The sequence below is a fragment of the Drosophila serrata genome, unplaced genomic scaffold (assembly GCF_035046125.1).
Source record: "Drosophila serrata isolate PLE 108 unplaced genomic scaffold, ASM3504612v1 contig_71, whole genome shotgun sequence".
Taxonomy (NCBI): domain Eukaryota; kingdom Metazoa; phylum Arthropoda; class Insecta; order Diptera; family Drosophilidae; genus Drosophila; species Drosophila serrata.
Window position 1 is genome coordinate 17,360 of NW_028256969.1, and position 240,072 is coordinate 257,431.

Consider the following 240,072-nt stretch of genomic DNA (forward strand, 5'->3'; position numbering starts at 1 on the left):
GATGTCCGGAAAACTTTGATTTTTCACAAAAAATGGTCTGTTTTTATACCTTTTTGGTGGGTACAGTTTAAATCAGAAGCTTGTAATACTGTGAAGGAGTCATTTCCGACCCTATAAACCATATATATTCTTGATCAGCATCAAAAACTGAATCAATCTAGCCATGTCCGGATGAAAAATAAATTTTCGGACTTTTTTCGAAAATTGAAAATTTTATAAGGGGTTACATCATTAAAATTGTCAAAATTTGACAATAAATTGAATTTTTTAAATTTGAAAACCCGGTATGCAGATTTGTTAATCAAGTAAAAACTAGCATATATCTGCTCTCCGAATTAAAATTAATGGTTTTTTGGCTTAGTTATGAGATTTTAAAACTATGATTTTTGGACAAAATTGTCTGTTTTTATACCTTTTTGCAGGATCTTATAATTTTATTAAAAAACTGACAATAGCATCAGCAAACGCAGTATGCAGATTTGTTAGTGCAATAAAAACTAGCACAGAAAAGCTTTCCGATTCAAAATTAATGCAATTTTGGCTTAATTATGATGTCCGGAAAACTTTGATTTTTCACAAAAAATGGTCTGTTTTTATACCTTTTTGGTGGGTACAGTTTAAATCAGAAGCTTGTAATACTGTGAAGAAGTCATTTCCGACCCTATAAACCATACATATTCTTGATCAGCATCAAAAACTGAATCAATCTAGCTATGTCCGGATGAAAAATAAATTTTCGGACTTTTTTCGAAAATTGAAAATTTTATAAGGGGTTACATCATTAAAATTGTCAAAATTTGACAATAAATTGAATTTTTTAAATTTGAAAACCCGGTATGCAGATTTGTTAATCAAGTAAAAACTAGCATATATCTGCTCTCCGAATTAAAATTAATGGTTTTTGGCTTAGTTATGAGTTTTTAAAACTATGATTTTTGGACAAAATTGTCTGTTTTTATACCTTTTTGCAGGATCTTATAATTTTATTAAAAAACTGACAATAGCATCAACAAACGCAGTATGCAGATTTGTTAGTGCAATAAAAACTAGCACAGAAAAGCTTTCCGATTCAAAATTAATGCAATTTTGGCTTAATTATGATGTCCGGAAAACTTTGATTTTTCACAAAAAATGGTCTGTTTTTATACCTTTTTAGTGGGTACAGTTTAAATCAGAAGCTTGTAATACTGTGAAGAAGTCATTTCCGACCCTATAAACCATACATATTCTTGATCAGCATCAAAAACTGAATCAATCTAGCCATGTCCGGATGAAAAATAAATTTTCGGACTTTTTTCGAAAATTGAAAATTTTATAAGGGGTTACATCATTAAAATTGTCAAAATTTGACAATAAATTGAATTTTTTAAATTTGAAAACCCGGTATGCAGATTTGTTAATCAAATAAAAACTAGCATATATCTGCTCTCCGAATTAAAATTAATGGTTTTTTGGCTTAGTTATGAGTTTTTAAAACTATGATTTTTGGACAAAATTGTCTGTTTTTATACCTTTTTGCAGGATCTTATAATTTTATTAAAAAACTGACAATAGCATCAACAAACGCAGTATGCAGATTTGTTAGTGCAAAAAAAACTAGCACAGAAAAGCTTTCCGATTCAAAATTAATGCAAATTTGGCTTAATTATGATGTTCGGAAAACTTTGATTTTTCACAAAAAATGGTCTGTTTTTATACCTTTTTAGTGGGTACAGTTTAAATCAGAAGCTTGTAATACTGTGAAGAAGTCATTTCCGACCCTATAAACCATATATATTCTTGATCAGCATCAAAAACTGAATCAATCTAGCCATGTCCGGATGAAAAATAAATTTTCGGACTTTTTTCGAAAATTGAAAATTTTATAAGGGGTTACATCATTAAAATTGTCAAAATTTGACAATAAATTGAATTTTTTAAATTTGAAAACCCGGTATGCAGATTTGTTAATCAAGTAAAAACTAGCATATATCTGCTCTCCGAATTAAAATTAATGGTTTTTTGGCTTAGTTATGAGTTTTTAAAACTATGATTTTTGGACAAAATTGTCTGTTTTTATACCTTTTTGCAGGATCTTATAATTTTATTAAAAAACTGACAATAGCATCAACAAACGCAGTATGCAGATTTGTTAGTGCAATAAAAACTAGCACAGAAAAGCTTTCCGATTCAAAATTAATGCAATTTTAGCTGAATTATGATGTCCGGAAAACTTTGATTTTTCACAAAAAATGGTCTGTTTTTATACCTTTTTGGTGGGTACAGTTTAAATCAGAAGCTTGTAATACTGTGAAGGAGTCATTTCCGACCCTATAAACCATACATATTCTTGATCAGCATCAAAAACTGAATCAATCTAGCCATGTCCGGATGAAAAATAAATTTTCGGACTTTTTTCGAAAATTGAAAATTTTATAAGGGGTTACATCATTAAAATTGTCAAAATTTGACAATAAATTGAATTTTTTAAATTTGAAAACCCGGTATGCAGATTTGTTAATCAAGTAAAAACTAGCATATATCTGCTCTCCGAATTAAAATTAATGGTTTTTTGGCTTAGTTATGAGATTTTAAAACTATAATTTTTGGACAAAATTGTCTGTTTTTATACCTTTTTGCAGGATCTTATAATTTTATTAAAAAACTGACAATAGCATCAACAAACGCAGTATGCAGATTTGTTAGTGCAATAAAAACTAGCACAGAAAAGCTTTCCAATTCAAAATTAATGCAAATTTGGCTTAATTATGATGTTCGGAAAACTTTGATTTTTCACAAAAAATGGTCTGTTTTTATACCTTTTTAGTGGGTACAGTTTAAATCAGAAGCTTGTAATACTGTGAAGAAGTCATTTCCGACCCTATAAACCATACATATTCTTGATCAGCATCAAAAACTGAATAAATCTAGCCATGTCCGGATGAAAAATAAATTTTCGGACTTTTTTCGAAAATTGAAAATTTTATAAGGGGTTACATCATTAAAATTGTCAAAATTTGACAATAAATTGAATTTTTTAAATTTGAAAACCCGGTATGCAGATTTGTTAATCAAGTAAAAACTAGCATATATCTGCTCTCCGAATTAAAATTAATGGTTTTTTGGCTTAGTTATGAGATTTTAAAACTATGATTTTTGGACAAAATTGTCTGTTTTTATACCTTTTTGCAGGATCTTATAATTTTATTAAAAAACTGACAATAGCATCAACAAACGCAGTATGCAGATTTGTTAGTGCAATAAAAACTAGCACAGAAAAGCTTTCCAATTCAAAATTAATGCAAATTTGGCTTAATTATGATGTTCGGAAAACTTTGATTTTTCACAAAAAATGGTCTGTTTTTATACCTTTTTAGTGGGTACAGTTTAAATCAGAAGCTTGTAATACTGTGAAGAAGTCATTTCCGACCCTATAAACCATACATATTCTTGATCAGCATCAAAAACTGAATCAATCTAGCCATGTCCGGATGAAAAATAAATTTTCGGACTTTTTTCGAAAATTGAAAATTTTATAAGGGGTTACATCATTAAAATTGTCAAAATTTGACAATAAATTGAATTTTTTAAATTTGAAAACCCGGTATGCAGATTTGTTAATCAAGTAAAAACTAGCATATATCTGCTCTCCGAATTAAAATTAATGGTTTTTTGGCTTAGTTATGAGTTTTTAAAACTATGATTTTTGGACAAAATTGTCTGTTTTTATACCTTTTTGCAGGATCTTATAATTTTATTGAAAAACTGACAATAGCATCAACAAACGCAGTATGCATATTTGTTAGTGCAATAAAAACTAGCACAGAAAAGCTTTCCGATTCAAAATTAATGCAATTTTGGCTGAATTATGATGTCCGGAAAACTTTGATTTTTCACAAAAAATGGTCTGTTTTTATACCTTTTTGGTGGGTACAGTTTAAATCAGAAGCTTGTAATACTGTGAAGAAGTCATTTCCGACCCTATAAACCATATATATTCTTGATCAGCATCAAAAACTGAATCAATCTAGCCATGTCCGGATGAAAAATACATTTTCGGACTTTTTTCGAAAATTGAACGTTTTATAAGGGGTTACATCGTTAAAATTTCCAAAACATTACAAATTATTGAAGTTTTTCAAATTTTAAATAAAGTATGCAGATTAATAAACCTTACAAGCACTAACATTGAACAGCGTTTCGAATTCAAATTAATGATTTTTTGGCTTAGTTATGAGATTTTGAACTGTCGTCTAAGTATATCTATAAATATTAATTCAAAAAATTATCGATTTCCAATTCTATTCAAGATTTTAATGGCAAATTTTAAGTCGCGTCTTTCCGAAGCTGATTTCCTTTCGTTTTGTATTATCAATTTAATGCCTTTATGAATTAATAAATATTTGGTAAAAAACAAAAAGGAAAACTCACCTGTAGGTAATCCTCTCATGGGGATGGGCATACTCGGGCGGCTGCCAAGTGAGCTGCATCCAGGTGGCACTGTGTGCCACCACTGTCAGCGAGTGTGGTGGCGATGGGGCACCCCAGGTCACACCCTCTCCTGCAAACACACACACGAACACACAAAGAGACCGCACAACAATTAAATCAACTCATTTTGGAGTACAGAGTTAGTTGGCCAACTCACCTTCGGTGGTCCGATGCTGGTCCGTGGTGTTTAGCAGCAGCATCGATGCCGGCAGCGATGTGCCAAATTTGCCCCGCGTCACAACCGTAATGCGGTACAAGGCATTCGCGTCCAAATTCGTCAAATCGATACTCGTCTCATTGGTGGTCAATTCCTAAGTGTATAATTGCATCCAAATGGCGAATGACGAATGACGAATGCCAAATGCCGAATGGCAAAGCGAGACGTTAACGAGAACGAGAAAAAAATGTGCGAAAATTGCTATGAAAAGAGTGAATTCAAAACAAATGAATAGCAATTGAGGGTAGACTTTGAGAATACCCTGTTGGACAAACTACTATGTAGGTACTTATCATATAAGGAATCAGTATAAATGATTCATATAAATGCCTATATTATAAGCTTGCAGAATGTTTTAACTTCAGCAAGAAGCTTGCAGTCTTAGAGAGTCATTTTCAACATATTAAACTATATATAGTCTTGATCATAATCAAATAAAAATGGGTTCAGTGACCTAATTGAAATTAATCTTTTTTTTTTTGCTTTGATTTCCAACTTGATTCCCTCATATAATTAAACTTTGCCAAAGTTAATTTCTATTCTTGTTATTTTCGATATTTAAGTATTCAAAATACCTATTTTTAATATATTTTGTATACTAATATTCCATTTTATTTATTTTTAACCCCTTAAACTCAATATTCTTGATTTCGAAATACCCTTTAAATGTAATACAAAAGTTTTTTGACAACATTCCCAGAGACCAGTCTGTGTGTTCTGCTGAAGTCTGCTATTGACCTGTGGCTTGGCTTGATTTCGCTGAAAGACATGTCGCCATGATTAGTACTTTTTGTAATTGCTGCCATGCAGCGCAATTTGTGGTATTTAGCTCGCCAAATGACACCGCACCCTGTATGCCCCGGCATTCCCCTGTATATATATCCCACTATGCCCCAATCAAGGCAACTGGCTGCATCATCAGAGTCATTCGTAGGATACCATTGTCGCAGTCACTCAACTCATCGGGAGCTCATCTGCGGGTCTGTCTGGGTCTGGTCCAGTTCCTAGTTCCATGATGTCCCCATCCCACGATGACGTTATTTTGTTTCAAAAGCCATCCTCGAAATTGACAGCTATATCTCGGACACTCTGCTAGTCTATGCATGGACTTTTCCCACTGACCAAGGACGAAGGGAAAAGGACGATGGTACAAGGGAATGGTGGCCCCCTCAACAAAACACCACAATTCTCTCTCCTTCACACTCTGAAATCCAAAATCCACAGCCCCGCTTGGTGCAAATCCACATTAAAAATCGTTAGCGTAATCTGTGTTGGCATTACAGCTTCGGGGGCAGATGAATGCGCTACGCGAAAATTCATTTTTGAGGGATTTTGATTTTAAATATTACTTGATCATTTTATACAATCAAATTTGCAAGGATGCTCCTGATAAATTTTAGCCATATTTACAGTAATATTGATTATTTATAATATATTTTCAGATGAGGTTTTAGCCTTATGAAGAGTTATATTTAATATATATATTAGCTTCTGCCTGCCTTAAAAGTATTTTGAATTAGGAAAGAATGCATCTGTTTTGACCTAAAATTAAAAAAAGCACTTGCTATTTATCATACTTCTAAATTTGAAATAATTTAGAAGCATATTCTTTAGCATATAGCTTTAGTTTGAAAATTAAGAAACGATTGAATAAGAATTCTTTTTAGTTTCACAAATTCCTTAACAAATTCCGACATTTTTAGGGATAAATTTGAGATAAATTTTCATATTAAATCATTATGTATCATTCACTTAAAACATGCTGTATTTACTATGTGAATTTTTGATTAAAAAAATTTAATAATATTACAGCAAAATTTTTGTATATTTTGATTCTAAACAAGAAAGAAAGCTAACTTCGGCACGCCGAAGTTTATATACCCTTGCAGATAGAACTTCTATGAATAGGAATCCATACAATATAAATTATATATATTTGTGTTAAAAAACAATGAAGTAATACCTGCTTTCATTTCATTCACCTATACATATTATATTTGCAGTTTTACATTCACAGATTTGCATTTTTCCTCTACATCAAACGATCGTTTGTATGGCACCTATAAGATATAGTCGTTCGATTTTCATAAAATTTGACAAAAAATTTAAGAATAATATAAAATAGCTATACCTTAAATTTGATGAAAATCAGCTGAAAACTAAAAAAGTTATAAATTTAATTGTATTAATTTCTCGATCGTTCCTATGGGAGCTATATGATATATTGGTCCGATTTTCATAAAATTTTACACAAAATTGTAGAGTATAGTAAAATGGCTATATCTTAAATTTGATCCAATTCTATTGAAAACTGAAAAAGTTAAAAATTTTTTTGTAAAAATTTTACGATCATTCCTATGGCAGCTATATGATATAGTCGTCCGATCCGGCCCGTTCCGACATATATACGAGTGAGAGTATATAGAAGGCTAACTACAAAGTTTCATTCAGATAGCTTCAAAACTGAGAGACTAGTTTGCGTAGAAACGGACAGACGGACAGACGGACAGACGGACAGAAGGACAGACGGACAGACGGACAGACGGACAGACGGACATGGCTAGATCGACTCGGCTGTTGATCCTGATCAAGAATATATATACTTTATATAGTCGGAGGTGCCTCCTTCACTGCGTTGCAAACTTCTGACTGAAATTATAATACCCTGCAAGGGTATAAAAATATGAAGTAAACTTTTAGCCATTACTGTGAACTCTTTTTTAACATGAATTTATGAAAATATATACATTTTCTTCAGGCTGTTATATTTTTGCCAAATTCTTAGTAATTTCGCAATGCCTTCTCTTCTACACACCCTACAATCTCAAAACCCAACTCAATCATTTACACACTGAATCGCTTTGCTGCTGCTGCTGATGTTGCTGCTGCGCTGGTGTTGCTGCTGCTGATGCCAATGTTGCTGCTGTGTTATTTTGGCCCCGCTCTCTGTGTCGTTTTTTAATCTCCTGCAGATGTCGCAGTCTCGGTGCGGTTTTTGGCCTTTAATTGCATTTTTGGCTGCGTGGCCAGTGCGAAAAAAATGCGGCGCGTTAAGTAATTTATTTCGCTTTATGGCCGAGCGCTTTGTTTGCTTTTTTAAAGCCCCACACAGTTCTGGTTTTAACGTGTTGCCTTGTTTTTCTCAGTGGCATTAGCAGCATCAGCTTTTGGCATCATCAGCGTTTGTTATTTCAGCTACTTAGAGCGCTGAAAATATTTGATTTGAGTGCCACGCCTCCCCTCGCCCGTTGGTAGCCCCGCATTTTCCGGCGCAACGAGTCACTTTTGAGTATGTAAGTCAATGTCAGAGCGATGTTGGACATCTGTCGGTGGAGCCAGTTTGGCCAACATCTCTATATATGTATGGGGAGCCCCATCTCGCTTATGGTTAGAGGTATGTCTCTCTTCTCTTCTTTTTTCTATGATTTTTCTAGCCCGGGTAAGTCGTAAATCTCAATTTTCAGGGGGGGAAGAGAAGCTAACTTGGCAGTGGTCGTGACAACTTGTGTCAAATATGATGATGACAAGCACTGGACCCATTTTAACCTCGACAGCGATCCCAAGTCCAAAACAGAGACTGAGCATGGGGTTAATTCGTAGATAGAGGCATCTTCTTTCATTTGACACAGGTACTGTGCTTTGGTCCGATAAAACTAACTATAATTTAGTGACCAGAGTCCCTGTCGAGAGAATAAATTGCCCGGCTCAATACTAATTTCCTTCCATTAGAAACTTATCTAAAACGCATTAAATTCAAAGCCCGAATAGATTGTCAAGGCAAAGAGGGAAAAACGATTTATTATGCTCTCGACAGGGAGAGGGACTTTGTCCCAAAAAGAATAAAAAACAAGAACGGAAACTGAATTGGGGGAGACGAAGTTGATATACCCTTGAAGTTTGCAATTTAATTATAGCTTAAGCTTAAAATATTTCAATCTTTGAATTGATATTTTTAAATGACCTTATTTTGGAAAAATCAAAATTTTAAAATATCATAACTATGCCAAAAAGTACTAATTTCAATTCGGAAAGCGTTCTTGTCTTAGTTTTTATTACGTTAACAAATCTGTTTACTCAATTTAAAATTTTACAAAATTGAAATTTTTGCAAATTTTTTAAAGTTTTAATGAAAAGTTTTATCCTTTTTTTTTAATTTTGACAAAAATTTAAAAAAATTATTTTTTGTTAGGACAAGATCAAGAATATATATGATCAAGAATATATATGCTTTATAGGGTTGGAAATGACTTCTTCACATATTTACAAGCTTCTGACTAAAGGCTTTATACCCTTGAAAGGGTATTAAAAAAGGCATTCAATACTAATGGCAGCCAAAGGACTCTTAGTTGGGCGTTTCGTGTGTCACATTGGCTTTGCTTTTTCGGTCCCCTTTTCGTAATTACATTAACCGCAACTTAAATGTGCCACAATTGGCATGACGAGCGGTTCCTAACTGAATAATTAATGGGGTGGCACCACCATCACCATCACCACCCCCACTGAAATAGAGGTGAGTCCCCAGCAACTACTTGAGCGAATTGCTGATCAAAATGCATAGCGCCATGTCCTTGGCTACTTAGCTTATGCACTGAAATATAAAGCTAAAGAACAAGTTCTAAAAAAAACCTTAAAAAAAATATATAGTCTTTGACTTAATTAGGATTTGTCGAAAACTTATATTCCAGGTTGATTCAGAAATCATCTGGGTTTTTAAAGCATTTTAATATGTGTCTGAAATTATGAAATTATATTTTGTAGCTACCAAACATAGTGTAACATTTGTTGTACAATTTTTTAAACCTTTGAAGTTCAGCAATCCTGATAATCTCTTGTAGATTTTTAATCAAGGATAATCTGCTTTCATTTATATGCAGAATGCAAACATTGTTTTCTAAATGTCTATCATCTTTAACAAAATATATTTGGAAAATTTTATAAATTCAAAACTATGGAAGTAAATTCAACCATTTTAGTTTTCGGTGTTCATCATCCTGTATCTGGAGCTGTTCCCCCTTAACGAGGGTCACACTCCGGCCATAAAACTAGGTCCCTGGTTGCTCATTTGCCAGTTGTCTTGGCCAGGACTCTACGTTTGCAGTGACAAAGCACATAATCGCCGTAACCCAGGCCCAAACCGAAACCCCTTTGGCTCCATCACAACTGTATCAGAATATTTAATGTGTCTAATTTCTGGCATTTCTGCTGTTGGTCACTGGTCCCGTGCCATTTTCTCCCATTTTTTTCCTGTATTTTTCAGTGTCGTCCAGCTATATTAAAAAGTTTTTTATGGCCGTGTGTTTGCCAAACACAAATACAAATAGGGATAAAGAATAAAAGTCAACTCGAACTAACGCGGCGGCACTAAAAATCATCGCAAAAGTTACGTTCGTTTTCGGCCAGAGTCAACATATATAACATATATATATACAGAGAGACATCATTTGGAAATCAGGACGACAGTGGCGGGGAAACCTTTTATTTCCGCTTTTGCTACCCCCATCCGCTTTTCATTCCCCCTGCTGCTCACCCTGATGGCATGTAATATCCTGTAGAGTCGAATAATGTTTTTGCGAGGCCGTTTGTTGTCGATGCTGCTGCTCCTGCTCCTGCTCCTGGTGACACAATGCCGGCCGTGCAATGGCGACGAATAGAAATTGCCAAATTATTGGCACTGATTCAATCAGAAAGGGGTTTCCCTTTTGCCTCTCTGGCGCAATTACCTTTAATATAAACCGATTTTCTAGTTTAAGTAGAAACTTTTCTGTAGCCACCATGACCAGCCATTGGGCCATTAGTCTTGGGCGAGTGATATTGCCACCCCTTCTGTATTTCTGACACGTCCAAAAGCAATTAAGTTTGTCCATAAAAGTGTCACACTGAGTCAACGCATTGCAGGCAGGCAGCGATAGCAGCGAACTTATAGATATATATATACGTATATATCTGCGATACAATAACCCATTCAAAGGGGGGGTCGCGAGGCGCGTTTAAACCATTTGACACCGTGAGGACCGCAAAAAACCGCCAACTGAAAAGCATTTAAGCCAAGCCGAAGCCAGCCCCAAGTTAAGCCAACAGCATCAGCTAGCAGCAGCAACTGCAACAACAGCAGCAGCAGCGACAGCAGCAACAGCAGCAACTGCAACAGCATGGACCGCAACAGCTGCGTACGCTGCTGACCAAAGCAACAAAAATTGGTAAAACAAAAAAAGCCAACAGGGCGAATGAATTCCACAACACAATCAACAAAAAAACAGCTCAGAATATAAGAAGAAAAAAATGCCATGGTAGCAAAGCTGACACCACACAGTATCTTCCATATCGATTGCCTCTCGGCCACAGAGTTGCTCACGTGACTAAAGTTTCTGTCACGAATGGTTGCTTCCTTTTTCTATTTTCAATAGAAAACAGATACTCTCAGCCTATCATCAATCATCAATTTTTAATCAAATCAAAGGGCGATGAATCTTTAAGAGCAAAGCAAGTAGACAAAGTTAAGATTGAGGTAGAATTTATACGATTTAAAGAAGATTTTAAGGTTTAACTTTGAGCTCCTTTACTATACTTTTTCATGACTTTACTACTAATATTTATTCAAATTGGAAACAAATTAATGTTGGAATAACTTTATAGTAAAACCCTTGAATATCTTATATCTATGCTTCAACCTACACCTCACGTGCCCAGCTTCCATGGATTTTGCTGCTGGCGGAGCATCATTGGCAGGTCATCGACGACAGGTTGCAATGTCCGCCAGCAAAAGCAAAAGCAATAGTAGCAGCAACAGCAGCAGCAGCAGCAGCAGCAGCAGCAGCAGCAGCAGCAACAGCAGCAACTGCAATGCCAGCAGCAACACCAACCCCACTTTAAATACATTTCTGTGCGCATCAACACGCGACAAAACTTGGGTCAGGCTTTGCTCGACGTTGTTTTTGTTGTCTATTGCTGTATTTTTTAGCATTTGCAAGTTTTTCGAGGCCAATAACTCTGATGATGGCCATGGCTGATGCTGCAACACCAGCTAACGGCGGCCGAGCAACATTGGTAAGAGCAGCAACAAATGCAAACAGGCCCAGCTGCCAGCAAAGCGCGTTGATGTGTGACAACAACAGCCAATAACTACAACAACAACAACCAAAATTTCAACAACAATAATAACAACTATAACAACAACAACAACAACAAACAACAACAGCAAATTACAACAATGCCAATGGCAAAGCCTGAGCCAACTTTTGGCCCGTTGTTTGGTTTTGGTTACTCTTTATACGTCTTTTTTTTAGCCAATTTTTTTCTCTCTTTCGTTTCTTTTTGGACCGCCTGCAATTTTTAGCAGTTTATAGTCACGTTTTGGCCGTTGCCAATGCATATGGCGGCTATAAGTCCCCCTGTCCCTCCCATCGGACGCGTTTTCCCCTGAAAAGGCGTCAAAAACTTTAGCCATAGCTCGACACACACACAAAGATATATATACATATACACAAGCTATATATCTAAACCTGGTCGATGTTTTGGACAGAGTTCAAAGATTATAACACTGAATTGGATTAGAGTTGGGCAAACCAACAAAATATTCGCCTGGTGTTTGAGTATATCTAAAATATATATATTTATATATATACCATAGATATATATTTAAACCGTATGCACTTGAAATTCGATGTGACGGCGTTGGCGGGAATTTCAATTGATTTCATTCGCTGTATAAACAATGGCCATCGATATATGCATTTAGTGAGATTTAGCCGTTGGCGAAGGATTTAAATAAATAATTGAATAATTGGCTTAACTGCAAGCATTACTCATACGCCCTGTATGCATTGGGCAAAAAGCTTTTATGAATTGTTTGGCAGAAATTATTTGAAATTTAAACTAACGTTGAAAAAGTTGATTATAATAATAAACTTTACACCAATGTGTATATAAGAATTCATGGAAAATAATAAATAACAGAAAAATTGTTGAAAACTGGAGAGAAAAAAGTGTTTTGAAAACTACTTTTTATGGGTAAACTTTTATGGAATCTACTGGCTTTTTTTTATGACCAACTCTTTCAATTATAAACAGAAATATATAAAGTTGTTGTGTGAAAGGTTCTGAAACTTTGGATTTTGTATATATATGAAATAGTTTTTATAAATTTTCAGGAAGAACAGATATTTTCTCACATTTCTAGTTCCTTTCTAAATATTTCCTCTCCAAATTCTCAACTACAACTTCCTCTATGACAGATGCTGATCTGCGATAAGGAAGTTGAACAATTAGGCCTGGTTTCATAGGTTACTTATACGACCACAATATCTGCTAATATGACTGGTTGTTATGAAAGCAATTTCCTGTCCTCCGAACTTCTTCATTAACTGTGCTACCAATTTAAGTTCTTCCCTCCGACGGAAAGTTGTTGAAATGGTTATTGTCCTGACTGCTGCCGTTGGCTCCTGGATCCCCTGTCGCCCCTGGTCTCTGGCGTACTCAGACAAGGCAATTTGTAAGCTCTTTTCAATTCCATTGGCACTCGAATATATATAATGTCAGCATTTTGGCCCAAAAGGCAAATCGTAATAAGGCGACCGCCCGCAGTCCCCAATGCAAATGAAGTGCCCCATTGTGTGTGTGAATCTGAATCTGAATCTGAGTTCGAGTTTGAATTTGAGTTCCGAGTCCAGAGTCCAGAGTCCAGAGTCCTGAGCCTGCCCAGCAGTAAGAGAAAAAAGAAAACTTTTCCCTACCAACTCACAGGTGGAGAGAGAATCAAAAGGGAGGATTGGAAAGAAGGCGAGTTTAGTTTCGCTGTGGAAAACTTTTTACCCAGATAGACTCACTAGCATTGTCCCCCGATATATACTCACATTTTCCAATTTGGCAACTGTCTCGTACATGGTCATGTTATTGACTTTGCCATATTGCACGATGAATTCAATATCCTCCGTTCCAGTTGTCGTTCCACTTGTGGCATCCACCGACGACGACGATGGCATATCCCTTCCAGCGACGGCCGGATTCCCATTTGTTGAATCCACGGCACCGGCTGCCAGTTCATCGCCGGTTATCATGTCACCTGGCGATGCATTTCCAGTTGCAACAGCACCTGCACTACTGTTACCAGAGCCAGCACCATCCGCATCCGGTTGGGTCCAGACCAAGCTGATGCTGCTCTGGTTCACAAATGTCGCATGCACATCTTCCGGTGGTCCTGGTATATTCTGTGTGCCTGTTTCAATGGAGGAAATATACGTAATATAGTAACGCTTTGTTTTGTTTTATAATGCAACTTTAATTGGCCAATATTGGTTTTAGTCTGCTCGGGCTCTCTGTCTGTGTGTGTGTGGTTGGTTGGCCCAAAGCATTGACCAAATAATTTAGCGCACAATGGCGTGCAACAGTGCGTATACTCGACGTGCACAGACACGCAATTAAACAAACAGAATTAGCTGCAAACACAAGCCTGGCCAAAACCAAAGCCAACGGCAACGGCAACGGCAAAGACACACACAGATGGATGCACCACAGGGTGTGACCAGTGATGCAACTATCTCGGTGTCCTCGGTGATGGCCTCCAGTGACTGTGACCTCCAACACAGTGACTGCTTCATGATTTATGGTGAATGATTTACGATGAAGGATAATACCAAAAAGCAGAAGCTTTCTTACACTTTAATTCAATTTAAATTTAAATTGAGGAAAATAATGGTTTTTAAGATGAAAAATTAATTGAAATCTGCTTTAAATAATCTGTTTAATTAACTATTAAATGTATGCAGAAATTTATAGAGAAATATTATAAGAAAGAGTGTGAATATTGGGGAATATTAAAAGATCTTTCTGTAATTGATTTTATTTAATTTTAATTTCAAAATAAGGCATTTAAATTTGAGAAAATTATTATTATTATTAATTAGAATTATTTTAATGAAAAATAAGTACTTTAATATATATTTTATAGAGAATGATTTAACAAAGTATTTTGAAGAGTAGTTTCTTAAGAATGTATTTTGAAAAAAGTATTTTGAAGAGTATTTTCTTAAGAATGTTTGGAACTATTTTATGTAGGATTCATTTTTTATTTTAAAGAGTAGTTTCTTAAGTATTTTGGGAACTATTTAATTAAGTATTTAATTAAGTGTTTTAGATAGTATTTTAAATAATATTAATATTAATAATTATGGAGATTTTCTCTAGTAAAATTAAATTCTTAAACAGAACTACCTCAAAGATTAATGGCTACTCTTTCTGTTTTCCTATGCTATTTCCCCCTGTGAAGCTAATGCAACTCGCCTAATTAAGAGCGAATTGAATGGGATTTATCTTCGTCAAAAATTGAAATGAGCTGATTTTCATTCACTGGCAGTCACAACTTGGTTCAGTCTCAAAACCGCAGCACAGCGCTGACGGAGTGAGACAACGGAGGGAGGCAGGAACGGAAGAGGACACAATGGGATGGGAACGGAAACCAGAAGTGGGGCTGCCATGGTAACTACTCACTCACCTTCTTCGAAGCACTGCAGAATGTTGCCGGCATATGATAAACAATCGGGCACATTGCTCGACGACGATGACGACGATGACGATGAGGACAATGATGAGGATGGCGTTGCCGCAGATGTTGCTCCCGATGATGCTCCCGTTGCCGATTTGGTGGTCAGGGCGAGGGGCATTACGCCACGGCAGAGGGGCATGCAGGCGTTAATGACGCCGCGGCGACTGCAGCACGGACTATGATCACGTCCCCCGGCAGCACATCTGGCCAGGATTGCTGCGGATTAGAACGGGAGAGATGGTCAGGGATGGGAATGGTTAATATTGTGGCTAAAATTTGCATAAACTCACGCTCCCTCTCTCTGCCCCCAAAAACCCCCTGTTTGCATCCCTAGATATGGTACGGCTCATTGTGCTCTGTTATGGAGCAATTTGTGACATGAACTCATCAATTTTGGCCCGATGCCACTCCAGTTGAGATGATAATTTAAAGGATACGGAGTGAGTCGACAACATGGTAGCAATTTACAGGAAATTAACCAAAAGATTTCCTATCATTGACTAGGTGACGGTTAAATTAGGGCCAAAATTGATGTGAAGTCATCGTGTTGGCATTGAATTCATGTATTTTTTTTTTAAGAGCATGACTTGGCTGATTTCTTTGGTTGCTAAGTGTTTTGCGTTGGAACATATAAAAAAAAATCAAGTTAATGTAAAATTTCCATGAAATCAGAAATTTGCGATGCGCTTTGATTTCATTAAAATCAATATTTCATTTCTATTTAAAGCCTTATGTTTGTCTGGTTTTCTTGGAATTTTTGCTTAAGAATGTTTTTTTGATTGAAAGCTAACATTATGGGTTTTATTTGTTAAAGAATTTTAAATATCAATATAGGAAAAGGTCTAAAGAAGAATGAAATTAATTTGTAGTACTTTAAAAACCATCAATAAAGAATGTAATATAAAACCAATTCAGTTAATAATACCCAAAGTAAAATAATTATAGTCTAAGAGTAATCAACATTAAGTTCTTCCTTTTAATAAAGTAAGTTGATCAAGCTGATGTTATAATTACTGCATAATAACCATTTGCCATTTAATATCTATGTATATTCGGAAACTTTACGTACACTTTGGTATCATTTTGAGAAGCCCTTTGTTTATTCTGACTAACGCTTTGCCAAACAACGTTACACAGTGGCTAGTGGCTCCTGGTTTCTGCCTTCCAAATTACATAAGCCAGGGACAAACACTGGAAACACACTGGAGGCCCTCATGCCAAACGGACAGACGGACAGGCTTTTTGGTGATGAAACCATTTTGGTAAATTCCCATGCATTTAGCCAACATCAAACATACCCAACGGGGCTGGAGCGGGCTGCCTGTTTTCATTGGGATTGTTTGCTGCTACTAATTAACTAAAAATTGATTTGCATAAGTACAAAAATTCATTATGCTTGAATGAGCTGGCGCGCGAAGGCCTCACTTAATATTCGAAATTGCATTGCCCAAACGGAACGAAAAATGCAAAATGGGCTCATTAAATTAACAAAAGTCCATAGGACAATGGCTGCTGCTGCTGTCTCTATCCAGCCGCTAATTAGTGTTTTCCCATGGTCGACTGTGTATCCAACAGGGGAAGCCCCTAAAAATCTTTCTCCCTCTCTCCTCATGGAGCGTCTCTCATCTCCAGCTGTTACTCACGCATTTGGGCTCGACAGGCTGGACCCAACCGCTCGATATCGGACAGGCGGATGTTGTAGGAGCAGAGAGGAGCACATTGGGGCAGCAATCCGGAGGCCTGGCAGCAGGTTGTCATGTTGTATCTGGAGGCCATTGGCTGGACCGGTTCCGCTGGCAGGGTGCGGGTGATGAGGCGCGGCGAAGCCTCACTTTTCCCGTACGCATTCACAGAGACCACGTAGAACTCGTAGTAGATGTCCGCCTCGAGACCCTCGAGAATCAGCGGTGGCTGGCGCTGCAAAAGCTTAATGAATTAGCCAAAGAAGTGGGATCGGGATGGGGAAGGAAGTGGTCACATGGCGGAGGAGATTACTCCACTGAGAGGAAAACTAATACAGATTAAGCATCTAGAATTCAGAGAGAGTTTGTTAAAATCAATTAACACACTCCTTCTGTTACTTCACACATTCTAAATGTTTGAACTTCTCTTATCATCCCCCCAATTTCTCCCCGTGTAATACCTTCTCCACGCTCAGATAGTCATCGCCAACGCCCAAACGTCGGAACTTGACGTGATATGTGCTGACGGTGTCGGCCAGACGCTTCGGCTTGTTCCAGTCCAGAATCACAAAGCTGTCCGTCTTGGCCACCGTCCGGAGCTTGGATGGCGGATCGGCCAGTACTCCGTATCCCTGGAACAGACAGCTGTTGTACTCGGGCATGAAGCGCAGGCATCTGAGGGAAGAAAAAAAAAAACGAGAAAGGGAGACTTTGGTAATTGGCATTCGGCATAAAAACCCATCCTGCGGAGTCATTAGCAAGTAGCATTGTGTGTTTTTTCGGGGGGAGTGTGCGGTTGGTATGGCCACGGATTTGATATTAGGGCTTAACGGCCTATGGATTTCCTGGACAAGGACGAGTGATAAGGATGCGCTTAGGGGAAGTGATTAACAGGGTAACTAGGAGCTACTCCTGCGCATCGATAATTATTGATTATAATTTAAGTCCTGAACTGGGGGAAGCAGCCAGAGTGTTGGGTAAGGTAAATGGTAATTGGGATTTAAGAATTACAGAATTTACAGAAAGAAATCATAGTAATTTAGATTTAGATTGAACTTAAATTGATTGAACTTACTTGAACAAACTAAAGTCCAACGATTGCAGCTTGCCAGCACACAGTGGAAAGCAGGCCGAAGGTATTCCTCTCGCTCGACAACAGGGCGTATGATCGATATTGTTGGCCAAACAATTGAAGGTAATATTTGACCATGGAGCACACACCATAAAATCAGGCAACGTGGCCTGATCGGTCTTTTGTGGATCACACATTTTGTCCAGACACATCCGATGGGTCATACCATTATCCTCGCAACACTGCCGAGTGTCTGGTATTTGGGGCATCGCCTGCTTGTCCGTGGTTCCAGCTCTCGATTCCGCCGCCGAGGCACTGGTATGTGTAAAGAATCTCAACCTTTCGCTGGGCAAACTCGTTCCATACTCATTCGTGGCCGTAACAATCACAGCGTACATAGCCAGCGGTGTTAGGTTACTCAAAACCAACTGCGTTTGATTCGCGGGAACAGTGTGAAGCTCCACAGACTCGGCGGTATCGGCTGCCGTTCGGTGAATGATCTCACCACTCAGCTCATCCTCATCGAAGCTGTGCAACTTGGTCACGTTGATGGTGTAGCCGGAGACACGCTCGGCCAGCTTCTCCGGAGCCGTCCAGCCCACACTCACGCTCGTCTCGCTCACATTCTCGATGGTGAGGAAGGTGGGCGAACTGGGTATCAGCTGGACGCCCTTCAGGATGCACTGCAGACCGCTCAGCGTGTGCTGGACACAGGAGACGCGCGTCTTCAGTTTGTCCGTGAACGGAGTGTACTCGCCGCGACACATGTCCTGGCACAAATCCGGAATCTGCTTCTCCACACAGCAGGGCACATGATTGCGGCCATCGGCCATGCAACGCACAATGCCGGGGAAGTCCCGTTCGCAGGCCTCGGGATCGACGCCCGTGGTCCCGTCCAGGATATTGTGCACGTTGCAGAAGCCCATGCACTGGGCCGAAACATTGGCCCGCTCGCAGCATTCCGTGAAATCGTGAGTGACCAGCGGCGGCACTTGACTTGGCCGCCAGAAGCTGCGATTGTCCTGCGCGTCCAGCGGCGGTGGCAGCAGGAACACATCACTCGACTCCGCGGTGGAGGTGTCCGTGGAATTGCTCGGACCACCCGTTGACGAGTGCAGCTCCTTGACTGTCAAGGAAGGAAATTAATTGTCATGTACAGAGAGAGAAAAACATGGAGGGAAGTATGAAAATGGAAGCACAAATAAGGGTATCTTTTTGATTTTGTTAGGTTTTTTATGATTACTTTTTAACTTTGTTGAATAAAATGTATCAAAACCTTTCAATTAATCATTTCTAATTAATTATTTTTAGTTTCTACTCACCTGTCAGTATGTGTATGCTGCGCAGCACAGGATCAGAGTTAAGCTCGCATATATACGCCCCCGAATCGCTGGGCTTGAGGGTTTTAATCAAAAGCACCCACACCTCACCGCCCGTCTCCAGATTCTTTCCCTTGGGATCTGTGTAGAAATATTCCCCAATTATTATAAACAACAAATATTAAATTATACAACTCACTTTCATCGTGGAGAATTCGCACCCGATGATCCTTTGTAACCCGGACTGTGCCCGCGGTAAGGATCTCGTCACCCTTTTTCCATATTACTGTGTTATTTGAGGAATTATCGGACACTACGCAGGTTAATAAAGCATCTTTGCTCTCCAAAATGATTGATGGTCCGCCGGTTCCTGTATTTAAATAAATTAATTAAAATGTAAAATGTTTAAGCATATAATTATAAATATTGTAAATGAATCAAGATATTTGATATTCAAGCAAGAAGAATAAAATATAAATAAATAGGAATTCTTTTTTTAAATGAAGTAAACTTTCAATATGTATTAATGATTATTATTATTAATCTGTTATTGTATTACGTTATATTATTTTAATCCACACTTACCAATAGGCACACCAGACTTAACATTAGTTAATAGCACACATATCGTTATTATATGGACCAGCCAAAGCCTGAGCATTATTCCTTGTAGGATCACCTGCAAAATATAAAAAGCAAACACAAATGTTTACAAAAGAAGTACACCTGTTATAAAAAAATAAAATCAAACAAAAATCGTTGGACAAACTTTAAAGACTGAATGCGAATATTTTTCAATCATTTTCAACGGCAGAAGGCAAGCATTTTTGATATTGCAATAAATGGCCAAGTTGAGAGGTGAAAACGCCAGTGGCAACTATGGGAAAAGCCGAGTGGGTGGGCCGGGAAAGGCAATGGAAATGTCGGCGGGGGAGTGGCAGATGGCTGACCTGGGAAATGCAGCCAATTGGGAACCGTTTGGACAGGTGGATGGAAGGAAGGAACGAAGGAAGGTAGCACAAACAGCTGAAAGTAGCGTCACTTTTACCTTGGACCCCGTGTTGACGTCAACGTTGCCAGAACATTTGATGTTTGAAAAATAACATTCACAAAACCCCTCGAAAAGCGTCTCACCCCCCTTCCTTTCATTCACATTTCCCCGTTTTCACTTTCCCTCCATCGCCGCTTTCCCGCATGCCGTGGGATGCCTGGTTTGGTTACCTGTTCGCTTATGGCCAACGTTTTTGGATTTTTGTTTAAAAATTCGAACGAGTTTTTTGCTCTTCGTCCCTCTGCGTTTCCTCTTCTTTTTTTTGCACAGCGTTGATAAAATGTTTAACATTGCAGTGGCAGGTTACACAAGGAAAAATGTTTTCCAAACTTGAGAATACAGAGTTCCTTTAATTAACTTAGAGGGGAGGTAAAATATTTAGTTCATTGAGTTCTCGGATTTAATAAAAGTTAATTTAATTGTAAGTTCATTGAAATGTAAGAAACTTTGTTATAAAGTTTAACGTGTCTTAGGGAAGTAGGGGTATTTCTGACATTCTTTTTTATAGTGATTTCTTAGGTTTAATTTAATAATATTTCCAAAGAATATTAAGTGTACATAAAATTTACGAAACAAAGATTTCTGAGAACTATTTTGAATGCCTTATAATAAGCTTAGATATTTCATCATAAGTAGAAATAAATAAACCTCAGATTCGTATACTAATATATTTTGTATTAGTTTAATAAATATATATTTAATGGCTTATTTACTCCTTGAAACAGAAATAGTTAAAATTCAACAAATATTTATTCCTATAAAACAATATATAAAATAATTATAAATAACTCCTTGCTTATCCTGTTTGCAGAATCAATTATAAGATATTTACATTGCTTAAGTTTTCTTAAATTTGCAATGTCTTTTGAAATATTTTCATACCAGTGTTTTGTCAGATTTTTAAATTAACGATTCCCAGCATCCCTTCTCAGACACATCAGTTTCGAGTATTGTTCCCTCAGGATTTCTGCAGTGTACAAAAGGGGAGTTTCTAGATTTGTTGAAATTGGTTCGTGCATTCTGTGAAAGGTGCTCGAGCTGATTGTATCTGTGTATCAGAGTGTGTGTGTATGCTATATGTGTGTGTGTGTTTGGTGGCAGTGTTTGCTTTCACATTTGTGTGTGTGTGTGTGTGTGTGTGAGTGAGTGTCCTGTGAACGTGAGCGCGTAACTGAGAATTTGTTGGCAGCTTTAGCGACCATTCCACAGGGTAATGGCAACAACAAATTGCGTAAACTGCACTGCAAAAAAAGGAAAGTGCGTATGGCTCTGGTACTTGTATTCAATTACAAGACCAGTTAATCGATTCACCTAATCGGTGGGAAGGTGGGGTTTAAGGGTCGTCATCAATGACGTTTACACTCTACCCCTCTACAGCCTTTTTAACGCGACCCCCATTTGCGCTGACAAACCGCTTAGCTTGGCTCTGGCATTTGTTTGGCCATCACCGTTCAACGGCACTTGTAGGGTATCAACACAGGTGAGGTTGGAGAGAGGGAGGTGAGGTAGCCGGGGGTTCCCCATCCGTGAGCATAAGGTGCAAGCAAGGTGGGCTTGTACCTGCGCCTTTGTGCGCATCAAGCGCATTTCAAATTGAATTTACAAAGTGCGAACGCGATGCCCGGGCACGCACTTGCCACCCGTGACGCAAAGATTGAGTTACCTGTGCAGGTGTAGTGGTAGCCGGTGGGTGGATAGCATTGCAGCTCCCTTTGTCCATGGCTGCGCCTGCAAATTCCATTCATAAATTCCACTGGAGCAAGAGCAAGAGCAAGAGCTAGAAATGGAGGTGGATCTCTTCTGTGCGCGCACGCGAGATACTTGCTCAATTGCAAAAGTGACAAATTTGATTAAATTATAGCGCTATTGCAAAACGATTTATCTTTCGCTGCACTTGGCTGCCGCTGGTATAGCATAGCGTACTTGCCCCTTGTAGCATGGCACCATCGCTGGTGTCGCTTTGCCACCCACTCAATTAATTGTTTTTGCTTTTGGCTCTTGGCTTTTGCTCTTTGCCGTTGCCATTTTTGCGCACTCATCCAGGCACGCACATCCTGTTGACATACACATACATACACATACACATGTGCACAAGTACACTGGAAAAAATCTTAAAAGAAATCCTTAAATCTCTAAGCATTTGATATCTTCAACCTTTAAGAAACTATACTAGATAACACCTTTCTTTGACTTGATTTGTTTTAAACCATACAAGTTTTTCTACTGTAAGTAAAGCCCTAATTTTTTCTCCCAGTGCATTTGCCTCTCTACCATCTATTTGTCTTCATCTGGGCCACAACTACCGCCTCATCTCGCCTCGTCTTGGTTCGCTGTCAACGTTCTGCTCGTTGACGATGTAAGTAAATTGTATAACGTGGCGTATGAGTAATATGATATGCATGCTTCGATTCCAAGCGTTACGCTCCTCTCTGCTCTCTGCTCTTTGCTCGTTGAAGATGATGTGGTAATCAGTTTTGATTTTATTAGCACAACAGCGAAGGAGCTGCCACAGACAGAGTCGCTCCACACTCCCCCCCAAAAAAAGAGGAGCAAGAATCTCTCTTTTTTTTACGATGCCATGCCTGGTTCCTCCTTCAACTTCTTGGCATGTCAAGTGGCACACATCAATCCAATCTTGCCACCGCATCCGCCAAGGGTTATGATGGAAGATGCGCAACGCCCGGGCCATAATTGTTAATGAAATTACGTATACGTTTTTGACTCAAGGGCGGTAAATGGTGCGCTTAGTTGCGCTTGTTTTAATTAAATTTCCTTGGGAGACAATGTTGCGAAAGAGCGAAACCGAAAACCCAATTTAAATTGGGAGTCAAAAATGTTAAGCTCTCAAGCGGAATGTGTAAAATCCTAATTAATTCAATTTGCCAGCAATTCTGGGTAATTGCGATTTAGTGGCAAATGTTGGAAGCAAATCTTGAGCGGTTTTTCGGAGAAACTTCTAATTGTGTCTCAAAGGTAATGGAGGGTAAGAGTTAACTCGAAGAATAATAATAAATGAGTTTAACCTTTGTAAGTTATAGAGATTACATTAATTACAATAGGTAAACTAAGTTTGAATTTATAAGAAAGTACCTCATGAAGTTACTTATTCATAAATATGAAATTAACATGTTTATATGTATGTTTAATTAAGTTACTTTTAGGGTAATTAACTATAAACAGCAAGCACTTTCCACTATTGTAATCACACACACAAACGTATGTAAAAGTTGGCCGGCCAGTCGTGGCTTCATTACAGAGATGTTAGAACCAGTTGGGAATTATATGCGCAGACGTGCGAGATTTTTTGGCACAAATTTAAATAGGTGAATTAGCCATGATATTATAGAAAATTGCCCAGCGAAATAAGTGTAATTTGCCCTAAAATTTATCAACAACAAAGAACAATCAGAAAACAAGAAAAATTAAGCCTTAAAACTATTATTTATAGTGCCTTGCTTAAATTCATGGAAACCTTTTTTAACTTGTTAAAAATAAAATAAGATTCCAAGTTCCAGACTCTGTATAAATAATCAAATACAAGTTTGTATAAATATTTAAAACAACTTTAATTAACGACTCCTTATAAAACAAATGTTATAATAACAAACAATTAGATCAGAAAAACCCAATAAACTGTTAAATAAAACTGTTTTTGCCCAAAATTTTAATTAATCAAGGCCCTTTAAAACGTTTAATTGCCCATTAAAAACTTTGTAATCTTAGTACAAATTTTCATATTCCACCAATTTTACCCATGAGACGATGGCCCCTTGAAATTCCATTATATATTTATCAAGTGCATAAATTAGCATATCTCTTCACCTTTTGTTTTATATTCTATATATTTTACAAGTTATATTTCTGGGAGAAACTTTTCTGTATTTTATTGCCTTTCCCCAATACTTTTTTTGGGCAAGTATCTGGCACTAATTAAGGAAGTAAGCACACACATTAATGATAAGATGGAGGACACTCTCAACTCTCAAGGTAAATGAGCCCAAACAGGGGACAACAACAAAAACAAAAAAATATAAGATGAGCAACGAAGGGACAAAAAAAAATGAAGCCGGAAAAAATAGTCCCCAAGAAGGCATCATAAAAGGACCCGGGCAGCACATTAAGTAAATTAAAACAAAAAAGGCGAAAAACAAAAAAAGGAAGAGTGCCAGAATAAACGAAACAAAAAAAAAAAACAAAAAATGGCAAGGGACATTTACACATTATTTTATAACATGGCCAAGACAGACAAATGACAGGCGAGACAAGGTGGACAGCGGTGCTGGCGGTTGGCTGGCAATTGCCACACCAGATCTACTTCGTGATAAATAAAATACACCGCAAAACATTTTAAAAGCCAACCGACAACACTTTCCACTTTGCTGCTAATTTAAAGTTAACACCAAAAAGTCGCAGCCACTAGAAAATGTGGAAAGACACAGGGCATTGGGTGGGAAAACTGAACGAGGGTTTTCCACAGTCGAAGCGAAGCGAAGGCTCCTCGCAACTGTCTTTCCGTTCTGGCCAACTTTGTCTGTCTATCTGTCGGTGTTGGGGACTACTTTATGGGCCCTGTTGTTGTGCTTTTCTTGTTTTTACTTTTTTTGGTTTTCGGTTGGTATTTATTTTTTTTTTTTGACTGAGCTGGGCAAGGTAATTTTTCTTAATTACCGCAAAATGTTTACCTTGTTGCTCGGTCTCTTGCCATGGCTTTGGCTTTAGGTGTGTATTTTTTTGTGTTTTTGGGGGTAGCCCCAGATAAGGTGAGCATCCCTCAAAAGGCAACCCATAGATTGTGCTCTCCACAGCGCAAAAAGGTGTAAAATATTTTTCGACAGTACAACCTCCCCCCCCCCCCTGCCCCCCCTTACAACACTTTACATTGTTATGGTTTGGTGTTTTTAAGCAGCTTTTGTTCGTTTCATGTTTTCACACGGAGCCCCCAAGGAGGAGAAGAGGCGAAGGCAAAAAGTAAAAGTGTTGCATACTTACCAGAGGCGACAAGCTCTAGCGACGCACACAAGCACACACACACAGATACACACTGAGGCCAGGTGAGTGAGTGTGAGTGTGAGTGTGTGCCACAAGGTAAGCCAGACACACACACACACACACACACACTTTTTTCTAATGGCCACACACAAATTGAAACTAATGTTCGTTGCTATGCATATTTCTGTTCTTGCCCCCAGGAAACTTGAACTTGAGTGCAGAAAAAGCAGCCAAGAACATTGTCAACCTTTTTGTTTTTTTTTTGTTTTTTGCAAAACCGAGAAGGTGAAAGTATGTTTAGGCCTTTTGTTTGGCTTTTCCTGTTTTGTCTTCTACACACCGAGGCCGAGGTTGAGTGAGAAATATGATAATCAAACAAACAAAAAATTACTCATACGCCGTGTGGCCAGCAAAAGTTGTTGGAACATAAAACTTTTAGGGCGATAAGGCGACAAAAGCCCAACTAAAAACAACAGGGCCAAAAGTTTTTGTTTTCAAACTAAAAAGAGGGGGGAAATGGAAATGGAAATGTTTAGTTTACAGCGACAACAACACACCTTGATTAAAAAGTTAATTCCCTGATTTTAGGAACCCAAGAAAATTCCCTACAAAAAATAAACATAAATGATACACAGCAAGAAAGTGTTAAATTATTCAAGAACCCCTTGCTTTAGTCGAAATTTTGTAATTAAAATTAATACGCAGAACGCAGCCAAGAAAAACCCCAACAAATGCCACAAACAACCGCGAAAATCGGCTTGTGGCATTAAGCCGGAAAAAAAGGACGATGGGAAAGGCAAAAAATAAAAAGAGGGAAATTTACTTTAGCATTAAAACAAAATCAACACACCTCAATGTAAAAATCTCCCCAAAGAGGCATAAAAAAGATGGGGCACCAGGCCCACAGATGCACAGATGCCGGAAAGAGCCCCCAAAAATTGGGGGGTGTGGCATGATGGGAGGGGGTTGCGTATAAGCAAAACATGTTACACAACAAAGGACCAAAACATAATGAACAATAACAATAAGAGCCGCAGAATGCGAAAGTGTGGCTTAGATTAGTTGCTCGACTTGGAGATTCTTCTTGGAGTGCTCTTTTTTTGTTGTTATTATGATTATTATCTGGGCTTAAGGTTTAAGAAGGGAAATCTTGGGGTAGGAAGAAAAGATAGTTGTTATACTTTAAGCAACAGGTTTATTTAAAAGGGATTGTTCTTTATAATTTATGCCTTACAAAGCCATATAAAATCTCTTTTCTAGGTTAGTTAATCAATTTTAACATAGAAATGCCTCAAAAATTTATAGGAAGTTTATATTAATAAAAAAGTACACTAAATACTTTAACATTAATGACTAACAACGAATATATACAATCAAATATTCGTAATTTACGATTTTATTAAACTCTAAATACATAAAATACTATTTTTATTGTAAACAAAATAGTATTACTTCTAATTTAGCTTATAACAAGTTCAAAAATTTAATTTAATAGATTAAGCTTGATATATTTGATATAAGCTTGATATATTATTAAAATATCAATCTCGTTTTGCAAATAAAAATGTATAAATAAAGATAAAGAGTTTTCAGACTTTCCATGTAACCCCTAAATATTTGCTTAATAATATATTTAAGTATTATTTAAATACCAATCCTCCATTAATATATCCCTTAAAAAGAATCCAAGTAACCTTTAAATATATACCCATCTCTCCGAGTTAAATACCCTTCAACAAAATATTGTAACAAAAAAGAGCAAAAATGAATGCTCGAGCATAACAATAACAGAAGCGGCACATTAAACAAATATTCTGCAACAAAACAAAAACCGAAGCGAAGATAAAAAATAATTCAGGGTGGAATGGGTGAAGATTTACTTTAAAATATATGTATATATATTTACATATGCAAATGCCAAAAAGGGCAAAAAGGGAAAGACACTTGAGGAGGAATGAAGGACGTTTTGGTTGTGTCTAAGCAAGCATGTGAGTATTTGTAAATCTGACATAATTGCATGCACATGTGAGTCTGTGTGTGTGTCTGCAGGAGTTTGTTTTTCAGATTGTTTATTTTGTTTGCACATTTCGCTGGGCAAAAAACTTTTTATGCATTTTTCATACACATAATTCGCTTCAAGCACAAATGCACAATAATAATAATAATAATAATAAGAGCAACAACAAAAGGCGGCATAAACAGTCATAACAATCACAACAAAATGCACAGCTGAACAGTGACAACAATGCCTCAACAATTCGCCATGTTGAAGGCAAAAATACTGAAGATAACTATACAAAACTAGAGCTAAACTACACTGTACTACAAAATGTTGATATAAATTCCAGAAACTGTATATTTATATGCTTAGAGTTGACTTTTACACTCTAGTTATTGTTTCCAACTGATGAACACATTAAAACACAATACAAATATACTTGTATTCAGGTTCAAGTATAACTTTTCTTTCTCTGTATGAGTATATCCAACCGAAGAACTGCCAGCTACAGTTCTACGGCGACAGCAACAACATTGATTTTACATTTCCGCCGCTTTGCCTGCTAACTTCCGTTTCCCCCATCACTACCACTACACCCACCACTGCATAGTGCAAACTGCACATCACAAACACACATTTTTGTTTCGCATTCACATATGTGCACGCACACACATCACACACACAACACACACAGAAGACACAACCAATGCTGCCTGTGGGTGGGGGTGTCTTTTGGGGGCTGTGATTGCAGGCAGCAGAAACAAACGAGCGACAGATGCATTTCAATGGCAGCCAAAGGATGCGCATCTAAAGATATCCTGGTGAGAGTAAAGGAGCATGAGAATATATCTCAAAATTAAATCAAGAGGATTTCTATATTGTATTTTTATAAATATTAATATTTGCTCATTCCTATATTGCACAAAAATACTATCAAACTTCATAAAAGTTCTTTATGGATGTTTCTTAACAATTCTTTATAAATCTTTAGATATACTACATAAATATTATATAAATTATTAAATTTATGCAAATTGTTATTAATATTAATATTTAATATTTAACCTATTATTTGCTCATATATTTTTTATTAAAAATAGAGATATTAGACCCTTAGTAAGTTTTTATATTGCTAATATTTCTGTTTATTTAAATTTAATGTATTATTTTGTATTATTAATTGATTACCAATATGTTTAATGCTGTTTACCTAAAATTTCATTCCATTTAAGTCGCATTGATATAAAAATATGTTGATATTTCTCTGAAAAAAGCTTATTAATAATCATATAAAGATTTCTTTGAAGGTTTTGTGTAGATTAATTCTTGGTTTAATTTTTAAGTGACATTTTAATACCTTTATTTTTTGTGATTAACTTTTCATGAATAAATTATATTAAATGTATTCCTAATATTATTATTTATTATAGATAACACCTTAAATAAACTGAACAGTATTGCTTTAAATTTGCTTCTTACTTGCATTTCCTTTTCTATAATCTTCCTTTTTCTTATAATGTCTTAATATAATCTATAAATAACCCATTTTAATCCCCCTAAGAACTTCCGACTCTTGCTAAAGTAATTGCAAAAAAGAAAAGTAAGTATGTTCACTCAACATACGATCGAAATCACACCATTAATATTGCCAAAGGAGATTGCACCTTTGCAACCATTTCCTCGATACCTGCAGGCCCCTCAAAGTGACTATCACTTATGTACACACATATGTTTTGAGTCTTTTTTTATATTTATTTCCCCTTCGACTTTATACAGAGAGCAGAGTATAGATGCTGCCTGCCACTTCAGAGTCTCAACAAAGTTGTAAAGAGCATGGCTGAGCAGTTGCAGTTGAAGTAGAAGTTGCAGTTGCAGTTGCAGTTTGCTGTTGCTGTTGCAATTGCAGCCGCACTTGCCTTCGGCTTTTCCTTTGGCTTTTGGCTTTGGCTTTTGGTTTTTGGCTTTGGCAGTTTGTTTCTAGTACTTGGCAACACATAGAATATATACACAAATACACAAATATATATTTATATATAGAGCTAACGCTGGAAAACAGGCCACAAACATGTGTGGGCGATAACCAAAGTACTTAACAGGCCAACAGCTACAAGTTGGCTAAGTCGGTAAGCTCGAAAAATGCCAACAACCGGGGCGCAATTTGCTCCAAGGACCTGCTCCTGATGCTGCTCCTGCTGCTACTGCTGCTCCTGCTGTTGCAGTTGACGAACACTGACGAACTTGCTGCAGACAAGGTCCTCCGCTCCCCGAGGACCTCCCAAGGATCTCGGGAGCAGTTACATGGCTGCTGCTGCTGCCGCCTGTATGTGTCTGTGGTTAGAAATTAGATTTACTAGTTTGCCGACAAACCCCCCTAAAAGCCGGCACCGTAACCCGGCCTCTGCCTATCCCAAAAACCGTCTGAAAAGTACCGAAAAACTTCATCTAAGCCAGGGAACTTTTCCCAAAAAAAAAATACAAAAATAATACAACAAAAATATCTAAAAAGACGTTGGAAAAATCATAAAAAAAGGAAGAGATACGAAGTAAAACAAATGCTTGCGGCACTTGAGAGCTCGTACACCCCGTTGTACTATTAAATTTACCCATGGGACCGTGTTGACTCTTTGGCTTTCTTCTTTTTTTTGGGGGGCAACTTCAACACTTTTGTTGTTTCGTCCTTTAGAACCAAATTGGTTGCACAAACACACACACACAGACATTGTGGATATCAATAAAAAATATTGCCCTCCTTTTCCATCATATCTCTCTCTTTCCCTCTCCTATAGAGTTTGTGTTTGTGAACGACTTAATCACTCGGAAATATCAGTGACCAACTGCGGGTATGTGTGTGTGGGTGGGTGGCTTCTATGTTACCAAAGTGTTACAAGTTTATGGTCATCAGGCAAGCCAAGTTAAGGGATACAAAAGAAAGCAAAAAAACTTGATAGAACCGAAAACTTTTATTACGGACATTTGTGACAGAACAGCAACTTCTAAGTGGTTCAATTGGACCGGGTCGCAATGCGGTGTTAGTTCGCTCAAAACTTTTATGGCCTAATTTCGCCATTGAAAATCAAGTGAGATATTAAGAATTTATACATCAAAATAGATAAACTATGTTCTATATCAACCAAGTTCTTAGCAAAAGCTAACGGGGAAAACTTTACGAAGCTGCCAGAAAAACAAACATTACTGCAGTTTTGCTTGGTAAAATAAAAGGAAAAAGGAGAAAAAGTTGAGCTATGTAGGAAGTAAATTTGGGACTTTGTAAGTAAGGTTTTATGTTACAATTTTTAAAAAAATGTATATTTTTAATATTTAGATATTAGTCATAAGTCTGTGTAAGAAATAAATCATCCATCAATGTTCGAGCTTTGCAATAAAAACGATCATAAATAAATTAGTCATAATATTACATTGTTTTCTGTCACATTGTTGCTTCTGTTTTAAATATTTAATATTTTTTCATTAATCACTAGTCTGTGTATGCAATAAATTAAAACAGAATACACTTTAAAAACACCTAATACTAGCTAGCTACTATCCTCCTTCTACTTTCCTTTGTAAAAAACAAACTGCCATAAATAAATTAGTAATAATCTGATGCTCTGGCAGATGGAAAATCTAATTATGAGCCGCCGCGTTAATTTCCAGCACACCGCACGTGCCTGAGGATGGGAAAATCCTCCTAGAGAGAGTGAAAAAAAAGAGGCAGAGCTAGCCTGATTTCAAAGAGCAATTACATTAATTTTACTCAAGTGCAACATGCACTCAGCGCTAAACTTCATTGCAACAAAATTTCCGCTCCAATGTGCAAAGAGTTTTGCGGCAGGCAGGACCAGGACCAAAAGTAGTAGGACCAGGATGCAGGACCAGGATGCTGAGAGCCGAATCCTGGGCTGAAGGTGAAGCCCCGGAGGCAGTGCAGCCATCGGTGGAAAGTCAACCGCGACCAAAAGTGCCAAGTTCGTGTCCCACTGATGGTGGTCTCACCCGGTTCTACTCCTCATCGTCCTGCTGCTCCTACTCCTGCTACTCCTGCTGCTCCTGCTGCTCCTTGTATCTGTGTGAGCCCACGAGGTGCTAATGAGCTGCAGTTTGCAGTCACTGAAGATGTTAGCAGGCAGCCATTTTGCTGTTGCCAACTTTGGCTCTTTTCCGTGCTGACAGCACTTAAAAGCTTTGTGCCACACACACACACACTTACACTCGAAAGAAAAATGTGAGATACTTTTTGAGAAGGGATATTTTAAAATAAGGTATTATTTATGGTAACTATATAAGAACGGAGTGAAATGGGGTCTTTCTATGATAAAATATAAGTTCCTTTTCTTAAGTACTCCATTAAAATATTATCCTAAAAGTATAGCCTTTACATTTTACAAGAATTTTTTATAAAAAGCCTTCCAGATTTTTGTAAATTTTGGTATTAGTATTCTTCGACTTATTTTTAAGCCCTTCTTTTTATTTTTTTCTTAGGATTGTGGTAAGAAAAATCCTAAACACATTTTAAAAATATATTTATATTCCTTTCCATTACATTTCATAGCATAATTTCTTCATAAACCCCTTTCTGCTTTCCGCTTTATTTATTATTTATTTCCCATAATATTTTCCTAGACTTAAATCTTCTCTATTATATTTCTTTCAGTGTAATACCAGCACCCTACCGATTTAACCCCTTCCCTGGTTTGGTGACGTGTGTTTATGCTGTTGATATTTTTGACATTTTCGTTTGGCATTCTCGTTATTGTTACTGCACTTTATACAAGAGCTGTTTGCTGTTGCTGCTGGTAGTGCCACTACCGGTTCTTTGTTTCTTTTTCCTGCATTATTTTCATTTTTGTTTTAATTAAAATTTCACATGTCAACGATTTTTCGAAGGTGACTGTGTTGTGCGTAGGTGGGTCGCCATCGTCGCCGTCGTTGCCGCTGCCAAATGAATGAGTTTCTCATTTCCTCAGCCAACGAGCATCCGCCCCGGAGGTTTCCTTCTTATTGCACCCAACACTTGCGGCTTTCAAGGGTATACTGCATTCGTGCAGAAAATTAATTTGAATGGGCTTTAATTCTAGGTGAAAATATGGTAAGGCAAAGGGGGATCATACTTTCATTTAAAATAAAATAGTTGAAATATATATTTTTACGGCGTAAATAGTTGAAAGTAATTAAAAATATATATTTTAAGGATTGCCAAATTGTAGTTTTTATATTAAGACAAAGAGAATTAATTGAAGGGAAATATAGGATTCAGTTCTGAAACAAAAAAATACTGAGAAATATAAATGTTTTAACTAAAAGCATAACAAATATTAATATTATCAAGAACTTAATAAATTTTGAAATCAAGTTTTCTTTGTATCAAAATGTATCTATTCATTTAACGATTTATTTAAATTGGTTAAAGTTTTAGTTGAAAGTTTTAGTTTATTTTTTCATTCATTGATTTTTAGAATATGCCCACATATAGTTTGTTTTAATTAATTTAGTGGGTGTTATATAGTCGAAACTTTGAGGTATTTTTAATATTTTTTCCCCATCCCCTCGACGGGGTGTGCTGTCAACTGCATTTTCCGATGGCAACTGCAAAATAACGGGTCTCGGCCCATCAACGACTTGTCCCCATGCCACGGTCTATTTTTTGTTACGATTTTTCCCCACGCTTTTCCAGTTGTGCCAATCTATCAAGTCCAAGCATCCGCCAACGCCAACATGCGTCATCTATCGATGATTTCGCTAACTGTGAAACTATATAGCAGAGCACCCTGTCAGCGAATCGCATTTTCCACCATCTCTTTTCCACCAATTTTCCCACCCCGCCGCCGCCAGTTTCCATGTGTACATGTCTCAGACAGTTTGGGATTATCCCTTTATGCAATCATAAATCACGGTCAGTAACCCCAAAAACTAAAAGGTTCACGACTTTCCCCGTAACTATTTAATTCCATTTAATAAAGTTCTTTCACCGAATAAATATTTAATGCGCGAGGCAACCTTATTCATATTTGATTATTGCCATTTGCCAAGGCAATTAAAAAGGCTCGAGGAAAACATTTAATTTATTGTCAATCCAATGTTCACTTTGCCGCTGGCCAATGTTTGCACAATTCTTTGTTTTTATAATTATATACATATTCAGTGTATGCGTTTTAATAATGTAATCCCTGCAGTTATTTGTGTTTTCCCGCTGCCACCCAGCAATTGTTTAATAAACAAATAACAAACAGGAGAAAAAAGTGCATTTTATAAATGAAAACATATGAAAAAGGTAAACCTTAATCAAATTAATTAAAATAATTTTTATTGCTTGCAAAAGGTGTAGTAAAAAAAAAGCGCTCAAATAAAGTCGGTCAGAAAATGCTCTTAAAGTAAACAAAATCTACATAGTAGTATTATGATATTTATGATATCTATCCTTCATACTGATTTTAAATTAATATATATATTTTTTTTAACCAGCATAAATAATATAAATAGATTTGTTGCTTTCGACTGTGACCCCTCCACGATAGGCATATTCTTAGGTTGGGTTATTAATTAAATCTGTGAAAATGCAAATCAATGTCCATTGTCCGGGGCCCGTCTGCACAATTAATCAAAAACCCATTAACGATTTTTTCGAGCCACTCTCAGCCACCCTGAGCGACTGGTCCACCCTGAACTTGTACTGATTAAATGCAATTAATTTTCTGTCAGCAACAATTGTGCCTACAATTTAACAGGCTAGAGGGGCGAGTGCCTGACATAAAACAAAATGAGGCATCTTTTGCCTGAAATCAGTTGGAAAACAGCCATTTCAGAAAATTAACAAATAAATACATGAGTGGAGCAGCAGCAGCACAATGAAAAATGTAAAAATACAACTTGGCTGAACATTAAGTTTGCTTTTGGGGCCATAAAAAAAATAATGTTTTTAATTAAAAGTAGGGGAGACATTGCGACGTCGCTAGGAACAAATGACTATCAACTTTACAGACTTTATGAAGTTGACAAGCAAAGAAAAACTTGATGAAAATAATAAGAAATGAAAACTTGGAAAATTCAAGCAATTAAAAGTGCAATCGTAAATAAAATTCTTTGATTAAACATCAGCAAAAAAGTGGAAATGTTTTCATAGAGAAATTGTATATATAATTTTAATTACTGATGTAAAGAGCACTTGTCAAAAAAAAACACATTTATAATGAACTCAAAAGTAGTGTACACAAACATTCAATTAAACATTGATATATAATATTTTATAAATAATATATAAATGTATTAATAAAAGTATACTTCTTTCACCAAATAGCGAATACACATTTATAATCAACTTTAAAACCTTTTGTTAAGTATATCCAACTGTCAGCCTATCGAAATTGTTGATTCTGAAACACTTCAACTCGGCAAATAATTAATCATGATATGTCAGTCCCGACCCGTTTGGTAAATGTAGGAAGTTGTATCTGTACTTCTGTATTTGAAAACCGAAAACTGAAAACTGAAAACTGGAAAGCACACTCCGCCTGCGGGGCCATCTTCAGTCAGTTGTCAGCGTTGTCAGACGAACGTTGGACGGGGCCAAAGCCAATGGCATTTGGTTTTAACACGTTTTACTCTGTTTCTCTGTGTTTGCCAAAACATTTTCGTTTGCTCGTCGATTTTTAATGAGAAAAGGGTTTATTTTATTTCTCTGATGGTTCGTTTCTTTTTTTTTTATTTCTTTCTGACGGGGTTTAATCACGAAACTGGAGGGACAGGCCATCAGTCAAAGTGGCAAACTAATGGTTTATTTATACAGACAGGATTGAGGGATTAAATTAGATTTTAATTCCAAAAGAAAATGTTGCGAAATGCCGAACACCGAACGTTTGAATGTTTTAATGCTGAATGCGGTTGGTTCTGCCATTCATTCATGGCAGCAAGGACATTTTAAGAGGATAAACCTCTTTGGGGACTACACTACATTAAGCAAAGATCATAATCTCCTTGAACAAGAACTTTTCGCACAACTGAAAACGGCAAAACGGCAAAACGGCAAAACTGAAAACTGTAAACAGAAAACTGGAAAACTAAAAACGAAAAACAATGAAAGGGGACTGTGTATAGACTGTGGAAAACTGTTGCATGCCAGCGGAGATAGCGAGGGGGAAAAACCCGAAGGGAAAAACTGGACTGTGGACCGTGCTTAGTTCCTACAAAATGCGCGAAAATTTACAAAACGAGCTCTCACCCTCTTAGGTGCTGAGGTGCAATCTGTTTACTCAATAATTTGCACCGAAATGAATGTAAATTTTCGCCAAGAAATTCCCTAAACGCTGAGATGCATTCCGCTGGACTTGCTGACGTTGCGCATACGCAGCGTTGTACCAGCATGCAAACTATCCAACAGAGAGATGAATGTGGAATGGATGAGGAGTAAATTTGGGGGAAGTCGTGGAGTAGAGAACCAGAGCAGCCAAGGAGCCTTCGTAGTCAAAGAAAACTCCGCCTCCCCCCCTTGGCAGTCTGCTGCAGCAAACGAAAAAGTTGATTTATAAACAAACTTTTGCGGCACAAAAGTTGTGTGTTCGGACCGTCAACAAATGGTAAAGAAAAACATGCTCGCCAAATGGCCAACGAAAGTTAAAAGTACCAGCAGCAGATGCCGTCTGTGGCGCGTGATCCTTGGGTGTTGCTTAGTATGGCAGAAAATCCCAAAATACACAATAGATGCCAGCGGAAGTTGATTCAAAATCAGCATAAAATACGCAGAGAGAAACACATCATTGAGAGGGGAGAGGAGCATTCACAAGTTAAATAATAACGCGACCAGATACAAAAGCACAAATAAAGTAGTTGAGTTGAGTGCCAAGCACTCCACTCCCACGAATCCATCCCATCCCATTCATTCGCCATGTCATGGAGTTTGGTGTCTGGATAGATGGCTTCAATATGCGCAGAAAGTGGAGTGTGTGGAGGAGAGAGATCACTGAAAGAAAAACCGAGTAGGTTGTTTGGTGTGTAAAATAGCTGGAATGAGGTATTTAGGCGGTTTTTAGGGAGTAAGGAAATCCTATGTGGTTGCAGAGGATTTCAGTAATTTTAAATATTTTTAAAGCATTCGATTTCTTTTAGAAAATGATCCCTAATATGACATATCTTAAAAAGGTAATTAAAAAAGAAGTTAGACTCAAAAAATAAAGAAACCAGCCACATAAGACTATTTATTTCCAATCTACACCTGTAATTGATTGTTTTAATATTGTTCTTTAGCATCTATTATCAATAGTATATAACTTAGATTTCTAAAGGTTCTTAGTTATACATATATCCACCTTTACAATCACTTTATGCAAAACTTTCCCATACTCCAAACTATAGAATTGGCACTGGCCCATCATATACCACTTTAATTCCCAACACAGTTCGCTCAGTGCCAAAGTAGCTGCAAAGAACTAAATAAGAGCCACCTCTCACCCACAAGAAAAGAAGAAAATATATAGGAAAAACACCCATCGAATCAGAGCAAAGACCAGCCCACACTCCGCTTTTCCGAATTTCCACTCACCGCCTCAGCGAGTGCGGTAAAAGTCCTCAGTCAAATCAGTTGTTGGCACGATTTTTCCAAGCAAAAATAAATCGCACAAAAAAAAAGAGCACAAGGAAAATCGCATAAAAAAGAAGTAAAAACAAAGTTTCGGTGCCGCCAACAAGAAAGTGAAGAAAACCACACGAATAAAATGATTTTCTTTTATGAATTATATTAAAAAATGAAGTAAAATTAATATTTATATATTAGAAATATTAGAAAAGTAAAGGAACTATATTTCGCTGAGGCTTCCTATCAAAACTCTTTATTTTGTTTTATAAATGTAAAGAAATATTGAACGTATTGGTTATATTTATATATTTGCCATATTTTTCTGCTTAAAAATTGACAGCAAATTATAATAATAAATATATATATTTTTGTAACAGTGCACAAAAAAGCGAGTAAAGGAAGCAAAAGCAACGCACAATCGACAAGTTGTGCTCGCTGCCTTAACTTCTGCCACAAAATTTTAGTTTCCGGCTTTTGATGGCCGGGTTGCATGCTTCTTTAGCCTTCTTTTTTACTTTTTCTACTTTGCCTTCTGCCCCAAGTTTTATTCTTTTGGAGTCTGCAGAAAAAGATGTTTTGGCTGTTGCTTATTTGATTTTCGTTTTTGGCTTTTGTTGCACCAACACTGCCTCAGCATCAGCATCAGCTTCAGTTCTCAGCCTCAGCTTCAGCCACAGATCCCAGATCCCAGCATCAGTTTCCATAACCAGAGACAAGAACAAGAGAGTTGAGCATGTGAACCGCAGACACCAAGTCAAAGCAGCACAAATACGCAAAAATGTTTGTAATTTTCCAACTTATAAGCGAATATCTTCAAAACGACCAGGCCCAGGCCCAGAAAGAAATTTGGGGGTAAAAGTTAGAACCTCTTACCACTTGAAAAGCAGCTTTAAGCCAACACACAGAACCGACAACAGAACGAACGAACAATTTTTGGCCAGCGTTGAAGCCCCAAAGGAAAAGTTCCTAAGGGGGGAGCACAGCTGATGTCTGGCGTCTTAAAATGAAAATGAATGGGAAACCTTTTCCGGGCTCTCTCGCTTGATTGAAAGTGTTGAAATCGTCTTTCGGGTCAGCTGTCGGGGGCATTAACATGGCCAAATTGTATCGGGGATTAGTGCTAAATGATATGGCCGCCATACAGATTCTAGGATACTAGTTTCTTATCCCTATATTGAGTACTTATTATGGCAAATGAACGTTGACGAAATGGTTTTCGATTGTTTTCTGTCTGTCTTTGCGGAATGTACATATATACTGATAAGCCATTTGGACATCTGGAAGCTTATAGATAATCGATTGGGGGAAATCATTCCTCAGCAAATACACAGTACTTGGGGTTTATTAAGGCTTTTGTATAACGATTAATGGTTATGGAGACGGAAAAAGGATCAAAGGAATTAGGGCAAAGATTTCAATCTATACAAGAGACTGAGTAAATTTATTGTAATATATATTTAATATTAAGGATATCCCTCCCTTTAATATTTAAGCTTATTTTCCATGACTTCCCTTACTTTCCCCGTCTGTTAAGCCTCCTTTAAGTCTTCGCCTAAGTAAATGAACTTTCCTAGTTGGAATATCTTGCAACCACAGACCACAACTCAAGCACATTTTTATTAGGATCTGCCCCTGAAACTACACACTAAGCCAATATCCTTCATCCCCATGAAAAAAAGAAGAAGGATATTTAGCTGTGGCACCTGCCACAATCAACTAACCGCGCTTCCAATCTGGATCAACTTCCGCTCAGCAGGAGAGGAGGACTCATAAATCCAAGAGAAGCGGTGGCAGCTTTATAATCATCATCAGGCCATAAAGTATTGTCTGCTCTTCAGGCACCATCTCCGGCACCAACCAACAGGTAAATAGGAAAACTTTTACCTCACTCAACCTGCGCCATAAACAACTTTCCTTGTCTTGGACCAAACGAAGCAGATGACGTTGGTCACTGGTCGGTCTCCAGTTAAAGTTGGTCCACAGCATCCATGGTATTTTGCAATTAAACAAAACCCAAAGAGAAGCCAATAAAACTTTGACCACTTTGGCAGACCGGAGCAAAGGGCAAAGGACTGACCCAGTGCTCCTGTCCCAGCTCCTGTGGAAGCTCCTGTGCCTGGCACCACACACACATAAAAGTGCGAATAATAATTAATAGAAAATTAAATTTTCCACTCTATGTGTGGGGGAAATATGCTGAAGCGTGTTTTTGTAGTTGAATCGACAGAAAACTTTGTTCCCCATATATACTATATACTAAAAACGCACAAAATGCAAATCATATTTTAGAGCATAGACGACGGGGCAACTAAGGTTTTTGTTTACAAATGAAAATCGGTTTAGCAAAAACTTTTCAACTGCAAATTTTGCCCATTTTTTTAAACCCCACTCCCACTTCCCTGCATCGTTTTTATTTGTTAAATATGAGGTTGTGTATGGGAAATAGGGATCATAGTACAAATATACAAAAAGCAAATAATGTTTACAATTATGGTCATTTTTTTCTGCTTAATTTACCAGTTTACTCAATTTCAAAATCAAGTTTACATTTATCACAAAAAGACTAGTTCTGAACTATGTTGCCAGTACTATTTAATTAAATCAGTCTGTAAATAGTAATGAGTTTTCTTTTTTTGATCAACTATTAAAATATTATTATTAAAAGGGAGATTTTTCCATCTATCCATCATCAGTAAAGCTAGGAAAATTCATGATTTTAACCTTATAAATATCAGGATGAATAAAAGTTTATTTTTCAATTAAAATCTACAAAATAAGTCAATGAATAATGCCCAGTTTCTTTTACAATTTAAACTTTTAAACTCTGATCAAATAAATATTTATTTAAATAAAGAAAGTATTGGGTGCCTTCTGTAATATTGAATTCTATAATATATGTTCATATATGTTCCCCATATCATAAAGTTGTCACTCCCTTTCCCTTTATAATCCCGGCTTCCAACCGTCAGAGAACAAAGCGAAAAAAATACGTATAAAGAAATTCCCACATTTACTTCTGATTATAATTGAAAATTTAATTATTTTCAATGGGAAGGAAAGCCCAGCAGGGCTTATTTGTTCACTGTATTTGTGGGTGTGGATGTGTGTGTGTTTTTACACACACATGTAATATATATTTATACTGCTGTGTGCTTGTGTTGCTGTTTGCTGCCTATTAATGTCAAGTTGCCGTAATGAGCACACAAAAAGCAGCTGATGATGCTTGCAAAAAGGAGCACTGAGAGGAAATATTATATATTGTATACAACAAAAATATAAATAAAATAAATAAAATACAAATTTATAAGAAAGGATAATAGAAGAAGAGGTGTTCTATATAAAAGAACATCTTATGTAACCCTTAAAACCGAAGTAAATATCATTTTTGAAAGGTTTTAATATAAGTTTGCTAATATTTTTGTAAAATTAATATAGCAAAAACATTTTCATTAAATAAAATACATATTTTGTAGCGTATTTTTCAATAAGAATACATAATTTAAATATATAAAAATTGTTCTTCTTTTAACTTTACTGTATTTATATACCAAATTTATGATAAACAAGGACCTCAATTATTTCTCTCCATACAGCCAAGGACTCACAGAGTTGGGGCTTTCATTGGGTTTTGGGGGCAGATATCAGGACAGGAGTAAGGATTGGAGATTGGGGATTCAGGATTCAGGATTGGGGATCGGGGATTTTCCTGTGTCAAGGCGTAAGAGCGTGGCAAAGGCATTAAGGTTAGCTTGGAAATGGGGTAGGGGGGGAAATGGCGTCTTTCTCCCGTTTTGGAGGATATATCCAAATGCCGGAGACTTTTGCTGCCGTCTGTTGCTGTTGCCGCTTTTTCACTTATTTATGAAAATGAACCAAAAATCAAGAAGTTAAATTGGTTTTGTGTTTTGTTAACTTTTGTCTGCCACGGCTGCCTTTCACAACATTTTCAGCCCTCATTCCCAGTGCCCCTTCCTTCCCATTCCTTCCTCATCTTCCGATTTGGCTTCAACCTGTCGACTTTGTTGTTCTGACTTTTCTTTATGCATGCGTGGATGTGTGTACAAATGTGTGTATATATAATTGAAAATACTTTGGTAGGAGTGGCATCAGGAAAAGGGGGGGATGAGTGGAAATAAATATGGGCCCAACGAAATATACAAAGTGAAATTTATACCCGGTCCGCCTGAAACCTAAATACGTATTATGCAGACGCCACACTTCACTAACCCGGCGGAAAGCCCCAAGAAAATCATGTGTGTGTGTTGGTGTGTGGGTGTGGGGAAAACTTTGCCGTTGACAAGGCAACTTGACATCGAACCAAAAAGGCAGGGGGGAAAATCTAGGGGAAGATACTGACTGACATAGTTTTGTGGGCGTCTCTCTCCTTTGTATTCAACGATTTTCATTTTCTTTTTTTTGTATTCTGTTTTCTTGTACCCTGTTGTGTTGGGCTCAAAGTTATGGCAGAAAGTATGAGAATGGCTGTAAGTAGTTTTGGTAACTGTTTTTGATAATCAAATGTAATTTATGTGTCTTGAACTTGGCCCTTAGGATGGCTATGATTCTGACTCTGCCGCTGCCTCTGCCTTTCGGTTCAATGTACTCAATATTAGCAGCCATAAATGTTTATTACACACAGACATTCGGTTAACCCCTTTAAGCCTGAGACATGGCTGCTGCAGATATGGCCAAGAATTTATGGCATTACTACCAAAAAAAGAGGAAAAAGGGTTAGGTTTTTTCCCCAAGTAAGACATTAGATTCAATAACATCGAATCAAATCAAATTGCTTCATAGCCACCATAATTGATGAGTAATAAAAATAAGCTTTCCGATGTGCGAGACTAATTTAGCTGGGTTTATTTACTAAATTAGCCAGCAAATAAATACACTCAGATATAATGTATTAAATACAATCGTAGGCTTTGTACAGATGTACAGATCGACAGCTTGACATGTTTATATATATATGTAGATATTATTTGGTCGGAAACGTATTTAAAACCGGTTTCGTTTATCTTATTCTCAGCCAGATCCAATAGTCATTGACAATTGCCAGGCAAATAACAGATCACAAGTAACGAAAATGCAATTAAATGAGTTCAAGTGTCTGGCAAACAATTCTGCACAAAATTATAGCCCAAAATAGCTGAACAAAAGTAAATTGCTTAGTAATTTGCAAAGTAACTTGTGGGAGAAACAATCAAATAAGAGTCTGTCTTCTCTCTTTCAATTAACAGATAAATATTAAATGATGACCTCATAAAGGCAAAGCTTCTCTTAATTTCAAGTTAAATTAATTTCGTATAGTAGAAGTAATTCAAATATCTTTTCTTATGAAATTATTAAAGTATCTGAAGAAATATTCACCTACTCAATTGCTTTTCAAACCGGCTTAAAACCCCTCATTTATTCCAAACTAATTCACACAGCTGTCTTTTGGCTCACAAATCCTGTCACTTATCTTCCATGCACCTGACCGCTTTCACGTCTCCCAAACTAAATTATGTGAAAGCCAGAAACAACACTGAATGCATTTGACAGCATTATAAATGCAAAATTATCAAGGTGCGCTCCCAGGACGAGACCAAGGAACATCAGTTCCCAGTTCCCAGTGCCCAGTTCCCCAGTTTTCAGTCTCCCGTTTCCAGGACAACCCAGTCAGGCTTAGGGAAATGAAGCTAGATTCCCTCAGCCTCATCTTCTCTCCTTCCCTATTTATAAATTTGCATTAATATGCAAAAGGGGCGGGGGCAGGACATCAACAACGGCAAGAAGAACAACAAATAACCGCTTGATTGCAGACTATTAACAGCATTAAAGATGAACAATTTAAGTAATTCCCGCATGAGTACAAATATTTCACCAGGATGGATGGTCGCCTAGCCAGATGCTCACTCTGTTCCTGATAATCCAGATCCTTCGAGTACACACACACACACACACAACACAGTACAATATGTTCAAGTGAACAAGCCCAGACATTGGGTGAAGTAAGGCATATAAATTACTAATACGCACTGTTGTCCCTGTCGGACAGATACATGTGTATCTACAAGCATATGTAATTCAAGTGTAAAATAACAACGTTTTCACCTTGCCCACAATGTTGCCAAAATGTTTCACTTTGTCTGGGACACAAAGATTCAATTAGTTTGTCATTGAATACATTTTGATGTGTCCGGCCATGTGTTTGATTTAGCACAGATTGTAGACATTTGCTAATTGAATTATATTTATCGAGAAATTCGATCTAACATTTTGTTGAAGGATTTTATAATTAGTTTTGCAGCAATGGATTAGGTTTCATTTTTCAAATTAAAAGTATTTTGCTTGCTACAGGTATTTCAAGAATTATTAAGAAATGCATTACTTGTAGGCTTATTCAAAGAATTTCAAGCAACATTTATTCTAATAAATTCCTGGCAATTAATTGCAAGCTAAGAAATCATTTTCAATTAATTGGTTTTGGTTGCTTAATTAGTTTGCTTAATTTTAAAGCCTCAAAGAAAACTTCAAGTGTCTCCTGTAAAGCAAGAAAACAATAAATTAATTCCATCATAATCACACAAATTTTCATAGAAATTATAGAACTTTGTCAGAGTCAGCTGTTAACCGCTTGTCTTTTGTTCAAGTTTCTGCAATTTCGCATAGCTTCTATTCACAGAAATTTGCATATTGTGTGCGCAGGCGTACCGCGTCAAATGCTTGAAGAAAAAATAAGACAAAACAGCTGTTTCTGCTATTGACTATTGAATTGCATTTGAATTGTTTTCATTACTATTTTTTTGTTGTTATTTTCATCAAGTGGTTTGGTGGGTGACTGGCTCGGCTGCTGCCTTGACCTTGTAACTGTTTTCAAAGTACTTTGTCTCGTTTAATTTTTTCACGGTATTTACCTGGCATTTTTGTGGGCACTTTAAGTGCCTTCCATAACTTATGATTTCATTCTCCAACAGAGGTGTGAATGAAGAAGTCAAATATGAGACCGCAGGTAAAACCAATAAAGATGTACATGAGTTACAACTGTTGATTTTTGGTTTGGCTTGAACATTAAATATTGGGGGGGTTTATACCCTCGAAAGGGGCTATTAAATATTTTGTAGAATTTAGACATAAAATATAAATATTTATTAACTATAAAGAAACATAGTTAAAGGTAGTCAAGTTTAATGGAAGCTATAAAGATGTTGCTCCTCAAAGATTTGCAAATAAATAATAATATATACAAATTGCAATACTTGTGATTTCCCTAAGGGTTTTAAATACATATTTATTACTAAATAGTAAAAAGTTTACCACAGTTTAACCTTCAGTCAGCTCGACCTGATTTCTATTCTTTTTTTTTGTAATATTTTACAACTACTTATTAAACATTATTTCTAACGAGAGAGCATCCATTGCTTCGCCACCCTTTTGCTCTTATATCTTTGGGGTTTTTTTTATTTACTTTTTGTTTAATTATTTTTTTTTTTGCACTAGAATTCATAAATATTCAAATGGCTGGCCGAGCCAGTTTGTTTGAAAACTTGTTTCGTCCGAGTGTGTGGTTTTGAATTGGTTTCGCGCAGTAAAGGGTGAGCGAGAACCTACAATATATGTGCACTTGAAAGAAATGTCTTACAGGAACCGGTTCCCCTAGTCATATGTGTACATATGTACTAAAGTATAATGAATAATGATCAAACGGACTGAATAACCTGACTCCCTCGGTTCGGTTTTTTGCTGTTTCAGAACAAAAGTGTTTTCTGTCAATTATAAATCATTAAACTCGGTTAGTTATATGCCGGATCATCGCCATGAATGATTCAAATCACGAAGGGAAATCGTTGGAAACACTTTTCACTTCACTCCGACAGATAACCAATCATTATAGCCACAGAGAGATGGAGATAACCCATAATTGCTAGGAGGAGGGGGTCTTAACTCCGATTTGACCCCCTCGAAGGTCGTCATTAGTCTTGTACTGAAGCCAGACATTAAATGCCCATCGAAAATTGCCAGCTATTTGTGTTAATCTCGTTCTATGGAATCGCAGACCACAGAGACTAATGGCCACAGAAGAGGAAACAAACAAGGTTGGCTTGTGGCTAGCTAATTTATTTAATTAAAAAATGTTTTACTTTGTTCTGTGATGGAGAATTTTTTTATTCCTCTCTGTGGTGGTGGTTGGATTTATTGGAGGTTACATGGGAGATTATGGTATATATTTAGGGAGATGTAATAAAAACAAGGCTAATTAAAGGGTATTTAGGAAAAAATATAATTAAAGAAAATTAAACAAAGACTATGTTTGCTAAAATCAATATTGATTAAATTTCACAGAAAATATTTAGTTACTTGAAGGATAAGTAACTATAAATACTTCAAACTTGAAACTTTATATAATATAAGAGATGGCCGGCAGTCAACAGTCGTCACTTCATTCTGGGGAGGTTAGAACAAGTTGAGAATCATATGTGCACAAGTGCAAGATTTGACGAAAATTTATTAAGCCATTATTTTTCATGGTGATTTTTCTTAAGTATAAACAAATATTTTTTATAAGTAAACCCATTTATTTAAAGCATTTTTAGTGGCCAGCTTTAGCGCTATGTATTCAATAATAAATTCCAAATAAATACCTCTTTAATCACAAAAATTCAAAACTCTATAAGCAATAACCAAGCTTAAACGATAAAAACACTCAGCCAGAGCTTGGGGGGTAAAATACAAAAAACTCTGTCTAAACAAGAGTCGTTGGATCATTCAAACAAAAGTTTGCCATATAGTTCAGTTAAAATCCCTAAATTGCATAAGGGGGGATAGATATACATAGATATAGATGAACAACCAACCCATCCACCTCCTCTGGATGCATTTCATCCCACACTATCCACAATTCAATCCCCAATCCGCATCTCCCTTTCCACAGCCACAAGAAACTTTCAATTGCCAACTACTCGGGGAAAAGTTAAAAAGCGGCACGCGGAAATTTTCTATTTTCTTTTTGTTTTTTTGCAGTTTTTGTTTTATTTTTTTTTATGGCAAAGCATCAACAACTAACTGCTAAACTGTAAAGTACCGCCAGCCACCCCGTGACCTCGGCACCTCGCGCTCAACGGCAGCCATTAAATGAAACTTAATTAGCCCTAAATAAGCAACAGAGCCAATGAGTAAAATGTGGCTAAAATGGGTTGGCCTTCTGGCTGGGTGGGTGGGTGAGGCTCACCCACATTGGTGTGGGTTGCATTTTAATGCACAAACTGAAAAATCATTGATTACTTTGGCCGAGGGTTTGTTTTTTGGCGGGGGCAGTGGGAGGACAGCTTGGAGGATAGAAAAGCTATACGGGGGGTTTTGGGCGGACTAACAGAAAAACGTTTTGTGCATTTTACGCGATAAGTTGATTAAATTGCATAAAAGTGGGCTGAACGGAGATCAAAGGAATGGGAGTAGGTTTATAAGTTGGTTACACTGAGGAAAAACGTTATTATTCAGGAATTAATAATGGAGTTAATGTTTAAGGATAAGAGTCCTGTCTTAAGAAACGATATTTCAGTAGAATTTATAAATAAATACAAATAATAACAAGAAAATAAACTATTATTGAAATAAAGGATCGAATCGATAATCGATAATCGATAATCCGAAAATATAAACATTGTTGGAATCGCCAATTTTTTCAACAAATCTAAGTTTGAAAAACTCATAACTAAGCCATAATTTCATCAATTTTAATTCCGAAAACAGTTTTGTGTTAGTTTTTATTGGGTTATTAAATCTGCATAAATTTTCCCTGGAAGGGTATACATAATAATTTAAAAAAACAAACCAACATTTTTAATATCTCTAAATAAATTAGAGAAGATAATAATTTTCCATCTTCCATATTACCATTTATATTATTTAAAGAAATATTGAATGTTTAAAGCAATTAAATTAATTATAAAGTTCTTTTTGGGAGCTAATATAATTTTATCTAATATAACAAATATAAGTTTTCGTAATCTATTACTTCCCACATACAAATAGTATAATTTTTTTTTTTCAGTGCTTGCACTGGGTAAAGTTGGCTCTATAAAGTGGGCATCATAAAACGCATTAGCCAGCGGTTGAGTGGGCGGCCCGAACTCTCTCCAGATTGAGATTGAGTGCCGCTAATTTGAATCCGTAATTTTCTTTGGGTGGCATGCCATCAGGCACCACACCCCACCACCGCACCACCGCACCACCCCACCACCGCCTCAACCCCTTTACCTATCCTTCCTTCACAATATTTACCCCAGTGGGTGCGACCGTAAACCGGCTTAGAAAATGGCTGCAATTTTGTTGCAACTTGCAGCGGACGTAGCATTCCAGTTTACGGCCATATTATATGCTCCTTGCCGCCTGGCCTCAGCCTTTTTTGCATCTACTTGTAGTTCATTGAGTGTTTTGAAGGGATAGAGAGGAAAATTGCATGGGGTGAAAGGAAAACCTCCTACCACTCTTCCCGCTCAGCAACGATTTTCCGGAGAAAAAGTTGCAACTTTTACGAGCCGCAACGGTCGAACGGGCAGGCAAGTACAGTTACACCCGGTGGAACAGAACAGAACAACACACCCGACTGGTTAGCTGTTAACAAACTAGCCGGGCTTCTAGATATAGAAAGATATAGTAGTTCTAGTACTACCAACAGTTTTATTCAACACCCCTTGTCGCCGTCGAACTTAAGCAGTCCGCGGGGATTTTCCAACCGCGATGGGTGGCACTTTTCCTTCCTCAACCTTAAAAACCCATCCCGACCCTCTTCTTCCCGCATTGCAAATGTAGTTCAAAGTCGTGCAACATCGTAAATCCATCGTTGAACTATAAAAAACCGTCTTACTGCAATTTGTATCTCTTTTGCTGAGGCGGGTTTTGGGCCAAAGGTTTCTGTGGGGTTTTTTTCAAATACCGCGGTTTATTTTTTGGGTATATTGTATAGGGATATTCGGAGATAATAATTATTTAAGTATGTTAAAGATAAAGGAGAAACTACTTTTTGGGTTCTTAATTTCTTAAAGATATTAAATAATGTAATGACAATTAAAGGATTGATGTCATTGTGCTTAAATTATCATTCAAGAAGTTAAGATGAAATGTATATATTTTATAGACTGCAATTTTGAATATTTTCCTTTCTAAAATAAAGTTTTCCTGCTAATCTTTGAATATATGCTCAAATGAGAAATATGTACATAACTTAAAAACCAAACTTTTATAATTTATTTGGGCTTGTTTTTTTGTTCGTTGTATTTAAATATCCTTGAGATAAATTAAGGAAAAACTAGGAAAGTTTTACAGATGATGTAGCAATAAAATCTCTTTCGAAATTGAAACTCTATTAGGGTTTTATTCAGTTCCTTTTAGATATAGTACCTTTAAAGGAAGTACAATCAGCTTTTGAAAATAATATCATTGGTATTTGTTTTATCTCTGATATTTTTTCCATATACTAAAAACTACCAGGTATCTCTTAGTCTTTAGACTCCTTGAAAAAAAACCTTGTGTTTTGTTGGGATTTCTTGTTGTTTTTTACTACTGTTTCTGGGGTTCTGGCAGCCGCTTTTGGCTTTGGCTTTGGCTTTGGTCTTTTGCTCGGTTGCTCAACCCGTGAGCACTTTTTAATCCGATTTTGTTGCATTTTTTACCATGCTAAATGTGTGTGTGTTGCTTGGCGATTACGCCAGCCTTGTCTTGTTCTTCTTCTGTGCTACTGGTAATGCTTCTTCTTCTGGCTTTTCCACCTACTTTTTCCCCTTTATATATATATATATATATATATATATATATATATTTATATTTTTTTGATTATTTTAGTTGCACACACCCTGGGCCCAACAGAGAGAAAGAGTCACCCTCATCACCCTAAGACACGGCCCTAACGATTTTGCATTTTTTATTTAATATATGCGGTGTTTTCCCCCCCTCCCACGGCTTTCCACTTTTCCTTTCCTCTCCCTCCATCATGTTGATATTGCGGCCCCTGCTTAGCCTTGGTTGACTATTTAAAGCCGTAAAACCCTTAACCATGGCTTAGCCACACGGGCCATAAGTTCAACCGGACTGAGAGTGCACAGAGAGAAAAGGTTCATCGAACTTGACACGATTTTTTCAAAAAAGGGGGAGAAAATTCTAGGGGAAAATGTAAAATGAACCTGAGAAAGGAAGGGTGTTAATTTACAGGAAACTTGTGGCAAAGGGGAATTTTCTCTTTATATTCTAAAAAATTTGTTATGATGGGTCTTTAGGTATTTATGTTTCTTAATTAAATAATAAGTGAGTGTAAACAGGGGATTTTGCAGTTTGTAAACTAGTTTTTGAGCAAATAAAAATGGTTTCTAAAACAAATAATTTATAAAGCTATTCTTAAACAAATAAAACCCTTGAAAAAATGTAAAAGAGCAACGTTTTGCTATACAAAACCAAATTACATAAACCTAACCCTTTTAATTATATCAAAAGAGTTTAAATTATAAAAGCGAACCCTTATTTTCTTATAGTGTCTTTAGTATAACACCAAAACTTGACATTTTTTATGTTTTTCTTATTTTTTTGGTGATTGTTTCACTGGTTTATGGGCCCAAGCAGAGATCCCTCATTTGGGCAATGCCAACAATGGACAGAATACCTGATTCGTTTTGATAATCCTTTTGCCTGAAAGTGCTTATGTACACAGGCCAGATTGCCACCAAAAAGTTGGCCAAGTTAGTGGGCTAGGTGGAGGACTTCAAGTCCGATTCCAAGTCAGTGCCAGGACCACCAGATCCCAAAACCCTATCCAAGTCCGAGTCAGAGTCCGAGCCGGGTTGCAATCCAGCCTCGGGCTTCCATTTTGCCCCATTGCCTTGGCATTCGGCTTGTATCTCTGTGTGTGTGTGTGTATTTTGGCCTATTTGCATTATGAATTATTTATTTTGTTTATTTCGTCTTTGCCACGAAAACACAGATACAGGCCAGTGAAAGGGGGGAGGGGGTGTGAGTTGTGAGCAAACCAAACCCGGAAAATGTTGCAAAAGTGGAATACTTGACGTCGTCTCAGTGATAAACGTGGGCGGCAAAAATAAAAACAAAAATTGGGAAAGGGGCCATGGAGAGAAAGAGAGAAAAACCAAAATAAAGCGCACGAAATACGCGAAAAGTGTTTGCTCGGATTAAATTTATGAATATTATATTCAAGCAAAAGTTCTGCCATCCAAAAAGACCGACAAACCGACAGACCCACTGCAATAGCACAAGTTTGTCTATAAATTTTTTTCGCTTCCTCCTCTTCTACAGTCTGTCTGAGAATTTACTGCCCACCAAAAAAAAAATATATATATAGGAGAAAAGGAGGTAAATTGCCAGCTATTGCAGCCCGCTTAAGGGTATCATTTTGGTCAAGTTGTTTATTTTGATGGCGGCACCGTAAAATGATATATCGACTGTTCTATATCACGATTCAAGTGGGGGTAGATTTATACAATGTTAATGAGTTTCGTTTGTTTTTTGTACTCACTGGGCTCGTAAAGTATGCGACTGCTTAATCCTTTCAGCTCCAAATTTGCCTCCAAATTCATGCAAATCATTCGTTACAATCGTGGGTTATCTGCAAAAGAAAGGAAGGATATGATAAATATATAAGGAAATAATATAGAGTGAAGATATATATAGAAATAATTCACATTATTTCAATAGTTTTCTATAAATTAATTTCATAGTTTGAATAGTTTCTGTTTGATAATTAAATATAGATTATAATATAATCGTGATTTCAAGATATGGGACTCATTGTTAGCTGGTAAATTGGATTATTAGCAAGGTTTTAAAAGAAATTTTATTAAATTTCATCTACATTTTTGAAATGGAAATGTTTTCTATTAGATTTTCAAGCACAAAAATACTTTCTTTATCAAATTAATAGAAATTACGCTTAATATCACCTAATACACTTTATTTCTAATTAAAACTATAATTTTATACACCTTTAACTGGGTTTAAAAATACCCTTAAATATACATATATAAACATTCCTTGGTATCTTCCATATTTAATTTAATTTTAATTACCCATCCCTTAAGTAAATATAAAACAAAAATCCCACCGATTTTCCTAACGAACCAATCCCCCTAAGTGAATACTATTAAAATCTAGCCCAGGCAAAGTGAAGTCTGTCAGTCATTTAACTTGGCTAAAGAAATGCCATGGAGCAGAAGGAGAAGGACTCTTCGAGCCGAAAATGTTGACTGCCTTTTGTTCATAAAGGAAATTAACTCTTTTCATGTCCCAATTTGCATTAAAAATGTTATAAATTCGCTGGTAAACGTTCCAAAAGGCAACTAAGCACATATAAATCTACCCGCCGAAGGACGAACCTTCGAACCAGCTCCAGGACCTGCTCCAGATCCTGCCGCCAGGTGAAGTAGTAAGTGATTGTAGCTCCTTTTGCAAAATGGAGGCGCTAGAGCGAAAGGTGTGTTGGTAGGGGAAAAGGAGGAAAGGCTGGAAAGGCTTGTGCTTGGGCTTGGTCCTGGGACAGATGAGGAGGGAGCTGGGTTGGGCATAAGAGCGATGAATTTGGAATGAATGCAATCTTGCTAAAATATGCAAGGAACGCTCTACACACACACCCAGACACACCCCTCTCAAACACACACACATTCGCAGACATTAAACATTGAAGCGACAAACGAAATGAAAAACGGCTGTGCAAATTAATTTTACGTTGTACGAACAGCAACAAAAACAACAACTATGGCAACAGTAACAAGAACAACAAAAGTAACTGCGTTTGTTACAACACTGAGAGAAAAAACTTTAATAATCATTAATTAAATGTTGAAAAAGTTGTGGAAAGTTGTAGGGTAAAATGATCATGTTCATGTAATCAGGTTCCTCTATCTTAATATTTACATTCATAATGATTTTATAGACTTTCTTATTAATATTTTAATGAAATTTTGTATTTGCATTAGATTGCTAACCAGTATTGTACACATATTCCTATTTTTAAGCATAGAAAGGTTGAAATTGTGATGTTTAAATTAAATAAATACCCTTTTTTACCTTAGTTTGCTAAAGCTCCTTTGTCTAATGAGATGTTTCCTCCAATTACCAGAATCTTTATCTTTATCAGGAAACCCTCAATATTTATATTTATTATGATTTTAAACACTAGAGTTTGTTTTTAATACTAGTATTTAATTTTCTATTAATATTAGCTCTACAATCAATATTTCTAACATGTTCTTATTCTATCACCTGTAAAAAATCTTCTATTGACTTTTTAATGTTTAAAAGTACTCCTAAAAAATCTTCAAATATAATTCTCCTATAAATTTGTAATTAAATTTGTATTATAATTTTTTGCAGTGCATTAGCGAAGCCTCCCCACCGGGGACGATGAATAGCAAACAACAACAAGAACTATGCAGGGCACGCCCATAACTCCAACATCTACATGAGAATGGGCCTCCGCATGGAGTGAGTAAAAAGGAGCAACAGGAGGAGCGGAAAAGGGTGCAGACCAAGGATAAGGATGACTCCCAAACAGCTAGACAAACATTTAAAGGATTGCCAGCCAGGATGCCGCCCACCCATCCACACTTTATTTCGCTTTAATTACCAAGCTCTCTTACTGTCTACTGTTGCCGTGGTGGCAGGGTAAAAAATTCACCACCAACTAGAAAGGATCCCAAGGAGACTGGAGGGAGACAAGGAGTTGAAAAGGTAGCACGGCGGCTTCCGGTCTGCGATATCCAAATTTCTAGGAACAAAACTGTCTGTGTGTGTGCTTTTGGGGTCTAAATAATTTAATAATATAAGGTGTTATAATAATTACTAATGTGGTTCAAAAAGAGGAATGAAAGCCATTTCATTTTGTGGAAAATTATAAATGAGAAATAAAGATGATTGTGTGAGATGGGAGTTGAAAACTTATTTGTTAATAAATATGTAACAAATATATTAAAACAAATACTAGCTTAAAACTTAATTGAAAATTGTAATCACTTTAAATTATTTTCAATAAATTAATCCGAGAAAATTCCTAACTATAGTTATATACATTTATATTAAACATATTAAGTCAAAACTAACAAAAATAAAGCAGAGATCATTTTGTTATTAACAAAACCCCGAAAAAGAATTCCACATCAATCGTTAAGAACATTATGCCAAAGAATTAAAGGGATGCATTTTTTAAAACCAACATTTATGCTTCGTTCTCGATTAAAACTAATTAATGTTAGGAAAGAAATCGAAGGTTCTATCGATAAATAACCAACACCGCGCTAAGTCAGCTTTCTTCCTACATATCTAGATCCACAAATTACATTAAAACCCTATTAGGACCCCAAGGGTATCACGAGGAGACCGGAGGAGATGAACAGGAATAAACAACAGGAGGTCAGCTGTGTGGAGACGGGTTTTCCTTCCCTCGACTCGCTTAGCGGAAAACTATTTTACAATTAAGCATTTAAAGCCATGGTTAAAACATTGTCTCCGGCGAGTGGGTCGTACTGCAGAGTAAGGCCAGCAGTTAGCAGGTAGCAGTTACCTTTTTATTTAACCCATTACTCCGGCTGCAGGTAAATAAAGCCGGCACTAAAATGTTGCCCAACGGCTGCTCCTGCTGCCGCTGCTGGTGGTGCCACCAAAAAGCCACCCAAAGTTGGGTGGGTAAAAACGACGCCAGTCTGTGCCAATAAATAAATTCGCAAACACCCCAAAACAAACAGAAGCAGCAGTGGAAACTGGATAGCAACTTTGACTTTAACCACACTGCACCAAGTTATCCCATCTATTTTTTTCCTCGCTCCTTTGGGTTGACATTTATTTTTTCCTATTTTTCGCCTTCGTTCAGGATGTGGCGTGTTGGCAATATGCATATGGTAAGTCCTTAAGTCGAAAGTTTCTCCCTTTTTTTTACTGAAGCCAAGGAGTAGTAGGAGTTTGGAGAAGCTTTTATTTGATTAAATGTTCTTTACCTTAAAAGCGGCGAAAAAATAGTTTTTGGGAACGTTTATCTTGGCAAGATAAAGATACAGGGTTTCAATTACATATAGGTTGGCTAATGGAATTGAATAGATGATGGATATTTTTAACATAAACAAGGAGTTTTCTATGACTTACAGGAGAGAAAGTTGTCATTGCTCAAATTGAATATTTAAATATATTTTAAAGGAATTAAAAAAGGTAAGTATAAAATTAGAAGTTAAGAGTTATATATACTTTTCAGTGTAATATTTTATTAAAGATCAGATGGAACGTTTTTTAATAGGACAGGAAATTGTCATTGGTCAATATAATAAAGGTTAAACTTTTTATGGGTGCTAAAGAAGTTCAGAAAATTATAATGTTACTCCCTGACACTAAGAAATATTTATGTTAAGTAAGACTTTTGAATATAGATAGGTTAAAACAATATTTTTACTATATTAAACTGTAATTTTCTACTGAATGTTACTATTATTATCAAGGAAATCAATTAACATATTTAAAGACAAGGTCCTTAAGGTGATAATCTCCTTTAAAAAGTCCCTCAAATCTTTCCAATCCCAAAGAACCATAAGTTTTTCCAGACTGTTTTCAAGTACCCCCGAATTTTCAATTTAAGTTATAAAAGCACTGGGTGGTGGTGGCACAACACCAGAAACCCCAGCAAGTTTTCAATTAACCCTTCGAACTCTTGGCTGATTGAATTCCAAGCTTCAGTTGGGTTTTTTTTCGGGCTTTGGGTTTAGTTTTGGGGAGGTGGCAGACTTGAACTTGGCAAAATACCATCGTTTCGTATCCTTAAACTTCACTTTTATGCAGACATACGGGTAGTTAAGTCGCACACTGGAGGAGAGAGATTATTTCCGCACTTTTTATCTTGGTGCGTTCAGGGTGCGCACTTGGCGCTTAAAAAGTCAACGGAGCAAACTACCATCGAAGGCAGCCTGCCAATTTGTGACTGTCTTTTGCTAACCTCCCGAACCCGACCCGATCCGACCCATACGTACATATAGCCAAATATATATGTATATATATCCTCCGATTCCTCATTTTGGTCCTGGCAGAAGCGCGACGGTGCAAAGCTGACAGCTGCTTAAATAATTTCCAGTCATGTGCGCCGCCCACAAAACACAACTAAACCGAACGTACAGCTCAACACAAAAAAAAAATAAAGGAAAATAGCAAGGAAAACGGGGGAAATAAAGGAAAACCCACAACTACCAGGACTGAAGAAAGCTGAAGAAAAAAAGTTGCCATCCTCTTATGCCTTTTTCCTTTGCTTCCCCCGAATATCCCTACATCCGCACATCCGGACGGGGCGGAGTTCCCTTGTCCTTTAAGTCGACTTTACGTCGTCGACGTCTGTGTATCAATATGCGGGGTCAGTACTTGGTCCTGAATACCCTCACTTGGGGTAAGTTTAGCCCCCGGAAGTGGTTGCTCCAAAGGGAAGAACTGGATGACGAACTTTTTTTTGGGGGGAGGACAATAATAAGGATTTTATTTTGGGGGAAAGAGAGTTTAATAATCACAGCTAAGAAAGGTTTTAGTAAAGTTTGAACTCTAGGAAAGTTGCTAAAAAAATATTACTGATTTTAAAAGATATTTGGATACGATGTATAGTTAAGATATTATGCATTTTATGTTGTATTAGAAATACTATATAAAATATATAAAAAAAATAACTTACGTACTTGAAGTTATAGAGATCAGAAAAGGGTTTTTGTAAGGTAGGGAATATTTTCTTATTAAAAACCTCTAACACTGAAGGATATATCTAATAATAATTCATTTTAAAACAAAAAAGGAAACTAACTCCGGAAAGCTAAACTTTATACCCCTGCACTTTGCAATTTAAATATATTATATCTAATCGGAAATCGATTAAACTAAGATTAAATTATTTAATTTTTTGAATCAATATTTATCGATATTTTTTACGACAATTTTTCCAAAAAAGCATTAATTTCGATTTCTATGCTACTTTTAATTAGGTTAATAAATCTGCATTAAAATTTAAGAAAGTTAAAATTTTTCTAAATTTTTTAAAATTTTAATGATGTAACCCCTGATAAAATTTTGAAAATTTGAGAAATTAATTTTTTGCCTGAAAATGTCTAGATAGATTCGCCTGATAATGCTGATCAAGATTATATGTGATTTATAGGGTCGGAAATGATTCCTTCACAGTCGTACAAGCTTCTGACTGAAATCATAATTTCTTACAAGGTTATAATTAATTTAAAAAAATCAAGACAGATTGCCTTTCAGCAAATTAAAAAATACTTGCCTGAAAGAATAAAGACATTACATTTTATAAGACCCAAAAATTTCACTTTAAAATAGTAATTATTATTAATATTTAAACTGTACCAAAAGAGTATCCTTTTCTTCGATTTTCCTCACTATTTCCAAGACATTTTTTACTCGAACAGAGCTAAGCACTTGTGCCGGGGAGGGGGTAAAATCTATGTGTCTGCTACATGTTTAATTGCCGCTGCGTGAAGATGTTAATCTATTTTGAGCGGCGGCTAACAAAAACTGCTGGCCGTCGTTGGGTCTAGAGTATGGGAAGTACTTTTGCTGACAGGGAACATTGTTTGGCTGGCTCAAAAGGCACCAAATGACAGAGACGGATCGGCGGGATGTTCAAGGAGGACGAAGGACGAAGGACTAAAAGCTGAAAGCAATCAGCAGAGACTAATTCAAGTTACTTCTGTAAAAGCCCGCCACGGTAGGGTCCAGGATCAGAGACGGCATCGCGGAAATGACGAGGAAATTGTGTAAATTGATTATAGATAGCCCGGTTTCTATGCCCCGTCTCCCCGGGATTTTCCCCAACCCACCACGCCCACTAAGTGGAAAAGTCAATCATAGCAGTGAGTGTATGCAGTCATATCGAAGAAGTATTGCCATTCCCCTCTATATCTATATATATTTAAATTTAAGCGTATTTTTTTCTTATCCGTAGTCAACGTCTTTGGTTTGGTGCTCTGCTCTAAAAGAATGTCTGGCCACAGCAGAAAAACAAAATTTATTACGAATGAAAATTAATTAAATTAAATGGACTGTGAAAAATTTTTGATCAATATCCTCAGCGATGATCGCTTTTCCCTCCCTCATTTTCTGCCATCGCTCCTTTTCAACAAAGTATTAATATTAAAGTTTCCCGACGAGAGGCAGTAATAAAGGAAGTGAAAGGAAGCGTAGGGAAAAGTCGATTGGGGGAGCTGTAATTAAAAATGTTTTTTTCAGTTTTTTATGATGTGGCTTTTCACAAATAAAACGCTTCAAAACTTCACTTTAAGGATTACAATGTAAAAATATCGTGTAATCCATCGTTTGGACTTTAAGTCAAGGACTTTATTTTGCGGAATGATATAAACATTATTTAATCAAGCGTCGACACTAAAGGGGATTAATCTGTGTATAAATATATATATACATATATATATTTGTGAGCTGGTAGGCATTAAATGCTCTTTCAGATATTTCTCACAAAATACACAAAATAAATGTAAAATGTCAACTGATGCTATTATAAATGCACAGTATGCATGAAATCAAATTAAATTTAAATTGCTTATCCCATTTACTGACTTGTCATTTAATGTGTTTATTTGATCAGAAATAAATCCTTAAGGTGGTGTAATTATTTAAATAATATTATGAAATCAACTCCGGTGAAAGCCAGAATTTGTGTGTTCCCCCCAAATATAATTGCTATAATTCAGTTAAGCCTCACAATTTCAAGGAATAACCATGTGAATTGAAATGTATTCAATTATATTTGAATGATAAATTGAGATATTATTAAATAATACCCCAGCATTTATCATTTTAAATGCATTAAGCTGTTTAAAATAAACCATATATCTGTTTAAAGACCCAGAGGCTGTAATTATACAATTTAAATTATTATTTAAATAAGAAAAATGCCGTTATATTAAAATATATACAAAATATTTATATTATTTGAATGTGCAACCAATTAGTAAAACATTTAAATGAAATATTTTCCCAAATTAAGACTCTGGTAATGGGAAACCCCATCTGCATATTTGGCATTTATTTACTCTAAGCCATTTAACGCGAAACCATAAGCCACAATTTCGGGGAATTCCCTATCACTCCTCCAGCTGCTCCTCCTCTTAATTTCACATAATCATGCGAATTGAAATGTATCCGAGTATATATATACATTTCAAAAGAATTCCAAAGCTCACGTATTTAAAAAAAACATTCCTTAATTAACCGCCCACTTACCTCGTGTGTGTGGCGTATTATATTATATTATATTATGTTATACATTCAAGCCCCTTCAAGCGAAGCTCTATAATCTTTTATCTGCTCAGAACACCCACACACACACCACACACACTCAGTGAATGAGATGAGGGGAAAAACACTTGGAGGAGACATATATCCCATACAAACGTATATAAATGCGCCATAAATATAGATCTTATTAACCTGTTGACATCAATTTCCACACACACACATACAGAAACACCCAGCGATTACCACAGCATGGGTGTGTGTGTGCTAGTGTGTGTGTGCATTTCTCCTCCTTCTCAAAAAAAAAGAAAAGCAAATGCTCGAAATGCCATCGTCATGTAATTTAATGGGAGGGAATCCACCAATTCTGGGTGGCAGCAGTTCGAGTGGCATTGAAATAGCTCGGCGAGGCCTAAAGAGCCATGGGTGGCACATGGCATGGCGTGTCAGCAGGGGGGTGTATTTAAGGGGGGTGACGGTTTAAGGGGGGGGGGGGGGGAGGATTTAAGGGAGGTCCTGAGGACGCAACGCAAACGAAATCAGCGCAACGACAGTCGTCCTTGTAGTCGCTGATAAGCTTTGATTTCCTGTAACAGGCAAGCGTTGGCGTCGACAAAGTCGTCGCCTCTCTCACACACAGATACTACTCCACTTTACACACACACTCACACACCCGCCCACATATAGTGCCACACATTCACACACACTTTGTGGCACATGCAGCAGGAGCTGGAGCAGGAGCAGGATCAGGAGCAATACCAATACGAAAGGCAATCGCAATCGGCGGATGAAGCATGTTGAAATCCGCTTAGAGACTCTACATTTTTAATACCCAATAACCCAGAAGCAATCCAAACGGGGTATGCCCAGCTATGTGGTGGGGCATGTAACACCAGGAGTCTGGGGAAAATGCCAAGGAAAATTGAGCAAGAAAAGCCTGAAGCTAAAGGAATAAATATCTCAAGGCAGACAAGGGTTATTTATAGTCCTTAGGGTCCTATGAATGATTTGAAGAGTTATGGAAATGAAGTCTTTGTTTTCAGAAATAATATTGTATTATGCAAAGATAGTTAATAAAATGATTGAGCATCATACAAAATATGTAAATTTTTATACCGAAAAATAAATAATAAGACAATATGTGAGATTAAATATATTTTAGCAAATTATCAAAATGAATAATGAAATAAATTAAATATTCCAATAATAGGAAAAAACTGAGTATCAAATAGATAATAATAATAATAATAAAATCAAAACAATAATATCCCTTTCCTAGTAATATTCCCACTCATGATTAAACTATGAATCATTATCCCGATTTCAACAACAAAATATAACCATATATCCCCCACTAAGTATTTGAAATGTCGTAACTCTCCTCAGCATCCCTTAATCTTTCGCTGTTTTCGTAGATTTTTACTTTTGTTTTTTCCCCACGAAATTATTCCGGTGACGAATTTATTAGCGTGGCGATGTCTCAAGTTTTATTTTATTTTCCGTTTCTCTTCAGCTGTCTTACTATATTTTCAATTTGACTTTTTTATTTTTTGCTAACGACGTTATTGACTTTTATGGCCTGCGTGTAAATGTGTGTGTGTGTCCTTGAGTGGGGGGGATAACTTGTAATTCCGTTTATTTTTTTGTTTTTGGTTGTGTCGCCCCACTTCCCCCCGCCGGCTGTCTGTTATATTTTTTTGTTTGTACTTTTTATTGGCGGCGACACGTAGCGTGCGGTGCGTAAAAAGCGTGAAAGAGACAACCGCATGCATTTGCCGGATTGCCAGCGGAAACGGAAATCACAACACAACGCGCGGACTAAACATGACAGCCAAAAGCTGTCATGTCCCACAGCTGTGTGCATGTGTGTGTGTGCGGATATTGTAAGCGATGCCCTGGGAAAAAAGTGTCACGACTGAAAGGAGGCAAAAAAACAAACCTGAACTGAACTGAGCCAAACTGTGAGCTGAGCTGAAATGAAATGAAATTGCAGGCCCAGAGCCCCAACTACAGACTTAATACGATTGTGGTCTAATGAATTAAAGGCTGAACCAACACACACAAACACACACACACACACATATACGGATGGAGAAATCCAAGACAAATCAACGCAGAAAAATCAACGAACGTTTGATGCACTGAGGGAAAAATATTTACATAGAGAATTTAAGTTAAATTACAATTAAGTAAAGTTCTAATAAATTTAATTTTTTATAAACCATGTAAATACAAGTTTTTCTTTAGAATTACCATGCAAAATAACAGAAAATAATTACAAGAATTACCATGGAAAATAACAGAAAATAATTACAAGCTCTTTTTGAACCCCTAATAAGTTGTTAAGTTTATAGATGTCAGTGTAAATAAGCCTATTAAATATACAAATTAAACCACATTTTTTAATAGAAAGTTCTGCTAAATTTGAACATATATTTATATAGTTAATAAGGTTTCAAATCTACTAAAAACCTATTATCCTAAACCTTGTAAAACTCTTACTTAATAAAAAGAACTTACACAGTCAAAAATATCTAGAATGTAAAAGAGATTTACCTTAATATCTATTCAAAATAAATATTCCAAAATGTTATAAAAAGAGATTTTCAAAATTTCGAAACTTTACCATAACTTTATATTCTCACATCAAAAATAAAAGTGAAATTCAAACCCTAGAATCCAGTTTCCAAATCATTATTATGTCGAATCTTGAAGTGTCCCCCATACAAGGCGAAAACGGAAATTGTTAATTTTGTTCCCCCCTATATGTATGTGGGAAATGGAAAACTAGCACTGAACACCACTAGCACTAGCAGAAGATTGTTGGAAAAACGTGTGCCACACCAAAAACAAAAAGAACCCAGAGCAAAGCAGAGCAAAGACAAAAACAAAACATGGCTAAACAAAACAGCAACAGCAACTGAGAAAATTCAGGAATAGAACTTCCCCATACATATAGTATAGTATAGTATAGATAGATCCTAGGCAAGGCAAGTGCAAAATTGTACGAACAAAAGTGAAACGATGCCATTGAAAAAAAGCAGAGTCAGAGTCAGAGGCAGAGGCAGTAAAAGATTGAATTTGTATCTATGTCCGTTCCGTGTATATCTGCTAGATGTCCCCTTGGATTACCTCCCTCCCTGACCCTCCCTGGGTCAACTGATTGTGTGTGTGGCTGAGCGAATAACTGGCCGGAGCAGATCTGCCATCTGAGACCTATGTGGACATGGTGCGTTTAACCACGTAATAGTCTCGGCGGCTCTGCGGATTTACGGCCAGCAGTCAGGGCTTAGCACAGTGGGCCCCAGAAGCATACCTAAAGGCCTTACGTAGCCATATAATTAAACCAATTTGAGCTCGAGTGGGGAATAAAGGTATGTTTGAGTCTCTGGGTGAGTCTCAGTTGAGATTAAAAGCCCGCTTTAAATCAGGTTCTACGCTCGAGTTGAGAGAAAATCTTTTTGCAAATCGTTTCGATTTTCACATAATTTTGATTTGAATTTGGTAGGGGAAAATATTTAAGAAGTATTTAAGGGGTCTCGAGTAACTTTAAACTTCCAAGAGTTATATTTTCTTATAGGTTTTGCTTTCCAACTCTCTGGATAGATGGATTTAATAAGAAATCATATCATATATATATTTCTTATACATTTAATTTAATTTAAAATTAATATATATTCAAATACATTTCCATTTATTAGCTTTGATTAAATAAAGCTTATCTTGTTAAAAGGAAACTTGAATATAATTGAAGAAAATTAACTCAAGTCTCATCAAAGCTAAGTAACCTTGTTCAAATCACTTCCTCACTTGGTTAACTTGGGAAAATTATAACAATAAATAATCAATATTTTTCTCATAATTATAATCATTATTAAAATAATTATTTTCTCATAATTGAAGCCAACCAATAATATTATTAGAATATATATGTTTAATATCCAATTAGACACCTTTATATATTTCCCTATAATTTAATACAAATTTAATTTGAATGAACATAATAACAAAATTGAAACAATTTGATTTGAAATAGAATATATATAAATACAAAAGTCCCCTAAGCCTCTTAAAATTACATTAAATTTCAAATACATTGGCAACGAAATAAATCAATAAATTTAATGGTGCCACCAAAATGGCAAGCTGCTTTAAAAAAACACAGGGGAATTGAAAGTCAAGATAAATATTACATAAATAAATAAGAAAATTGTAAAGCTAGACCTTTTTTTGTGTTATATAAACTTTTTTTACTAATTCTTAAATTACTTAAGTTTAGGAAAATTACTAGAAAAAAGTTAACATCCCATTCCAGACCTCTTCGAGCACTGATTTCCTTAAAGTCTATAAGAAATGATAGACCATCTAGCTCCAACCAGCACACACGTTCAATTTGTTATCATTGTATCTGTTGGCTTTGCCAGGCTATTATTTCATCTCACCCAGATTCACAAGGCATTGCTCCTTTCTGGGACCTCCTTTCAAGTCCTCTCCATTCACATTTTTCTTTTTAATAGGAAAAACACGTCTCGCTTCATAGTCTCCTTGGCCGGTTGCCGCCAGTGTGCGTGTTTGGCCAGCTTTGTTTTCGCATGTGAAAGTATTTAATTCAATTTGCGCTTAATTGAGACAGGCTGACTGTACAGAGCGGCCCATCGTTGGTAAACCCGGGGAATCCCCAACCCCGAACCAGTGGGCGGAGAGCAAGCTGTCAAGGCAAAAACCAAACGAAGCGTTACGCTGGCTGTCAGTTCTCGCCACCCAATGCCACCCAATGCCACCCAGTGCCACCCCATTCCGCACCCCATTCAATGCCGAGTTCCAGTCTCCACACCCCATTCCCCCCCATGTCAGTCAGTTGATAAAGCATCAAAAGAAATGTACGGCCAAGTGTTGTATCGTTGGTTGTCTTAACAATTTATAAATTAATTATGTATGCACTGCGAGTGTGTGTGCTCTGTACTGTGTGTTGGCCAAAAGCAGAAGCGGCTATGGCACATATGCATACACACTTAGCCATGCCCATACATTTATGTACTTAGCCAGACACCATATGCGTAGTCATACTATACATTTTAAATATAAACGCGTTAAATGCCTCAATGTCATTCGTTGGGAGACCGAAGTACAAGCGGCTTGTCAGTTGTCATTAAAGATGGACGTGGTACAGATTTTTTTCTCCTCTTGCCTCTCTCTGCCTTCTGGTCAACACCAGAATACCAAGTGTTTGGCTAATAAATCATTAGGTTGTGAACCAACTGGGCGGTTTTACTGGATGGTGGTTTTACGAGTTACTCTCATAGTTTTAGGTCACGAACTACATAGACATATATGTAATATGTGAATGGGTATAAATATAGCTTCAACTTATCCAACAATTAACACTTTATTATAGCAAAACCTACTAATTATTTAGACCAAAGAAGTCTTTCTAAGCTTTATTTTCATATGTTGCCATATTTTATATTGATTTGAAATTTCGCTGAACTCGAAAGATTTATTCTGCATCATATTTTATTTTATAGCCACAATTTTATGGCGTAAAAAAGCAGCCAAGTAAATATTATGGCTTTCCTAAAAATCTTGCAATATATTTTAAAGAAAATTGTTATTTAATACTGTATAGCGTTCGTTTAACCCATATTTACATGGTGCAAACGGTTCGCTTTAGTCTGACACTTGCTCAGCCCATCAATCCTGAGTTGGTTTCCAAAATTTGCATTTCTAAGTACCAAGTGTCACGACACATTTCCCCCAACCTTAGATCAAGTTGTGTCAACTTTTCGCCGAGTTTCGCATTTCACGAAAACTGTGTCGCATTACACATTTTCGGCGGCATAGTACTCGTACTTGAATTCGAAAATTGTTTAAGCTGCTGTTGTTTCCACTAATTGTCACTAAATACGGCTTCAGTTAATTCCAGTTTCAGTTACTTGGCAGTCTGAATAGGCTAAAAAACAGTCGCTAAAAGCCTGGAGTGGGGGAATACACCCAAAGAAATATTGTGAAGAAAATATAGAACATTATAATTATGGAATATTCTAGCAAGAACCTATTTTAAAATATTTAAACCATTAGTTCCCCATTTTAAAACTTTATTTTCTGATTCCCTGACTAGTTTTTCTTTCAGTTTCAATTGATTTCTTTCCTTTTCTCTCCCAGTCAAATGACAATTGAATTGTTTTAAACTTAAGAAGAATGCTTCTAGTGTTCTCCCCTTGCACTTGATTTAAGTGAGAATTCTTAAGATTGATCTTTGAGTGTACCCAGCCGTCCATCATTCGATAAACTGTCTGTCAGTCAGCCAGTCAGTTAGTCAGTTAGTCAGGTGAGTCGCTCAAGCGTTCAATCTTCTCACATTTTTTAGCACCTTTGTCAGCTTATCCAGCTTGTGTCAATAGCGTTTGTTCGCTTTTCGTTTTGGGAGTGCGAAAAATTTTGCAATATCTTCCAGAGAGGACAGGGAATACCGACCGAGAGATTCAAGAGGGGGACGACTTGGTCGAAGTAAAATAGTTTTGAGGATGCTGTGTCACACTTTTTTTGTCGCCTTCTCCCCTCCCCTTGGGTTGGGCTTCCATTTCTGATGTCTGTCAAAGTTGGCAGATAAACAAACAACAGATTAGAGAGTTATAACTTCTAGTACACAGAAGATGTGAGAAGAACATAAAGCCCGGGGAGTCGTCGGAAAATAACCCACAAGTTTGTAAGCCCTTTGGCTTACACATGTCAGGGCCATAAAACCGATGCAATTGCTTTGGGGTTTTCGATGAGTGATTGCTCTATTTGTATTTTGCCCTAGAGTGTTATTTCTTCAGTAAGTGGAGAGCAGAGTCTTTAATTTCTATATGTGAATAATATCAGGTCAAAAAGCATGATTAAGACAGCTTCACACAGATGAGAAGCAGAGCAACAAGCATATTAGTTTTAATTAAACCAATTAATTTGAGATTTTGTTAAAGCTCTTTTAAGAAATATTGCAAAGGGTATGGAGAAGATGAACTATCTAAATATTTGGTATTTAATTTTCATATGAATATTTATGACACCCACCAGATTCTTACATTTTAAGTGATTAAATCAAGTTTAAGAAACATATAAAACATTGAAAATATAAGGTAGAATTTTGAAATTTTCATAAAACTTTTTATATAATATTGTTTTAAGAATTAACTCTTTACAAACTCTTGTAAACACTCTTTGTAGTCACTTTATAGATATGTTTTCGACACGTGACAGCTTTACATTTATCATTTAATTTTAATGTGAATGATACTAGGTCAGCTGCATGCAACAGTTCATATACAAGTGCATATTAGGTTTAATTTAACCAATTAAATTAATTAAAGCTTTTATATACTATATGTAGACATATATATAGTCATAGATCTCTGGCATTTAAAAGGTTTGTTAATGAATTACGCAAACATTGTTTTAATATATATTTGCATATTTATATAATGAAAAGACAGTACCTAAAATCTGAAGTATCTACTAACCTTTCATAATTTACATAATATTTTTGATTTGGCATAGTTTTTTAGTTTATTTTTCTATGCTTTTATATATTTTACATATTTATATCTTGTTTTCAATTTATGTATCTATTATATTTAATCTTCAAAACCTCTCCCATAAACAATTTCAATGCCTTACTGTCAGAGCATCGCTTTGTGCCAACACTTTGCTATTTTTTTCCTAAACGACTTTAATTGCTCAGAGTTATTATTTTGATTATTATTTTTTTCATATTTTTCTTTATCTCATTTTCAACGCCGTGAATTCAATACGATAAAAAACAAGAAAGAAAGCTAACTTCGGCACGCCGAAGTTTATATACCCTTGCAGATAGAACTTCTATGAATAGGAATCCATACAATATAAATTATATATATTTGTGTTAAAAAACAATGAATAATAATACCTGCTTTCATTTCATTCACCTATACATATTATATTTGCAGTTTTACATTCACAGATTTGCATTTTTCCTCTACATCAAACGATCGTTTGTATGGCACCTATAAGATATAGTCGTTCGATTTTCATAAAATTTGACAAAAAATTTAAGACTAATATAAAATAGCTATACCTTAAATTTGATGAAAATCAGCTGAAAACTAAAAAAGTTATAAATTTAATTGTATTAATTTCTCGATCGTTCCTATGGGAGCTATATGATATATTGGTCCGATTTTCATAAAATTCTACACAAAATTGTAGAGTATAGTAAAATGGCTATATCTTAAATTTGATCCAATTCTATTGAAAACTGAAAAAGTTAAAAATTTGTTTGTAAAAATTTTACGATCATTCCTATGGCAGCTATATGATATAGTCGTCCGATCCGGCCCGTTCCGACATATATACGAGTGAGAGTATATAGAAGGCTAACTACAAAGTTTCATTCAGATAGCTTCAAAACTGAGAGACTAGTTTGCGTAGAAACGGACAGACGGACAGACGGACAGACGGACAGACGGACAGAAGGACAGACGGACAGACGGACAGACGGACATGGCTAGATCGACTCGGCTGTTGATCCTGATCAAGAATATATATACTTTATATAGTCGGAGGTGCCTCCTTCACTGCGTTGCAAACTTCTGACTGAAATTATAATACCCTGCAAGGGTATAAAAATGCTCACCTGACCTTGGGGCGCATCCAACGATGCTATTTTTTCTCTTTGCGGTTTAAGCTTTATCTTAGTTTTTTTCTCATTCTAACTATGGTGATGTATCGTTATTCTCCTATATATACATATAGCTATTTTTTGTCTATCACTAACTACTCATCGTTGTTCTGTCTTCGCTTGAATCTTGTTTTTCTTTTGTTGTTGTTAAATACTCATCTTTTTTAAATTGCTGATATTTGTGGCTGCCTTTCGAGTTAGCATTTTTTTTTCTGTATCTGTATTTTTTGTTGTATCTTTTGGTGTAATCAAGAGAAGCACCTTGCAGCGATTTTAATTATTGATTTTGTGGCGCATTCGGTTTTTGTGGTTCGTTCCAATCATTATTATTTGACTTTCATACAGCTCATGCATAGTTATTGTGGATTCCGACATGGCAAAAAAAGGGGGGTTTCTCTGGCTACAGAACGAAGTCACTTTTGTGGCATTGCCAAAGGGGGGTTTGGGGTGTATTGAGCCCTACCCACATGGGCAAATCTTTAACTAGCTGAGAGTCACCTGATTGTGTGCAATTATAAGCGGTCTGTGGCTACAGAAGGCACTTATTGTTGACGAAAACGATCTGTCATTATTCATCATTCTTTATTCATTTTAAAAATTACTTTTCAGTACAAAAAAAATGGTTATAATGATGAAATATTGCCAAGTAAAGACAGTAATTGTTAAGGGTAATTTGTCAAACTTATATTTAAGAAGCTTTTTAGTATTTATTTAAGATACTTGAAGCCTCAAGTGAATGCTTATATAAGTTAGATTTTATTAATATTTTTTCTCATTAAGAATATGAATATATTTAACCTAAAAGTCTTGTTTATTTATGGGTATTTTTTATTTACTTTATATAACTTGAAAGAAAAATTGATATAATTCCGATAAACCTGTAGGTCTTTGTCTGTACTTATTTAAAATATATGTAGTAAAATAAATTAAATAAATATCTTTAAGATATTAAACCTAAAATCAAAATATATGTACAGTAAATTAAATATATATAAAATATATACCTTCTAGAAAGTATATGAATTATAAAGTATTAAAAACGTTGAACATAAATATATAAAAATAAATTTCAAATACTTCCCTATAGAATAATATCTTTTCCAGTCAATATTCGGTTAAAAAAATTAAAGCATAATAACATATTTAAATAAACATCTGCACATTTCTTTTAATATTTTTCTATATGAAAATAATCACAAATAAGCAGATTTGAGGTTAAAAATACATTTCAAAATGTTACTTGAAAAATCTCCATAAAAATCGTCATGTATTCAAGTTTTGCATAGTCCCCTTTAGCTAGGGCTCACTGTAGTTGCATGTGCCTGGCATAAATGACCCACTCAGCCTGGCTTCGCAAGCATCACTCAAACGATTCAGCTTTTCAGCTGCTGCTTTTGCTTATTTGCATCGAGTCGAGTGGGCTTCGCTTCTTTATTATTACGTTCTTATTTTTTCTCCTCTTATTTTGCTATAATGATTTCTGTTCTGTATGACTGTGAGTTGGAATTATAAGCAGCGGCGAGAAAAATGCAAAAATAATTGTTATAAAAGTGTTTATAAGTCAAGGTCACTCATGGCTCTTATTTTCTGATGTAACTCTTGCACCCTCCCCGCCCTGTGGTCTTTTTTTCCCTTTTTTTGTCCCTCACTTAGCTGGGGGCCAACCTAGTTTCATTTTTTATTTTTATTCTGTATTAAATGCGGTCCTGTATATATGCACATTTTTATATACATTTGTTTGCGGTCACACTTGTATATATATATATAAAGATTGCATTTTTATACCAGTTCTGGCAGGCGCAAGTGGTTTTCGCCCTTGTACTAAGCCATCTCGCTCTATAAAATGCATTAAATCCAGCCTTGAACTATGATTTACCAAGTACACAAACATATGGCATGGATATAACGTACATTTCAACTTGTATTTGCTTTTGCCATTTCTTGGCACAATTATAACTTTTGGCAAATTTTCTGTTCGGTTGACACTTTTCAACTGATTGAAATCGTATATTTGATTTTGGTTTTTGGCTAAATTGGCTTTCCGATTGCCCGATAATCTTGTCAAAGTTTCAATGAATTATTTCAATACAATCGGGGGATGCATAAAACTAAATAATAAATATATTCAAATGACACAAATTTTATCATAGAATGTAGTTATAAGAATTTATGGGATCAGTTAAGATATGTATACTTATATCTTTGAGTTTTAAGTAAAATTCACAACAAAAATTGCTTAATTTGCACACTCATCTCCCTCATTTAGCTAAATCCAAAAGGACATTCCCCAATATTATAATCTAACCAAAAGAATCCTTTTCAATTTGTCCCAAAAAGCCGCCCAAAAATGGCCAACAAGGGAGCCACAAGAGTCATTTTGTGCCATTAAATATATACAATTTAATAGATTAATTGATTCTAAAATAACCCGAACAAAATATTCTCCCCTGAAAGCCTTTTTAATAGCATTAAACAACACACAGAATAAGGGTACATCCCCAAAACAAAAAAACTTGGCTTCCCCACTTCACTTTATCCCCCACTTTATACTCTCAAGCACACACACACACACCAAAAAATATCTTGATGAAGATGAAAATATATATTTTCCACTTGCGTGAGCTAAGGCTGAAAGCCAATTTGAGCATAATTTCCTTTAAGTAATTAAATTTGAATCAAAAATCTATGAGCAGACAAAATTGTTGTTTGCCTTTGGTTGTTTTTGTTCCTCCTTCTGTTTATTCAACACTCCAAGTCGCCAGCAGCTCATTAATATTTCTTTGCATGGGTTCCAAGCTCTTGGTGGGGTTTTCGCCTTGAAATGGGTCGTCTCTTTGGGCCCCCGGTCTCGTCTATATAAATAGGAGTGTGTGTTGGTGTGTGTAATTAAGACAAAAGGTCACCCGAGACCGGCGATCCTACACCTGGTGTATATATTCATATATGTATAGGCCTTATGTCTAAACAATACCCATTAGGCATATTAATCATCTTCGGCAGAGGGGACAAGCATGAGCATTTAAATAAATAAAATCAAGTATACGCACCGGTGGCGTATACGTGATATCAAGGCATTGTGTTTACTTTAAAAATTATTGGCAAACCAAAACAAAGTTGATAAGTAAAATAATGTTTACTAATTTTCAGTCCCTTGTTGGTTTTTACCTAATAAATATATATTTTTTTAATATTTACTAACCAATATAATTCCCTTTAGTATATTCAATATTAAATGATCCCTAAGCCACGATTTCCACTCCATCTAATCCACCAAAAAGCACTGAATAATTTACATAAATTCACATAAATTCCCAAACATATTTCCCCCCCTAAAAAATAAAGTTCAAATAAATTTATATTCCTGCTATAAGAGGGGGGAGGTGGGATTTGAGCACTGAAAGTAGTGAATGTATTACATTGCCAAACATTTCGATCACGTACGCAGAATTTTAAGAACAAAAGTGCGCCAAGCTGAAACTGAAGAAGAAATAAAGAAAAGAGCTCAAAGATGCTGCGACACGAAGAGAAGGGTTCCGAATGCTCACACACCATTTAAATACAGCTTGAGTGCATAAAGTTTTGCACTTTTATGCTCAAATGGACAGTGGGTTAAGCTATGATGTTTGTAAAAATAAGAAATGAATAATTTCCCTTATAAGAATATATATTATTATATAAATTTATAATAACACCTCATAGAAGACTTCCGCATTTATTCAGACTTTTAATCATGTCTTTATAAGATCATTAATAAAGTTAAGAAGCTCTTGAAGTCAACGCATATGAATGAAGCATAATTAATCAACTTAATAAGCAGTATGGTATTTATTTTTCTAAAGTATTAAAATAGTCTCTAAAAGTAAGGTAATAAAATAAAATCTAAAATCTTTAAGAAATTCAGGGATTTCATTTAAATAAGCAAATGACAGAAATAATAGAAAATGTGTATGACTTAACTTTTTTACCCTTTCAAGCTTGTACATTTTCGAAGGAATCATTTCCGACCGTATAAATCATATATATTCTTGATCAGCTTCAAAAAGTGAATCAATCTAGCTATTTCCGGTCAAAAACTAATTTTTTGAAATATTATTGCAAAATTTTATAATTTTAAAATTTCAAAACATTGATAAAAATTTCAATTTTTTACATTTTTAACTGAGTACACAGATTTGTTAACCTGATAAAAACTAATACAGAACTACTTTCCGAATTAAAATTAATGCATTTTTGGCTTAGTTACAATATTTGAAAAACCTGGGTTTTTCGGAAAATTGCCATATAAAAATATTGACAAATATCCATTCAAAGAATTCGAATATTTGAAGCTTAGTTATAATCGATATTCATTTCGATATCTTAAATTGGTTACAAACTTCAAGGCTATATAAAATCCGCTTTCCAAACTTAATTTATTTTGTTGTTTTTTTCCTAAATTCCTATATATTCCTATATAAAGAACAGAGACTAAGTTGCGAGATTCCCATTTCAGAAAGTCTTATTTTTTGGCATTTTAATTACAAAGTTTTTTTCTTGAGTCTTTTACTTTATTTATATATTTATTTATTGGTTTATATTACCAATATTTTAATGTAAATTTACATATTTTTTTATGTTTCCCCTGTAAATAAATCTGAAACCACTGTGCGCTTTGCAACGTGCAACCAATCCGAACTGAAGATGCTGGTGGCTCTTGTGCTGCATTATGGAAATGGTCGCGTCTTACGCGTGTATTCGCTGCCATTAAAAATGCTGCAAGTAGTGGGGAGGATGGCATGGATTGCGGAAAAGTGGGTTGGAAAAGTGGGTTTGGGAAAAGTGATGGGGGAGAAAAAGAAGTAGAAGAAATGCGGGATAAAGTAGGGGTAGAAATGGGTGAAGAACTGCAGAACTGCAGTGGTTCTTCCTGCTCTCAGACAAGCACGTGGTGTGAATGACAAATTACACACGGCCAACCAGCAGCGGAACAACAACAACAAGAAGAAGAGCAAGTAACTTTTTTACCCATTTTTTTGTTGTACTCGTTCTTTTTTTACTGTTGTAAACGATTTATGCAACAAAAGGCTATAAAGGCAAACAATGGCCACAAGTGTAATGGCTGCTCGGGCCTCACACATATTCCGCCTGCACAAAAGGCCGAAATTGCAGCATTTAAATAGTTGACAATAAGCTTGCCAACGAGTTTTCCTCTTTATTTGTTTTTTTTTTTTTTGTTTTCCTTTTTTTTGGCCAGCTGCTTTGGCGGGGGCCGTAAGTAATTTTATTTTTCCCGCCCGCCTGCTGTTTGCTGCCTGCCTTTATTTTTTTTCTCGCCCAACTCTCGAGTTGGCTTTTGCACCAAGTGGCTCACAAAGTGCTGGCCAACAAATAAACACATGGCTTTAACCAGAAAAAGGTGAAGGCAACAACTCAAGCGAAGCGGCAAATTGAAGTCCAAGAGAGGGCAGGTGTAAATGGGTCCAAACATTGTTTGCCGCCAAGTTATGAACTGTCACATTAAATGTGAAAAATGTGGGAGAAAATATCTAGTTGATTAAAAGGTGATTTGTTAAGTGAATTGTTATCTATTATTGGTAACTCAGGGAAATACTTTGTGATTAAAAAATGGTCAAAAGTTGAAGGCAAACCATTTAAAAATAAACAAATAAATAAACCAAAGAGAAAAGCATTACTTATACATATTTATAATATTTAAATACACCTAAATTAATACAAATATTTTGTATATTAAGTTTTCAAAGTAAATCCCTCGACAAGAATTTTAAGAACTTTTATGGTAATATTTAAAAGATTGCATATTATATATGCATTTCTCTATTTTACAAAATATTACAAAGGTTTCATACAAAACATTAAATTAATAATACATTACAAACCAAAAAATAAATAAATAAAGTATAAAGGTTTTTATTTGCTAAACAAACCAATAAATATAAGCCCCCTTTTAGCCTTTTAGGCCCCATAGAATATTTCTAGTTTCCCAATAATTAAATATTCTGTTAAATCTAAAATCTTCCCCAAATTCTCAGCTAAAAATAACTATATACTTTCATTTTATTTATAAATTTTTTACTCTTACAAATAAAATACTTTCTAAAAAGTTACGTATACGTAATATTTTTCTTTCACCTTTGCCAACTCTATAGAATATTTTTCAATTAGAGGTCCCGAGTAAATACAAATCCCCCCGTAAATTTCGAATTTGTATGAAACAATGAAAACTGAGCAAACAAAAAAGAAAACGCATATAGTACTATCAACAGATAAAACAGAAAAACCCCATGAAAACTCCAGCTGATGTTGCCCAACCCAGAACCACGCCTCCGGGCGGCATCCTGCATGCATATTAAAATTAAAAATATTCCCAACCAAAAACACCAAAAAAAAAAAAAAAACACCCCCTCAAAAAATAACCAAATAAACTCCATTGCAGTTTGCCATTGGGTGTCATACGGAAGCCACCAAAACTCGGAAAACCCCTTGTTGAATTTTTGTGTGGAAAGCATCTCCTTTCCCACAAAAATATTTTGGGGTTCGGAAAATGCGAGCATTGTGCGCTCCTTCCATGCATACTACATGCTATTTACTTTGGCTGCTTTTCTTTTGTATTTTTGTTTATTAAGTACATTCGGATATTCATATTTTAGCTCTGTGGCGGGAATAAGGACTCCGTTGTCCGTTGTCCGTTGTCCTCGTTGTCCCTGTTGTCCCTGTTGTCCATGTTGTCATCCGCGCCGCTTAGTAAACTCTGTAACTCAGCAAGCGCCTCTCAGTTACTCCGAGCACGACTCGTTGCCGCTCATTTCTCATTCAGCTTTAGGGGCACAATTACGCAAATTGCAATTATGTTGTATTCCTCGGTTTTCCCTAAAGTTTTCCCCCCTCCCCCTCTCAGTTTCCACGCCTTTTTCCCCACAATTTTCCCTTTTCCTGCTGGTGTGTTTGCCCGATGAAGGAACAAGGCATGGAATTTTCGAGACGGGGGAGCATCTGGCTTGATGACAGCGGCGTGACCACAGTGACAAAAACAAAACGAACCAACAAAAAAACAAAAAAAAAAAAAGGCAGTCACAGTGGTCTCTGGTGGGTCAAAAACCGAATATAAATATTTAGTTTTTATTAGAAAGAATTAGAAAGAAAATATTAGAAAAAAATAAGGTAAATTTATATAAATATTTACTTGAATTAAAATGAGCTGAGAGCTGGGTTTCCAAAGGTTATTTTTAACTGATAGATAAACAGTAGGATAAGGTTTAGTTTTATTTATTTATCTTACTATTTAAGAGCTATATTTGTATATAAGCTGAATGAAAAGAAGAATCTATATATTCTTTCCAAGTAATAAAAATATATTGGTACTCGTAAGAAACCCAAACGTTTCTATTTATTTTTTGAGAAAGGCAACCTTAATCTGATCTGAAAAACTTGGTTCAAAGGAAAATGATCTATTAAATCTATACCAACTTAAAAAAATGCTATAAAAATTCTAAATTTATCAAATTAAAGACAAATTAATAATTTAAAATATAAACCTTTAAAACTATATAATAATATTAGATAAACCCCAACCAGTGTCCACCTCATATAGAAAAGCGACAAATGCAGGCACACGCAGACCCCTTTTTGGGTTCACAAAGTCTAACTAGGAAAAACCTAACCAAAAAAAAAAATGAAAAGTGCTCAAAAATGTTCATATAAAGGTTGACAAGTCCAAAAGGGAAAAGAGGTAGGGAAATTCGGGGGAACCACATGATCAGGGGCCCCAGAATTTTCACCGTACCCCCACATTTTTCAAGTGCTAAACAAATGTTTTTCTTTTGTTTTCTTTCAGTTGCTACTTTAACCCTTTTTCTCTGTTTTCTTTCCGTTGTACTCGGGATTTTATTTTATTTTATTCTATTTTTTTCTGTTGCTACAAGGGATTTGGCTTTTTGTTTATTTGCAACTTGTTTTCATTTTTACGTTTCCATTTCCATTTGTATTATTTTTCTCAAGCAAATTGAAAGTTTTGGATTTCATTTGCGGTGACAGGCACGCAAACGCCTCGCCATTAATTATTTATTTACTTACTAGTTTAACTTTGTTTTTGGGCTATATTTTCTGTATTTTTTTTCTGGTTAACCGGCAATCAGCATCTGGGAATCAGATTTCTGAGACATGACAAATTCATTTCGCTTATCAATCGCATGTATAAATTATATATTTTATGCCCCCCGAGGTGGAGGCGGTGGGGCAATTCATCAGACATAACTACGGCGGCAAACCCAAGCGTCGCATTCAATTACCATCAAAAATGTTCATTAACTTGCACACACACACACACACAAGGCACACTCACAACACACACACATCCATCCATCTGAGGACCATAAATTTCCCTCGACTGCAGCCATTAGTCAATAATATCCTTCCTCTGCTCTTGGAACCGAGACAATGAAGAGGGAAACAGGATACAAAAAAAAATACAAAAAATTTATCAATTTTTTGTTGTGTCTGGATGTGTGTGTGTGTGTGTTTGTATGTGTGGAGATAATGGTGGGGCGGTGCGGTTTATTTTCCTTTAAATAAACGGAGGCCATTTTTGGCCGGGTTTTTTGGCCGCGGGATTTACCATTTCGCTTTGAAGTCCAATAATGAGGTTTCGGGCCGAGCCGGCAGCCAAATCCCTTTTTGAGAATTCCATTTCCGAAATCAACTTATGGCCATAAACAAGTCAAAAAGCCCACAAAAGCTGCCACACACCGAACCAACCGGGCACTCAGGAAAAAAGAAACATAAAAAAAAAGTATGAGGTATAAAACCAATATGTACTGCAGGTGAAAATAATCAAGTACATTTGAAACAATAAGATTTAATAGAACTTCTTTATGGGAATTTAAAAAAAGTTAAGTTGTTACATAATCATATACATTTGAAACAATAAGATTTAATAGAACTTATTGATGCAAAGTTAATTAAATATGATAAATGATGTATTGGGATTTGAATAAAAAATACAACTTAAATTGTATGATTTATGAGAATCCATGGTACCCTATTAAAAATTAACTAGAGCATTTAAAATTTAATAATTTTAATTTAAAATTTTCAGAATTACTTTATAAGTCCTAAGACTAAGATAAGTTTTATAAGTTGTATACCTTTTTAAGAGCCTAAGACTAAGATAAGTCATATTTTTATCCTAGTCTTAGGAACTTAGAAAGGTATAAAAGTATTATTTATCTTAGTCTTAGAAACTTTATACCTGAAGGCTAAAAAAATATTGTTATATCCATATTAGAGTTAAATAAAAATAAACCCTATAAACAGAGCTGCTCGACTGCTTAAGAGCCGAAGCAGACACTTCGTTTGAAATCGACAAGCTTCGTGTGTTCTCGGCAAGAAAACCGAATGACTAAGGACTCCCAGGAGTGTGTGCAGCTCTGCAAGAGATCCTATCTTTATGATCATAACTAATTTAAATACACTTTGTTTACTTTAAAACCTTTATATAATCAAAATTATAAATTAATTAACAAACAATTAACTTTAAAAGAATCTGCATTTATAATGCAAATTTCTAGTCATACATTCCCTAAAATAATATATTAATATTTCCCACTTCTTTAGCTATAATTTTTCTTCAAGTGCACTACATCACACATAGTACTACTTGGGATCCTGCAAAAGAGCCTTTGAGATGAAGCCGTTGGTTTTGCAACTCGCGGCCGTTGCGCCTAAGCGCAAGATAAACTCTGCGTCTTGAAGCGAAACGAAACGAACAGCGGCCCAGAGACTGGGCGGTCCTTTGCCGCAAAAACTTCAAAATCTTCAGCCTGCAAAACCCCCCACTATGCGAAGGACCTCCTGGTTTTTACCGCCCCTTTTGAGTCCTTTGCTCCCGCCATTTTGCACTTCAACTTGCCAGGGAATTGTTCTCCCTTTTCGGGCCGCACTGCATATATGTATATATATATATATATATATGTATATGCATGGATCCTGCGATGTAGGTTGGATGTAGAGGATTTTTTTTTCACTTCTGGGGCATTTTTGCATGTTTGTCTCGCAAATTATGCGCTGCACACAAACAAAAGAAGGAAACGGCGTTGCAGCTCCAGCTAGTACAAATACGTACGGTTATTTTTTCGCTGGCTCTGATGATGGGCCGGAATCCAGGCAGCAGTCGAGCCAAAACAAAAAAAAAGGACACTGAAGGCCCAGGATAAAGAGATATCTTCGTGATGGATATGACTAAGCTAAGTCTTCGAAAATGAAATCTAAATCTAAAATATATATTGTAGGAAATGTATGTTTTACCTAAAGCCTTATAATATTATAAAATATTGCTAAATAATATATAATCATTGATTACAATGTTTAATTATGTTTCTAAAGAATTAAGAAACCGATTAAAAGGACAGGGGAATACGGAATCAGTCTAAATTAATTGAAAAATATTTAAATAATTAAAAAATAAAACAATTAATATGGTAAATATCCCCCTTATGCAATTTTCTATTAATAACTTTCTATTTCCTACAATCAACAGTTTAGCTTAATCGAATATACTTCAAAATAAACCAAAAATCTCTTCCTAACTCCCTTTTAAATCACTCTCCCATATAAATTTGAAGACTTCCCAATTATTTCAATTTCCATAGGTTAAAATTAACTTTAACAAATTATAGAAACTCGCTTACAAAGTCCCCATTTCACGCTCTCATCACCGGCGGGATTACTTTTTTTTGTGGCTGGCCAACGTTGCGTATGAGTGTTATTCGCGGAGGCCTCATTTTTTCGCACGCCACGCCTGTGTGTGTTTGTGTGTGTGTGAGTGTGGTGTGTGCGTGTTAGTGTGTGTGTGCTGCTCTGCCCTTCCTGCTCATTGCATATCCAACTTTATTTTTCGCTTCCAAGCCGGAAATAATAATTGCAACATGGCGCTGCATCCCCAGTGGAGCCGCCTGCAACGGCGAGCATTAGCGAATTTCTACTTGTGGCACTGTGGCAGCGCCAGAAAATAGTGTCACTTGTGTCACACAAGGCACTGTGTCTGTGTGTGTCTTCCCCCGTGTTGCATGCCCCATGTCCCATGTTGCAGGTCCCAGTCCTTGTTGCCATTTCGGTGGAATTTTTGCTCATTTCTCGAGCAACGAACATGAACAAAGCCCTTCATCGCAGGTTTTTTTCCCTGCCCCTTTTTTTGTGAACTTTGCTACTTTTTTGGAAGATTTTAATATGTCCATATGGATGAAAACTATTAAGGGGCTATAATTATTTCTGAAGCCTTTAAAGACTTGCCTGATTTTAATAAAAATTAAATAATAATATACCTATTTAGCTGAAGAACTTTCCATTAAAGGAAACTTTCCTATTGCGACGAATATTTCTCGTGCCAAAATAGTTTGCTGCGCACTTGTCCGTCAAAGTCTCGAAGCAGGAGTATATATAGTTCAATGAAAATGGGGGAAAAAGGAAAGCCTAAAACCTAAAACACCTCCACAATTTTCCCCCTCTCTTTCTCTCTCTCTCTCTCTCTCTCGCTCTCTCTGTCCTCCCCTGGCAGTGCGGAAAACGTTACAAACGAGCTCACGAAAGTAAAGATTGACAGGGTAATACGAGCGAACTCCGTCGACAGGGAGTCGTCGGGGCACACACACCCCATATATGGCCGGATATATATGAACTTTAGGTACATATATATATATATCTGTATATGTCTGGCATATAAACAGTGCTCAGCTGTCAGACAAACAGACGTAACGTGCAAAAAGGAACAACAACAACAAAACAGCAAGGAAAATAAAAACACTGCGCAAACAATAGAAAAATTGCGAATGACGCGACGCGTTCTGAGTTCATAGAATAAAGTCGGCGGCAACAACAGAAATAGTAGTAGTAGTCACATCAGATCTGACAGTTTTGGCTATATAAAACACTCCCCCCTCGATCCCCGCCCCCCCTGTCACAGGCCATCTTTTAGCCAACCAGCCAGCCATACATCCATCCATTAGTTCTTCCGTTTCGGGCATGTTTTTCATACACTTAAACTATATCCATTCATTTTGATGCGACGACTTCTACGACTTTAGTGACTGCTTCCATCACAGCCAGAAGACGTCACTTGCTGGCAATGCACTTGAGGAAAAATATATTGAAAACTAAGCTAAAATTATATGGAAATATCTATATTAAATTGATAATGATCCTGTAAAAACCTTGCCTTTCCTTTACATAAATTTTTTAACATTTATTAATCCTCATTCCTTGCTGTTGAAATTTGCTCAAATTTCAAGATCTTTACTGTATTAAAATACATATTTTACAACATTCATAAAAATTGTTATAAATGAAATAAGTAGATAATATATCTAAGCAAACATTTTCAAAAATGTAACTACCAATATTTAGCTAGTAAGAAATAGGTTATAAATTATAAAATATTTTCAATTATAGTTCACAATTCTCTGTTTTTCTGTATAAGTTTCTGTATATATTTAATTTTGGTATATATTTCCTTATTAATTATATAATTCAAAGCTCATTTCAATTATTTTAAGTGTATTTATAGCGCACTGTCGCGAAGTAAATCCTGTTATAGTCACAGTCTGAGTCCTTCTTGGTCTCGGCTTTTTTGTGTTTATATTCCTTTGTCGTTGTTTATCAAGTTGAGCAGAGATTTACCAAAGCAGAAACTTTTTAACTGGTCTCGAGGTTTATATAAAATAGGCAAAAAATAGTTTTATTTAATATTTATGCCACATATTAATTCAAAGTATATAATAAGTGTAGTTGAATATTTAAATAAGAAGCTAATTAAATCACCGTGCAAACAACAGGTAATTACAAATCCAATTTAACTATATTTTCCCTAGAACATTATATATAAATAGAATTATATATAAGATTGCCTGGTTTTTCCTTTACTTGTTTTTTATTTTATTCAAATAAGCCTAACTCATTAACCCTTTGCTGATTCCACTTAATGATTAAGTTAACTGGCTAATTAATATTATTCACGCCATTGTCCAAAGGTTTAGGTTTTTCTTTTCCTTCAACTTGAGATTATATATTTCAGATATTTAACGACTAAAGCGATGTTAAGGCATGCGAACAATTTTCAAACTACAATTCTAAGCCCGAATTCCAAGCCCACAAGGCACAAAGGAACGAGAGCCAGCCAGGATGCCGAGGAGGCATTTGACCAGGCCAGCCCCTTGCATGTTCACAGCTCAAAGGCGGCCAAGTGCCACGACTCTGGCTTTGGACCTCAAAAAAAGGAAACTCAAAACTCAAAGCTCACTTCCAGGACGAAATCCAATTGACAGACAAACATGCAAGCAGGCCATCGATAAATGGGCAAAACCCACTGAAAAACGCTTTGGACTTGGACCAAGAACCAAGTGCCTTAACTTTAGCTTGGTTTTTTTTTGAAAGCCCAGCACTGGGAAAATCAAGTTCAGCCAGAAATATGAAGGATTTTTTATGGTAAATTATGTTTTCTTTGGATTTTGATTTTAGTAATCAAACATATTTAAAATAAAGCACAAATTCGGCGGGATTTTTGTTTCGTGGCTGGCCAACGCTGCGTATGAGTGTTATTTGAGACGGGGTTATGTTTCTTTCACACAATATATATTTTAAATAGTTTTTCATATTAAAAAGTTAAATAAAAAAGTGAGGCAATGCTTCAAGTATTTTTAAGTTCCCCATATTATTTTTAAAAGCTTTTATTTAGAATTTTATTAACAAGAAAAGAAGATTTTTACTAACTCTCAATACATTTTCAAAAGTCTTTCACTTTCTCCAAGTGCATTTCAAAAGTGCAAGCAAAGGAGTGCTATTGGTGAGGTAAGAAATGCAGCTTGAATATGAAAAATCAGACCTCAAATCAAGGGAAAATTTCTCACATCCCCTCTAATCCATTAAATTTCCTGAACAAAAATTTATTGCTTTCCGCAAGACGATTTCCTTTGCCGACTGCAACAAACCCGAAATTAGTCAAAGTAACCGAGAGGCAATCAGAGGAGCTCTATGTATGTATGTACCAATAGTTTTTCCCACTGACCAGGGATTGGGCTAGGGAATTTTCCAAATGAAAATCAAGCCTTGGCTGTATAGCTTTGACCTAACCTCACATTCAAGTAATTGACATTCTGTTGCGCTATTCGACCCAGGACGAAGGACGAAGGATGGCGGTCGTTTGAGGATTGAGCACGAATGGGAGGAGGGTAACCGAAAGGACCAAGGAGCAGGCGGTTCAATTGCACCAAGCTCCTTTTGCTTGTCTTGCCGGGGATTTATTGCAACCTCAGTTGTTTGCCATCTTCGTTCTTGGCCCTCGTCGCCAGTGAGCCAGTGAGCCAGTGAGCCAGTCAAGCAGCCAGCAAGTCAGCCAGGTTACTCTTTCTTCTCCATCGTCTATATTTTTTTATGGGAGTACATCTAAGCTGTCATTTCGGAAAACGACGCCCATTGCAATAGCGGCGAGATTTGATCAGTTGTTTGCCTTTGCTTTATATATCTTTCACTGTTTTAAAATTGCACTCATGTGACTTTGGCTCAGTCACTTGACGCTCGTCTCCACTCGCCCCATACAATGGGCACACAATGAGCTGGAAAGCTGTCAAAAGAGAAGACATCTAAGCATCATTTGATACCCTTTCAATGGGGTATGCATGATTTATAATAGGGGTTGGGGCTTTGGATCTTTGGAGAAGGTTGAAGATGATATCAGCAAGGTATCGGTTGGTTTCACAAGGAAAGGTATAGAGAAATTCGTATAATTTGTTTAAATATAGATAAAAACAATCTATACTTACTAAAATTAATTTTCATTATATATGCTAATATATATAAAAATGTATCTTTCCATATATCAAAATAATTAAGAAAAAATTCCATATAAATAAAGCGATACAGAAATTATACAATAATAAATGTAATGTCTATAAATAGACACAAAAATAATAAAAAAAATCTATAAATACCTAATAAACTTAAAGATCAGCGTATTATTCCATGACAAATTGTAACAGATAAAAACATTAATATTAAAATAATTAAAGGAAATTGTTATCAACACACCAACTTTAATTAAAAAGGGTTTTTTGATGATATCGACATATTTTTCAGGACATATTTTTTAAACATTTGATTATTAAGTTCCAAAACTATTCCGTAACTCATCTCCATGAAATATAGATATTGATATTATTCCAAATTAAAATACTACAGAGTATTTAGGAGTTAGAAAATGTTATTTTTGAAATAAAAATCCCGCCCTTTGCCCATTGTGACTGCAGTCCTTCAGCAACAATTTTTTTTTCGGCCAACAACTGGCTGGCTCTGGCTTCTGGCAAATTGTATCTGTATTTTTATGTGTTTTATCCTTCGTTTTTTTATATTTTTTTTAGTTGGTCCTTGGTGGCTGCTCTATTCTAAAGCGACAACAGAATAAATTTTGGTTGGACAATTTTGTTTCATTTTATATTTGGTTTTTTTACTTAGGTCTGGTAAATCCCCAATGCAAGCGACTCAAGCTACCCAAACATACGATGCACATTCATATTCATTCTCGTTCTTGGGGTGGAAACACATCCTTGGGGAATTACCACACAAAAGTGAGTTTATCCTTTAATTTAGAATTTTACACACACATTTCCTCAACTTTTCTTTCGTTTCAGATGTGTTTTTATTTCAGCCATTAATTATGGATTTTATATTTCTAGAAAAATAAAGAGGCAAATCTTTTCAAGTGCCCGAGGCGTGTGAAGATTTATTTTGCTCTTCTGGTTTTCTGTCGAAAATCTAGTTTTCATTTATTTAAAAGATTTTTCATTTTTGTCCAATTTTTGTGACTTAATCCCAGCATGAAAATCCAGCTCTAATTGGCAAATTTTCTTGCAGCCTGTCAAACGTTAAACTTGAAATAATTTAAAATTTAAGAAAGAAATCTGAAAAGAATTCAATTGTCCACCCTGAAAGATTTTTCTTTTCGTCCTTTTGATTTAAATATTTACATTATTTTCCCTGCCATAGGTTAGTTTTTCATACCCTCAACGTATTTATTTATCCAATCTGTTGACTTTCCCTGAAATTCAAATTGAAATGCTTCTCATTTGATTTAAGCATAATTCAATTATTTCCATTTAATTCTCAACAAATACTTGAACGAATTCCATTTGCATATTTGTCTGGCTCAAGGAGGAAAAATCAGGAAGACATTAAAAGAAAAGTTGAAAATCAGCCAAATCAAAAAGCCGAAAAGTTCCCTTGCATTTATTCTAATCTTTTGCAAGTCTTGTGAACTTTCTTAGAGGGGGAAGCAAGTCAGACAGAATATTTGCTTTTATTTTTAAACCATTATGATTGATTAACTTTAAGCTTAGTATGGATGTATTTCCAGTTTTCTGCTTTTTAAAAATTCCATCGCAAAAAATTTAAATTCATAAAATCCACAAAACTTATCCAATGCATTCCGAATATATCAAAGCTCAACTCTTTTTATTTTTACAAATATTCAAGTTTTATTTACGTTTTCGGGGAGAGCAAACAATATTTCAGTTCCATTTTTATTTTTTGTTAACTTTTCTATTTAAATTATCACAAAAATGTGGCCTGGCGAAAAGAGAATGAAAGGAAGGATGGCTTGGCATTGGGGAGACCGACGTAGAAAAAAATTCCTTTGACTTGTTACATTTTTCAACAATTTTCCCCGTACTTTTCCACGCTCTTTTATTGCCTTTTTTGGTTTGTTTTGGTTTATTTTCAAATCTGTTTGCCAAAGCCAATTTTTGTTTGCACATTTCCAAATTTGCTTTTATGCCTTTGTACTTTTTTAAAAAACAGAATAAGGGTCCTTATAAACATATACATATATATATATTTTAATGGGGTTCATAGACTCTGCGAATGTTGACCTTTTTAATTTCAGTTGAGGGTTTGCCTATTTCTTATTTTTTTGGGAATAAATTTATTTGATTTATTTTGATTAAATTTCACGGCTTTTTTGGGGAATAAGAAGTATTTTTAGATTTTATATTGTCTCACTTGTTGTGTTTCTTTTTGTTTATTTATAATATTTACAATTTAAAGCTGATTTTATTAACTTTCCCTGTTTGTTTACATAATTTTCGATTGGTTTTATTACTTATATTCAAAGATTTTATTGATTTAAGTAGTAAAAGGAGTAAGACAAAATATTTTCAATAAAATTTGTAAGTCATTTGAATTTTTTAATCAACATTTATACTTATAACCTGTTTTTTTACCCTTCATTAATCAAGTAATATTTTATATAGAATTTGAAAATATTTCCTATGCATTTTTAGCTTTGTTTCTGTGACTGAAAAATATGTAAAAAAAAATTTCTAAATATTTCGTATTAAATTTTTTCAAAAGGACTTGGTCTAATGTATTTTTTAAGCTCTTTAAAGCATTTTTAATGCGTCTAATGTATTTTTAAGCCGCTTCTCATATATTTGCAATTTTTAATACATGAAAATATATACTAATAACATATGTTAAACCTTTTGTATAAATCATCCCCCCATCTAACCATTTTTCAACATTTTTTTTAAAACTGTTTAGTGCATTTTAAAGACTCGTGAATATTTCATTTCGCTTTACATTATTTTTTTGTGCATTATTTATTTGCAAAATATTTATTATGCCACTTGTTCTAGGTGGCAGCTGTACTACTCTTGGTCCATTGTGAATCGTTTGAGCGGCAAAGAGAGCAACAACAACAGTTCACTTTTCCCTGCCCTGTCTATGATTTTGTTTGTTTGACTCTCTTTTTGTTGTTCAATTAAATATATTCCAGTGCAGGCAATCCTCCTGCACCCCCTCTCGCCTATCTACGCCTTCGTTTCATTTCGTTTGTTGTTATTAAAAAAGTTTTGTGAGTTTTTATTTGAATTTTCATGGGAGAAAGAGGAGAAAAGCGCCAAAATAAAATAAAACGGTACCAAAAAAAAGTGTATTCTCATACGAGGGAAGGCCAGAAAACTAGTGCAGATAAAAACTACAATAACTGAACGATTGGGTAAAATTTTTGGTAATTATTATTATTATTGGCAAATCCAAAGCGAGTGCACAAAAAAAGTGAATAATGAAACTTTTGCAATCACCTGGCGAGGTCTAATCATGCCGTGAGGTAATTCAATCGCCAAAAACTAAGCACAAAAACATATCTAAAGAACCACAGAAGCTTTGGCAAATACAATTTTTGCGTGTGTTTTCGTTTAATTGCTTAATTTAATTTGCATGAAACAGTTAGCAAAGCAAAACAAAGCAAAAACTCACCAAAGTTCTTTTGTTGAGGCGGCGGCGGCGTCGTTGGTCGGCGGCAAAAATAGCAACAACCAAAATAAAGCGCACTCGCAAAAAAATTTGTGTTTCGCAAGTGCTGGGTTGCTTTTATTGTTGTACAATTTTTAACACTCCACTGGCTACTACTTTTGCATGTCTCAAGAACACTGAACATCCAACTGAATGGCGATTTATGATTAATACTATTATTATATTATTGCACACACTCCACTCGCGTTTATTACTTTTCCTTTTATTAATATAATCGAACGCACTTGTTTATGATTTGGGAATGATTTGTAGAAAATTTTTACGACTCGCTTCTCGTTGAACTTTCCATGGAGCTTTAAGCACCCTTAAGAACTGTAGTTTCCAGCTCAGTTTGGTTTGAACTCCGTTAGACGACTGAATCGCTTAGCAGCATGCAATCGGTATTTTATAAGTCCGATGTTCTCCGGACCGAAAGCTCGGCTTTCCGCTTCGGATTTCTGAAGCTTCTGCGCAAGTGCCTGGCCACGCTCTGGCGCTCTGGACTCGTGTGCTCGTTGGGAAAAAAAATATAAACACAAAGCAGCTGCTGCTGGGCAACAAGCTCAGCTGTTTTCGGTCAAAAGCCGGCAACAACAAGCCTTCACATGTGGCTTTATTACCAGGTTAAGACTGGCGGTTTAGGGGTAACCATCGGTGGGGGGGGGGGGGTGTGTGTGTGTGTGTGTGTGTACGGGGGTTGTGTTATGTCCAAAGCTTCGGCAATGCCGCCGAATGCGCAATGACAACAATAACAAAATGTACAACAAACCAGACAGTCAGCACAGCATGTTGTTCTTGCCCACGAAAAACCAAATAAAGCAAGGTAAGCGCATAAAACACAAATAGCAGCAGCCAGCAGCCAATAATACCGAGTATCTAGTCGCAGCTTTAACAGGTGGCAATGTCATGATTTCGCAGCACTGAGAGAGAAAAGGGTTTACTTTACTGGAAATGGGAATGAAAATAATACCCCTCATGGGAATAAGTAAATGTGCGCTGACATTTCTTTACCAAAAATTGCTGAATCATTTTAAAATTAAGTAATCAAAACAAAATCATAATAACTTGAAAAATTAATGCTTAGGCCTGATATTTATATATATGTATATAAAAATATGATATAATTATCATTGTTAAAACTTACCGCACATATGGTTGTTCCTGGTGACTGCTATTCGGGTTCTCAAGGTATCATCCTAATTTTCCAGAAGTATCGCAATAGGCTGATGATATCTTTGAGGTCGAAGATCACTATCACCATGCATTAGTATAGATGTTTACACTGGAAAGGCCGCGCACTGACTGAGGGCAGCGCGAGTGCAGTGCCTCTATTTATAGTTCCCGAGCAAAGAGAATAGAGAAAGTGAGAGCGAGAGTGAAAGAGGCATCTTTTGGGAGAAAGAGGCATCTCTTGGGAGAAAGAGGCAACTCTAGGTGAACATACCAGGAGAGAGGGAGTAAGAGAGGGGGTTTTGCATTTTCCTCTACATTTAACGATCGTTCCTATGGCAACTATAAGATATAGTCGTCCGATTTTAAGATAATTAAGACAAAAATTATTAAATAATACAAAATAATTGAGAGACAAACGGATAGACAGACGGATGCTGATCAAGGATATATATACAGCATTGAAACTTCCCGCTAAAATTAAAATAATAAATTGATCTTAATTTGTAGTTACCTTGAAGATACCTATAGTAACTAACTTTGATCAGTTACCACTAGTTGACTGTGTTGTCTCTGAAATTATTGGGACCTCGTATTTATTATTATTATTATAATTTTATCACTCAAATTTTGTGTATTTTCATCAGTCATTAAATTAATTTAATTGATTATTTTTGTACACTTTATTGGCATCATTGTGCGTCGCCGTGTTTTGCAATTGTTTACCTTTTATCGATTCATCTGCTGATTGCTAATTCGAAAACCAAACCAAAAAAACAACAAAAAAATAAAAAACAGTCCGTCACAAAAACTTCGTCGCAAAAATTGGAAACTGGACAAACTCGCTTTAATTAGAAGCTAAAAAATATTATGTAGAAAGTATAAAGAACGACACATTTGGTACTTAGACATGCCAAAAAGCTAAATATTAATGCGTAGTGGGTTCCTTGAACTTTTGTTAATATTTATTGATTTCAACCAAATCACGTGGATAACATCAAAGATTTCCAGTTTGATTAGATGATCTTGGTTTATTTACATTTCTTTTATTGATTTTTTATTATATTCATCTTTATTAATATGGGAATTATATTTTTGATATTTCGATTTCGATTTTGTTTACAAGATTTTTATTAATTTATATATTAATTCTTTGAAATTTTATAAAACATTTCTAAATTTATTCTGATTCTATAAATTCACATTTATTATTACATATTTTGAATTGACTGTTTATTAATTTCAGTTAATTTGTTTGAAACAAATTATAGTTGATATTATTATTAAATATTAATACACAAAATATAGTTTCTTAATACTGTAACGTATTTATTTCAGAATATTATGCCACAAATATCTTTATTTAGCTTCTTAGAACTTATAGCCAATTTTTTTAAGTATTCAATATTTTATTATAATCTAATTTGGAATTTTTTGGCGCTTGTGGAGTGGTCACTTTGTAAAAGCTGTAATTAACAGTTACCTTTTTTTGCACTTTTTGTAAATGCGAGCATTTTGTAAATTTCTTTTTCGTCCCCTTGTGCTTGTACTTGCTGTTAAATTTACAAAATGGAACGCTATAATCGCGCCTGGAGAGGTAATTTTATAAAACACTATATAAAACTTTAGTTGATATATACATGATTGTAATTTATCCAGATCCCGGTTCTCCACTGACGCCATTGACGCCCCTAAGCACCCAGGCGTTCACCTTTGAGACCACCGAGGACAGCGTCACGCCTACTGGGCCTCGGGGCTCTAAGACCTGCACCAGGACCGGTCTTTTTGGTATCCCCAAAGCCAGTCATCATCTCCAGGTGCCAGGACGTCGACCAGCCACGTCCGCGAAAAGTTTAACAGGAAGTCGCCGTCAGCCAACGCGTTTTTCGCAGGCATTTATGCGCACGCGATCCGTGTTTTCACCCTCAAGTCAGAGCACCCTCTATGGGGAAAGGTCCATTCCGGTTGACCCAAAATCACGGACAATGCAGGAGAGCCGGGTGAAGCCAGAAGTCCGGGTGAAGTCAGAATTCCGGGTGAAACAGGAGTCAAGCAAGGTGAAAAAAGAGGACACAGTCCGGAGTCCCATCCATCAGCGCTTCAAGCACGGCTCCCCGGTGGAGCATCCTTCGCTGAGCCCTCGGGTGAGATCTCTGCTAAATCGCACAGGCAATGAGCATCTCACGGAACTGTTCACCCGCCAGGAGATCGACATCGAGGTGCTTATCCATATGACTCTGGAGGATCTGGCTGCGCTGGGCGTTCGCGGTGCCCGAGAGATTAAAGTAGCCATGCAAATCATTCAGCTGGCCAAACAATTCTTTTAATTTGTTTTTGTCCTGTCAATTTTAATTAATTTTTTAATGTTCTATGTCACTTGTGCTTTAAAAATAATTATGTGCGTTTAAAATAAATGTATAATGTTGGCGTATGAAGGGGATTTTTATTAATTGTTGGACTTACAGAATTTATAATGTGTTGATGTTCTGAACTTAAATGTATAATTATAAAGAAAACTTCGCAGTATATTGATGTAACATATTTTCACAAAACCATTTCAAATATATACTGCAGCCCTAAAATTTAGCCGCCCAATCGAATATGTGCAGTCGATTTACAATGGACATCAACGATACTATCGATATTTTTGGTAATATTGAGGATTTGCTACCAACATCGGCAAAATGTAGAATTTAAAATAAGTACTTTTTTTAGAGTTTTATTGAGTTTTTCCTACAGAAAATTTGATATTCCCGTACAGCAATATGGAAAATTCTTTCAGTGATACCCATTTAGTACATAAATACCCATCGATATATCGCATTTTATAAACAAACTGATAGTATCGATACTAACATTGACGATTTACCATCTCTAGCGAACTACCAACACGTGTTTGTACCGCAGAACCGCAGTTTTCGTAAAATATCCACATTTTTTCACAAAAAAACAATGGGTAAAGTGAAAGTAGAGCGCTCCGATGATGCCGACGCATCCGTGCAGGTGAGCGGCGATGTGACCATCAAGGAAGAGGAGACCTACGACGACAAGATGCTGTTCGTGAATGCCATTGCCAAGCCAATGGCAGGTAAAAAACTGGCCAAGAAGTGCTACAAGTTGGTGAAGAAGGCGATGAAGCACAAGACCTTCCTGCGTAATGGACTGAAGGATGTCCAAACTCGCCTGCGCAAGGGAGAAACTGGGTAAGTCCATCCCTCCACCAGAAGGAAATACGACCTAATGATTGCTTTCGTTCCCTCAGCATTTGCATATTTGCTGGCGATGTGACACCCGTGGACATTATGTGCCACCTGCCGGCTGTGTGTGAGGAGAAGGGTATCCCCTATGCCTACACACCTAGTAGAGCGGATCTGGGAGCTGCTATGGGTGTCAAGCGCGGCACAGTTGCCCTGCTCATCCGGCAGAACGCTGACTACAAGGATCTGTACGATGAGGTCAAGGAGGAGATGTCCGGATTGAATATTCCCGTCTGAAGAGAAGCCTCCTGTAGTTGTAGTTTCGTTTGCTAATTAAGTGCCCTAGTTAAGTTAATACAAAGTTTGCTAAATAAACGCGAGCAAAAACAGATTTTGTAACTCTTTCAATATCCTTTTGTAAAGTGTCAGTAGATGTTTCGTCAATTAAATTGTTTTTTAAAATTCCGATAGAATAGTAAAAAACAAATGGAAAGAGCCTATCCAACGAGTTCCAATAATTTCCAAATAATATTCTGGAAGCCCCCTTGTTTAGGAATATATAGGAATATCCCCAACAAAGCTAAAAGTTAGAAACATTCAAAGTAAATACGAATTAGTTCAAACCACGAAGACAATTGAGATGAAGGAACACACTGGCCAAGAAGAAGTTAGTTTTTGATTTTTTTTTCTGTCCCTTGGGGATCTTTTTTTAGTTTTCTCTTTTTTTTTTGTAATTTCTTTCATTTTTTATAAGGATTTTCAGCGCAGCAGCTGGGTTTCATATAAATGGGGTTTACATATACAATACAGTTTTTGAAATGGGGGAATTTTCGTTAGTTAGACTTCTTGTTTTTTGCTCTATGAAGAATGTATGTGTTTGTGTGTGTGTGTCTGTTCTATTTATTATTGTTTTTAGTTAGTTGGTTGTGTGTCTAAATTTACATATAAGTTAACACTAAGTGAGAGTCGGTGTCTGGTATATATATATTTCCTAGAAGATCTTTTTTTAACAAACATGATATATGGAGATGTGGAGTAGTGTGAAGAGGGCGTTGATGGATTATTAAAAGTACAATTTCTTGTGATTTATTAAATGTAAATTTCGTTCTTTTTGTGTTTTTTTATCTTTTCTCCTTTTTTGTTGGTTAAATTATTACAGTTATATATAAAGTTAATATGTATATATGCTATATCCAAGTCGCTAGCCAAAAATACTACGATAAAACTCAAAGATCGATTAAATATATGTACTCTCTTATTGAAAAAGGATTCTCATTTATTTTTGTTTTTCAAATGTTTGGGGATTCTTTTTTTTGTATATTTTTTTTTTTATAATGTTTAAAGGGGGATGCGAGGATGCGTGGGGGATATGGCTGCAGGGAGGGGTTTTAACAATCGTAATATAATTTACACACTCACATAGACAATTTATGGGGGGGAGACACAGGGGATTCTCAGGCAAAAAGGAACAATTATAACTCGTGCACAAAATGTTATTATTTATATGCATATCTATACATATATATATATATATATATGTATATGTAGGTGTAAGTGTATGTTTAATTCGTACACAAAATGTTTTATATATCCCTTATAGCCATTAATTAAATATATATATCTTTATATATATATATAATAGGTATATATAATCTGAAGGACAATAATTTATGTATTTTTGAGTGCGTGACAAAATTTCAGTTTTTTTAATGATTTTTTTCGCTCTTTTTTGTTGTTAATAATATATAGTCGTCGTCAACGTTTGCTGTACAAAATTGAAATGTTTTACAATTTAATAACTTTGAGAATAATTAAAAATTACAAACAAACAAACTGAGGGCCTAAAAAAAAGTTACAGAAAGAAATGTACAATACAAATTTTCTCAAAGCATAATATATATATATATATCTTACATATCTAAAGCTAAATGTAGGCATTCTGCAGTTTTATAGTTATTACAATAATTATCTTCTTTTTTTTTTTGCTTTTTTTATATTTATATATATTTTTTGTTGTTTTTTTTTCAATGTTTTTTTTTATATTTTTTTGTTGTTGTTCAAGAGTCTCTAATCGAATCGATAAGGTGTGCTTGCATGTCCTGTGTAGAGGCTGTGTGAGGCTGCTCAGAGCAACCCATTGGATGCAGCAGGGAGCGAGGATGCGGAATTCCTGGTGGCCAGGGAGCATAACAACACATCCATCCCAGCGGCTGCGGCATTTGGGCAATAAAGAACTTTTGTTTTTTTTTAGTAAACCTACTAAACATTAACTAAATTGGTATTTATGTATATTATTAATTAATTATAATAATTCACACATTGAACTTAAGGCTACCGTAATTAAAATAATTTGCAATTTAAACGAAAGCAAACAATTATAAGGATAATAGGGTTCATAGGGATATATAAGGGGATAGGGGCACAACTATAATTAAGAAGCAGTTCTTTTTCTTGTTTTTCCTCTGTTTTCCCAATGTCTGGGGCATTTTTTTACGTTTTTTACGCTTTTTTTTTTGTTTGTTCAGCTAAGAATTTTGCCATTTTTTTCTAGTTAATTTTCGCTTTTTTTGTAGTTTTTGTTTTTTGTTTTTTTAAGTTTTTTTTGTTGATTTTTTTTTTTTGCATTAGGTTAAGACCCGTTGATGCCACAGCTTGTTGAGATGTTGCCGCTGCCGCCTCACTCTCACTGAAAATAATTGTAAAAACCGGTGGTGGCCTGTCCCAGTTCCCTAATGGCCGCAAACGGATCCTTCTCTAAGAGATCACCGCCGCCGCCACCGCCGCCTGCCTGCGAAGACTTACCGCCGCTGCCGGCACCTGTGACAGATCCCGCCTGACCCTGCGATTGCCCCGCCGAGGGTCCCGCGTTGTTGCCTCCACCCACAGCCTGGTGTCCCTGGCTCAGTACGGCCGCATATGTGGTGGCCGCCGATGAGGAACCGCCTCCCGACGATTGCTGGTGTTGATGGTGATGATGGTGACTTCCGCCCGCCTCCGAATGTGACACAATGCTGGGCGGCAGGGCCTGGAATAGGTCCACATCATGGTTGCCACCCTTCATTGCATTAAAATTGTTGTACAGCAATCCGTGCATATGATCCGAAGGCTGTGACTTCACCGAATGATCGGCTACCATCGAGTTATTGGCCTGGAACAAGGCTTCTATCAAATTGGCGCCTGTATCCAGACCGGACATGTTGTAACCGCCACCGATTCCATTTCCAGCCAATGCTTGTCGCCGGTATAGAGGTACCGAGTTGTTGCCATTCATCAACAGTCCGTTGTTGTTGCTATTGTTGTTGTTATTGTGGTTACCAATACCACCTCCGCCTGCGACACCGCCGCCGCCTCCGCCTCCTCCTAATCCCATGCCAGCAGCACTGTTCAAACCAACGTTGTTATGCATGTTCAGGTTGTTGTAAGGCTTATCATTGAGCAGAGCATTTCCAGCTGTGTACGGAATAAAGTAAAATGTTAATGATTATATCAAGTATAGGAGAGGTAGAGAAGGATCAGATCATCGAGGCCATGTAAAAGTTCTTGAATATTCTTAATTGCTCTTCATATACTACAGTTTTCTAATTTTACTGACTGATCCAGCCTTGCAGTTTCTCTCTAAATTATAGAATCTCAAATAAAATAGGTTGTTTTTTTCCAATTAAACAGCTTTCCTTGTCTTGAATTTCTTCTATCATTCTTCTCTTCCTTTTAAAGACCTACAAATCTAAGTAAATGTAGATAATTTCTAATTTCTACAAAAGCAATAACAACTTTTTTTATACACAAAACCAGGATCGAATTTTGCTTGTATAAGACACGTTATTAACGATACAATAAACTTTATCACAGTCACTAACAATTATACGAAAAATAAATTATCACAAAACACAAAACTTGTATAAGGTGTCAGTCAGAATTCTTGAGGAAAAAAAATGGGGGAAACGATTGATCCAATCCTTCATGTCCGAGTTGCCTTACCATTGCCCATAAAGTTCGTGTTAGTGCCATTGGGCGGTGCCTGGTGGAGGCCAGGTCCAGGTCCAGGTCCCATATGGTTCGGATAGAGCGGTCCTGGTGGTGGCTTCAGCTGTTGCTGTTGCTGCTGCTGCTGCATCATGGCAAACAGACGACTTTGCTGCTGCTGCTGCTGCTGGAGATCGGCTGCATTGAGTCCATTGGCCAGCGGTGGTGGTGGACCAGGATTATTCCCAGCTCCGGCCACCATGCCCAGCACATCCCGCAGAATGGGCTGGGCAATGTCGTTAGCTCCATTCATGATGGAGTTAAAGACCAGATCAATCTGCTGGTTGAAGTTCTCCAGCGGCGGTGAAGCATCTACGGACTGTTGCTGCTGCTGCTGCGGCGGTGGCTGCTGCTGCTGCTGGCCCTGCTGTGGATACATCATGGGATACTGCGGTCGCTGCACATGCGGATTGTTCAGCATGGGATTGTTCACCATCTGCTGCTGTTGCGGTGGCGGCGGCGGAGGCTTGTGTTGCGGCTGTTGCTGCATCGAGTTCATCACCTGGCGCAACATGTCCGCAAACTTGTTGGCTCCATCCTGACCCACCGTTTCCAACAGTTTGAGATACCATTTGTACTGCTCCTCCTTGGGATTGAAGGCCATCTCATAGATGCTAACATTGGGGGGCAGTAGGTCATGGGTGAGGGGACCACCGAAACGCATGGAACTCGGCGAGGGCTGCTTCCCAGCACCGTACATAAAGGGATTTGGCGGTGGCTGCTGCTGCTGCGGCGGCTGTTGCTGAGGCAACGGTGGGGCTCCCGTATTGTAGCCACCGGCGCTTCCATTGTGCCGCAGATACGGCGGCGGCGGTGGTCCGTTTTCCATGGGCGACATGGGTCCGTTGGGCACACTGCTGCCCCGCTGCAACTGCTGCTGCTGCTGAGACGGTGGCGGTGGCTGGCCGGGTCCAGGTCCGGGTCCATAAAGCTGATGATGTGGCGGGGCCTGACCGTGATTATACAACGTCTTCTTGGCCAGGTAGCCCAGTTCGCTGGGATTCCTCAGCAGCTGCTGGGCGGCTGCCGAGGCGTTTGGCGGCGGCGGAGGAACACTTCCACCGCGCAGCGGAAGTGAAGGATTTGCATTGAGCGGTGGGGGTCCTGGACCGCGTCCGGGAGCACTCACTGGTGGCGGTTGCGGCTGCTGCGGTTGCTGTTGCTTGTTCGGTGGCAGCACACTCCACGGATTCGTTTGCGGCGGCGGTCCCCAGAGACTGGCGTTGGGATTCTGTGGCGGCTGTGGCTGTTGTCCCAGTCCCGGGCCTTGATTCTGACCCTGTTGCGGTGGCCGCCAGTGCTGCATGGCCGGATATTGTCCATAGGGTGGTGGTGGTGGTCCACCTCCTCCTCCTCCTCCTCCGCCCACACCAGCCCCTCCTGGCTGCTGTACAGGCGGCGGACCACCGGGTGGCATTCCTCGTAGATGTGGCGCCGGCGGCGGTGGTCCACGCATTCCCATGTGACCGCCGCCGCCACCGCCACCGCCAAAGTGTGGTGGTGGCCCTGGACCGGGTCCTCCGGGACCTCCTGCCCCAGGACCACTGCCAGACTTCCCTCCCACTGCCGCTGCGGCAGCCATCATCGCCGCCATGTGCGTGGAGTACATGTGCGAGAGCTGTTGGTTGGCCGCCATGGCAGCTGCCATTTGGTTCATCTGATGTGCAGCAGCCGCCGGTCCGGGACCAAGCATTCCAGCTGCTGCAGCGGCAGAGGCAAAGTGTGCTGGCGGACCAGGACCTGGTCCATGGCCACCAACTCCGCCATGTCCGTGCTGGGGTCCGTTTAAGTAGAGAGCAGCCTGCTCTCGCAGGTATGCCTCCGGTTGCAGGGCACGCGGAACGAACTCGGGGGCCAGAGGATTCAACACATAGCCGCGCTTCAGCTCCACACCGTCCAGCTGAGAGCGTAGGTTCGACCACGTCAGACCGAACAGCGACTTGTGCTCGTCACAGATCTCGATGAAGCGCTCCCACACCTTCCGGCAGCGTCCGATGGAACAGAGAGCGACGGGATCACCCACCACGGCCACCAGAGATTGGGCACGTGTTATGGCCGTATTCAGGAGTTTGGAGTTGCTCAGGAATCCGTAGTCCGTGTCGGCATCCCCGATGCTGGCCGTAGAGGAGGCTGTCGATCCACCCGGGGCACTACCCTGCGGCATGCAAGTGCGTCGCGTGCGAACCGTGGAGAGGAAGACCGCCCGGAACTGTTTGCCTTGGACATTGAGTACTCGCTCCACGGATATGCCGCCCATGCGTCGTTTCCTCAGCTCCGAACGAATGCGGAACACTTGATCCGCATAGGGCGTCATGATTCCAATGCTGGTATCGTTCAACTTGCCCCAGGCACTGGGCCATCGCTTTCGAAGCTCGGAGACACGTTCCACCACCTCGTAAACCTCTGCGTTGTTGTAAAAAGCCGTCGAGTTCTTATCCTGAACATCCTCGCCTCGGGTGGTGAAGAAAGTCAGAGGGTAGAAGCGCTCGTGCCGCGGCTGCTTTCCGGAAGCTACCAGCTTTTGCTCGTAAAAGAGCTCGGATGTGAAGCGGATGATGGCCTCATGGGCGCGGTAGTTCTCGCAGAGCAGGATCTTGCACGGGAAGTTGGAGGGATAATGATCGTACAGCCGCTCCAGCAGCGAAATGTGCAGCTTACGTTCCTTGGCAAAGGCGGAGAACAGCTCCGGACTCATCTGCATGTGATCTCCGGCCAGCACAATCCTCGTGGAATCATTGGCCAGGGCCAAGGGCATTATAGCCTCACACTCCATTGCCTGAGCCGCTTCGTCCAGAAAGATGTGCGTGAAGAGACCCTTGGGCAGGCCCAGAGTGGCCAGCTCCATGCTGATACTCAGCGTAACCACCACGATCCTATGCCGCATTATGTCCTCCACGCTGGGCCGCTTGAAGTTGCCAGCGCCATCGGTGATACAGTACTTTTGCACCACTCCGTTCACCGTGGCGGACCATCGTTTGTGGTAGTACACCCTCAGCGGTGTGGCCTCCTCCAGACCCTCCTCGATCCACGGATGCAGGTACTCCTTAATGTACAAATCAGCCGCCGAATTCGAGTGCGTACAGATGAGTATCTTGGCCTCCGGTTGGGCCAGCAGTTGCTTGATAGCCTGGGCCAGAGTGTAGGTTTTGCCTGTGCCAAAAGGTCCAATGAGCAGGATCGGTGGCAACTTAATGCTCAGAGCCGTGGTAATGGCATTCACTGCCTCCCTTTGCTTGGCATTCAACTTGGGCTCACAGGCATCGGCCCACTGTTTCTTCGGCGTCCAGGGTATACTGGGCTCCAGCTCCGTGGCGGGAAAGATGAGTCGGAAGTCGGTGATCTTGTCCACAGCATTATGCCACTCGCAGTAGGGCATTCGATTCAGCTGGAACTGTATGTCCACATCCAGTTCCGTGTCTGCTTGCAGGGACATTGCCTCCACGCACTTGGCCGACAGCTTCAAATAGATCACATTCTTGCCTTTGTCCTCGATCAGAGCCTCGTAGACTTGCCGCAGCTGGTCGGGGTTAGCTTTAGAGTCCGGTTCCTCTGGCTTTGAGATGTACACACTGCTGCAGTTGGAGAGAATCAGGCGGCCAGGTGACGTATCCTCCGAGATATCCTTCCCCAAACGCATCAGAGCAAACAGCTCACCAGCCAGAGAATATTTCGCTGTGCTCGTGGCCATCCCAGCCGGTGTTAGGATATAGTTGGAGGCCACCGTCAAACGCGTACGCACATTATATCTGGCAATCTGTTCGTAGCGGGCTATCTCCTCCACTGACAACAGCTCGTGGATGCGGGATCGATAGTTGTTCTGCGTCAATCGTTTCTCCACAATCGTTGACTGGGTCAGCGTAAAGGTGGCCGCCCTGGGGCAGGGATATCGCTCCAACAGCTCTCGCTCGTGCTCCAGATCGCTGAGGTACGCCTCCGTCTTGAGGTGCGTGCCAATGGTGGTCTCAAATCGAGTGAGTTGCGTATTGGCCACATCCCACCGGGTGGCTGAACTGTTGATAATGTCCCGCTTGATCTCCTCAATCTTCTCCGCATCATTCACGGGCAGCACGTCCACGCAGAGATGCCGGACTAGCAGCGGCTCCTGACCCACATCGAAGCAGATGGCCTGCCTAAACGTTCCATAGATCTCCGTCTGAAACTCCACAGTAATTTCGTGACACAGCGTCGGGGAGGTCTCATCGCCGCCGGCTTCTGACGAACTACTGCTGCTGCTGCTGCCTGCCACCCACTCCTGATCCGACTTTAGCTCCATGCTCGTCTCCGTTGGCTTGGTCATCCTAATGGACTTCAAGGCAAAATGATTCCGATGGGCATCTTGGAGCAGGGCTACCGCTTTCAGGGGTTTTTTCGTCTCCAGCTGAAAGAGCCACTCTCGCTTTGAGGTCTTCGAACTAATGCTGGTGACCAGCTGCTGCTCACACCGTGCCTCCATGTCTGGCACCCGCTCGCACATCACTCGTTCCGGTGCCGTGGCCTGGATCCATCGTTCTAGGACCTGTTCCGTGTACGACTTCCCATACAGCTCCTTCTCACAGGCCTTTTGCACTCGCATACGACGATACTCGAAGCGTTCCTTCCACTCGTTTAGCTCATCCTGGCCGTGGGCCTCCACGCACTGGGCTCCGTAATGGCAGGTATGCGCCTCACTGAACGTTTCGCACAGGGAATAGGTGTCCAGGGTGTAGCCGCGAGGCGGTGGTCTCCATTTCCAGTCACGGCCTAAATGAAAGATTGTTAGTTTATTTTTACTTCTTCCAAAAGATTGAATATTCATGTTGTTGTTTTTTCAGTTTTTTTTTCTTAAGCTAGTCTAGGGTGTGGAATCATTATTTTTATGTTTCGATTTCATAAACAAGATGTTACAGTTGAAGTTTGTGTTTCTGTTTGTGTATGGAGTTTCAATGAAGGGCTTTCAAATTGATTTAGGTTTTAAAATGTAATATAGAATAATATTTGCAAATTACTTAACTAATATCCCGAGTATTCTTCCGAAACTATTATAGATATGACACATTTTCGGTGCTTCAACGTTGCTTATCTCACAAAATTCTAACAAACAACAAAAGCATTATACAATTGGAATTTTTGTTGCTATTTTTAGAATGTACAAACGCATTATACTTCCAAATATAACCGGTTGAAACTGATTTCTTGTTTAGTTTTCAATGTAATTTAGGGTTTAATGTAACAAATACGAAACAAATTAAAACAATTATTGATATTAATAATTTAATATAGTCTTAAAAGGGTTTTTAAACTTTCTTTAAATCTAACTCCTGAATAAGTTCAAATACAATTCGTTAAACTTAAGTCTTAAGCAAGCACTCCTTTTACCAGAACTCCCCCGGATACTCACCCTCATCACTCATGATCACCTTCTGATGAGCCTCGGTCTGACAGTGCTGGCGCAGTTCGTTTCTCGTCTGGAAGGTGATGGCGCAATAACTGCAGGTGGTTGATGGCGCCGCCTGGTCACCGCCATCCGAGCTGGAGCCATCGCCAGAGCCTGGCTGATGCTTGCCGGCTGTTAGTTTCATGGCTGCCAGCAGATCGTTGGTCTTGTGGAGGCTGGTGCTGGAACTGGACATGGTGCTGCTGCTGCCAGTACTGGAATTACTGCTGCTGCTAGCATAACTGCCGGTTCCATTGCCATTTTGCTGCTGTTGCTGCTGCTGTTGTTGCTGTTGCTGCTGCTGTTGTTGCTGCTGCTGCTGCTGTTGTTGCTGTTGCTGCTGCTGCTGCTCACGCTTCTTCAGACCCTTGTTGCTAAGCAATTTGCTGTACTTGTCCAAAGGCAAATTGTTGGTGGCCCAATGATCCAGTTTTGTGTCCAGTATGGCCATCTCGTCCTCGAGACGAGCGTGCGGGATCTTCTGGGCCTGCGACTTGTGCTGGCCATTCATGATCATCTGTATGATGGACTTGTAGCGTTCAAGGGTCTTGGATATGTCCGAGTATATTTGCTGGCCGCTCAGCTCATTGATCCACTTGCTCAGAAAGATCTCAGCATCCTAAAACAAGAGAAAAGTCATTTATAGACACGTGTCAAAGGAAAAATAAATGGAAATACTCACCCCGTACTTGTGCATCTTGAAGAGGGCGTGGACGAGCCAGCGGCGTGCCCTGGAAACGCTAGCCAGGCACTCGGTTTGCTCAGAGAGCAATGTGAGCACTTTGTAAGCGTCCGCCAGGCAACCCTCGAATTTGCCCAGCTCCAGGAGACACTCGCAACGACCCAGCAGGCAGGCAATCTGTTGATCCTTCTGTGCTCTCGTAGTGCCACCACCGGAAGCGGGCGTGGTTATGAGCTGATCGTAGAGGGCCACCGCACGGGCCCAGCTCCGTCGTCGGACCATGTCGTGGGCCTGCATCTCCTTCTCGGCGGCCATTGTGTGTGTGTTACTGGCTTCTTCTTGTTGCTTGTTGTTGGTTACTCATAGATCCTTTGGATCCTTCTTGTCTTGATCGCTCGTCTAATTTCTAAGTTGATTCTATTTAGGGTAAAGAGTTTGGTATTTAATTATATAATAATTATGATAATTATGATTTTATTTGTACTTACATAAGTTAACAATTTTGCGGTTGGTTAAATATTAAAGAAATCTGATTTTTTTACAATTCATTATTTATATACTTTTTTGGGCATTATGTTTACTGGAAAAAAATGTGAATATATTGTATTATATGTTTGTGGTTCAAGTTATTTAAGCTGTAGATTTACTTAAATTCATTTATTAACTTTTTTTAGTTATAGTTTACATTTTATATATATATTATTTGATGATTTATTAAGCCAATGTTTGGTATTAATGTAAATTTAATATTATTTCTTCATTTATAGGTTCCTATTGGTGTTTTATCACATTTTCCTTTATTTCTATGTTTGCATTTTATATTTATATATTTATAATGATTTATGGTTCTGAATTTAGTAAGGTATTTAAATAAAAACATGTTTGTTTTTCTTTGAAATGTTTTCAATTAACTGAGATATTTTAAGAATAAATAGATTTATGGGACTTTTTCTTTCTGGAGAATTCTTCTTCGTCATGAGAGAAGTCTTCGCCTTCTATAGAGATCTTGGGAGTGCAATCTCTTATCTGGATCATCACTTTCTCGGTACTGAATATTTATTGAATCCAGATTTATAATCTTGTTCGCTTTGGTGATAAGTAGCACATAGTTACCCAGAGATCTTTGGACCATTATCTCCCTCTCTTTGGACTTCTTTCCGAGATCTAGATCACCATCGCTGACTTTGCAAATCAATAAATGGCAGAGGGACTATAATTCTCTGCTTAAAACCAAATTGTTTGGGGCCAAAAACAGAAGTTGTTTATATATGTACATACATATCTTTCGGTGGGTCGATTGGTGGTCGGCTTATCGTATCACAAACAATTGTGTATATATTCGGATTTTTATGAAGGGTGCCCGCCCGGGTGTGCAGGTATCTCGTAAACAATCCAAAGTGCTACTTGCCGTGTGTTCCGTTTCGCGTTTTACACAATTTTCATTTTTCTAATTCGGTTACGCAAAATTTTCATAAGAGTAATTTTCACTCTCGCACCGGCCACCGCCACCAAGGCAAGGGGAAAACAGAGGAAGGAGGGGGGGAAACCAAGTGGCTGCCGGGAACATACGCACTCGAACGAAAGCGAGAAAATTTGCAAGCATAATTAAAGAAATTTCAATTTGCTTCTTTTTCATTCCTTCTTTTTCTTTTTCCTTTTTGGAGGTGCTTGCTCTCGGTTTTTTTTCTGCTACTTTTTTTTGCGCTGTGCGTGTGTGTGAGTATGTGCGATTTGTTGTTGTGCGGTTTTTATTTATACGCGGCGACTAGGGAATTATTTACAATTAAATGGCGAACCGTGTGGGTTGTAGGCAAAATGCAAACACAGAATATTCTTTGGCTATTATTTAATGTTATTTCTTTTTTCACTCCTCTATTACACTTTTTTTGTATACATGGACAATTTTCTTCCTTAGGCGTTGAGTTCTCAGCCGCTTGCAGGCGAAATATAAGCACTTTTCTTGATAAATTCATGGTTATTCCAAAGTTTATGCCTAGAGGCAGCGATCAAGCGTATTTAATTCCGTTTTTGCACCATGCACGCGAAATGCGAAGGATTTATTTTACCATTTTTCTGCTTTTACGTGCTGAAACAGCAGACGGTCGACGGTGTTGGACAACGCGCGATGCACTCGCTGCCGAGTATCGCATGTGGAAATACATATTTGCTTTTAACGCGGTTTGACAAAATATTAGGTTAACTAATTTGCAGCAATTTACTGTAGATCATATTTTTGGGCTACTTTTCCTTAATTAAGTCCAGATATGTGCACAAAACAAAACACGATTATCGGCTGATTGCGTTTTCTAACACTGAGCGCCGATTTGACAAAACAACACTGACATACACGATGATTTTGCCATATGAAATACATATATAGATATATATATATATATATATATATGTATTCATACATATATATTTTTTCTTTTTTTTTGCAAATGCAATGCACTTTTATCTGATTAGTCGGTTATTTTTACAGCTCGGTATTCATCCCGCATGGCCAGCAGCAATTACAGATTGCGGGTGCACTTTTTCAAGGCAATTATTGCGAGTCGGCCATTGCCCGCTGCCACTTTGCGAATTGGAGTTGCCCAATACGAATTTTTCACTGGCTCTTACGCTCTGCTATTACCTTTGCACTTATTCTTATTGTTTATACACTACGGCTAATTATATTTTACATGGTTAAGCCACAAAACTATGAGAGAAAAAATGCACATCTGTGGATGTGGATGAGTTTTGAGTAACGCCGAAAAATGGCAAAGAAGAAGGGTTAAAAATTGTTACGTATATTTTGACATTTGTTTTTTACTCATGCAGTGTGTAGAACTGACGAAACTCAGGACCCTTATTTTATTAGTAATTTATATTTATTAGTCCAAAAGAATTTAATGCGATAATATGTAACAGAATATAATATAATTAATATGGCCTTTATATTTGAGTTATGATGGAATACATGGAAAAAAGTTGCCAAACTTTAAAATGAGCACAAATGTAAACAACGTAAAGTAATCTTTCATCCAATGCTGCCCATAATGCTTAAACCTTCAACGGACGAAGATATTTTATAAGAAATAATAAATTTAAACATTTTTAAAACGAAATTAGTTATATAAGGATTGTATTTTGGTCATACTATTTTATTAATTCAAAATTGTATGAGTTTCATTAATAGTTTCGAAATAAAACCGGCTTTGTTTTAAGAATGCAACAGGCTGTGTGACTAGGAGTAAGATACATATGACAAAATAAAGAAATTTTCGGAAAAAATATTTAAACTATATAGTTTCATTATAAAACTGAATTACGTTCAGTTTTTAAATATATTAATGTAATTTATAATTATAATTGTTTGGTATTATTAAAAAAATATATGTATTGGAATGTTTTTTCAAAAATTCCAGAAAATTCTAGCCCTCCTAATAGGAAGGTTCTACAGTTAAATATAAATATGAATAAATATATAAATAAATAATATAAATAAATTTAAATAAAATTCATTATATATAGTTAGTTTCAATACACTGTAAAGTTTTTTATTCGAAACATTATTTTAATTCATTTACGTTGAATACAAGCCGGCCCAGTTTCAATGTTCTCTTTTGTGGGGCGGCACATAGACTTGCTGCTGCTGCTGCGCCTGGCGGTCCCCGCCGCGGTATCGTGAATGTTGCTGCTGTTGCTGTTGATGGAGTTGCTGCTGTTGTTGCTGCTGTTGCTGCCGCTGTGGAGCATTGCTCATCGGCCTGTTCTGTGCATCCGTAATGGGCAATATGTCCACCTGGAGCACCTCCTCGTGGTTGCCATAACCCAGAAAGAAGACCACGCAAGTCTTTTCCGAAACACCCGTGATCTCAGCCTCGTAATACTGAAAGTATTGCAGGATTAGCATTATACGATTTATGTTTGCATTCAGGAATTACTCACTCTGCCGTCGTCCCAATACTTGGCCATGCACAAGTCTCCCTTCTGCCACATCCAGGCATCGCCAGGTGTCATTCCATAGTGCTCCCTCGGGGCCGCCTGGGGCGGAGACTGCTGCTGAGGATGGGGAACCGAAGCTGAAGCTGAAGCAAAGGGTTGCGCTGAGGCCGATTCCTGATTGGGCAGTCCCACGCCCTGGCTCTTTAGAAGACTCATGGCAAACTCGTTGGCCTCCTTGCTCTGGAAACCCATAATCTTGCTGGGATCGTATGTATATCCATTCGCCAATTGACTATAGTTTTGCTGCGAATGATTTCGGGTGTTGTGATGCTGTTGGTGCTGCTGCTGTTGATTCTGTTGTTGATTTTGTTGAGTTTTCTGAGTGGACTGAGCCTTTTCCGGCTTCTGAGAAGCCAGCTGTAATGACTGTTGCTGCTGCTGGTCCATTCCTGCTCCCGTACCCGTTCCTGATCCCGACTGGCGACTGGCTTGCCCCTGGTTGCCTCCCTGCCGGCGACGATTCTCTCGCTTTGGCGCACTGCTCACCTTGAGATTGGCAGTCTCCTCGGTTACCTTGCTCAAACGTGCATTGAAATCCTCTCCAGAATTGGTTGAGGGTTTGCTGGATGCACTTGTTGCGTTGAATACATTGGTGCCTGCCTGCGGCTTACGCTTGTTTCCACTCGCATTGCCATTCTCTCCTCGACTTGAGCCTCCGCGGTTGTTGCCACGATCACTGCCACGACGATTGCCAGCGTGGTCCTTTCCATTGGTTGCCTCTTGATCGACTTTCGCATCGGAATGGCTCTTGGCTTGCGCGTTATCCGTTCCGTTGCGCGAAGAGGCTTTCACATTATTGGCTTCCGACTTGTTGCGCCCAGAACCTCGCTCATTGTAGCCTCCCCTCTCTCGAGGCGGCCTATCTTCTCTAGGAGGTCTCTCTTCACGCGGTGGCCTCTCCTCTCTCGGTGGCCTCTCCTCTCTTGGTGGCCTGTCATCTCTTCCTCCACCACGATTACGGCCGCCGCCCCTTGAGGAACCACCATGTCCACCGCGATGGGCGGCAAAGCTGCTCGACACATTATTCTCAAATCTCGAACGATCCGCAAACTTTCCGCCGCCACCGCCACCTCCGCCAAGAGCTGACGATCTGCTATCGGTTTCGCCAAACCTTGAGTTTCCGTATTGCTTGAACGGATTATAGTGATTGGCAATAGGTGGGGCAGTTGGGGCTGAAGAAAAGGTCGCAGCAACGCTGGCGGTCGGTGTTTCAGAGGCGGGCAGTTTCGTGGTGAGAAAATCAAACAGCGTGGCATTAGCTGCTGGCTTTGCCGCTTCAGCCTCATCCTTTGCGGTGGCTCCGCGCTTGCCCTCTCGGCCAGGACGTTCTCCGCGACCCGGGCGACCCACTGGTTCGATGGGACCCACGCCGCCCGTTTCCTTGCGTCGCTTTAAATTGAACAGGGCACGCTCAAGGTTGTTTCTGGTGGCGTGCAAGGCACTGCGGGCCTCCTCCTCGCTGAAGCCTTTGTCCAGGATCTTCTTGATGTTGTGATCGATGATGTTTTGGCCACCGCCGCCGAAGACCTTCTTGCCGCCGGCTTTTGTTGCCACGGCAATAGCCTCGCTGCGCATGGCATTAAACTCATCGTTCTCCTTCGCCGGCTTGTCCTTATCGCCTGACGATCCTAGACTCTTGAAGTTCCTCTCGCGCTCCGCGGTGGTGTCGATTTTTCGTCCGAATGCCACCCATGGAGGTGGCATTGTGGATCCACTCAAGGGGCGGCCACTTCGGGCATACTTGAGCATAGTTCTGGTCAGATCCCACTTCTCGTAGAGCGCATCCACTCGGCCGCCGAGAATCTGCAACTCAGTGGCACGAAGCAGCAGAAATCCCTGCATCAGCTGCAGTTTCTCGGCCTTGAAGTAGATCTTACTGCCGGGTGCCACATTGAGATTTAGCTGCGGCACGGGCTCCAACTCCAAGGCCTGAATAGAGTTCTGGCCGTCGCTCAGCTCCAGCTGCAGAAGGCGCGGTGCCGCCTTCGATTCCTCGTTCGCTTTGGGAGCGGCTATGTTCCGAACCCTCTGCACTTGCAGTACAATCTTCCCGGGCAGAGTGGCATCGTCACGCTTTGCGGGCAATGCTCCACCGCCTATGTCGCGAATGTCCCTCTAGAGAAAACAAGTAAGAAGAAGAAACAAGTTAGAACTCACAATTAGATGATGATGACGCCGGTTCGCCTTCTCATTCTCATACATACATTCAATAGCTCGGCGATGATTTTCTTGGGGTCTTCGCTGCCAATGGCGGCTGTCAGTGTTTTGAGACCGTCCTCTGTCAGGTGCCTGCAATAATGGTTAATCTGCTGCCCTCGCTACTGTTTTATGCTAAACTTACCAGCCGCTCTCCTGTAATTTCTTAGCTAATTCCATTTTTTCATATGAACTTTTTTTTTGCAAACCGAATACTGCTAGCGATGGGAAATGTATTAGATGTGTACTCGCTATTGGTGGGCAAAGCGGCGATGGGAAATATCGGTTGGCAGCAACGGCCCGCTGAAAATATCGGTATCTTAAAGTGTCTTATATATGTTGGGAATTCACAAAATGTAATATTCTTAGTCTGTTTTTAAGAATATTTTAAATAAATTACAGTAGCACTTTATTTATCAATCCTATATATTGTCAATCCCAATTCTGCTTCTTTACAAGCACGAAATATCGATACATGTCGAATTGGATATCTGCTTCTTAACAAACACGAAACATCGATACTCAGTATCGATTAACCATAGAATCGACTTGCTGCCGTCTCTAGCCACCAACTGCCTATAAAAGAGCCACCGCAAGCGCATATGAATAACGGTTCGCGAGCAAAGCAACAACGTAAAAAGCGTAAAAAGTGCGCGAAGAGAAATTTGCTAAATTAACGAAAAGTGTTAGAACACCTAATCGAAACATATATTTTTTACGCTAACGCATATTGTAAATCGAAAGAGTTGCCATCAATTGCCTAATATATACCTGCGGAAAGTGCGAGAGGCCGCCAGAATACGAATATAAGAAGACAAAATCAGTGACGCGAGCAAACAACACAGTCATCAGCCAATTTATAAAATCTACATAGAATCCAAAGCATGAATCTATCATTCGCTGGCTGCGGATTCCTGGGCATTTACCACGTCGGAGTGGCCGTGTGCTTCAAGAAATATGCCCCTCATCTGCTGCTGGAGAAGATTGGAGGCGCATCGGCCGGTTCCTTGGCCGCCTGCTGTCTCCTCTGCGATTTGCCATTGGGTGAGTCTTTACGAACGTGAGAACAGTGGCTGTGCAAGGGGGTTTTGGGGTTGCGAACCCCCCCTAGAAGACATTCATACAGTAAAACCCTTATTTTCTTAGCTTTTTGCTTTAATCTGTTTTGAACTGATATTCCCTTTGTTAAATAATTAAATTTTTATTCCATTTAGAGACCTTTCTTAAGGCTTAATATATTTTTTTTTTCAAAGAACCCCCTTGAAAATATTTTGTGCATCTTTCTCTGGTTTTTTCGCCACTTCTCTTCCCCTTTCTCGAAAACACATACATGCACACGTACCTTTGGATGTGAAACAGCTGATTGCAAAAACAACCACTGGGCAGTTCAGTGACTTTGTTAGTGGGCGGAAGAGAGACGGAGCGACAGAGGCAGAGCGAGATGCTGTGAGGCTCAATATAAAACGCATTGCATTGAATTGATAAGCTTGTTTTGCGTTTGTAGGTCGCTAGGAAGTCAATGGGGGTCTCTTTCTTAATAATTCTGTGCTAGTGTGTGAGCGTGTGTGTGTTTTGTGGGTTTGTCAAATTATCGTGGGGGCTCGTCCGTTTTGGGGGAAAACTACGACGCAGTTGAAAAACCCAACGAAAACAGAAAAACAAGTTTCATAGGCCGGAGACCGGGCCCGCGGGACAACGCACTTTTGTAAAAGCGGCAAACCCGAAAATATACAGGCTATATACAAACACACGATTACAGCAGAGGCCAAGAAAATATAGCGCTGATTTTGAAGAATTAAATACTTCATTAATAAAATATGATTTTTGGTTATAAAGTAAATTTCAACTAAAAGTTTAAAGTTATAATCTTATCTGAATTAAAAAAGAGTTTCATAATCGTATTAAATCAAATGTATACTATATACAATGGATTTATAAAGGCTATTTAATCTTTTTGATAATACATATTTCGTCATGGTGACTAAAAGTATAACTAAACTTCCCAAAAATCAAATTTTATGAAATGATACTAGCACTTTAGCCCCAACTGTACCATATATTTTGATCAAGAAGCTGAAGGTCGAGTGCCTATTTATGTATTTGTTTTGCTTAGGAGGCGCGTTCATCGAAAGTCGCCTAGGAATGCGAGGCAAAAGCTGTGCTATTGTGGAATCGGGGATATATATAACAACTATCAAATATATGTATATATAGGGCTGTGTAACACGAGTTCTTGTTTTCGTTTCGATCTTTCTGTGTAACGCTTCGTTTGTATCGTGGGTATAAACATGTCAATCAAGCTCTCAAAACTAGCGAGGGAGAAAAACAAATGTCAGCTGGATTACTCATGGCTACATTTGCAGCAGTATTGCAGATCGGCAAGGCTTATCGTTTGACCAATGTATAATCGAGAGCTATAATCTGGAATAACGTCAGCAGCAGCAGCGGCAGCAGCGTTCGATCGTTAAAATAATCAAGCGATTTTGTTGTTCCTGTGCCAATGGGATGGATGATCATCACCCCCGGGGCTTAACATGCTCAATTTATACTGAATCTGCTTTCATTGAAGTTAAAACACAGAAAAAAATAGCTCTAAAATTGTATGCTTTCCCTAGAAACCTAAAAATAATCCGATTATAAAGAGTATTTGTTCTTAAAATCAAAGGGAAAGCCAGTCCCAAATCTTTCGTATTCACAAAAGAAATAGTTGTCACTTTTTTTAAATGCATGACATCATTAATTAATAGAAAGATTCAACGTAAACTTAATTAATCTTACTCACCCGTACTTATTTTGGTTATTTTAAGATCTCACTGGTGAATCTTTTATATTCCTTTACTCCAGATAATTCCTTTTTGCATTTCTTACCTTTTTTGTGGCTACCTGATCCCTGTAACACCCCAACCATTTGCTAGAAAGTTCGTTAGCCCGGCCAGGTGTTTTACCTGCGCAACCAGACTTTTGCGCTGCAAGGCCTTTGTGTAATTTCAGTTGCCACTTTAATTGCCGCAATTAAATTTGGTCGGTTGCATTTTGATCTAGGCCTGTTTAATGATTACTCAGCCCCGGAGCGTGTCTAATGTGGACTTTAAAAGTCGTTATGCCTAGCAGGGGTTTTCGGGTCCTAAGTACACAAACAGGTACAGTAGCGTTACACCGACAAAAGATGTTTTGTTTCACTTACAGATTAGATTTGTGAAAGTTGTTACTTGTTTTTCGAGTCAGAGACAGTTACCCTAAATAAGAGAAATTGTCAATAACCCCTAAGGGGTTTCAATTAATATTTATTCAAGCCAAATTATGCTCTCTACAGAGACCAAATTAGAACTTACTTACTATTTAAATAAAAATTATGGTTGCATTATAAACCTTCTATTGTCATAAATTTCTATTGTCCACGCAATTCTAAACTTCAATCAAAAGGGGTTATTTAGATATGGTGTTGGAAAAACACCTCTTGGGGCTAGTTCTTTATAGTCCTATTCATTCATGACGTTCTTTTATGGAGCTCTATTTATCAGCTTATATTTTGCACTTCCTATTTGTTGTTGGAACTCGAACCACTTGAACACGAGCAGAAATAATGGCACTTTAGTCGTTGATTAGTGGGGTTCGCCACGCGATCGTATGACGGTACTTTAAACTATAAGTTCCCACATCCTCTCCAGCTTTCCCCGAAATGCTTTTATAACCCCCTCTTAGATCATTTGTTATTTATTTACGATCACGTTGGAATACCTCAACCTGGGCATAGTTACAGAGCTATAACTTTATAAACAAGGTTCGTTATCAGTTGGTGAAAATTGCCCTGTTGTGATGATGGATTCTCCCTGCTATAATAGTAGGGATCCAAAGGTCACTAAATAAGTACGCTAAATTTCTACATTTCTAAATGCAAATCCGTAAATACAAATGTTGCTTTATTTTTAGTGGAAAAGCCAATGCCCGACCTTCAGTAAAGTTCCCTCCGCCGACGCTGCCGCCGGCTATCTGGAAATTTTTTTAGAAATCTCAACTGCAATTCATTGTTCGCATGGCACAAGCACTTCTTATAATATGTATAGATTCATAGCTTATCGGTTTGATTTACCTTTTATTGGGCCTGGGACACATCGTTATCACGGGGGAGTCATGTTTTTTGTGGCCAATTTCCGTCGCTTAAAGTCCAAGTTGAGGGTGGTATCAGATATTCGCTTACGTAGTATATATATATTTCTGAATGACTATGGTACGATTTCGTTGCAGAAGGCAATATGAAAAAAAATGAGTCAAGTGCAGTTCTGAGTCGCACATTAAGAAGCTCTTTGTTTGATTTCAAATCGATTGCTATCTATCTATGGCCCATTCGTAGTTGTGCATTCGATTGACGTATTTTGCATTGGGCTTAGTTTCCTAGTTTTCAGTTGATTAGAGCACAAAGCAAATACTATATCTGCATGTGGCTTGCAGCTGGGCTTTACACCCTGTATATATGTATAATGGTCATGTTATCAGCTCTGCGGGGTCCTCTATACTCGTATCTTTCAATGATCCTCCTCCGCTCAATCAATCGCCAATGCAAATGGGGCTGTTCATCATCATTGAAGCATCATTATTGTTGATTGACACAGTTTCTGCGGCACACAAAACTAATCCAAGATGACACTTGGTCAGTTTCAAATGGAATCAAATGGAACATGTTATGTTAGGAAGGCTTGATTCGAGGCTAAAGTTTAGAGTAACCTTGTTTGTCCATTAATTCCATTGAAAGCTCTAGGATATAGTAATCTAATGTTGATTAAAGTCATAGGACTTATAATAAATCAAATAATATAAATAGAGTATGAAATCATCTAGGTTTTTCCTTCCTGGATTTACTGATCATTACTATATTCTAAATATTTTAGAAACCTTTCCAATAGAATTCGTGCCTATCGGCAGCTATACCATATTTTCCATATCCTATAGAATCAAACCGAAAGAAAGCAGCTGAGGGACAGATGCATAAGGTTAACATTCCAGTTAACCTTTCTCCCTATCGTCCTCCCAAAAGCAAAACCACCCTAAATAAAACAAAAAAGAACTATAAAAACATAAACAGAAATGAAAGCAACCTTTTCGAACGATTCCCCATATTCCCATGCGCCGAGAACTGGCGGCATTGCAATTTGACCTATATAAAGCGCACACAGAAAAGTTCTACACTTGGTGCAAATAGTATTATGATCACCTGGTGAAATATATAAAGTAATTACTTTATAGGATTATAATCCAATTAATGTTATATTAATATATAAAAAAATATAGAATATACAAAAATAAGGTCTCTACCAATACCAATTATTATTATATTAAAAAGTTATAAAATAAATATTGATCAACAAATTAGAACCTTTTAAAAATGTGAAAGACGTATAAGTAGTTACAGAAATATAAATAAATAATATTTATAACGCTTAAAGAGACCGAAACTAAAATTGTGAAGCCTGAAAAGTAAACATTTAACTCCTTCTTATGTTTTATTCGAAGAAATAAGATCCGAAACTCTTAAAATATACATTTCCCCAATTAGTTTTCTCCAAAGAGGAAAAGGCTTCTAATATTGACAGATGCTATATCGGAGAATACGAAACAAAGAAGTCTTACAAGTCATAGAATAAACATAGCGACTATGTAAACATAATTACTATGCCCACTGTAAACATATAAGCATACATATGTACATATATATATGTATGTATGTTTCGTAAACTATGCGCAAGCGGAAGAAGCAGAGAATTTCATAAATTCTTGTTTTTGTGCTCGCTCGAATACAACCATAATATCACGTGATGAGGCCTTTTTGTGGGCGAGCGAGACAGGGCCAGAGCAGAGCAGGAAGGGCAACAAAAAGGGCGGTATGAGAGAGAGAGAGAGAGATATACATTTTGGGGGTCAGACCACGGAAATGGGGGTGTGTGTGCTTGTGTCTTTCTCCCTCTCTCTATCTCTCTCTGTGTCTGTCTCTCTGCCTCGTGTTGAAAGTTTGTTGCCTTTCCTTAACAACTGCAACCACATCCCCACCCACTTTCGGTTGTGCGCCTTGGGAACTTGTTTATTTTATCCATTCAAGTCGAGCCCCCAAAAAGATATTGTATTTTTGGTGCAGCTCTCGTTTGTCTATATATAGCGTGAGTGTGTGTTGTTGTGTTGTTTTCCTCTTTCTGTTGTTTACAAGTTCGTTTCGTTATGGTTTCGGTTTCCCGTTATGTTCCCGGCCTCCAAGTTGGGGCGTGCACTTGACTTGTGGTTACGTTTGACGTAACGTAAAACGGGATACAAGTGTACGTTACTAAGTAAAGTGGGGGACAAGAATTTAGGAAAATCTTCTAATATTATAAAATAACCAATATTTTTGCAACTTAAAAACATCTTAAATAAAGTCATTATATGATTTATTTTCCATTTACAAAGATTTGCACTTTGATCAATAGACTTTCAACCCCTTTAATTATGCCAAGCCCACTTTTCTTAATGATAAAATGACTCTTGTTTTGCACATGCACTTTTGTTATTTACCCAAGAAAAGTCAGAAAAACAACAGAAATTAAGAAGGCAGCACGTAATGCGATAGCGTTGTTTATTTGCATTTTCCTCCCTAGTTCATTATTGTTATTGTTGACAAATGAAAGCACTCGGGGGAATAGCAAAAACAAAATTTGATATGATATTGGGACCCCCACGAGTTTTGCCACGGGGTTCTTTAGCATGGTTCCAAACTCCACCAGTAATAATAAATAATAACAAGTAATAGTGTTCAATGTCATACCGGCTTTAAAAATAGTTTGTTCCGATAAGAAGCCCCACCGGGGGTAGCATTATGTCACTTGTTTTCTAACTATCTTTATTTCACATTGACTTGAGACAGGTCTTGACCTTAGCTTTCGCTAGCTATTCCGCATTTTGCAGTCTTGTCTGATGGCCTGATTTCGTTTTACGTCAATTTCTAGAACAAAATTCACGAATGATTTGAATTCCGTGAATATATATTTCATCTAACCTTATCATTATCAATGCTTTAGGCCTTTCCGCTCCCATCTAATCGAAATATTTGGAAAGTGCTAGCGTGTGGCATTGCCGGGATGTTGATTTCTTATCAACATATGGTATGGGTTCCACGAGAAACTACTTTTTTTTTATGATTATATACTATTTACTATATATAGTATGGGAGCATAGGTTTCTAGATAGGAAATTGGGTAATAAAAAACCTTCTACTAGGCTTATAATAGTATTTAACTAAAGGTTAAAGTATTAACTGGAGGTTTGGTATAATTTTATGCAATTTTATTTATTTGTAAATGAAAAGATTTACATAGATAAATGGGGAAATTCCTTTAATACCTCCTTTATTCCTTCTTAGTACAAATATTTATTAAATTACGTAATGATTAAACTTTTAATAAGATGTTATATACATTTCATTCATTTTTCCATCGTACGATGTGGAATGTGCTTATGAAACGCACTATATTTTGTTTTTACGTTTCATTGTTGAGCTCCAGTTATGCCATATGGTGGGTTCCATAGTTTCTTATCAGCCCCATTAACTGTGTTGGGGGTCGAGTAGCAAATAGAACAAAACAAACACCTCCAAACCACTCAAGGTTTCGTACGTCATTTCCCCTCCATAACCGGTGAGGGGAAAAAACAGGCACTGCCAAGAGCACCACTTGACCCTTTGGTTGACACAATGACGCAAAAGCCGCTGGCATCATCAGACGTAGATCATCAGCAGCAGGAGGATCAGCAAATCTGGGGGAAGAGCGATGAGAGATAGCCCATGTGAACCCATGAATATCAATATTATTATTGTATAAGTCCGATTAGCAAGGGTGTTGAATAAACACAGTTGGTTTTACCCTATGTCTAATTTCTAATAACAATAACAGTTAATATAGGTAAAGATATATTTTTAGCAGTTTAAATCCTTAATATTTTAGAACCTTTTATAACTTGATACTGAGTACACTTGCCATTTCAAAAACACATTAATTGTTAAAGCTACGGTTTAGGGGTCTTGCCCCTTTCTAGGTTTATATAAGCAAGAATTAAGTACGCTTTTAAAAAGTTTATCTTTACTAATTACAATTTTCTGTTTGTGTTTTACAGGCAGCATGACCTCTGACTTCTTTAGGGTGGTGAACGAGGCCCGTCGTTATTCACTGGGCCCCTTCAGTCCCTCCTTTAATATCCAGACCTGCCTGCTGGAGGGTCTACAGAAGCATCTGCCGGATGATGCTCACAAGCGGGTTAATGGACGCCTGCACATCTCACTGACCCGTGTTTATGACGGCAAGAATGTGATCATCTCGGAGTTTGAGTCCCGCGAGGAGGTTCTCCAGGCCTTGCTCTGTGCCTGCTTCATACCGGGCTTCTCTGGCATTCTGCCACCACGATTCCGTGGTGTTCGCTATATGGACGGTGCCTTCTCGGATAACCTGCCCATTCTGGATGAGAACACCATCACGGTGAGCCCGTTCTGCGGTGAAAGTGATATCTGCCCGAGAGACCAGAGCTCGCAGCTCTTTCATCTGAATTGGGCCAACACCAGTATCGAGATCTCGAGGCAGAACATAAATCGTTTCGTACGCATCCTGTTCCCGCCACGTCCGGAGTTCCTGTCCAAGTTCTGCCAGCAGGGATTCGATGATGCATTGCAATTTTTGCATCGCAATAATCTCATCAATTGCCGGCGCTGTGTGGCCGTTCAGTCCACATTTGTGGTCTCGGAAACAGTGTCCCAGCCCCAGGAGTTTGATCCCGAGTGCAGGGAGTGCAAAAAGCATAGAAAGGTAAGGATACCCATTGAAGAAATCATTTGAACCCCTTATATTAATGAAACATTCTGTATTTCAGGACGCTTTAAGCTCAAATATGCCTCAAACAGTCCTGGATGTGATCAAGGACTGTATTGAACAGGCCAACAAGGGTTTGGCCAACTGGATATTCAAGCATCGCGGCATTAAGCTGCTTTCCCTGCCCGCCACAGTGCCAATGGACTTTCTGCTGGCCACCATTACCAAGTAGGTTTTTAATATTTCCCTCTAAATTTATTAACTTAATCTAATTTATATATTTTCTCTTGCAGAATAACTGCCTTGACGCCAAAGTTGACGAAGCAAGCCAGAATAATGGTGGAGGACTTTATTGTTCAGTTGAATAATGCCATGCAAATAAGGCTGCTCAATAAATTTACTGTAAGTTAATTCAATGCTAAAGAATTCCATTACAAGCATAGCAATTCAATGTCATGTAAATGCCATGCTAAATCAATGAACTAGTTTTCGACCTTTGTGGGATAAATGGAAAACTTTAAACTGTCTAGACCATACATTTTTAAACTCTCCTAATTCATGAATGAATTATTTTTCTTGCAGCTCTATGACCAGCCCCACTTTGATGCCACTGGACTCCTGCACTCTAGCCGGCTATATGGACCCCGTGTATCCATTCTTGTGGATGAATGGTGGGCTAGAAATTTAAAAATACCATAAAATCAAGTTGCTAATAACTAAATCTATTTAAATTTGCAGTGGAGCCACACCATTGGAGGACGATGTAGATAATTTTGAGCATGTCCTCAAGATGACAACGCACAACGATGCTCTCTATGCCTATTATTATACTGACAACAATACGAACAAAGTTAAAGTAACCGAGATCTTTGATATGACGGAGCACGATGAACTGGCCACAGATCTGCAGATATACGAAGGTTCTGTCGAGGATCATCCCAATCCACATCAGCACAGCCACAATACCGTTGTGAGCGAGTGGAATGGCGTCGAATCAGGTTTGTATTTCATAAAATAAATATGTTTTCTTTCTTTCCAACAATCACAACTCATTATTTATAATTTTTTGCAAACTAAAATCTGAATCACAAACACCGAAACATTTTTTACAGTACAAATTATGCCCACGACACCTGAACTTCACGACGTAGCCTTTTAAAGCACTTAAAAAATAGACATGTAAAAAATATTAAACGACTATAATCAATGCACGCAATCCATAACTTTAGCCTTCAAATTTTCAAATATCATTGGCAGGTAAATGATCCAAAATTTGTAAATCACAAACTCCCATCAAATTTTAACATTTTATTTTACCCGAAATTATATATTATGCAACTTTACTAATTACTATTCCCATCTACAGACTTCTTCATCGATGCCCAGACACCGAATGTGGATGAGGACAGTAAATCCATAGCGCCGCAGTTCGTCTCCCGCCTTGATCTGGAGAGCGAGTCAGATGCTAGTGTCTTCAGTGATCCTGAGGTTGATCAGAGTTTTAGCAGCAGCATTACGCCGAACAGCGATATGTATATAGAAATTGAATGAGAACGAAGAGTGGAGGAGAGGGAGACGGATCCCCGTCTCATCTTAGGAACTGTAACGAAACATCTCCAAAGCGGCAAAGCCTAGTAGCGTTTCCATTAGTTTATGTAATTAGATTTAAGTACGACCAACGTATGTACCTTAACTTAAATTAGCTGTAATGCTGCCATTGTAACATCCGTCAGTTTTGTAAGCGGCAATTAGCAAATAATTGCATTCTTGTTATTATATTCACCTCTCGCATGACATGTACTTCATCTCCAAATCCCATCTGTGTTTAGGCCTAAGTTAAAAATGTATAAAAAATAAATAAATCAAAAATAAACAAATAATTTTCTAAAATGTCCAGTGTTGAATTTTAAATCGTTCATAAGTTAGCCCATCAAGCATTAATTTAAATTCTGAAAATTTGTTTGTGTAGATTTTTATTGGGTTAACAAAAGCATGTGGAATTTACTTTTTTAAATTAAATATTTTCAAACTTAAAAATGCAAGATTTTGAAATATTGAGTAAATCCCTTAATTTAAATTCGGAAAGTTTTGTTGTACTACTTTAATTTGGGTTAATAGGTCAGCATCATTAAATTTTTAACGGTTTTCTTTTCATAATAAAATTTTGAAGAAATGTGTATATATTTTTCATACGAATATGAGTAGATCGATTTGATTGTTGAAACAGAAAATATTAAAAAAATGTTTTGAAAATATTTAAAATTTAACAAGGGATTTTTAATTAAATTACAATTATTGTTCCACATCAAAATATGTATTTTTTGAATAGTAATCGGTAACATTATTATTTATGTAGTATTAGTATTTATATACCAAATAACTCAATCAGCAAATTTCTTAAGGAGAATTTCTTTAAATTAACGTGAATTTACCAAAAGTAATGTTAATTAATTCGAATTTCATAAATAAATGAAATTTAAAACAATTAATATGCGTAATATCGATAGGGCCTGCGAATCATCGATCACAAAGTAGTACTCGCGATAGTGCCGGTCAAACCTAAATAGTAGTTATCGATTGTGTGCCATCGCAGTTTTCACATCTCCAACTCGTAGCCGAATTATTGTTTTTTGTTTCCACTAATTAAATTGCAAAAAATTTGCTTAAATTGTGCGTTTAAAAAAGCGGTAACTGGGCAGACACACAATGGAGGCGGTGCCGCGTTTGCATATGTTGTGGTTCGCCCTAAAATCGAGTCCCGAAGGTACCTCCTTTGCGCCACTGAAAAAGGTAAAATGTTTGGAGAGAGAGAGGCGGACGAGACAGCAAAGGGGAGTGAAAGAAAGAAAATTAAGAGAGAATTAGCAAAACAAAGAGGTGGCACAAATATAATTAAATTGCTATCAGTCAAGACCGGGGCATATTGCGTTGTTTTTTGGTGCTATTACCTTTGGGATTCCTCTGGCTGCAATTGCATTCTTTGGGGCTCCTCCAATTTTCCCTTTTCACCATTTTTAAGCTGTCTTTGTGTGGCCGCTGAGTCACCACCGTCATCTGATTAACAGGCGACCCCCAGACAAGCTGTTAAATAAAAAGTTATAAACAAACGATGGTGGGAGAGTAACTGCTACATATTTATTTGCGAATTTATTTATTTATATTTACCTTATAGGAAATGTTGAGTCATTGGGAACTCAGATAGAAGCTTAGAACCATTTCTTTAACTTTAATTTCATAAGCTTTGTTTAAATTAAATCTTTATAATAAAGGCTGCCACAGAAATCTTATTTAAATTAATTGAAAAAGCTTTAAAAAGTGGAAAATAGCTTTTTGTGCTTACCATTATTAAATTCAAAGTATATAAACATTAATTAAAACTTCCTTTTGCAGTACATTGCCGAGTTCTACCATGAAGATCCCGAAGCTTACTCCAAAGAGGTCCATGCCTTGGAGACACTACGCAACCAGGCCATGCGCACCACCAAGGATGGAGCACCCATAATGAAACGCTACTATTGTCAGCTGCATGCCCTCCAGAATCGTTTCCCCCAGCTGGTGGATCGCGGCATCTTTACCTTTACGTGGAAGGATCTCTACCACAGTGCCGTGCACGAGGTTAGCGATCTGCGCTTTGAACGTGCCGCTGTCCTCTTCAACATTGCCGCCTCCCACACACAATCGGGAGCTTCGGTGACCCGTGGCGATGTGGATGGCATGAAGATGGCCTGCACGCACTTTCAGGCTGCTGCCTGGGCCTATGGAGAGTTGAGGGAGCGATATGCCAATGTCAACAGTGGCGGTGATTTCATGACCCAAGAGCTGCTGGTGTTCCAGCAACAGGTGTGCTTCGCCCAGGCCCAGGAGTGCATACTGGAGAAGTCATTAATTGACAATAGAAAGCCCCATATTGTGGCCAAGGTGACGGCCCAGATTGTGGTTTACTATGGCGCTGCTCTGGCGGCTCTGCTCACCGGCGGTGACGAGGGTCCCGTGGCCCAGGTCATCGATAGCTCGGTCTACAAGCTGTGGAAGAAATATGTGCGTTTCAAGATCAATTATCTGAATTGCATCCTCTACTTGTACCAAGGACAGCATTCCGAGGAGAAGCGACAGATGGGCGAACGTGTGACGCTGTATCAGGTGGGAAATCAGGAAACTTCTTTCTTCTGAAAAACTAATGGGTGTACTTCTTTTTTTAAGGCATCCTGGGACAAATTGGAGGAGGCACGCAAGGAGTCCAAGGGCCTGCCCGACCAACGAGAGATCAACGAATCCCTTAGCTTCACCGCCGATGTCGTGGAGGCAAAGCGCAAGAATGCCAAGAACGAGAATGAGTTTATTTACCACGAAGCAGTGCCGGAGCTCTCCACCATTGCTGCTGTCCAAGGTGCCAATCTGGTCAATGGCATTGGCTTTCAAGTAACCGATGAGGAGCACTCCGGACCGGACATCTTCGCCAGACTAGTGCCCATGAAGGCGCATGAAGCCAGTTCTTTGTACAGCGAGGAGAAAGCCAAGCTATTGCGAAAGTATGGAGCCCTGCTGGAGGAGAAGGACACTCAACTGGAGGCGTTCATGAGCTCTCTAACTCTGGACAATCTCAATATCAACGAGGAGCAAGCCAACAAGCTGCCCCAGGGCATTGTGGATCGTTGTGCTTCGCTGAACGCCAACAAGACGGCCATCAGTGACTTGGTGGAGGCAATGTCGCAGCTAGCTGAGATTACAGCCGATGTGGAGACCAATCTAGGAGAGATTTCCCACATGCTAGAGGCAGAGGCCAAAGCGGAACGCGAATTCCAATCGGCCAGCGGCGTCCAGCGTACGCCGAATGCTCACATAACCGAGTTGACCAGGGAATTTCAGAAGTACAGTGAAGCGCACGCCCGTGCTGGTGAATCCAATAACACGCTGCGCAAGGCTATGAGCCTGCACGTGAATAACCTGAAGATTCTGGCCAGACCATTGCCGGAAATCCAGCAACTGATGCCCAAGCTTAGCTCGGAGCTGAACACCACGGAAATCTTCAAGGATGTCAAGCTCATTGTCAACAAGGTGAACGAAATGAAGGCGCAGCGGGCTCAATTCCACGCGGATCTAAGGATTGCCATCAACGAGGATGACATAACGACCAAGGTAATAGCCCATGGCGGCCAGGAGGGTCTCCAGGCTCTCTTTGCCACCGAACTGGGCAAGCACGACAAGCTGACACAGCTGCTGGATCAGAATATGGTGGCCCAGGGCAACATACTGCAGGCTCTCACCGAAAACTATGCCAAGGCGGCGCCAGTGCTGAAGACCCTCCAGGATGTGAAGCAGAAGCGAGAGCACTTCTACAGCTCTCTAGCTGCCTCCTATGATGTGTACGAGGATCTTCTGGCCAAGTCGGCAAAGGGTTTGGAGTTCTACAAGAAGCTAGCTGGAAATGTACAGAAACTACTCACCAGATTCCGGTCTGCCAGAGATGTCCAGTCCGAGGAGCGCCAGCAGCGAATGCAGAGTGTCAAGGCGGCAGCAGCGGCGGCGACTGTCACACCTCCTTCGGTGAGTAAATCCCTCCCAGAAGCAGCAATCAGTAGCAGCAGCAGCAGCACGCCCAAGCTGAGGGATTACCTAAAGGCGAAGGCAGCAATGGCGGATGCCTCGAATCCCGGCTATGTGCCCACAGTGCGTCCAGTGCCAGTGGGCTCAGAGAATCCAACGCAAGCCGCTTGTTCCTATGCCACTGCACCGCCGCCAAATGAGCCACCGCCGCCGTACAGCCTCACCCAGCAGCAGTACTTCGATCCCAATGCCGCCGGCTACACGAATCCCATGTATCAGCAGCAACAGCATGTCGCTCCGCCGGCCTACAAGGCCCAAGCATCACCCAATTCCCAGACGCTGCACGGAGCCATGGCGCAGATGAGTTTGCAAGCGACACAGGGACAGACACTGGACCACAACCAAGCGGGATTGGGATATAGCTATGGTTATCCCAGTGGAGCAGTGCCTCCGCTATCTTATGCAGCGCCGGGAGTTGGTCCTGGAGCTCCAGCACCTGCCAACTCTGCTTCCCAGGGATTCAACTACCAGCAACCCTTGTATGTGGCCACATCAGGGAACACTAATCCCGTGTCCAATCCCAGCGAGTTGTCCGCATCCCTTCAGGCTCCATATGTGGTGAACACCTATCAAGGAACGGCAGGAGCAGGCTTTCCGGGACCGGCATACTCCCAAGTTCCTGCTGGTCAAAATCAACAGCAAGTGGGTTATCCACCGGCATCAACGGGCTACCCAACAGGACAGCCCATGGGATTTGCTCCGAATCAGCAGCAGCCTGGTGGATATGGCCAGCAACAGCCGGGATATTCTCCATCGCAAAATTCGCAACAGATAGCCACGGGCTATCCGCAATCTGTGACGCCGCAGCAACAATCGACAGGATATCCCCAGGCACAGACGCAGCAACAGCAACAGCAGCCTTCCGTTTATCCACAGTCCCAGACGCCGCAGCAACAGATCACCGGTTACCCGCAAGCTCCAACGCCTCAGCAGCAACAGATCACCGGTTATCCGCAAGCTCCAACGCCTCAGCAGCAACCTACGACCTATGCCCAATCTCAAGCAACGCAACAGCAGCCATCAGGATATCCACCGACCACGCAGCAACCACAGGCAGTCACAGGATACCCTCCAGTTCAGACACCTCAACAGTCCCAGGGTTATCCCCAGGCAGCAACAGGTTATCCAACACAGCCATCGCTGTATCCTTCGCAGGCTGTCCAAGTATCACCACAGCCAGCTCCTGTGATGCCCCAAAATCCTGCTCCTGGTCAATCCCTACAGTATCCACAACAGTACAGTGATCCCAGTGCAGGTTTATCTCCTGCTCCGACTGCTGAACCATCTTCCATTCCTGCTCCTGTACCAGCTGTAGTTCCTCCCGCTGCCGTTCCATCACAAGCTCAACCCGCTCAATCCTCAGCCACGTACAGCAGCTATTCCAATCATCCCGGCTACAGCTTCAATCCCCAAACGGGCAAATACGAGTACAGCAGTGGCTATCAGCAGGATAGCAGCTCTTTGAAGGGAACCCAGGGCTCTCAGAGCTACCAATTCAGCCAAAGTGGCAAGCAGCAAACGGTTGGAACCACAGACTCGGAGAGTGCCAATCGCACTAATCCCGCAACCGGATTTGATGTAAGTTCAAGGATTCTACTTTTTTAGAGGAATTAAACACTAATCTTACTCTTTAAATGACAGTCGCCCATTGTGTCCCACACCAAGGCTAACCAGCCAGCCCAGGAACCCACTGCAACGGAGGGAAATCCCACGGAGCCGTCCAACTACTACACAACTCCTTATGGCTACCAACAGCAGCCGCAACCACAGCTGCAGCCCACACCTTTGCCTTCAACAAATCCAACCTCGGGATCCATTTACATGCAGAGCGGTGCCAGTAGCATTGCCAACACCCAGACAACCACCAGTGGACCACCCTATGCCTCCTCCACTGCCTCGGCTAAGCCGCAGGCAGAGACCAAGGTAGAGACTATCCTACCCAAGACGTCCAGCAGTAATGTGGATCTGCTAAGTGATCTGGACATTGATTGCTCTGTGGCAGTGCCTCCACCTATGTTGCCGCAACCCATACTGCAGCCCACACCGCCAGGCAGTCAGGTTGAGAGTGTGTCTCCTGCAGCGCCTGAGATTCCCCCAGCAGCAGTCCCCGAAGAGATCACTCCCAGCCCAGATCCCGTTCCAGTCGCTCCTCCCAGGTCTGGCAGCCTGGACAATCTTTCAAACTGCTCCGATTTGAGTTCTTTGGAGAACTTTGATTGGGATTCGGTTTCCCTTACACATTCCGCCAGCGAGAAGCAGTCATCCAAGCCAGCAGCTGGAGCCAATGGCCATCCGAACAATTTTTCATTCCAAGCCGAAACATTCACCGATGAGAAGACAACAAAGTATTTCCAAAAGGAGGTGGAGAGCTACGAAAAGCTTCTAGAGAATCTTCATGTCAAGATGCTGAATGGAAAGACCCAGCTGGGAGCCAAGTGGCATGAGTTGCAGCGGAAGCTCGACAAGGAAGCGAGTGCCAGCAAGCGATCCACAGCCATAGCAAAGTTGTTTCCCGAGAAGAATCGATCCCTCGATTGTTTGCCCTACGATCATGCTCGAGTGAAGCTGGACAAACAGACAGATGATTACATCAATGCAGCTTACATGAAGGTAGGTTATACCTTTACGGGAATTTTAATAAATTATATAATTGATTAATTTATATTATATTCCAAAACAGAACTTGAGTGTCGGCTGCCCGGACTTTATCATTGCTCAGACTCCACAGGCGAATACCATCAACGATTTCTGGTCCATGATCTGGTCGGAGAAGTCGCGTACGGTGGTCTGTTTGCATACCACGAATGAGGTGAGTTTTGATTAGTAATTGGAATCTTGGAGGGAAGAAAATTAAAATATGCTATATCATAATATAAACAAGAACGGAAGCTAACTATATTATGTATATATAGTCCACCGATTCGCCATGCTTCGACTTATATACTAGTAAAATTATATAGAAGAATAAATAACTCATTAGTTTCATTCAAATAGCTTGCTCTTAAATTTGTTCCAAAACAAATCTCGCACATCTCTGCATATGATTCCCAACTAGTTATAACATCCCCGGAACGAAGTGCCTTCTACCGTCCAAGTCTCCGATATGTGTTGTGTTACAAAAGTTGCAAGTCATTGTTTATTGGTTTTCAAATTTAGTAACTGATACTTACTGGTCACAGATACTAAATGATCATCTTAACTTAATGATCATAGTTACTTACTGGTCATAGATACTCACTGTTCAGAGTTAATTACTCCCCATAGTTAATTACTGATCATAGTTCTATAAATCGTCCGATTATTCCTATGTCAGCTATATATATGTACATATGTATATACATATATAGTACACCGATTCGGCATGCTCCGATTTATATACTAGGCAAATTATATAGAAGAATAACTCCATAGTTTTATTTAAATAGCTTAAATTTGTTCCAAAACAAATCTCGCCCATCCGTGCATATGATTCCCAACTAGTTCTAACATCCCCGGAACGAAGTGCCTTCTACCGGCCAAGTCTCCGATATGTGTTGTGTTACAAAAGTTGCAAGTCATTGTTTATTAGTGTTCAAAGTTAGTAACTGGTCATACACACTTACTGGTTATAGATACTTACTACTCATAGTTACTTAATGTTCATTGATATTTACTGATCAGAGTTACTTACTGGTCATATATACTTCCTGATCATAGTTACTTACTGGTCTTAGATAAATACTGTACAGAGTTACTTACTGCTTATAGTTACTTACTGTTCATAGTTACCTAATGTTGGAAGATACTTATCCTCTACATTTAATCATCGTTTCTTTGGCAGTTGTATTATATAATGAGGGTATAAATGAATATTTTCTACTATTTCCTACACAATACTAAATCCTCTAAAAATCCCTTTTTTTCCTCCCCAGCTATTTGATCCCTTTTGGCCACAAAGCTTGGATCAGACCACTCATTATGATGACTATACTGTGACCTGTGTGAAAATTCAGCAACTAAGCCACTGTACCGAGTATCAACTAAAGTTGTCCATGCACGGAGCAGATGCTGTGCTGGATTTATCCCTGCTGCAGCTGAAGCAATGGACCAAGGGGTAAATATTTTGAATTTATTAAAATACGAATTAATAACTAATTTATAATTTGTTTAGATCACCTGCCCAACTTCTGGGTGTGGCTCAGAATGCCCTGGAGACCCATCGACATCGTTGTAAGGCAGCTAATGCTCCCCATTCGCCGCTCATCATGAACTGCTTGACGGGATCAGAGCGTTCCGAACTGGTGGCCATTGGAGTGTGCGCGGAAATAGCCACTCAGACCAAGCAACCTATGCTGATAAGTAAGGGGACTTTATTCGAAAGCCTTAAAATATATATTTACCTTTTCCTCTTATATTTCTTACCAGATTTGGTTGATGTTTGGTCGCGAATTTGCGCGCAGCGTCAGAACTCTCTAAGAGACTCGGCCATCCTCGAGCAGTCCATGCAGATAGTGCTCTGCAATGCCCATAATGTGCTCAACAAGCGTAAGAATCGAGTAATTAAAAAACTCGAAACTAGATTTAATTGCATTATAACTTTATAGGTGGCATAATGACATCGTATCAAATGAAGATGGCACCGCAAGTGAATGCCAAGGAGCAGCAAGAGACCAAGGATCCGCTGAACGAATTAGATGCCCTTTGGAAGCTTAAATGAACTGACTGAACTTAACCAACCAATTGTGGCAGATAACTAAAGATTTATTAAGTATTTACAACTATTTAACTGTGTGCAAAAAACCTATTTCTACAAATCTGACATTGTTGCAAACAATTTAAAGAGAAAATCAAATGAAAAGTATTTGTGAGGATATCGAAATCATTTTGTAATCTATATCATATATATCGTAACTGTAATATTGTCTCTAACAACTGTTATATGGAATGTATTTCGAAGCTTAACGAATCGTGATCGTGATGTTAATGTGGGATATTTGTCAAGCGTTTCAAACCACTCTATACGAGTATATTATATATATATTATATCAATGAACACTACTGGATACTATTGTCAAACATTTATAATACTTAATAAAATGCATAAAATATATTAAGAGGGTTTACCTTTAACTAAATTTCAAAAAAGAAACAATATAGTATTCGAAATTTGTTATTAACAAAATCATTTCTTTTCAATCTTTCAAGGTATCGAGCTGTACTCGAAGTAATCCTAGTGATAGCTGCCAACTGGAAAACACACATTTTTGGAAGAATTTAAATCATTCTCACAATGAAGGTCATCAACATTCACTGGACACCCTGCCTGATTTTCTGCATTGTGGTCATATACTTACTGCTTACACTGACGTTTTTGAGCCTTTATGTATCTAAAAATGAACCTGTGCTACCGGTAACAAGCCATCTCACGCCCAAACATAACCATCTGAAGATTGAAACAAGTGCCAAACCGGAGATCCTTACCGCTCAGCCGCAGCTCAATGCCTGGAAGCAATCTTCATTGATTAATTCAGATATAACACCACAATTCCTGTATAAAGGCGGTCGTAAGGATGTAATGTTCGTAATTGGAGTGCCCACTGTCGTGAGGCCCAAAAGGAGTTATGTGCTGGATACCATTGACAATTTGATCCAAAGAATGACTCCAGAACAGCGCAAAATTTGCTTAATTGTGATCTATGTGGGCGAGACTAGCCTCCATTTCGGCAAGTTGGTAGTCAAGGAATTAAGAGTGAAACACGGCGAGCATTTGAAATCAGGCCTCATCGATGTGATTGCTCCACAACTTCACTACTATCCCAACTTTACGGAACTCCACACCACTATGCAAGATGATCCCCAGAGAGTTCGCTGGAGGACAAAACAAAACTTGGACTACATATACCTAATGTCCTATGCCCAATCGAAGGGTTCGTACTACCTACAGCTGGAGGATGATATAATACCCAACGAGGGATTTCTGAACTATATAGAGAAGTCGGCTCTTATGCATGGCCTCTTCCGCTTTGATCATCAACTGGATTGGATTGCCATGAGCTTCTCTGACTTGGGCTTCGTGGGAAAGCTGTTTCCCAGTTCGGTTCTTCAATCCTTTATCACCCATCTGCAGCTGTTTTGTGGCCACCAATCCATCGATTCGCTGCTCCAGAGCTTTGTAACCCTGCAGAGTTGCCGCTGGGATAGTATCTCGGAACCGGACTGTGAGCGGATTGTGGAGTCGAGGATAATCCAGGTGGAGCACTCACAGTTCCAGCATATGGGCAAGCAATCTTCACTGAAGCAGAAGTCGCAGCAACACAATGTGGTAAAGCAGCGTTTGCCACATCTTCATCAATCCCTCGACCTGGTTGCCTCCCATCACAACTCCCTTCTACGACAGAATCTCAACCTGCAACCCGGGGAAACCTTCATTTGGATGTACATGCCGCAGATGCCCAAGATGATGGAGAATTTGATAAGCAATCAAAACAAAGGGAAGGAGATTCGCATCAGAAATCACAAGGAAGCTGCTAAGACTTTACCCGAGTTTAGTGTGGAGCTGGTGGAGAAGTTGTCCGACTTGGATATGAACGCCACATTGAACCCACTCTGTGGCTTTATTATGAGCCACACCCTAACTTCAGAGGAGAAAGACAAGGCTGACAAGTACATGTTTTACTATATAAAAGAGGATTCAGAGGATACTCTCACCTGGTTTCGTAGCTTCCTTTGGGCTAAAGATGGCACTGGAAGGCCAAGTTTAGATTGGTTTCCAGTCTATATTTGGGCCATAAGCTCATTTTATGCGCTTTAGTTTTGGATAATAAAATTACCTATGAAATTCAAATATTTTGGAATTATTTATTAAGCTTATACACACACATTACACGCATATATATATATGTATTTGTTCTTTGTTTGATTTCGATTAAGTTTCTTCTTTTGAGTTTTCTTCCAACCAACAACGGCTTATGAATATTGTAAAAATAATTTGTAATAACTTTCGGCTACAATTTGGATGTGGAGTGGTTGTGGTGGTAGGAAGCCTATTAATTTGCCAGCTATATTTAATGTATAATTCAGTTGTTTCGATTTTAAACTATCAACTATTATTGTTGCTTGCTAATAATTGTTCGTAATTTGGCCAAAAATGAGTGAGTGTGATGTTTTTTGCTTTATGGAGAGAGCAGCGATAAATTATTGTTGCACACATATAACACAGGGATACATATATATAAAAATATATATATACATATATGCAAAACATTTGTTTAATTAATGTTCAGTTGATTTGAAAGCAGTCTACCTTTATATATATGTATATAGCGGCATACAAACACAAAATGAATTACAATTAATTTTAAATATATATTTCGATAGCTAAAACCAAAGATATGCCACTATAAATACACATTACAATTCTCGTTACTCAACAGGAACCAAGTTTTTAAACATTTATCATTCTTCGTTTCTTTGTTCTTCAGTTTCGTTTTATTTTTATAGTCTATCATAAAAAATTTGGCGTTTCCAATTAGTTAAACCAATTATTATTTAATTTTCGGTGTGTGTTTTTTGTATATAAAAAAGTGTACATTTTTTTGGAATTTCGTTCGACAATTTTGCTAATCAGCTTTGCGTATATATATTATTAGTTCATTCATTGTTCTTTAGGCAAAAAACTATTAACAACAAATCACAGTAAAAAAGCAACAATGCTAAAAATCCATTTGCATAGGTTTAATATGGTATTTATGTATCAAAGACCCTTTAATTTATGCGTTAAGCATCTTGTTATTAAAGGGTCTTTATATTTATGTTATGGCTTCAAGGACATATGGTAGTGATATATAGAACTGGATGAACTGAACTAAATTAAGATAAATTATTAAAGTGTAGAGAGGAATACTTGAACCAATTAATACATAGTCTAAACTTAAACATTTCCATTAAAGATATAAATCGAGATGGAGATTCTTTGTGAAGATTCAGCAAAAGGAAAACAAAATAATCATTGGAATGTGCGTTTTGTTGTTCAGCTGCCAATATAAAAAGAGTTTAACACTTAACAAACTAAAGCAGAAGTTAATATATATATATAATATTCGAATAACATATAACTTGAACCAAACAATATCAATGAATGATACACAGGGATTTATGAGAGCTTAGCTTGGCTGCTGACTAACAAAGTTTACTCAACAGTTAAAGAAACCTTAACAAATTTGGTTCTGGTAATAATTTTCTCATCTGATTTTAGTCAGGAGCCAAGCATATAGTCCTAGGATCACTTACAGTTTAGGTTAGAGATTGATTTAGAGAGTTTTCTGGGAGATTATTTACACATTTAGATATATAATCGAGAGGGGGGTGTAAAAAGCATCATTCAAAAAATATACATACAGATGTGTACAGTACATTGGGTTATATAGATCGATTTTGGGTTTGACTGCAAAAAAACATTGAGAAATCTTTGTGAGAGCAGAAAGTAGTTCAAAACTGCAGAGAAAATTCTGAACTCATAGATTTAAAAAGGAAAGAAAGGCCTTAGAATTACCAGTTGGGAAGCCTGGATACTAGTAACAACACTTTTATCCTTATCTGTAAATTATGTTTTTACATTTCAATAATACTTTCTGCTCCCAAAACGATTCTCAGTCCACAAAATCGACCTAACTCCTAGACAGTTATATAGACAAATTGTGGATGGGAAAGGGATTCGATCAGCGATCTGTTGTTAACTCCTTCCTCTGCTTTCTAATCCTCCCCGAGGTCCTCCTGCCGCTGCCGATGGCGATGTAGCAATCAGCTGCCCGCCACAAATCTTGGCTTCGCTGCATTCACCTCCGACTTGGGATCACTGCCCCATTCCTGCAGTTCAATCTCGCTGAGCAGGGCCCAATTCTCGCTGTCGCTGTGCACATGCAAACGCAACTCCTTGATGGCACCAATCTTCGCATCCAGCTGACCCTCGGCAACGCCCAAGCTATCGAAGGCACCGACCACCAGATAGCCATCCGTGGTGGTATTGAAGTTACTCCAAACGGACGAGTTCTCGCTGAGCGTATCCGCTGGCAGAAGCTCCACGGTGGTGTTGTAGAATCTATCCGATGGATGCTCCGAGTTGCCGCTGCGGAAGAGATAGCGTCGCAGTTGCGTGGGTCGTTCGAATATGATCTGGACAAGATCACCGGGTTGAGGCAGCAGGCCCCAGAAATACGATTCACCGCGATAAGCACGCTTTAGAATATAGTTCTTGTACGGCGCAATGTTGGACTTGACCAAGGCAGGCGGATTATGAGTGTGAGCATAATACTGCGGCACCTTGCTGCCAAATTGTTTATCCTTCAGCTTCTGCACCTTGCCCTTCAGCGATGAACTGGTGCCAATGTGCTGGAACAGGGACTTGCGGAAGTGCTGCCAATACTTGGCCTTCTCCTGATTGCAATGCTTCTGATCCTTGTCCGTGCGGCACACTTTCGACTCGATAAAGTAGGTGAGCAGCCAATCAACGGGCTTGTCATTGTAAAACATCTGGAAGTAAGTGATCAAATAGGGCAGCTCCGCACTCTTGAACATCTTGCCAATGAAGCCAAGTTGGCAAAAGTCCAAGACAAACCATGCCGGCTGATCGGGCTTCGTGAGTGCGCTCTTGATCAAAGCGAATTTCTTCATTGTGGTAATAAACTGACGCTTGGTCAGTATGTCGTCCTCCAGCTGAACGTAAAAGGTGCCCTTCGAGTGGGCATAGGCCATTAGGTAGGCAAAGTCCAGGTTCTGTTTGCTGCGCCACTTGACCCGCTCCAGGGGATCGTTCAGAGTGATGCGAAGGCGCTCAAAGTTTGGATAATAACTAGGCGCCGGCGCTATGATATCAATCAGTCCGCTATCCAAATACTGCTCAAAACTAGCCTCGATTTGCCGGGCAATCAACTGCACCGCCTCCAGATCCGTTTCCCCGATATACACAATGATCAGCGTCTCATTCTGCTCCTCGTCGTTCATGTTCTCGATGAGATTGTGGAGGGTGCCAAGGAGATACGACTGCTTCTCCCTTCGCACTGTGGGAACTCCCAGCACGATGCTGACATCAGAACGACCTTTGCTCTGCAAATAGGCCGGTCGCAGGGAGCCAGCATCATCCAGTAGATGCGGTAGAAAGTGATAGGCATTCGGGAGACGGATATTCTGGCCATGAATCAGCGAACCATTCGCTCCACTGCCTCCTCTACTGATGTGCGAGGCATTCTTCAGCAGCTGCCTTGCCTCAGGACTCAGGCCATCGAGGAGATTGATCACAGGCAGAGGCGGTGGTGGCGGTGATGGTGGCGCATTTGCTCCGGTCACATTCCTACTAACGATTTGAATCTGTCCCAAGTACTGGGAGAGCAGCGACACATCCTCCTGCCGGGCACGATACATGGACTCTAGATACTGCAACCGCATATGGCACTCGGCCAGACGCTGGGTCAGCGATTGTTCGGTGGATAGCTCCGGTCCCATCACCATCAGGATCACTATGCAGGGCGCCAGCACCAGGGCCGTCACTATTAGCATACAGTTCCGCTGCCTAATCTTGAACATGGTTTACCGCCGCTTCTCTGGCTATTAGATTTAATTAAGCTAACTGCTTAGCTACCGCCACACGGTTGGCTCTTGGTTCTGGTTCTGTTTCCGTTTCGGTCTCTGGTGGTTCGTTGTTGTGCTGGCGCCGTTCCCTTGGGCCGGCTGTCATCCTCATTCCTCCTATGACTAATGCACGCGCTGCAATAACAGAAACAAGGAATTTTTATAGTCGATACACATGGAAAAATTAAAAATATAACAAAAATTTAACACCTTTCCAAATACTTTTTTAAGCATTTATCAAAAGAAAATAATACTGCACAGCAGATGGCAAACAATTTCAAACAATTGTTTTCTAATTAAGCCATAATGAGCTCTGAATTTGATATACAAATGTTCTTTGGAATGTACTTTTCTTTCAAGTGTTTCGGGGTGGGACTCTCACTGAAGGTCGCACCGTTTAACGGTCTCTTTGTGGCCGCCTTGCCTTGCCTTGTGTTGCCCTGCCTTACCCGAGTTGGATTAACAACGTCGACGGCGTCGTCGGTGGTCGGTGGTGGTGATGGTGATGATGGTGGCAGCAGCTGTCGCAGTTCTCGCCACATGACCTGGCCGTGGGTATGGATTGGGATGGTATAATAATAATTGTTATATACTGTGCACTCAAGACGATGATGGCAGTCAGTGTAGTTGACTTAGGGACTTACATGGCCAAGAGACCCCCAGGAAGCCTTTGTTCTCCTCCTGCGCCTCCTTGCCGATGCCAAAGCCGCCGCCGCCTGCGTTCGATCGGTGGGACTCTGGAAAATTGAGGAAAAAGCAGCTCGTTTAGGAATGTTTTGCATGAGATTAGTGTTGTGGTTGTGGGAATAATCAAGAGATTTCCCTAAGCAATGATTAGGGCTGACCTTTAGGAATTCCAATGGGATCGTGCCTTGGCACTAAAGACTTTAATGGAATATGTTAATTAATTAGCTTCCATATTTAATGAGTGATGGGAAAATTAGGGCTCTAGTGGGAAAACTAGGGTTTTAATTGGTTAATTATAAAGAGCTTCCCAGGTCTCAAGGTCTATATACAGTCAGCACACAATTTATTCGGACACCCGATACATTCAAGTTTGTTCATTAATAAATCAACAACTACGTAACGGAATTCAATATTTTATATTTTATATGAAAGATTAACATTCTAAGAATATGTTTTAACAAAAAAAGTAGGGAATTATTAACTAAACATAAGATAAATTCTCAAACTAAACAAAAAAGTCGTTTTTTCTCGCACAAAAATTATTCGGACACTTAAGTTTGACGTTTAAAAATAGGACATTTTTATGTTTTTAAGTGATTTTATATTTAGTGGGTCCTTCCTTAGCATCAATGACATCTTGTAAACGTCGACCCATGATTTATTGATTGTTGATTTATTAATGAACAAACTTGAATGTATCGGGTGTCCGAATAAATTGTGTGCTGACTGTATATATATTTTTTTAACTTATTACTGATTTGTATGCAGTTTTATCCACGGTATCTGATATTCCAGATCAGCGATCGATTTTGTTTAAATATGTGCGAACCTAAACAATGCCTTTTGGGTTGGGAACTCAATCTTGACACTCCGTTTAGCAAACGCGGGGCGAAAGTAAACAATTATTATTCTGGCAATAGCTAAATGGGTAAATAAACAACAACACCCAAAAGTTCGCACCCACGCACGCACACTACAAAAAGGGAAGGGCAGGGGGGGCATGCCAAAACGCACACGAGCGCAGTTGGCTTGTATTTAACTCACACTCAATTGCAGCTCGGTAATTGCAAAATTAATAAGCACTAAATAGGAACACAGATTGAACGTAGACTCGCCGTCTTCGGTTATTTATCCATTTATGGATTTTGTACGCCGTTTTTTTTTTGTTGGTGGTCGCCTCTTCGCCCCGTTTTCGTGCTGCTGCTGCCACGGTTTTTCGCCATACGTTTCGCACGCGCTTTTCTCCACGCCTGGCTCTTGTTACATCTTTGCGCGTTATGTAAAGGCGGTGTAAATTATTGCAGCAGCACTCGCGATTGTTTAATTTCTTATATACAGCGACGGGAGGGGAAATAGTTTAAACGCCCCGAGCAAAAACAACAACAGGCTGGTCGAAAACATCGATGTTGCAATGCAATCGATAGCATCCGATGAAACAGTGTTGAGCAGTGCCATACAGTTCGAAAGTGCAAAAATATTGTTTGGCGTGTATTATTTTAATGCTATTTTTTAGTACAAAACTCTGGTCTCACTTTGACAGCGGCCGCATTAAAACAACAAAAGATATTTAGCGAAAAAATGATTTTAACTCTACTAAATGGCACCGGTTTCGTTTTCAATGTAAACGGTAAGCTTTTTTACTACTAAATATAATCAATAAACCACGTTAATAGAAATCTCTCGCTTAGATTACATGGAACTGCGTAGCAAACATCGAGTAATGGGTGCTCCTGTGGGCACGGCGAATACCAAGGGCTGGAGTCCCAATCAGTCGAGTGAGTTTTTTCTAATAATCCAGATATCTTTTTTAAATAATGAAATAAACCCCTAGGAGTATTTTTGATGATCTATCTATTAACTTACAAACGTATATATTTTAGCTCTCCCCGTGGAACTGACCAAATTCGAAACACAATTGCTTTTGGATGAGCACATAGCCCAATTGGTGGATAAATCTCAGGCCTTAAAGGCTCCACCCACACCAGAAAAACTGCAGGAATTTCAGGCAGATTTTGAGTCACGTTTAGAGTCACAAGAGGCTAGCCTCAAGAAGGAAAAGCTTCGGGAAACCGAGAGATATATGGATAAAATACTGACAGGGAAACGCAACAAGTTGTTGAAGCAAGGAAACAACGACAAAGGTGAATACATTACCCTCATCTAATCAAAATCAAAACGATGAAGAGAGTGATTATTTATATTTTATATTTTATTTTGCAGCCGCTTCTTTAACCGCCGAAGACGTACTGAAAGAAATGTCGGATAACTTCAAGTTTGATCGTCAAAATGCCTTGGTGGAGCTGACCTGTGAACATTTAAAAGAACATTGTATATATAATCAATCGAAATTTCATAATAATATAACCCTAAATCCATTCTGTAATCGTACTTGCAGCTGGGGAACTTATCTCCGAACCCCTGGTGGACCTAAACTCCCTTAAGTATAGAATATTCAAAGATCTTTGGAAGAGAGGAAAGTTTGTGACCTCTGGTGATGCCTTTGGAGCAGACTTTCTAGTTTATCCCGGGGATCCCCTTATATATCATGCCTCGCACATTGTTATTGTGCAGGATACACCTGTTATTAAACCCCTGGAACTAGTGACAAAGGTGCGATTATCCGTGATTGTCAACAAAAGCTGCGTTTTTGCTTATGAGAGCGAAGATAGCAAGGAAATCCAATACCAAACGGTGTCCTGGTGCAATCCTAGCAAGTGAGGAATCACACAATGGCAAGTAAGTATTACTCTAATACTCAGATACTCTAAATGTTGTTTTAAAATTAATTTTGCAATGTTATTAATTGTTAGGATTTTTGTAAATATGTTGAGTTTTAATTTATTTAATAGTTAGGAAGTTAATTATAGGCTTGACAAAAATAAAATAATGGAATATTTCCCTAAAGATTTCCTTATCTTAAAGTATAAAATATAATCTTCTAAAAATTTGTATTAGTTTGCTATATTGGGTGCCCACTGCATCGGTATCTGTAGAAACTTTTTTGAAGCCTTAAAGCTCTTGAGAAGTATTCAAATCGGTAGAGTAAACAGTTTGATTACTTAATTAATTTTGTGGTTTAATAATCTATGCATTTATGATTCAACCAAGGGCAACCGCATATTAAAAATCAAGGATAATTAATTTAGTTTTATGGTAATAGGTATTTGTAATAAGTTTAGAAGAGAGTAAGAGCATGAGAGTTTTGTTTTTGGCGCTGAAGCGATTTAATTTTTTTTCTTATGAAATTGGATACAATAACAGAGACACAGCGCCACTTGGCACCCATTTTCCACCATCTCCTCTTCTCTCTGGATGACGGCCTCTCCTCTCCGCGTTTCTCTGGCTCGCTCAGAGCAGAGCCGGGGAGCAGCAACAACAATTTCTCCCACTCACAGTTGGAAATTGTGGCCAGTACACATGCTAAAATCGGTTTATTTCGACCACGACATTCAACATGAGTTGTTTGGTTCCATAGTTCCAATTCTGAGTTCCGGGACTTAATAATAGAGTTTTGTTCAATTAATTAGTGATACAAAATGAGGTTATAATTTTATGGCCCCACCACAATACCAACACAAGCAGGCGCGCACACATGCACACAAAACCAGCGGGCAAACTACAAAAACGATAGGCAAAACGGCGCACACATTTGCGTATTTGTTTTCAACAAATTTGTGCTGAATTCTTCATGTTTTGCGTTCGTTTCAAGTATATTCAGTTTTTTCGTTGTTGTTTTTGCTTTTATTTTATTTAAATAGAAGCAACAACTGCGATAAGGCGCGGTGGGGAAGGCCAGGCAAAAGTCGTGTCATGCCGTTCGAATTTCAGTCCGTACAGTGGGGCAAATGAACTTGGTTCGGGTGAAAAGTTGTATGGGATTCTTTTCACTGAAAATCATGTATTAATGCTGAACTTTCCAATCAGATTATAGATAGGGCCTTTTAACAGTTTAGCTTGAATTTGTTCCTAATGAAAGTAATTATAAAAGTTATCGTTGGCTTGCTTGTTTCCTTTATTATTGTCTCACTCTTTGTTATTGCGGTTATTTTGTCCTACTGTGCTCTGTTCGCGCTCATGCCTCTGCCTCCTGATATTCCTCTCCCTCTCGCACCCATATCGTGCTCCACCACCCCTCGCTCTGCCTCTTGTGCTCTCCCTCTCCCTGCCATGCTCCGTGGGCTGGCATTGCCAGCTGCGAAATACGCTCACTGCTTTAATGCTGATTGGAACTTTAAAGGGGCCTTTCGAACGGCCTTTCTCATGGTCCCAGCATCAAAACAGAGAAAATTGTAATCTTGAATTGGCGTTGTTGTTTATTTTTTTGGACACTCGCATGCATGCCGCTCACTGATTTTACCTTGCCACTTCTCTGAGCGTTGGATAGAACTCTCTCCTCTCCGCTCCTCTCCTGGACTCCTATCCACACTACTCTCCCCTATCACGGGCCTCCGGACTCCGGAGCAGTCTCTGGTCTCCGCTCTTAAGCGGGACTTGATCTGCATACGCCGTATGAGAATGCGAGAATAGGTCAGAGTCTCTTGTCTCTGAGATGTGTCAAAAGTAACAGGTGATTGGATGGTTTGGCGAGGAGAGAGGAGCGGAGAAAAGAGCATGTAGAGCGGGAGTAGTAGGTCCAAGAGCGAGCCGGCTTTTCTCCCAGTTCTTGTTATTGTTTACAGGATCTGTTGATATCAAAACCAAAGAGCGAAGAAAGAGTAGACCAATTCGCAGGTTGGATAAATATCTCTATTTCATTTGGTTGCCGTAACCCTTAGGTGGCACATGACACTTATGGATACTCGATGACTTTGTGAATTTAACCGGTTTATCCCCTTCATCGAAATTTATTAGTTATTTGACTAATTAGACTTTGGATGATTTTCATAAAATGTTTAAACATATTAACATTTTTAGGAATTACTATTGTTTGTTTCATGTTCCTTATGTATGTATTTCGTTTTACAGCCATCTACAGGTTTCGATATTAACGATTTAAATAAAATCAAACGATCCTGTTTCTTGCCTAAATTATTGGAAAATAATTTAAGTTTGTGGCATAGGTTTTAAGTATCCCCAAACTTGTTCTTGGTGTATTTCGTGTTTTAAATAAAAACAAACAATCCTGTTTGTTGCCTATAATAAATTATTACTAAATTATAAACGTTTTTGGCATTATTCAAGTAGCATTATTGTTCAAAATAGTTTTTAAATACCCCAAACTTCGTAGTTTGTACCCAGATCTAAAAGTATTTTATTTTCAAGCAATTCTATAGGTTGTAATATTTACGATTTCAATAAAAACAAATAATCTTTTTCTTTTTTTGCCTATATTAAATTATTATTAAATTTTTGGCAAATTATTTAAGTTTTTGACATAATATCAGTATCTGTCTGTGGAGCTGCCTAGTCGACCCAAAAAAAACCTTAAAAACTTATTGTTCTGCTGCCTAAAGTTAATACAAAATTAAAATTTGAAAAAGGTTTTGTAGTTTCATGTATTTTGCACCCGAATCCAAATAGTTTTGGAACCTGGACCCGAACCCCATAGACCTTTCTTATCGCCGTATTTAAGCAGAAGTTGTGCCGCGATGGCCACATGTGTTTTGGGATTGCGTTTTCAGACCAGAATATTTCCATTATTCAATATTTACCACCTTTTATAGTTTTGTTTACTATCTATCGTCTTGCTTGTCTTTCTCTCCTCTCCCTCTCCCTCTGCCGCCTGCCTGAAAATACTCTTCTTCCACGAACAACGTCTCACTTAAATCCGCTTCATCTGGCAATGCCTTTCGACAACTGTACTTCAAAGAGCGTTGCCAGCCCACTGCTCTCACAGATACACAAATACGGCCAAGCAACCACCACACCGACACGGCGACACACCACCAAGCGCGCGTGTGTATGAAGCTGAGCGCATGACCAGAAATATTTTCTCCCCCGTATAGAGACCGAAACGAAAACCCGCCGCGCTGGCAGCAGCAGAGGCAGCGTAATTCGATCGAAGCGATTTTCTCAAAAGAGCTCTGCCTGGGTCTCAGTTCGAGTTTTTCAACGTTGGCGAGCGGACAGCAGACAGCAGGAGAAACCAGCGAGCGAGTTGGCGAGCACCAAGAGAAAGAGAAGGGAAATCACCCACAGCAGTAAAATTTTCTTTTGCGCTCCGGTGAGAAGATAATTTCACACACCAAAATCATACAAAAAGTGCGCTCCGCGAGCGGGAAAACAATAACAAAATAAAAAGCGCTACCAAGAGGGCCAAGATTATAAAACAATCAAGAACTGAGCGAGTGGGGCCAAAAAAAGGAGAAAAAAAAGAAACGAAATGCGTGTCTCATGGCTTGACTGTACAATTGTGTATTAAATATGCGGCTGCGGCTGTGTTTGTGCCCTACGTGTTTGTGTGTGTGGCTGCTGTTGCGTTTTTAAATGTATTTCAGTTGGCGCGCTATTTTTGTGTGATTTTTCCCAGCAACAAATTTTGAAACAAAAAGTTTTTTAGCTGCTGCCCCCCCAACAACAAAATTCCTGTGAGCAGTAGCAGCAGTGTTGTCTCGCTCTGACCCCAACCGTGAGGGGTAGAGAGCGGGAGAACAGGCGAGAGAGCGAGAGCACACGAGTACGAGCCAGCTAACTCTTGTTCTCTTTTGCACACCATTTCAGTTTGTGAAAGCAGCGCGCGAAGAGGGAAGAAGCAGCAGGAGCAAAAGCAAAAGCAGCATCAGGAGGAGGAGCAGACGGGATTTTTGCAAAATCCCGACTTGGAAGAGAGAATTTATCCCCAGACCCGTGTAATAAAAACGTCGTCGTGTTGGAGACAAATAGCAACGAATACGCTAGCAACGCTGGAGAGGAACAACAATTGTTGGACTTGGACGCGACGGCCCTAATGTCGCTGCCAATGAACTCGCTGTATTCGCTCACCTGGGGCGATTACGGCACCAGTCTCGTGTCGGCCATCCAATTGTTGCGCTGCCATGGCGACCTCGTCGATTGCACGCTGGCGGCCGGCGGGCGGAGTTTTCCCGCCCACAAGATAGTCCTCTGTGCCGCCTCCCCCTTCCTCCTGGACTTGCTCAAGGTGAGTGTTAGAAATGCATTTTGCGAAAAGGTTAAAACAGAGAGTGGCGCTGACGTGCATAACCTCAAACGTGGCGTTCACTGTACAGTTTGTAAACAGAGAAATCCAATCGCAGAAATAGGTTAATGTGTGGAGCGCAGAGAAACTTGGACACACAGACGCACACTCGCACACGAGTATCTCGGAGATTTACGCTCCGCTCCAAAAGTTGTCTAGAGATTTCCGTACAAGTTTTCCACTGTCAATTGAGTTGAATGAGTTGGCACCACCTCCCCCTCTTCTGGCCACCTCTTATCAAAAATACTGCTGTTTTTGTTCTTGTAAAATTTCACTAAAGTGTAGCTGGCGAGAGGGAGAGAGAGACAGAGAGTGAGAGGTGGAGCAGAGCATAATAGCAGAGCGCAGATGGGGAGTGAGAGAGCGAGAGAAGCAGAGAACCAATTGGATGGGTGGCTGGGGGGAAGAAAAGGGTGAGAAGCAAAAGCTGCGCAGCGCCAACTTTCCGTTGGCATGTGTTAGAGCGAGCGCAAACGAGAGCGCCATAAAAGCAGCGCGGAGTCCGTTGTTGCTGCTGCTTTGTTGGAGCTTTTTCCTCGCTTTCCGTTCTTGCTTCTGGGTGCACACGAGCGCGACCTCTTTTAGCTGGCAGAACTGTACAGTTGAAACTGGGTATGGGAGAATCCCCAACACTTGGAAGTTCATTATAACTCGGTAAAATTTTAAAAATATTTCTCAGATAAATATACATATTTAAAGTGAAATACTGATCCACAGGTGACAAGGTCACCATTTTATAATTTCCAAAAATGTGCTCATTTTATTGGTTTCTCCCTGTACTTGTATTTGAAGTATTTCATATCAGGAAGGGAAAACTTTTCGGTGGAGCTTGCTATTTTTTTTTTTTGTATTATTTTACTTATACTCTGTGGCACATTTGCAATACTGTACTTTTAGTTTTTATTCATCATTAATGTGCATTTGCACGTTGTTTTTAAGTTTCTCTTGGATGCCTTAAAAATTCACAACAAACCGAATATCTATCCGATTCGGATATTGTATACACCGTTCCTATTGCGTGGTTTTTATCGAGATGACCAAAACAGAGCGCGGCCAGCGAAATAAAAACACCTGATGTGACGCCGGCGACGCGACTCTTCTCTTCTCTAGCTCTCCTTTCCGCTCCTCTTCTGTCCTCTCCTCTCTGGTGCTGAAAAAAGTAAACAGAGCGTAATTTTTAAAAACGCCGCTCAGAGTCGGCGGTGGGGAAAATGTCAAAAACAGAAAAGAAAAAATGCGGCTGCGAACTCTGCAAGAGTCCGAAATGTACAAGATGTACTGATCTCGTTACACTCACACACGCACGCAAAACACATGGCGGTCGCTCTTGGTTGCTCCCGCTCCCTCTTCCGCTTCCTCCAACCCCACCCCCAATCCATCTCCCCCACGCATACACAGACGCGAGACACGAGACTCAGAATGCAACTCACAGAAAAATCGATGAGCGAGACAGTGAAGGGAGTGTGAGCTACAGAGTTCAAAGAGCGCAGTGAGAGGAGTAGGAAAATGGGGAGGAGTGGTAAATGACATTTGAAGAGATTGGCATTGGTCTTTATTAAGAGGAAGAAGAAGAAGGTGGTTGGATGGTTTGTTGTTCTACAACTCTGAGCAGCGCTTACTAATTAAATGTCCAAGAGAGGGAGTGAGAGTGGAAGCGGGAGCGGGAGCGGGAGCGGGAGAACTGGCTGAGCGGTACTAGTGAGTAAGTGTGAGTGCTCTTTCTTTCTCGAGCTGTGCTCTGTTTTCTTTTTTTTTTGAGCATCTCTCCTCGAAATCTCCGCCAATCCTGCTGCAGAATGTGCAGAGCGCGAAAAGTAAAAGCCGGTCGCTGCCGCTTGGCACTTGTGTGCGTGTGAGCGTGTGAGCGGCGGTGAGTTTCCATTTCCATCTCTGTCTCCATCTCCGAGTTGGTTTGTTTTTGTTTTTATTTGGTTTGGTGAACGGACGACGTGCCGCCTTTTCTCAGTTTTGTTTTTATTTGTTGTTTGTTTGCCAATACGACGCTCTCTAGGATTGAGATGTAAGCGGTGCGGATTGAGGAGAGAAGTTGCTTAGATTCAAAACAAAAGGAAGATGTAATGTTATGGGAGTATTTTTAATTATTTGGACTTATATTTTTTTTTTTGTTATATTATTACTAATTATTCGTCCCTTTATTTTAATTATAGAACACACCATGCAAGCACCCAGTTGTGATGTTGGCTGGCGTAAATGCCAACGATTTAGAGGCATTGCTGGAGTTTGTCTATCGCGGCGAGGTGAGCGTTGACCATGCCCAGCTGCCGTCGCTTCTGCAGGCTGCCCAGTGCCTCAATATCCAGGGACTGGCACCGCAGACAGTGACCAAGGATGACTACACCACGCACTCGATACAACTTCAGCATATGATACCGCAACACCATGACCAGGACCAACTGATTGCCACAATTGCCACGGCTCCCCAACAAACGGTACATGCCCAAGTGGTGGAGGATATCCATCACCAGGGACAGATTCTACAGGCAACGACCCAGACCAATGCAGCAGGACAACAGCAAACGATTGTGACAACGGACGCGGCTAAGCATGACCAGGCAGTGATTCAGGCATTCCTCCCAGCACGAAAACGGAAGCCACGTGTTAAGAAAATGTCACGTAAGTTAAAGCCCAAAATCAATAAAAAAAAAAGCTGCTATAATTTATATTTTGCTCTTGAATTGAACCAATTCCTTCTTATCAATAGCAACGGCACCGAAAATCAGCAAAGTTGACGGAATGGATACGATTATGGGCACACCGACCTCTTCGCACGGCTCGGCACAGGGATCAGTACAACAGGTTCTAGGTGAAAACGGAGCCGAAGGCCAACTAATGTCGTCAACACCGATCATCAAGAGCGAAGGACAAAAGGTGGAAACAATTGTGACCATGGACCCCAATAATATGATACCGGTAACGTCAGCCAATGCAGCCACGGGCGAGATAACAACGGCACAAGGAACTACAGGCCCATCCGGCGGTGGCACCACGAGCGGCACCACATCCACACCCAAGGCAAAACGAACTAAACATCCGCCTGGAACGGAAAGTGAGTTTTGCACAAAGTCTTGAAATACATTTTTCCATTATTGAATTCGTGTTTTTCCTCCTCCTAGAACCACGGTCGCGATCACAATCGGAACAACCAGCTACTTGCCCCATTTGCTATGCTGTCATTCGGCAATCTAGGAACTTGCGAAGACATCTTGAGCTGCGGCACTTTGCCAAGCCGGGAGTCAAAAAGGAAAAGAAAAGTAAGTCCGGTAATGATACCACCTTAGACACCAGTATGGAGCTAAACACCACAACGGAGGAGGGCGACACTACGGTGGGCAGTGAAGGAGGAGGCGGAGGAGGAGCTGCAGGAGCGGGATCAGCTGGCGGAGCATCGTCTGGCACAACGCCAACGAGAGTGATATCAGGAACGCAGGGACTCCAACAGCAGGTCCTGCCCCAGCAACAGCAGCAAATGCAACAACAGCATCAGCAGCACATGACCACGGCAACGTTAGCGGGTGGCGGCCAGACATACATCAAACACGAGGGCGGAGGCGGTGCTGGGCAGCAGGGACAACAGCAACAGGGAATGCAGAACGTCATACACATTGTCGGCGATCAGGTCGTCTTTCCTCAGCAACAGCAATAGCAATACCAGTAGGAGGATAAGCAGAAGCATCAACAGCAACAGCAACATCGCCTCCTGCCCGAGCCTTCAATCATTCCAACGCACCAACAACGACACCAATCATTCGCATTTCCAACACACCACACACACGCATCTGCATAACACAAACAAACTCACACACACTGAAACGATATGTAAATAACAAACAAAATCCCCGTGATCTGATCCGAATGATTTGTGTTCATTTCCCTCCGTATCATTTTTAATTTTTCCACATACCTAATTGCTGCGTAAGTTTTTTTAATTTGCAAAACGATTTCCGATAGTAGAGTGCTTTTTTCACATAAAATAACATGACATCTAATTTTCTTATGCAGTATTTTCTTGCATAGAAAGAGACAGAGAAAGAGAATCCCCAAAAAGGCAAATAATATCTCCACGTAAATAAATACTCGACTAATAATTTTACTTAATAATCGAATTAGTGTCGCAAATAATTGTTGTAAAAAATTAATAACTGTACAATTACAATCGAGGATCGCAATCAGTTTAAGTTTCTCTATTTTAAATATTATATTACAAATTGTTTAATTAATAAAATATTATATATTTTTTTATATAACCAAACAAAAACAAACCAAAAACCCAAATTAATCTCTGCCTGTGGCACGAACTCTATAATTTGTTGCAATTGGCTGTTCTCATTATCGTTTATCGTTTCTCTTTGTTGCAAGAAAATACTGTTGTTGTTGGCGGATTGAATTCCAAAGCTTCTAACTTGTTACTGACATTTCTTCATCGATGAAGTTGCATCCTGAATGCGTTGTTAATTCTTCGAACGAAAGAGTTGTTTTGTTTCAAAACAAATCTTGCGGAAGTTGAATTAAAAGCGCATGTCAGTTGATTGAATGTTTCGGAATAATTCCATAACTTCTAAAGATTGAATTTGTTCTTTACTAATGTTATCTTTAAAAAAAATTTAGTTTTGTTAATTTATATGTAATCTTTTTAACTCCTTTATTTTTAACTCTCTTTTGTTTCTGTTTATTTTTATTAACAATTGTTTTGTCTTTTGTTTTATTTTGTGTTTTCATTGTCACACTTTTTCATGATTATATCTACCTCTTCGAACACACATCTTCACATTCTCTCACTTGTTGTAGTCTCCTTGAAGGTCGCCTTGTTGTTTCTACTTTTTGGGCCTGCAACGTTGCCGTAGTAGTGTCGTCCTCTCAGCCTCTTTTTGTACTATCTATACTTTACCTTTGCCTAGTTTTGTCCCTTCCTGCGGCATCTTGACTCACCAGCAAATTTCCTTCCTTGCAGCACCCAGCGGCAAGAAGTCGGGCAATGGATCTAGCGCTTCGGGATCTGGTGGTGGCGGTACCCTAAGCTCCAGTGGTGGGGTACCCCAGGTGCAGGCTGTTCAGTCCTTGCATACGTTGCAGGGTGTGCAGGTTAAAAAGGATCCCGATGCCCAACAACAGCAGCAGCAACAGCAACAGCAGCAGCAACAGCAGCAGCAACAACAGCAGCAACAACAGGCAATGGCAGTGAGTGGCTCGGCGGGCGGACAAGTGCAACAACAGCAACAGGTGCAGCAGGTTCAAGTGCAGCAACAGCAACTACAACATCACCAAATCATTGACTCCTCCGGCAACATAACCACGGCAACGACGAGCGCCCAAGCGGCGGCAGCAGCTCAACAGCAGGCAGCCGCCGGTCAGCAGCAGCAGCAGCAACAACAGCTTGTGGCGCAGTCTGGCGATGGCAGCGAGAGTGGTGGAACACCGTTGTCCATTGCCCAGGTGCAGACGCTGCAGGGTCATCAGATCATAGGCAATATTAATCAGGTGAATATGACTGATTTCCAACAGCAACAACAACAGCAGCAGCAGCAGCAGCAACAACAGCAGCAGCAGCAGCAAACACAACAACCACAACAGACGCTTTGATTGGACGGAAAAACGTAGTTAGATCCATTATGTACTATTATTATTTTTGGATTTGCCAAAACAAAACGCTTTAAGTAATGCGTAGACCAATTCTAAATTAATTCTTCAAATTTATTGAAGATACTAAAATCCCTTTAAGATATCAGAAGAGCCTTATATCTTCTGATTTCTGCATGGGACCACCTTTTAGTTGTACAATTTTATTGACTTTACATGTTGTTTTTCCTCCTACAATTTATTTTCTCTATACATTTATATTTAGTTTTGTTGCTAGAGTTTAATGTTGTAGGTGCGCCACGGTTATTGGAATTCACATGCATATTTTAAAACATATATACATATATATATCTCTTTTTATACAACTTTATATATTTGTTTTGTAACAGAGCTTGTAAATAAGAGTTGATCGTTTAATCGATCGTCAGATTCTTAATTCAACAGAAGAGTAATTAAGTTGAGAGAAAAACCCCGTAAACTTTTATTTACTAGCTCTGTTTTGTATAGTTTTAACCCCAAGTCCTATGCCCCCAGAGGTTCTCTAGTGTCGTGATTAGAGAAAGATGCTCTTGCTCTCGGTTTGCCAGCTGGGTTGGCCCCGAGCGATGGCACCTTGATGTGTTGAGTTTTATATAAATACGTTAAACATGCCTTAAATTAGTCCGATAATCCCAAATAATAATGTTGAATTACTTAAAAATGAAAACAGCTCAAAAAGAAGAGTTGAACTGATCAAATAAGAAAGCTCGCTCACATGGGTTTTATCCCCCAAAAACCCTTTCTTTTTATGGGATTTTATTTCCCCGCTTTGGGTTTTAGTTTGTTTTATTGTAAATTTTAAATCAAATTATTTTATATATTGTATGTATATTTCTTAATTTTAATAGTTGGAAATTTTTAATAATTATATAGAAACAAACCCTGCGCTCGTTCTCAGATAAATGGAATTCACATTGCCTCGTAAAAATTATGATTTAATTGTATAAATTAGAAAGCAAGAGGAGTATATTCCATCTATCTGAAGACGTTGCATTTTATTATTAGTCATTTTTAAATATACTTAAATAAAATTTAATTTTATTTAAAACAAAAAAAAAAACGAAAAAAAAAAATAATTAAATAAGAGAAAATAATAAACCGAAAACTGTTTACATAAAAATTGTTTCCGAAAGTATTTTCTTTTTATTTCTAACGTTTCATTTGGTGATGGAAATTTATTATTTTTAAACTTTCTTTGGTTATTCTGGAACTTATGTTTTTTATATAATTTTTAAAGATTTGTAAAGCTTTAGGTTTGTTAATTTTATTTACTAAACAAAGGCTTTATGGCGTATTTTTATTTTCTACTGCTTGTGCTACTTTATTTGTTATTTAATATATTGTAATTATGCTAATTGGCCAATAAAAACAGAGACTTTGGACGGAACTCTCAAAGATTCATAATTTTGTGACTAAGCTGCACTCCAGAGATGTCACTTTAACACATTTTAAGAAACACAAACACACGACGCATTATCTCACCTCATTGTTACACTTTAACCATTTTTTGAGGCACATAAACTAAACCATTAACAAATCGTTTTATCTTGTCTTCTCTCTTTCTCGCTGCCACGCTAAATAATAAAATCACCATTTAACCAATCAAAACCCAATATATATAAATATGTGTTCATGATGCATCTGAATCAATCAATCAATCCATATTTTATGACCCATCGAAACATTATTGCAACTACCAAACTTAAAGGGCAACAATAAGAATATTTTGGTAAAGAAGGTTTTCATTTTGAAAGGCGGTAATAATACGTAATGATGAGCCAACGATATGACCAGCGGCCCTGGAGGAGGAGGAGGAGGAGGCGGGAGCGGGCATCAGCAGCAGCAACAGCAGCAGCAGCAACAACAGCAGCATAGCAACGCGAGCAGCAGCAGTGGCAGCAACAACGGCGTCTCGGCAGCGGCAACCGTAAGCAGCAGCAGCAGCGGTAATAGTAGGAGCAACACGCCAGCCACATCAACATCATCAACTGGAACTGGTACTGGAGGAGGCGCCACATCCACGCTCCAGCGTCGCATTCTGCGCGGCCATGCGGCGCAGACCACCAGCGGCGAGCGTGTCCTGCTCATCAACTATGTGCCACAGTCGGGCACGGGCACGGGATCGGGAGCAACAGCTTCCGGATCCGCATCCGTTGCCACTCAGAGCACTTCAACTCAATTGCCCACCACTCGTAAGATTCTCCAGGCCAGAGCCTCGGCGGCAGCAGCAGCAGCAGCATCATCAGCATCATCCGGCGGAGGAGGAGGAGGGACAACCTCTTGCTCTCCGCCAGCTGTCTCGTTTGCCGGCCTTGGCTCCGAGGTGACCGTCACCCTGACGCGCACTAATCAGCGCGCCAGCGTGAGCAGTGTCACAGCCGCCGGTCATATTGTAAGGAACCAGCAACAAACCAACACGTATCATCAGACCACAACCACAGCCAGCACAGCATCGACATCGACCGGGACAGGAACGACGGCGATACATGAGCATATAGCAACGTCAACATCGCCGCCGCCCTTAGTCTTTACCCATCATCCACATCATCATCATCATCAGAGCCAACAGCAGCAGCAGCAGCAGCAACATGAGTACCACCAACACCATCAGCTGGAACAGGAGCACATAATCATAGATCATCATCAGCAGCAGACGGAAGATGACCAGTTGATCGAGTACGTCGATGATGGCGGAACGATCGAGGAGCAGCATCATCATCAATTGCAGCTGCAGGATGAGGAGCAACAGCAGCAGCAGCAACATCATGACGTTGTCCAAGAGGTTTATCTCCAGTAAGAGAGACAGATCCGATCCGAGAGTTAGCATTAGGATAAGTTTTAGCCATTTAATAAGCCATAGTTTTTGGTAAAGTCCAAAGTGTGTGATGATTACTTTCAGAACATAGATTTTAAATTGTAATTTTCTTAATGTTTTAAAAAAATATTTAATTAACTTTTATCAGTGATTTTCTTTTAAGAATTCCTTATAAACAAGGTTTTATATATTTTAAAAAGTAACTGGTTTTTATTTTTAAACTGAGCACACATTTTGGAGTACACCAAACTCAAATATTGTACATAAATTAAAATTTATATTTGAAACCTTAACAATTTGTATATAGTTCTTTCGGTATAAAGTATATATATATTTTCCATTGAAAATAATAATCTAACAATATTTACATATACATACATTGAAGGCGAATTCAATTAATTAGTGTTTAAAAAAGATTATTTTTGTACTATACAAAATTAAACCGATAATATAACAGATATCAAAAATTCTAGTTGAGAAAATAATTGCACATATACACTAAATAATAATCACTGACAGTAGTTACTAGTGGTTATTGTCAGTTTTGCAGATCAAAAATCTAATATTAAATTGTAATATATATCTCGACTTTAAATAAAAAACAAAAAGTAATTTTCGCACATAAAACATATTCAATTCTGATTGTTTAAAAAACTGTTGAAGAGCGGAAGAACGGCCCATATAATTATCAATGCGATGGATATATCTATCTGTAGGAAAACATATATTTGTCAAGTATGTAAACCCAGTATTTTTGGGGCCAAGGCAATAAAAGCGAGCCGGTTTTTGTGTACTGAAAGTGATCAAGTGAAATGTGTTTTTATTTATATTTAAGAAAAACGAGTAGTTCCTTTAATTTAATTATTTATTGTTTGTTTGCCTTTTTAACTGTTGCCTATACACAATGTTTGTCTTCTCTAATTTACAAAAAGCCATTTAACAACTATGTTTTTTTTCTTTTATATTTACAGGTTTTTCTTTTTAGCAAACTAAACTGCTAAAAAAATATTACATACTACTATAGGTTTTATTTTCATTATTATTAAATGTACAGGAAGGTTCGTTACAAATTAAATTTCTCGGACCTATAGGGAAGTTTGGGAGTAAGCTTAAATTGGAGGATCGCTTGCAAAAAGTGTGGATTATATAGCTTTTGTAATTGAATTGCAATATATCTACAATACACTTTATATAATCAGGCACTAGCTAGACAATATTTTCTTCTCCCCTCTCAATTGCACAGCTATCTCAACTAATTTTTTGCTTTCTATATAATTTTAAAATGTTTTTAAAAATGCAAATTGAAAAGATTATTGTTCCAAGTTGATCTTATATAACACTTTTGGACCTGCATTTATGTTGATTTATATGTAATTTTCGTTTAGTTTTATTCTTTAAGCGTTTTCAACTTTATATATCAATTAAAATTGTCTGATTATTAAGTTTTCGTTAAAGTTGTTTCGTTTAATTCGGCGATCTATTAACTTTTTAAGTACCAATTGTATTTAATTTGTTTCTCTTTACTAGTTGCAGCTGTAAAATGTTGCCTTGCTATTATTATTTGTTAATTTGTATTATTTTTTATTGTAATGGGCCCAATCTACTTGGCACTTTTCATGAGGCGACTGCTGGCAAAGCATTCGCCAAAGAAGCGATCCAGTGAATGATACAAATGAGGACGCACATTGGACAGGCCATGATCCTCATCGGCATAGCTCTGCAAGGAAATTAATATTTTTAATATTTAAATTGTGAGATATTATTTAAATTAAACTTACAATCTGCTTGAACAGAATATCATGTCTCTCCAGATTCTTGGCCAAGATCATGGCCTGCTGATAGTGTACATTATCATCGAGAGTGCCATGGACCAGCAGATACTTCTTGCCCCTCAGCTTTTGTGCCTGTGTACTCAGTCTGGAGTTGGCATAACCCACCTCATTGGTATTGGGCAGGCCCATATAGCGCTCCGTGTAAATGGAATCTATATGGGGAGTATTTAATTAATTATCTAAATTTAAAAGTTAATTTAGATAGATGATAGCTCACCATAGTAGGCCCAGTCGGTGACTGGAGCTATCGAGGCAGCACACTTGAATACTTGGCTATTATCATTGGCCAGAGCCATGGCAGCGGCATAGCCACCATATGACCAGCCCCAAATGCCCACATGATCCTTATCTATATAGTTGAACATTTGAGTGAGGTTTCTAAAAGTAAAAATAATTATTTATTTATAAATAATATCAATAATTCATTAGTATTTAAAAATAAGAAGAAAACTGATGTGATTGTGGAAAGCAGGCATTAGATTCGTGTTCAGAAAGGAAAGAGCATTCCCTCTTGGATTTATAACTTGTATAAGTACTAAGTACTTTTACCCAATAATAAAACTATAAAATACTTACTGCGTAACCTTGATCTGATCAGTGATCTCCACAGTTCCCAGCTGCAAGTAAATAGCATGTAAAAGATTCTCGCCACGAAGTCCAGAGCCACGACCATCGATCTTGGCATAGATCACAGACTGATTTGAGGTCAAATATGTGCCCCAGTCCAGCATCCATTTGTTGGTTACCTAAGACATCAATTTATATTATAATTCTGTAAAAATTCTACATAATTCCTCCCAAATTCCAGCTTACAGAATATGAATCTGGTCCGCCATAGACATCCACCAGCATGGGATATTTGGTATTGCCACTGGTATCCAGATTAGGGGGAAGCTGTAACAGAACCTTGGCCTGGAAGCCACCATCAATATTGAATGTGAGGATCTTGTGAGAGGGCAGGGCCACGCCCTTAAGTTTGCCACGCAGGATCTCATTGGTCTCCCAGTCCAGGGCATTCGAGATGAGAACTTGAGCTGAAAAGTAAGATTAAATTATCATTTTTAACCTCCTTATAATTATTTAAAATCTTCCTTATCTTACAATTTTCATATTTCCACTCATAGATGTGTGTTGTGGGTATTCCGGGTCCCAGAGATGTGATCACAATATGGTTATTGTCATTGAAAGTCGCCGAGAAGTAGGTTTGCTGCACATCCCCGGACTTGATCAGGTTGCAAGTGAGGCACTTGGGACTCTGCTTGGCCAGAGCTCGTATCGCGTACACATGAAGTTGCTCCGGATGATCCTCCGTGTTGGCCGTATAGAAGATGACATCGGTGGAGCCATCCCAGTGAAGGATGCTATCCACCACATATTTGCCCTCGGTAAGGGGTTCCAGGACCTGTAACTCTGGGCTGGCCACTGTGGAGCTGAGGAGTTGCAAGTGCTTGTAGTTATTGTGCGGCAGGACAAAGGCCAGACGAGATCCGTTCCTGTTCCTGAAGGGAGCGGTATAGAGATTCACCCAGCCGGTCTTTGATTCGGTGCTGTAGATCTATTGGGAATCAAGGATATAACCAAATATCTTTATATATAGTGGGATTACTTACCACCCGCCTGTTGAGACCATCGAAGGTTACCACATAGGCCGCATTCTGAATGCGATTCATCCAGATGGACAGGACATTGGTATCATCAACCCAACTGACCACAGTGACTATGTAATCCGTCTCCGTATTCAGCGCTGCCGGCACAGGCATCACAGTAATGAAATCTCTACCAGACACAGCTCTCTTCAGGTCAACCATCACAAGTTCCACTCGTGGATTAGAGGAACCAGCCTTGGGATAGGCAATAACCTGATGAAGGGGATACTGATACCGCAGGTCACCGGCATCACCATAGTAGGGGAAGTTGATTTGATGTGTGGTCGAATCATCGAACTTTATGAAGGCCAACTGTGTGCCCGAGGGATTGAACCAAGTGGCCACATTCGAGCTGAATACCTCCTCCTCATACACCCAATCGGGAATGCCATTGAGTACGCCCGATTGCTCTGGGTCACTGGTGATGGCAATCTCCGTAGCAGTGGCACTCTCTTTGTAGTACAGATTGCGATTGAAATTGATCACCAGAGCGTTGCCCACGGGTGCCCACTGTACCATGCTCAGGTAGAGTTGCTGCCCCTCGATGGTTAGTGGAGTGAATTTCTTTGTGTTCAGATTGTACAGGTCGTACTCAGCCAGAAAACTATACCGGAAGTTCTTTTTGTAGTTCTTAGCCAGCAGCAGGAACTGGCCATCGGCGGACTTCTCATACAGAACATAATGGGAGGCACCATCGAGCAGAGTGCTGCGTGCTCCTGTCTTGGCATCGAACTCCATGATGGACTAAATGGAGATGATAAGGGATTAAGTTAATGGGTTTAACTATAAATTTGTTTACGGCAAAATTGTGAAAGAAAAACTATTATGAAATGTATATTTAAAGTAACATTTTTAAGCAAGACTAAGCAACGAATTTTGAGTTTGAAACGTCTTTTAATGAAGCTACTCTATTACGTTAACTCCCAGTCACGATTATTTTATCTTATATATTCTTCTTTGTTGTAAAAACACTTTTATATCTTCCATAATTTGTGTTTGTTTTTAACAATCTTTAATAATTAAATACAAAATATAATGAGTAGTATTCACTTACCGCATTCTCCTTGTATATCAGACTGTCGCCATTACTCCAGCTGCCATTGAAACGCTTTGCATAAAGCTGACCGCTCAGCACATCCTCTAGATCAATGGCATTATTGTTATTATTATTGTTATTATTATCTGAATCACTGGAATTATCATTTTCATCAGTCCGAAGGATAAAGTACAAGGCAGTGCCCAGCAGAGCCAAGGCAATGACTGCTGTCACAACACTCAGAATGATTCGCACACGGCGCTTTTTCTCCTTGGAATGCATTAGGTTCTGTTTTAAGTTGGGAAAAAATAAAATAAGAGGAAAATTAATACCATATTTTAGGTATATTCTAGGAAATATAAATTTTAAATTAATTTTAAAAATAAATTTAATATAATTGTAGCATAAATATGTAATAATTTATCAGATTAGGGCTTTAAAATTCATTTAATAACATCGAAACATTTTAGGGCTCCGAAATCAATAAATGGATTCTTCCTTATTTTATACAGTATTGAATATATCTTTAAAAAAACATATTTACTAAATAATCTTCTTAAATTAAAATTAAATATGTTAAGCTTTGTTATTTTAATGATAAGCTTCTTTTATTTTCAAAAACCATATGTAGAGATTACTCTCAAATCCTCTTAAATCGAATTATCATAGGAAAGTAATATTTTTAATTTGAATTTACTTTCGAAACCCAGCAGGTTCATTAACCCCCTTCTTTTCCATGCAGGGAAAATGGGCTTTCATTTCCTCAATTTCCATTTCCATTCACTTGGCCACCTTTCTGGGCTGACCAAAAAAAAGTGCAAGTTGGCCAAGTTAAATTATATATTGCGCACATTTGGCCAATTTGGATACAATCTTTCTGCCTAATCGGATAAGCCAGACACGTCTATATGTCTGTATATCTGTATATATATATATATATGTATATATATGGAAAGTGGCGTTGCGCATGCGCAATGACTATTTCTTTCTTTCTCTTTCCCTCTCATCTGCCATTCACTCAACGCGTTCCACTCAAAAAGATTTGGCCTGGAAGTGTGAGCCCAAAAGGTGGAGGAGAGCGAAAATGAAAGTAGTTTTTAGTTAAGACTGGGTCGCCAACAACTGGTTTATGCTACTGACCAGAGGTGTGCATATATAGTATATAATATATAGATATATATTCAGGTAGAAAGGGGTCCAAAGGGGTACGCTGGGGTCTCAATTGCTGAATGACATAAGAAAATATAAAATCAGAAATTGCTGTCTACGTATCGAATGTTTATTTTGGACCTGTCTCTGGGGTTACTTTGTATTTTCACCAAGTTTGTGAGCTGTTTCTTTTACATAATTTAACATTACGCGACGAAAAAATAATTGAAGTTGTCCACGCCTCGGTAAGACAAGGAAATTTTGGGGCCTTTGTTTCGCTTATTTCACTTTTTTAAACTCAACTTCGATGTGTTAATTGAGCTGTTGAAATCTATCATTAAACGAAAATGCTTTTGCACTTTATTTTGTATTTATTTTTCGCATTTATTTCTGTTTTCAGTTGCTTGTTTTTTGTGTTTTTATTGTTTGCTCCAATGAATTTTTGACGGAGCGTGACAGTTTTTTGTGATTACTTAATGGGATTTATTTGTTAGAGCTCAAGGTTATGGTTTGAGATCAATTGTGGGTCTTCCCTTTTGTGTGCAGCTTATTATTTTTGCAGGAATTTTAATGTTATATAGGTTTTATAGGTTTATAATTAACCGATGGAGCAAATGTGACTGATAACTCTGATGAAGAGTTAATAAATATGTATGTTAAATTAATTTAAACAGCTGTATACAACATGTATTACTGAAAATAAAAAGGTACAGTCAACTAAATTTAATGAAACCTATTGAATTCTTTTAAATATAATATCTTAGAGAAAGGAAAATATATAATATATATAATATATAAGAAAGACATTAAATTCTTTACTTTTTAACTCAATAACTTATGGTTTGTAACTTTCGTTTTTCTTTGTTTAAAACTTCACCTTTGTGGCCTCATAAATTCTTTTTAGTAAATGTTCTTTTACTTATGGTATTGTATATTTTCTTAGTTAAAGCTCTCTTCAAAGATATAATTTGTATTTTCCCACCAGTTTATGTGCTCTCCACAGAAGCACAATAAAAAAGGCTTGCAGCAAATATAAGAAATATTATTATTGAGCGGCGACCAAGAATTCTGGAAAAACCAGTTCCGGACACACTCAACTCGACTGCACCTTTTGGCATTAGCACATTTCCATATACATATGTACTTATCTATATATATACCTATATATATACCTAATGCATACACTTAATACTTGAATTTTATTGAAGCTTTTGCACAGATATCCGCACACCGGAACTAGAATCAAACTGTCGAAGGAACAGAGCCAAAATCACGTATGTGTGTACACGTACGTACAACACGTATGTGTGTGTGTGTGTAAGGGGGGATTCCCCAGTGACCACGTAGACAGAGCCCGTGTTTCCGAAATCTCTGGGATAAAATATAGCCCTATGGAGGCACAACTGGCACAACGTCGAAGACATGTTAGTTACAACTTATTCCTCGAAATTTATGAATCCTCTTGGATTTCCTTGGGGCCATGAGGGATTATTTTGTGAGTTGGCGAAAAACGATAAAAGTAAGGGGATTTTATTTAAATTATAAAAATTTCATGGGTTGTAATTTCTATAATTATATTTTAGGGGCACATTAACCTGTAATTATAAGAGATTTGGTATTAAAGTTGGGAAGTCCATAAATTATATGCTCTTTTTAAAGAAAAAGTCTTATAAATTAATAAATTAAATAAATTTATTTGAACAAGGTTTAATTTAAATATAAATTAATAATATCTTATAATAAACTATAAACATAAATTTGTCTTAAAGTAAAAGTTAATGTACGGTCCATTTATACAATTACTTTAAAGTATAAGAATCACGATATATACGATATACCAAAATTATAATAAAATATACAATTAAATCTCTCAAAAATAATTAAATTTAGCACTTTAAGTCATTATAAAGACCTAAACAGACTTCCATTATTTATAAAATTTACTTTAACTCCATTATAAATCCATTTTCCATCTCATAGTATTCATAAACCCGTAAGAGTATCTCCATTCCCCCCATTAATAAACTATAGTTACACTTCCTAGTTTGTTCTTGGCCACTTTTGGCTTTCAATGGCCAACGCTTGACCAACTCCTATCATATCAATGTCCATTCAGGCTATTCATATTCCCCCCGAAAACATATATTTTTTTCTCTCTTCGTTGATTGTTTTGGGATTTCCCATTGAATTCGCTGAACAATGTGGCGCAATTAGTCTGATATATCTGTACTCACCTCTGGCCATCACCACCAATCTTTGATTCATTTAATAAATATGAAACTGAAAAGGTTATTGAGAGCTCTCGGTTTTTAGTCAGGAAAACAGGATTCGTTTGCTGGCTGACTGGACTTCCGGCAATTAGTTGGAGTTTTTACAGTCCGGAGTTCTATAGGAATTTGCTGCTGGTACCACATGTCGTATACTTGTTTAGCTTCATTTTTTTGTTCAGCACTTGAGCTTCCTCTTTGCTCTAAGGACATAATCGTTTGGACGTGAGGGGGGATTTTAACAACTATTTTGAGGTCCACAAGCAACAATAACAAGCATGAAAAAAATTGATGATTTTTCGTCTGCTGGCTTTTGCTTGCTTTACTGCCTGAGGGGGAAATGTCTCGGTTTTCTTTTTTTTTCCCCCACAGCAACAGCTTGTTCATTTGTCGCTTGGTTTTTCATTAAACTGTCCTAAAATTAATTAATTTGCCTTGTCCTGGGTGTGTTTAGCTCCTGAGGGGGCTTTAGCTCTTGCTTCTGTTCCTTGTATTTTTTTTTTACTCTGCTAATTGTACACACATTTTATCGTGTTTAACTAATGAGCTACAAAAATGCATACACGTAAGTTGAGCTCGGGGTTAGACATAATTAGTTGATGTCTCAGGGAATTTCTAATCTGGGTGAAGTTAATCATTCAGGGAGTGGAGAATTGTGAGAGCTTAAAGCTGGTTAAAGATGATTTATTTGGGGAAATTAAATACTCAAGGGATGAGAGAAGATTTAAGTATGCTTTTATGGGTACTTTTGGTATTGGATTATTGAAGTTTAAGGGGAAAACATTAAATAAAATAAATTGGTTATTTTAAAGGAATAATTTAGACTTCGTATACTCAAATAATTAAAGTATAAGTAACTTAAATATTAATTCAAACAAAAACAAAGTAAATAACATCCAATTTCTGATTTTTTTCACTCTTTCGTTTAACACCTAACATAATTTATTAATCCCATTAACCATACACTCGCACATTGTGGTAATTTCTGCAATCAACGCGGCTCTTTATCAGCCACCTGTTGATACAAAACCACCGAACGATGCAGAGAATGAAGCCCACAGATTCCATTAAACCACAGAACATGGCCACATATTCGATTGATATATTAGCTGCTCATCTCCCACCCATTCATCTTGTGTTTATCGTGCTGGGCCATTGTGGTCAATCAGCGGCTCATTTTCGCACTCATGAACAAATCAATTTAATTACAGAGAGCAAAGCCAAGACCTTCCAACATAAAGCGAAATGTCCGCTGTTGTTTCGAATGGAAACTCAATAACCTTGTGTTTATATAGGGGAGTTATAGAGTTGACAATTTAGGTGGAAGTTGTATAGATTAGAGATCTTATAAGGAGGTTTTTATAGTGGAAAGTTTGGGTATAATAAGTGTTATTATTGGTACTTTAAATTAGGTAAATATTAGAACATAAATTATACTTTAACCCCTTTTACCAGCTCTGTGATAAATTTCTATCTTATAAAATATGCCTTGTTCAAACCTTGATTTCAGGATCATTTAGGTAAGTATTTTATGGCACAGGAATGACCAAATAATATTAATGTAAATATATAATAAAAATCTCATAAAATCAAGGGATAAAATCCACGAATCCCCAACAATATCCAAGTTGTTCCTGCTCCTGCTCATCACTGACTCCCTTGGCTTACCTTAAACCGCGACATTCCCTCCCCGAAGCTACCAGCACTGGCGACATCGTCGTCCTCCAGACTACTTCCGCCGCCCAGCATGGACTCGTGGTGTTTGGCGCTCGGCCTCCGTCCCACCGCCGCCTTGTAGTAGTACGGCGGATGCTGGTGGCGACCAACGCCCACAATTCCACCAACTCCTCCTCCTACTCCTACTCCTCCTCCAGCCCCACCAGAGCCACTGCCCACATTGGCAGCGGTATTGCTGGCGGTGGCAGTGGCAATGGCCGCATCCTCGTAGCCCATCAGCTCAATGCTGGGATGTTCACATTTACAGCGATGCGGCGGCGTCCGGTGTCCATGCTGGTGGTGCGGATGCGGATGTGAGTGGATGTGTGGATGCAGGTGGGGATGTTGCTGCTGCTGCTGCCGGTTCTTGCCTCCATTGCTGTGATGACTGTTGCCGCCGCCGCCGATGCCATGGTGGGGCGGTTGAGGTGGTGGCGGTATATCAGCGGGTGTTATATAGATTTTCCCGCCCAAACTCTCGCCGCCCGTCTGCTTGCTGGGCCAGTGGAACTCGTCGAACTCGCTGGAGCTATTGGTGAGTTGATGTTGCAACTGCAGCTGTTGTTGTTGCTGCTGCTGCTGCTGATGTTGCTGATGTTGCTGCTGTTGCTCCCACTGCAATTGCCTTTGTTGCTGTCGCAGGCAGCTCTGTTGTTGCAGTTGCTGTTGCTGCTGCTGTTGCTTGTGGTAGCGATAATATTGATGATGTGCAGCTGCATTGGCAGTGGTTGGCAGATGATACTTGTTGTTTTTTATTGCCGACGGAAAAAGAGAGGGAACACACATAAAATTGGTTTGTGGACAGCTTCCTGGTAAATCGTTTTTTTTGTTAGCCACACACAGAAAATATTTTATATAAATGCAGGTCAATTGTATTTTATTAAAATATCAAAATGAATTTTATTAAAAAAATTTATTTATTAAAAAAGTGGCATTTATTTAGATACCAAATGTAAACTTTGAAATATAAAGATAACATCCAAAGGAATTAATGTATTTAAGATTATTTCATTCAGAAAATCCCTTATATATGTTATATTTCGATATAAAATAAATACAAATTTCTGCTCCCTTTATATAGATATATTTCTTTCCGTGTTTGAAATCCCCACAGGGGTATGTGTGGCATTTTGTGTGTGCTCTTGTTGTGCTGTTGTGCGTGTGTGTGGAGCGTGGGGAGGTCTCAAAGCAAAAGGACATCGAACGGCAAACACAAATTGCGGCAGCAACAAAGGGGTAAGCTTTAACTACAAGACGTAAGGCAACACAAAAGGCAATCAATTATTTTGCAACCAGCTTTCAAATTGAAAAATAGGACTTAATACAGGTTTAAGGTACGATTCTTAAAGGAATTTTCAAGGATTATGTGGTATATAAAAGTAAGAGATTAGAAAATCATAAGTGCTTATTTGGGTTTACCAATATTCATTGAAAATCAGTAATGAAAATATTTAAAATGTCTGTAGATAGAAAAATATTTTTAATATTAAAGTTAAATAAATATTTTCGTAATTAAAAATTATAAAATATATATAAGTTGTAAATATTTACTAGGAATCCTTCAAAATTAACTAAAGAATCGTTTACATTTAAGAGTTTACTATATAAGAACTATAAATTAATTTAGGTTATATTTGTGCCTTGACAATAAATATATTTTGAGCTAATTAAAATATCATTAATATTACTTAATAGCTAAATAACAAAGTTTATATTATCTGTAACAAATATGTACCATAAATCATGCCAAAACATACTGCATTTTATAGTAAGAACTTAATTTATTCTCTCTTGTAAGCACTTAAAGCATCTGCTTTTCAAACTATAAATAATAACACAAATTGGATTATGCTAAAAACTTAATAGCAATAAAAACTAAACACTTGAACAATGGCGAATTTCGTTAACAACGTTTAACTGGCACACAGAAAGTTTTCGCACAACTACTTAGTTCCACTCAACATTTCCACCTCAACAAATTAGATCAAGTCTTGCTTAAACAGGCAAAAAAACAATTCTGAAAATCCCCCTCTCCCAATGAAGGCAAAAACTAAGTTATGAAATGAAATTTGCGCCAAAGTCGCGGGTAAAGTAAATAACAAAATCAAACTTGAAGGAGAGCCAAAAACTATACCAAACCAAAAAAAAGGAAAAAAAAGGAAAAACCAAATAAAGCAAATACATTAGCTCGATTTGGGTTTTTGGCGAGTGCCGTGCTCACCGCAATTATTTAATTACACTCTGTGTGTGTGTGTGCTTTTCCCTTGATCCCTGGATTTCCACACACCCAAACTTTCCCTCCCCCCGGATTTTGGGGTTTAATCAAAGAGCCAGGGCCAAGTCAAGCACACACCCACAGAGAATGGGAAGGAGAGAGAGCTCGGGCCAACGAAACTTTTGTTGCAACTTTTTCGGTGCAGCCAAGCAAATCGAGGCGCGACCTCTGAACCCTGCAAATGGAGCTAGGTGCCGGCAAGTACCCAAAGTACAGCAGTTCAGAGGGACAATGAGGTGGCGCCCACCATGCAGGCCACCCTTTTCACCGATACTTATGTATGTAGCTACGTTGGGACGGACAAGGGTCCCGATTCGTATCGCTAATGATGATCAAATAACGACCAAATGTCGACTTGCACTCAAACATAAGAGTACAGAGAGAAATTATGTTAAATAAAAGTTTAAAGATGGTTGTAATAGTAAATCAAATATAAATGTTCTACATAATAATTAGGAAACACTTTAAACAAGTTTTTATTTTAAAATATAAAAGTTGTTTTGGAGACAATTTAAGTTATTTTACTGAAAACATATTGTTAAATTATTAAATAAGTTCTGAGAAGGACAATCCTCTTACAGACTCAAATTTGTACCATAACATTCAAAGAAGTTCATAATGAAAATTTGGTCTAAGATTCGTGTTTTTCTCGAGTTTGTTTATAAAAATTTACCAAATCTGACTATCTTTTCTCAAAAAACAAAATATCCTACAATTATATGTGGTGATGGAAAATTGTACTAATGGAAAATTAGAATAAAATCTGTCAAAAATATATACTTTTACAGGTAACAAAAAAATGCAATTGATGAAAAATTGAGCATAAATTCGTGTTTAGTTTAAGTTCATTTAAACGTGCTTTCCAAGCTTTATTTTCCTTTCTTTTCACATAAACAAAAAATTCTAAACAAATTGCGAAGATAAAATGATAAGTGAAATAAAAGAATAATCGATAAATAATTGAAATAAATAATTCCCCGATCCTTATTTAGACAAATCCCACCTTCACTACCTTATCTCCCAGTGTATCCCTTCATAGACACAGACAAAACGGACACAAAATCGTTAGCCCACTTGGCAGGGCACCAGCAAAAATTTTGTGCACTCTCGTCGCCCTTTAACTGTGTCACGGCTTCTTTCTCCAAGCCGCCCGTTCAGACTCTGGGCTTTCCGGTTGCTTTCCACTTTTCCGACCTACGCTACGTCCCCATAATCTTGCCCTCCATTATCCTGCATGTTTGTTGCCGAGAAGCCGCCAATGTCGTCTGGCGTAATGAGCAGTCTCTCAGTACTTGGGCAAAGAGAAAGGATTGGGGTTTACACACACACAAATGATATGTAAATACCAAACAATTTGCCATGAGACCATGGCTGGCGGCAGGATGGGTTTTCCAGCTTTGAGGCCTTATTTGATTAGTGCTTGATCAGTGCGCCAAAAAGTAGGCAACGTTTGCTTGATTTTTGGCAGCCATTCTGAAGGATTTCGCAAGCAGGAGGAAGGACGATTGTAACGAGTCATCTTAATTGAGGCTGGCAGAGCCAAAAGTGTAGTCATAACTGATATGCAATCGAGTCAGAGGTCAAGTTCTTGTATAACTATATAAGAAATACTAATTACATAAAAGGAATTCCTGATAAAACCGACTCAATAACGGTCCCATAAACCTTATTTAATCCTCTTCGCTGGCTTGCCTCACTTGGGAAACATTTCACTCCTTTGTGAAACATTTTCCATTTCCACACAAATACACACAAAAATTAGAATGCGTGGCCGTAATAAATTATATTTTTTGGACACACATATTAGACACGCATGTAGCGTACGTGTGGCCAACACCTAAATGTAGGCAATAAAATTCCAACAAAATAACCAAATGCATAAATATGTTTTAAGTGCTACGTGAATAACGCCCAGAAATGCCTTAAATATGCTCATAATTTATGCAAAAGAACAGAGGGGGAAAAAAAAGAAAAACACACATGTATAGAAATGAATATTCAAAAAGTGAAAAGCAGGAGGAAAAGTGGAAAAACTAGCATTTCCTCAGCAATCCCTACTGGTAAAAAGGGCAATGGCAGCCATAAAATATGCAGGACAAACAATTGTTTTTGGTAAATATGTGGATCAAAATGCAAACCAAAAATCGGTTTGCGAAAATCATAGCAAATATGAGTAGTATAGCATATATATCTCATGCCAGCAATCAAACATTGAGTATGTAAATAAATGTTGATACTTAAATTGGGTGGGATCAAAGGGTTTTCATTACAATATATATTCATATTTGTGTGGGTTTTAAATGCATGCTGATTACTTTGAGTTGGGTGGCATCAATACATAAACATGGTAAATATTTAATATAGGTTTATGGAGACACATACCTGATCGCTCTGTGCTGTTTCAGTCACCGAAACATCATTACCAGACATTGTATCTGATTTAAATTATTCGATTTTCCCGCTTCTAACCTTGCATTAAGCTCAACTTTTGAAGAGCTGCTTTAAAAAAGATGAAATAGATTTATATAGCAATGAATTTATTTGATTATTCCATTCAATTTCCAGTTCGGCAATTCTCTTTATATTCTTTTATTTATTTTATTTCTTTTTTTTTATTGCATTTCGCGTACATTTCTTTGGCATTTTTCCCGTATTTATTCTGACATTTTAGCAATGATTTATCGCACAAAGCACACACATTTTATTTGCACTTCACACACTTTTCAAAAATTGTTCTCATCTGTTTCAAAACGTTTTTATTTGCATTCTAATTGATGCGTAGATTTATTGAAATACATATTCTCTCTACACACAAACACAAGTTGTCCTGATTGGAATGTTTTTGTGGCTTATTTTTGCTGCAAAGTTTTCGAAGCTATTTTTAATTAAGTTTTACGAATTAAAAACTAAGGGGGAGCTGCCTCGTTGAATGTATTTTAATAATGTTTTTTATTTTTGTTCTTGCATGCCACATGGCATCTGGGGTAATTTATCCTAAAGAAAATAACTGCTGCCTGTCACTTAATGCAAATTAAACAATTTAAATGAGCAAACAAACGAACCGAGGAAATCCCAAATTCAGGAAAGAAGAAAGGAAAGGACCTAAGAACAAGTTTTTGTGGCCAAGCCACTGAGTGCGCATTGCACATAACTCGTAACTCATACGCCCCGTTGTACAATGAGAATGGCCGCGTTTATAAAACGTTTGTTTGCCAGTTTGTTTGTCTGTTTGTCTGTCTGTCTGTATGCTGTTTGGTTGGTTGTTTTGCCTGGCTGCGGTTTTCAATTGTCAGTGCCAAAGCAAGCCCAAGAGCCCCGAAAAAAGGGGCGGCGGCGTAAAAGTACAAAAGTAAAAAGTAAAATAAATAAGAAATACCAAATAAATTGAATTGCGTAGCCGACTATAAAGAGACGACAGCACAACGTAGGTGAGTGGAGCAAAGCCAACTGGAACAGCAGATAAAAGCACAGCGTCCCCAAAGGGGAATGGAGTCAAAACAAGACAGAAAAATCAACAAAAAAACACACAACAAATGTGATAAATGTGGTAATGTGCATAAAATATATGTATTTACTAAATTGTCAAATGGGTAAAAGAAATAAAGAACTTTTAAAGCTGGTGAAGAGGTCAGCATATAAGATGATATCTCGATTATCTGGTTTCAATTCGGATTTGGAACAGATGTCGAAAGTCCTGTCATCGAATCCTGGCTTCCCGTGCCTTAACGTCTTTTACCCTGAGACCCTTGACAAATCTAAGCTGCCAAGGGAGTTTTGCTTTTTGCAACTCTAGCATAAAGTGAGTTTCGATTTCTTGAAATGTATAAAAATATAGCAGGATTTGTTTCTTAAACAAAAGTACTGTGAGGTGTTTTAAGGGGAATAATAGCAAAAAGAGAGGTAGCATTTAAAATAATTTAAAGTCCCTAAAAAAACAGAAAAACTTTAAAGTTACCCAATTACATCAAACTCTCTATTTCTTTTCCCATATGAGTAGAAAAATATAAGTTACTTTTTCATTTCAATTATCTAAATTTTCTTCAATTGCTTTAAAAGCTTTTTTGTTTCGCCTGAGATGCTTGACAAATCTCATTCCTCGGCAGTTTAATTCCCTTGTCTTGTCTCTGGCCTTTTCAGCAAATAAATTTCTCTGAATTTAAGCCGTAACGACACACTATCCATTAAGTAACTTAACAACTGACCAAAGTCCTTTTTGAGTTTCTTAACTTGCGGTTGAGCTTGGAATTTGATGTCCTTTAGCGGTCACATCTGTCCCTGGTGCCGAAATGCATTAAATATTAATGAGTTTAAAAGCGGCAAGTAATTTGTTGTCCCCCGAATGAGGGATTACAACATTTGCGGGATAAGAGCCATGTTCAACGGACAAATCACCGGGTTATTGATATGGAAGCCAGGATTAGGGACAGGATAAGAATAGTGGAACCCCTCCAAATGCTCCAAATGGTTGACTGACTTCTCTTGCTAATCCAACAGATGCAGAGGACTGTTTGATTTTTCATTTTGTGCATTTGTCAAATGCGAGAACAAGGAATTGCAAGTGGCAACCGACAGGCGGCGATGGACAAACAAACAAACAAACAAACATTGGGGGAAAGGCGGAATGAATGATACTTGCATTTCAGTGAGCAAAAAAGGGGGGAAACCAACAGAAGTTTCATCAATTTTACACAATCCACTTAACTTGGAAAGCCAGTCAGTCACAGAGCGAAAGAGAAAGTCCTGGAAAAGGGAACGGGAATCCCCCTTTTACTCTGTCAATTCATTTAAATTTCCGTTTCCCCTAGAAACAGGAAACTAAAAGTTAATTAAGGCTAGACACGGTAAGTAATTAACTAATTATATTATTTACAAAAACTTGTTCACTTAATATTTCTAAACTGAACCCATCACTATATCTCAGAAGTTAGTTGTCAAATAATATTATAACTTTTCAGGGAAGCAAAGGTTAGTAAAGAAAACTATCAATAGAAATTTCCCTCATAAATCCCAAGTTAAATTCCTAGAAAAGTTGAAAAATATCAAGGTCACGATGTCGGACAACGAAATAGAGTCCTATATGGAGGAGTTGGAAGAGGAGATGCTGGCGGCCAGAGGCAGAATTCCCATTGTGGGTCCAGTGAGTCCCAATCCAAATCTCCATATGGTCGACTATGCACCACTCTTTTCCTCCTCGATCACCTCACTGGATGGTGGTAGCCAGGGATCCTATTCCGATTCGGAATTCGAAATGAACATGAACAGGACACCTTCCCCTAGATTCGGTAGTCGCAGTGAAATTGAACAGGCCATTGCAGCCGAATTAGAGGCCGCCGATATTGCTCAATCCTTGGAGAATTGGCGTTCGGCTTTGAGAACAGTACCAGCTACCACAGATTTGACCTTGCCACAGACACGCCTTCTTAACATGGGTCGTTCCCCTTCACCATCTTCACCCTACTCGGCCTCGCCATCGACCTCGATATCCCAATTGATTCAGCAGAGAACCCGCAGGGTCAGGCGTCTGCAAATGCTGAATTCCATGATCCAGGATCTGCAGGATAGCCTGCCAGCGATCGGTGAGCGTCGTCGTCGTCATCGCAATCGTCGACGAAGGATTGTCCATTTCGAGGACCATGACCATTACCACGAGCGATTCCCATCGAATGCCTATGCCGAGGTCCTGCGTCGTGGCAATAGCATGAGTGATTGCAGCCAATGCAGCAGTGCCGAGGAGGATGCCCCCATAGTTCCCAGTCATCTGGTGGAGTGGTCATACCCAGGACCAACTAATTAATTAAATTTTAATGCATTTTGATATTTTAAAATGTATATATATTATATTATATATACTTTTTGGACAAGGGACTAGAATATAAGGCTGTGTTTACATCAAACTAAAATTCAAATGGAAATAAATAAAAGAGGAATTTCCCTATGTTAAGTTAGCCTTTTAAAATATATAAATTCAGTTATTCATTATTATTATTTAAATCTTTAAAATTTTCTAGACATATTCTTGATTTAATCTTCTCAATTGCCACAAAAGTTCAACAGAGATCGTAGGTCTCATAAAAAATGGTTAACAACTCCTCGGGAACTCGCTTGCCCCGGCAACTTGTTGAAAAGTCTTTAAGGTCCTTTTCATCTGGGAAATGGGGCGGACTTTTACTTCTTTTCATCTTTGTTTTCCCTAGTTTTCCCAGCAGCAGAAGCAGAAGCAGCAGCCGCTGCCACTTCATACGGGGCAAGTGTTTATATGCATCTGGATGAGCGGAGGCGGCAGCGGCAAGTTGAAAATAATAATGAATTTGCGGCATGCCACACAAACACTTGCTGCGGCCGCAACATGCGCCAGATTTTAGCCCCGGATATCAGCAGTAGCTGCACATGCATCAGACTCCACAGCCGGGAGTCCAATCCCACACGGAGAAATAAATCTATGAATTACTTTTGAGGCGGCCCCAAGTATCTATATATATATCCTGATCGTTCCTGGAGAGAGCTTGGGTAAGTAATACCTTTAAGAGCTTGTGAAAATCACTTGTTGGGGATTACATAAAGCAAATATACAAAAGGATATCTTTAGAAATGACTCCTAAGTAAGTCCTTGCTTAGAAACTTTGTGACCAACTAAGCCTCAAAAAGAATTCAAAAAGGACCAGTTAAAGAAAAGATAAAAGGTGTTAAAAATGCATACATTTTTGTTATAATAAATCCAGTTAATAATATTTTCTATCAGTGTAATTTTCTTTTCCCATCCTCACTCATTCTTTAACCCACTGTGCGGCATGTGTGGCAGCTAATATGTTGGCTTGGCAGTGTCGCCTCTTGGAGCCGTTGAAAAATGCACTGACATGTGCCACAGCTGCTGCTTACTCCCGCGAACCCCTCTGGATCCCTTTTGGATCCCCCTTTTCTTCCACGCCCCTGTAAAGCATTTCGCCACCACCTCTCCCTTGAAACAAAAACAAATGCACACAGGACGTGGGCGACTGCGTGTGCTCCTTCCTATCTCTCCCACTTTTCAAGAGGGGGCGTGTGTTGATGCGCTGAACAATAGCTATAAAAAGGATTAACTTGCATAACAAAGGAGATGGGGTGCCAGATGAGAGGGGGGGTAGAGGGGCTTGGACCCGGCCAGAGCTTGGCATATAAATTTCAACTCGGCATTGGTCGAGTTCCAAATTTATAGCTCACACCCTTATGCCTTTCCCCACCAAGATCCAGCATATGGTTTCGGAATTGCCTTTCATTGTTTATCTGAGGCTGTGCCTTTCAACTTTTTCTATTTAAAAAGTGAAGTTATTTTATGGCAAATTGCAGAGAGAACGTATTTTATAGATCATTTGTAGTTGAATAATTTATAAAATATTGTGAATTTTAGATTTATTTTCTCAAGGCATGTTTTACTATATAATACAAGTAGTTATGGAGTTTGTAAAATTCATTTTATATTGAAGACAAATTAGATATTAATTGTTCTATTGCTATCAGTTCCTGTTTTGGGTGAAGCCATTCCTGAAATATTTTTTTATTTAGCTTTAAAAGCAGTAATTTATATGAATTAAATGTATACAAGTTGGAAATGTTGAAGAAATTTCCTTAAATGGTAACAAAAACCTAATCTTCGCACCCATAACATTTCCCATAAATAACATATTGATATTTCAATACCAGCTCAAGTGTCCTTTATTTGCAATATTTACTTAAAGTAACCAATAAAAAAACAAACAAGAATTCAAGCTTATTGGTTTTTACTTGTTATGCTGTCAAATAAAATTTTCTATTGTCAGATGTTTAACAGTTCGTGTCCTCCTATTTAAGGGAACGTCTCCCCCCAGCTTAAACCCCACGTAAACCATCCCTGTTCAGATACTTTGCTGTCCATCCTTGTGGCGCCTCGAAAAGGACCATGGAGAGCCATGCGCGCCTTTCAGTCAACTGCAACTGCTGCAATTTCTCATTTTAATAAAAATGCAAATGTCTCCGGCTGAGGAAAGTCAAGCTTGCCATCGCTACAGCTGTCTCTTTCTATTATCGCTTTAGCCATCTCTTTTCCGCCGCTTTTGATACCACTTCCCTTAGCCTCATATTAAATGCCAGCAAACTTTTCGATTTTACGGTATTACGAAAACAAAAGCACACGAAAACTGCAAGGCATGGCGAGGCGAGGCTGCAGGCAAGCCAAGGAACGTCGCAAAAAAGAGCGAAAAATCGGCAAAAGACAAATAAGTTTTCAATAAGGTCCTTAAGAATGTTAAAAGGAACGAAAAATAGAGGATTGCACTCAAGGCTGAAGGTTGAGTAAAACAAAGTGTCAGTTTACAGCTGTCATTCCCCGAGGGACATAAGCCTCCTCTCACTCGCTCTGATTCTCTGCCCGCCCGCTGCTTACACTCTCTCTCTTCTCTCCATAGTTTTTCCATCTCGCTCTTTCCGGTCCTGTTGCTGTTGATTTGCCACCAGATGGCGCTGCACTGCAGAGCAGACAATTTTGGGGGATTTGGAAAATGATTTTAGAGTTTATAGAGTGCATTTAAAGGAATTAAATGGGATTATCAGTCAAAATAGAGTGTTTGGTTAGTTAGAAATAGTACAACTTTAATATACCTATTTTTAAAACATACTCGTTGTATTAAAATCAGTTCCATAAAAGGATTACCCACCGGAAGTAGAGGTATTATTCGATATTTTAGCTTCTCTTTATTCATTTATAATTTAATCTAACTAAAAACAGCTAGCTTTTAATTTAATTACATTATTTTGCTGTGCCTTTTATTGTCTTTTAAAAATAGTTTCCTGGCATCACTGTATAAATGGCTTCCCCTTTATATCGCCAACACACCCACAGCACCGGCATCGAGCCGTGTGGGCCGAGCTTAATTAATCTAATTGAAATAATGCCAGCGACAGGCGAGAGTCACACATATGGCTGGTCGGCTTACGGCACTAACAATGGCTTAGGACAATGCCAGATTCGCTTAAAGGAGATCCCAGATTGCAACTGGGACAACGGGGGGACGACGACGACAAATGCTGGGAAAGGCACAAAAGGTTCTTTGTCTTCGCTGTGCTGAGATGCGATGAGGTGGAGGACTTGAATTGCACACTCTCTAGGAATCAACTTAATTGGGAATCTCGTTAACGAGTGGCACTTTAAGTGCGTGGCAAAGGTTTAGGTCAATGCCACAAGCACACAAGTCTTCAGTATTTTAATTAAGTGTACACAAAAATTTTATATTGAAATTGAATTTACTGCGAGGACTTGGGGTAACTTGGGGTCTATGCTGGCGCTTGCTTGCTGGGAGGCGCCGGCGCTGGAGTTGAACCCGCATTGGTGGACGGCGGTCTTGGTGGCTGGGTTTCCTCCACCTTACCCACATACTTCTCCACAACGCTGACGATCTTCTCCGGGTTACTGCCCACAAACTGCAACAGGGTCACACCATTCTTGATGATCACAAATGTTGGCATGCTGCTGACATCGTACTGAACAGCTAGTTCCTCATTCTCATCCACATCGATCTTGAGGATAATCAAGCGACTTGCATATTCATTGGCCAGTTGCTCCAATCGTGGTCCGATCATGGCACAGGGACCACACCAGGTGGCAAAGAATTCGACAAGTATGTGCTTGGTACCCGCATCCTCCAGAATTTTGGTAAAGGCGCTTTTCGAGTCTATAACTATAACTTTCTTCGGCGCCCCAGCCATTGCCTACGAGTAGAGTTAGCTTACGAAATTTCCAACGAACAATTTTGAAGTTTTCTATTTTCTCAATTTGTTGTTTTTTTTGCTACTGTTCATTTTTTCTAAGGGGGCGTTGAAGTGACAATAGGCTCTTAGCTGGTTGCGAATCAAAGGGCATGTGGCCTTTTATCCTGTGGTAATGGAGGTGTCTTTGGTTTTTGTTCTCTTCATTGTGGGCGTTTGCACATGTATCTTACTTTTTAAGTCAGCCTTTTTGTTTTGGGTTTCAGTTCTTAGGCCAAGCTTCGGTTGCACTTTTCAGGAAAGTGTTTTCCATTTAGATACCCTAACTGATGGCCTAACAGGCTTGGTAATGAGTAACAAATATCAGAAGGTTAATTTATATTCTTTTCTTTGAGATAGCATTCATAAATTTAAGTTTATTATGAACCTACCAGTAGTATTTATTATAATATATTATATTTTTTATTCTATATTATACTAATGCATTAAATTTATATTGTTAAAAGGCATTCCCTGTTTTGCTAATTTGAAGCCCCCATCTTTTCTAGAGACAGCACCTGTTTGGATTTTATATTATTTAAACCACCAAGAAACTCATTTTATATCACAGATTTAAAGGTTAATTTAAGTACTTAAAAAATTCTTAAAAATATAGGGTATCGAGGCTTACGTTTACCCTTTTTTTTTAGCCATTTCTCATAGTTTACTGCTTGCTTGTCTTGTCTTGCATTTGTCACAAATTAAGACAAATGCATCGCAGTATCTTGAGTGTGTTTAAGCTTGTTGCCACGCCCATCTAGCGCCCCGCCCTACATTTTGTGTGTGGTGCATGTGTTTGCCAGCCACAAATGCGGGCGTCTGTTATCTCTTGAGTGTGTTTACCTAAGCCTTTATTTTCCACTGTCTTTTTTTGCTTTACTTGTGCCTTTGTTCTTGTCTTTATACCCCAAGCTCTGTGTTCTGTGTGGGATTTGAGTTCACGTGGCTGCTTTTGCGGTCTAAGCTTGCTTCAAGTGTATCTCTGAGTTGATTCTACAAATTCTGTCAACTGGGCTTGCTTAAGCCACTTGCCACTTGCCACTTGACATTGAGATAGTCATTGATAATTCCAAGGAAACAGAAAGAAAAGTACTAGAAAGGCAGAGCTATATTTTAGATAAATATGTTTGGTAATGTATGATTTATCTGGTATTAATATATAAGTTTTTTCTCCCTGTTTCTATGCTCTTTTTTTATCCATTCACACCTTATCTCCTTGCTCTGCTTGCATAACTTAATGAGCGTCGCTTTTGCTTAGCTTGCTTAACGTGCGCGGCAATGGCCGCGAAACGAAATGGAATGGAACGGAAATGGCTGCCACACACATACAAGGTGCATTGCTGTTGCGCAATCAGTTCAACATCCGGTCGTCGCAAAGGATTTTCATTTCCAACGACAGCTACAATGCTGACCTCGTAACGCATGCTAAAGGTAATGGAAATAGGCGGACGGGCATGAGAATTTACGTATATTTATATGTACATAGTAAACTCTAGAATCTAGCGAATATATATATATATTTTTTGGACCGCCATTCAGTTATCCGTGGTTTTGATGGAGTGCTGAGGCGAGTGGAATAAGTCACGTAGCTGGCAAGACAAATTGCTTCAAGTGCAAGTGGAACACTCTCACTTGGCTTTCCTCGGGCCAGTCAGTTATGCGGTTAGACAGTTATTTTTATTGCGCATACGCCATGTGGCTGGCATTCGAAATAAATGTATATACATATATGCTATGTTTGTGTGTATTTATATTGCGGTCAACTACAAAATGGGGTCGAAATGGTTGTGGGGGGATGGAGCTAAGATTATTGTCACTCCTGTCAAGAAATCAAATTTCTAGACGCAACCATATCCATTTCCCCAAGATCAGGCATCTATTCGTGATGGATTTTCGCCTGGATTTAGTGCAAACAATTTTGATGTTGATGTTTAGTAGTTTGTTCGCATCCTTGTGGTTATAAAACCGTCAGAAAATCCCGGAAATTTGTCCATCATAGTGTTAAGTTTTTAGATAAAGCCGCCGCACATTCTCTCCTCAGCTAAAGTATGCTATTTGGAACTGGCCAACGACTTTTTGGTGTTTCAGGTCAGCAGCTGGTTCCAGGCCACATAATTGGCTTTTGTTTTGTCGAAAAACAACAGAGAAAGCAGCAGCAGTAGCAGTAGCTTTGGTGTTTTGGAGCACGTTTAAGCATGTCAATGCCAGATGCCGTCTGACAAAATGATGAACAATACAAAACACAAAACACATAACACCACAGAGCCAGTCCAAGACAGAAGATGCAGAACGCAGAACGCAGGATGCTGGAGGAGTCCAAATTCCAACACCAAAACGGTAATTTCAGTTAACAAGTTTATGGGCTCCATTCGGGGGCGACAATGAAAGTCTCGTGCATTTGGAATTTTTGAGTGCGTTGTACAATACATTGGACCAAAGGCCCCAACTTCCTGTTTTTCTCCTCATTTCCGTTTCCTCAAGCACTGAGCAAAATAACAGCCAAGAAGCTAAATTCGGGATTGAGAAAAGGAGTTTTAAATAAAGAATTTCTTCCAAAGCTAAATTTATAGACTTTATAAGTGCCTTTCTTGTTATTTATTTCATATTTTCTTTCTCATAATTTACGTCAGTTCCTAGGAACTTTTTCCCCATCATTTCAAATTAAAGATAAACAATAATTCTGGCACCCACGACATATCTCTTTTGTTTTCGAATTAAGAACAAATTTCTTCGTCTGTTTGGTATTGCACATTCATTTGGCTGCCAGAACGCACACAATATGCTGCCATTTCAGCCTGCCACGCTCGCCTTTTGTCAATGGCAACGAAAATCTCTCCAAAAACACAAGCAAATTTTATTTGCTGCCAAAAATTTTGATGCTCGAACCGAAGCAAGAGATTTCCACCCATTTCCCAGGCGTGTTTGAGCGAGCTCTTGTTTTTCTTCCTCCGCCTTAACAGCTTCTGTTCACAGTGCTCCCTGATGCTGGTTTTGGCTGGTTCTGGTTCTGGTCCTTCTATATTCCTGGCTCTCACCCCTAACCACATGACAGTTGGCATTTGGCGGTGCTGAGCCTTGTAATGAGCTTGGGCGTATGGTAGGAGGTCCTGGAGGAGGACAAACAGGAGGCGTTGGCGCATAAACAGGAGTACCAACCACCACGCCCAGGACCACAGTTTTTACAAGCTGCTAATGTGGGTGCCTCGTGTGAATGGGATTTGCATTTGCCTGCTGCTACTGAATTTGGCAGGCGGCAAAAGTAGTCCTTTTATGTCCTGGCTTTGCAGAGAATCAGCAAATTGGGAGGACCTTATTGGAATTGCTTCATTCTGTCGTTGACTTGATGTTGAACTTAGCAAGCTAACAAAGATGGCTGTGTACTGTACTTGGTCTTTCTTTAATCCTGATTTATTGAAGTATAATTTTTGCTAATTGGGGTAGTGGTTACTCTAAGTAAGATTATTATTTAACAGATATAATTGGGGAATATTTGTAGATGTTATAGAATTTAAACACACACTTTGAAAATGTGGTAGTGAAATGTGTTTTATAAGTCTCCATCTACTTGATAAATATATTTTCCCTTTACCCTATAAGCATCCTGTATTTTCTAGAGCTTCTCTATAATATGTGTAAGCATTTTTCATCTCTCTCCCCCGCCCCCACAAATATTGAATTGAATTTCAATTATTAGTCATGGAAATTGACTTCCCAAGCGACTGTACGTGACGTAGATCGCTCTGCTCTTTTCCACAGTTACCCTCATAATTAATCACTTTAAAATGCAAATATTTTGCCAATACTTAGCCGACAGCTTTGCAAAACGCCTCAATAAACTAAATGCCACAACCAGGCAACTTGGGTCTCACCAAGCAGCTTTCTTTAGCTCCCCATCTCTCAACCCCTTTAACTTGGCTAAAGTTTCAATCAATCAAATGCCACGATAGAAATCATCAGCAGCAGGAGCAGGCTGTAAGCAAAAAGGATAAAGGCTGTTGAGTAACTCCCGACAGAGCTCACGAGTGGCATAAAAACCACATGTGCCTTAACATTTTCCTGCCCCAGATGGCAAAAGGAGTAGCTCTTTTTCCCAAATGGTTTGCCCTTGTCCTGGTCCCGGTCCTGGTTCTGGTCCTGGTTCTGGTTCTATTTCTTTCCCCTGGTCCCTGAGTAGCTCCTTGTAGCTGCCTAACAAGCTGCGTCAACAAACTAAACCACTTTGAAATTAACACGTTACATTGACATTGACAGCTTTATGCGTGGCATGCCAAGTGTCGCTGTAACTAGGACTTTCCAAGGAGTATGAAGAAGGAGCCAAAATACATTTACAAAAATAATAAAATATTGAACATATAATTTTGAAAATATTTTCAATTGATTTGTAAATAATTTGAGTGAATAAAAGAGTAATAAATTCAAATAAAAAATGCTTGTAGACTCCGAGTTTATCCCATTTTTTCTACAAAATGTTCTTCGATTTTTCCCAAAGTGTAGCATCTGCAGAGGCTCAATGATGAGGCAATGGCAAGCTGTCACTTACTGAAGTATCGCTGGATACCCTGGTTTGGTTCACAAAACTCCATTGGTGGGAAGTCGCGCAAAAAAGGCAATTTCCGTTGTGTGGTGTGGTGTGGGGGCAGAGCAAAAAAAGGGGGTAAATGTACCGAAATGTACAGGTGTAGTCTCTGAGGGGGCCAAAGAGGCTTGAATGCCACCCAAGTCGCGGTGGCAGGAATTACCAATTCAAATGTCAGGCAATGGCAAAACACTTCAAGTGGAATTAAATTCAGTGTCAATTGGTGGCCCGCCTAACGAGAATTGTACGCGGATGCCGCCAGAATCCGAATGTACGAATCCGTTGCCAGGCAGAGGCTTCACCTTAACCCATTAGTTGTGTGGGCGGCAAGGTTAAGGCGGCATCGTGGAGTAGAAGGTCCTTGAGAACCCTGAAAGTCTGTTACGGAACCCAAACAATTTTTCAACTTCCACCATTCTTTTCACTTAATTTTTCTTCCCTTTCTTTTTAATTTCGGTGCGTGCTTGACCCAACAGAATTTATGTTTGGTCGGTCTCAGACCCCTCTAAATTCCCCACCCAAAAAAAAAGGGGTAAAAGCAAAAAATTAGTTAGAGGCTACCCGGGGGGCATCGAAAAGTGCAAGTACTGCAAAAGTAAACTGTGCGGAAATATTTAAGGATTGAAGTGCTCTCCGGGTCTCGTTTGTTCACGGGTTTCCAGTTCTGTTTGCGATAATTGGAGGTACTTTCCGGGACTACGCAATCTATGTACACGGAACACGCTTCGGTCTGGCGTAGATTACTCCAAGTTGGGTTCCCCGATAGGGAGCTGTCGTAGCTATCCTATCGGGTTTCGCAATCTTTATGGGTGATATATAGTACGAGGCGATATGATGCGACAATTTCAACTATCAGTTGTAAAAAGCGAAATTGTACTGTTTATAATCATGAAAATGTTTGGTTATAAAAGAACTTGGAATTGAGTGACAGTCAGTACTTTTCAATAATTTTATTATGATTTATACACCTCTACAGGTGCATAAAGTATATATATTCTTGATCAGCATCGATCTAGCCAAATCCATCTGCACATCTGTTTGTGTTTATACGCCTCTCAATTTTAAAGGTATCAAAATTATAGATAATCACTTTATAACTCGTATGTTAAATAAGTCGGAACTTACCGGATCGAACTACTATATCATATAGCTGCCATAGGAACGAACCGGATCGAACAAATATATCATATAGTTGCCATAGGAACGATCGTTAAGCATATAGAAAAATGCAAAACACCCACTCCCCTCCCCCTCCCTCTCTCTCTTTCCCGGTATGCCCTCTGTGTATCTCTAGAGATGCCTCTTTCTCCCAGAAGATGCCTCTTGCTCTCTCGCTCTCACATTCTCTGTTCTCTTTGCTCGGGAAGTATAAATAGAGGCACTGCAGCCGCTCTGGCCTCAGTCTGTGCGCGGCATCTCCAGTGTTAACATCTTGTGATAGTGATTGGCCTTCGACATTAAAAATATGACCTGACCAATGCAATAAATATGGATAACCGGTAAGAAGATCATTTCGGTGAAAAGCCTAACTTTGCCAATTAATTCCCTTATTGCCATGGACCCTATATACATACATATATATATTCTTAATTAGCACACTCTTTTGAATTTAAATTCCAAACGAACCCACCTAAAGGTAAAGAACTATGTTTAAATCTTAATTTTTAAATGAAATTTCTTGCATTTTATTACAACAACATTTTTCATCTCACCTTTTTTTCATTGCTAATAGAATCGAAAACTAATTTCAAGCCTTTCAAGCCCAACATTGCCAATATTTTATGCAGACATGCCAGCGGGTTTTTCCTTCCTTGCAACTTTTCATGACTTTTTTATGCCTGACGTAGACGACGACGGCGACCCAATAGTAAAAGTGAATTATATTATACGAAAATTCCAGCTTTTGGGGTTATTTGAGGATTTGATTGCCTTTTGATTTCGTTGTAGTCGCTTTCGCAATTTTCGTTGGCAGACGCAAATATCCAAACAATAGATTTGCTGCCTCGGCAATTTGTTTATATGCAATAAATTTTTTGGGGCAAATCAACGATAATGCAATTTATTTGCGTACATCTTATTTTTTCATGTCTTCTGAGCCTCTCTTTCACTCTTACTCTTTCTATTTCTTTCATTTGCATTTGGAATATTTGCCTTTCTGTCACAGCTTTTTTCTTGCTGCCTTCTCGTTGCTCCCATTTAATGGGAAAAATTTTCTTTTTATTGGAGTTCAATGTGTTTGCGCTGTTTGTGCGAAAATTTACGAGCCTCAGTGTCCATTTTCCTATGATTTTTTTTATAATAATATTTTAAGTGTGGCTTTGGCTTCCGCCATTTGTATTTTTTACTGTCGCCGGTTGTCAATATTAACATGGATAAATATTGGCTGCCAATGAGTGTTGTATTTTAATTATGTCGTAAATTAGTCGAGCCCACGGAAATTATAACAAAATAAGGAGAAGGGCGATGGCATTGGATAATTGGGTTATAAATAAAAACTATATATTACTAGGTAGAAAAATCGATAATAAACTATATTTTTCTAAGTCAACTTTTTCGACAAAGACAAATTTTAAAAACTCATAACTCAGCCATTCATTTGAATTAGGAACACTTTTTTGCCAGTTTTTTATAGTTTATTAAATCTACATAATTTTTTTAAATTGAAAAATGTTTGCCAATTTTTTAAAAATTTTAATGATGATAATAATATTTTGAATATAATGAATTTGAATCATAATAATATTTTGAATTTTGAATTTTAAATGATTATAATATTTTGAAAAATTTCGAAAATTTAAAATTTGACCGGACATGGCTAGATTGACTCTGCTGTTGATTCTGATCAAGAATATATGTATATATGATTTATGGGGTCGGAAATGACTCCTTCACTGGTTTACAAGCTTCTTACTAAAATAATAATACCCTGCAACCAAAGCGTAAGTGATTAATTAAATTATTAAAATATTTATAGGCCTACTGTTTGATTTTTAAATTCTCCTTTAAACTACAAATTGATCAATTTGCAGCCTTGGCATTGCTCTTTATTGCGTTCATTCGCTTGGAATGCAGCATCGCTAATGTTTATCGGTTTTTCATTTTAGATTCTTTGAATGGTTTTGCTTTTCTCGCATTAATTTTCGCACACACATTTTAGTTGGCAATGAATGCGCTTTCAAATCATTTATCCCTCTGCTCATTCCTAGTATATATTTCCTCTAATGCGAACCCCTATCTCATTGCGACTATGACCGCCCATGAATGCAATCTTTCTGGTCCCCCCTTCGGACCACTGCCCCTGCAATGCGACGAATAATTTTTATTAAAATGTCAACAGCCTGGCAATGAGCATTGGAATTGGATGTGCCGCGCCCCCTTTTGCCATACGCCTTCTTTTCCTCGGGCTTCTTCTGTTTGCCTGCCAAGAGTTTAAAATGTTTGCCAGGACATTGCCGACACAGACAGAGATGGGGATAGGGGCAGAGAAAGAGAGAAGTAGATAGAAAGTTGCTAAAAGGAGACCAAACATGTCAAGGAACAGAAAAGGCTGGAAATTGCAGGCGACTTTTGGGCGCTGGAACACGTTTCATATGGGAAGCAGAGTCGAAGGAGCCTTACAGCCAAATGAGGCTAATGCAAAAACGTACAGCAATTACAACCACAATCTATGAAAATTGTCGTTGGGGCCCAGTAAATGGAATCACAGTCGAAGGAAAATTGCTAAACTTAAAGTCGAAGAAGCACAAGAAAGAAATTATTTCAAGCAATCGAAATAACAAAAAAGAAAATCAAAGAAAGTCTAGACTCAAAGAGCAGAGTAAGTGATACCCTTGAAAATATATATCAAGGATCAATATATCAAGTATCAATACATCAAGTTTATTGATAAAGGAATCACCAGAGATTTTTGACTTGATTTCCTTGACAAATCTCTAGAATTTCAGAGTATTTCTATCACATTTCCAAGCTCTATAAATAAAAAGATATCCCCTTAACTGCATTGCAATCTTATTCAAAGAAAAATACCTCTAACTAGGGTATAAAAACTGCAACGAATTCCATTTACAGCTTTGGGGATTTGTAAGTAAGTAAGGCAGGCAAACGAGCATAAACGGTCTAGAACAAAAAAATATTTTCAAATGTCCGGGACTGCAAACTGTCCGCTCATGAGTTGCAGCTTAGTGGGCTCAAAAAAAAAAATGGAAAAGCGAGAAAGCGGGGAAAAACAGAGGGGACAGAGAAACAGCTTAGAGGAACCAACCAAAAAAACGCAGAAATTGGGGAAGCCAACTACTGACCAAGAGTCCATAAAGCTTTTCCTGTTCCAACCCAATTTTTTCCAAGCATTTTCCACCCCTTTTTCCATAGCATTTTCTATCCCCCCTTTCCCCATGTCTTTATTCTACCATCTGAGCCATTTTGCCTGCTCTCAAGTACGCACTTCAATTAACTGTTTTACCAGCGCCAGTTTGTCCACAAGGCGACGGACAAAAATAAAATATAAAAAACTTTAAAGTGTCCTGCCACAGTTGGGAATAAAAGTTTATTGAATATCGTAAATGTTTACGATATACAAGAAGTCACTTCTTATGGCCAGATTCGAGTTGACTGAAGTACAAATGAAAGTTGTTATGGATACCCTTACCCTTACCCTATCCTTTCCTTCCCCTAGGGGGGAACTTCTGCAACGCTGCGGTTGCTCCTTGGGCTGTCTCAGGACGATAAAATTGGAGATTTATATGACAATTAAATGGCTCAATTAGGCTCCACTCTGGCATTTGTGGTATTGAGTTATGTGTGTGGGTTGTGTGTGGCGAGAAGGGTTTAAGGGGGGCGTGGTAATTTCATGCGGCAAAAGTGTGAAATCTAATTAAATTTCAAGGTGGCACTACTTTGAAGCTGTATGAAAATCAATAACGGATAACCATTTATTTGCCATGCAAATCAAATGGGGATAAATTGTAGAAGGTTCTAAGGCTTAAAGGAAATTGAATAGGAGAAGAGTATTCAAATTTCTTTCTTAGTTAAAGTGTTGTGTGAAAAATATATACAAGAAACCTTAATTTAAGACATTTTTTCTTGAAAGCATACACATACATTTTAAGGACCTCTTTAGCTTATAGAAAAACCCCTTGTAAAATATAATGTTGCTTTCAAAATTTAAGCATGCCTTTCAAGATATAATTGATACCATAATCCTGGGTTTACTGTGTTCTTTTTTTTAAAACACATTTTACTTAACCCACATCACCTTTAACGACTCCTTGCTTCCGTTTATTACTTGAGCACATAAATATGATCGTATTTTGCCTCATATTGGAGTTTCATTGCAATGACATGAGTCCGTCAATAGCTCATTTCGTGAGAAAAAAAGCAATAATACAAAATACTTAAATAGCCATCAAAAGCACACACTTATGAGGCATACAGCTGGCCAACTTTCCCTTTATACTATGTATATATTCGTTTTTTTTCTCGACACCATTCACAAAACCCATCAAAACTACCAAGGATCCCATCCCATCTCTCCCTCTCTCTTTCGCTCTGGTGCTACCTTTCCTTTTTTGTTTGGGGCTCACCGAGCAGCTGACGCTCCTTTTTCTCGTCGCCACTTCTTCCACCTCGTTGGGCTCAAGTTTTATTTGTCGCAAAAATATTTCATTGTTGCAAGTTCATAAATAAGCATATAAATTTAATTTAATGTAAGGCAGCAGGGATCTAGGCAGGCTGTCAACTTTAACAATGTCCTCCTTTTGCTGCACACGCACATACAAGTATACAAGTATGTGTGGGAGGTAAATAAAAACACGCGTCAGGGATGTGCATTGGAGATGGGAGAAAATATCGAAGTTTATCGAATTAAAATCGATAAAATGAAGGAATAATATAAAAGAACACATGTTTTCGTCTTGTATATATTTTAAAGATAATTATGACATGTTTTATTAGAAATGCTTAATTAAAGGAAAAGTCCTTTAAAATATTACGACAATTTAATCACACTCTAAAATATGGCTAGCTTTGATATATCAATATTTTTAACTTCGAAAAATATATAATTTTACTTTATAATATAGACTATATAAAATTAAAGTCTTTTATTTCCATGTCCTCTTCTAATAATATTTGCCTTAGATATCAAATAGAATATTGATTAATAGCATGTATACTTTAAAATATTTATATATTATCAAACCGATAAACCGATTTTATTGACCTTCGAAGGTCGAAGTTCTACAACCGCAAAAATATTTCGATAAATTTACCATCACTGATACAAGCCTCCTAGCTTATTAATGTCGCCTACACATAAAGGAGATTGCATTTAATAACCAAGCCGAGGGGTAATAAAAAAAGTGGCAAACTTTGGGTCAAGTTGGGCATGGCGAAATGAAAAAATTAATCCCGCCATGTCCTAGACGAGTAGTTAAACTAGTTTTAATGCCAACAACTAAGCTTGCCATGAGTCTCACGAAAAAAGGAAGTACTGCAAGGTACTTGCCACTTTTCGGCTTGCAAAACTTTGTTTGTGGAAATAAATTGAAGGAGCGGGAAATGCAAAAGGACAACCAAGAAACCCAAAACTTAAATCCTTAAGCCAGCTGAAGAAACACCGACAATAAAATCAAATATTTACTGTATTCATATAATTGAAGCTGAAAGCTGGAAAATTGTGCCAGTGTCCTTGTTGAGATAAGGATGTAAGCGAGAGGAAAACACAACATCCAAGATGAGCTCCACCTCAGGTTAAATGTCCTTTTGGGGATTCAACGGGAGATTAAAGGAATCGAATCGAGAGGAAGGAGGAAATGTGAGGGAAACAAATAACGGGATATCAAATTTCCAATTGAAGGGAAATTTAACAGAGAAAACATAATAAATGAGTTTACACATTAAAATAAAATAAAAGAGAATATAAGAATTTCCTTATTCCCATTTCAAAAGGAGAGGAGTTGTATTATCTTCACAACGGATGCGATAAAGTCAAATTAGTTCAACTTTATTTACTTGCTCGCAAGTTTCATGATTTATAATTTATTCAGTTTTCTTCCAAGTCATATGGCCAGAACGATAAAGCCATAATTAAGCTGGCCAACAAGTCACTTGGCCAATTTATGGCTCTGCATCATCATCCCCACCACGTTGAGTTTATCTTTCGAAGCTGTCAACAAAATTGACAAAAAACAAAAAGATTTTCAATAAAACAAAGCCAAAAAGTTTCCCCCTCAGCTGGAAGAAAAGACCCGTCGACACTGACAAGTTGATAATTATGATAATAATAAGCGAATGACTAACAATGGAACTTGGCCCAAAGATCAGGGACACAAATTTTGATCAAATGAGGCATAGCCCTAAATAATAAAAAAAAGACACCCACCGAGTTGGGACTCCCAACTAATTGGCCTAATGCTGCACTCGAAACTTTATTACTTTTGAATAAACATTTTTTTTCTGCACAGGTTTCACCCGGCCAGAAAGAAAGTTTTTTGCTGAATTACTTTTTTCCTGGTGAGCATATTTTTTTTCTCTTTTGTCAAGCATGCATCCCATGGCATCCATGACAAAGTTTTGGTAAAACTTGGCAGATTATAAGTTTGCCCGGAAAGGATTATAAACTTGAAAATTTTCAATCAAATTAAATTGCAAGATTAATTGAAAGATACCTTAAGCCAGTGGGGAAAACATTTAAAGAAAGGATTTCAGGCAAAAGGAATGAAATCCCATCTAAGTCCTTGATATTCATTTCCCTAGCTAATCATGGCAAACAGCCCGAAGCTCATTGCCAAAAAAATGACAATGGGAAACCAGAAAAAAACTAAACTATTAATTAATATGAAAACAGAAAAATGCAAAAAAAAAAAAGGAAAGGAAAAAAGAACATACTACAAGGGAATACAAATAAAAGCAAACCAAATCAAAACAAACCACGAAAGCCCGAACAACAAATTAGCAACAGTCGTTAGAAGAGACGTCTCTTCCCTCTCTCTCTCTCCCTATCTCTATCTCTTTCACCCTGGGTCTGTGGGTCTCTTTCGCACAACAAACTGTTACAAGGTTTTGCTGCAAAGTTCCTTTTGTTCTTGGCAAACACAAACCTACATATCCATAATGGTTTGGAGCTACCAGGAATGCACAGAGAAAAATTTAAAATAATAGGATAAAATAAAAAGAAATAAGGGAATAATCAATATTTGAAAAAATCGATAAGTTATAGATTTTTAAAACTAAAAATATGAGTAAAGTTTTGTGTTTTGCGTTTGGTTATAAATGTGGTCAGTGATTAGAGACAATATTTGATTATTAAAGTAAAAGATATATCCCAAAACATGTACCACTATAGATATTAATTGTTTAATAAATAAAAAATAATAATATAATTTATGCATCTATAAAATTTAAAATTTTTTTGTGTGCACCAGAAGAGCCAATACAATCTCCAGGCTGTTTTACAAGAGCCTCCAAAAATAGTTGCCTGCAATTTAAATATTGATTTTGGGCCCCGTTCACTGGGTCGCATCCAGTTTCGCTTTGAGCAAATATTTACAACTCAGACTGAAGACTCTAAAGAAAGCTGAGACAGAGATGGAGAAAGAGAAAGAGAGGGAGATAGAGACAGAGAGTGAGAGAGAAAAAAAGAAAAAACTGTGGGATAGGTCATCAAATAAGGCTGTGCTTTTGTCTCTCGGCCATTGGCAAACATGTTCGAGATACTTTTGTTTGCTCGCACCCAAGTTATTTCCATTTGCATTTCCCCGGCATTTCCAGCATAATTTGCGTGCCTAATGAAAATTTCAAATGGAAATTCACAAATGCAAATAAGTAGCTGCAAGATACATTTGTGCTTTGTCCATCTAGTTAATCGGCATTAGTCGAAGGAGGAGTAGGGAAATCTCCCTTTGAAGTTAATGCCTGTGTGTGCTGCGAGTGTCTGCATTTCTGGGAATTATTAAAGCACAAACTAGGGCTCCAATTGTATTAATTTATGGGTCCTGCACTTGATTAGATAATCCAACCGCAAACACTCTATAAGCAAGTGCCTGCAAACCGTTGCCGATAATCACACACTCTCTTCCACCTTATCGATGGACTTAAGGCGGTCTTGTTCGCTATCGTTGATGATTGGCCAAGACATGTGATTTATATGGCCAGCTTTATTGGTATTAGCCATGTCCGGCTCTTTTGTTCCAACTTTTCAGAACACAAAACCTTGTGCAATTTCATTAGTTAATTCGTTTTATGTGCCAAAATTAGCTACATTATTCAAATGGCTGAAAAAAGGGGTAACAGAAGTGGAGGGAAAGGGGAGCGGATAGTTGGGCAATGAGTTAATTAAGTTGCCAACTTCTGACGAGTGCCAGGGAGGGGCAAGGCGAATTAGCTGCAACTTTGACAGACAAGTGTGGCATAATGAGTGTAATTAGAAAGAAAAAAAAAGATCTAATAAAGAAGCAGTTGAAGAAAAGTTATATTGTCTAGGCGGAATTTTTATGAAAATAATTAGAATTCCAACTTGGTATTAAGAACATAAAGTAAAGGATGCAATAATAAAAACGTTTAAAGAAACTAAACTCATATAAAAGTGTGACTATATTTTTGTAAAGGATTAATTTAGCTAATAACAAACTCTGTAGTAATTTTTGAAACCGAAAAACCATAAATAAGTATCCACTTATCGACAGCATTCTCAAATTATGACCAAAGTTCGTAGCATTTATGTGGGATTCGTCTAATACAACCGATTAGATAATAATCGAACAATTGCCCTGCACTTGGCCATAAACTTGACAATCCGATTAGAGTTAATGGCCAGTAAGAGAGAATGAAACATGTCTGTACAAAAATAAACTAGAAAAAAGAGGAAATCCACTCAACACCTCGGAAAATTCTCCAAAAAAACTCCTTAACAACAAAAAACCTAAAGTAGAATCCGTCGTAATTGTAAAGGGTAATCAAATAAATTAGTCGAGTACGTGCAAGTGCGTTACTTTCGAGGCATTAAGTGATGATTTCAGTTTTGTTTTGTTCGAGTGAATAGTGAATAGTGAGTGAGTGAATGAAAGAATGAATGAAGGGGTAAATTAGGTACCGGATGAAGCACTCTTTCTCTCTCTAAAAAAAATAAAGGAAAACTAGACTGAATGAATCAACTCGACGCGTTGTAATAGCCACTGACGCGCTGCGTGGCATTAAGACAATCATTTTAATTGAAGTGCCACTTGCGTACATGCAACCAAATCCAACTCATTGAGAATTAAGCATCTCCCTCTCTCCCTTTTGGCCTCCATCTGTCTCTTTTTGTGCCCCATTGTCCATCTCTATCTGTCCCTCAATTGTCGGATGTACCACTAAGCGCTTAATAAAAACTTTTTTGACTCTCGCCCGCTGCCTCAGATATTGTTTTTAGTTTTTTGGTATTTACTTTGGGATTTTAAGCTTCCACAGATTGTCCAGAGCTTGAGTTAGTGTATTATATATATATATGTATATATATATTGTATTTAATCTTTGTGGAGGAACTGCTTGGCTGTGATGCAACACTAACTATTTGGGTTGGCTTTTTCAAGTGGCCAAAAAGTGAGGGGAATTGCCAAATGGCATTACATTAGAGCCCTTTCGGGGTTTTTTGTTTTTAGCTTAAATTCATTTTCCCTTAGCGGGTATATCTTATATAATCCAGTAAACAAACTTTTAAGAAGTGACTAAACAAGAAAGAGGTTAGGAAAATACTACTATATATTTATTATAATTTATTATAAACATAACATTTCAAATAAGATTTAAATTCCCTTACCCCTAAATAACATTTTTATAGTTAACTATAAATAAATACAATGTTTTTCCCAATCAATAACAACCTTTTAATTATCTCTGAAAAATCAAACAAAAAAGATCAATATGTTTACATTTCATAACAGCTCTCTTATCGAGTAATAATCTAGTTCACGTTTAATTAACATCCTAATCAAGTTAATATAAATACAAGGTAATTGAAATTTTTCACACAAAACACCGCAAATATGCAAATGTGATTAACTATACTCGAACAAGCCGATATGTTATATGAGGGAAAAACCTGTAAATAACTAATCTATCACCAAACAACCGCAGCCCACAAAAGCCGCAAATGGAAAATCCTAGTTTCATGCCTGCAGCAGCTGCAACAGTGGCTAAAATATATATGTATACACATAATCATAGGTCGTTTGCCTTAATGTGATTTAGGATTTTACGCACAATTTGGCAGGATGAAAAAAAATAGTAAAGAGTACTGCATTGTTCAGAAGGCCAATATAGTTTTCTCTATGTAAAATAACCACTTTAATAGGGCTAGCCAGCTTGAAGGACACACTGAGCGTGTGTGGCATTTTAATTTAAATACCAAAAGGTGTGTGTGCGTGAAAGGCCATTGAGCGGGGGTGTTGGAGTGAGTTCTGATATATACTACATTCCCATACCCTGAAACATATATCCCTCCTCCTGCGAACCGCACTTGTTTGCACATTTCTCATTTGACGCCTCCCCCTCTGCAGGCTTTCAATGTTAATTATACTTGTTGGGCACAGCCTCATCATGGTTTTTTTTCGTTTTTGCCACCACTCCCAATGCCACTCATTATGCAGCTCATATGGGATCCATGGAGCATATAAACCATATAAAAGTGAGCATGTTTTCAACAGATTTTCCCCCATATGCCCGTGCCTCTTGTAAAGCCATTTGCTGGCATTTGTGTAGGCCATTTTGTTATGTTTTTCCTCCTTTCGGCTGTGTTTTCTTATTCACTCGTTCCTTTTTTTTTTGTATGTTTTTTGTGTTTGTTTGTTTGTTGTTGGCTTGTCCAACCTTTTCAGCGTTTTATTATAAATATGAAAATTAATCACTCAGCAAAGACCGGAGATCCGTTGAGAGGGTTTTTTTTGTTTGGGTGGAGAGAGCAACGAAAATTTGTTGGCCATTCGAAATGGTCCTTTAATTAGCTCATTTCAAGCGGAATGCGAGCCTTGATTACCGGTTGAGTTCCCTTTTTTTTTCGTTTGCTCTTTTAAAAGGATCAAATAAATATAGGAGGGAATATGCCTCAAGGAATATTTATGAATGTGTGCATTGTAGAAATATTTTTTAGAATAAATCTTGGATACAAAATCAAAGCAAACAGAGTAGATTTCAGTGAAAAGTAAATTGTATAATATTTTAAAATATTTTCAGGATGTTTTAACCTATGTAAGAATACAATTAAAATAAAGCCATTTATATTTTTAAATATTTAAAATCTTAGGAGAACCCTTCGAGACATTTTAAGGATTTAGATTTAGCAGCATAAAATAGTTTTTAAAATATCTAAAAATACCGGTTTTAAACCCTTTAACAAAGTATTAAATATTTGAATAATAAAACAAATATCCTTATAATTTCCCAACATAGAGTAACTAGCATTCTCCTAGTTATCCTGCGTGTCCTTTTTACTTTTATGTGGTTTCGTGTGAAGAAGCAACTCAACGATACAGTAAAGAAAAAGGACCTTTTGCACTCCTGCTCTTCCGTTTTTTTTTCCTGTCAATGTGACTGAAAGTATCTCCGACTTGTTTATTTGCCTTTTAATGGGACTCGCTTGGCGTGTTTTTATTTTACGCTCGCCACACGCGATGCATACGCAATTTCGACACCTCAAATTAGGCTATGAAATTTGTGTGTGTGTGTGTGTTTTCCCAGCAAAAAGGTAATGAAAACTATGCCAGTCAGGCGCGAATCAAGACCCTCTAAAGAAAAAAAAACAAAAACCAATGCAGTACTTTTGTCAAATCAAAAAGAGAACAAAATCGAGAGAAATATCCCAGACCTAAAACCGAAACGAAACCGAACCAAACTCAATTGGGCATGGACTGCGCCGTGGTGTGTGTCCAAGAGTTTTTGGTTTTATTTTCATTTGGCAAAAACGGGGCCACTTGAATGCGAAATGAAGCTCCCGAAAGCGGAGTCAAAAAGCAACAAGGATTCAAAGGACAGAGTGGAGCAAAAGTTTTTATTATTTTGCATAAATTCAACGCAACCGTATATACGTATATATATCTCTGTGTGTTTTTTTGTTGCACAATTTAAGCGATTTCCGCGACTATCGCTGGGAGATTTGTTGCCACAGAGTCTCTGCAGCCGAAAGCTGCTGCTCAAAATTCACACAATTCAAAAACGAACGAAAGCGGTGGGGCGTTAACACTAGGGAGGGGAGGGAGAAGGCGGGAAATGGTAGGGAAATGGCCGGAAAATGGAGGGAAAGTGCAACAGTGCCGCACTCGAGCTTATTGTTGACATTTAGCAGAGCCAGGAGGCAGAGCAGGCAGGCAGTCAGCCCGCCCACGGAAATGCCCCAACCAACCGCAATCCTAGTGTTAATTAAGCTTACAGAGCGACAGGACCGGCAGCATAAAGTTGTTAAGTTTTTGTCAAGCCCTCGGCCCTCGTTGCCTGTTGTTTTAGCTGCTGGCGGCTTAATTATTTTTATAATTTTTCCCTCTCTTTTACACATTTTTTGTTGTCAGATTTTCACATTTCCGGCTCGGTTTTCCGCTCGTTCTGCAACTTTGTGTCAAGTGCTGTTGGCTTTTCTGGCCATCTCATTAAATTAAATCAATTAATTTTCCCCATTAATACATTTTTTTACCTCTTTATTATTGTGTTTAAACGTGGCTGCTCGACACTTATTAATTTGCATATGAAATTTAAGTTTTTTATATAGTAATGAAGAAATTTTATTGTTGAATTTATTCAATGAAATGTAATTAGTTACAGGGGTGTTGAACTTTCTGGTTTTCACTTTTCTTTCTTTAGCGGTAATTGAAAACTTTGCATTAATTATCGCCTTAGCAACTTCACAATAAACATAACAAATTAGCTTTAGAAATAAACCTAATAATTACTCACGCTCCATAAATTACTTAATTGCATTAAAAAACGCGTTCGTTTGATTAAATTACATAAACAGTGGCTTAATGAATAATGTCTCGTAATGTGTTTATATTTTCAATTGTTTGGATTTTTAAGTGTTTATTTTCATTTCATTCGATACTGTCTGTGGCAAAATCAAAAACAGAAATTATTCATTCATTCAAAACACAAAAAAATAAATAAATAAATAAAAGTAAAACCCAGTGAAAAGATTTAACTTTGCGTGCGACAGCAAATCTGAGTTCTTTTTATTTTTGTTTTGGTTTTTGCTTTGATAAGCTGCGAGAAGAGCGTATATGTGCATGCATTAAAAACGTTTCCCTTATATGTATTTGTGCATATTTGTTTGTACTTTACTTTATTTTGCTGTTTCATGACTTTCTGCCGCCGGGGGATTTCTAGTTTTTATTTGTTTATACTCTCTCGTTGCCATGGGATTTTTCTCTTTCATAAGCCAAGATTAACTCTAAAAATAAATGGTTAAAAAAATAATACGAAAAGAAGGCTTTACCCCATCATCAAGAAATCAGTTTTGGAACATTACTCATACGCCCCGTGGTACATATAAAACATGTCTAAAAATATATGTTTATGCTTCGGATATATATATTTATTTCTTTAGAGCTTCGAGAACGTGGAGCAATTTATACGGCCTAGTTTTCTTGGACAGCAGCTGGCTGGCTGAAAGCATTCACAAATTCCCAGTCGAGTGTAGAGAAATCTATTTTTCAATTATGTGTGCACACACGCAATTTTCCCCCGCAACAATCTCTCACCTCTGAGAATTCCCCGAATCATTATCAACTGCTGCCTTATCTCTCGGTTTTACTCTTAATTTGCACTCAACCTGCATTGCTTGTTTAGGTCTCTTGACCTTTTTTATTTGTACAATCAATTGCCTTAAAAAGAACTGCCCATTTTCTCACGCAGTTTTTTGCAAATATCTCACACACAGGCCTGTGTTGATTGCTTTAATTTCTGCTCAAATATTTATTTCTCGCCCTGTTTGTTGACTCTACTCGGTACGATTTTGACACTCTTGTGCAAATAAATGCAAAAACCATAGGCCAAGGCTAGTGAGAAATTAACATGGACCATAATTATATACGGAAAATTGATGGGAAAACAAGTGACTTTGTTTGTCACTTTTGAGGCTATAATTGCTTACGTATTTATCTGTGGAAAATAATAATTTATCTGCAATTACTATTCGTTTCTTGTGCCAGTTCTGGACGGTTGTTATTTATGTTTATTTTAGAGTTGAATTTTCATTTAATTTATTAGTTTACTTTTTTAAATTGCTTATTTCCTTTGCTGTCATTTTTTTTTGTTTATATATTATAATGAGGGGTTTATATTTCCGTTTAGATTGAAAAGCGCGATTGTTACGTTCGTTTTTATTTTGCAGGGTAAATTCGAGACGCTTTCATGAAACGAATTGTGTTTTTATTTAAGTAAATTTACAATTAGTTTTGTTGGAAAATCTATTACATTTACTTCAATTTCATGCACTTCACTTGGCTTTCTTTTAGCTTCTCGAAGCACTTGCACAAATACCCCAAAAAGGTTTTTCCAATTAGTTTAATGCATCATTTGTGTCATTTCGGCAGCCAGCCAAGGATCCTCCTGCACATATTATATTCATAAATGCACAGCATATATTATAACATATATATATTATATATAGAGAGAGAAACGAGTCTGTGGTATTTTGTTTAGACAAGTGCAAGCCAAGATTCTAACCACTTCATAACACTGCGGACAAAAATGTCTTCACATGCATTGGTTTTTCCTTATTTTTTCGGTCATGTTTTCTTTTTGCTTTTGGTTTTTTTTATGCTTTTTTTTGTTTTTGTAAACAAGAAAATGCTGCAAGAAAAATGCCCAAGAAATATTTCGCTGGCAAAGTTTATTTTTCTTTTGTTTCGTTTTGTTTTTAGATTTTTTGTATTCATTGCAATTGTTGTTATTTTTTTGTTTTTGTTTTCACTTCTACTCAGTTGGCTTTTCCTATTTTGTGGCGTAGACAAAACGGCGGCGAGCACGTTTCCGGTTGCGAACGGCAACGGAATTATAACAAGTTGTAAATGAACGGCAAAAATTTGATTACTTTCGATGTCAGAAGTCAAAATGAGAACTGCAGAACTAGTTAATTTGAATGGAATCCGAAAGTTCAGAGGGCGCAATAAAAATAAATGCCATTTTTGGGGGAGATGGATATATATTTAATAAAATAATAATATAGCATAAATCATTCTCTATTAAAAATATTTGCTGCCATTACAAAATAAATTTAATTATAAGCTTGTAGCACATACTTTAAATATTTGATGGATTTTTATAGTTCTCTAATTTGTTCACAAATAGTATTTAAAATATTCTTACAAGTCAAATTAAACTTCTGTTAATTCTATTCTCTGTATTTTTGATTGCTTTTAACAATTTCTTTTAAATTTGATATTTATTTTATTCTTTAATAGGTGTATTACAAGTTTTACGCACTAAGCTTGTGCCACATTTTTAATTTTCAAGAAAGAAAACTTTACTTTTTTCACTTCCTAACTTGGCTGTCTTTTCATTGCTAAAAAATTCCAATAGCCATAAAGAAACTTGGCTCAATATAAATCTTTGGCAAAATTTATCTCTATTGGAATGTATTTTTATCCATCTCCCCCTAAAAACGGAACTGACGCGAGGCACGCGAACGGCACACCACTTACGCTGCTGACTGACTCCCACGTACGGAATGCGACGTAAACTGGATTTTGGGCGCGACGGCGACAGAGACGTTGCTTGTAACGTAACGTAAGCGCTACGTTCTGTTTCAAACCGAACCGCACGTGGCGATGGACAAGTGGCAACTGAACTCAACCGTCGCTGGAGAAACATCGTTGGGCCAAAAGCACTCAAAGTGAGCTTGTTGCCGGCGAAAGAGCAGAGCAAAACAAAGAGTGCAAAATGAGTGACTGAGAGTGGGAAAGAAAGAAACAGAGAGAGAGAGATAAAGCGCAACAGGTTGGCTCGGTTGCTGGTCATTTATCCTCGTTAGCTTTTCTGTGGGTCACACGGGGCGTATGTGTAATGCGGCTCACGAGGAGCGTGTGTGTGTGTGTGTGCGGCGTGTGTGTCTGAGTGTGTTGTGTGTGCGTGCGGCGGCAAATCGCCGACAAATTGTTTAGTAACTATGGCTATGGAGATGCTGTGACTTGGATTACCAGTTGGGTTTTGTTTTCACGTTCTTGTTCTCGTTCTTCCTGCTCACTGTCACACTGGGCGCATACGCAATTTTCTCGCCTTTGGCTTTCCTTGCGGCCAGAAGCAATTTGTGCGTGTGTGCGTGCCGAGTGCAAAGTTTTGCCATAATTTAGATGTTTTTATGGAAATATCTTGGTATTTGGTACAAGGGTTTAACGCAGCATTACACTTTTCTAGGAAAACAATATCATTTTGTTGGGGAAATTACATACATGTTGATAAGGAAGTTGTTTTATGTATTTTAAGGATTTTTTAATTTGGTTTATTATGAGGTTAATAAATAAATAATATATCACATCTCCAGTTCATGAGATTTACTTGAGAAGGTTGCCTTGACATACATACATATGTATATATGTATATATAAATCTTAAAGATTCTTAAATATAAAACCAAACTAAGAATTAACTCTTAATAAGTTGCTTAAAGATCATCATTGAGCGTATTCATATGCTCTATGCCATGTTGCTCTACAGATATCTCTTTCCCTTTTTGCCTATCTAGAGAGATAGCACTTGCTCTCTCGCTCTCACTCTCTGTGTTCTCTCTGTTCGGGGAGTATAAATAGAGGCACTGCAGTAGCGCTGACCTCATTCTGTGCGCGGCCTTTCCAGTGTAAACATCTATAGCAGTGATCGTAGTGATAGCAGCGGCCGCAGTGATAGTAGTGATAGTGATCTTCGCTATCATCCGGCCACTGCAATTAATTTGGACAACTAGGAAGAAGCAGACTTCGATGATAATATGAGAAGCCGAATTGCAGTCACCAACAACAACCGTGTGTGTGCACTACAGCGGTAAGTCTTGAACATTACAATTATATCATGTATGAATATATGTAGATGCTATAGGAGGGATCAGGCCTACCTCTAGAATTTGTTGTGCTAGCTATGAATTTATTTTCTTACTTATTTCCTTATTGCCATAGACTCTATTTCTTATTTTTCTATTAATGCTATTAAAAAACGTATACTCAAAGTTAACAGCCTAACTTAATTATAAATTGGTCTCGAATATTAATTTCTTTCCCTAACTATAGTTCTTGATTAAAAACTTTTTAAACTGACCCTGACTTTCAAGGAGTCATTTCCGCCCATATAAACCATATATATTATTGATCAGCATTAACAGCTGAGTCAATCTAGCCATGTCCGGTTTAAAAATAAACAAGAAGGGAACAACTTTTGCATTTACTCATAGGATTTAACATGGGTTCGGCCAGAAGCAATTTGTGCGTGTGTGTGCGTGCCGAGTGCAAAGTTTTGCCATAATTTAGATGTTTCTATGGAAATATCTTCGTATTTGGTACAAGGGTTAACGCAGCATTACATTTTTCTAGGAAAACAATATTATTTCGTTTTCGAAAATACATATATGTTGATAAGGAAGTTGTTTTACTTATTTTTAGGTTTTTTTTTGTTTATTATAAAGTTTATAAATAATTAATATAGCACATCTCTAGTTCATAAGATTTACTTGTGAAGGTCGTCTTGACATACATAGATATGTATATATGTATATATCTCAAAGAGTCTTGAATATAAAACCAAACTAAGAATTACCTCTTAATAAGTTTCTTAAAGATCATCATTGAGCGTATTCATATGCTCTATGCCATGTAGCTCTACAGATATCTCTTTCCCTTTTTGCCTATCTAGAGAGATAGCACTTGCTCTCTCGCTCTCACTCTCTGTGTTCTCTCTGTTCGGGGAGTATAAATAGAGGCACTGCAGTAGCGCTGACCTCATTCTGTGCGCGGCCTTTCCAGTGTAAACATCTATAGCAGTGATCGTAGTAATAGCAGCGGCCGCAGTGATAGTAGTGATAGTGATCTTCGCTATCATCCGGCCACTGCAATTAATTTGGACAACTAGGAAGAAGCAGATTTCGATGATAACATGAGAAGCTGAATTGCAGTCACCAACAGTAGTGTGTGTGCTCTACAGCGGTAAGTCTTGAACATTAAAATTATATCATTTATATGTATACATATGTAGATGCTATAGAAAGGATCAGGTGTAGCTCTAGAATTTGTTGTGCTAGCTATGCATTTCTTTTTTTATTTATTTCCTTATGCCTTAGACTCTATTTCTTAATTTTCTTTTAAAGTCATACAGCAATTTGTAGTAAGGCGATGAAAAAACGTATACTTAAAGTTAACAACCTAACTTAATAATAAATTATTCTCGATTATTGATTTCTTCCCTTACTATAGTTCTTGATTAAAAACTTTTTAAACTGACCCTGACTTTGAAGGAGCAATTTCCGACCTTGTAAACCTATATATTATTGATCAGCATTAACAGCTGAGCTAGCCATGTCCAGTAAAAAATAAATGTTAAAAGTCTGAAGAGTTCTCAAATATTTATTTAAATTTTTGATTTCACATTCGAACCCTATGAGTAAATGCAAGAGTAGTTAGTTTCCTTTCTTGTTTATTTTAAAACCTTTGTTTAATCAGCTTTGAATCATGTTTTTGTTCCAAGTTTATTTTTATGTACAATTAATTAACAAATACTGCAGGCTTTCAATTAAAAATTACTCAGACTCTTGAATAGTGTTAAGCAGCCTTTGTGGAACAGGTAAATTTTAACTCCTAGCCTCTTAGTATTTTTCAATGCAATTCGTTAGTTAGTTAGTTGCAACTTTGTCATCATTCTCCGACTTTGGAATAAGTGCTTTCAAATTATTTTTAGCATCCATAGGTAAAGCAAAATAAACCTCTTCAATGGGCGCAGCTTCGACAATAACATTTGAAAAGGATTCCTTGATATCAGGGTCCGTAATCTTGTTTATAGATATGGAACCTTTTACCATATGATCCTCAACAGCCGCATTAATTAATTTACTCAAGAGATTTTCGCATACGACTTTTGTATATGCAGATTCCTTGCTTAAATTCAGCATTGTATCGTTGACAGTTAGCTTCATTTTCTGCAACTCCAGGTTAATTTTCTCCACATGGTATAGATTGGCTCGGGAATGTTCCAATGCAATGCCAATCCGTCTGGCCAGATCCTGGTGTTCATATCTCATATTGCTGGCATTATCTCGGAGACAGTCAAGAACTACCGAACGGTAGGCGGGGTTTGAGTTCATCTTCATCTTTGGAGTGTACAAAATATATATATATATATATATATATAGATATTTGCAGTTTATATTTCTATAACTGTTTCGTTTCAGACTGAAGTCTGTATTGAAATTCTGTCTTGATTCTAATAGAAAGGCATGCTGTGTTGTTGCCATAATTAGATGATTGACATCAATTATAATAATTATCAGAGTAAGCCGATTAGGTGGCTAATGAATTAAACATTATGAGAATTTTCCGCCTCCCAACTCAGAGGCGACAAATCAATGTCACAGGAAACATATAATTATCATCATTATCTCCATAAAAGCGGCAGCCTCTCCTCCTCACACACAGTTTTAATGGTTGAATCTTTTGCTTTTCTCGGGCGGCTGCTGGTCGGTGTTGCATTCATAATTGATTGTCCTGTGGGCAAAACGTGTCCTTCGGCAGGGTCCTCTTGCCGGATAAGCACTTAAGCTAAATGAAGGCAGATGGCTTAATACTCGTTTGAGTTTGCTGGCAAAGGGATTCGTAATTCCTAAGCCGCTTTAGCAATCTCTTTATCCTCCTCTTTATCCACATTCCTTCTGTTTAATTTTTAAATGTGCCAAAGTGTTTGAAAAAACGCTTGGTAATTGGTCAAAGTCCAAAGTTCATCCATTTATAATGAGAAGCAAATACGTTTGGTCCTAATTGGATTAATTGTCAATGCTGCTGCGGGTTACTGCGATCTACTTGCGGTCTGGGTCAGAGTCACATTACTCTGTCAGCCTTTTGCATTGTCAGCGGGTTAAAGGTCAGATTTGAACATAGCTTTGTAGTCGAAGAAGGAAAGAATAAGTAAATAGAATCTCAGACTTTTAATGCTTTTAATGACCTCTGTATATTGAATTCCCTTTGCGAATTGGTTTCTTTACATAATATTTTACTTAAAACAATTTTTTAAGCTTTGCTTTATCAAGTATTAATTACACTCTGCCACAAAATCAATCAAACCCAGTGTTATTTTAGAAATTAAGCCATGAAATTGGCTTTTCATACACATTGCAAATCATATTCAACTACTTTGATAATTAAAATGAAAGCAAACACAGACCTAGGCCCTTCCGAAATCATCATTAAGTGCCTTGCCTTCTTGTTGAATTTCCCTCATCTGTCAAATGGTAAATGCCGAATCCAAATTCTATCAATTTGCCATTCAATCTTTCCACTGACGCTGCTAAGCCGACTATGCAAATTGAAGTCAAGAGGCATTAAGTCCGATCCCGAAACTAAAACGCAGCTCCATGACACAATTCTCAGGGTTTTATCGGCTTATTCCTATGCATGAGTGCAGGCACACACACACTGTCACACTAATGCCCACACGAACACACACATAGAAAGAGAGAGGTCTTATCGCCAAAAGGAAAAAGCTTTGCCAATTTTCCGCAACTTTTTTTCCTTCAACTTCAATGTTGAACTCATGTGAATATAAATGAATGCTTGTATCGGGGAAAACTATTCGTTTTTTCTTTAACTGGAAATAGGTCTAACTGCAATTGGTATTAAAACAAAAGTTGTATGTCTTAATTTTACTATTTATTTAATTTTAAATTTAGTTTAAAGTGCCACCTTTACAGGGCATTAAGTAAATTAATTTGTCTTTATTGGCTTTGCATTGGAAAATTAAAAGGATTTCTAAGCCCTTAATTGACAGTGACTTTAATCCTGAATGTATAGAGAATGTGACTTAGATTTTTGATTAAAACCAAGTTAAAGTTCAAGCCATACTGCACACACACACATATTTAAAGTAAAAACGGTATTTTTGAGATGATATAAAAAATAATTGAAAGCAGGAGCTTGATTGATTGGGCCGGAATGCGGCAGTTAACTAAGGTTGCAGCACCATCAGGCTCCGTTTTAGTCTGGAAATTGATGTGCGGCTGAAAAGGTGATTTATTGCGGGATGGAGAAGGGCAAGGAACTCTCTCTCTCTATATTTCTCTGTCTGTGCTGTTTGCTTATCAAGTTTCGGTTTCGGCCTTTCATTATGCGACATTGTATATATATGTATATATTTTGTTGAATTTTATGTTGTAATTCAATCAAGGCGACCTTTTTCAGCATTTCCAGCATAATTGATGACAAGAACTAAATGTTAAAGGTCACATAAAAATAATAATAAATAAAAATAAGTTTGAAATGGGTCAATAGTAAAGATGACAGCATGATTTAATTGAAATAAAATCAATAGAAATAAATCAGAGACAAGGAAGTGATACTTAAAATTGGGTAAATGTATGGGGAAAGTAACTTAAAGTAAGAATTACTTAAGGTTTAAAAAAAACTTAATATTATATAAATATTTACAAGTATTTTAACATTTTACTTACATCTTATTTAAACCTTTTTTTTTCTTTCAGTTAACTTTAATCAAACACTTACCTGCAATGAAAATAAATTTAAAAATCAATCGGTAAGTAAATTAATATTTTATATATTTCAAAGTTTCATTACTTTTCTTTTCACTTCAATGAAATTTTATAACATAAACCATTTAGCTAAAGTAGCTACAACTTGTTCTTGTTCAATATAAAATATCAAACAAAAGAGCTTAGAATAGCTGCTGTATATTTTCTGGCAAAGAATTTTACACTTGACTGAATATTTTCCATTAATTTTTGGTATGAAGTAGATTTTCTTGAGGTAATAAATGAAAGTATGCGTTCAATATCTTTAAGATTGCCTTGAACTTTTTCTCATTATTCTGACTATTAACTGACGCTCGAGAGGCTGGCTTGAGAGCGCGACTTGCCAATTTTCCGTAGTATCTAGACCCCAACTATGCCAAACTACTTGGAAAAGTTTGTGGCTCTGTGCTTTCTCCTGTGGCCATAACACCTATCATTTGCATCTTGTCCTCTGGTTTGCTCTGATTTTTAACTTAGTCTTCCTGCCATTTTCCCCGCTGACTTTTCCCATGCGACCGCGAAAAGTTCGATTGCATTTTTGGCGGAGTGGCGTCTGTCGTTCCGTCCGTATGTGGCACGTTTCCTGGTGGTGGTGGCTTTGCCATCGCATCACGCATACGCCACGTTGACTAATTAAACTAATCTCCTCGCTTGCCTCGATGGCTGGGCAAACACACCTTGAGCTGAAATTATTCGAAAATCCCCCAAAACATCCTGCAGGATCCCTATGTATATATGTATAAATATTTCACTTTATTTCTGCGGTTCAACTTTTGCTGTGATTTCAGTTTCGGTTCCCTTTATTTTTTTCTTCCCCCCGGTTTTTTCGCTTAGCAATTTAATTTTTGTGCTTCCCTTTCTCTTATTTCTTTCTCTTCTTTATCGTTTTTTTTTTCTTTTTGTGTTGGCTTTCCCGCCGTGTTTGCGTAGCTGAAATTGTTTTCCATTTCAGGTTTTTCCGCCCGCCCGCGGGGACCGAAAAGCAGGAGCTGGAAGCGGAAAGCTGAAAGCTGGATGCCTGGGAGTCGCCGCAGTGGCTCCCTGTTGGGTATCCCATTTCAAGTGGCACTGTAGCCACAACCTGTGCGATGATAACGAGTAAATGCTGCTCAGGGCATTGCGAATTGCATTGGGTTTCCCCCCCCCCTCACAAAATTTATGCTGCTTCATTTGGGAGATGTTTAAGAGTTGGAATGAGTTTTTTTTTTTGGGCGACAGCAGCGGATATCGTAAATAATATGAGCTTTGCTGGGCCTCTAGAAATGATTGTTAGTAGGCAGGATATTACATAAATATTCGGGTTTAGGCTTAAAAAATGGTTTATAGAATATATTTTCTGTAGGAAACATAAGGAAGAAAAAGTTTATATATAAAAACTAAAAGCAAGGCACTTAAAACATTAATATAATAAAGAGCTACATCTAGTTTCTTTTCCCTTATTTTTCTCATAACTTCTCAAGCTACCCATTATATTTAATGGGCGCAGCATGCAAATCGATTAGTGTCTCACCTCTTGACTTCAAAGATAACCAATATTACTGTCGTCTTGGCCCAGTTAGTTCAACTTGGCAAAGCGACAACTGATGTTCTTAGACCGCAGCAAACGTGATGAAAACGAAACCAAAGGTGAGTTCAGGTGTTAGAGAGTCATAGGGAGAGTTCCATTCAACAAGACTATCATGAACAGGTCACTACTGAGATGACTTCACTCCTGACACTCCTTCTCCTAATTGCAATTACCGCAGTGGAGTCTCCATACACCAGGGATATGTCTAGGAGTATTCCCACTCAAATTGATTCCCCAATTAAGGACTTCCAACCAGAATGTGATAATTACAACACTATCAATATGTGGTTCAGTAAGCAATTAAGGCTTAGCAATATTCTGGCAGAAAATAATTTATATCTGGATACACTGCTAAACGAAAGGTGTAATTTTTACGAAAAAGATGCCATGCCATCAATATTTGAAAATATTAAGAAAATTAACCAAATGAACCAAAATCAATCAGAAGAATTTCCAAAAATTAGCGGCAATATGACAATGGATGTAGATCAAATTTTGCCCTGGTTTAAAAAGTTAGTACCCAAGGGCTTTCAGAAGCAAAAATGCTGTGAAGAGCTGGAAAAATACCTTAATGAAGTCAAAGACAATCTTCAAGATAAATGGGTGGATCTCAGAAAGGAAATATTAAAAGACATTGAAAAAGAGGAAACTAAAATTAAAGAAAATCTGCAGGAAAAACAAGAAAGCCTTGGTGAGAAACTAGAAGACTTACAACTGCAATTTGATAAGATTCAACAGGTATCTGTATCTAATTCCGTACCCAAATGTTGTTCAAAATTCAATAGAAAAATTAGCAGCTTACAGAATGAATTAAATAATGTCAATACAGAAGCTAATGATTTTAACCAAGAATTTGGTGAAAAGCTGAAGAAAATTCAAGATAATGTAGAAAGCCAAGATAAAAAGGTAACGGAGGTGAGGGAAACTCTTGAAAAGCGAGGGAAAGATATTATGGAAATTATGGACAAGTTCGAAAAGGGAACTAAAGGTTCAGATTGTTCTGAAAAAGATTTAGAGGATAGTATTAAGAACCTTGAGAGTCGCGTTAAAGAACAAGAAAATAGCTCAGCAATCAACTGGAATATTACCCTTTGTCAGGAGAATGGCGAAAAGCTGGCCAAGATTGAATCTGAGCTGGAAAAATTATTAAAGGATAAAAATAAAGAAGAAAATGAAGGCACTGGAAATGGAGGCTCCGTTAAGGGAGGCTTCGAAAGGGATAGATCTGGAAATCAAGATGAATTGCTAAGCGAATCAGAGAAGCTGCGAGAAAACCTTAAAAACTCTGATATTTGTTGTGAGAAAACTGACCATCTTCGTGATCTTGGCGACAAGTTAATTAAATCAATAGATCAGATGAATCAGACCTACGATAAGCACATTAAAAATAGTGCCCTGGACTTGAATGATATTAAAATTTTGTTTAAGAATGATATGAATAAATTGAGATCTATTACAAATAACAGCCAAAGCCATAAGGAAGGCAGTGAAAACGAAGCTAAAGAAGATTTCCAAAAGCAGTTAACAAATCTCCAGTCAGAGCTTGATAAAGCCAAGAATGACTTTAACAATCTGCAAAACAAACTAAAAGAATTGCCAAATCAAAAGGATAAACCCATAAATTCCGATAATCATAATTTAAATGATAAATTAAAGGAAGAGTTAAAGAAATTTAATGAGAACTGGTTAAAGGCGGACAAGCGATTACAGCTCTTAGAAGGAAATGGTGCCAGTAAAAGCTTAGAACGACTGGAGAAACTTCTGGATTCTCTTCAAAAGAATATAAATATAACCGAAGGTGAAATCAGTCGTCTGGAAAACCCCGAACTGTCTCATAAGGCTAATATGGAAAAGTTATCGAATCTGGAGGACCAAATTACTCCCTGCCGAGACTCCTGCAACGATCTAGACAAAATAAATGATCTTCTCGATAATATTGAGGATTTGGAGAGGTTTTTTAAAGCCAAATTAACAACAATACCGACAGAAAAAAGTTCTGATGCATTAATTGGTGGCATTGATTTGGTTGATCAGTTAAAAGACCCGACAATATTCGGGCCCAAGGCTAGAAGAGAGTTTTAGATTCAGATTAAATTGAATGTACACGGAACTTCTTTCTTTTAAAAATGTATACTTGCAATAAATATATATTGGACTAGGTAAATTATTAACTTGTATTTTATATTTGTTTACATCTGGAAACAGCTTAATTCAAAAGATACTTTATACTGTTATTTCAAACCCCCATGTTTGGTTTCTATTTATTAAAAAGTCTGGCTAGAAAAGATTCTAGTTTATTACAAACCTATTCATTAGAACTTCTTGAACTTCCCTGAATGCCTAATAGGCGCAGCATGCAAATCAATTACTTGAATATAAATAAGACCAATATTGCTCTCTTTCGACCCTGTTAGTTGAACTTAACACTTCGGCGACCCAGGTTCGTGGAGCGCAAGAAACGTGATGAAAATGAAGGTGAGCTCAGGTGTTGGGGAGAGTCTCAGATATCGTTTCATACAACAATTGTAATATCAGGTCACAACGACACTGCTGCAACTGGTGCTCTTATCTGCAATTACTTCGGTGGAGTTCCATCCTCTTAATGGGTACTCCACGGGTATTCTCAATAAAATTAAAGAGTCATTAATGGAGTATTGCGATACCAATAAAAATATTAGCAAATGGTTTGATCTGCAAGATGCTACTGCTAATAGTTTACAAAGATATTTTGCCCACCTTGAGGAGATTCTGGGATATCTGAATGGAACAACAACTTCAACGAATTGCTGTTTCTACGATAAAGATCTCATGCATTCAATTATGTATAATGTCAACGAAATTAACATGGAAGAGAATGGAATTCATGGAAGCAAATCATTAAGTCCCAGCGGTGATATAAGAAATGATTTGAACAAAATTATTCCCAGGATAAAAAAGCTAGTCACCAAGGGTTTTGAAAATTGCTGTGCAAAGATGGAGGAATCTCTGAAGAGTATGAAAAAGGATTTCGATGAACAGTTGGGAAGTGTGAAACGGAAATTTAAATCAGAAGCAAGCGAGGAGTTTTCCAAAGATAGAAAAGTGCTAGAAGAAAAACACCAGAGTCTAAGGGATAAAATAAACGATACTAAAGAACGCTTGGATAAGTTGGAAAATAATAATATGAAATATGTTCACCAAACCAACTGTTGTTTAGAATTAAACGCAAACACTGAAGTCTTTGAAAAGCGAATAGAGACTATGAGAAATGAAACTATGAATAAAACCAAGCAATTTGAGAGTCAGCTAAAAGATATAGAAAGTATGCTAAATGCTCTGAAGATTATTACAAAGTCTACTAAGAACACTCTAGAAACCCAAGGGAAGGAAATTGAAAAAGATATAGAAAATGGCGAGAAGGTACTTGAAAAATTATACAACACACCAAATAAGAATCATATTTGCTGTGAGCCTTGTTTGGATGAATTGGTAGACAGACTTAAGGAACTGGAAGAACGCTTTACTTTACTTATTAATGGCAAGTCTAAGCTGGATTCCAAAGACGGGAATAATATAGACAAACACTCTTGCTTTGAAAATGAAATAAGAATGGCTAAGATCAGGGAGCTCACTGACAAATCAGAGATCTTAAAATCTGGATATAGCTCTATAATACAAGTTATATCTGCCTTGGCTAATGAAAAGTCAGAGAATCGCATTAAGAATATAGAACACGAAGTACAAGACTTGCAACAAGCTGTCAACAAGTCCCAAATTTGTTGTGAAAATATTGCCAAACTCAACATCTTTGCCGAGCATTTACAAAATCAAATTGAAGAGATGCAGAAAATCTATCCAGATCTTTTACAGCAAAATAAATTGGAATTTGAAAATCTTAAAAAGCAGCTAAGCGAAGTTCAAACTAAATTGGATAATATAAAAAATAATGAAAAACAGCAAAAGCTAACAAGTCTTAAAGCTATCCTAAAAAAAGTCGAGAATGAATTACAGGTTCAGGAGGGCGATGTTAATGAATTATTAAATCATAGGAAAAAGGATAATTCAATTGATGACTTTGAGAAAATAACCAAGGAATTCGACCAGTTCTGGCTTGAAGTAGATAACCGACTATCTCAACTAGAAGGGCAACATAATGCTGTGGAGTCAATAGATAAGGCCAAGGATCTCAACCAAAGCCTGGATAAAGCCAAGGTAAATTTAAAAGGACAGGAAAAGCAGTACCATGACGAGCTGAAAAAGATAAAACAACTGGAAAATCAAGTGACTATATGTCTTAAAAAGTGCAAGGAAGTGACCAAAATGAATGATCTCATAAAGAAAGTGAATGATATAGTTCAGGATGTTCGAGACAAGAAAAAGGCAGGGGTCGTAAAAACTAATAAAAAGGTGAGGGTTTAGAGACATTCATTTATATAATTAATAAATTCTGTATTAAATATTTCTGGAAATTAAATTGTAACAATTTTGTTTTACTTGCTGTCATATATCGCCTTAAAAGCGTTTAGGAGTCTCTTTAGGTTCCCCTTATCCCTGAAACACCTGTCATATTTTGAATTTAAATCGGTATCGAGTCTACAATGAAACCCACCTGGAATCCAACACCAATGCTTGAGACAGAGTCGCCGCAGATCGATGATGCCCTGAAGATTTGCCAATCGATTGAGGATGATCTGGAGGATTGTCTGGCCCTTGTGGAGGGTATGAACCAGAAATACAATGCCCCCGGACGCTATGTCATTTCCATGGCGCCCTTCAACGAGGACTACATAGTGCCCAGCACGGGAACCGATAGTTCGTCCTTGCATGCAGCAGACTGGGAGCTGGAGATTCTCACCCAGCTATATGGAGCTCGTAGTGCCCAGGAGCTGGATGAGTCCTATGTGGATGTTCGCTACAAGTTTATCAAACTGAAATTGGAACTGGAGGGTGCCCTGATCTATTGCCAGCGTTTCGCAGACACCGCAGACCGCCAAGAGCGTGTCGTTCATTACATGCTGGAGAGCTCCAAGAAGCGCAAGCAAATTCTCTGCAGACACTAGAAAAACATAATATTGTTGAATATGCTGATATGAATGCAGAACCAAATAATAATTCCTGACAACTATTCCGTCAAAGTCCAAGAGCGTGAGCAAATTGCAAATTGTGTCGACACTTGGCAGCTTTTATTAAAAATTACTGTCACCATTAGCCGACTGGCACAGAGAACTTTCCCAGGCAGGACAGGGCAGGGAGATTGGGCAAGAGGGCAACTTTCCAAAACTCATTTGGCCTGACATGAAAATGAGGCAAAGTTTTTATCAGAGTCTCGGTTTTTATACCGTCAGTACTCGTTGAAATATATATACAAGGGGCATGTTGCACGAGTGCATAAATAGGTAATACACGGGAAAAAGAAAGGGAGTAGAGATTTCTGGGATTTAAGGTATAATAATATATGTACTGTAAAGTTTTAAGTGCAACATTTCTATGAAGAAGTCTCTTAAGAAAATAACCCTTTTAAAGCTCAATTTTTCCGATCCCTAGGTATTCCTTAGTCTGTCCACTCAACCAAACTCTCAATCTCTCGTCTTTACTTTTTCTCGTCCTGTCTCCGCGACACAAGTTTTTCCTGACGTTGAGCATGATGATGATGATGATGGTGATAGGACAGTAACAAGTCAGCTGCATGTTTATGTGCACGACAATGGGTAAATACAAATACGGACATGCGAGCGATGCCTAAGAGTATAGGGGGGAAAACATGAGAAATTGCCAGCGCAAAACTTGAGATAATGTAATGCAAAAGTGGCCCAGGACCAGACGCAACTTTTCCATAACGCTGTTTTCCAACTTTATTCCCGTCTTCTTTTTTGTTTTGTGTAACATAATATTTGTGAGCATTTTGTTGCTACTCTTCTGCCTCTTCAAAAAGGGGAATCCCTGGCACTTCGTTAGAGAGAAACAAGGACCTCGTCGTGGCCGGCCAAACTGGACAGCTGCAAGGACATAAAACAGTGAAGTTTTGCATATTTAAAGTAATATCAAGGGGGGCGAAAAACAAACAAACTTTTTCCTTTTCATTATTATTATTATTTTTGTTGTTTTTTCTTTCCTTTTTTGTGCTTTATTGCCCCAAGGGAGGGAACGACGACGTAGACCATTGAATAAAGACATCATCATCAAGAGCCTGACTGGGGTTCAAAAGGTGTTCATTGAGTGAATGCTGCGGTCACTCCCAAAGCGGGGCCAAAGGACGAAGTTCATGCTGGACATAAAGGGATTGAAATAGCTGCCAGCTTGAGCCCGGAATTAGTTGAACTTAATTTGGTTTGGTTTTAATAAAGGCTCTACCTTAAATCGGTTCATTATTTCAATGACTCTCCGGTGCATTCGCCACATAAATTTCCACTAGCACCATTTCCTCCTGCAGTATATGACGACGACGATTCGCCTGAGCTTATGATTTTGTGCTAGGTATTTGTAGATTACCAAAGGTATGTTGTGGTTTATAGTTTTAAACAATGGAATGGGCTTTTCTTTATTTAAAATCTATTTTTTTTAAGTATATCCAATAATTTCTGTGATCTTAAACTCATTGTAACAAAAGTGTTATTAAAGTTTCTTGAGTCTTGATAGTTAAATTGACTTGTTTTATCATTTAATAGTTCCCAGTTTAACTTCTCCCAATTATTTACTTTGTGATCATGATCTACACATTTTGTAGAGACTTTAAATTGTAAAAATCGATTTTATTAACTCAATTTCATCTTCATCTTCAACATATAACAAGTGCCAAGGTTTATACCCAGTATCCCATATTCGTTGCACTCAAATATATGTGTAGTTCTCACTGGTTATTTATACACTTCTCGTGCTCCTGTGCCCAATGAGGCCGGGAGCAAACATTCGCCCATTAAACAGCGCTTTATGGGGCCTACGTCTCCGCACGGCCATCGATTGATATGAGTATGAGAATTTATTAGCGCTTTAATGGCCCCAGACTCAGCAAGAACCAGGAGCAGGGGCAAACCTATCGCAGAATGTGAAATGCTCCCAGGAGCACTAGGCAATTCCGAGTGCAGCTGTGAGTAGCACCGAAAGCCAGACCCTTTAGCAATTTGTGGAGGACCCTTGGCAGCCGCCTACAAACAGCCATTGTGTTTGGTTTCTCTTCACTGCAAAACTGTGGGCTAAAAACTGCGGCCAAAAATCAAAGTCGAAAATGTGCTAAAACCATCAAAACGGCTTGAATGGGCTGTGTGTTAGTGTGTGTGGATGCCCACTTCCGGCCAACATGAGCTCTGGCTAAGTGTATCCGGAGCATGGCTAATGGCATTTCGAGCTGAAGAGCTGCTAGGTGGCCCCAGCAGCTGTTGTTTTTGTTGTGTTGGATCGACGGCCATTTATAAAAGATTTGCCAAACAAGTTTGTTTAATTAAGATTTCCTGCGGGCCAGTTGATTGACTTTAAGTGCCGGGGACCAAACCGAATTAATGAGCCACGTCCCAGAACCCCACCCTCCCCCCGGGTTGAGATGAGTTCTCCCCTCCGTCTGGGGAAATTTCATCCGCAAGTCAACGATGAGAATGCGGGAATGCCGAGAACTTCATCTGGGGAAAATGAATAAATATTTGCTAGACCAATTTAAAATAACGCACACTCCTTTAATGGGAAAGCTTATGATTTAATAGGAATCAAAAGTAATTAAGTTACTCCATGTTCCTAATAATTATTACAAAATATTCTCTTGATTATTTTCCACTTGACTGGTTTATTAAATCGTAAGTAAATCCTTATTTGCTAAAGGAATAAAACTATCCGAACATCTGAGCCACAAAAAGGGATTCCATGTTAACTGAATTAATGGCACAAACCAGAGGGAAAAAAATGCCAAAAGTAGACAACAAACATGGAGAAATTTGCCCGGAAAAGGCCGCAGTTCATAAATATGTAGGAATCCCCTCAAGATGAGAAAGAGAAAAAAAGGGAAGAAAACACGCTAAGCACTTCCGTATGAATAAATATTTAATCAATCAATTTCGACAATTTTCGTTCTCGTTTTCGGGGCTCGTCAAATGCATAAACAGAATGGATACAATTTCATTTGCCCCACTGGATGATGATGATGATGACGAGGATGATGATGGGGGCTTTTGTAGCTGTCGTTGGGGCATAAAACAAGTCAGACACATAAAAGTAGATTTGATTGAAATGCTAATTTCCACAGATTACCAACGAAAAAGAATACTCAACTCAACTCAACTCAACTTGACTCGACTCTGCTCTCTGGAAAATGGCCAGTCATTGGGGACTTCCGTTCCCTCGCGACTTAGTCATCGTCATCGTCATCATCATCAGCATCACCATTATCATCAGTATCGAAATATCTGTTGAGTGAGGACCTCCTGGCCAAATGACAGGACACTTCTCAGTCGAAACCCATCAGCTTCAGCTTCAGCTTCGGTTTCAGTTTCAATTTCGTTTTCATTTTCAGTGCGATTGATTTGCTCTGAATGCTTCTCCTTTTTCCCCCAAAACAGTTTTCCCCAGTTGCGATTATCGCCGGGCAACATTATTAGTTTGTCTGCAGCACGCTGTCAGTGACAGGTTACATTGAACTTGGGATTTTCCCAGGGTTATTTTCCCCGGTGCTTTTCCCCATATTCTAAATTGTGTTGAGGTCGCAAAGAGTAACGTGCGTGGGGCAGGCCTCATGGCTTTGCCTTCGGATTTTGTGGCATTTTGTAATTGAATTTCATTCGATGCTCATATTGAAATTTTAATGAATGGATGACGTGAGGCGAAGGGGCATGCCTGGCCAGACTTCAAAGCTACAAATCGGAAATTAAAAGCTGAAATGTGTGCATTTAGCTGGTCTTAGTTTCTAACTTAAATTTGTTGTCATTCACATTGCTAGCTTATGCAAGGAATGAATGATTTTATGATGGACTTAAGTCGTTTTGTTCAAATGTCTTCAAGTGTCTTAACAATAACTTTGTATTTATAACTAGCAAATTATTTTATTATCAGAATTATAATTTATTGTATAGTCAAGGGTAATTGATACTACAAAATAATTCTTGCTATTTCTTTCATTGTTACATTTAATTGAAATTAATCCACATTTATTGCTTTAGTAGAAGTAGTATAAGAGACATTTTATGCAAAGCGTTGAAATGTTTATTTAATTAAATTAAATTCTTGAATATATATGTATTCATATTAGTATCAGGTTACTGACATTATTAGTTGACAATTACAACACTTGAATTAGGAATTAAATTCAAAACTAAAATTGAGTGATGTATGTTAGCATATAGCTTATATTTAATTGGTATTTTCTTTGAAAAATAATAGGCAAAGTAATTTGTATTCAGCAAAGCTCTTTCTCATCCCCATTAAAATGTGTTACATTTCCACGACTTTGTCTGTTAAATAACAGAGTGAGATATCTCTCCTTTTAATAATATATCCATCTACGATATTTGCCTTCTAACTCCGCGTACAAGTTTGGAATTTATCCTGGCACTCGGAACAGGGTTCTCCATGGAGGCACTCATTCAGTCAGCCGGGTGAGTTCACTCAGTCAACTCGGTTATCGCACACACAATGCGTAGTCACAACATTGAGGCCAAGTTTACTTGAGCTTGAAGCTGAGAGTTTGTGACAAAATGCGAGACTCCAAGTGACTCCGAGGGACTAAGGACTGAGGGAATCCCGGACTACGGACTGCGGACTACGGAGTACATTCCCCCGACTATGACAAACTGCCGCAGGATACGAGGAACAGCTGCAACATGCTACAGTTGCAGCAGCTGGAATGATAAACGCGTTGCACAATTGCTGCCACTGCCGCCACTGAGATTTGCCAAGCTGACAAAATGCTTCTGACATTTTTGCAAGTTAACAATAAAAATATTTCATATAATTTAACGCTGTTGCTGCGTCGCCGCTATTATGGCAAATTGTATTTGGCTTCTTATACAGTTTAGTTCTTAGATTCTGTTTCAGTTTCATATATAGCTTTTTAGCTTCTGGTTTTGACTCTTCAATTTTCTCAGTCACATCTTTTTGGCAATAAGTCGAGCGGCAGTCGACGAACTTGAAGAATGTCCTTCCTTATTTATTGCTTTTAACATATTTGTTTGGCCCCAAGGCAATCTGTCTTTTCCGAGTGTGTGTGTGTGTGCACAAATGCAAATTTTCCGTCTCAAATTTTCCGACTTTGTCTTTCATTTGGGTTTTCTCATGGCAAAGTTTCTTTGGCCGAAAACAAAGGGGCCCTTGACAAAGTGCAGCCACTTCGGAATCGCTCGGGGGTTACCCATTTTTGTGAAGGGCGGTCAATGAAAAGTTTATTGTTCCCCGAAAAAGAAGTCATAGCGGAAGTTCCTTTTGGCAATTGTGTGTGGGAAAGTCCCAAAATAAATTGTAAATGGCGCTGGCAAATGGCCTGAAATTATGGTGAAAATCGTGCATGCGAAAGATATATTTTTACATCCCTTATTTGGGTGTATACACAAGTTTAAGGAGTGATTATTTGGGTTAAAATGGTAATAATTGAGTGGGCTTACTTAACACTGTGTAGTGTTTGTAATATTAATTAAATGAAAATTTCTTTCAACTTAGCTCCATGGCAATTTTTAATTAGCAACAAATCTAATCAAACAAATGTGCTTAGAGGATCACAGCCACCAAGTTCAGTATGTGTGTGTTGGTATTTTAGCAATTTGAATCATTGGTTGTTGCTCTCTTCACCGACTTCAGTAGACTCAGTTTCTTCCGCTCGGAATGGATTATCGCCTCCGGCTAAAGTATCAGCAGCGACTGGCAATTCTGGAGTCTGCGAAACTCTGGACCTGATTTTTTCCTGCAGCTGGGATAGGGCAGTGTTGGCCATTATAATACGTTTATTGATGCGTGTCAGTCGATCCTGGATATTCTTGTACTGTTGCTCCGAGAACTGGGCATCTTCGGAGGGATCTAGAGGCACCACAGAGGCATCGACATTATTGCCCTGGCTGTCATCGATGTGCTCCCAGCTAAGGGCTTCTTCGAATTCGTCGTCAGACATTTTTTAGAAATAATATAGGATTTTTTTCTTTTAGATGTGGCTCAAATTACAAACTGAACAAATACATTCCAAAGAGAATGTCAACAAAGGCATGGTCTACTAATTTGTTTAGCTCTATTTAATTGAATTTTATTTGAATATTTATGGCATTTTCATCCCATAAACTTAACGATCAATTCTTAACAGGGCCTTAAGAAAATGCAAAATCTTTGAAGCCATCGCCTTCCACTTGGCATGTAATCGAGTGTGAAATGTGTCCGGCAGGGTCATAAAATCAGAAATCAATTAAAGCCATTTAAGAGGGCGAGACCGAGGAGCAAGGATATGGATGCCGACATTCGTTGCCGGGGCACAAGGCAAATAAATCTCTGAAACGAGTCTCCTTCTCAGTCTCTCTCTCCTTGGAGGATGGCAAGTTGTCGCAGAGTCACAGAACGAAATCAAAGTCTATAACTTAACGACTGCAATGAGAATGATGCTGATGACGATGTCGACGATGTGGCACGCCCTCAAGGCCCACCCAGCACAACCACCACCCACCGCTGGGAAAGCAGAACGCAGAAAAAGGGACCCAAGACAAAGGCCAAAAAAGACAGGAAATGCAGCATTCATTCTCTCGCCATTTTCATCCACTTCCTCCTTAAGCGTTGAGCTCCCCTGCTGTCCCATCACTCTTGCAGCCTGTTTTTCGCCTTCATGTGCTAAATATTTGCCAGTGCCATTTCTTTACTTTTACTCTGGCCTTTGTCGCCAAACTGGATTCCGATTCTCATACCCATTCCCAGTCCCTTACCCATTGCCATTGCCATTCTCATACCCCCACGATCCCCATCGTAATAAAGCAATAAATCTGCTGTGGAACGGTTCCTCCTTTATAATAAATTCCTTTACGCACAAAAACACTTACAAATGACTTTTTGTTCAATGGAATAAATGGCATGTCTCTATATATACACACATATATATTTCGCTGGCACACATATACTCTTTGCAATATGTATCCTTTTGCGATTGCATGTCTATGGCTGCACCCAGTGCCGCAGCACACTCTACACACTTCCTATTTCTTCTGGGGATTCGCTGAATCCACTATTGATAATGCCATTTGGCATTTGCCTTGTGGCCGGGCTTTGACTTTTGCGATGTCTTTCACTTTGTGGCTTTTCCCTATTGAAAATCCGTTGCGCTGCTAAGTAGGCAACATTTTTCAGCCGGGCCTTGTTTATTTGTTTGTCTCACTTTTTGGCACTGTTTGCCAGCTTGAAATAAATTGAATTTTGGGGCGGAGAGAAACTAATGTGGGAATCACACGAAAAAGGGGGTTTTATCTGTTCTTGGAAGTGGAAAATATCAGGGTGTGGAGACAATAGGATAGGATATACAAGTATTACATCCTTATTACATATTCCTTATTACATATTACTTTTTATACCCTTGCAGGGTATTATAATTTCAGTCAGAAGTTTGCAACGCAGTGAAGGAGACTGTCCGTCTGTCCGTTTCTACGCAAACTAGTCTCTCAGTTTTAAAACTATCTTAATGAAACTTTGTAGTTAGCCTTTTATATACTCTCACTCATAAATATGTCGGAACGGGCCAGATCGGACGACTATATCATATAGCTGTCATAGCTCACATAGCTGTCATAATGAACGGAAAATTTTTACAAAAAAAATTATAACATTTTCAGTTTACAACAGATTTTTATCAAATTTGAGATATAGCCATTTTATTATACTCTACAATTCTGAGTAAAATTTTATAAAAATCGAACTACTATATCATATAGCTTCCATAGGAACGATCGAGAAATTAATACAATTAAAAATTACAACTATTTCAGTTTTAAACAGATCATCATCAAGTTTGAGGTGTAGCCATTTTATATTAGTCTTAAATTTTGTGTAAAATTTCATGAAAATCGCACGGCTGTATCAAATAGGTGCCAAACAAACGATCGTTTGGTGTAGAGGAAAAATGCAAATCTGTGAACTGCTAATATAATATGTTTAGGTGAATGAAATGAAAACAGGTGTTACTTCATTGTTTTTAATCATAAATATGTATAATTTATATTGTAGGGATTCCTACTCATAGAAATTCAGATAAGTACACACTAATCATATATTAAAAACTTATTTTATATACAAAAAAAACAAGAATAATTTTCTTAATACCTTTGAAGTTAGCTAAGTATTAAGAGGTCAAATATTAAATATATCATAACTAAGCCAAAAATGCATTATTTTCAGTTTTTATTAGGGTAACAAATCTGCATACTAAATTTAAAAATTAAAAAAATTCAAATTTTCGTAAATTTTTCACCATTTTAACGATACCCCTTATAAAAATTTAAAATTGTCAAAAAGTTTGAAAAAATTAAATTTATCCCGGACCTGGCTAGATCGATTCGACTGTTGATGCTGATCAAGAATATATATGAATAATAGGATCGGAAATGACTCCTTCACTAAATTTCAAGCTTTCGACTGAAAGATAGGCTTTGCTTAATTATTTGGTACATAGAGCGCTCTCCTCTGCGATTCTCAAGTCTTACACTTAAGCAAGGCTCTAGCTAGAGGAAGTTTAGTTTTCTTCTTCTTCTTTTATTAAATTACTAATTTAGTGCTTGGTGGTTGATAGACTTTGATCAAGTGGATGTGGCAACCATGGCTAGATCGAGTCGGCTGTTGATGCTGATCAAGAATATATATGAATAATAGGGTCGGAAATGACTCCTTCACTAAGTTTCAAGCTTTCGACTGAAAGATAGGCTTTGTTTAACAATTTGGTTCATAGAGCGCTCTCCTCTGCGATTCTCAAGTCTTACACTTAAGCAAGGCCCTAGCTCGAGGAAGTTTAGTTTTCTTCTTCTTTTTGTGTTTTTTTTATATAAATTACTAATCTAGTGCTTCGTGGTTGATAGACTTTAATTCAAAATGAAAACAGGTGTTACTTCATTGTTTTTAATCATAAATATATATAATTTATATTGTAGGGATTCCTAGTCATAGAAGTTCTATCTGCAAGGGTATATTAACTTCGGCGTGGCGAAGTCTTGTTAAGTGTAAATTACTATATAATTTATCTAGACCACGCAGAAAATATTGTAAATATAACATACATTTATAAAGCATTTAAATAATAATTGATTGGTATACAAATGCAAGGAACTCTTGGAGCATATACAATATGGTTTTTAAGGCTTTAATAACTCTTAAAATCTTGGATCTCTAGAAACTTGATATATTTAAGTGATATTTCTTTAGATTTATTACATTTACATTGCTCTTTAAACCAAAATCTCGAAATTATATATCCGGACATAAGTATTTATAAGATTTAAATGCTATACGTAATTTATAATATACAGATAGATAATTGCTACTTAGTAAATATCTTTAAGAACAAGAAAGGAGTCTTAAAGTATTATATTATTATTATATATTTCCTTGACATAAAACATTAAACTTAACGCCTTTCGATCAATCTAAATTAGTGCGATGGCATATTACCAGGACATAACCCTCTTTAATCCCCACTCATTTCTTATGCCACGCGGAGTCCAAGCTGTTAGCCTAATCCGCTGTCCAAATCACTTGGCAACATGTTGCTCCGCCACTGAGGCAGACAACTAATTGATGATCTAATTGAATGTTCCGAGACCATTTCACAATGCTCCTGTCGTTTCCGGTTCCACACATACATACATACATACGTAACATAACTCATGAACCCATATCCCATAGCTGGCGGAGCATCTGTCAGCGCCATCACAATAAATAACCATATAGTTATAGTTGAGTTTCCTGCATTAAAATGCCATCATGCTGGAGATTAATGCGAAAAGGTCACGCCCAGCTCCTCAGTGGAGGTGAAAGCCATTCACATTCACTGAGACATTGACATTTGCTGTTGCTGTTGGCTTTTCCTTTACTTTCCGTTGCTTTTGCTTTACTCTCCTTGCCTTTCCCTTCCGTTTGTCATTTTCCTTTGTTTTTGTTTTGTCGTCCTGCTGCCTCACTTTTATTTGTTGTTGCTGCTGCCGCAGGACGACGCGCCAGATGAGACACGTGACAATGTTGGGGCAAACATAAATGCCGTGTGTCAACATGCAGGTCGCAAAAAGAACTAAAGTGAAAATGTCTTTTTATCAACTTTTGGTAGAGGTTCTGACACACAGTGCACAGTGGGAAAAAGGTACTTAATTATTATCAATTACGAAAGGAGAAATAATAAATTATTTAAAAACATAGAGAGCTTTTTTATATAGTTTAAAAATACGTTTTTTGAAATTTAAATTTAAAACTGCTAGAAATTAAAGGTATTTCATAGAGCTTGCAGTAAAATAACATTAAAATATTCTCTGAATATGTTAAGATAGTTGATATACCTATAAATTATAATTCTTAATTTTTATGAGGCTCAAGTTAAGGCTTTTCCTATTTCCTATATCATATTTATAATAATAATTTTCTCCCTGCATATGTTCTCTTCTCTCTTCTTCCTAGCTTTTTGGTAGATTTTTTGTTTTTAGTTTTTACATTTGTCTTAATTAGGGGGGAGGAAGCGCCGGTCTCCGGGATAGAAGCCACTTGAAGAAATGTGCTTGAAGGGCCATCAGCTGCCGCTGGCACTTGGCACTGACTTGTCTGACTTTCTCCTGTCTTTCTCTGTTCCCTGCTCCCTGCTCCCTGCTTTCTCTAGCCACTTTCTCCGGCCCTGTTGGGGGAACACGTGTGCGACTTAATGGCAACACTTTCGCATCCTCGGAGTCCTCGTATATGCTGCTCATGTCTGTCTGTAATTTATATGGCTGCTTGAGTGCCGCAACAGAGTTCTTCTACACCTCCTCCGCCTAGACTTTGTGCCTAGGAAAATTTGTTATTACGTTGAATTAAACTTGAAAAATGTGTTAATGGGCTCTGTTCTGCACGGCACTGTTGTGTTCATACCAACTGTGGCTCCCGACGACCGAGGCAACTTAATTAAATTCCACAATGATTTTGTTATTTCGCCATGTAGCAACAAGGCATCTTCTTGCCTAACTACAATTGCCAAAGATGCCGGAGCACAGAGCACCACATGGCGTATGTGTGATATTCGTGTGCCTTTTCTTTAAACGCTTGCAGCTCAGCTCATTTCCTGACTTCCAACTTTCCGTGTTTTTCTCTCTGGTATCCCTCCATTTAATTTGCCAGCCCTAATGAGCTGTGAAAAGTGTTTTCTGTGCGAAAATTGGTAAATTGTGGCAGTTGTAGCAAACTGTGTGAGAAAATAATGATGATTCCGAAATAAGTTTTCAAAGTCATTACAAAGAAGGGGACCTTTTGCTTGGACTTGGATATCCTTAAAGTAAAGATTGAATATTTACCTACCTTTTAAATAATTATGCATTTTTCCTGATTAAATTTTCCATCATTTCTCTTAAACTTTCTCCAATTATCACTTACATGAGACAGCAACTTAAAAGCCTTTCTCCTTAAAAATATATCCTGTGTTTATCATTCCTTTTTCATTGAAATTTATTCGGGGGGCTTAACTTTTAACTGTGTCGACATGGAAATGGTTTTTACTGGTAATTAAAAATAAAACCTACAGATTTATGTGGAACGGAAGAAACAAAAAAAAAAAAAAAAAAAACACCGGAAAATCTTTCAGTGACCAACACGGAAAAACCAAACAGAGAGGGATCCCTGTGAGTCGCATTCAGCCGGGTGACTTGTTGCCGGAAAAGCTGTAAGCTGTAAGCCGAGTTAACTTTAATCAGATGGCAATTACCAGGGAGAGGAGCCAGCGAAATGGCATCGAAAGTGGAAAATCGTGGCTTATAGGGGAGAGAGAAAACTATTAAGCAGAGTATGAGAGTGTCTTTCACTTTAAATTTTCATCAGAATCGTGAGTATAAGCCTTGGCGCCACCCAAAACACTCATGAATCGTTGGGGGAAAAAGTGTGGCCTTTGGCTTATTGCATTTTTCAAGTGTGGAAAAGTGCAACAATTATTTATTGCAAACCAGAAAAACCAGGCGAAAAAAACAGACATCCAAGGACAAGCGTTTTCCGGTTTGGTTATAAATATGTTGGGGTTTAAAGTATTTCGCACACGGCATTTTACACATATTAAAAAGTTGGCAATTTTCCTGCCCCCAAGGTGGATGGTGAATTTTCCAAAAAAAAAAAAAAAAAAAAACTCACACAAAACTTGGCCGCATTGCACATGGGAAAATGCGCTCAATTTGCATTTGAATTTTGTGTGTTCCCATTTCCATGTATTTGTGTTGATGGAAACTTTTCTAAGAGATGATAAAAAGGGTGTGGTTCTGGCCAGGATGATCATCACGGATGCTGGAACGTGCGTTTGTGTAAATGAGCTGAAAAAAATGTGGGGTATATTCTTTTTTTTTTCAGCCTTTTTCTCTATTGGTTTTTGCGTAGTTTTCCTATTTTTTTCGTAGGTTGGGTAAGTTTCCCTTTTGTTTGTTTGGAAAGTCTAACATCAACACATGGTAATTTGTTTTTTCGTTCTTTCCACTTTCCTGTTTGTTTTCCCTGTTGAATGTCATTGAACACAAGAGAGCCGAAAAAGGAGTATTCGGGAAATGCTGATACAATTTCGGATTGTTTACCTTTGCCGTCTTCAAACGTTTGCCTTTGGCTGAGAAATTGGTTTCTTGAGGATGGAATAAATATATAATCGAAGCTTGCCTGCTGAATCAGAGCGTGCTTTAGCTACAACTCTTTGTTATTATTATTTGACCAGGAGTAAGCCCTGGTATTATAATAATTTGTTCTTTGAAAATCCACCCGCACCTAATTTGCTGTAAAATAATTTACTTTCCCCTTACAGCCGGCTGCCCACGGGGGCTCGGACATTTAAATTGAATTGAAAGTTTTCCCGTTGACAGTCGCCGGAGTCCTTGTCTGATGATTTATCATCATAGTCCTGGGCAAAACTTTCATTAGGAAAAAGATGAGGAGGACGAGGCACGCACATTCCCAAAACTTGTGAGTTTTCATCTTCTGCCCTTGTGACTTTTCTGTGTGCCTGCCTGAACTTTAACTTCTACATATAAATATATAATATATATATTTATATGGGGATATATTTTTTATACTTTGGTGAGCAGGACGACACTTTATCATGTCTCTGCCGGTGACCGAGTGCCGAAAAGTGGGCCCAGCTTGCCCGGAGCGAGCAAATTGAAATGTGCCAGCGTCAGTCAGGGTAAATGAGGCAAAACGCAGCCGCAGACCCGGCGGGACGTAATTGTGTGCCCCGAATCCAACGACAACAGAAAATTCCACACCATCTCAATCCTCCTCCCAATACATCCTCCCTCAATCGTGGCCTATTAGGGCTCGAAGAGGGAAAAAACTGAACCTAAAATCTCGATTTTCAACTTCTCCCCCTCGGGTTGTGTTGTATTTGACTTTGGTTTTGTCTGCGCTTGACAAATATTTAGCCAAAGTGATTTTTGACAGCGCCGTAATAAAAGGCTACCCGAGCGCCCAAGGAATACTTCATGCTTCGTTTGAGCGTAATTTGCGATTGACCCGGCAGCAAGGACCATGCGGCGTATGCGCAATTTGGTAGCAAAACAAGTCGAAAGTGCCGACAATTGAATTGAAATTGCGGCCAAATTCAAGTAATGCTCTAGCGTCAAAATATTTGCTCAAGATTGGCTTGGGGTCAGTGAATTAAATCAATTTTGAACATATCAATTTGGAAAAGTACGCAGAACGATTCACATTTGATGGTACTTGAATATTCTGTTGCAAGTATATCAATGTCTTTCTATGGTTGGTAGAGTAGGTAAAATGCTTTATATTTTAAGTACCTAGCTTTTTTTGTCCCTTAAATTAAAGCAATAATTCCTTAAGTAGTATTTCTAAAATCTGTAAATTAAATAAAACAAATATGCAAATTCACGGAGAATTTTGATACATTTATTTCCAAACTTTTACTACACTATAAATTTATCGTATTTAGAAATTAAAATTATAATACAGTTCTTTCTTGATTATAGTTGTTTGGTCTAAGGCTGCGGCTGATGATTTCCTTTCCATTATTATTATTATTAACGTATTATACTGCAGTGCTTTCTTGATTATAGTCCTTTTGCTTTAAGGAAATTATGCCAAATGGGATTTAGTGTAAGGCTGCTAAAGATGTTGACCGTTGATTGCAGTGCTAATAGGTGTGACTATTTGGAACTTCTGGCTGCTGTTTCTCCGTTTTGTAAGTTGTATTGCTGCTACTGTTGATGTTCTTATTTGATCTTCTCAATAGAACTGCTGCTCTTAATTTTGTAAAAGTTATATTTTCAATGTAGTGTTGCTGGCAATTACTTTGCGACCAAGAGACAGGTGACTGATGTTGTTGCTGGTAATGATCTAAATTACTGGAAGTAACCTTGGATATGCATGGTTTATGTATGTTGGGGGTCAAGGCTAGTTCTGTGGGTTTTTTAATTATAGAATTTAAATCTTGTTTCTGCAGTTAACTTACTGAAATGATATTGCTAATGTATTGCTGCTGGGAATTGATCGTTTGTGATCGGGATCGGGACGTTTCTTTGGGGCCGCCTTTCCATATATTTGGTTTTTTGCAAGGTGTTCTCTACTGGGCCAGGGGACAAGGCCTGCTCCTAGTAGTAGTTTTTATATTTTAAGATTAAAAATTTTAATAGTTACTGCGGCTAACTTACTGCAGTAGTTTGAATGTGGAAATGTAATTGGAGTTTCTGGTTGCTATTATTGCTTCTTGGTGATCAGGGGTCAGAGGGATTGATTTAACTTTTTTTTCGGGAGACAGGGAATTGCTTGTTTGTGATCGGGATACAGGGTATTATTCATTTAATTCTTCTTAAAACTACTTCTGTTGATGTTCTTTGGAGCTGCTGGTGGTAATATATATATATATACATATAATATATAAATTTAGATGGGATCTAGTATAAGGCTGCTACTGATGATGACCTTTCTTTGAATTTTGATTGCTCTTACGGATCGGATTGGTGCTGATTTCAGATTTGCTGCTTGTGCTGCAGATTTTATAAGTTTTGATTACAATAATGTTATATTTAACTTACTGTAATATTTTTACTGTGACATTTTGGAACTGCTGCTACTGTTGATGTTCTTGTTTTGACTGATGATGGGATTGTTAATGGATGTTCTTATGCTCTTATGCTGCTCTTAATTTTGTAAAAGTTATATTGTGAATGTAGTGTTACTGGGAATTACTTTGCGACCAAGAGACAGGGGACTGATGCAGATATTCTTTCTTTGTGATTTGTTTATGGTTTAAGTGTATGTTGATTGCCTCGTAAGTGTTGTGGAATTCAGGGATCTTTGACGGGAGTAGGGATCAAGGCTTGCTTTCAGTTCTGTAGGTTTTTTAAAATTATAGATTCAAAATCTTAATAGTTACTGCAGTTAACTTACTGAATTGTTCATAATGTGGACTTCTTTAGTTGTTACTGAAAACTGCTGCCGCTGTTGGAAATGTTTTCTGTCTTGTAAAAGTGATATTGCTAATGTATTGCTGCTGGGAATTTCTTGTGTGTTTAAGGGTCCCCCGTTATTATTTATTTTATTCTTAAAACTTCTTCTGTTGATGATGTTCTTTGGAGCTGTTGGTGGCAATGGTTCGGGTGCAGGGGATTCTCGACGGGGCCTGGGAACAAGTCCTGATCCTAGTAATGTAGTTCTTGTAGTTTTAGATTTACAATTTTAATAGTTACTGCAATTCAACTTACTGAAATATTTTTTATATGGAAATGTAATTGCAGTTTCTGGTTTTCTAGAATGTAATGTTGCTGGGTATTGCTTGTTGGGCATCAGGGGTCAATGGGGATTGATTAAACTTCTCTTCTGAAAACTACTTCGGATGCTTGGGTACTTGGTAGTACTGTAGTTTTTGTAATTTTATATAAATACTTGTGAGTATAGTTATTGCAATTAACTTACGGAAATATTATTCTCACTACTGCCGCTGTTTGTCGTCTTGTAAAAGTGTTAGTGCAAATGAACCTCTTTTGATTTGTAGAGTATATACCGCCTCGTGGAAAGGGTATTTAAAAATGGTACTCGACCGTGTAACTCTTTCGTTTCTCTCCTAGAAGTTAACGAAGTCCAACTCCCTTTTCAGCCGCAGAGTAAGCCTGAGCTTCCTCTCCTCGCTGTCGTACTTGGCGTGGCATCTGTCCACGTCAACAGGATGGGGCAGTGGGAGCCGCAAGCGGTACAAACATGTGCCCAGATCCACTTCCGTTTCCTGTAGACTCAGCGACATTTTATCGGCAGCCATTGATTCGTCCGGCAGGGAGATCTCCATTATGAGATCTTCACAGCTGGCGGAAGCACCCGTCCGATTACCCATCTGCAGGGGTTATTACATATCAGTTTAGGGATAGTTATTCATAAAAATAGGTGAGACAGTTTCACCTGGAGGAACACATCTTCTGTGCCGACTGCCTGTCGGTAGGTCATCGTATACTCGGGTGTCTTCCGAGAGTCGAGGATGTCATTGTCCTCCTTCTCCTGCTGCAGCTGCCATTCTTCCAGGTTCTCCGGCTGTTTCTTTTGCTCCTCCACCAAGGGCGTATGCAAAGGATTTGGTTTCTTTTTACTCTTTGCTTTGGTGGAGAAACCTGGAGTCTTGGAAGGCCCAATGCCACCAGGAGCTGAGTGAATATCCAATAAATATGTGATGTCTCTTGACTAGACAAGCCCCTAGTGGTTCTCTCTACTCACTCATCTTGTTGACCACCATGGAGTCATCCTCATCCTCGCTGCTGCTGTACTCAACCCCGGGTCTCCTTTGGTTAGGATTCAGCAAGTTTTGCAACTGCCGCAGCTGCTCGGGATTGTCGAAGATCGACATATTTGCGACGCGGGTTGGAAGGCACTTTTAAATTATAAATCACTTCGACTTTTTACTAGGTTTTTTTTTTCTTTGATTTAGAAAATTTAATTTTTTCACTTTTTACTGGAGCTTGTGCTCTTGCCAGTTCGGCTTGTGTGGACTGAATGAAAATTGTGTAGCACAACGTCTAGCACATAAACTTTTAGAGGCGGTTGAATTTTCATAGATTACTAGATGGAATTGACGAATTTTCATAGCCTACTCTACACACGAAACATTTTAAGTGTTTTATACAGTTGTTTGTACAGTTTTTCTATCTTAATTTTAAAGCAATTCACTGAAACTCAAAACATAACTAAATTAAATGGCTTTAAAATATAGTTCTTAATCAAGTGAATTTTATCTAATTTACTACGAACTATAAATGCATTTACTTTAAGGATTCTATAATTTATTAGTTTGCCTAAGTGTAGTTGATTGTTTATTTTGTTGCCCCGGCAACTGGGCTTCGCATTTCCCGGGCAACATGGAAAATTCTAGTGAGCTGCTCTTTTCCGAACCGAAGGGTTGAGAGGGTTTCCGGGGTTTCCGGGGTTACAGGGACTTCTGGGGATGTCCCCATTCCCCTGTTACCTTTACCCTATTCAACAACATTTTCCCCGCCTTTGGCGACAATTCACTTTTCACTGGCAGGAAAACTATGAGGCCCCACTTTAGGCATTTCAATTAAAAACTTGGGCGCTGGGCTGGGCCCAACTACCATCAACCCATTTAGTGGGAAACTTTTTCCCCGAAAGCAAGAACTCGGCTCGAACAAAAATATATTTCAGTTGTCAGAAACAATTGTTTTGTGAATTATAAATTGTGTAATTATTGTTCTAGGCTTGACCTTCCGCTTCGGTCAGGGCCAGTGCGAATTATGAACAGCAGAACAGTACAGAAAATTTGCATTTTTCACGCGAAAGAGATGGGAGGGTAAGCGCTAATTTGACTTTCTGGCAAACTGGGGTTGAGTTAACAACACGGTTCTGGCCGGGCCAAAGTCGTGGCTCAGTTACAATGGCCACAACTACGGCTACGACCACGACCAGGACCACAGCGGGGTCCCCAGTTTGGCATTCGACAGAAAGGATTTGCAGCATTCAGTTTTCGTTGTTCACTGGCGGCCAGCCTGGCTACGTGTTTAATTTGTGAAACACGAAATGTCGGCTTATACCAACAAAAAAAAGAACAAAAAGGAATAAGCCCAGTTTTTCATTCGAAAAGGAATTTCCCCACTTGTTCCGGCTCAATGGCAAGGCACTTGACAGTCGGATCTTAAAACGACCCAAGTCTATGGTCCATGGATTCTGGTTTTGTCATTTGCAGCTTGGGTTAATTTGAAGTGTAACTATAGCAAGAAAATTGTATCCATGTGCTGTAAGGTATTTTCTTAAAATTTAACTTATTTTTAGTTTGTTTTAAGCTGAATATGTAGACATTTTAAAACAATTTTGATATTTTGAAGAGTCAAAAGCCTGTGGGATTTTTCACCTTCTGGGAGATAGTTTAAGGAAGTTATAGTCATGGGCTTTATGAAAAATCATTCCAATTTGTTAAAAAAATAAACCTAATAAGCTAAAAAATATGTTCATAAGACTTAAAAATATGTAGACAAGTATAAAGTGATATTATTTAGGAACCAAATTCAGTGTTTACGATGTATTCTTCTTAATTTGTAATACTTTTTAAGGGCTTTTAAGGAACCCTAGGTATTTCTATAATATATATATAATTAAGCAACCTTCCTCCTCAGTTTAAATTAAATTTAAAACTGATACATTTAATCCCCCATTTCCTTGTAGTTTAAATTTTCTCCCGAAAAACCAATTTTTAATTTAAATTCTGACACAAAACAAAAGTCCAAAATGAAATCTGTTGCCATCGAAAGCAAGGCAAACATCACGTAACTGAACTTTCACCTTGGGCCCGCCATGCAATCCAACTATCGCTGTCAACAGAGGGTATTGGGGCGCATTGGAATGCACCCCAGGATACAAGTCCTGTCCCCCCACCCCCCGAGGCTCTCTCTCTCCCCAGCTGACGTCACGCATCCAGACAATGAACATGAATCCATGGTGTAATTGTATTTCGCCTGTCGCACACATTTCAATGAACTGCAATGGGGGAAAAATTTTGTCGGGAGCCCTATTCGTGCAAAAAAAAAAAGCCACGCAAATTTGTGTTGACTGAATACACAAGAACGAACCTCTCTCTGTCCCCCCGGACGCTCCAGGAGACCCTCACAAGTCCTGCCCCCTGTTATCCCTAAGCCCAAGGCCATTGCCAAATAGATTTTTGTTTCAGTCGCATATGATGGCCATAAGGGGGACGTGTGATGGGGTGGAGGGGAGGGAAAAGCGGGACAGCAGCTGCACCGAAAAAAGTGAAAGTGAAAGCATTTTCCGCATTGTGTTGGCAGCTGGGACGTGCGTCCTTCCTCCCTGAAAAGGAATGTGATTTGTGTGCCAGCCTCTGGCCCACATCCTTTGGCCATCCCTGCTCTCTCTCTCTCTCTTACCCTTGTCTGCTGTTTTTCAGCAAGATATTATTATTTTTCGGTTGTAACATAAAATGTAATTAAGAAGGCATTAAGTAGCGTGCATAAATCATTGGGCCACATGTGTGGACGGGCGAGGCACCACCTGGAGCGAGGGGGTTTTCGAGATGGTTAGTGGTTGGTTCTAGGTATGGTTCTGGGTTCTATTTTCTAGGAAACTGAAAATTGGAGTTACATAAGGGGAGCAAGGAGAGTTAAAGAAGAAAGAAGCTGGTTAGTTGGTAAGAGCAAACAGGGGGCCAAGTTCCCGTCATAGATCTGGGTCTACTGATTGCATTCGCCGTATTTTTTTGGTACTTTCTCTGGCGACACTGCGGCGCACAATTTTTGGCCATTTATTTATATATTCCATTTATTTCGCTCATTTTATTTTGGTGAACACAGCTGCAAAATGCTTATAGAAAAGCACTGCAACAAAATGATAGTTAATTTTAATATTTACCCTATTAAAGGAAAGTCTAGTCATATAAATGCTTAAAAATAGTCATTTTAAATAATTTGAAATATATATTATGGCATTATAATTAACTTACAACAAAAATACCTTTTATATCTTCAAGTTTTCATAAAGAAAACTCTAGTTTCTTTGATCTAAATCCAGAAAAAAATAATAAATAAAATAAGCGATGACCTTTCTCTTTGTGTATCCTTAAAAAAGAATGCGCCTAGCTGAATAATTCGCAAAAAAAATAAATATAAAAAACCCCAAAAAAAAAGAAGCATGGCCGCAGAGCCAAAATGGGGAAAAAACAGGATGAACAGGATGTGCAGTCAAGCGAGACAGGAGCAGCGGCGTAAAAATAAAACTAACATGGCATACGGTGCGGCTAAGCAATGACAACAAACAAACAAACCAGCAAACAGACAAGGGAGCTCTACTTTAAGCTGCGGCTACTTTAAAACCCACTGGACCACGAAATGATAGCCAACGCAATGTATTTCCCACACAACAAAAAATAGAAAAGAAAAGAACAATAAAAAAAGGTAAATATATATAGAAAATCCCAGAAGAACGCAGCTTAACAGAGTTTAAGCCAAAATCCTCGCAAGACTAAAACTGGTCCAGCAACCAGATTTAAGTCGCTGAGAGGAGGCCAATGCTGAGATTTTGAGTGGAACTGCGGAAATCACTCAAGAGAGCAATGAGTCTACAAAGTAAAAAATTCGGGAAAATGAGAGAAAATGTGAAAATGAGAGAAAATGAGGCAGCTTTTCGCCGGCTGTTTGTAAACAAAGTGAAAGCTTTTCCAACAGCTGTTTCGGCGGCATGAGAAAATACAGTGGCACAAATTGAGAATCCCAAAGATTAAAATTAAACAAGAAAGGAAGCTATTTTTAGTGAGCAGATTTTTGCAATTTTTTCATTTGATTGGAAATATATATATTTTTATTTGTTAATAAAAATGACTTCTGGAAATCACTGACTATTCTACGATCTTATAACCCAAAGACGAGTCTCAAGATATTTAAATCATTTCTTATTGATATTAAAATATGATAATTATTTATTATTAATATAGTTCAAAAATTCATAACTAGGTCAAAAACGAATTAATTTCAATTAGGAAAATCTTACTGTGCCAGTTTTTATTAGGTTAATAAATCTGTTTCTGACTAAAATTATTATACACTGGGAATAAGGAATTTAAGATTTAAAAATACTTTACTTATAAACAGTTAAACATCCGAAAATATAATATATACGTTAAGTGTATAGAAAATATAATAAAATCTGTTATTGATTTCAATTTAAATATATACTTGCTGTCGATCTATCTATGTATCTATCTGTCTGTCTTTCTAAACTATAGTACCAATTAAAGATTTACAAATTCCAATAAATTTTGAATGTTACTACAACACATAATAAAAGTAAATTAAAAATGTAAAATATGCTATAAATACCCACACAAATTAATTGGTTTAACAGACAAAATGAAAGTGAAACCATATTGCCACAGAAACAGAGCATGGCGTCCAGTAACCCCATTTGTAAAATGATTCCTCATTAAGTAGTTATAAAAAACACTCACCCAGTCTGACCACCACAAAGTGATTAATGCAATTATCTAATATACTGAGGGAACTAGATGGAATTTAATGCAAATTAGCCGGGCCAGTGAACGAAATCGAAAACGAAACAAAATGAAATTGGAAATGGAATGTTCAGAGTTTATAGTTTTTCACGCGACAGTTCGTGCTGAGAGTGAACCAATTTGGAAGCCATAATCAATGTCTGATAAACTCGCACACGTAACTGTAGATTTTGGGGAAGACCTGATGGGAATTTTAAAAATCAACTCACAGCGAAAATAAAAATGGAAAGCAGGTAATTTAAACCTTTTACTGCAACTGCTCGAAAGACGAAAGCTCTTTAAATATACATATATATACAGAAAATATGTACCACAGGTCTTAAATTGTTACAATTTATGCACATCAAGAAAGTATTTACCATTTATTGGTAGTAAAAATAAAGGAAGTGGGATAAATCTAATCTTAAATGAATTCCATCAATTCGGATTAATAATATTGTGTGTTTTTGATTACCAAAATAATGTGAATTAAAAAAGGCACTACTTACCCGGTAGATAAATCCACACTTTTGCTCAGAATCAAATTGTTATTTCACTTAAATTGTGTATTATAATATTTCAAAAATAAAAAATACTGTGGCGCGTATTAAATGTTGAATATTTGAAACAATTACATGAAAGTTGATCATGAACTTGAGCCTTTGAATAATAAGTTTAAAATGATTTTTCAACCCCATATTTATAATAAAAATAAGGCCTAAATATGCCTTTAAGTATATTAAATGGAATATATTTTTGGTAAGGGAAATATTTATTTTATTAATAAAACCACTTACCTTTTTCCTGGCAGCCCGACGCCTTTGCTCTGAGGTTTTCCGCTGCCACTTTCGTCGGTCCGCCTCGTTGGCGAAGAGATCCTCCACACTACTGCTGCTGCTGGCCTCTCCATCCTCGCCAGAGCTGTCCGTGGAACTGGATGGATTACGTCCTAGTTCCGCATCCCTTTGCCGCAGTTTGCGATAGTTCCCCGAGGAATCATCGCTGCTGAGGAAGCGCTCTCGGAATGCCTTGTAAAGGCCGGCACTCACACTGCCAATGCTGCCACGACCATGGACACCAGCGGTGGCTGCACTGCGTCCGGCGTAGCTACTCCGTCGCTTCTGCCTGGTTCCGGGTCTCATATTAGGTTCTGAGTTTTCGTTGAGACTCTGGAGAGCTGCATTCATGTCCAGCCAGCCGGCGGCACTCATCCTTGCTTGGCTACTCGCGGTAATGCCCGCTAATCTTGGTGATGCAATGATTGTCGTCACGGATTCAAAGCGCTGCCTCGCATGTCAGGTGGATCGCTTTCTGGTCCCCTGGTTCTGGTGCCTAACCTTTTGCCCCACCACCTTCTCCTCCTCGGGTGGTGTCTCAGTTCGCTTCCCTCCAATTATCAATTACGAGTGCCGCTGGTGTCTGCCGCCCCGAAAAGAAACAATCAGAGTTTGAAATTAGAAAATTAGAAGAGGCAAATTTGCATGCTTTCAATTAATAAGGAAAACCCATTCAGTCTGCCCATCAAAAGCAAAGTTTTCCTTCACCTTTTTATTCGGCACGGATTGTTGACTTTTGATTAGAAGAGTGAGTGAGTGAGTGAGTGAGTGATTTTCCCATATGGAAATGGAGAAAATTGCTCTACGGGTTTTGGTGTGGCAGCTGTGGGTAAAGGCAAAGGGATAAGGTGTGTCCAAATGGCTGGCAAAAATTGCTATTCAAGGAAGATTGCTTGGGTGCATTCATGAATTTTAAATGACATTCCTGCCAGGGTTAGTATAAAACATTCAATATTCAAAATTAATATGGCAAAATCCTAAAATAACATTTCATTTTACAAGCACAAAGTAAATAGTTCATGGCAACTGATATACCCGTCAACTTCGTAATCATTATTTCATTATTTTCCATTCCACTTAGCTGAAAATGCATTTCCATTTCACACACATTACATTCATTTTAACAGACATTAATCGATTTAATGACAATTAAGCGATTCATATTCACAAAATGAAACGAATGTCAGGCAACACTCGATACATTATCAAATCTGGTAATGATTTGATGGAGCGACATTTTTAATGAATTTCCATTTAACTTAATTGGGTCAACCCATCATCTGTGGCCGAGTTCAGTGGCTGCACATTTAAAGTAATTTAAATTAAACTTCAACCGCTGTGCAAATGCAAAAACATAAATTAACTGATTCTGTTCTTCATTATGCCCTTACAATGGGTATTTTAATTTTAGTCAGAAGCTTGTAAGTCGGTGAATGCATCATTTCTGACCCCATAAATTATATATATTCTTGATCGTCATCAACAGCCGAGTCGACCTAGCCATGTCTGGGAAAGCTTTCCAAATTAAAATTAATGCTTTTTTAGCTTAGTTATGAATTTTTTAAAATTTATCTCGATTAAATTGTGATATAATTCAAGGGTATATAAACTTGGGCTTCTGTAGTTAGTTTTCTTTCGGTTTTTTTTGTTAATTCATGCACCGGCAAATTAACATGAAAATGCGAAAAACTCGGTGTTTTCCCTCTCTCTTTCCACTGGGCAAGTGAAAAGGCGTCGGAAAAGATGAAAGGTTGGCAATGATGAAAAACTAAAGTGAAATACAACGAGCCTACCACTGATTTTAAATGTGTGTGTGTGTGTGTGTGGGCCTAAATTTACACATCATTCCGATCAGAAATATATAATTTAAATCTCTCTTTCGCCCACTTAACATTTTAAGTTAATATTTGCCGATCCTAAAGGATGTTTGTGTTGGCTGTTGGGAGTGAACTCTGGTTTCCACTTCCAGTTTGTAAGCTATTGAGCTATTAGAAAAATATTTGTTTGCATTCCACTGAGAGGAGAGTTAGTTTAACTAGTTACTTAAATACTTCACTAAATGAAGAAATTATACAGGTAACCAGTTGTATTTTAATATATTTTAAAGAGCCTTTTTGAGTTAAGTTAAACATATATTTTATATTAATCAATTAGTTGATAATAACATACATTTTTCTGTCACAAAATATAATAACAAACAACTCAGAACGGTTATTTGCTTCATTGATTAGTCACCCATATCAATTTTCTCCATGTTAGTTTTCTTTATCGGTGATTAAACGGATTATCTATGTGTCAACTGCCTAAATCAATTCCCAATCATTGATTGTAATTTTTACGGTGTATTGACGTTGCGAGCATAAAAAACAAACGTTAAACAGACGATGTCGGCGACAGAAGAAAAGAGGCAGAATCGAGAAGAACTCCCCAACGCACACACTCCATTGGTATCTAAAAAATACAACAACAAAAAAAGAAAGAAACAAGCCCAGCCAAAGCAAACTGTCACATTAGCATATTAGGAACTCTGGGGAGTCTACAAAAATACGCCTGCCCTCAACGTTCTGACTTGGCCCACTCTCTGCACTGAGGGAAAGTCTACCCATTCTAGAAGCTTGGGAAAAAATTAATGTAAATGCTAAAGTGTGAAGAAAATTTAAAGTTTTAGAACTCCAAACTAATCTTCTTTATTTGCCTGAATACTTTATTATCAAGACTTCCATAAGAATCTTATTAATATATATCAACGATTCTCAAAAGGCATTTAAATATTTTAGTATTTACAGGATTTATCTTGTTACAATATTTGATTATTATTAATATAATATAATATATTTTTTTCAGTGCTTTCGTCACTTCTGCCAGCTCTCTGCGTTCTGTTCTGCCAACGCACAGAGCGCTGCGCATGCGCAACTTTCTTTGCTCAACAACGAGCGCCTGCGTCTGCGTCGGCGTTCGCTTCTGCGCCTGCGTCAGCAGCGCTGCTTTGGTTCAGGCCTTGGCAATGGAAATGGCTTTTGGCTGAAAGCATGTGGCTTTGGCTTTGGCTCTTGGCACCGTCGCTCTTCGGCGCCGTATCAGTCGGCTTGCAGACTTTCGCGTGTGCGGCGGTGCGAACTAGCTTATAGCCACGATTTGGAGCGGATCACAGAGGGACTGAGAATTCGTGGATTCGAGATTCGAGATTCGAGAATCGCAAACAAACAGATCGAGAAATTCGCTGGGATCAGGGCGCGACTTGTTGACAGTTTGCAGTCATGTGAAGTGGTTCAATTAGTGCAACAACAATAAGACAGAAAGAAACCGTGCTTGATTTACATAATTAACAAGTGGAGTGCGAACGGAGATTTCGAAAAGCCAGAGCCAGAGTTAGCTAGCAAAGCTTCCCCCGAAGAGCGAAGAATCAACAGGGAAGAACGTAGAACAAGCCGAGCGAGAATATCGAAATATATTCCGATAACGGAACTGCTTGTGGCAAAGACTCATTAAGTTTACATGCAGCGGATTGCATAACCAGAAGAGAAGATGATGCTCCACTTATGTCACTGGCCACTCGTGCTGGCCATTGCTTCCTGCTCAGCGGCAGCAGCAGCAGCGGCGACGACATCAACAACATCATCGTTATCCTCCATTCCGGGCAAATATCAGGCCTTGGGTGCAGCCCATCACCAGCCAAAGAAGCTGAAAATCGGAGCTGCCTCCTCCTCAGCCTCATCTGCCACCTCATCCTCCTCCTCCTCCTCAAGCACTTTGGATGGCAATGGCAACAAACCTGTATTCCGGCAAAATCCGATCAAGAATTGGTTCGGTGCCTTCAATCGCAATAATTCGCCGGCAGCTCAGAACCAAACGTCGCCGACATGTTCCTGCAGGTGAGTCCCAGTGCCAGTCCCAGTCCCAGTCCCAGTCCCCATACCCCAGAGACACATTCTCCGCATATGCCATGTGTGTGTGCCCATACCTACAGATGCAAAGATCTAAAGATGCAGAGATCCACAGATCCAGAGATGCACGAAAGCTGTCATGGTCATGATGACAACTTCCAGTTAGACGGCCGGGTAGGTGATAAACCACTCTGGCGTTGTCATTGTCACGGCATACAAATGGCACAAACAGTTAAAGTTACAGATAGATTCGAGTGCCTGGCGAGGAGAGCACGCCATCGACGGGATATATCCATAGAGAAATTTGTTCTAACACTCCTCAAAGTTAATTATAGGAAGCTGTCAATGGGAAGGCTCTCTTTAAAATGAAAGGTAACCAATAGATCGGTTAGCTATTCCTTTTCAAAGATCCCAAAAGATACTAGGTTTAATTTTAAGGCAGCATGACTATACCACATTATAATTATCATATATATCTAAGTCAATCATTTCAACTTTCTAAAGAATCACTTGGCCATGGCTTTTATCAAACTAAATCATCTTTCCACTCTGTTTCTAACAACTTCCTTAATTTGTGAACAAATCAAGCTGTTATTTAATTAGGGCTTTAAAATGAGAGCAGCTCTTTAACTTAAATCATTAAAGTTAAAGTTTGTAATCAAGTTTTTAAGCTGTTTTTTTTAAATTTATTATAAACTTTTGAAAGCTAATGATTTAAAGCCTCCTTACCACATTCTTTTTGCCCATTTGTTACCCGTTTTGAAATACCAATTCTCCACCTGACCCCAAATGTCAGGTTCTCTCTGAAGAATTGCACTTGAAAGGCATTCTTGTGTGGCCATTAAACAAATTGCATTGCCAATTGGGAATTGAACTTTGGCTTTCGGCACTTGGTTCTCGTACATAGGCCAGTTCCCTCGGGTATTTATGGAGTCAGCAGTAAAAAATCGAAATCAAATGGATTCAATGGGTTCCTTAAGGGAGTTCCAAAGGAGCTCAAGACTTTGTGATCAAAATAGTATAACAATTGAAAATATCTAGGTGCTTAAAAGGACATGAGGTTAACTTATGTGATGTCGTTAGCCCTTTGATCTTTAAGTAAGCATTATTATTTAATTATGCACAATAATCCAAACAAAGAAACATTGTTATAAAAGTATATTGTTTTCCTTGTCAGACTTTATTTAATTTTAATAAATTTATTTCCAATTAGTTCTGTATTTCTTAGGAATAACCAAAAACTTCCCCTTATGCATCAAAATCTAGCCGTAAAATTAGTGGTACTTTATTTAGTCGCAGCCAATTCTTCGATTTGTTAATGAAGGCCTAAAACCGGTTTTATTTCTATATATAATATTTACTTTTTTCTTATTTGTTTTTCTTTCTTTTTTTTGCATATGAAAGAACGAAAAAAAGAATCTGATTTGCATACGATTTGATAACAGTCTCTGTTTGGCTTTCAAAGAGTGCGTGTGTGTTTATTCAGGAGATACAGATACAACTATAGAGATATATGTATATATATCTTACAAGCCAGATACTGTGGAAGGCGTACGCTCAATGCGTCATGTCATATTAATGTGTGTGCGGGAGGCAGGGGAATGCCGTTGCGGCCGTTGTCTTTGGCTTCGACTTTGTCTTGGACTTTTGGCCAAGGCGGCGGTCTTGGCCAAGCCGTCTCCGTCTCCTAAGTGGGTCGCTGTCGCACATTTTGCTTCTTTGTTTCGGGACGCCTCTCTACCGGCCTGGCCACCATTTTGGGGCAATGACACGATTAAACACACACAAAATCTGAATCCCAAATACTTGTTGCGGCCGGATCGATTGATTTTGTGGCCAAAATAAACACAGAGAAGAGTCAGGCACAGAGAGAACCTGATGCGCTTCCTTTGCGACCCAGTGGAAGAATTTTTAATATTTTTCTGTTGACTGCATGTTGTGTCCGGGGGTAATTAAAAACCTGTTTAATGTAAAGCGTTAAAGTCGTTGTGGGACAACCATAAAATCTGCAAAAATCGCTCATTTGTTTTATGTCCGTCCATAAAACACTTCCAACACTTTCTTTATGTCGGGGTTGCTGAACTCTGAACTTGCCAATCGGTAGAGAGAGAGAGATCGCTAAAGGCCACCCTTGACCCATACCATTTATTATTTCCATATGAACTTGCTAATGAGGTGGCATAAAGCAATGGATGATGGCTTATTTTTCTTTATTTTTGTTTATAAACTTTTAATCTACAGTACAGAAAGTATATATGATATAACGTTATATGAATTTATTTTTCTTAACCGGTAAATAATCATATATTTTATGGTAGATTACTATTCTTGAGTAGGGATAGCCTTATAAATTATAAATTCAAATCACATCCTATAAATATCTACAATTCTTCCTGTATTCCCTTTCAGGTGCGGCGAACGGAATGACGAGTCACGAATTGTGGGCGGAACGACAACGGGAGTGAGTGAATACCCCTGGATGGCCCGGCTGAGCTACTTCAATAGGTTCTACTGCGGCGGCACCCTGATCAATGATCGCTACGTGCTGACGGCAGCGCATTGCGTCAAGGGCTTCATGTGGTTCATGATCAAGGTCACCTTCGGGGAGCACGATCGCTGCAATGACAAGGAGCGCCCGGAGACGCGATTCGTGTTGCGTGCCTTCAGCCAGAAGTTTAGTTTCTCCAACTTTGACAACGATATTGCCCTGCTGCGTCTGAATGACCGTGTGCCGATCACCAGCTTCATCCGGCCAATATGCCTGCCAAGGGTGGAGCAACGTCAGGATCTTTTCGTGGGCACCAAGGCCATTGCCACCGGCTGGGGTACGCTCAAGGAGGATGGCAAGCCCTCATGCCTGCTGCAGGAGGTTGAGGTCCCGGTGCTGGACAACGATGAATGCGTGGCCCAGACGAACTACACCCAAAAGATGATCACCAAGAACATGATGTGCTCGGGCTATCCGGGAGTTGGCGGGCGGGACAGCTGCCAGGGCGACTCCGGGGGTCCGCTGGTGCGCCTTCGACCCGACGACAAGCGCTTCGAGCAGATCGGAATCGTGTCCTGGGGCAATGGCTGTGCCAGGCCCAATTACCCGGGCGTGTATACCCGGGTGACGAAATACCTGGACTGGATTGTGGAGAATTCGCGGGACGGATGCTTTTGCGACGAGGACTACTGATCACGAAAAATCGGCATTCGAGCGTTGGACAGTTCTTCGCCTTAGTTGTTAGTAAAACCCCTTTAGTAGTTTAGCTTATATTTTGTACTTTTATACTAAAACAACTGAATAAAGATAAACAATGCAGTAGGTTAGATATCCCAAAATCTGAATTTTGTATTGTTTTGATTTTTCCACAACAATAACAACTATTAAGAAATACGATGAAAGGATATAAAAATGTATATATTGATTAGAAAAAAAAGTAAACAAAAATAAATCGCCCACCGCGAAAGTACTTCATAGCAGAGCAAGGTTTCGATCCTCGGACCTCTGGGTTATGGGCCCAGCACGCTTCCACTGCGCCACTCTGCTTGTTGTCGAGAAGGTGTCAAAAGCTGCTTAAACATTACAGCACTTCAGCGGTTGTGAAATCATGATTTTAATGTCAACTGCTTGCAAGCAGTTCAGAAACTTAAGTAACTCTGTTACTTTTGAACGCTGAATTATCAAAGCACCATTAGACACAGCACTCACAGCAAGCAGAGTGGCGCAGTGGAAGCGTGCTGGGCCCATAACCCAGAGGTCCGAGGATCGAAACCTTGCTCTGCTATGATTAGAATTCGTAATGTACGACTTTTATTAAATTCTTTTTTTTACATCATTAAAATTGGCAAAAAATTGAATTTTTTTAATTTGAAAACTGAGTATGCAGCTTTGTTAATCTACTAAAAACTAGCATAGAACAGCTTTCCGAATTAAAATTAATGATTTTTTGGCTTAGCTATGAGTTTTTTTAAACTATGATTTTTGGGAAAAATTGCCTGTTTTTATACCTTGTTGCGGGTTTTTATAATTTTAATCAGAAAATTATAACAGCATCAACAAACGCAGTATGCAGATTTGTTAGTGCTATAAAAACTTGCACAGAAAAGCTTTCCGAATAAACATTAGTGCTATTTTGGCTTTATTATGATGTTTGGAAAACTCAGATTATTTAAGAAAATTGTCTGTTTTTATACCTTTTCGCAGATTATAGCTTCAGTCAGAAGATTAAAACACAGTGAAGGAGTCATTTCCGACCCTATAAACCATATATATTCTTGATCAGCATCAACAGCCCTGTCGTTGTAGCCATGTCCGGTAGAAAAATAAATTTTTGACATATTTCTAAAAATTGAAAATTTTATAAGGGGTTACATCATTAAAATTGGCAAAATTTGGCAAAAAATTGAATTTTTTAAATTTAAAAACTGAGTATGCAGCTTTGTTAATCTACTAAAACCTAGCATAGAACAGCTTTCCGAATTAAAATTAATGATTTTTTGGCTTAGTTATGAGTTTTTTTAAACTATGATTTTTGGGAAAAATTGCCTGTTTTTATACCTTGTTGCGGGTTTTTATAATTTTAATCAGAAAATTATAACAGCATCAACAAACGCAGTATGCAGATTTGTTAGTGCTATAAAAACTTGCACAGAAAAGCTTTCCGAATAAACATTAGTGCTATTTTGGCTTAATTATGATGTTTGGAAAACTCAGATTATTTAAGAAAATTGTCTGTTTTTATACCTTTTCGCAGATTATAGCTTCAGTCAGAAGATTAAAACACAGTGAAGGAGTCATTTCCGACCCTATAAACCATATATATTCTTGATCAGCATCAACAGCCCTGTCGTTGTAGCCATGTCCGGTAGAAAAATAAATTTTTGACATATTTCCGAAAATTGAAAATTTTATAAGGGGTTACATCATTAAAATTGGCAAAATTTGGCAAAAAATTGAATTTTTTAAATTTGAAAACTGAGTATGCGCTTTGTTAATCTACTAAAAACTAGCATAGAACAGCTTTCCGAATTAAAATTAATGATTTTTTGGCTTAGTTATGAGTTTTTTTAAACTATGATTTTTGGGAAAAATTGCCTGTTTTTATACCTTGTTGCGGGTTTTTATAATTTTAATCAGAAAATTATAACAGCATCAACAAACGCAGTATGCAGATTTGTTAGTGCTATAAAAACTTGCACAGAAAAGCATTCCGAATAAACATTAGTGCTATTTTGGCTTAATTATGATGTTTGGAAAACTCAGATTATTTAAGAAAATTGTCTGTTTTTATACCTTTTCGCAGATTATAGCTTCAGTCAGAAGATTAAAACACAGTGATGGAGTCATTTCCGACCCTATAAACCATATATATTCTTGATCAGCATCAACAGCCCTGTCGTTGTAGCCATGTCCGGTAGAAAAATAAATTTTTGACATATTTCCGAAAATTGAAAATTTTATAAGGGGTTACATCATTAAAATTGGCAAAATTTGGCAAAAAATTGAATTTTTTAAATTTTAAAACTGAGTATGCAGCTTTGTTAATCTACTAAAAACTAGCATAGAACAGCTTTCCGAATTAAAATTAATGATTTTTTGGCTTAGTTATGAGTTTTTTTAAACTATGATTTTTGGGAAAAATTGCCTGTTTTTATACCTTGTTGCGGGTTTTTATAATTTTAATCAGAAAATTATAACAGCATCAACAAACGCAGTATGCAGATTTGTTAGTGCTATAAAAACTTGCACAGAAAAGCTTTCCGAATAAACATTAGTGCTATTTTGGCTTAATTATGATGTTTGGAAAACTCAGATTATTTAAGAAAATTGTCTGTTTTTATACCTTTTCGCAGATTATAGCTTCAGTCAGAAGATTAAAACACAGTGAAGGAGTCATTTCCGACCCTATAAACCATATATATTCTTGATCAGCATCAACAGCCCTGTCGTTGTAGCCATGTCCGGTAGAAAAATAAATTTTTGACATATTTCCGAAAATTGAAAATTTTATAAGGGGTTACATCATTAAAATTGGCAAAATTTGGCAAAAAATTGAATTTTTTAAATTTTAAAACTGAGTATGCAGCTTTGTTAATCTACTAAAAACTAGCATAGAACAGCTTTCCGAATTAAAATTAATGATTTTTTGGCTTAGTTATGAGTTTTTTTAAACTATGATTTTTGGGAAAAATTGCCTGTTTTTATACCTTGTTGCGGGTTTTTATAATTTTAATCAGAAAATTATAACAGCATCAACAAACGCAGTATGCAGATTTGTTAGTGCTATAAAAACTTGCACAGAAAAGCTTTCCGAATAAACATTAGTGCTATTTTGGCTTAATTATGATGTTTGGAAAACTCAGATTATTTAAGAAAATTGTCTGTTTTTATACCTTTTCGCAGATTATAGCTTCAGTCAGAAGATTAAAACACAGTGAAGGAGTCATTTCCGACCCTATAAACCATATATATTCTTGATCAGCATCAACAGCCCTGTCGTTGTAGCCATGTCCGGTAGAAAAATAAATTTTTGACATATTTCCGAAAATTGAAAATTTTATAAGGGGTTACATCATTAAAATTGGCAAAATTTGGCAAAAAATTGAATTTTTTAAATTTGAAAACTGAGCATGCAGCTTTGTTAATCTACTAAAAACTAGCATAGAACAGCTTTCCGAATTAAAATGAATGATTTTTTGGCTTAGTTATGAGTTTTTTTAAACTATAATTTTTGGGAAAAATTGCCTGTTTTTATACCTTGTTGCGGGTTTTTATAATTTTAATCAGAAAATTATAACAGCATCAACAAACGCAGTATGCAGATTTGTTAGTGCTATAAAAACATGCACAGAAAAGCTTTCCGAATAAACATTAGTGCTATTTTGGCTTAATTATGATGTTTGGAAAACTCAGATTATTTAAGAAAATTGTCTGTTTTTATACCTTTTCGCAGATTATAGCTTCAGTCAGAAGATTAAAACACAGTAAAGGAGTCATTTCCGACCCTATAAACCATATATATTCTTGATCAGCATCAACAGCCCTGTCGTTCTAGCCATGTCCGGTAGAAAAATAAATTTTTGACATTTTTCTGAAAATTGAAAATTTTATAAGGGGTTACATCATTAAAATTGGCAAATTTGGCAAAAAATTGAATTTTTTAAATTTAAAAACTGAGTATGCAGCTTTGTTAATCTACTAAAACCTAGCATAGAACAGCTTTCCGAATTAAAATTAATGATTTTTTGGCTTAGTTATGAGTTTTTTTAAACTATGATTTTTGGGAAAAATTGCTTGTTTTTATACCTTGTTGCGGGTTTGTATAATTTTAATCAGAAAATTATAACAGCATCAACAAACGCAGTATGCAGATTTGTCAGTGCTATAAAAACATGCACAGAAAAGCTTTCCGAATAAACATTAGTGCTATTTTGGCTTAATTATTATGTTTGGAAAACTCAGATTATTTAAGAAAAATTGTCTGTTTTTATACCTTTTCGCAGATTATAGCTTCAGTCAGAAGATTAAAACACAGTGAAGGAGTCATTTCCGACCCTATAAACCATATATATTCTTGATCAGCATCAACAGCCCTGTCGTTGTAGCCATGTCCGGTAGAAAAATAAATTTTTTAAATATTTCCGAAAATTGAAAATTTTATAAGGGGTTACATCATTAAAATTGGCAAAATTTGGCAAAAAATTGAATTTTTTAAATTTAAAAACTGAGTATGCAGCTTTGTTAATCTACTAAAACCTAGCATAGAACAGCTTTCCGAATTAAAATTAATGATTTTTTGGCTTAGTTATGAGTTTTTTTAAACTATGATTTTTGGGAAAAATTGCCTGTTTTTATACCTTGTTGCGGGTTTTTATAATTTTAATCAGAAAATTATAACAGCATCAACAAACGCAGTATGCAGATTTGTTAGTGCTATAAAAACATGCACAGAAAAGCTTTCCGAATAAACATTAGTGCTATTTTGGCTTAATTATGATGTTTGGAAAACTCAGATTATTTAAGAAAATTGTCTGTTTTTATACCTTTTCGCAGATTATAGCTTCAGTCAGAAGATTAAAACACAGTAAAGGAGTCATTTCCGACCCTATAAACCATATATATTCTTGATCAGCATCAACAGCCCTGTCGTTGTAGCCATGTCCGGTAGAAAAATAAATTTTTGACATTTTTCTGAAAATTGAAAATTTTATAAGGGGTTACATCATTAAAATTGGCAAAATTTGGCAAAAAATTGAATTTTTTAAATTTAAAAACTGAGTATGCAGCTTTGTTAATCTACTAAAACCTAGCATAGAACAGCTTTCCGAATTAAAATTAATGATTTTTTGGCTTAGTTATGAGTTTTTTTAAACTATGATTTTTGGGAAAAATTGCCTGTTTTTATACCTTGTTGCGGGTTTTTATAATTTTAATCAGAAAATTATAACAGCATCAACAAACGCAGTATGCAGATTTGTTAGTGCTATAAAAACTTGCACAGAAAAGCTTTCCGAATAAACATTAGTGCTATTTTGGCTTAATTATGATGTTTGGAAAACTCAGATTATTTAAGAAAATTGTCTGTTTTTATACCTTTTCGCAGATTATAGCTTCAGTCAGAAGATTAAAACACAGTGAAGGAGTCATTTCCGACCCTATAAACCATATATATTCTTGATCAGCATCAACAGCCCTGTCGTTGTAGCCATGTCCGGTAGAAAAATAAATTTTTGACATATTTCCGAAAATTGAAAATTTTATAAGGGGTTACATCATTAAAATTGGCAAAATTTGGCAAAAAATTGAATTTTTTAAATTTGAAAACTGAGCATGCAGCTTTGTTAATCTACTAAAAACTAGCATAGAACAGCTTTCCGAATTAAAATGAATGATTTTTTGGCTTAGTTATGAGTTTTTTTAAACTATAATTTTTGGGAAAAATTGCCTGTTTTTATACCTTGTTGCGGGTTTTTATAATTTTAATCAGAAAATTATAACAGCATCAACAAACGCAGTATGCAGATTTGTTAGTGCTATAAAAACTTGCACAGAAAAGCTTTCCGAATAAACATTAGTGCTATTTTGGCTTAATTATGATGTTTGGAAAACTCAGATTATTTAAGAAAATTGTCTGTTTTTATACCTTTTCGCAGATTATAGCTTCAGTCAGAAGATTAAAACACAGTGAAGGAGTCATTTCCGACCCTATAAACCATATATATTCTTGATCAGCATCAACAGCCCTGTCGTTGTAGCCATGTCCGGTAGAAAAATAAATTTTTGACATATTTCCGAAAATTGAAAATTTTATAAGGGGTTACATCATTAAAATTGGCAAAATTTGGCAAAAAATTGAATTTTTTAAATTTTAAAACTGAGTATGCAGCTTTGTTAATCTACTAAAAACTAGCATAGAACAGCTTTCCGAATTAAAATTAATGATTTTTTGGCTTAGTTATGAGTTTTTTTAAACTATGATTTTTGGGAAAAATTGCCTGTTTTTATACCTTGTTGCGGGTTTTTATAATTTTAATCAGAAAATTATAACAGCATCAACAAACGCAGTATGCAGATTTGTTAGTGCTATAAAAACTTGCACAGAAAAGCTTTCCGAATAAACATTAGTGCTATTTTGGCTTAATTATGATGTTTGGAAAACTCAGATTATTTAAGAAAATTGTCTGTTTTTATACCTTTTCGCAGATTATAGCTTCAGTCAGAAGATTAAAACACAGTGAAGGAGTCATTTCCGACCCTATAAACCATATATATTCTTGATCAGCATCAACAGCCCTGTCGTTGTAGCCATGTCCGGTAGAAAAATAAATTTTTGACATATTTCCGAAAATTGAAAATTTTATAAGGGGTTACATCATTAAAATTGGCAAAATTTGGCAAAAAATTGAATTTTTTAAATTTAAAAACTGAGTATGCAGCTTTGTTAATCTACTAAAACCTAGCATAGAACAGCTTTCCGAATTAAAATTAATGATTTTTTGGCTTAGTTATGAGTTTTTTTAAACTATGATTTTTGGGAAAAATTGCCTGTTTTTATACCTTGTTGCGCGTTTGTATAATTTTAATCAGAAAATTATAACAGCATCAACAAACGCAGTATGCAGATTTGTCAGTGCTATAAAAACATGCACAGAAAAGCTTTCCGAATAAACATTAGTGCTATTTTGGCTTAATTATGATGTTTGGAAAACTCAGATTATTTAAGAAAATTGTCTGTTTTTATACCTTTTCGCAGATTATAGCTTCAGTCAGAAGATTAAAACACAGTGAAGGAGTCATTTCCGACCCTATAAACCATATATATTCTTGATCAGCATCAACAGCCCTGTCGTTGTAGCCATGTCCGGTAGAAAAATAAATTTTTGACATATTTCCGAAAATTGAAAATTTTATAAGGGGTTACATCATTAAAATTGGCAAAATTTGGCAAAAAATTGAATTTTTTAAATTTGAAAACTGAGCATGCAGCTTTGTTAATCTACTAAAAACTAGCATAGAACAGCTTTCCGAATTAAAATGAATGATTTTTTGGCTTAGTTATGAGTTTTTTTAAACTATAATTTTTGGGAAAAATTGCCTGTTTTTATACCTTGTTGCGGGTTTTTATAATTTTAATCAGAAAATTATAACAGCATCAACAAACGCAGTATGCAGATTTGTTAGTGCTATAAAAACATGCACAGAAAAGCTTTCCGAATAAACATTAGTGCTATTTTGGCTTAATTATGATGTTTGGAAAACTCAGATTATTTAAGAAAATTGTCTGTTTTTATACCTTTTCGCAGATTATAGCTTCAGTCAGAAGATTAAAACACAGTAAAGGAGTCATTTCCGACCCTATAAACCATATATATTCTTGATCAGCATCAACAGCCCTGTCGTTCTAGCCATGTCCGGTAGAAAAATAAATTTTTGACATTTTTCTGAAAATTGAAAATTTTATAAGGGGTTACATCATTAAAATTGGCAAATTTGGCAAAAAATTGAATTTTTTAAATTTAAAAACTGAGTATGCAGCTTTGTTAATCTACTAAAACCTAGCATAGAACAGCTTTCCGAATTA

At 38.0% G+C, this 240,072-nt stretch overlaps 20 protein-coding genes and 2 non-coding genes across 40 annotated transcripts; 13 read left to right on the plus strand and 9 right to left on the minus strand.

Moving 5' to 3' along the window:
• Positions 1-3,856: 3,856 nt before the first annotated feature.
• LOC110176137 (uncharacterized) lies at positions 3,857-86,483 on the minus strand. 2 transcript variants are annotated; one of them, XM_020942373.2, is made up of 13 exons: positions 86,323-86,483; positions 85,143-86,123; positions 50,400-50,489; positions 19,883-19,976; positions 19,497-19,667; positions 19,301-19,438; positions 17,982-19,104; positions 17,368-17,581; positions 16,868-17,141; positions 15,174-15,440; positions 13,537-13,898; positions 4,628-4,781; positions 3,857-4,540 (listed from the first exon to the last, which is right to left on the minus strand). In XM_020942373.2, exons 4-13 carry the CDS (start codon positions 19,956-19,958, stop codon positions 4,407-4,409), a joined length of 2,913 nt encoding a protein of 970 aa, XP_020798032.2. In that variant the 5' UTR covers positions 19,959-19,976; positions 50,400-50,489; positions 85,143-86,123; positions 86,323-86,483; the 3' UTR covers positions 3,857-4,406. The 2 variants fall into 2 exon arrangements, with proteins under 2 accessions (XP_020798032.2, XP_086694631.1); XM_086838505.1 differs by lacking the exon at positions 85,143-86,123 and having other exon boundaries at positions 86,323-86,482.
• Positions 86,484-87,794: 1,311 nt separating this feature from the next.
• Positions 87,795-88,779, plus strand: gnu (giant nuclei). Its single transcript, XM_020942469.2, has 2 exons — positions 87,795-87,945; positions 88,008-88,779. Exons 1-2 carry the CDS (start codon positions 87,918-87,920, stop codon positions 88,673-88,675), a joined length of 696 nt encoding a protein of 231 aa, XP_020798128.1. The 5' UTR covers positions 87,795-87,917; the 3' UTR covers positions 88,676-88,779.
• Positions 88,780-89,046: 267 nt separating this feature from the next.
• Positions 89,047-89,936, plus strand: NHP2 (NHP2 ribonucleoprotein). Its single transcript, XM_020942461.2, has 2 exons — positions 89,047-89,551; positions 89,611-89,936. Exons 1-2 carry the CDS (start codon positions 89,301-89,303, stop codon positions 89,840-89,842), a joined length of 483 nt encoding a protein of 160 aa, XP_020798120.1. The 5' UTR covers positions 89,047-89,300; the 3' UTR covers positions 89,843-89,936.
• A 281-nt stretch (positions 89,937-90,217) lies between these two features.
• Helz (Helicase with zinc finger) lies at positions 90,218-102,451 on the minus strand. Of its 2 annotated transcripts, none has more exons than XM_020942627.2 (6): positions 102,299-102,451; positions 100,152-100,243; positions 99,664-100,080; positions 98,946-99,600; positions 93,524-98,308; positions 90,218-92,995 (listed from the first exon to the last, which is right to left on the minus strand). In XM_020942627.2, the coding sequence occupies exons 3-6, from the start codon at positions 99,976-99,978 to the stop codon at positions 92,229-92,231; spliced, it is 6,522 nt and encodes a 2,173-aa protein (XP_020798286.2). In that variant the 5' UTR covers positions 99,979-100,080; positions 100,152-100,243; positions 102,299-102,451; the 3' UTR covers positions 90,218-92,228. The 2 variants fall into 2 exon arrangements, with proteins under 2 accessions (XP_020798286.2, XP_086694634.1); XM_086838508.1 differs by having other exon boundaries at positions 101,730-102,414.
• A 728-nt stretch (positions 102,452-103,179) lies between these two features.
• Tdrd3 (Tudor domain containing 3) lies at positions 103,180-106,174 on the minus strand. The gene is made up of 4 exons (XM_020942389.2): positions 105,995-106,174; positions 105,858-105,942; positions 103,597-105,768; positions 103,180-103,537 (listed from the first exon to the last, which is right to left on the minus strand). The coding sequence occupies exons 1-4, from the start codon at positions 106,027-106,029 to the stop codon at positions 103,259-103,261; spliced, it is 2,571 nt and encodes an 856-aa protein (XP_020798048.2). The 5' UTR covers positions 106,030-106,174; the 3' UTR covers positions 103,180-103,258.
• Positions 106,175-106,311: 137 nt separating this feature from the next.
• Positions 106,312-116,555, plus strand: bmm (brummer). Of its 2 annotated transcripts, XR_015272940.1 has the most exons (8): positions 106,374-106,893; positions 113,980-114,662; positions 114,727-114,893; positions 114,959-115,067; positions 115,248-115,336; positions 115,404-115,663; positions 115,778-115,922; positions 116,032-116,555. XR_015272940.1 is itself a non-coding variant. In XM_020942390.2 (7 exons), the coding sequence occupies exons 1-7, from the start codon at positions 106,734-106,736 to the stop codon at positions 116,214-116,216; spliced, it is 1,653 nt and encodes a 550-aa protein (XP_020798049.2). In that variant the 5' UTR covers positions 106,312-106,733; the 3' UTR covers positions 116,217-116,555. The 2 variants fall into 2 exon arrangements, 1 of the variants encoding a protein (XP_020798049.2); XM_020942390.2 differs by lacking the exon at positions 115,778-115,922 and having other exon boundaries at positions 106,312-106,893.
• Positions 116,556-116,696: 141 nt separating this feature from the next.
• Positions 116,697-125,358, plus strand: mop (tyrosine-protein phosphatase non-receptor type protein myopic). Its single transcript, XM_020942367.2, has 9 exons — positions 116,697-117,455; positions 118,056-118,805; positions 118,866-121,847; positions 121,911-122,879; positions 122,950-123,078; positions 124,181-124,362; positions 124,420-124,607; positions 124,674-124,793; positions 124,853-125,358. Exons 1-9 carry the CDS (start codon positions 117,372-117,374, stop codon positions 124,963-124,965), a joined length of 5,517 nt encoding a protein of 1,838 aa, XP_020798026.2. The 5' UTR covers positions 116,697-117,371; the 3' UTR covers positions 124,966-125,358.
• A 27-nt stretch (positions 125,359-125,385) lies between these two features.
• Positions 125,386-127,092, plus strand: Mgat4b (alpha-1,3-mannosyl-glycoprotein 4-beta-N-acetylglucosaminyltransferase b). The gene has a single exon (XM_020942368.2). The coding sequence runs from the start codon at positions 125,539-125,541 to the stop codon at positions 127,057-127,059; it is 1,521 nt and encodes a 506-aa protein (XP_020798027.2). The 5' UTR covers positions 125,386-125,538; the 3' UTR covers positions 127,060-127,092.
• On the minus strand, positions 127,087-133,026 carry Mgat4a (alpha-1,3-mannosyl-glycoprotein 4-beta-N-acetylglucosaminyltransferase a). 3 transcript variants are annotated; one of them, XM_020942544.2, is made up of 4 exons: positions 132,603-133,026; positions 131,516-131,608; positions 131,321-131,416; positions 127,087-131,006 (listed from the first exon to the last, which is right to left on the minus strand). In XM_020942544.2, the coding sequence occupies exon 4, from the start codon at positions 130,824-130,826 to the stop codon at positions 129,048-129,050; it is 1,779 nt and encodes a 592-aa protein (XP_020798203.2). In that variant the 5' UTR covers positions 130,827-131,006; positions 131,321-131,416; positions 131,516-131,608; positions 132,603-133,026; the 3' UTR covers positions 127,087-129,047. The 3 variants fall into 3 exon arrangements, with proteins under 3 accessions (XP_020798203.2, XP_086694690.1, XP_086694692.1); XM_086838564.1 differs by having other exon boundaries at positions 132,313-132,971; XM_086838566.1 differs by lacking the exon at positions 132,603-133,026 and adding an exon at positions 131,717-131,879.
• An 8-nt stretch (positions 133,027-133,034) lies between these two features.
• Tsen34 (tRNA splicing endonuclease subunit 34) lies at positions 133,035-140,958 on the plus strand. 2 transcript variants are annotated; one of them, XM_086838669.1, is made up of 6 exons: positions 133,035-133,185; positions 133,247-133,333; positions 133,439-133,699; positions 133,779-133,886; positions 133,954-134,294; positions 140,862-140,958. In XM_086838669.1, the coding sequence occupies exons 1-5, from the start codon at positions 133,137-133,139 to the stop codon at positions 134,274-134,276; spliced, it is 828 nt and encodes a 275-aa protein (XP_086694795.1). In that variant the 5' UTR covers positions 133,035-133,136; the 3' UTR covers positions 134,277-134,294; positions 140,862-140,958. The 2 variants fall into 2 exon arrangements, with proteins under 2 accessions (XP_086694795.1, XP_020798212.2); XM_020942553.2 differs by lacking the exon at positions 140,862-140,958 and adding an exon at positions 138,219-138,270.
• Trl (Trithorax-like) lies at positions 137,282-147,949 on the plus strand. 3 transcript variants are annotated; one of them, XM_020942546.2, is made up of 7 exons: positions 137,282-137,721; positions 138,219-138,636; positions 140,862-141,327; positions 141,416-141,760; positions 141,828-141,965; positions 143,663-144,189; positions 146,036-147,949. In XM_020942546.2, exons 2-7 carry the CDS (start codon positions 138,445-138,447, stop codon positions 146,096-146,098), a joined length of 1,731 nt encoding a protein of 576 aa, XP_020798205.1. In that variant the 5' UTR covers positions 137,282-137,721; positions 138,219-138,444; the 3' UTR covers positions 146,099-147,949. The 3 variants fall into 3 exon arrangements, with proteins under 3 accessions (XP_020798205.1, XP_020798208.2, XP_020798204.2); XM_020942549.2 differs by lacking the exon at positions 146,036-147,949 and having other exon boundaries at positions 141,828-142,106; positions 143,663-145,447; XM_020942545.2 differs by lacking the exon at positions 146,036-147,949 and having other exon boundaries at positions 143,663-145,447.
• On the plus strand, positions 146,114-147,949 carry LOC110176248 (uncharacterized). The gene has a single exon (XM_020942552.2). The coding sequence runs from the start codon at positions 146,114-146,116 to the stop codon at positions 147,122-147,124; it is 1,011 nt and encodes a 336-aa protein (XP_020798211.2). The 3' UTR covers positions 147,125-147,949.
• A 44-nt stretch (positions 147,950-147,993) lies between these two features.
• ome (dipeptidyl peptidase 4 omega) lies at positions 147,994-225,702 on the minus strand. Of its 5 annotated transcripts, none has more exons than XM_020942587.2 (10): positions 190,051-190,202; positions 161,446-161,559; positions 151,675-151,944; positions 150,585-151,364; positions 150,076-150,529; positions 149,788-150,008; positions 149,551-149,720; positions 149,192-149,352; positions 148,921-149,126; positions 147,994-148,859 (listed from the first exon to the last, which is right to left on the minus strand). In XM_020942587.2, the coding sequence occupies exons 2-10, from the start codon at positions 161,491-161,493 to the stop codon at positions 148,743-148,745; spliced, it is 2,427 nt and encodes an 808-aa protein (XP_020798246.2). In that variant the 5' UTR covers positions 161,494-161,559; positions 190,051-190,202; the 3' UTR covers positions 147,994-148,742. The 5 variants fall into 5 exon arrangements, with proteins under 5 accessions (XP_020798246.2, XP_020798248.2, XP_020798245.2 ...); XM_020942589.2 differs by having other exon boundaries at positions 161,446-161,562; positions 190,051-190,199; XM_020942586.2 differs by lacking the exons at positions 161,446-161,559; positions 190,051-190,202 and adding an exon at positions 225,081-225,702.
• Positions 163,897-165,004, plus strand: LOC110176273 (uncharacterized). The gene is made up of 2 exons (XM_020942590.2): positions 163,897-164,028; positions 164,088-165,004. The coding sequence occupies exon 2, from the start codon at positions 164,114-164,116 to the stop codon at positions 164,855-164,857; it is 744 nt and encodes a 247-aa protein (XP_020798249.1). The 5' UTR covers positions 163,897-164,028; positions 164,088-164,113; the 3' UTR covers positions 164,858-165,004.
• On the minus strand, positions 168,200-170,790 carry LOC110176275 (thioredoxin-2). The gene has a single exon (XM_020942592.2). The coding sequence runs from the start codon at positions 168,775-168,777 to the stop codon at positions 168,346-168,348; it is 432 nt and encodes a 143-aa protein (XP_020798251.1). The 5' UTR covers positions 168,778-170,790; the 3' UTR covers positions 168,200-168,345.
• LOC110176229 (trypsin-7) lies at positions 174,793-232,330 on the plus strand. Of its 6 annotated transcripts, none has more exons than XM_086838633.1 (4): positions 174,793-174,891; positions 196,070-196,122; positions 227,964-228,991; positions 231,413-232,330. In XM_086838633.1, the coding sequence occupies exons 3-4, from the start codon at positions 228,645-228,647 to the stop codon at positions 232,182-232,184; spliced, it is 1,119 nt and encodes a 372-aa protein (XP_086694759.1). In that variant the 5' UTR covers positions 174,793-174,891; positions 196,070-196,122; positions 227,964-228,644; the 3' UTR covers positions 232,185-232,330. The 6 variants fall into 6 exon arrangements, with proteins under 6 accessions (XP_086694759.1, XP_086694771.1, XP_086694754.1 ...); XM_086838628.1 differs by lacking the exon at positions 174,793-174,891 and adding an exon at positions 191,175-191,382; XM_086838626.1 differs by lacking the exon at positions 174,793-174,891 and adding an exon at positions 192,456-192,533.
• LOC147644888 (uncharacterized) lies at positions 197,316-202,082 on the plus strand. The gene is made up of 3 exons (XM_086839248.1): positions 197,316-197,743; positions 197,805-199,709; positions 200,220-202,082. The coding sequence occupies exons 1-3, from the start codon at positions 197,726-197,728 to the stop codon at positions 202,080-202,082; spliced, it is 3,786 nt and encodes a 1,261-aa protein (XP_086695374.1). The 5' UTR covers positions 197,316-197,725.
• On the plus strand, positions 202,153-202,798 carry LOC110176276 (uncharacterized). Its single transcript, XM_020942593.2, has one exon. The coding sequence runs from the start codon at positions 202,262-202,264 to the stop codon at positions 202,721-202,723; it is 462 nt and encodes a 153-aa protein (XP_020798252.2). The 5' UTR covers positions 202,153-202,261; the 3' UTR covers positions 202,724-202,798.
• gdrd (goddard) lies at positions 208,289-209,240 on the minus strand. The gene has a single exon (XM_020942594.2). The coding sequence runs from the start codon at positions 208,735-208,737 to the stop codon at positions 208,399-208,401; it is 339 nt and encodes a 112-aa protein (XP_020798253.2). The 5' UTR covers positions 208,738-209,240; the 3' UTR covers positions 208,289-208,398.
• Positions 216,665-219,839, minus strand: Dnaaf6 (Dynein axonemal assembly factor 6). Of its 2 annotated transcripts, XM_086838680.1 has the most exons (6): positions 219,498-219,839; positions 219,189-219,427; positions 218,712-219,123; positions 218,501-218,652; positions 218,187-218,437; positions 217,582-217,783 (listed from the first exon to the last, which is right to left on the minus strand). In XM_086838680.1, the coding sequence occupies exons 1-3, from the start codon at positions 219,625-219,627 to the stop codon at positions 218,860-218,862; spliced, it is 633 nt and encodes a 210-aa protein (XP_086694806.1). In that variant the 5' UTR covers positions 219,628-219,839; the 3' UTR covers positions 217,582-217,783; positions 218,187-218,437; positions 218,501-218,652; positions 218,712-218,859. The 2 variants fall into 2 exon arrangements, 1 of the variants encoding a protein (XP_086694806.1); XR_015272956.1 differs by lacking the exons at positions 218,187-218,437; positions 218,501-218,652; positions 218,712-219,123; positions 219,189-219,427; positions 219,498-219,839 and adding exons at positions 216,665-217,196; positions 217,249-217,387; positions 217,832-218,128 and having other exon boundaries at positions 217,448-217,783.
• A 136-nt stretch (positions 232,331-232,466) lies between the features above and the next one.
• On the minus strand, positions 232,467-232,538 carry TRNAM-CAU (transfer RNA methionine (anticodon CAU)). The gene has a single exon. It is a non-coding gene; the product is annotated as a tRNA-Met (tRNA).
• Positions 232,539-232,704: 166 nt separating this feature from the next.
• TRNAM-CAU (transfer RNA methionine (anticodon CAU)) lies at positions 232,705-232,776 on the plus strand. The gene has a single exon. It is a non-coding gene; the product is annotated as a tRNA-Met (tRNA).
• The last annotated feature ends 7,296 nt before the right edge of the window (positions 232,777-240,072 follow it).

Coding starts and splice junctions, on each gene's coding strand:
- LOC110176137 (XM_020942373.2), bottom strand. CDS start 19,958: ATGCTCAGGCTTTGGCTGGTCCATATAATAACGATATGTGTGCTATTA. Junction 17,582..17,981: donor TTGGACTTTAGTTTGTTCAA/GTAAGTTCAATC, acceptor TTCTTCCCTCAG/ATGCCTGCGCTTCATGCCCG. Junction 17,142..17,367: donor ACTATCTGAGCGTGGAGAAG/GTATTACACGGG, acceptor AAGCTTTTGCAG/CGCCAGCCACCGCTGATTCT.
- gnu (XM_020942469.2), top strand. CDS start 87,918: ATGGAACGCTATAATCGCGCCTGGAGAG. Junction 87,946..88,007: donor CTATAATCGCGCCTGGAGAG/GTAATTTTATAA, acceptor TAATTTATCCAG/ATCCCGGTTCTCCACTGACG.
- NHP2 (XM_020942461.2), top strand. CDS start 89,301: ATGGGTAAAGTGAAAGTAGAGCGCTCCGATGATGCCGACGCATCCGTG. Junction 89,552..89,610: donor CTGCGCAAGGGAGAAACTGG/GTAAGTCCATCC, acceptor TCGTTCCCTCAG/CATTTGCATATTTGCTGGCG.
- Helz (XM_020942627.2), bottom strand. CDS start 99,978: ATGGCCGCCGAGAAGGAGATGCAGGCCCACGACATGGTCCGACGACGG. Junction 99,601..99,663: donor TCAAGATGCACAAGTACGGG/GTGAGTATTTCC, acceptor CTCTTGTTTTAG/GATGCTGAGATCTTTCTGAG. Junction 98,309..98,945: donor GGTGATCATGAGTGATGAGG/GTGAGTATCCGG, acceptor TCTTTCATTTAG/GCCGTGACTGGAAATGGAGA.
- Tdrd3 (XM_020942389.2), bottom strand. CDS start 106,029: ATGGAATTAGCTAAGAAATTACAGGAGAGCGGCTG. Junction 105,943..105,994: donor AAATTACAGGAGAGCGGCTG/GTAAGTTTAGCA, acceptor CCATTATTGCAG/GCACCTGACAGAGGACGGTC. Junction 105,769..105,857: donor TCATCGCCGAGCTATTGAAT/GTATGTATGAGA, acceptor TGTTTTCTCTAG/AGGGACATTCGCGACATAGG.
- bmm (XM_020942390.2), top strand. CDS start 106,734: ATGAATCTATCATTCGCTGGCTGCGGATTCCTGGGCATTTACCACGTC. Junction 106,894..113,979: donor CCTCTGCGATTTGCCATTGG/GTGAGTCTTTAC, acceptor TGTGTTTTACAG/GCAGCATGACCTCTGACTTC. Junction 115,068..115,247: donor GGCTGCTCAATAAATTTACT/GTAAGTTAATTC, acceptor TTTTTCTTGCAG/CTCTATGACCAGCCCCACTT.
- mop (XM_020942367.2), top strand. CDS start 117,372: ATGGAGGCGGTGCCGCGTTTGCATATGTTGTGGTTCGCCCTAAAATCG. Junction 118,806..118,865: donor AACGTGTGACGCTGTATCAG/GTGGGAAATCAG, acceptor TCTTTTTTTAAG/GCATCCTGGGACAAATTGGA. Junction 123,079..124,180: donor GTTTGCATACCACGAATGAG/GTGAGTTTTGAT, acceptor TTTCCTCCCCAG/CTATTTGATCCCTTTTGGCC.
- Mgat4b (XM_020942368.2), top strand. CDS start 125,539: ATGAAGGTCATCAACATTCACTGGACACCCTGCCTGATTTTCTGCATT.
- Mgat4a (XM_020942544.2), bottom strand. CDS start 130,826: ATGTTCAAGATTAGGCAGCGGAACTGTATGCTAATAGTGACGGCCCTG.
- Tsen34 (XM_086838669.1), top strand. CDS start 133,137: ATGATTTTAACTCTACTAAATGGCACCGGTTTCGTTTTCAATGTAAAC. Junction 133,334..133,438: donor CTGGAGTCCCAATCAGTCGA/GTGAGTTTTTTC, acceptor TATATATTTTAG/CTCTCCCCGTGGAACTGACC. Junction 133,887..133,953: donor TGAACATTTAAAAGAACATT/GTATATATAATC, acceptor TCGTACTTGCAG/CTGGGGAACTTATCTCCGAA.
- Trl (XM_020942549.2), top strand. CDS start 138,445: ATGTCGCTGCCAATGAACTCGCTGTATTCGCTCACCTGGGGCGATTAC. Junction 138,637..140,861: donor TCCTCCTGGACTTGCTCAAG/GTGAGTGTTAGA, acceptor TTTTAATTATAG/AACACACCATGCAAGCACCC. Junction 141,328..141,415: donor ACGTGTTAAGAAAATGTCAC/GTAAGTTAAAGC, acceptor TCTTATCAATAG/CAACGGCACCGAAAATCAGC.
- LOC110176248 (XM_020942552.2), top strand. CDS start 146,114: ATGACCAGCGGCCCTGGAGGAGGAGGAGGAGGAGGCGGGAGCGGGCAT.
- ome (XM_086838527.1), bottom strand. CDS start 157,574: ATGTGTGTTCCCTCTCTTTTTCCGTCGGCAATAAAAAACAACAAGTAT. Junction 151,365..151,674: donor TGATATACAAGGAGAATGCG/GTAAGTGAATAC, acceptor ATCTCCATTTAG/TCCATCATGGAGTTCGATGC. Junction 150,530..150,584: donor ATGGTCTCAACAGGCGGGTG/GTAAGTAATCCC, acceptor GATTCCCAATAG/ATCTACAGCACCGAATCAAA.
- LOC110176273 (XM_020942590.2), top strand. CDS start 164,114: ATGTCGGACAACGAAATAGAGTCCTATATGGAGGAGTTGGAAGAGGAG.
- LOC110176275 (XM_020942592.2), bottom strand. CDS start 168,777: ATGGCTGGGGCGCCGAAGAAAGTTATAGTTATAGACTCGAAAAGCGCC.
- LOC147644888 (XM_086839248.1), top strand. Junction 199,710..200,219: donor TAATTGGTGGCATTGATTTG/GTTGATCAGTTA, acceptor TTGTAATATCAG/GTCACAACGACACTGCTGCA.
- LOC110176276 (XM_020942593.2), top strand. CDS start 202,262: ATGAAACCCACCTGGAATCCAACACCAATGCTTGAGACAGAGTCGCCG.
- gdrd (XM_020942594.2), bottom strand. CDS start 208,737: ATGTCTGACGACGAATTCGAAGAAGCCCTTAGCTGGGAGCACATCGAT.
- Dnaaf6 (XM_086838680.1), bottom strand. CDS start 219,627: ATGTCGATCTTCGACAATCCCGAGCAGCTGCGGCAGTTGCAAAACTTG. Junction 219,428..219,497: donor CATGGTGGTCAACAAGATGA/GTGAGTAGAGAG, acceptor ATATTCACTCAG/CTCCTGGTGGCATTGGGCCT. Junction 219,124..219,188: donor CAGAAGATGTGTTCCTCCAG/GTGAAACTGTCT, acceptor TAACCCCTGCAG/ATGGGTAATCGGACGGGTGC.
- LOC110176229 (XM_086838633.1), top strand. CDS start 228,645: ATGATGCTCCACTTATGTCACTGGCCACTCGTGCTGGCCATTGCTTCC. Junction 228,992..231,412: donor TCGCCGACATGTTCCTGCAG/GTGAGTCCCAGT, acceptor ATTCCCTTTCAG/GTGCGGCGAACGGAATGACG.